Here is a 288,358-nt window from a genome sequence, read left to right on the forward strand (position 1 = left end):
GAGTACAATATCTTTATTAGGTAGCTTTCTTCTTGTATCTGGAAAACTGAAATGGATGAATCAGTGTGGAATATAAATAAATATCCTGATTATCCCACTGCCAACTCACATGTTCCCACTAATTTACAATCCCATACCTGTAAAACATCTGGATGATGATGATGGACATGGATATGTGTGGGGGCTTTCAACCAAAACCCCAGGATTACCCCTGCATCGTGAGCTTGCTGGCACGTCACATCACTCTCAACCTCTAAAATGAAGTGACACTTGGATCAAACACAATCTCATGTCTCCTTGTCGGCTCTCAGAGTTAACAGGAAAATGACTGGATGACTTACTGAATCTACCGGCCAGAAGTGTTGAGTTACGCAGAGAGTTGAAGTCTGTTTGAAGCAGAACGTCACCCCACATTTGTCCATAACATTAATGGTTTACAGTAAAAGGTTGATGGGTATATCTAATCTTGATGGGGTTTCCGGTTTCTTTCCACCCTTCTTGTGTTTTACGAGACCTTCCCGAGTGAAATTAGCCACGTCTCTTGGTTGTAGACCCTGTCTGTGTCCCAAATGGTACCCTATTCCCTGTTATAGTGCACTACTTTTATCCAGAGCCCAATGGGCTATGTAGGGAATAGGGAGCCATTTGGAAGGCAGACCCTGTTAACCTGCCAACACTTCATCATTAGGTCTAACAGCCCTCTGATATGCTCAGAACTCCATCATTACCCCTGACTAGACATGTTACTACTGAGAGGACTGCCATTAAACTGATCAGACACATCACATCTGGGTCCTAAATGGCACCCTATTCCCTAATAGTGCACTACCATAAGGCACTGGTTAAAAGTAGATCACTATGTAGGGAATAGTGTGCCATTTAGGATATAGCCCACACCACATCACAGGCAGGCAGCCTGCCAGTCATCTAGAAATGCTGACAGGAGACTAACTAAACGGGATGGCTATGAGACAAAAGCCATTACTATCAAAGTCAAATACGTGTTTTTTCTTGCTAAATCTGCAGTGTGGTCGATTTTTTTCTGGTTAGATAATGATAATTACAGAAGAAGCAGCACATTGTGAAAGTAGACACTGAGAATGACAGTGCCATCTCATCAGGAGGAAGAACCAGCTGGCGTAGGGCCGATATAAAACACATAAACATTATACTATATTAAGACATGATATTAACTTCCTTGTCGGTTTGAGAGCCTCTGATGCTATTCATAGATAACTATTAAATGTCCCTCTGCCCTGCGAACACAATATATTCATATAAATACCCACTCATCACTGCTCATAAATAACCAGAATACTCATCCCTGCCTGGTGGTTGAGAATGGTCCTCCACAGGCCTCTGTCAGTGGATTCCCATGAAAAACATTTGAGGTAGGCCCCTCTGTAACCCAACAGCCAGATACTGCCTGCTAGTGGCGGCAAGAGAGAGATGAAATGAAATCACAACAAGGTGATGACAATGATGGCACTTGTTTCTGAATCTGAGACTTAAGGACCACCTTTCCCCACCATCCCTTCAATGCTTTGGCCACCCTTTACTTGACACGCATCCCAGCCTAACCATGTCCACTCTCAGCCTTTCAACTGCCAGTTGCCCCTCTGTCTCCCAGTCCAGTTGTTGCATTTTCTGCATCTCCCTGTAAAAAAAGTTTGCTAAATCAGAAAAAATGTAATTGGCAGTGTAAGTGCTGGCTGACCCTGTCTCCAGTTCCACACATGAAAGGAAGGGGGTTGGAGGGTGGTTGTGGGAGTCGATGGAGGGGTACGGAGTAACAGGCAGCATGGACTGGCAACCGGGCCCCTAATCAGTCCATACGACAGGCCAAGAGGCTGTCATCTCTGGGGGTCTCAGCCATCCCCTAACGCCTGGATCTGCCACACACCTGCCCCTGTCTTTTAGAGGCTCTACAAAGCAGGCCTGGGTTCAAATATCAGTCGAAATCCTACCAAATACATGATATGTGCTTAGTTGAGCTTGCCTGCCTTTAATGAACCAATAGAAAATTCCCAGCAGTGCAAACCCCGCCCACCTGGCACTCCAGGAAGACGAGATCAAACGTATTTGAAATATGTTGAGTAGTGTTGGAACCCAGGGCTGCCACAGAGACAGTAGTAGTAGTGTTGGAACCCAGGGCTGCCACAGAGACAGTAGTAGTAGTAGTAGTGTTGGAACCCAGGGCTGCCACAGAGACAGTAGTAGTGTTGGAACCCAGGGCTGCCACAGAGCCAGTAGTAGTAGTGTTTGAACCCAGGGCTGCCACAGCCACAGAGCAGTAGTAGTGTTTGAACCAAGGGCTGTCACAGAGCCAGTAGTACCCAGGATGCTAAAGAGCCACAGAGACAGTAGTAGTGTTTGAACCAAGGGCTGTCACAGAGCCAGAGACTGTAGTAGTGTTTGAAACCAGGGCTGCCACAGAGACAGTAGTAGTGTTTGAACCCAGGGCTGTCACAGAGCCACAGAGATAGTAGTGTTTGAACCCAGGGATGCCAAAGAGCCACAGAGGCAGTAGTAGTGTTTGAACCAAGGGCTGTCACAGAGCCACAGAGGCAGTAGTAGTGTTTGAACCAAGGGCTGTCACAGAGCCAAAGAGACAGTAGTAGTGTTTGAACCCAAGGTTGCCACAGAGACAGTAGTAGTACTTGAACCCAGGGCTGCCACAGAGACAGTAGTGTTTGAACCCAGGGCTGCCACAGAGACAGTAGTAGTAGTGTTGGAACCCAGGGCTGCCACAGAGACAGCAGTAGTAGTGTTGGAACCCAGGGCTGCCACAGAGACAGTAGTAGTAGTGTTGGAACCCAGGGCTGCCACAGAGACAGTAGTGTTGGAACCCAGGGCTGCCACAGAGACAGTAGTGTTTGAACCCAGGGCTGCCACAGAGACAGTAGTTTTGGAACCCAGGGCTGCCACAGAGACAGTAGTAGTAGTGTTGGAACCCAGTAGCAGTAGTGTTGGAACCCAGGGCTGCCACAGACACAGCAGCAGTAGTGTTGGAACCCAGGGCTGCCACAGACACAGCAGCAGTAGTGTTGGAACCCAGGGCTGCCACAGACACAGCAGTAGTAGTAGTAGTAGTGTTGGAACCCAGGGCTGCCACAGACACAGCAGTAGTAGTGTTGGAACCCAGGGCTGCCACAGAGCCAGTAGTAGTGTTGGAACCCAGGGCTGCCACAGAGCCAGTAGTAGTGTTGGAACCCAGGGCTGCCACAGAGCCAGTAGTAGTAGTGTTGGAACCCAGGGCTGCCACAGAGCCAGTAGTAGTAGTGTTGGAACCCAGGGCTGCCACAGAGCCAGTAGTAGTAGTGTTGGAACCCAGGGCTGCCACAGAGCCAGTAGTAGTAGTGTTGGAACCCAGGGCTGCCACAGAGCCAGTAGTAGTGTTTGTACCCAGGGATGCTAAAGAGCCACAGAGACAGTAGTGTTTGAACCAAGGGCTGTCACAGAGCCACAGAGATAGTAGCCAAGGGCTGTCACAGAGCCACAGAGACAGTAGTGTTTGAACCCAGGGCTGTCACAGAGCCACAGAGACAGTAGTAGTGTTTGTACCCAGGGATGCTAAAGAGCCACAGAGACAGTAGTGTTTGAACCAAGGGCTGTCACAGAGCCACAGAGATAGTAGCCAAGGGCTGTCACAGAGCCACAGAGACAGTAGTGTTTGAACCCAGGGCTGTCACAGAGCCACAGAGACAGTAGTGTTTGAACCCAGGGCTGTCACAGAGCCACAGAGACAGTAGTGTTTGAACCCAGGGCTGTCACAGAGCCACAGAGACAGTAGTGTTTGAACCCAGGGCTGTCACAGAGCCACAGAGACAGTAGTAGTGTTTGTACCCAGGGATGCTAAAGAGCCACAGAGACAGTAGTGTTTGAACCAAGGGCTGTCACAGAGCCACAGAGATAGTAGCCAAGGGCTGTCACAGAGCCACAGAGACAGTAGTGTTTGAACCCAGGGCTGTCACAGAGCCACAGAGACAGTAGTAGTGTTTGTACCCAGGGATGCTAAAGAGCCACAGAGACAGTAGTGTTTGAACCAAGGGCTGTCACAGAGCCACAGAGATAGTAGCCAAGGGCTGTCACAGAGCCACAGAGACAGTAGTGTTTGAACCCAGGGCTGTCACAGAGCCACAGAGACAGTAGTAGTGTTTGAACCCAGGGCTGCCACAGAGACAGTAGTAGTACTTGAACCCAGGGCTGTCACAGAGCCACAGAGACAGTAGTAGTGTTTGAAACAAGGGCTGTCACAGAGCCACAGAGACCGTAGTAGTGTTTGAACCCAAGGCTGTCACAGAGCCACAGAGACAGTAGTAGTGTTTGAACCCAAGGCTGCCACAGAGACAGTAGTAGTACTTGAACCCAGGGCTGCCACAGAGCCACAGACAGTAGTAGTGTTTGTTTGAACCCAGGGCTGCCAAAGAGCCAGTAGTAGTGTTGGAAGTATTGTTGGAGGCCAGGGCTGCCACAGAGCCAAAGAGCCAGAGAGACAGTAGTAGTAGTGTTTGAACCCAGGGCTGTCACAGAGCCACAGAGCCACTAGTAGTGTTTGAACCAAGGGCTGTCACAGAGCAACAGAGACAGTAGTAGTGTTTGAACCCAGGGCTGCCACAGAGACAGTAGTAGTACTTGAACCCAGGGCTGCCACAGAGACAGTAGTAGTACTTGAACCCAGGGCTGCCACAGAGACAGTAGTAGTACTTGAACCCAGGGCTGCCACAGAGACAGTAGTAGTACTTGAACCCAGGGCTGCCACAGAGACAGTAGTAGTGTTTGAACCCAGGGCTGCCACAGAGACAGTAGTAGTGTTTGAACCCAGGGCTGCCACAGAGCCACAGAGACAGTAGTAGTGTTTGAACCCAGGGCTGCCACAGAGCCACAGAGACAGTAGTAGTGTTTGAACCCAGGGCTGCCACAGAGACAGTAGTAGTACTTGAACCCAGGGCTGTCACAGAGGCAGACCAGTTACACTTGATCCCAGCCAATGAGATGAGCTATCAGCCCCTGCTACATCACTCCAATAATAACGCCAGGGTCAGGTTCCAACTCAACAGCACCCTACACACTGAAGGACGTACAGAAACACTACACGGGCAGCCGCCCACGGCGGCATGGGGCGCCCGTACCAAAAGAATTGGAATGGTGACATTTGCGCGATCAGTTTTCTATCGCTCATTTGCACGTCACGTCGATGATATAATGTCACCGTGTGGGACTGTGGGTCCATTAACCTTGTCGGAGTGGGCACCCTGATTCTAGTTTGTGAGTGTTACGAATCCCTTTTGGCCTGACAGTCTAGGGGGGGATGGTAATGAGACCCGTAACATAACTCATGCAAATTATAATAGTGACAAAGTGAGAACAAAATAACTACGACAACTGAAATCTACCATCAAACTGAAGGCTTATTTGTAAACACACAGTAATGGGGGGGGGGCAGGAAAAGGGGCTGAGCAGGACCCAAGAAAAGAAACATTAAGTATTCGAAACACCCCTAAGCTAGACTAGCCTACGCCCAGTTCTAACTAGTGTATTTAACAAAGTCTACCTACGGGTAGTGTGTGCCCATGGGCGACTTGTCTTGGTTCCCCCTTTTCCCACCAGCAATCAAACAAACACCATAACCAAAAACAATACTCACAGGTGATGGCAAAGTGCTATGGAGGTGCTCAAACAAAAGAGAGGTTAATACACAACGAGAGAGTGAAACACAGAGAGCTACAGACATGGCATTTACAGAGAGATTGAGCTCTAGAGCAAACAACTGACAGGGTTTTTTAAACCAGGGGAAAGGAAATGTGATAGGGTAGGAAACAGGAGGAGGTGTGTCTTCTGATTCATGATTGGATTGGTGACTGATTGTGGAGTGATGATTTTCACCTGTGAGGGGAGAAGGAGAGAAAAGAACACAGGATACACACACACACACACACACACACACACACACACACACACACACACACACACACACACACACACACACACACACACACACACACACACACACACACACACACACACACACACAGAGGATACACACACAGGATACTGGTATCCGTAACCGTGAGCTAGGCAGGCTACTGAGATGGGGAGGCGGGCGGGGGTAGGTTGACCTCAGGTCTCCCAACTGGGAACCCGAGGTAGGGGAGTGGGGGAATCTATCAAATAGCGCACCTCTAACTTTGTACAGTACTAATGTAATTAGTATAATCAGTCACACTACAAAATGCTACCAAATAAACCACAATTCATTCATATTACTGTGAATATATAGTTTCACAGACATATTGTTGCCTTTTTTTCTGGTTTGTTGGACATCGTTAAGAATAATATAAAAGCAGTCTGCACACCATCAAGGTGAATTGGTTTAGTCTTGACTCTTGGTTGACAGTGTTGGGGGATGGGTAATGTAGTCCTGACTCTTATTTGACAGTGGTGGGGGATGGGTAATGTAGTCCTGACTCTTATTTGACAGTGTTGGGGGATGGGTAATGTAGTCCTGACTCTTATTTGACAGTGTTGGGGGATGGGTAGTCCTGACTGTAGTCCTGACTCTTATTTGACAGTGTTGGGGGATGGGTAATGTAGTCCTGACTCTTATTTGACAGTGTTGGGATGGATGGGTAATGTAGTCCTGACTCTTATTTGACAGTGTTGGGGGATGGGTAATGTAGTCCTGACTCTTATTTGACAGTGTTGGGGGATGGCTAATGTAGTCCTGACTCTTATTTGACAGTGTTGGGGGATGGGTAATGTAGTCCTGCTCTTATTTGACAGTGGTGGGGGATGGCTAATGTAGTCCTGACTCTTATTTGACAGTGGTGGGGGATGGCTAATGTAGTCCTGACTCTTATTTGACAGTGTTGGGGGATGGCTAATGTAGTCCTGACTCTTATTTGACAGTGTTGGGGGATGGGTAATGTAGTCCTGACTCTTATTTGACAGTGGTGGGGGATGGCTAATGTAGTCCTGACTCTTATTTGACAGTGGTGGGGGATGGCTAATGTAGTCCTGACTCTTATTTGACAGTGTTGGGGGATGGCTAATGTAGTCCTGACTCTTATTTGACAGTGTTGGGGGATGGGTAATGTAGTCCTGACTCTTATTTGACAGTGTTGGGGGATGGGTAATGTATAATGCTCTAGTGCCAAATCAACACAAATGGATAAGACAAAGTCTAAGCCATCAGGTGCCCAGTTTAGGAAAAAGAGGAAAGAAGAAGAGAAGAAAAGTGTCAAATATTATGCATGTAATGAAATAGACTAGATTACACTTATGTTTGTTAGTCCACATTTCTATGTTGCTTGCTATGCTATTAAACATAGGAAGACAATATTCCGTTTTCTATCCAACTAGCTGGCATAACACTGGATATAGTTTCATCAAGATAATGTGTGTAGCCTGCAGAAAAACAATCACAACCTAACTAGCACATTATTGATTTGGTTGACTTTCATTAAGGTGACATTAAAGGTTTTCTGTGATTATATTGACTAGGTCCTGAGCTTAGTAAGAGGAATTTCCAATGCTGTAGGTTAACTTAAAAGACTTCTATATTCTTCCATATTTGTCTGTGCGCATGTGTACGTATGTGATGTGTGTGTGTGTGTGTGTGTGTGTGTGTGTGTGTGTGTGTGTGTGTGTGTGTGTGTGTGTGTGTGTGTGTGTGTGTGTGTGTGTGTGTGTGTGTGTGTGTGTGTGTGTGTGTGTGTGTGTGTGTGTGTGTGTGTGTGTGTAGCTACATATGTTTATAAACAAAATACATAATTTCTCTTTTGCAAAGTTTTAAGTTTCCATATTGTAGGTAACAATGATGATATTATTATTACTGGCTATGTATGTAGGATGTTCCACCACTATAAACAATGTGAATAACTTGTGTAAACTAATGCCCATGTGGTCTCCATTAGAAACACCTGTAGCAGCATCCCACCATATCCTGCTTCTGAGGATGAACCACTGTCTACAGACCCTGCTGCTGAGGATGAACCACTGTCTACAGACCCTGCTGCTGAGGATGAACCACTGTCTACAGACCCTGCTGTTGAGGATGAACCACTGTCTACAGACCCTGCTGCTGAGGATGCACCACTGTCTACAGACCCTGCTGTTGAGGATGCACCACTGTCTACAGACCCTGCTGCTGAGGATGAACCACTGTCTACAGACCCTGCTGCTGAGGATGAACCACTGTCTACAGACCCTGCTGTTGAGGATGAACCACTGTCTACAGACCCTGCTGCTGAGGATGACCCTGCTGCTGAGGAACCACTGTCTACAGACCCTGCTGACCCTGAGGATGAACCACTGTCTACAGACCCTGCTGCTGAGGATGAACCACTGTCTACAGACCCTGCTGTTGAGGATGAACCACTGTCTACAGACCCTGCTGCTGAGGATGAACCACTGTCTACAGACCCTGCTGCTGAGGATGAACCACTGTCTACAGACCCTGCTGCTGAGGATGAACCACTGTCTACAGACCCTGCTGCTGAGGATGAACCACTGTCTACAGACCCTGCTGCTGAGGATGAACCACTGTCTACAGACCCTGCTGCTGAGGATGAACCACTGTCTACAGACCCTGCTGCTGAGGATGAACCACTGTCTACAGACCCTGCTGCTGAGGATGCACCACTGTCTACAGACCCTGCTGCTGAGGATGAACCACTGTCTACAGACCCTGCTGCTGAGGATGAACCACTGTCTACAGACCCTGCTGCTGAGGATGCACCACTGTCTACAGACCCTGCTGTTGAGGATGCACCACTGTCTACAGACCCTGCTGTTGAGGATGAACCACTGTCTACAACCCTGCTGCTGAGGATGAACCACTGTCTACAGACCCTGCTGTTGAGGATGCACCACTGTCTACAGACCCTGCTGTTGAGGATGAACCACTGTCTACAGACCCTGCTGTTGAGGATGAACCACTGTCTACAGACCCTGCTGCTGAGGATGAACCACTGTCTACAGACCCTGCTGCTGAGGATGAACCACTGTCTACAGACCCTGCTGTTGAGGATGAACCACTGTCTACAGACCCTGCTGCTGAGGATGAACCACTGTCTACAGACCCTGCTGTTGAGGATGAACCACTGTCTACAGACCCTGCTGTTGAGGATGAACCACTGTCTACAGACCATGCTGCTGAGGATGAACCACTGTCTACATACCCTGCTACTGAGGATGAACCACTGTCTACAGACCCTGCTGTTGAGGATGAACCCTGTCTACAGACTGAGGATGAACCACTGTCTACAGACTGAGGATGAACCCTGCTGCTGCTGAGGATGAACCACTGTCTACATACCCTGCTACTGAGGATGAACCACTGTCTACAGACCCTGCTGTTGAGGATGAACCACTGTCTACAGACCCTGCTGTTGAGGATGAACCACTGTCTACATACCCTGCTACTGAGGATGAACCACTGTCTACAGACCCTGCTGCTGAGGATGAACCACTGTCTACAGACCCTGCTGCCGAGGAAGAACCACTGTCTACAGACCCTGCTGCTGAGGATGAACCACTGTCTACAGACCCTGCTGCTGAGGATGAACCACTGTCTACAGACACTGCTGCTGAGGATGAACCACTGTCTACAGACACTGCTGCTGAGGATGAACCACTGTCTACAGACCCTGCTGCTGAGGATGAACCACTGTCTACAGACCCTGCTGTTGAGGATGAACCACTGTCTACAGACCCTGCTGCTGAGGATGAACCACTGTCTACAGATCTACAGTCCCTGCTGCTGAGGAAGAACCACTGTCTACAGACCCTGCTGCTGAGGATGAACCACTGTCTACAGATCTACAGTCCCTGCTGCTGAGGATGAACCACTGTCTACAGACCCTGCTGCTGAGGATGAACCACTGTCTACAAACCCTGCTGCTGAGGATGAATCACTGTCTACAGACCCTGCTGCTGAGGATGAACCACTGTCTACAGACCCTGCTGCTGAGGATGAATCACTGTCTACAGACCCTGCTGCCTGAGAATGAACCACTGTCTACAGACCCTGCTGCTGAGGATGAATCACTGTCTACAGACCCTGCTGCTGAGGTTGAACCACAGTCTACAGACCCTGCTGCTGAGGATGAATCACTGTCTACAGACCCTGCTGCCTGAGAATGAACCACTGTCTACAGACCCTGCTGCTGAGGATGAATCACTTTCTACAGACCCTGCTGCTGAGGATGAATCACTGTCTACAGACCCTGCTGCTGAGGATGAACCACTGTCTATAGACCCTGCTGCTGAGGATGAACCACTGTCTATAGACCCTGCTGCTGAGGATGAACCACTGTCTACAGACCCTGCTGCTGAGGATGAACCACTGTCTATGAGGACCCTGCTGCTGAGGATGAACCACTGTCTACAGACCCTGCTGCTGAGGATGAACCACTGTCTACAGACCCTGCTGCTGAGGATGAACCACTGTCTACAGACCCTGCTGCTGAGGATGAACCACTGTCTACAGACCATGCTGCTGAGGATGAACCACTGTCTACAGACCATGCTGCTGAGGATGAACCACTGTCTACAGACCCTGCTGCTGAGGATGAACCACTGTCTATAGACCCTGCTGCTGAGGATGAACCACTGTCTATAGACCCTGCTGCTGAGGATGAACCACTGTCTACAGACCCTGCTGCTGAGGATGAATCACTGTCTACAGACCCTGCTGCTGAGGATGAACCACTGTCTACAGACCCTGCTGCCGAGGAAGAACCACTGTCTACAGACCCTGCTGCTGAGGATGAACCACTGTCTACAGACCCTGCTGCTGAGGATGAACCACTGTCTACAGACACTGCTGCTGAGGATGAACCACTGTCTACAGACCCTGCTGCTGAGGATGAACCACTGTCTACAGACCCTGCTGTTGAGGATGAACCACTGTCTACAGACCCTGCTGCTGAGGATGAACCACTGTCTACAGATCTACAGTCCCTGCTGCTGAGGAAGAACCACTGTCTACAGACCCTGCTGCTGAGGATGAACCACTGTCTACAGATCTACAGTCCCTGCTGCTGAGGATGAACCACTGTCTACAGACCCTGCTGCTGAGGATGAACCACTGTCTACAAACCCTGCTGCTGAGGATGAATCACTGTCTACAGACCCTGCTGCTGAGGATGAACCACTGTCTACAGACCCTGCTGCTGAGGATGAATCACTGTCTACAGACCCTGCTGCCTGAGAATGAACCACTGTCTACAGACCCTGCTGCTGAGGATGAATCACTGTCTACAGACCCTGCTGCTGAGGTTGAACCACAGTCTACAGACCCTGCTGCTGAGGATGAATCACTGTCTACAGACCCTGCTGCCTGAGAATGAACCACTGTCTACAGACCCTGCTGCTGAGGATGAATCACTTTCTACAGACCCTGCTGCTGAGGATGAATCACTGTCTACAGACCCTGCTGCTGAGGATGAACCACTGTCTATAGACCCTGCTGCTGAGGATGAACCACTGTCTATAGACCCTGCTGCTGAGGATGAACCACTGTCTACAGACCCTGCTGCTGAGGATGAACCACTGTCTACAGACCCTGCTGCTGAGGATGAACCACTGTCTACAGACCCTGCTGCTGAGGATGAACCACTGTCTACAGACCCTGCTGCTGAGGATGAACCACTGTCTACAGACCCTGCTGCTGAGGATGAACCACTGTCTACAGACCCTGCTGCTGAGGATGAACCACTGTCTACAGACCCTGCTGCTGAGGATGAACCACTGTCTACAGACCCTGCTGCTGAGGATGAACCACTGTCTACAGACCCTGCTGCTGAGGATGAACCACTGTCTACAGACCCTGCTGCTGAGGATGAACCACTGTCTACAGACCCTGCTGCTGAGGATGAACCACTGTCTACAGACCCTGCTGCTGAGGATGAACCACTGTCTACAGACCCTGCTGCTGAGGAAGAACCACTGTCTACAGACCCTGCTGCTGAGGATGAACCACTGTCTACAGACCCTGCTGCTGAGGATGAATCACGGTCTATAGACCCTGCTGCTGAGGATGAACCACTGTCTACAACCCTGCTGCTGAGGATGAATCACTGTCTACAGACCCTGCTGCTGAGGATGAACCACTGTCTACAGACCCTGCTGCTGAGGATGAACCACTGTCTACAGACCCTGCTGCTGAGGATGAACCACTGTCTACAGATCTTCAGTCCCTGCTGCTGAGGATGAACCACTGTCTACAGACCCTGCTGCTGAAGATGAATCACTGTCTACAGACCCTGCTGCTGAGGATGAACCACTGTCTACAGACCCTGCTGCTGAGGATGAACCACTGTCTACAGACCCTGCTGCTGAGGATGAACAACTGTCTACAGACCCTGCTGCTGAGGATGAACCACTGTCTACAGATCTACAGTCCCTGCTGCTGAGGATGAACCACTGTCTACAGACCCTGCTGCTGAGGATGAACCACTGTCTACAGATCTACAGTCCCTGCTGCTGAGGATGAACCACTGTCTACAGACCCTGCTGCTGAGGATGAACCACTGTCTACAGACCCTGCTGCTGAGGATGAACCACTGTCTACAGACCCTGCTGCTGAGGATGAACCACTGTCTACAGACCCTGCTGCTGAGGATGAACCACTGTCTACAGACCCTGCTGCTGAGGATGAACCACTGTCTACAGATCTACAGTCCCTGCTGCTGAGGATGAACCACTGTCTACAGACCCTGCTGCTGAGGATGAACCACTGTCTACAGACCCTGCTGCTGAGGATGAACCACTGTCTACAGACCCTGCTGCTGAGGATGAACCACTGTCTACAACCCTGCTGCTGAGGATGAACCACTGTCTACAGATCTACAGTCCCTGCTGTTGAGGATGCACCACTGTCTACAGACTCTGCTGCTGAGGATGAACCACTGTCTACAGACCCTGCTGCTGAGGATGAACCACTGTCTACAGACCCTGCTGCTGAGGATGAACCACTGTCTACAGACAGTCCCTGCTGCTGAGGATGAACCACTGTCTACAGACCATGCTGCTGAGGATGAACCACTGTCTACAGACCCTGCTGCTGAGGATGAACCACTGTCTACAGACCCTGCTGCTGAGGATGAACCACTGTCTACAGACCCTGCTGCTGAGGATGAACCACTGTCTACAGACCCTGCTGCTGAGGATGAACCACTGTCTACAGACCCTGCTGCTGAGGATGAATCACTGTCTACAGACCCTGCTGCTGAGGATGAACCACTGTCTACAGACCCTGCTGCTGAGGATGAACCACTGTCTACAGACCCTGCTGCTGAGGATGAACCACTGTCTACAGACCCTGCTGTGACTGAGGATGAACCACTGTCTACAGACCCTGCTGCTGAGGATGAACCACTGTCTACAGACCCTGCTGCTGAGGATGAACCACTGTCTACAGACCCTGCTGCTGAGGATGAACCACTGTCTACAGACCCTGCTGCTGAGGATGAACCACTGTCTACAGACCCTGCTGCTGAGGATGAACCACTGTCTACAGACCCTGCTGCTGAGGTGGAACCACTGTCTACAGACCCTGCTGCTGAGGATGAACGACTGTCTACAGACCATGCTGCTGAGGATGAACCACTGTCTACAGACCCTGCTGCTGAGGATGAACCACTGTCTATAGACCCTGCTGCTGAGGATGAACCACTGTCTACAGATCCTGCTGCTGAGGATGAATCACTGTCTATAGACCCTGCTGCTGAGGATGAACCACTGTCTACAGACCCTGCTGCTGAGGATGAACCACTGTCTACAGACCCTGCTGCTGAGGATGAACCACTGTCTACAGACCATGCTGCTGAGGATGAATCACTGTCTACAGACCCTGCTGCTGAGGATGAACCACTGTCTACAGACCCTGCTGCTGAGGATGAATCACTGTCTACAGACCCTGCTGCCTGAGAATGAACCACTGTCTACAGACCCTGCTGCTGAGGATGAATCACTGTCTACAGACCCTGCTGCTGAGGTTGAACCACAGTCTACAGACCCTGCTGCTGAGGATGAATCACTGTCTACAGACCCTGCTGCCTGAGAATGAACCACTGTCTACAGACCCTGCTGCTGAGGATGAATCACTTTCTACAGACCCTGCTGCTGAGGATGAATCACTGTCTACAGACCCTGCTGCTGAGGATGAACCACTGTCTATAGACCCTGCTGCTGAGGATGAACCACTGTCTATAGACCCTGCTGCTGAGGATGAACCACTGTCTACAGACCCTGCTGCTGAGGATGAACCACTGTCTATAGACCCTGCTGCTGAGGATGAACCACTGTCTACAGACCCTGCTGCTGAGGATGAACCACTGTCTACAGACCCTGCTGCTGAGGATGAACCACTGTCTACAGACCCTGCTGCTGAGGATGAACCACTGTCTACAGACCATGCTGCTGAGGATGAACCACTGTCTACAGACCATGCTGCTGAGGATGAACCACTGTCTACAGACCCTGCTGCTGAGGATGAACCACTGTCTATAGACCCTGCTGCTGAGGATGAACCACTGTCTATAGACCCTGCTGCTGAGGATGAACCACTGTCTACAGACCCTGCTGCTGAGGATGAACCACTGTCTACAGACCCTGCTGCTGAGGATGAATCACTGTCTATAGACCCTGCTGCTGAGGATGAACCACTGTCTACAACCCTGCTGCTGAGGATGAACCACTGTCTACAACCCTGCTGCTGAGGATGAACCACTGTCTACAGACCCTGCTGCTGAGGATGAACCACTGTCTACAGACCCTGCTGCTGAGGATGAATCACGGTCTATAGACCCTGCTGCTGAGGATGAACCACTGTCTACAACCCTGCTGCTGAGGATGAATCACTGTCTACAGACCCTGCTGCTGAGGATGAACCACTGTCTACAGACCCTGCTGCTGAGGATGAACCACTGTCTACAGACCCTGCTGCTGAGGATGAACCACTGTCTACAGATCTTCAGTCCCTGCTGCTGAGGATGAACCACTGTCTACAGACCCTGCTGCTGAAGATGAATCACTGTCTACAGACCCTGCTGCTGAGGATGAACCACTGTCTACAGACCCTGCTGCTGAGGATGAACCACTGTCTACAGACCCTGCTGCTGAGGATGAACAACTGTCTACAGACCCTGCTGCTGAGGATGAACCACTGTCTACAGATCTACAGTCCCTGCTGCTGAGGATGAACCACTGTCTACAGACCCTGCTGCTGAGGATGAACCACTGTCTACAGATCTACAGTCCCTGCTGCTGAGGATGAACCACTGTCTACAGACCCTGCTGCTGAGGATGAACCACTGTCTACAGACCCTGCTGCTGAGGATGAACCACTGTCTACAGACCCTGCTGCTGAGGATGAACCACTGTCTACAGACCCTGCTGCTGAGGATGAACCACTGTCTACAGACCCTGCTGCTGAGGATGAACCACTGTCTACAGATCTACAGTCCCTGCTGCTGAGGATGAACCACTGTCTACAGACCCTGCTGCTGAGGATGAACCACTGTCTACAGATCTACAGTCCCTGCTGCTGAGGAAGAACCACTGTCTACAGACCCTGCTGCTGAGGATGAACCACTGTCTACAGATCTACAGTCCCTGCTGCTGAGGATGAACCACTGTCTACAGACCATGCTGCTGAGGATGAACCACTGTCTACAGACCCTGCTGCTGAGGATGAACCACTGTCTACAGACCCTGCTGCTGAGGATGAACCACTGTCTACAGACTCTGCTGCTGAGGATGAACCACTGTCTACAGACCATGCTGCTGAGGATGAACCACTGTCTACAGACCCTGCTGCTGAGGATGAACCACTGTCTACAGACCCTGCTGCTGAGGATGAATCACTGTCTACAGACCCTGCTGCTGAGGTGGAACCACTGTCTACAGACCCTGCTGCTGAGGATGAACCACTGTCTACATACCCTGCTGCTGAGGATGAACCACTGTCTACAGACCCTGCTGCCAAGGAAGAACCACTGTCTACAGACCATGCTGCTGAGGATGAACCACTGTCTACAGACCCTGGTGACTGAGGATGAACCACTGTCTACAGACCCTGCTGCTGAGGATGAACCACTGTCTACAGACCCTGCTGCCGAGGATGAAGCACTGTCTACAGACCCTGCTGCTGAGGTGGAACCACTGTCTACAGACCCTGCTGCTGAGGATGAACCACTGTCTACAGACCCTGCTGCTGAGGATGAACCACTGTCTATAGACCCTGCTGCTGAGGTGGAACCACTGTCTACAGACCCTGCTGCTGAGGATGAACCACTGTCTACAGACCCTGCTGCTGAGGATGAACGACTGTCTACAGACCATGCTGCTGAGGATGAACCACTGTCTACAGACCCTGCTGCTGAGGATGAACCACTGTCTATAGACCCTGCTGCTGAGGATGAACCACTGTCTACAGATCCTGCTGCTGAGGATGAATCACTGTCTATAGACCCTGCTGCTGAGGATGAACCACTGTCTACAGACCCTGCTGCTGAGGATGAACCACTGTCTACAGACCCTGCTGCTGAGGATGAACCACTGTCTACAGACCATGCTGCTGAGGATGAACCACTGTCTACAGACCCTGCTGCTGAGGATGAACCACTGTCTACAGACCATGCTGCTGAGGATGAACCACTGTCTACAGACCATGCTGCTGAGGATGAACCACTGTCTACAGACCATGCTGCTGAGGATGAACCACTGTCTACAGACCCTGCTGCTGATGATGAACCACTGTCTACAGACCCTGCTGCTGAGGATGAACCACTGTCTACAGACCCTGCTGCTGAGGATGAACCACTGTCTACAGACCCTGCTGCTGAGGATGAAACACTGTCTACAGACCCTGCTGCTGAGGATGAACCACTGTCTACAGACCCTGCTGCTGAGGATGAAACACTGTCTATAGACCCTGCTGCTGAGGATGAACCACTGTCTACAGACCCTGCTGCCGAGGAAGAACCACTGTCTACAGACCCTGCTGCTGAGGATGAACCACTGTCTACAGATCTACAGTCCCTGCTGCTGAGGATGAACCACTGTCTACAGACCCTGCTGCTGAGGATGAACCACTGTCTACAGACCCTGCTGCTGAGGTTGAACCACAGTCTAATGACCCTGCTGACGGGCCTTCAGTTCTGACTGACAGAATTCAGACACAACTAGTTTGCAGAGGACCAAGTGAGGTACCACGTAACTTTGTTTTCCCAAGGAATGAGAGTGATGGAAGAAGTTGCCACCACCAGTATTTCAGGAAGACCTTGGTGAGTCATGAAAAAATCCCTAGTTCTACAACAACAAAAAGTCTGAGATCCACAAAGTGTCACTTTTCATATGATTCATTTGATGAGCCTTTGAGTGATGGCCTGAAGAAGCTGGAAGTGACATTTTTCAATGTCGTTGTTGATGCTGCAACCTCAGCCCTTCATGAAAGATTTTACACATTGGAAAATGTGGGAGAGAAGTTTGGAGTGCTGTCAACCTTCCTTCTGTAGCTCAGTTGGTAGAGCATGGCGCTTGTAACGCCAGGGTAGTGGGTTCGATCCCCGGGACCACCCATACGTAGAATGTATGCACACATGACTGTAAGTCGCTTTGGATAAAAGCGTCTGCTAAATGGCATATATATATATATATATATTCCTCAGTCTCTCAAACGAGGAGCTGACAGAACAATGAGAGGCCCTTAGTATGACTGCACTATAAAGAACACTCAGACATGGAAGACAGAGAGCTTGCACAGGAACTGAAGAACTTGCCTGACTTACCATCAAAGACCATGAGCCTGCTTGAGGTGCTGAAATGTATATACGAAAGGGAGCTCTCAGAAATGTACCCAAATTTGTGGACTGCTCTCAGAACTTGTCTTACACTTCCAGTGACCGTAGCTGAAGCAGAGGAGCTTTTCAGAGCTGAAGCTCATCAAATCCTCCCGGAGGTCCACCATGTCACAGGAACGCCTTAGTAGCCTTGCTGTTATCAGTATTAACCATGCAATTGCTGGGCATATTTTCTCATGAAGATGTAATTAATGACTTTGCATCAAGGAAGGCAAGAAAGGTCCGGGTTTAGATGGCAGATGTGCAATTTAGTTTGTGTGTTTCTTGTTTGAAGTGCAATAGTGTAATAATCAGATTCTCTTCATTATAAGTGTGTTATTCTAGTTGTGTGAAATAGGATTTGTGTGTGTTTTTGTTAACAATAGGTTAATAGTGTAATATTTGGATTCTCTTTTTTATTTGTATTTATATACTACAATTGGTTTCTATTTGACTTTGTTACTTCTTTTTGATCTTTATTAAGAGCCTTATTTTTGCGTGTATTTTTGTAATTATATAGTTCTAAATGTTGTGATTATTTATTTGTGTTGTTCCAAATGTCTGAATAAAAATGACATGGGAGGGAAGGGGGGGTCTGCCACATGTCTTTCTGATGAGGGCAAATCATTTTACCACGCAGAATGGAACCTGTGGTGCTGTAGATTTTATTTTACAATCTGAGTTGTTTTGCTCAACGTTATTTGGTTCTCCTGTGATGCAGACAGTGCAATTTGTAGTTTGCACAATTCAGAAGAAGTCTTTGGTGTTGGTAAGAGACTGTCTGTCTGTGGAGATTAAGTGGAATTATTTTGAATGGACAATTTGATGGAGGGAGAACGTTAAGTCGATCATTAACAACACTTCTCGGCCAGAGCACAGCACCGTGGTCAATCATCAGCTCTATCAGCTCTGTTTTCTTCCAAAACCTCAAGTGTATAGTCCATTCAAGTGCCTCAAGAGCAACATTCTACCTCCATCTCAGCTAGGACAACAACTCCAACATAGTTTGGTATTACATACAGTATGCAGCTCCATTTCTCGGTGAAAAACATTCCTTTCTGAATTAATATAATTTGTCATGTATTGTCATATATTGTCATGTCTTGTCCCTGTGCTTTCTCTTCTATTCGTTTCCCCCTGCTGGTCTTATTAGGTTTCTTTCCCTCTCTCTATCCCTCTCTCTCTCTATCGTTCCGTTCCTGCTCCCAGCTGTTCCTCATTCTCCTAACGACCTCGTTTACTCTCTCACACCTGTCCCCTATTTTGCCCTCTGATTAGGTCTCTATTTCTCTCTCGGTTTCTGCCTCTGTTCTTGTCGGATTCTTGTTTGCTGTTTGCTGTGTCCTTGTTCCGTCCTGTCGTGTTTTGCCTTATCATCAGATGCTGCGTGTGAGCAGGTGTCTCTGTCCGCTATGGCCCGCGCCTACCCGAAGGGACCTGCAGTCTGTTGCCGCTTATCCTGCAATTCCCCTCAACAACTAGAGGATTTATGTTTTCCCCGTTTGGACATTTCCTGTAAAGGATTGAGGATTATGTTATCTCTGTTTGGACTTTAATAAACTCAGTTTCTGTTAAGTCGCTTTTGGGTCCTCACTCACCTGCATAACATAATTAATATACCTTGTTTCTCTTTCTGAAGAACAGGAGATGAATGGAGGAATCACCACCTTCCGGAGACACCTGAAACCCCACCTCTTTAAGGAATACCTAGGATAGGATAAGTATCCCCCCCCCCTTTAAGATTTAGATGCACTATTGTAAAGTGACTGTTCCACTGGATGTCATAAGGTGAATGCACCAATTTGTAAGTCGCTCTGGATAAGAGCGTCTGCTAAATGACTTAAATGTAAATGTAAATGTAAGATGTCAAGTGGAAGAACATGACGAGTGGCGGAATTAAAGAGGAATTATTTGGGGATGTCTGTCTGTATATTGTCATTTTCCTCCTCTAAGATATTTATACCCCATCACCTCATACCCAACCCCAAGAATCATAGTGTGACTGACAGACATGTTTAATGAGGCCAACCCATACTGGTTATTGTGCTTGGACTGTCCTGTCCTCTAAGTTCATTTAAGTCCCATCCCTGGTTGACCACAGATGGTCTGGTCTCCCATCTAGACATGTAGACAGTGGTCTTAAATATCCCATGCAGGCACAACGTTAGGGATTCTGAGGCCTCAGTGATGGCCAACACAAATGCTGTCCCCACCACCTCTGGTACAGTAGCCTATCATCAGTCATCCATTGTTTGGGCAACTGAACATGGGATAACCTACAATATAGTCTGCTGGCATTTGGCATAACTCAGAAGATCATCTCATGACTAGAGAAAAAATAGCTGTCTCATAAGAAAACACTTTTGCTGTTTGCATAATTCTAGTCTCATATGCCATATACCTGTTGAATGAGACTAGCATAAGATCAGAAAGATAACCATGACATTGCTACCTACTACAGATCTTCATGGGTCCAAAAATTGGACACATTCCAAAATGGACCTGGAACTTTCCCACCCGGACCGAATATGCATATATATATTTTTTAAATATAGACACCTGTTCCTGAAAGGGCCCAAGGACAACGAGACCCGTTCCTTATTGACCTGGCCGGATCCAATCCGAGTGAGGGAAACAGCAGAAAAGTCTCTTTTTTTTAAAGATACATTATTAACCAGAGCTGATAAAGCGCGAGGTGAGGGAGAGAGGCAGCGGAGGTGCCTTACAGTGAGGGAGTGACAGAGGGAGCAGGGAGGAGGAAGGGAGAGAGGAGAGACCGCAAATAACTAAGCTTCGCTCTATAGTAGACTAATAGCTGCCATAGCTAGGTTATTTATCATCCAATATGATTACGTAGTGCCTGTCTTGACCTCATCAAACCAGGAAAAGCTAGTTGAGCTAGCTAATGTTGGATACCTAGGCTCAGTTGGTAGAGCATGGCGCTTGTAACGCCAGGGTAGTGGGTTCGATCCCCGGGACCACCCATACGTAGAATGTATGCACACATGACTGTAAGTCGCTTTGGATAAAAGCGTCTGCTAAATGGCATATATTATTATTATATTATTATATTAATTGAGGCTGCAGTGTAGCATGCTCTTTCTCATCCTACATTTACAAATAACAACAACTCCTTTCAGAATATTAAATTGACGTTTTAACATAAACATAAAAATTATCCAAACCACAAGCTATAATCAAGGTATTTTCATATCACTGGTAAAATCGGGAAGTCGGGAAGTTCCTGTGTATTCATCTGCTCATAGTGAACCACAAACTCCGGCATTCATAGCAAATGCAGATACATCCCGCTATGTAGATGGGGTGTGCCCACAATCTTGGATGATGGCGTTGTTGACTTCAACGTCCAACTCACAGTAATCTCAGTACTTCTCTAGGCAAGATTTTTTGGGGAACATTTTGTTTTTTCACTAATGTTTGTCATCGTGCCTGTGTTATGTCGGGTCTTGGTAGTTGTAGCCGATCCTTCTTTACTATTAAGGATCGTACCCTTTTTCATCATGCCTGTGTTATGTCGGGTCTTGGTCGTTGTAGCCGATCCTTCTTTACTATTAAGGATCGTACCCTTTTTCATCATGCCTGTGTTATGTCGGGTCTTGGTCGTTGTAGCCGATCCTTCTTTACTATTAAGGATCGTACCCTTTTTCATCATGCCTGTGTTATGTCGGGTCTTGGTCGTTGTAGCCGATCCTTCTTTACTATTAAGGATCGTACCCTTTTTTCCATTTTTGCCTAAAATGACATACCCAAATCTTAATGCCTGTAGCTCAGGACCTGAAGCAAGGATATGCATATGCTTGATACCATTTGAAAGGAAACACTTTGACATTTGTGGAAATGTGTAATCAATGTAGGAGAATATAACACATTAGATCTGGTTAAAGAAAATACAAAGAAAAAAACATGCATTTTCAAAAAAGAAATCCATCATCTTTGAAATGCAAAAGAAAGGTCATCTAATCAGATAGGAGATCAGGCGCAATTTAGAGACAGCAGGGGTTCGAACTGTGAACCCAGTTCCAACATTTGAATATAAAAATACATTTTATCAAACTAAACAATGCTACCTTCTGTCTCTGGGACCCTCAGGATGACAAATCAGAGCAAGATTATTGAATGCAAGTACATTATTTTCCTTCAGAGGTGAATGTATCAAACCAGTTGCAGTGATAAAAGCGTTGTTGTTGTGCACTCTCCTCAAACAACAGCATGGTATTGTTGTTGTTGTGCACTCTCCTCAAACAACAGCATGGTATTGTTGTTGTTGTTGTGCACTCTCCCCAAACAACAGCATGGTATTGTTGTTGTTGTGCACTCTCCTCAAACAACAGCATGGTATTGTTGTTGTTGTGCACTCTCCTCAAACAACAGCATGGTATTGTTGTTGTTGTGCACTCTCCTCAAACAACAGCATGGTATTGTTGTTGTTGTTGTGCACTCTCCTCAAACAACAGCATGGTATTGTTGTTGTTGTGCACTCTCCTCAAACAAGAGCATGGTATTGTTGTTGTTGTTGTGCACTCTCCTCAAACAACAGCATGGTATTGTTGTTGTTGTTGTGCACTCTCCTCAAACAACAGCATGGTATTGTTGTTGTTATGCACTCTCCTCAAACAAGAGCATGGTATTGTTGTTGTTGTGCACTCTCCTCAAACAACAGCATGGTATTGTTGTTGTTGTGCACTCTCCTCAAACAAGAGCATGGTATGGTATGGTAGAGCATGGTAGTGTAGTGTTAGCTAGCTACATAGCTACATAGCTGTCTTTGCTGTCTTCGTATCTTCGTATCCAAGATAATTGTGTTGTTTAGGTTTAGAGTGTGTAGTCTTAGAGTGATTATCTTAATTTACCGAGGTTAGCTAGCCAGCTATTTGTCGTCCTTAACGTAGGAGACTCTGCTAGCTAGCCAACAGCTAGCCAACGCTAGCCAACGTCTTCTGAATAGAACTCAACAACCCGGTCGCATTCACAGGTAGTATCACATTTTCATTTCATTACAGTACAACGGTTTGATTTGTTTGATCGTAGCTAGCTACATAGCTAGCTACATAGCCATCTTTGTATCAAAGATAATTGTGTAGTCTAGAGCGATTTTCTAGGTCAGCTAGCCAGCTATTGTCGTTCTTTTAACGCAACGTAACGTAAACAACACTACTAGCTAGCCAGCTAGCCCCCGAATAGCAGCACTGCAGAAACTATTACACTCAACGGAACGACTTGATTAGTGTAGTGTCAACAACGCACCCACTGCCAGCTAGCCTACTTCAGCAGTATTGTATCATTTTTAATCATTTTAGTCAATAAGATTCTTGCTACGTAGCTTAACTTTCTGAACATTCGAGACGTGTAGTCCACTTGTCATTCCAATCTCCTTTGCATTAGCGAAGCCTCTTCTGTAGCCTGTCAACTATGTGTCTGTTTATCCCTGTTCTCTCCTCTCTGCACAGACCATACAAACGCTCCACACCGCGTGGCCGCGGCCACCCTAATCTGGTGGTCCCAGCGCGCACGACCCACGTGGAGTTCCAGGTCTCCGGTAGCCTCTGGAACTGCCGATCTGCGGTCAACAAGGCAGAGTTCATCTCAGCCTATCCCTCCCTCCAGTCCCTCGACTTCTTGGCACTAACGGAAACATGGATCACCACAGACAACACTGCTACTCCTACTGCTCTCTCTTCGTCCGCCCACGTGTTCTCGCACACCCCGAGAGCTTCTGGTCAGCGGGGTGGTGGCACCGGGATCCTCATCTCTCCCAAGTGGTCATTCTCTCTTTCTCCCCTTACCCATCTGTCTATCGCCTCCTTTGAATTCCATGCTGTCACAGTTACCAGCCCTTTCAAGCTTAACATCCTTATCATTTATCGCCCTCCAGGTTCCCTCGGAGAGTTCATCAATGAGCTTGATGCCTTGATAAGCTCCTTTCCTGAGGACGACTCACCTCTCACAGTTCTGGGCGACTTTAACCTCCCCACGTCTACCTTTGACTCATTCCTCTCTGCCTCCTTCTTTCCACTCCTCTCCTCTTTTGACCTCACCCTCTCACCTTCCCCCCCTACTCACAAGTCAGGCAATACGCTCGACCTCATCTTTACTAGATGCTGTTCTTCCACTAACCTCATTGCAACTCCCCTCCAAGTCTCCGACCACTACCTTGTATCCTTTTCCCTCTCGCTCTCATCCAACACCTCCCACACTGCCCCTACTCGGATGGTATCGCGCCGTCCCAACCTTCGCTCTCTCTCCCCCGCTACTCTCTCCTCTTCCATCCTATCATCTCTTCCCTCCGCTCAAACCTTCTCCAACCTATCTCCTGATTCTGCCTCCTCAACCCTCCTCTCCACCCTCTCTGCATCCTTTGACTCTCTATGTCCCCTATCCTCCAGGCCGGCTCGGTCCTCCCCTCCCGCTCCGTGGCTCGATGACTCATTGCGAGCTCACAGAACAGGGCTCCGGGCAGCCGAGCGGAAATGGAGGAAAACTCGCCTCCCTGCGGACCTGGCATCCTTTCACTCCCTCCTCTCTACATTTTTCTCCTCTGTCTCTGCTGCTAAAGCCACTTTCTACCACGCTAAATTCCAAGCATCTGCCTCTAACCCTAGGAAGCTCTTTTCCACCTTCTCCTCCCTCCTGAATCCTCCTCCCCCCTCCTCCCTCTCTGCAGACGACTTCGTCAACCATTTTGAAAAGAAGGTCGACGACATCCGATCCTCGTTTGCTAAGTCAAACGACACCGCTGGTTCTGCTCACACTGCCCTACCCTGTGCTCTGACCTCTTTCTCCCCTCTCTCTCCAGATGAAATCTCACGTCTTGTGACGGCCGGCCGCCCAACAACCTGCCCGCTTGACCCTATCCCCTCCCCTCTTCTCCAGACCATTTCCGGAGACCTTCTCCCTTACCTCACCTCGCTCATCAACTCATCCCTGACTGCTGGCTACGTCCCTTCCGTCTTCAAGAGAGCGAGAGTTGCACCCCTTCTGAAAAAACCTACACTCGATCCCTCCGATGTCAACAATTACAGACCAGTATCCCTTCTTTCTTTTCTCTCCAAAACTCTTGAACGTGCCGTCCTTGGCCAGCTCTCCCGCTATCTCTCTCTGACTGACCTTCTTGATCCAAATCAGTCAGGTTTCAAGACTAGTCATTCAACTGAGACTGCTCTCCTCTGTATCACGGAGGCGCTCCGCACTGCTAAAGCTAACTCTCTCTCCTCTGCTCTCATCCTTCTAGGTCTATCGGCTGCCTTCGATACTGTGAACCATCAGATCCTCCTCTCCACCCTCTCCGAGTTGGGCATCTCCGGCGCGGCCCACGCTTGGATTGCGTCCTACCTGACAGGTCGCTCCTACCAGGTGGCGTGGCGAGAATCTGTCTCCTCACCACGGGCTCTCACCACTGGTGTCCCCCAGGGCTCTGTTCTAGGCCCTCTCCTATTCTCGCTATACACCAAGTCACTTGGCTCTGTCATAACCTCACATGGTCTCTCCTATCATTGCTATGCAGACGACACACAACTAATCTTCTCCTTTCCCCCTTCTGATGAACAGGTGGCGAATCGCATCTCTGCATGTCTGGCAGACATATCAGTGTGGATGACGGATCACTACCTCAAGCTGAACCTCGGCAAGACGGAGCTGCTCTTCCTCCCGGGGAAGCACTGCCCATTCCATGATCTCGCCATCACGGTTGACAACTCCATTGTGTCCTCCTCCCAGAGCGCTAAGAACCTTGGTGTGATCCTGGACAACACCCTGTCGTTCTCAACCAACATCAAGGCGGTGGCCCGCTCCTGTAGGTTCATGCTCTACAACATCCGCAGAGTACGACCCTGCCTCACACAGGAAGCGGCGCAGGTCCTAATCCAGGCACTTGTCATCTCCCGTCTGGATTACTGCAACTCGCTGTTGGCTGGGCTCCCTGCCTGTGCCATTAAACCCCTTCAACTCATCCAGAACGCCGCAGCCCGTCTGGTGTTCAACCTTCCCAAGTTCTCTCACGTCACCCCGCTCCTCCGTTCTCTCCACTGGCTTCCAGTTGAAGCTCGCATCCGCTACAAGACCATGGTGCTTGCCTACGGAGCTGTGAGGGGAACGGCACCTCAGTACCTCCAGGCTCTGATCAGGCCCTACACCCAAACAAGGGCACTGCGTTCATCCACCTCTGGCCTGCTCGCCTCCCTACCACTGAGGAAGTACAGCTCCCGCTCAGCCCAGTCAAAACTGTTCGCTGCTCTGGCCCCCCAATGGTGGAACAAACTCCCTCACGACGCCAGGACAGCGGCGTCAATCACCACCTTCCGGAGACACCTGAAACCCCACCTCTTTAAGGAATACCTAGGATAGGATAAGTATTCCCTCTCACCCCCCCCCTTTAAGATTTAGATGCACTATTGTAAAGTGACTGTTCCACTGGATGTCATAAGGTGAATGCACCAATTTGTAAGTCGCTCTGGATAAGAGCGCCTGCTAAATGGCTTAAATGTAATGTAATGTATTGTTGTTGTTGTGCACTCTCCTCATACAACAGCATGGTATTGTTGTTGTTGTGCACTCTCCTCAAACAAGAGCATGGTATTGTTGTTGTTGTGCACTCTCCTCAAACAAGAGCATGGTATTGTTGTTGTTGTGCACTCTCCTCAAACAACAGCATGGTATTGTTGTTGTTGTTGTGCACTCTCCTCAAACAACAGCATGGTATTGTTGTTGTTGTTGTGCACTCTCCTCAAACAACAGCATGGTATTATTGTTATTGTTGTGCACTCTCCTCAAACAACAGCATGGTATTATTGTTGTTGTTGTGCACTCTCCTCAAACAACAGCATGGTATTGTTGTTGTTGTTGTGCACTCTCCTCAAACAACAGCATGGTATTGTTGTTGTTGTTGTGCACTCTCCTCAAACAAGAGCATGGTATTGTTGTTGTTGTGCACTCTCCTCAAACAACAGCATGGTATTGTTGTTGTTGTTGTGCACTCTCCTCAAACAACAGAATGGTATTGTTGTTGTTGTCCACTCTCCTCAAACAACAGCATGGTATTGTTGTTGTTATGCACTCTCCTCAAACAACAGCATGGTATTGTTGTTGTTGTTGTGCACTCTCCTCAAACAACAGCATGGTATTGTTGTTGTTGTTGTGCACTCTCCTCAAACAACAGCATGGTATTGTTGTTGTTGTTGTGCACTCTCCTCAAACAACAGCATGGTATTGTTGTTGTTGTTGTGCACTCTCCTCAAACAACAGCATGGTATTGTTGTTGTTGTTGTGCACTCTCCTCAAACAACAGCATGGTATTGTTGTTGTTGTGCACTCTCCTCAAACAAGAGCATGGTATTGTTGTTGTTGTGCACTCTCCTCAAACAAGAGCATGGTATTGTTGTTGTTGTGCACTCTCCTCAAACAACAGCATGGTATTGTTGTTGTTGTGCACTCTCCTCAAACAACAGCATGGTATTGTTGTTGTTATGCACTCTCCTCAAACAACAGCATGGTATTGTTGTTGTGCACTCTCCTCAAACAACAGAATGGTATTGTTGTTGTTGTGCACTCTCCTCAAACAACAGCATGGTATTGTTGTTGTTGTTGTGCACTCTCCTCAAACAACAGCATGGTATTGTTGTTGTTGTGCACTCTCCTCAAACAACAGCATGGTATTATTGTTGTTGTTGTGCACTCTCCTCAAACAACAGCATGGTATTGTTGTTGTTGTTGTGCACTCTCCTCAAACAACAGCATGGTATTGTTGTTGTTGTTGTGCACTCTCCTCAAACAAGAGCATGGTATTGTTGTTGTTGTGCACTCTCCTCAAACAACAGCATGGTATTGTTGTTGTTGTTGTGCACTCTCCTCAAACAACAGAATGGTATTGTTGTTGTTGTCCACTCTCCTCAAACAACAGCATGGTATTGTTGTTGTTATGCACTCTCCTCAAACAACAGCATGGCATTGTTGTTGTTGTTGTGCACTCTCCTCAAACAACAGCATGGTATTGTTGTTGTTGTTGTGCACTCTCCTCAAACAACAGCATGGTATTGTTGTTGTTGTTGTGCACTCTCCTCAAACAACAGCATGGTATTGTTGTTGTTGTTGTGCACTCTCCTCAAACAACAGCATGGTATTGTTGTTGTTGTTGTGCACTCTCCTCAAACAACAGCATGGTATTGTTGTTGTTGTGCACTCTCCTCAAACAACAGCATGGTATTGTTGTTGTTGTGCACTCTCCTCAAACAAGAGCATGGTATTGTTGTTGTTGTGCACTCTCCTCAAACAAGAGCATGGTATTGTTGTTGTTGTGCACTCTCCTCAAACAACAGCATGGTATTGTTGTTGTTGTGCACTCTCCTCAAACAACAGCATGGTATTGTTGTTGTTGTGCACTCTCCTCAAACAACAGCATGGTATTGTTGTTGTGCACTCTCCTCAAACAACAGAATGGTATTGTTGTTGTTGTGCACTCTCCTCAAACAACAGCATGGTATTGTTGTTGTTGTTGTGCACTCTCCTCAAACAACAGCATGGTATTGTTGTTGTTGTTGTGCACTCTCCTCAAACAACAGCATGGTATTGTTGTTGTTGTTGTGCACTCTCCTCAAACAACAGCATGGTATTGTTGTTGTTGTGCACTCTCCTCAAACAAGAGCATGGTATTGTTGTTGTTGTGCACTCTCCTCAAACAACAGCATGGTATTGTTGTTGTTGTGCACTCTCCTCAAACAACAGCATGGTATTGTTGTTGTTGTGCACTCTCCTCAAACAACAGCATGGTATTGTTGTTGTGCACTCTCCTCAAACAACAGAATGGTATTGTTGTTGTTGTGCACTCTCCTCAAACAACAGCATGGTATTGTTGTTGTTGTTGTGCACTCTCCTCAAACAACAGCATGGTATTGTTGTTGTTGTTGTGCACTCTCCTCAAACAACAGCATGGTATTGTTGTTGTTGTTGTGCACTCTCCTCAAACAACAGCATGGTATTGTTGTTGTTGTGCACTCTCCTCAAACAAGAGCATGGTATTGTTGTTGTTGTGCACTCTCCTCAAACAAGAGCATGGTATTGTTGTTGTTGTGCACTCTCCTCAAACAACAGCATGGTATTGTTGTTGTTGTGCACTCTCCTCAAACAACAGCATGGTATTGTTGTTGTTGTGCACTCTCCTCAAACAACAGCATGGTATTGTTGTTGTGCACTCTCCTCAAACAACAGAATGGTATTGTTGTTGTTGTGCACTCTCCTCAAACAACAGCATGGTATTGTTGTTGTTGTGCACTCTCCTCAAACAACAGCATGGTATTGTTGTTGTTGTTGTGCACTCTCCTCAAACAACAGCATGGTATTGTTGTTGTTGTTGTGCACTCTCCTCAAACAAGAGCATGGTATTGTTGTTGTTGTGCACTCTCCTCAAACAAGAGCATGGTATTGTTGTTGTTGTGCACTCTCCTCAAACAACAGCATGGTATTGTTGTTGTTGTGCACTCTCCTCAAACAACAGCATGGTATTGTTGTTGTTATGCACTCTCCTCAAACAACAGCATGGTATTGTTGTTGTGCACTCTCCTCAAACAACAGAATGGTATTGTTGTTGTTGTGCACTCTCCTCAAACAACAGCATGGTATTTTTCACTGTAATAGCTACAGTAAATTGGACAGTACGTTTAGAATTCAAGAATTTAAGCTTTCTGCCCGTATGTCTCTGTCCTGGAAAGTTGGCTGTTACAATGTCATTCTAGTCACATTGGCGCGCAGGTTAGCAACAACCGTCCAGTTTAGTGTCACCAATACCGTAGAAATTCACTGTTCATTCTGTCATTATGATTCCATCTTCCATTGATTAGATACCTACTAACTTTTACCACACAAAGGCTCTATGACTGTAGCCTATTGCCTCGTTGATGTCTTCTGATTGGCCAACAACAAGCTACACGCGCCATGTTCCACTCAAAGCAAGAGTAGCAGGATCAATTTTAACATCTCTCTCTCTCTACTGCAGTAGTCTGTTAAGATCTGTATGGACATTCTGGACGAAGTTCAAATTACACATACCCGAGACCTGTGACAATCAGATCCGACCCAGACCTGTGACATTTCTTAGAATTCTGGATCCGGAACCCCTCGGGTCCCAGATCGGGTCTCGGGTTTTCGGGTACAGGTGGATCAATGAAAACATCTACTATCTACTCTCTTTTACATGCCTCCAATGGAAGCAGTGTGATTAAAATACATGTATGCTCTCCCTGTGCAGTCACCAGTTATTCAGTACAATTAGATTATGAATCTCTCTGTTTTCTCAGTCCCTAATCCTGTTGTCTTTGGGTGGACCAAGCCAATGATATGCAATTCATGTTATTCTACTATTTCCTCCTTGCTGAAAGGGGAACTCGTTCACAAATTATGAAAATATTGATAATCTCAGATTCCTCCTTTTGGCCATAGTGTGTGTGTGTGTGTGTGTGTGTGTGTGTGTGTGTGTGTGTGTGTGTGTGTGTGTGTGTGTGTGTGTGTGTGTGTGTGTGTGTGTGTGTGTGTGTGTGTGTGTGTGTGTGTGTGTGTGTGTGTGTGTGTGTGTGTGTGTGTGTGTGTGTGTGTGTGTGTGTGTGGCATGCATTATTAACCTCTGATTACTTTTTAGAAATTAAAACTAGTACTAAGAAACTTAGTGGAGTTTGTTCAAGGCTTCATTACAAAACGTTTCCTCTCAGGGAGGCTGTGGTTGTCTGGCCAACAGAGTGCCACGGGATAAACGCAGTGGACATAATTCATAACAAATTTACAGCCTGTCTCGTGAAATCAGTGAGGCTCTAGATTTATGCATTATTCTTACCAGACCTACCTCCCGTCATGCATTCATAATCGGATAATAAAAATCACTTCAATTAAAAAGGGGTATGCAGCTACGGAGAGATGTGGTGTGGAAAAATGGATGAATGTAACTTCTGGTTTTGGGGTCCAGTCAATCTCAGGGCGTGTTGGGGTGGTTGTGAAGTAAGGCAAATTTAGACGGCAAAACATTTCAGAGAGGTGAGCGGACCCCAGACCTCACAACCATAAAGGGCAGTGGGTTCTATAACTGATTCCAGTATTTTTAGCCAGACCCTAATTGGTATGTTGAATGTTATGTTCCTTTTGATGGCATAGAAGGCCCTTCTGGTCTTGTCTCCCAGATCGTTCACAGCTTTGTGGTAGTTACATGTGGCGCTGATGTTTAGGCCGAGGTATGTATCGTTGTTTGTGTTCTCAAGGGCATCGTGTCTAGATGGAATTTGTTTTCGTGGTCCTGGCAACTGGTCGGCTATGAAAAGCCAATTGACATTTACTGGTGCTGACCTTTTGCACCCTCTACAACCACTGGTATTATTATTATTATTATTATTATTATTATTATTATTATTATTATTATTTGACCCTGCTGGTCATCTATGAATCTATGAATGTTTGAACATCTTGGCCATGTTCTGTTATAATCTCTAACCGGCACAGCCAGAAGAGGACTGCCTACCCCTCAAACTGGTTCCTCTCTAGGTTTCTCCCGAGGTTCTGGCCTTTCTACAGAGTTTTTCCTAGCCACCGTGCTTCTACATCTGCATTACTTGCTCTTTGGAGTTTTAGGCTGGGTTTCTGTATAGCACTTTGTGACATCGGCTGATGTATTAAGGGATTTATAAATACATTTGATTTTGATTTGGTTTTGACCATTTTTGGAATACCATTATTTTTCTCATACTGAGATTTACTGTTAGTGCCCAGGTATGACAGAATCTGTGCAAAATATCTCTGTGCTGCTTTAGGCACTCCTTGGCTGGGGACAGACACAGCAAATCATGAGCAAACAGTAGACATTTTAATTTAGATTCTAGTTTGCTGAGGCTAGGGGCTGCAGACTGTGCTAGTGCCCTCGCCAGTTCGTTGATATATACAGTGGGGCAAAAAAGTATTTAGTCAGCCACCAATTGTGCAAGTTCTCCCACTTAAAAAGATGAGAGAGGCCTGTAATTTTCATCATGGGTACACTTCAACTATGACAGACGAAATGAGGGGAAAAAAATCCAGAAAATCACATTGTAGGATTTTTTATGAATTTAATTGAAAATTACTTATTTTCCATAAGTATTTGGTCACCTACAAACAAGCAAGATTTCTGGCTCTCACAGACCTGTAACTTCTTCTTTAAGAGGCTCCTCTGTCCTCCACTCGTTACCTGTATTAATGGCACCTGTTTGAACTTGTTATCAGTATAAAAGACACCTGTCCACAACCAGTCACACTCCAAACTCCACTATGGCCAAGACCAAAGAGCTGTCAAAGGACACCAGAAACAAAATTGTAGACCAAGACAACACGCACTTCCACAATCGACAGTGTGAGCATTTCCACAACTGACCGTGTCCTCCATCGTAACAGGATGCAAATGAAACAAGTATACAGACTACCTTTTGAGCGCAACTCACCAAGGGTGAAAGAACTGTGAGCTCAGTATGTGCAAGTAAGTGTACATTCAGAAACATTTACTGTAATCCAGATTGTCTACAGTACAAACACATACTATGTGAATGACATTACTCTTCAGTACATACATGTGAATCAGTGTATGTGAATCAGAAGCCTAAATGTACTCTACAGTATAGCAGTGTCTCTGTACGACTTACAAAATCCTACATACAGTATATTGTATTTCTACACAGACAATATTTGACTTGGAATCCTTGGACAGACCCCATGAGTTCATCTTTGTCCATGAAGCAGGCTTCAATCTAACAAAGAGGAGAAGGAGAGGCCGAAACATGATTGGACAGCAGGCCATTGTTGAAGTCCCTGGTCAACGAGGTGGCAACGTCACAATCTGTGCTGCTATCAGCAACCATGGTGTTCTACATCACCATGTTACACTCGGGCCATATAACACCCAGCACCTTCTAAGATGTATTGCCAATCTAAGAGATATTTTATTTGAGCAGCAGGTTCAAGAACAGCAGGGTCAAGAGCTAAATGAGAATCCCATTCCCACCTATGTGATAGTGTGGGACAATGTCAGTTTCCACTGAGCTGCTCAGGTAAAGGAATGGTTTAACATCAATGGGCAGTATATGAACTTGTACCTCGCTCCATACTCGCCTTTCCTGAATCCGATTGAGGAGTTTTTCTCCTCTTGGAGATGGAAAGTGTATGATAGACAACCCTACACCAGAGTAAATCTGCTGCAAGCCATGGATTTAGCCTGTGGTGATATAGGTGAGGAATCATGTCAGGGCTGGATACGGCACACAAGAGGCTTCTTCCCCCGTTGCCTCAGGAGGGACAATATTTATTGTGATGTCGACGAAGTGCTCTGGCCTGACCCACCCCAAAGACAAGAAGAAGCACATTGATCACATGTTTACTCCTTTGATTTTTGTCCCTTTTAGTATTGTATACTGTATTACAGTGCATTGTAGGCTGTATACCGTACAATGGACAAATAGTATGGCCCTGAACATTGTGCTTTCCATGTATTAACAGTACTGACTGCTCAACAGATTTTGACTGGTTGCAGGTTCATATCAACAAAGAACAAGATTTACAGTATCGCAGAGACAAGTTTGTGAGATGCAGGGTACAGTACTGTAAAAATAGGGGTACAAGGAGAAGGAAGAACAAAAAACAAAATTGCAAAGAGCAAAGCAGAGTAGTAATTTCTGATCAATTTTGAGTTACTATGATAGAACATGTTTTTGTTCATCAAAAGACAATGACGGAAAAATATGAATATTTTTTTAGATTAACAATTTACTTCTCCCTGAGAATTGTATGTTTTTAACAATGTGTTTTCTATTTTTCGGGGGGATTGTTTACTGACTGCTTGAGAGTGTATATGATTTTGATCACTTTGTTTATGATTTGAGAGCAGTGTTTGATTTTGAACACAGGTAAAACTGTTTTGAGGCAAATGTTTCATTTTGCGAGAGGAGTCAGAGGTTATGTAAATAGTGCCTGAAGATGAGGTTTTGTGTTTAATGTTTTCAGGAAATGGAATACATTTTCAGAAATTGCGTTTTAGTAATTGAGAAAAACTGTAATGAAAGAGACAAACTGATTAAAATAATCAAACTCCCATTAAAATCAACAACACTCAATTATCATATTGACTATTCAGTTAGCTCAAAGGGCATTCGGGGTAACAGAAACCCACGAACATGCAATCCCTGTAGAGTATTTCGAGATGGCAAAATAGTTATAATAAATGGAAAACAGTAACAAGTCTGTTCTTTATGAGAAGTCAATGGCTATTCTTTAAGGTAAACCGCAGAACAGCAGAGAGGAGAGAGTGTTCCAGCCTCTCTCTTTCTCCATCTCGGACGGACTTCCGTCTGTCCCTGTGCTTTTTAATTACAACATACTTCCTACTCTTGTTTAACAAAAGGAGATGTGACTCCTTCTGTGGATAACAATCATCCAATCATCCTCTTCCAATCAGTCAGAGCTGGTTGGAGGTCACTGCTCTGGCAAACCTGTGGGCACCAAATGACACCCCATTCTCTAGTGCACTACCTTTGACCATAGCGCTCTGGTCAAAAGTAGTGCACTATATAGGGAATAGCAAGACATTTTGGGATGCACTCTGTGTGTCTGAGCCAGTCACTGTCAAAGTGCCCATCAGGTATCAGTGGCTTGTAGAGGTCAGGGGTCAACTCAGGTCATGACCCAGGGGTAAATACCCTCATTATTCCACTGAAGTTCTGCTAAAGCCCAAATACTTCCCAGCTGTGTGGAGGTGCATGCTGGTGTGTGTGTGTGTGTGTGTGTGTGTGTGTGTGTGTGTGTGTGTGTGTGTGTGTGTGTGTGTGTGTGTGTGTGTGTGTGTGTGTGTGTGTGTGTGTGTGTGTGTGTGTGTGTCCAGAGTAGGGCCTAATATCTAACACCTAATATTAAACCCTGAATATTAAACATCTAATATTAAACTAATATTAAACCTAATATTAAACCCCTAACCTTAAACCCTTAATATAAAACGCCTGATATTAAACCCTTAATATTAAACACCTAATATTAAACACCCAATATTAAACCCCTAATATTAACCCCCTAATATTAAACCCTTAATATAAAACACCTAATATTAAACACCTAATATTAATACCTTAATATTAAATCCTTAATATAAAACACCTAATATTAAACACCTAATATTAAACCCCTAATATTAAACCCCTAATATTAAACCCCTAATACTAAACACCTAATATTAAACACCCAATATTAAACCCCTAATATTAAACCCCTAATATTAAACCCCTAATACTAAACACCTAATATTAAACACCCAATATTAAACCCCTAATATTAAACCCCTAATATTAAACCCCTAAAAATAAACCCCTAATATTAAACACCTAATATTAAACACCCAATATTAAACCCTTAATATTAAACCCTTAATATAAAACACCTAATATTAAACACCTAATATTAAACACCCAATATTAACCCCCTAATATTAAACCCTTAATATTAACCCCCTAATATTAAACCCCTAATATTAAACCCCTAATATTAAACCCTTAATATAAAACACCTAATATTAAACCCCTAATATTAAACCCTTAATATTAAACCCCTAATATTAAACCCTTAATATTAAACCCCTAATATTAAACCCCTAATATTAAACCCCTAATATTAAACCCTTAATATAAAACACCTAATATTAAACCCCTGATATTAGACCCCTAATATTAACCCCCTAATATTAAACCCCTAATATTAAACCCCTAATATTAAACACCCAATATTAAACCCTTAATATTAAACCCTTAATATAAAACACCTAATATTAAACCCCTAATATTAACCCCCTAATATTAAATCCTTAATATAAAACACCTAATATTAAACACCCAATATTAAACCCTTAATATTAAACCCTTAATATAAAACACCTAATATTAAACCCCTAATATTAAACCCCTAATATTAACTCCCTAATATTAAACCCTTAATATTAAACCCCTAATATTAAACCCCTAATATTGTGTCCATCCAGCACCCTAGGCAGCCTAAAGCAAACCCTGAAAGCATCTGAAACTATTTCAAATAGTCTTGAACCTAGGTGTGGTCCACAGTCACTAAATATACCCCTGGAGCATTCAGTCTATCCCCCTTCAACCCTTCACTCTCTCAATCTTCTTTCTCTCAAATGGAAATCTGATTGGATACTTTTTTTACCCTATTTGTCAAAAGGTCCGTGGAATATTGGGGGGGAAGGGGGAAAGAGTTGAGACAGAAGAAAGATGAGGTGTCATCAAAACACATTTGTGCCAGTGCAGTGTCCGAAGTGTTGCAGTAATCTATGGGAGCACTTACATCTGAACTGTAGGCCAGACATTCATCACATGCCTGCTACGGTCTGTGGCATCAGAAGACTAGGCAGAAGAATTTCAATGTGACAGTCTTGGGCCATACATCATAATGGACATTCCATCATGGCGTTCCGGCGTGGCCAGAGATGTTGAACAGGAACAGATTCTCCATTCCTTCGGAGAATCTTCAGGGTAGAAGACATCCAAGCGGATCAACACTGCCCTCTCCAGACTTAAACATTGTGGATGTCTACAAGTTTAAGAAAATACAAGGGGGAATGAAGGCTAAGTTCTCCAAATCGGTGGTCCCCATTAGAGACTGACCCCATATCTCAAATCAAATCAAAAATCGAATCAAATGTTATTAGTCATATGCGCCGAATACAATGGGAAATGCTTACTTACGAGCCCCTAACCAACCATGCAGTTTTAAAAATACGGATAAGAGTAAGAAATAAAAGTTACAAGTAATTAAAGAGCAACAGTAAAATAACAATAGCGAGACTATTTACAGGAGGGTACCGGTACAGAGTCAATGTGCAGGGGCACCAGTTAGTTGAAGTAATATGTACAATACATGTAGAGAGAGTCAAGTGTGACAGAGGTGATGACACCTTGAGTTCTACAGATAGACAAAGAGCATTGTTCTATTTTATCATCTATGTCCTCCAATGTTTTAGTGACAATACATTAGATTAAACAAACAAACAGCCAATGTTTGTGAGTCTCTTTCAGCCATCTAGGAACAGTAATGCAAATCGTTACAGGCTTTATTATATCAGAAAGGGGTTTGAAATTGACCCTCTCTCTCTGAAGTCATGAAACTGAATGCTCAGAGGTGGTCATAATACTGTGTCCCTCTTTCCTCCATCAATATATCCACAGACTTATCGTTCCTGTTCCACATGAAACAATGTCCAGGTGTACTGATTGTGGAGCGAGAGTAAGAAAGACCTTTAGGCTGGACAAAGTTGAACAGATGCCCCGCCTCACTTTTCTCCACACCCCACAAATAAAATGCAGGTGTTATTTTCTTTATAATGCACTGTCCGCTCTCCCTTGATGCTTTCCCAAGTTGATACTCTCAGATCATGTTCAAGCTCCGGATTGGACAGTGAAACACACACGCTCACACCTGCAGGCGACGTGCAGATGTTTCATTTCTCTCTCATGCAGGCGTGGCTGAAGCCAGCGCAATCTCCAACTCCAACTTTATGTGTCCAGGTTAAACGTGGGACGCCCCTCATTATAAGCAAACAGTCGGTTAAATGCATGGTTAATTCATCATTTTCAGATCTATTACAAGACTAAATAGAATAATAAATCAAGTAGACTAAACAACAATGTAATTTAAGCAATTGACTGGCCGGAGATCAGGGCATTCATCAGCATAGACACAGTGAAAGCTGATAGTCAAAATGATTGATGAAATCGAAGTGTGTCAGTTGTATCAAAAAGAAAGGAGGACCAAGGCACTCATCATATAATTCATTAAAATGCCTTTATTTGTATGGCATGTTCAATAGAAACAAGGTTTTAAAATTCCGACACGTTTCGGCTGCGTGGCCTTCGTCAGGGAGTACAAAGAAATAATACAATGTCCTCTTTTGAACAGCTTTTTCCAATCAGCCCTGATTTGAAGAGGGAGTGGTTACAGAATTCATTGGACATCCCTAGTAAACAATACTATACACATTAAAAAGTGAAATACTGTAGCTATGTTATCAACAAAAAAATACAACTCCAAGCTAGAAGTATCAGAACACTTAGAAAGGTAGTTTGAACTTTAAATATGACTGAGACAAGTGTTAAGAATAAGAAAGCAATATATTCCATAGTACACTAGAACACAGCAAACATGAACAACAACAGTCTAACCATAGCTGAGGGCAATAGAGCAAAATGTCCACTAGATGACAGCAAATGGACCCATCACGACCCTACAGGAAGGGGGAGAAATCCATATCTTCATTTAAACCAGGGTATTTAGTGGCCTGTAGTTTGTAAATCCATATCTTCATTTAAACCAGGGTATTTAGTGGCCTGTAGTTTGTAAATCCATATCTTCATTTAAACCAGGGTATTTAGTGGCCTGTAGTTTGTAAATCCAAAAACATTCCCTTTTGTTTAACTGTTTAAGACGGCCCCCTTTTCTAATAGAGGCCGGAACATGATCGATACCCATAGCTTGTAGGGAGGCAGGGTTGCCATGGTGTAAGGACACTGCCATGGGGTAGTCTTCATTGCCTACCCGTATAGCGTACTTGTGTTCCGCTAAGCGTTCTTGAAGGCGTCTCTTTGTCCGTCCAATGTAGAACACCTTGCACTGTGGACATTACAATCTATAGATGACATGGTTTTGCAGTTAATGAAATGCTTGATGTAATATTTCATTTCGGAAGCTGTATCAACAAAATACTTTTTCTGTGCAATGTTTCTGCAATGGTTGCAATGGTTACATTTAAAAGAGCTCTTGGGTTTGTGGTCAAGCCAAGTTTTTTTTTTGAGAGTCACCCGGAAAATAACTGTGGACTAATTTGTCATTTAGGGTAGGACATCTCTTAAAGCTTATGACTGGTGGCTCAAAAAAGACTTGGCGTATCACTTTGGATGATTCCCCAATTATGATTTAATGATTATTTTAATGTTCTCTGCTTCAGTGCTGTATTTTTGTAACAAAATACACTCTCTCCGATGTATCACGAGGCACTCCCCGTCGCCACAAATTCTCTCTGTCAAGTAATCCAGCCCTTATACAGGCATCTTTCAGGACCTGAACGCTGTAGCCCCGATTCAAGAAGCAATTCTCCAATTCAGCAGATTTGACACTAGTCTGTTTCCTGATCGCAAATTCTGCAGACTCTTTGGAATTGGCCATATGGAATATTCTCTTTTATCCTTCTGGGGTGAAAGCTGTTTGCCCTCAGATTGGTATTCCGGACCAAAACAGGCAAACATCATCAATATAGCGTCCCCATCATATAATCCAGTCAAAGAAATGGATATTAGAAGGATTCAAAATGAAGTCATTTTCCCATTCACCCAAGTACAAACCAGCATAGGAAGGGCTGTAGCTCCCATGGCACACCCTTTGACCTGTTTAAAAATACGGTCCTGAAAGATAAAGATGTTATGATTAAGAGTCCATTCAGTCAGTGAGACAATGAATTCTGTAGGAGGCATCTCAGTTTCAGGTCTGGTACTCGAGAAATGGTGCATAGCTGCCAAACCTTGTTCATGTTCAATGGTGGTGTATAGAGACTCCACATCAATGGTGGTGTATAGAGACTCCACATCAATGGTGGTGTATAGAGACTCCACATCAATGGTGGTGTATAGAGACTCCACATCAATGGTGGTGTATAGAGACTCCACATCAATGGTGGTGTATAGAGACTCCACATCAATGGTGGTGTATAGAGACTCCACATCAATGGTGGTGTATAGAGACTCCACATCAATGGTGGTGTATAGAGACTCCACATCAATGGTGGTGTATAGAGACTCCACATCAATGGTGGTGTATAGAGACTCCACATCAATGGAAGCTGTACCTGTAATATTTGTGTTGTGGAGAAATGACCAGGCAGGAGACGGGAATACAGTTAGTTGTCCTTTAGTCCAAAAACCCCTCGTGCTCTACAGTTCGCGTCATTCCAGTGCGCATGTGCATTTCCTATTAGGTGTACTAACGTAACACTGCCGTAATGCATTACTGCTTAGTAACAGCACAGTAACTAATATAAACAGATGTAGATCCCAGATACTACAGTACCTATATTGTTCAATTCCTTCATTTTGTTCAACACATCTGTGGTACCTTGAAGATAGGCTGGGAGTGACGTCAGAAAAGACTTCATTTAAACCATCTTGAAAACCCCCCAGGCAGACCAGTCATTAGTGTTAATGAAAGCCTGACAGAACCCATCTCTAACGTAGTGACTGGTCTGCCTGGGGGATTTTCGAGATGTTTGTGGATTTTTGGAAGAAGGTAAAAAGAAGCCAGGCTGCCATTGAAAAGACATTTGAACTCATTGTCTGAAATGTAACCATTCTCCTAAGCTTCTGTGAGGATCCCTTTCAATGCAGTTTTTAGGTCCTCAGTAGTGTTGAAGGTAAGAGATTGGTAGAATTCATCATTGTCTAATTGACGATAGGCTTCTGTCACATATTTGTCTGTTTGGTTGGAGTCAATTTTACCCTTAAACAGATACTCCACATCAAAATGACCATTTAGTGTGGTATTCTGGACGATGGGACAAACGGTGGACTTGGGCTTAAAATAGTTTTTAAGTTTAAGTTTTTGAGGGAACAGAAACTGCCTGACCTGAGACACTGGTGTCTGTAGTTCGAGAGATGTTGTTGTAAGGTGATTTGCGATCCATAGCTTTTTCCGGAAACACCAAGACGGAATTTGTTGATGATTCGCCGCCGAGAACAGCGAGCATGTTCAGCGAAATACATCGCCAGTGGGACGCACACACTAAGAGGAGATCAGCAGCTCAGCAATGATGTGATCGACTGTCTCCAAGGTGCAGGCTTTTCGTGGCAGCCAGATGAGACAATCGAAGGAGTATCCGGTGAGATTCTGGGCTCGAATTTAGTCAAGCTTACTCTGTATAGATTGATGCTTCAAATTTTTTATGATTAAAGGTTATACTCTATGGCTGGATTCATGTATTTTATCCAATGCTACGTTCATTTTGCAGACCTAACTTGATTGACCCTCTTTCTACAAGGCCTACTGGTCTATGAGAGGTCTAATCATATTTGTATGGATATTTTATTAACGCCTAGGCTATAGAGACGCATTCAGGTAATGAACTCGTTATTGTGCATCAACATTTTAATTTGATTACAGTCATTTATTGTCATTCATTCGTGAATTAGAAAAAACTGTTACTTAGTATTCTCTATTACCCTATACATCACATTAAATTACGAGATTGGATTGCACTTTTTTTTAAATCAGGAATAAAGAAACTGTCACAAGGTATACTTCCCATTGTGTTTCATTTCTCATGGTTATAACAACATTGTAACATTGGCATTCATTTAAATGAAAAATAGTGTAGGTTTCTGCATGGATTAATATAACTTTTGAAGCTCACATTAGACCTTTAGCCTGCACAAGAGCCTAGGACAAAGTGGTACAGTACTGTAATGTCACGCTCGTCGAAATGATTGGACCAAGGCGCAGCGTGCGTAGAGTTCCACATACTTGAATTAATAGAAACTCACCAAACAAAAAAAAACAAGCACAAATGAAACATGAAGCTACTGGTGTGCACACAGGCAACTATCTGTAGACAAGATCGCACAAAGCACAATGAGGAAATGGCTGGCTAAATATGATCCCCAATCAGAGACAACGATAAACAGCTGTCTCTGATTGGGAACCATACCAGGCCAACATAAACCATTAATCACCTAGATGACCCACCCTAGTCACTATCACGCCCCAACCAACAGAGAATAAACAGCTCTCTATGGTCAGGGTGTGATATGTTATTCCTTATCCACTTAGTGTTTTGTATTTTTATTTTTTTAGCTCGCCCGTCTCACTTTTCTGGGGGAAAAATCCGTTAAACAGTGAATCAATTTTACCTTGCTTTATTTTGTCTTGCCTTACATGAACAATGTCCAGGTGTACTGTATGTGGTGCGAGAGTAAGAGAGACAAAGCATGCTGCTGTAGATGTTGGCATCTCAGAAGGGATCGAGGAATGTAACAGACATCCAGCCGATCATATGAACATCAGTGAGGAGATTCAATGTTTTCTGTTTGTTTTATACACATTTTATATGTAAAGCAGAGCATCAGTTGTTCGGGATGTCATGTCACCAGGCAGCATATTATAATCAGATGCAGATGGAGCTTACGTTTGCAATTTTTACAATTTACTCATGTTGCAAACAATCTTATCCAGAGTGCATACATTATTATTATTTTTGTACTGATGCTTATGATGAAGCTTCGTAGGGCACCGGGTCATGCACTCTGTTAGTGTGTGTGTGTGTGTGTGTGTGTGTGTGTGTGTGTGTGTGTGTGTGTGTGTGTGTGTGTGTGTGTGTGTGTGTGTGTGTGTGTGTGTGTGTGTGTGTGTGTGTGTGTGTGTGTGTGTGTGTGTGTGTGTGTGTGTGTGTGTGTGTGTGTGTGCTCTTCTTGGATGATGCTTCATCAGAAAGTGGGGGGTTGGCGGGTGAAGACCCTACTCTACACACAATATTGGCAGAGCAGAGAGAGCAGCACAGTTAGACTGACTGAATGATCAAGTCTGGAACAGATGACATGCTGAGGTTTCTCTTTAGTATTTTCTCTTTTTTCTTTCTCAAAAGGTCATCATTAAAAAAACATTTTTCATTATGAAAACTTAATGAGCTCCAGAGGAGTCGCTTGGCAGCCCACAGGTTTCTCTCTCTCCTCTCTCTATATCTCTCTTTCTCTCTCTCCCTCTTATATAAAAAGATCTCATGCAAACTATCACTCTTTGTCAGATGTTTGTTTGGCCTGTTTGAATTACTTACAATGATAAAGGCTTAGGGGAGTCAGTGTTGGGTTCAATAGAGAACAGGTGGGTTACGGGTCCTTCTTGGGTGACTGGTTCACAATAGGAATGGTCAGCATGACCAATCATTGGAAATGTCACCACTCAATGGAGATGGACAGCCACCATTCACTAGTTTAGCTAACTCCATAGTTACACAATAAGCGCCTGTATGACTGGTCAGCCTAACACATTACCTCAGATGTTATAGGCCCATCCATGACAAGTCAAGACTAACGCATTACCACATAAATTAAAGGCCCCTCCATGACCAGTCAAGGTTAACACATAACCCCATACAATGTAGGCCCCTCCATGACTATTCAAGCCTAACACATTACCACAGACAGTATAGGCCCATACATGACCTATGACTAGTCAAGCCAAACACATTACCACAGTATACAGTAGGACCATATTGTATTACTTATGACAAGTACAGTGATGCCAGTTGTGCAGGGAGTAGAGGCCTCCTTAAAGCTGATGCACACTCTCCTCTCAGTGTGCGAGTCCCTGATCGCCCCCCTTACACCAACTGGGCTTAGTAGAGAACCACACTGGAGATGGACACTAGAGACCTCCCCCCTAAAACTAGACTGGAGATAGACAGTAGAGACCTCCCCCCTAAAAATACACTGGAGATAGACAGTAGAGACCTCCCCCCTAAAACTACACTGGAGATAGAAAGCAGAGAGCACCCAACCCCATAAAACTACACTGGAGATAGAAAGCAGAGAGCACCCAACCCCATCAAACTACACTGGAGATAGAAAGCAGAGAGCACCCAACCCCATAAAACTACACTGGAGATAGAAAGCAGAGAGCACCCAACCCCATAAAACTACACTGGAGATGAACAGTAGAAACTCCCCTACCTAAATATACACTGGATATGGACTGCAGAGACTCACCCCCTAAAACTGCAGTAGAGATGGACAGTAGAGACCCCCATAAAACTACAGTAGAGATGGACAGTAGAGACCCCCCTAAAACTACAGTAGAGATGGACAGTAGAGACTCCCCTAAAACTACAGTAGAGATGGACAGTAGAGACCCCCCTAAAACTACAGTAGAGATGGACAGTAGAGACCCCCCTAAAACTACAGTAGAGATGGACAGTAGAGACCCCTAAAACTACAGTAGAGATGGACAGTAGAGACCCCCTAAAACTACAGTAGAGATGGACAGTAGAGACCCCCTAAAACTACAGTAGAGATGGACAGTAGAGACCCCCTAAAACTACTGTAGAGATTAACAGTAGAGACCCCCTAAAACTACAGTAGAGATGGACAGTAGAGACCCCCTAAAACTACAGTAGAGATGGACAGTAGAGACCCCCTAAAACTACTGTAGAGGTGGACAGTAGAGACCCCCTAAAACTACAGTAGAGATGGACAGTAGAGACCCCCTAAAACTACAGTAGAGATGGACAGTAGAGACACCCCTAAAACTACAGTAGAGATGGAGAGTAGAGACCCCCTAAAACTACAGTAGAGATGGACAGTAGAGACCCCTAAAACTACAGTAGAGATGGACAGTAGAGACCCCCTAAAACTACAGTAGAGGTGGACAGTAGAGACCCCCTAAAACTACAGTAGAGATGGACAGTAGAGACCCTCCTAAAACTACAGTAGAGATGGACAGTAGAGACCCCCCTAAAACTACAGTAGAGATGGACAGTAGAGACCTCCCTAAAACTTCAGTAGAGATGGACAGTAGAGACCCCCCTAAAACTACAGTAGAGATGGACAGTAGAGACCCCCTTAAAACTACAGTAGAGATGGACAGTAGAGACCCCCTAAAACTACAGTAGAGATGGACAGTAGCGACCCCCCTAAAACTTCAGTAGAGATGGACAGTAGAGACCCCCTAAAACTACAGTAGAGATGGACAGTAGAGACCCCCTAAAACTACAGTAGAGATGGACAGTAGAGACCCCCCTAAAACTACAGTAGAGATGGACAGTAGAGACCCCCTAAAACTACAGTAGAGATGGACAGTAGAGACTCCCCTAAAACTACAGTAGAGATGGACAGTAGAGACCCCACTAAAACTACAGTAGAGATGGACAGTAGAGACCCCCCTAAAACTACAGTAGAGATGGACAGTAGAGACCCCCCTAAAACTGCAATGGATATGGACGGTAAAGAACACCCTTAAAACTATATAGACAGTAGATATAGACAGTAGAGACACTCATTAAAACTACACTGGAAATGGATAGTAGAGAGCACTATTAAAACGTAACTATAGATGGACAGTAGAGACCTCCTATAAAACTAAACTGGAGAGGAACAGTAGAGACACCCCCTAAAACTACACTGGAGATGGCCAATAGAGAAGCTCCCTTAAAACTACAGAGACAGACAGTAGCCCCCACCAAAAGAAACTACAATGAAGATGGATATGAGAGACTCCCCCTCCTAAAACTACAGAGATGGACAGTAGTCCCCCCCCAAAAAAAAATACTACAATGGAGATGGATAGTAGAGACCCTCCCTCCTAAAACTACAGAGACAGACAGTAGCCCCCCAAAAAAAAAAAAAACTACAATGGAGATGGATAGTAGAGACTCCCCCTCCTAAAACTACAGAGATGGACAGTAGCCACACCAAAAAAAACTACAATGAAGATGGATAGTAGAGACTCCCCCTCCTTAAACTACAGAGATGGACAGTAGCCCCCCAAAAAAAACTACAATGGAGATGGATAGTGGCGACCCCCCATCACTAAAACTACAAAGATAGACAGTAGAGACCTCCCCTAAAACTACACTGGAGATGGACATTAGAGAACCCCCACCCAAAAAAACAACAGTACAAATGGACAGTAGAGACCACCCTAAAACTACACTGAAGGTGGACTCTAGAGACCCCACCCAAACGACACTGGAGATGGATAGTAGAGATACACCTTAAAACTACACTGGAAATGGACAGTAGAGAACCCCCATCAAACTACAGAGGGGACAGCAGAGACCTAACCTAAAACTACATAGGAAGTGGAAAGCAGAACCTCCCCTAAAACTATACTGGAGATGGACAGTAGAGACACCCCTTAAAACTACAATAGAGATGGATAGTAGAGAACCCCCTTCACCATATAAACACAGAGACGGACAGTAGACACCCCTAAAATTACACTGGAGATGGACAGATGAGACACCCCAATAAAACTACAGAGACGGACAGTAGTGACCTCCCCTTAAAACTACAATAGAGATGGATAGTAGAGAACCCCCTTCACCATATAAACACAGAGACGGACAGTAGACACCCCTAAAATTACACTGGAGATGGACAGATGAGACACCCCAATAAAACTACAGAGACGGACAGTAGTGACCTCCCTTAAAACTACAATAGAGATGGATAGTAGAGAACCCCTTCACCATATAAACACAGAGACGGACAGTAGACACCCCTAAAATTACACTGGAGATGGACAGATGAGACACCCCAATAAAACTACAGAGACGGACAGTAGTGACCCCCCCTTAAAACTACAATAGAGATGGATAGTAGAGAACCCCCTTCACCATATAAACACAGAGACGGACAGTAGACACCCCTAAAATTACACTGGAGATGGACAGATGAGACACCCCAATAAAACTACAGAGACGGACAGTAGACACCCCTAAAATTACACTGGAGATGGACAGATGAGACACCCCAATAAAACTACAGAGACGGACAGTAGACACCCCTAAAATTACACTGGAGATGGACAGATGAGACACCCTCCAAAACTACATGAGATTGACAGTAGTGACCAACCTAAAACCAAATAGATGGACAGTACACCCCCCCCCACACACACACACACAAAAAAACTGCACTAGAGATGTACAGTAGAGACCCCAACTACACAACAGAGATGGACAGTAGAGACCCCCCATATAATTACATTGGAAAGGGACAGTAGAGGCCTCCCCAAAAAAACTACACTGGAAATAGACAGTAAAGAACCACCATAAAACTGCAGAGTGGACAGCAGAGACCTCCCCTAAAACTACACTGGGGATCGATAGTAGAGACCACCCCTAAAAATAGACTGGAGATGGATAGTAGAGACCCCCCATGAAACTAAACTGCACATGTACAGTCGAGACACCCCCTAAAATGACACTGGAGATGGCCTGTAGAGACGCCCTCCTGAAACTACAGAGATGGACAATAGCGACCCCCCTAGAACTACAATGGAGATGGATAGTAGGGAACCCCTAAAATGACACTGGAGATGGACAGAAGAGACCCCCAATCCCTAAAACTACAGAGATGAACAGTGGAGACCACCCCCTAAAACTACACTTGAGATGGATAGTAGAGACCCCCAATCCCTAAAACTACAGAGATGGACAGTAGACACCCCCACAACTACACTGGAGATGGACAGAAGAGACACCCACAATAATTAAACTGGAGATGGACAGTAGAGACACCCCATAAAACTACACTGGAGATGTCCAGAAGAGACTCCCCCCTGAAACTACAGAGATGGACAGTAGCGAACCCCCCTTAAAACTACATTGGAGCTGGATAGTAGAGACACCCTTTACCATAAATACAGAGACGGATAGTAGACACCCCTAAAATTACACTGGAGATGGACAGAAGAGACACCCCCACAACTACACTAGAGATGGACAGTAGAGACCCCCCAAAAAAAAAAAAAAAAAAAAAGAAGACCCCCCCACTAAAGTACTGAGGTGTACGGCAGAGACACCCCTTAAAACAACACTGGAAATAGACAGTAGAGACACCCCATAAAACTACAGAGTGGACAGCAGAGACCTCCCCAAAAAAACTACGCTGGATATAGACAGTAGAGATCCCCCTTAAACTACAGAGTAGACAACAGAGACCCCCCTAAACTACACTTGACATGGATAGCAGAGACCACACCCTAAAAATAGATTGGAGATGGATAGTAGAGACCCCAACTAAAACTACACTGGAGATGGATAGTAGAGACTCTCCTCCCTAAAACTGCAGAGGTAGACAGTAGCGACCCCCCGTAAAACTACAGTGGAGATGTACAGTAGAGACCCCACCTAAAAATACACTGGAGATGTACAGTAGAGACCCCACCTAAAAATACACTGGAGATGGCCAGTAGAGAAGTCCCCCTAAAACTATAGAAACGGACAGTAGCCCCCCATCCCTAAAACTACAGAGATGGACAGTCAAGACCCCCTACAACTACACTGGAGATGGACATTAGAGAACCCCCAACATAAATGACAACAGTGGAAATGGACAGTAGAGACCACCCTAAAACTACACTGGAGGTGGACTCTCGAGACCCCACCCCCTCTACAGTAGAGATGGACAGTAAGAGACTCCCCTTAAAACTACATTGGAAATGGACAGTAGAGACCTCCACCAAAATCCTACACTGGAAATGGACAGTAGAGAACCCCCATAAAACTACAGAGCGGACCGCATAAAACTACAATGGAGGTGGACTCTCAAGACCCCACCCCCTCTACAGTAGAGATGGACAGTAAGAGACTCCCCTTAAAACTACATTGGAAATGGACAGTAGAGACCTCCACCAAAATACTACACTGGAAATGGACAGTAGAGAACCCCCATAAAACTACAGAGTGGACCGCATAAAACTACAATGGAGGTGGACTCTCAAGACCCCACCCCCTCTACAGTAGAGATGGACAGTAAGAGACTCCCCTTAAAACTACATTGGAAATGGACAGTAGAGACCTCCACCAAAATACTACACTGGAAATGGACAGTAGAGAACCCACATAAAACTACAGAGTGGACCGCATAAAACTACAATGGAGACGGATAGTAGAGACCCCCCCCCCCCCCTCGCTAAAAAGAATAGGACTAAATCAAACTTTATTTAAAGTGCATTTAACATTTGATATAGTCCTAGTCCTAAACAAACATGTTTTAAAGCCAAACTAAGTCAGTGGTTCAGATTAAACAAATTCAAACACTAATAACATATCATTCAAATGCTGATATTTGGTTGTGTTGTCAACAAAACACAATTCAATATGAATTGTGTTTTTATTTAACCAGGTAGGCTAGTTGAGAACAGGTTCTCATTTGCAACTGCGACCTGGAAATCGCCTAAAGTCCCCTTGTTATGCAGGTGAATGAGGACCCAAAAGCGACTTTACAGAAACAGAGTTTATTCCAAGTCAAAACAGGAATACTGAAACCCTCTAGACAGTAGAGGGGAACAACTGAAGATGCGACCACAGACTGCAGGTCGCTTCGGGAAGGAGCAGGCCGTAGCTGATCTAGACACCTGCTCACACGCAGCATCTGAAGAAGGCAAAAAACATGACAGGACGGAACGAGGACAAGAACAGCGAACATCAAACAATGATCCGACAAGGACAGAAGCGGAAAACAGAGGGAGAAATAGGGACTCTAATCAGAGGTCAAAATAGGGGACAGGTGTGAAAGAGTAAATGAGGTAGTTAGGAGAATGAGGAACAGCTGGGAGCAGGAACGGAACGATAGAGAGAGAGAGAGAGAGGAGAGAGGGAGGGGGAGAGAGAGGGATAGAAAGAGGGAAAGAACCTAATAAGACCAGCAGGGGGAAACGAACAGAAGGGGAAGCACAAGGACAAGACATGACAATATATGACAAAACATGACAGTACCCCCCCACTCACCGAGCGCCTCCTGGCGCACTCGAGGAGGAACCCTGGCGGCAACGGAGGAAATCATAGATCAACAAACGGTCCAGCACGTCCCGAGAAAGAACCCAACTCCTCTCCTCAGGACCGTAACGGGAGACGATGAAGAGGGAATCTAGGGCTATTACTCTTATAAAAATGAGACACGGGTAGAGAACTGTAAGCGTTAGAGCAATCAGGACCAAACAGGCCAGGAGAGTAACAACTAGGGACAGACTGAGACACAGCAAGGCTAAGACCAGGAACAGGAGAGAGGCGGTGGCTGTGGACAGACTGAGACACAGCAAGTGCAGGAGCAGAACCAGGAGAGATGCGGTGGCAGGGGACAGACTGAGACACAGCAAGGGCAGGAGAGATGCGGTGGCTGGGGACAGACTGAGACCCAGCAAGACCAGGAGCAGAAGCAGAAAAAAAATTACCGGACTTATTCTGCGCGCAGTCCGAACAAGCAGCCACGAAACGGCGCGTGTCACGCTCCTGAGTAGGCCACCAAAATCGCTGGCGAATAGAAGCAAGCGTACCCCGAACGCCGGGGTGGCCAGCTAACTTGGCAGAGTGAGCCCACTGAAGAACAGCCAGACGAGTAGAGACAGGAACGAAAAGAAGGTTACTAGGACAGCGCGCGCGACGGAGTGTGAGTGAGTGCTTGCTTGACCTGTCTCTCAATTCCCCAGACATTCAACCCGACAACACGCCCCTCAGGGAGAATCCCCTCGGGATCGGTAGACGCTACAGAAGAACTGAAGAGACGGGATAAAGCATGAGGCTTGGTGTTCTTAGTACCCGGGCGATAAGAAATCACGAACTCGAAACGAGCGGAAAACAACGCCCAACGAGCTTGTCGCGCATTGAGTCGTTTGGCAGAACGGATGTACTCAAGGTTCTTTTGGTCAGTCCAAACGACAAAAGGGACGGTCGCCCCCTCCAACCACTGTCGCCATTCGCCTAAGGCTAAACGGATGGCGAGCAGTTCGCGGTTAGCCACATCATAGTTACGTTCCGACGGCGACAGGCGATGAGAAAAATACGCGCAAGGGTGGACCCCATCGTCAGTATGGGAGCGCTGGGACAGAATGGCTCCCACGCCCACCCCCGACGCGTCTACCTCGACAATGAACTGTTTAGTGACGTCAGGTGCAACAAGGACAGGAGCGGATGCAAAACGCTTCTTGAGGAGATCAGTACAACAATCATACGACCGGTGAGGAGGAAGGGAGTTGGCTCTGGACCGACTGAAGACCGTGCGCAGAGCATGATATTCCTCCGGCACTCCTGTCAAATCACGAGGTTCCTCCTGTGAAGAGGGAGCAGAAGAAACAGGAGGAATAGCAGACATTAAACATTTCACATGACAAGAAACGTTCCAGGAAAGGATAGAATTACTAGACCAATCAAAAGAAGGATTATGACACACTAGCCAGGGATGACCCAAAACAACAGGTGTAAAAGGTGAACAAAAAATCAAAAAAGAAATGGTCTCACTATGGTTACCAGATACTGTGAGGGTTAAAGGTAGTGTTTCACATAATATACTGGGGAGAGGACTACCATCCAAGGTGAACATGACCGTGGCCTCCCCTAACTGTCTGAGAGGAATGTCATGTTCCCGAGCCCAGGCTTCGTCCATAAAACAGCCCTCCGCCCCAGAGTCTATTAATGCACTGCAGGAACCTGCCGATCCGGTCCAGCGTAGATGGACCGGCAAGGTAGTACAGGTACTTGACGGAGAGGACAGTGTAGTAGCGCTTATCAGTCGCCCTCCGCTTACTGATGAGCTCTGGCCTTTAACTGGACATGAAATGACAAAATGACCAGCGGAACCGCAATAGAGACAGAGGCGGTTGGTGATTCTCCGTTCCCTCTCCTTAGTCGAGATGCGAATACCCCCCAGCTGCATGGGCTCAACACCTGAGTCAGTGGGGAAAGATGGTAGTGTCGGGGAGAGGGGGGACACAGTTAACGCGAGCTCTCTTCTATGAGCTCGGTGACGAAGATCTACCCGTCGGTCAATGCGAATAGCGAGTTCAATCAAAGAATCCACGCTGGATGGAACCTCCCGGGAGAGAATCTCATCCTTAACCTTAGCGTGGAGTCCCTGCTCGTTCCAGTTACTGGAGGCAGCAAGAGTGCGAAACTCTATAGAGTAATCCGTTATGGATCGATTACCTTGACATAGGGAAGACAGGGACCAGGAAGCTTCTTTCCCAAAAACAGAACGATCAAAAACCCGTATCATCTCCTCTTTAAAGTTCAGATAATCGTTAATACACTCAGCCCTTGCCTCCCAGATAGCTGTGCCCCACTCCCGAGCCCGACCAGTAAGGAGTGATATGACGTAGGCGATCCGAGCTCTCTCTCTTGAGTATGTGTTGGGCTGGAGAGAGAACACAATATCACACTGGGTGAGAAAGGAGCGGCACTCAGTGGGCTGCCCAGAGTAACATGGTGGGTTATTAACCCTAGGTTCCGGAGACTCGGAAGACCAGGAAGTAGCTGGTGGCACGAGACGAAGACTCTGAAACTGTCCTGAGAGGTCGGAGACCTGAGCGGCCAGGGTCTCAACGGCATGACGAGCAGCAGACAATTCCTGCTCGTGTCTGCCGAGCATCGCTCCCTGGAACTCGACAGTAGAGTAGAGAGAATCCGTAGTCGCTGGGTCCATTCTTGGTCGGATCATTCTGTTATGCTGGTGAATGAGGACCCAAAAGCGACTTTACAGAAACAGAGTTTATTCCAAGTCAAAACAGGAATACTGAAACCCTCTAGACAGTAGAGGGGAACAACTGAAGATGCGACCACAGACTGCAGGTCGCTTCAGGAAGGGGCAGGCCGTAGCTGATCTAGACACCTGCTCACACGCAGCATCTGAAGAAGGCAAAAAACATGACAGGACGGAACGAGGACAAGAACAGAGAACATCAAACAATGATCCGACAAGGACAGAAGCGGAAAACAGAGGGAGAAATAGGGACTCTAATCAGAGGGCAAAATAGGGGACAGGTGTGAAAGAGTAAATTAGATAGTTAGGAGAATGAGGAACAGCTGGGAGCAGGAACGGAACGATAGAGAGAGAGAGAGAGAGAGAGGGAGAGAGGGAGGGGGAGAGAGAGGGATAGAAAGAGGGAAAGAACCTAATAAGACCAGCAGGGGGAAACGAACAGAAGGGGAAGCACAAGGACAAGACATGACAATATATGACAAAACATGACACCCCTTTTCAGGACCAAGTCATTCAAAGATAATTCGGAGAAAGGAAACTTCACAGATCTTTGTAAAGGGTTTTAACACTGTTTCTCACTCTTGTTCAATGAACCATGAACAATGAATAAACATGCACCTGTGAAAACTTAGCACACTAATCAGGTTTTTCTATTGATTCAGAAAAACACAAAAAGAAAGATGCCCAGGGTCCCTGCTCATCTGCTCGAACGTGCCTTAGGCATGCAACAAGGAGGCATGAGGACTGCAGATATGGCCAGGGCAATAAATTGCAATGTTCGTACTGTGAGACGCCTAAGACAGCACTACAGGGAGATAGGACGGACAGCTGATCGTCCTCGCAGTGGCAGACCACATGTAACAACACCTGCACAGGATCGGTACATCCGAACATCACACCTGCAGGACAGGTACAGGAAGGCAAAAACAACTTCCCGAGTTACACCAGGAACGCACAATCCCTCCATCAGTGCTCAGACTGTCTGCAATAGGCTGAGAGAGGCTGGACTGAGGTCTTGTAGGTCTGTTGTAAGAAAGGTCCTCACCAGAAATCACTGGCAACAACGTGCCTATGGGCACAAACCCACCAAAAAGTGCTCTTCACTGGCGAGTCGCGGTTTTGTCTCACCCATGATGATGGTCTGGTTTCGCGTTTATCATAGAAGGAATGAGCGTTACACCGAGGCCTGTACTCTGTAGCGGGATCGATTTGGAGGTGGAGGGTCCGTCATGGTCTGGGGCGGTGTGTTACAGCATCATCGGACTGACTTGTTGTCATTGCAGGCAATCTCAACGCTGTGTGCAACAGGGAAGACAACCTCCTCTCTCATGTGGTACCCTTCCTGCAGGCTCATCCTGACATGACCCTCCAGCATGACAATGCCACCAGCCATACTGCTCATTCTGTGTGTGATTTCCTGCAAAACAGGAATGTCAGTGTTCTGCCATGGCCTGCGAATAGCCCGGATCTCAATCAAATTGAGCATGTCTGGGACCTGTTGGATCGGAGGGTGAGGGCTAGTGCCATTCAACCCAGAAATGTCCGAGAAATTGCAGAAACCTTGTTGGATGAGTGGAGTAACATCTCACAGCAAGAGCTGGCAAATCTGGTGCAGTCCATGAGGAGGAGATGCACTGCAGTACTTAATACAGCTGGTGGCCACACCAGATACCGACTGTCACTTTGATTTTTACCACCCCCCCTTTGTTCAGGGACACATTATTACATTTCTGTTAGTCACATGTCTGTGGAACTTGTTCAGTTTATGTCTCAATTGTTGAATCTTGTTATGTTCACACAAATATTTAAACATGTTAGTTTGCTGAAAATAGAGTTTATATAGAGTTGGGAAGTTTACATACACTTAGGTTGGAGTCATTAAAACTTGTTTTTTCAACCACTCTAAAAATGTCTTGCTAACAAACTATAGTTTTGGCAAGTCGGTTAGGACATCTACTTTGTGCTTGACACAAATAATTTTTTCAACCATTTTTTACAGACAGATTATTTCACTTACAATTCACTGTATCACAATTCCACAATTCCATAATGACCGTTCATATGTTTGGAGGAAAAAGGGGGAGACTTGCAATCCGAGGAACACCATCCCAACTGTGAAGCACGGGTGTGGCAGCAACATGTTGTGGGGTGCTTTGCTACAGGAGGGCCTGGTGCACTTTACAAAATAGATGGCATCATGAGGGAAGAAAGTTATGTGGATATATTGAAGCAAAATCTCGAGACATCAGTCAGGAAGTTAAACTTGGTCGCAAATGGGTCTTCCAAATGGACAATGACCACAAGCATACTTACAAAGTTGTGGCAAAATGGCTTAAGGACAAACAAGTCAAGGTATTGGAGTGGCCATCACAAAGCCCTCACCTCAAGCATATAGAAAATGTGTGGGCAGAACTGAAAAAGTGTGTGAAAGCAAGTAGACCTACAAACCTAACTCAGTTACACCAGCTCTGTCTGGAGGAATAGGCCAAAATTCCCCAAACTTATTGTGGGAAGCATGTGGAAGGCTACCCGAAACGTTTGACCCAAGTTAAACAATTTAAACTCAATGTTACCAAATACTAATTGAGTGTATGTAAACTTCTTGACCCACTGGGAATGTGATGAAAGAAATAAAAGCTGAAATAAATCGTTCTCGCTACTATTATTCTGACATTTCACATTCTTAAAATAAAGTGGTGATCCTAACTGACTTAAGACAGGATTAATTGTATTTGGCTAAGGTGCATGTAAACTTCCGACTTCAACTGTATGTGTATATATATATATATATATATATATATATATATATATATATATATATATATATATATATATATATTGTATATATGAAGATAATTACAATTATGTTTTGTCAGGCTCACAGAGAGTAAAATGCTGGCTCTCTGCGCAGGGTGATATTTCTCATTCAAGTGTGTGTATATCCTTGTGTGTGTGTGTGCCCCTGTGAGTGTGTGTAACAAAATGTGAGAAATGGGGGTTCATGAGTATTTCCTCTTCCCTCTGGCGTAACTAGCACAAGATGAATCTCCTCCTCCTCCTCCTCTTCATTTCACATTCAGCATCTCTTGGACAGCTAATTAGATAGACCCCTTGGACCTCGGTCTCAGTCTGCTGTAAATATATTGAGTACTGTGCTGATGTGGAGTGCTCCATAACTCCACAATGTATTTGGAATAGTACATGTATATTATATAGTGTTACTATGATGTTCTTGGCACTAGAACAGTGTAATGATGTTAAATGAGGAATTTAGATTTTAGATATAAAGTGCATTCGGAAAGTTTTCAGGCCCATTTCCTTTTTCCACATTTTGTTAAGTTACAGCCTTATTCTAAGATGGTTGAAATATGTTTTTTCATCATCAATCTACACACAATACCCCATCATGACAGAGAAAAAACACTTTTTTTAAAAATGTTTGCAAATTTATTACAAATAAAAACAGAAATACTATATTTACATAATTATTCAGACCCTTTGCTCTGAGACTCAAAATTGAGCTCAGGTCCATTTTGTTTCCATTGATCATCCCTGAGATGTTGCTACAACCCAAGAACCCAATGGTCACTCTGACAGAGCTCCAGAGCTTCCTCTATAGAGATGGGAGAACCTTCCAGAAGGACAACCATCTCTGCAGCACTCCACCAATCAGACCTTTATGGTAGTGTCCTGGTGGAAGCCACACCTCTGTAAAAGGCACATGACAGCCCGCTTGGAGTTTGCTAAAAGGCACCTAATGGACTCTCAGACCATGAGAAACAAGATTCTCTGGTGTGACAAAAAAAAAAAACACTGTTCGGCTTGAATGCCAAGCCTCACATTTGGGGGAAACTTGGCACCATTCCTATGTTGAAGAAGAGTGGTGGCAGCATCATGCTGTGGGGATGATTTCCAGAGGCAGGCACTGGGAGACTAGACATGATTAAGGGAAAGATGAACGGAGTAAAGTACAGAAAAATCCATGATGAAAACCTGCTCCAGAGTGCCCAGGACCTCAGACTGGGGCGAATGTTCACCTTCCAACATGACAACAATATTAAGCACACAGCTAAGACAATAGGTGATATCCTGAGAGAAGAGAGAGAAGAGACACTGGTGATATCCTGAGATAAAAGAGACACTGGTGATCAAGACCCAGGATGTCTTCATTGGGGCGGCAGGGTAGCCTAGTGTTTAGAGCGTTGGACTAGTAACCGGAAGGTTGCAAGTTCAAACACCCGAGCTGACGGACGGTACAAAAAATATGTCGTTCTGCCCCTGAACAGGAAGTTAACCCACTGTTCCTAGGCCGTCATTGAAAATAAGAATTTGTTCTTAACTGACTTTCCTAGTTAATTAAAGGTCAAATAAAAATGGTCAGTTTTGCTTTTTGTGGACAGCATATTTACTATAAAATGGTGGTAGACAGGGATTTTCGGTTCAGTCGTTGACCAGTCCTTCTCTCAATTCAATTCAAAAGGTTTTATTGGCATGGGAAAGATATGTATAAATTGTCAAATCAAGTGAAATAGATAATAAACAAAAGTGAAATAAACAAAAAAGTAACAGTAATCATTACACTCACAAAAGTTCCAAAGGAAAATAGACATTTCAAATGTCATTTTATGTCTATATACAGTGTTATGACGATGTGCAAATAGTGAAAGTACAAAATAGAAAATAAATAAACATAAATATAGGTTGTATTTTCAATGGTGTTTGTTCTTCACTGGTTGCCCTTTTATTGTGGCAACAGATCACAAATCTTGCTGCTGTGATGCCCACTGGTATTTCATCAAATAGATACGGGGGTTTATCAAAACTGGATTTGTTTTCACATTCTTTGTGGATCTGTGTAATCTGAGGGAAATATGTGTCTGTAATATTATTATACATTGGGCAGGGGGTTAAGAAGTGCAGCTCAGTTTCCACCTCATTTTGTAAGCAGTGAGCACATAGCCTGTCTTCGCTTGAGAGCCAGGTCTGCCTACGGCGGCCTCTCTCAATAGCAAGGCTATGCTCACTGTCTGTACATAGTCAAAGCGTTCCTCAATTTTGAGTCAGTCACAGTGGTCAGGTATTCTGCCACTGTGTACTCTTTTAAGGGCCAAATAGAATTCTAGTTTGCTATGTTTTTTTTATTCTTTCAATGTGTCAAGTAATTATCTTTTTGTTTTCTCTGGATTTAGTTGGGTCTAATTGTGTTGCTGTCCTGAGGCTATGTGGGGTCTGTTTGTGTTTGTGAACAGAGCCCCAGAACCAGCTTGCTTAGGGGACTCTTCTCTAGGTTAATCTCTCTGTAGGTGATGGCTTTGTTATGGAAGGTTTGGGAATCACTTCCTTTTAGGTGGTTGTAGAATTTAGAACTCAGGGGATGTTTTTTGGTGTTTGTCCCATTTCGTGAATTCTTCATTGGTGATTGGACCCCAGACCTCACAACGGTGGCAGAGTAGCCTAGTGGTTAGAGTGTTGGACTAGTAACCGGAAGGTTGCAAGTTCAGAACCCCCAAGCTGACAAGGTACAAATCTGTCATTCTGCCCCTGAACAGGTAGTTAGCCCACTGTTCCTAAGCAGTCATTGAAAATAAGAATTTGTTCTTAAACTGACTTGCCTGGTTAAATAAAGGTTTTAAAAAAACATAAAGGGCAATACTCTCTTTCTCTCTCACTCTGCATGCTGGGAGTGTTTGGTACATGCTGGGAATTGTATGAGCAAGTGTTGTCTGCGGTTAGATCGCTTGTGTTTTCTTCTTTTTTTCCTTTTCTTGGTGGTTTTCCCTTTTCTATTATTATTTTTACATTTGTTAGAATTAAGTATATTGTATTTCTTGTCGGAATTGCCCTGGTTGTGGCTGGGATGGCCGTCCCTGTCACTTCGGCAAGGCTTTAGGTGTGTTACTGAAGCTACTGTCACTGTGGAGGAGTTTCTCGTCGCCGTAGGAGAGAACGTAGGCTATGAGAATGTTGCGTATGCATCAAATCAAATCAAATCAAATGTATTTATATAGCCCTTCGTACATCAGCTGGTATCTCAAAGTGCTGTACAGAAACCCAGCCTAAAACCCCAAACAGCAAGCAATGCAGGTGTAGAAGCACGGTGGCTAGGAAAAACTCCCTAGAAAGGCCAAAACCTAGGAAGAAACCTAGAGAGGAACCAGGCTATGTGGGGTGGCCAGTCCTCTTCTGGCTGTGCCGGGTGGAGATTTTAACAGAACATGGCCAAGATGTTCAAATGTTCATAAATGACCAGCATGGTCAAATAATAATAAGGCAGAACAGTTGAAACTGGAGCAGCAGCACAGTCAGGTGGACTGGGGACAGCAAGGAGCCATCATGTCAGGTAGTCCTGGGGCACGGTCCTAGGGCTCAGGTCCTCTGAGAGAGAGAAAGAAAGAGAGAATTAGAGAGAGCATATGTGGGGTGGCCAGTCCTCTTCTGGCTGTGCCGGGTGGAGATTATAACAGAACGTGGCCAAGATGTTCAAATGTTCATAAATGACCAGCATGGTTGAATAATAGTAAGGCAGAACAGTTGAAACTGGAGCAGGAGCATGGCCAGGTGGACTGGGGACAGCAAGGAGTCCTCATGTCAGGTAGTCCTGGGACATGGTCCTAGGGCCCAGGCCAGTTGAAACTGGAGCAGCAGCATGGCCAGGTGGACTGGGGACAGCAAGGAGTCATCATGTCAGGTAGTCCTGGGGCATGGTCCTAGGGCTCAGGTCCTCCGAGAGAGAGAAAGAAAGAGAGAAGGAGAGAATTAGAGAACGCACACTTAGATTCACACAGGACACCTGAATAGGACAGGAGAAGTACTCCAGATAAACAAACTGACCCTAGCCCCCGACACAAACTACTGCAGCATAAATACTGGAGGCTGAGACAGGAGGGGTCAGGAGACACTGTGGCCCCATCCGAGGACACCCCCGGACAGGGCCAAACAGGAAGGATATAACCCCACCCACTTTGCCAAAGCACAGCCCCCACACCACTAGAGGGAAATCTTCAACCACCAACTTACCATCCTGAGACAAGGCCGAGTATAGCCCACAAAGATCTCCGACACGGTACAACCCAAGGGGGGACCCAGACAGGCCGACCACAACAGTGAATCAACCCACCCAGGTGACGCACCCCCCCAGGGACGGCACGAGAGAGCCCCAGCAAGCCAGTGACTCAGCCCCCGTAACAGGGTTAGAGGCAGAGAATCCCAGTGGAAAGAGGGGAACCGGCCAGGCAGAGACAGCAAGGGCGGTTCGTTGCTCCAGAGCCTTTCCGTTCACCTTCCCACTCCTGGGCCAGACTACACTCAATCATATGACCCACTGAAGAGATGAGTCTTCAGTAAAGACTTAAAGGTTGAGACCGAGTTTGCGTCTCTGACATGGGTAGGCAGACCGTTCCATAAAAATGGAGCTCTATAGGAGAAAGCCCTGCCTCCAGCTGTTTGCTTAGAAATTCTAGGGACAATTAGGAGGCCTGCCCGGTAAGAGTGACGGGGTACAGGAGGGGGTTCCGGTGGAGCTAGTCTCCCAGGTAGTGGAGAAGATGCCCGGTAAGAGTGACGGGGTACAGGAGGGGATTCCGGTGGAGCTAGTCTCCCAGGTAGTGGAGAAGATGCCCGGTAAGAGTGACGGGGTACAGGAGGGGGTTCCGGTGGAGCTAGTCTCCCAGGTAGTGGAGAAGATGCCCGGTAAGAGTGACGGGGTACAGGAGGGGGTTCCGGTGGAGCTAGTCTCCCAGGTAGTAGAGAAGATGCCCGGTAAGAGTGACGGGGTACAGGAGGGGGTTCCGGTGGAGCTAGTCTCCCAGGTAGTGGAGAAGATGCCCGGTAAGAGTGACGGGGTACAGGAGGGGATTCCGGTGGAGCTAGTCTCCCAGGTAGTAGAGAAGATGCCCGGTAAGAGTGACGGGGTACAGGAGGGGGTTCCGGTGGAGCTAGTCTCCCAGGTAGTGAAGATGCCCAGTAAGAGTGATGGGGTACAAGTGGGGAGTGTTGAGAGGGATGTGGCAGAGGGGAGTCAGGGGTCTGTGGCCTCAGTTGAGGAGGATCAGGAGAAGGATATCGACATCTATTTTCATATGGTAGCAGCTGGTGACGACTCAATTTACAATTTAGAGGAGGTAAAAAGTTTCCTGGATCAGATTTTTGGGAAAAGTCAGATTTTTTTATGTTGATAAGTTTGTGAGGTCAGCTGTGGTGTTACAGAAGACAGTGGGGTTAGACCAGTTGATTATGAAGAAGTGTTTCTGCTTGATGAAATGTGTTGCTGCTGTCCCGGCAGCAAAAGGTAGTGGGAAACGTGGTAAGGTTTAGAGAAAATTAAAACAGTGATGATGATCATGCCTCATAGTGTCACGCCCTGACCTTAGTATTCTTTGTTTTCTTTATTATTTTGGTTAGGTCATGGTGTGACATGGGTGATGTATGTGTTTTTCACCTGTCTAGGGGTTTTGTATGTCTATGGGTGTTCACTAGCCTAGGTGTTATGTATGTCTATGGTTGCCTAGATTGGTTCACAATTAGAGGCAGCTGTTTATCGTTGTCTCTGATTGGGAATCATGTTTAGGCAGCCATATTCCTTGGGTATTTCGTGGGTTGTCTATCGTTAGTTGCCTGTGTCTGCAATAAATATAAATATATATGTATATAATATATTTTGTTTGTTTAGTGTACTTTGTGTTCATTCGTCTTATATTAAAAGTATGTATTCACATCACGCTGCGTTTGGTCTCCTCACTACGACGATCAGGGTGTTTTTTAACCCTTGTCTGGTTTCTATGTAGTTTCTTCTGCTTTTCCTTTCTCTTTTCTATATGGAGGGACTAAGTGTAGGTTCTCTCAATATTAATGGGGGAAGGGAGAGGAATAAGAGGGCTTGGGTATTAGAAGTAACAAAACAGAAAGGGCTAAATGTAGTTTTTCTACAGGAGATACGTGATGAGGCTAACGGGGTTGACTAGGGTATGTGCTGGGAGGGGCAGCATATACTCAGTCATGGCACTAATTTAAATGCTGGGGTAGCAATTTTGTTTTCCTCATACTTAGGGGTGATTGTGTTATTTACAACAGAGATTGTCAAGGGTCGGTTTTTATTGGTCAATGTGGATGTTATATTTTTATTTTCTTTGTATTTTTTATGTTTATGCAACCAATGAGGGTACCGAGCGTATTGCTGTGACCAAGACAGTGTGACCAAGAGGGGTGTATGGTTTTAGGGAGGGACTGGAACTGTACAGTGGATTTTACTGTTGACCGCACTGCTGAAGAACCTCACCTGCGGTCAGCTACTTGCCTGTCTGGTCTATAACATGGGTTTGAGCTTTCTGATGTGTGGAGAGTAAGGAATGCAAAAGTTAGGCAGTACACATGGTTACAAGTTAATGAAGGTGGAGTCAGTGCAGCAAGTTTAGACAGGTTGTATGTATCTGAGCACTACTGTAGTAGGGTTGGAAGGTTAGACAGGTTGTATGTATCTGAGCACTACTGTAGTAGGGTTGGAAGTTTAGACAGGTTGTATGTATCTGAGCACTACTGTAGTAGGGTTGGAAGGTTAGACAGGTTGTATGTATCTGAGCACTACTGTAGTAGGGTTGGAAGGTTAGACAGGTTGTATGTATCTGAGCACTACTGTAGTAGGGTTGGAAGGTTAGACAGGTTGTATGTATCTGAGCACTACTGTAGTAGGGTTGGAAGGTTAGACAGGTTGTATGTATCTGAGCACTACTGTAGTAGGGTTGTAAGGTTAGACAGGTTGTATGTATCTGAGCACTACTGTAGTAGGGTTGGAAGGTTAGACAGGTTGTATGTATCTGAGCACTACTGTAGTAGGGTTGGAAGGTTAGACAGGTTGTATGTATCTGAGCACTACTGTAGTAGGGTTGGAAGGTTAGACAGGTTGTATGTATCTGAGCACTACTGTAGTAGGGTTGGAAGGTTAGACAGGTTGTATGTATCTGAGCACTACTGTAGTAGGGTTGGAAGGTGTGACATTACCCCTGTGGGGTTTTCTGATCATCATAATGTGACTGTTGATATTCAATTGTCCTGTCCACAAAGCTCATCACCTTACGGGTATTTTAATGATAAGTTGTTACATGATGTCATGTTTTGTGAATTTTTTGTTGTTGTTTTTGGAAAAATGGAGGGTTATTAAATGGAATTTTGAGTCCTTGAGGCAATGGTGGGATGGCCCAGGATACGAGTGTTTTGTCAACAGTATACTGCGCTGTCTCCTATTGAAGTTAAAGAGACTATCAGGGCCCTTGAACAGGACATCAAATATATTGAGTTGAAGTTGTTCAGTCAGAATGACCCTGGACTAGTCATGAACTTACAGGACAAGAGACAAGAACTGAGGTTGTTTTTACATGAAAGAGTGAACGGGGGGGGGGGTGATTAGTTCTTGCTTTGCTACACTCAAGGATTAGGAAGCTCCTAGCGCCTTTTTAAAAAACCTAGCGCAGTCGACATTGCAACGCAGACAGATGGTCTGATTTAGTCTCACTGATGGGAAGGTGACCACGGATGACAGTGAAATGAGCCATCATGCTGTGGATTTCTACTCTGCCCTCTATAAGGTTGAAGGATTGTAATTCTCTGTGTGCTGAACAGTTGTTACATGGACTTCCTCAATTAGGCCCTGAGCAGAAATCTGCTTTGGACTCTAACATTACTCTGCAGGAGCTGTCCACTCCAGTTATGCAGCTTTCATCAGGCCGAGCCCCTGGCATCGATGGTGTACCATCTGAATTCTATTAGCACTTTTGAGGGTCTATTGGGGGGTATTTTATGAAGTGGTGTGTGATTCTCTTCCTAAAGCCTGTCAATGTGTTCTGCTTTCATTGGATATGGCTCTTTAAAAAAAACTGGTGACCGGTTGCATTGCTGTGTACAGAATATTACATTATATCTAAGTGTCTCTAAAACAGGTTGCACCAGTACTTTTTCAAAATAATGCAAGCCTTTGGGTTTGGGGTTGTTTTTTTGTCTTGGAAGAGTTTACTGTATGCTGGGGCCTCATGTATGGTGATTGTGGGGGGTGGTTTGAGTTGCCCCATCCCCTTCCAAAGGGGTATCAGGGAGGGATGCCCAATTTCAGGACAGTTATATTGTCTTGCAATTGAACCAATACTTTGTTTTCTAAGAGGCTTACTGCTTTCACTGTGCCAGGGGTAATGAAGGGTCCCACAATAGCACTGTCTGCGTACGCAGATGACCCAAAAGGTTTTATTACAGGGGTGGGGATGTAAAGGTTCTCTCAAACGCTTAGAAGATGTATGAGGCCTCCTCAGCTACAGTCAATTGGGAAAAGCGTGAATCGCTATGTGCAGGTCAGCTTCAGATGGTGTCCGCTCCACGTTTACCACGGGGGGATTCAGTGGGGCAGAGATGGGATGAAGACTTTGGGGGATCTTCTAGGCTCTGATAGCTTTCAAAAACAGAACTGTGAGGTTGTAGTAGAGAAAGTGTGTGCCAGATTATCTAGATGGAAATGGGTGCTACCCCAGCAGTCTTATAGGGGAAGGGTGCTGGTAGCCAATAATCTATCCACCTCTACCCCGTGGCACAGAATAATGATTTTACAGCTACCGGGGGGGGGGGGGGGTCTGATACAAGAGCTTCAGAGGACCCTTGTCAATTTCATCTGGTCTGGACAACACTGGATTAAAGCTGCAGCCCTGTACTTGCCAGTGCACGAGTGTGGGCAAGGCCTGGTGGACATTTCTTTTAGGCTTTCCGGCTTCAAGCAGCCCAGAGACTGTTGTACAGTGACGGTTCTAGCTGGGTTGGCACAGCCTACACATTGATGAGGAGAGTGGACTGTTTGGGCATAAACAATCATCTTTTTCTCTTAAAGCTAGAGGGGGGGTGATTTGTCTGGTCTGACTCCATTTTATGAGTCTGTTATGCAGGCTTGGAGAGTTTTCATCATGTCCTGTAAGGACGACACACCACTGGGGATATGGGTTTTTGAAGAGACTATTTTTTATAACACTGCCTTCCAGTCCCATGCTATGGGTTCAGCCAGCCTACATTCTTGCCTGTTAGGTGTGGCGTGTACCAAGCTGGGTCATCTGATGCGGAGCAGGAGCAGATCGTTGGAGGAGCGGGGAGAAAGAGTGGGGATCCGATCATCTCGCCTACTCAGGAAGGTCGTAGCTGAGGTCTGCAATTCCTTGCCAGTACCGCATCGACTGACACTTCCAAATCTGATCTGTGGACGGAGGGTCTGGATGATGTGTTCCCTGTGCTGAATGTTAGTGTTGCATTAGGGGCATTCGAGGAGGACGTGGGGATGCTGCTTTCCTTCCATACACCGGATCTGGGGGATTTCAAGGTGGTGGGAAAGAAGGCGATGTACAAAATCGACGTCAAAATGTCCCATGCTACTTCCCGGGAAGGGGAATTATTGTCGAGGTGGACAAGTGTGTTTGGTCCAGGTGCCTCCCCAAAAGGCTGTTGGCGGTCTTTATACAAACTGCCTATTGAAAAGAGTCCTCCAATGGAGGATAATACATGGAGCCATAGCCACCAATATGCATCTGGTACACCTGGATCCTACTGTTGGGGAGGGGTGTTCATTCTGTGCTTAGTCTGAAACTTTGTCATATCTGTTCTTACAGTGGTTGGTCGGGATGATTGACCTGATCAACTTAAATCTAATCAAAATGTATTTGTCACATGCGCCGAATACAACAGGTTTAGTAGACCTTACAGTGAAATGCTTACTTACAAGTACATCACTAGTTGGTTCTCAGCTCTTCCCAACAGTTTATATTTGGGCTAAAGTACAGGTTTAGTCGAAGGTGTGTAGTTCCCTTGCTTAACTTTGTGTCAGGGGCAGCTAAATTAGCAGTTTGGAAGACACAAATAACAGTATTCGGGATAGGGTCTGTGGATGTGATGGGAATGCTGGAGGGCATGTTGGCATCGAGACTGAGAGTTGAGTTTGTCTATTACAAAATGGGTAACAACATTGGGCTGTTTATGAAAATATGGGGTATTCAGAGGCTGTTGTGCTTAGTTACTGTGGAGGAACATTTGGTGTTGTGTTTTTAGTTGATGTGTAACCATGGTTTTGATCGTTTGAGTGTTTATTGTGTTGTGGGTTCCCAGACCAAAAAAAGGTTATTTAAAACTCAAACTCTCTCTCGCTCTCTCTTGCAGCTGTGATTGCACACTGTGGTATTTCACCCAATAGATATGGGAGTTTATCAAAATTTAATTTGTTTTCGAATTCTTTGTGGGTCTGTGTAATCTGAGGGAAATATGTGTCTCTAATACAGTGATAGTTTTGGCAGGAGGTTAGGAATTACAGCTCAGTTTCCACCTCATTTTGTGGGCAGTGTGCACATAGCTTGTCTTCTCTTGAGAGCCAGGTCTGCCTACGGCGGCCTTTCTCAATAGCAATGCTCACTGAGTCTGTACATAGTCAAATATTTCCTTAATTCTGGGTCTGTTTAGGGCCAAATAGCATTCTAGTTTGCTATGTTTTTTTTGTAAATTCTTTCCAATTCTGATTTTTGGGTGTTTTACATTATGCAGGGAGGATATTTTTGCAGAATTCTGCATGCAGAGTCTCAATTTGGTGTTTGTCCCATTTAGTGAATTATTGTTTAGTGAGCGGATCCCAGACCTCACATCCATAAAGGGAAATGTGTTCTATAACTGATCCTAATTTATATGTCAAATTGTATGTTCCTTTTGATGGCATAGAAGGACCTTCTTGCCTTGTCTCTCAGATCTTTCACAGCTTAATGGAAGTTACCTGTGGCTCTGATGTATGTATAGTTTTTTTGTGCTCTAGGACAGTGGTTCCCAAACTTTATATAGTCCCGTACCCATTCAAACATTTAACCTCCAGCTGCGTACCCCCTCTAGCATCAGAGTCAGCGCACTCTCAAATGTTGTTTTTTGCCATCATTGTAAGCCTGCCACACACACACACTATATGATACATTTACTAAACATAAGAATGAGTGTGAGTTTTGGTCACAACCCGGCTCGTGGGAAGTGACAAAGAGCTCTTATAGGACCAGGGCACAAATAATAATATCATAATAATCAATCATTTTGCTCTTTATTTACATATAAAACTTTATTTGTTCATAGAAAATTGTGAATAACTCACCACAGGTTAACGAGAAGGATGTGCTTGAAAGGATGCACATAACTCGGAAATATTTGGTTGTGTTGGAGAGAGTCTCAGTCGTAAATCATTTTCCACACACCTGTATTTAGTTTGAATGCTAGCGAGGGCCGAGAATCCACTCTCACATTGGTACGTGGTTCCAAAGTGCATCAGTATCTTAACAGAGCATTTTGCCAAGGCAGGATACTCTGAGCGCAGCCCAATCCAGAAATCTGGCAGTGGCTTCTGATTCAATTTAATTTTCACAGAACCAAAATTTCGATGAGGCTCTCTTGTTCAGATATTGGTAAGTGGACTGGAGGCGGGCATGAAAGGGATAATGAATACAGTTGTTTGTGTCGTCCATTTCGGGAAAGTACCTGCGTAATTACATTTACATTTACATTTAAGTCATTTAGCAGACGCTCTTATCCAATTACACACCCAACTCACTCAGGTGCTTCGCTATATCACATTTGACATTGTTGATAAGCTTGAGTTAATTTGCACACAAAACATCATGCAATGTTGGAAAGACCTGTGTGTTGTCCTTGTTAATGCAGACAGAGAAGAGCTCCAACTTCTTAATCATAGGCTCAATTTTGTCCCCCACATTGAATATAGTTGCAGAGAGTCCCTGTAATCCTAGATTCAGATTATTCAGGCGAGAGAAAAATCACCCAGATAGGCCAGTCGTGTGAGAAACTCGTCATCATGCAAGGGGTCAGACAAGTGAAAATTATGGTCAGTAAAGAAAACTTTAAGCTCGTCTCTCAATTTAAAAAAAGGTGTCAATACTTGGAGCCATGATAACCAGCGCACTTCTTTCTGTATGTTGTAAAAGTGTTACATGGTCGCTGCCCATATCATTGCATAGTGCAGCAAATACAAGAGAGTTCAGGCGCCTTGCTTTAACAAAGTTAACAATTTTCACTATGTCCAAAACGTATTTCAAGCTGTCAGGCATTCCTCTGGCAGCAAGAGCCTATCAGTGGATGCTGCAGTGTACCCAAATGGTGTTGGGAGCAATTACTTGCATGCCCGTTACCACTCCACTGTGTCTCTCTGTCATGGATTTTGCGCCATCAGTACAGATATCACCACATATTGACCAACAAAGTCCATTTGATGTCACAAAGCTGTACAGTGCTTTAATAATATCCTCTCCTGTTGTCCTGGTTTCCAGTGGTTTCCAGAAGAGGATGTCTTCCTTAAACATTTTTTACCCATTTATCCATTCTGGAGCAAACAGAATGAGCAGTAGATACGTTTGGCTACATACAGACCATTAGTGGAATTTCCGCAAGAGAGTAACGGTGAATGTGATTGGATGTGAATTATTTGACTAGGCTACCTGTATTTGACATTGCGTTTTTATTTCGATGAACACTAGATCTTTTAATTGTATTTTTCCGGCGGTGAAATGAGGCTACTCAAGCAAGAAATAAAAGTATTCCAAATGTATAGCCCCATTGGAAAATATAAATGGACTGTTTGAAAATGTAAAGTAAAATATATATATATATACAGTCATATGAAAAAGTTTGGGCACACCTCTGAGGCTGCATAATAATTTACTCTGTCGTCACAGAAAATGATCACAGTGGCATGCCATTCCTTTTCTAATGAAAACTGAGTACTGGGGTATTGACCAGACAAAGATTCTTAGTGTAGAAATATTAAGTTGTATGAAATTAAATCAGATGTGAAAAATAGGCTATGTAAAAATGTGGGCACCCTTGTCATTCTGTTGACTTGAATACCTGCAACTACTTAGCACTGATTAATTGGAACACACAATTGGTTTGGTGAGCTCATTAAGCCTTGAACTTCCAATCATGGGAAAAGGTATTTAAGGTGGCCAGTTGCAAGTTGTTGTTCTCTTTGACTTTCTGAACAGTGGCAACATGGGTGCCTCAAAACAACTCGCAAATGACCTGAAAACAAAGATTGTTCAACATTCAACATGGTTTAGAGGAAGGCTACAAAAAGCTATCGCAGAGATTTAAGCTGTCAGTGTCCACTGTGAGGAACATAGTGATGAAATGGAAGACCACAGGCACAGTTCTTGTTAAGGCCAGAATGCGAAGGATGGTGAGAACGGTCAAAAACAGTCCAAAGACCACCTCGAAAGAATTACAACATCATCTTGCTGCAGATGGTGTCACTGTGCATCATTCAACAATTCAGCGCACTTTGCACAGTGAGAAGCTGTATGGGAGAGTGAATAAGCATTTTCTGCACACAAGCCACAAACAGAGTAGCTTGAGGTATGCAAACGCACATTTGGACAAACAAACTTCATTCTGGAATAAGGTGCTGTGGACTGATGAAACAAAAATCGAGTTATTTGGTCGTAACAAGGGACGTTGTGCGGCAAAAGAACACAGCGTTCCAAGAAAAACACTTGCTACCCACAGTCAAATTTGGTGGGGGTTCCATCATGCTGTGGGGCTGTGGGGCTGTGTGGCCAGTGCCGGGAATCTTGTTAAAGTTTAAGGTCACATGGATTCCATTCAATATCAGCAGATTCTTGGGAATCACTGGACTGGAGATGTTTTGTAAGGAGGAATGTTCAAAAATACCTTCATCCACAATCCAGACACTCATTAGAGACTATGGGAAGCGTATAGAGGCTGTTATTTTAGCAAAAGAAGGCTCTACTAAATATTGATGTGATTTTTCTATTGGGGTGCACAAATTTATGCACCTGTCTAATTTTGTTTTGATGCATATTGCACATTTTCTGTTAATCCAATAAACCTCATTTCACTACTGCAATATTACTGTGTCCATCAGTTATTTGATAGATCAAAATGAAATTGCTGATCCAAACACACAATTATTTATAAATGGAAATCATGGAAATTGTCAGGGGTGCCCAAACTTTTTCATACGACTGTCTATACAGTGGCGTATTCACCCCCCCTTGGCATTTTTCCTGTTTTGTTGCCTTACAACCTGGAATTAACATGGATATTTGGGGACTTTGTATCACTTGATTTACACAACATGCCTACCGCTTTGAAGATACAACATTTATTTTATTGTGAAACAAACAAGAAAAAAGACACAAAAAAAAACAGAAAACTTGAGCATAACTATTCACCCCAAAGTCAATACTTTGTAGAGCCGCATTTTGCGCCAAATACAGCTGCAAGTCTCTTGGGGTATGTTTCTATAAGCTTAGGATTTTTACCCATTCTTCAAATCAAAACTGCTCCAGCTCCTTCAAGTTGGATGTGTTCCGCTGGTGTACAGTGATCTTTAAGTCATAACACAGATTCTCAATTGGATTGAGGTCTGGGCTTTGACTAGGCCATTACAAGACATTTAAATGTTTCACCTTATACCATTTGAGTGTTGCTTTAGCAGTATGCTTAGGGTTGTCCTGAAGGAACACATCTCTGGAAGACAAACAGAATTTCCCTGTATTGAGCGCATTCCATCGTTCCTTAAATTCTGACCAGTATCCCAGTCCTTGCCAATGAAAAACATCCCCACAGCATGATGCTGCCACCACCATGATTCACTGTGGGGATTGTATTCTCGGGGTGATGAGAGGTGTTGGGTTTGTGCCAGACATAGTGTTTTCCTTGATGGCCAATAAACTACATTTTAGTGTCATCTGACCAGAGTACCTTCTTCCATATGTTTGGGGAGTCTCCCACATGCCTTTTGACAAAAAAACAAACGCAATTGCTCATTTATTATTTTAAGCAATGTTTTCTTCTGGCCACTCTTCCGTAAATTCCAGCTCAGTGGAGTGTACGGCTTAAAGTGGTCCTATGGACAAATACTCAGATCTCCGCTGGGGAGCTTTGCAGCTCCTTTAGGGTTATCTTTGGTCTCTTTGTTGCCTCTCTGATTATTAATGCCCTCCTTGCCTAGTCTGTGAGTTCTCTTGGCAGGTTTGTTGTGGTGCCATATTCTTTCCATTTTTTTAATAATGGATTTAATGGTGCTCCGTGGGATGTTGATAGTTTCAGATATATTTTTTAAACCCAACCCTGATCTGTACTTCTACACAACTTTGTCCCTGACCTGTTTGGAGAGCTCCTTGGTCTTCATGGTGTCGCTTGCTTGGTGCTGTCCCTTGCTTAGTGGTGTTGCAGACTCTGGAGCCTTTCAGAACAGGTGTATATACAGTGCCTTGCGAAAGTATTCAGCCCCCTTGAACTTTGCGACCTTTTGCCACATTTCAGGCTTCAAACATAAATATATAAAACTTTATTTTTTTGTGAAGAATCAACAACCAAGTGGGACACAATCATGAAGTGGAACGACATTTATTGGATATTTCAAACTTTTTTAACAAATCAAAATCTGAAAAATTGGGCGTGCAAAATTATTCAGCCCCTTTACTTTCAGTGCAGCAAACTCTCTCCAGAAGTTCAGTGAGGATCTCTGAATGATCCAATGTTGACCTAAATGACGAATGATGATAAATACAATCCACCTGTGTGTAATCAGGGCTCCGGGCAGCCGAGCGGAAATGGAGGAAAACTCGCCTCCCTGCGGACCTGGCATCCTTTCACTCCCTCCTCTCTACATTTTCCTCCTCTGTCTCTGCTGCTAAAGCCACTTTCTACCACTCTAAATTCCAAGCATCTGCCTCTAACCCTAGGAAGCTCTTTGCCACCTTCTCCTCCCTCCTGAATCCTCCTCCCCCTCCCCCCCCTCCTCCATCTCTGCAGATGACTTCGTCAACCATTTTGAAAAGAAGGTGGACGACATCCGATCCTCGTTTGCTAAGTCAAACGACACCGCTGGTTCTGCTCACACTGCCCTACCCTGTGCTCTGACCTCTTTCTCCCCTCTCTCTCCAGATGAAATCTCGCGTCTTGTGACGGCCGGCCGCCCAACAACCTGCCCGCTTGACCCTATCCCCTCCTCTCTTCTCCAGACCATTTCCGGAGACCTTCTCCCTTACCTCACCTTGCTCATCAACTCATCCCTGACCGCTGGCTACGTCCCTTCCATCTTCAAGAGAGCGAGAGTTGCACCCCTTCTGAAAAAACCTACACTCGATCCCTCCGATGTCAACAACTACAGACCAGTATCCCTTCTTTCTTTTCTCTCCAAAATTCTTGAACGTGCCGTCCTTGGCCAGCTCTCCCGCTATCTCTCTCTGAATGACCTTCTTGATCCAAATCAGTCAGGTTTCAAGACTAGTCATTCAACTGAGACTGCTCTTCTCTGTATCACGGAGGCGCTCCGCACTGCTAAAGCTAACTCTCTCTCCTCTGCTCTCATCCTTCTAGACCTATCGGCTGCCTTCGATACTGTGAACCATCAGATCCTCCTCTCCACCCTCTCCGAGTTGGGCATCTCCGGCGCGGCCCACGCTTGGATTGCGTCCTACCTGACACGTCGCTCCTACCAGGTGGCGTGGCGAGAATCTGTCTCCTCACCACGCGCTCTCACCACTGGTGTCCCCCAGGGCTTTGTTCTAGGCCCTCTCCTATTCTCGCTATACACCAAGTCACTTGGCTCTGTCATAACCTCACATGGTCTCTCCTATCATTGCTATGCAGACGACACACAATTAATCTTCTCCTTTCCCCCTTCTGATGACCAGGCGGCGAATCGCATCTCTGCATGTCTGGCAGACATATCAGTGTGGATGATGGATCACCACCTCAAGCTGAACCTCGGCAAGACGGAGCTGCTCTTCCTCCCGGGGAAGGACTGCCCGTTCCATGATCTCGCCATCACGGTTGACAACTCCATTGTGTCCTCCTCCCAGAGCGCTAAGAACCTTGGTGTGATCCTGGACAACACCCTGTCGTTCTCAACTAACATCAGGCGGTGGCCCGTTCCTGTAGGTTCATGCTCTACAACATCCGCAGAGTACGACCTTGCCTCACACAGGAAGCGGCGCAGGTCCTAATCCAGGCACTTGTCATCTCCCGTCTGGATTACTGCAACTCGCTGTTGGCTGGGCTCCCTGCCTGTGCCATTAAACCCCTACAACTCATCCAGAACGCCGCAGCCCGTCTGGTGTTCAACCTTCCCAAGTTCTCTCACGTCACCCCGCTCCTCCGCTCTCTCCACTGGCTTCCAGTTGAAGCTCGCATCCGCTACAAGACCATGGTGCTTGCCTACGGAGCTGTGAGGGGAACGGCACCTCAGTACCTCCAGGCTCTGATCAGGCCCTACACCCAAACAAGGGCACTGCGTTCATCCACCTCTGGCCTGCTCGTCTCCCTACCACTGAGGAAGTACAGTTCCCGCTCAGCCCAGTCAAAACTGTTCGCTGCTCTGGCCCCCCAATGGTGGAACAAACTCCCTCACGACGCCAGGACAGCGGAGTCAATCACCACCTTCCGGAGACACCTGAAACCCCACCTCTTTAAGGAATACCTAGGATAGGATAAGTAATCCTTCTCACCCCCCCCCTTAAGATTTAGATGCACTATTGTAAAGTGACTGTTCCACTGGATGTCATAAGGTGAATGCACCAATTTGTAAGTCGCTCTGGATAAGAGCGTCTGCTAAATGACTTAAATGTAATGTAAATGTAATCAAGTCTCCGTATAAATGCACCTGCACTGTCTCAGAGGTCCGTTAAAAGCGCAGAGAGCATTATGAAGAACAAGGAACACACCAGGCAGGTCTGAGATACTGTTGTGAAGAAGTTTAAAGCCGGATTTGGATACAAAAAGATATCTCAAGCTTTAAACATCCCAAGGAGCACTGTGCAAACGATAATAATGAAATGGGAAGAGTATCAGACCACTGCAAATCTACCAAGAACTGGCCGTCCCTCTAAACGTTCAGCTCATACAAGGAGAAGACTGATCAGAGATGCAGCCAAGAGGCCCATGATCACTCTGGATGAACTGCAGATATCTACAGCTGAGGTGGGAGACTCTGTCCATAGGACAACAATCAGTCATATATTGCACAAATCTGGCCTTTATGGAAGAGTGGCAAGAAGAAAGCAATTTCTTAAAGATATCCATAAAAAGTGTTGTTTACAGTTTGCCTCAAGCCACCTGGGAGAAGCTGAGAATCTCCCAGAAATGTAGACTACAAATGTATAATCATGTCATATTTTCTTGGATACTGACTCGTGTCTTTTACAACATTTACACCATCTCTAGCCCATTCTATTATACATCCACTGCCTAAATATTCTCCTTGTTCACACCATGTTTTGCAACCTTTAATTGGACAGCAACTGTGACATTAACCTTCAACAAGATCAGAAACTGTGATATTAACTTTCAGTTTCAAGACCAGAAACTGGGAGATTAAACTTCAGCTTCAAGACCAGAATCTGGGAGATTAACCTTCAGCTTCATGACCAGAACCTGGGAGATTAACCTTCAGCTTCATGACCAGAAACTGAGGGATTAACCTTCAGCTTCAAGACCAGAACCTGGGAGATTAACCTTCAGCTTCAAGACCAGAACCTGGGAGATCAACCTCCAAGATCTGTGCACATATACCTTTTACTTCAATTAGACTTTATCAGTCAAGATCTTCTCTTGGAACAATAAATGATGGGATGGTAAAGAGGATTTGAAAAATGCAGAATAGCTGTCATGAATTGGCAGTAGATCAGGTCCACAACCCTTCCCTGTCAGCTGCCTCTTCCACATTAGTACCACCTTGATGTTAAAGTAGGCATTTGTTTAGATTTTTCTGTTCCATCAGAAGACTGAGGAGAAAGAGTGACGAGTCTGAGAGGCACTAAAAACTAGCATGGCTGACTTTCAATGTTTCACTGTCTCTTAATATACTAACGGTTTCACTGTCTCTTCATGAACCTACTGATTCACTGTCTCTTTATGAACTGACTGTTTCACTGTCTCTTCATATACTGACTGTTTCACTGTCTCTTCATATACTGACTGTTTCACTGTCTCTTCATATACTGACTGTTTCACTGTCTCTTCATATACTGACTGTTTCACTGTCTCTTTATGAACTGACTGTTTCACTGTCTCTTTATGAACTGACTGTTTCACTGTCTCTTCATATACTGACTGTTTCACTGTCTCTTCATATACTGACTGTTTCACTGTCTCTTCATATACTGACTGTTTCACTGTCTCTGTTTCACTGTCTCTTCATATACTGACTGTTTCACTGTCTCTTCATATACTGACTGTTTCACTGTCTCTTCATATACTGACTGTTTCACTGTCTTCTTCACTGTCTCTTATACTGACTGTTTCACTGTCTCTTCATGAACTGACTGTTTCACTGTCTCTTCATATATGACTGTTTCACTGTCTCTTCATATACTGACTGTTTCACTGTCTCTTCATATACTGACTGTTTCACTGTCTCTTCATACTGACTGTTTCACTGTCTCTTTATGATACTGACTGTTTCACTGTCTCTTCATATACTGACTGTTTCACTGTCTCTTCATATACTGACTGTTTCACTGTCTCTTCATATACTGACTGTTTCACTGTCTCTTCATGTACTGACTGTTTCACTGTCTCTTCATATATGACTGTTTCACTGTCTCTTCATATACTGACTGTTTCACTGTCTCTTCATATACTGACTGTTTCACTGTCTCTTCATATACTGACTGTTTCACTGTCTCTTCATATACTGACTGTTTCACTGTCTCTTCATGTTTCACTACTGACTGTTTCACTGTCTCTTCATATGACTGACTGTTTCACTGTCTCTTCATATACTGACTGTTTCACTGTCTCTTCATATACTGACTGTTTCACTGTCTCTTCATATACTGACTGTTTCACTGTCTCTTCATATACTGACTGTTTCACTGTCTCTTCATATACTGACTGTTTCACTGTCTCTTCATGATACTGACTGTTTCACTGTCTCTTCATATACTGACTGTTTCACTGTCTCTTCATATACTGACTGTTTCACTGTCTTCTTCATGTTTCACTGACTGACTGTTTCACTGTCTCTTCATATACTGACTGTTTCACTGTCTCTTCATGTTTACTGACTGTTTCACTGTCTCTTCATATACTGACTGTTTCACTGTCTCTTCATATACTGACTGTTTCACTGTCTCTTCATATACTGACTGTTTCACTGTCTCTTCATCTTCATACTGACTGTTTCACTGTCTCTTCATATACTGACTGTTTCACTGTCTCTTCATATACTGACTGTTTCACTGTCTCTTCATATACTGACTGTTTCACTGTCTCTTCATATACTGACTGTTTCACTGTCTCTTCATGTTTACTGACTGTTTCACTGTCTCTTCACTGTCTCTTATACTGACTGTTTCACTGTCTCTTCATGTACTGACTGTTTCACTGTCTCTTCATATACTGACTGTTTCACTGTCTCTTCATATACTGACTGTTTCACTGTCTCTTCATGTACTGACTCTTTCACTGTCTCTTCATATACTGACTGTTTCACTGTCTCTTCATATACTGACTGTTTCACTGTCTCTTCATGTACTGACTGTTTCACTGTCTCTTTATGAACTGACTGTTTCACTGTCTCTTTATGAACTGACTGTTTCACTGTCTCTTCATATACTGACTGTTTCACTGTCTCTTCATATACTGACTGTTTCACTGTCTCTTCATATACTGACTGTTTCACTGTCTCTTTATGAACTGACTGTTTCACTGTCTCTTCATATACTGACTGTTTCACTGTCTCTTCATATACTGACTGTTTCACTGTCTCTTCATATACTGACTCTTTCACTGTCTCTTCATATACTGACTGTTTCACTGTCTCTTCATATACTGACTCTTTCACTGTCTCTTCATATACTGACTGTTTCACTGTCTCTTCATATACTGACTGTTTCACTGTCTCTTCATGTACTGACTGTTTCACTGTCTCTTCATATACTGACTGTTTCACTGTCTCTTCATATACTGACTGTTTCACTGTCTCTTCATATACTGACTGTTTGACTGTTTCACTGTCTCTTCATATACTGACTGTTTCACTGTCTCTTCATGTACTGACTGTTTCACTGTCTCTTCATATACTGACTGTTTCACTGTCTCTTCATGTACTGACTGTTTCACTGTCTCTTCATATACTGACTGTTTCACTGTCTCTTCATATACTGACTGTTTCACTGTCTCTTCATGTACTGACTCTTTCACTGTCTCTTCATATACTGACTGTTTCACTGTCTCTTCATGTACTGACTGTTTCACTGTCTCTTCATATACTGACTGTTTCACTGTCTCTTCATGTACTGACTGTTTCACTGTCTCTTCATGTACTGACTCTTTCACTGTCTCTTCATGTACTGACTGTTTCACTGTCTCTTCATATACTGACTGTTTCACTGTCTCTTCATATACTGACTGTTTCACTGTCTCTTCATATACTGACTGTTTCACTGTCTCTTCATATACTGACTGTTTCACTGTCTCTTCATGTACTGACTGTTTCACTGTCTCTTCATGTACTGACTGTTTCACTGTCTCTTCATGTACTGACTCTTTCACTGTCTCTTCATGTACTGACTGTTTCACTGTCTCTTCATGTACTGACTCTTTCACTGTCTATTCATAATGTCTGAAGAACAATCCAAGAGCCTCATCTTTCTAGAGCCAGCGCTATCTCCATCCCAAATGACCCTTCTCCTTGGTTGTGTCCCAAATGGTACTCTATTCCCTTTGTACTGCGCCATAGGGCTCTGGTCAATTGTAGTGCACTGAATAGGGAATAGGGTGCCATTTTTCAATTTAATTCTCCCCTCTGTCTCCATCCATCAATGAATCATTCCTTTGTAGTCCGCCATTTCCCAAACCAACCCCGACCATCCTCGTCCACCCTTCCTTGTTCAATATTTAATATGTGCCTAGTGACAAGTCTCTCTTGTTATTGGCACTACAGAACTAATATACGTGTCAGTAGCTCCGCTACTTTTCCAGCGTCTGAACGAATACTAGGCTGGAGTAATCTTACGTGTATTACAACAAAATCATTTGAAGAATGTCATTGTGTATTTTACTGGACTGTATTAGAAAGTGCAGGTCCAGGGAACCGTCCCAAGAGGGCCATGTTTGGCTTATTAATAGTGCCCCATCACTAAGTCAGAGTAAAATCTGCCGACTGGTTCACTAATAGACTATGAAAATCTATGTAGCATGTCACACATCATGGCCACAATTTATATAGAGCTCTATGGGTTAGCGCTAGTAGAAGAACTCTGCCATCTATCACATCTGGTTCAGACCATTGTTGTGTCCCAGATGGCCCCTTATTCCCTATGTAGTGCACTATTTTTGACCAGGGCCCAATGGGATCTGGTCAGATGTAGTGCTCTATGTAGGGATTAGGGAATAAGGTGCCATTTGGGACACAGATCATCAACCACAGGCCAGTAACTCTACAGTTCCCAAAGAAAGTAAAGCGGGGGCTGATAACTTTGTTGCAACGCTCGCTCTGAGGAGGTCAAATACGCTAGCTGACTTCTTGTTCATCCACCCATTGACACAAGTAATGAGACACTGTAGACAACTGCATCAAACATTGACAGAGAGTAAGTGAGAGAGACACAGAGACATATAGAGCTGCCAATGACTGGAACGAATTGCAAAAATTGCTGAAGCTGGATTCTTATATTTCCCTCACTAACTGGAAACATCAGCTATCTGAGCAGCTAACCGATCGCTGCAGCTGTACCTAGCCCATCTGTAAATAGCCCACCCAATCTACCTACCTCATCCCCATATTGTTTTTATTTACTTTTCTGCTATTTTGCACACCAGTATTTCTACTTGCATATCATCATCTGCTCATCTATCACTCCAGTGTTAATTTGATAAAGTGTAATTACTTTGCTACTATGGCCTATTTATTGCCTTACCACCTCATGCGATTTGCACACACTGTATATAAACTTGTGTTCTTGACTGTACTCTTGTTTACTCCATGTGTAACTGTGTTGTTTGTTTGTGTCGCACTGCTTTGCTTTACCTTGGCCAGTTCGCAGTTGTAAATTAGAACTTGTTCTCAACTAGCTTACCTGGTTAAGTAAAGGTGAAATAAGGTGAAATAAAAATATATTATTCTGTTAGAAGGAGGATACTGAAAAGAGAGTGATGAAGATGTCTGGGGTTTTATTCATGCAGCACATCCCTGTCTCTCTGTCTCTCTCTGCATGGCTCTCACTATACCCACAGGGCACAACGAAACTCTTCCTCTCCTGTGAGGGTGTTTTCATTGACTCTTTCTCTCCTGGGAGGGTGTTTTCATTGACTCTTCCTCTCCTGGGAGGGTGTTTTCATCGACTCTTCCTCTCCTGTGAGGGTGTTTTCATTGACTCTTTCTCTCCTGGGAGGGTGTTTTTCATTGACTCTTTCTCTCCTGGGAGGGTGTTTTTCATTGACTCTTTCTCTCCTGGGAGAGTGTGTTCATTGACTCTTTCTCTCCTGGGAGGGTGTGTTCATTGACTCTTTCTCTCCTGGGAGGGTGTTTTCATTGACTCTTTCTCTCCTGGGAGGGTGTTTTCATTGACTCTTTCTCTCCTGGGAGGGTGTTTTTCATTGACTCTTTCTCTCCTGGGAGGGTGTTTTTCATTGACTCTTTCTCTCCTGGGAGGGTGTTTTCATTGACTCTTTCTCTCCTGGGAGGGTGTTTTTCATTGACTCTTTCTCTCCTGGGAGGGTGTTTTTCATTGACTCTTTCTCTCCTGGGAGGGTGTTTTCATTGACTCTTTCTCTCCTGGGAGGGTGTTTTTCATTGATTCTTTCTCTCCTGGGAGGGTGTTTTCATTGACTCTTTCTCTCCTGGGAGGGTGTTTTTCATTGACTCTTTCTCTCCTGGGAGGGTGTTTTTCATTGACTCTTTCTCTCCTGGGAGGGTGTGTTCATTGACTCTTTCTCTCCTGGGAGGGTGTTTTTCATTGACTCTTTCTCTCCTGGGAGGGTGTGTTCATTGACTCTTTCTCTCCTGGGAGGGTGTTTTCATTGACTCGTCCTCTCCTGGGAGGGTGTTTTCATTGACTCTTCCTCTCCTGTGAGGGTGTTTCCACTGACTCTACCTCTCCTGTGAGGGTGTTTCCACTGACTCTTCCTCTCCTGGGAGGGTGTGTTCATTGACTCTTTCTCTCCTGGGAGGGTGGTGTTCATTGACTCTTTCTCTCCTGGGAGGGTGTTTTTCATTGACTCTTTCTTTCCTGGGAGTGTGTTTTCATTGACTCTTTCTCTCCTGGGAGGGTGTTTTCATTGACTCTTTCTCTCCTGGGAGTGTGTTTTCATTGACTCTTTCTCTCCTGGGAGGGTGTTTTCATTGACTCTTTCTCTCCTGGGAGGGTGTTTTTCATTGACTCTTTCTCTCCTGGAAGGGTGTTTTTCATTGACTCTTTCTCTCCTGGGAGGGTGTTTTCATTGACTCTTTCTCTCCTGGGAGGGTGTTTTCATTGACTCTTTCTCTCCTGGGAGGGTGTTTTCATTGACTCTTTCTCTCCTGGGAGTGTGTTTTCATTGACTCTTTCTCTCCTGGGAGGGTGTTTTCATTGACTCTTTCTCTCCTGGGAGGGTGTTTTTCATTGACTCTTTCTCTCCTGGGAGGGTGTTTTTCATTGACTCTTTCTCTCCTGGGAGGGTGTTTTTCATTGATTCTTTCTCTCCTGGGAGGGTGTTTTCATTGACTCTTTCTCTCCTGGGAGGGTGTTTTTCATTGACTCTTTCTCTCCTGGGAGGGTGTGTTCATTGACTCTTTCTCTCCTGGGAGGGTGGTGTTCATTGACTCTTTCTCTCCTGGGAGGGTGTTTTTCATTGACTCTTTTTCTCCTGGAAGGGTGTTTTTCATTGACTCTTTCTCTCCTGGGAGGGTGTTTTCATTGACTCTTTCTCTCCTGGGAGGGTGTTTTTCATTGACTCTTTCTCTCCTGGGAGGGTGTTTTTCATTGACTCTTTCTCTCCTGGGAGGGTGTTTTTCATTGATTCTTTCTCTCCTGGGAGGGTGTTTTCATTGACTCTTTCTCTCCTGGGAGGGTGTTTTTAATTGACTCTTTCTCTCCTGGGAGGGTGTGTTCATTGACTCTTTCTCTCCTGGGAGGGTGGTGTTCATTGACTCTTTCTCTCCTGGGAGGGTGTTTTTCATTGACTCTTTCTCTCCTGGGAGTGTGTTTTCATTGACTCTTTCTCTCCTGGGAGGGTGTTTTCATTGACTCTTTCTCTCCTGTGAGGGTGTTTTCATTGACTCTTTCTCTCCTGGGAGGGTGTTTTCATTGACTCTTTCTCTCCTGGGAGGGTGTTTTTCATTGACTCTTTCTCTCCTGGAAGGGTGTTTTTCATTGACTCTTTCTCTCCTGGGAGGGTGTTTCTATTGACTCCATCACAACTGTTGTGTTGTACCTAGAAAGTTATCATCTGTATTTTTCGTAGCTGTCTACATACCACCACAGACTGACACTTGCACTGAAACTGCGCTCAATAAGCTGTATACCGTCGTAAGAAAACAGGAAAACACTCATCTAGAGGTGGTGTTCCTAGTAGCCGGGGACTTTAATGCAGGGAAACTTAAATCAGTTTTACCTCATTTCTATCAGCATGTTAAATGTGCAACCAGAGGGGGAAAAAATCTAGACCACCTTTACTCCGGTAAAGGAGCACCAAGTCCAGGTCCAAGAGGCTCCTATATAGTTTCTAGTCCCCAGACATAAGACCCCTGAACAGATAATCAAATGGCTACCCATTTTTATTTTTATGACAATTTGCATTACGCCCCCCTTTTACACTGCTGCTACTCTCTGCATAGTCACTTTAAATAACTCTAACCAAAATGTACATATTACCTCGAGTACATTGACAGCGGTGCCCCTGCACATTGACATTGACTCTGTACAAGTACCTCCTGTGTATGTCCCCACTATTGTTATTTACTGCTGCTGTTTAATTATTTGTTATTCTTATCTCTTACTGTTTTTTCCTTTGTGTAGGTAACAATTTCACTGTAAGATCTAGAAACCGATTGTATTCAGCGCATGTGACAAATACAATTTGATTTGATTTGATTTGCCAGTGTATTATTGCAGCTTAGGTGCGATTTAGATTTTGGCCACTAGATGGCAGCAGCGTATGTGCAAAGTGTTTGACTGATCCAATGAACCATTGCATTGCTGTTCAAAATGTCTACCCAAATGTGCCTAATTGGTTTGTTGACAGATTTTCAAGTACATAACTGTGCACTCTCTTCAAACAATAGCATGGTATTATTTCACTGTAATGACTACTGTAAATTGAACAGTGCAGTTAGATTAACAAGAATGCAAGATTTCTGCCCATATAAGACATGTCTATGTCCTGAGACATGTTCTTGTTACTTAAAATGTCATGCTAATCACATTAGCGCACGTTAGCTAAACCATCCCGTCGGGGGGTCACCAATCCCGTAGGGGTTGAGTTAATTTTACAAATAATCTATTGAATAGACAGACACAATCACTTATTGTGCTGTTTATATATACAAGCATGGTTTCGGTATATAGGTTGGAGGTAATATAATACTCCATAAAGGCCTGGTTTTTAATAGACACACATTCCAGGTTTAAAATATATTTCTTGGGTTGCTCCTTAAATGCTAACCTATTCCCTATACAGTGCACATCTTATGACCAGGGCTGTACACTATAAAGGGAATAGGGTGCCATTTGCAACACATATGGTTCATATCCCTTGAGGATTTCCAGACCAATTACAGACCTGCTATTAGTCATTTCCTCCATTCAAACATAAAACTCACAGACTCTAGAACGTTGGTGCCTGTCGTCATTCATTCAAGAATGAATACTTCCATTATTGGAACCCAGTGGTTTTCAGTCAACAATCCATCCTCAACACCTTTCTACTTCGTCTCACCTCTCAGTACGGCTAAACAAACATTACCCCACCGTGCCTGCTATTGTAACACAGAGAAACCAGCAAGGAACCCAGCCACCCAGCCACCATTGATGCAGTCTGGTTTGCGTCTCAAATGACACCCTATTGCCTACATAGGGCGCTACTTTTGACTAGGGCCCTTTTGACTAGGGGTCTGGTCAAAATTAGTGCACTTTGTAAGTACTAGGGTGCCATTTTGGATGCAGTAGCTCATTCAGTCAGCGAGAAGATATTGACAGCTTTATGTTGACTAATGGAGAAAAACATTCACCACCAGAAAGACAGAAACAGCAGAGACCCAGGTATCACACAGCGTGATTTGAATTAGCACCACTGAGTCCCTGCGCAGCAGTAAACAGCTCCCGGTGGAAAACTATACTGTACCTTTTACAGAGATAAGAGCTTCTCCAACTAGGTTGTGTAGTTCTGTTGGGGTTCTCTAACTCTAATGACTATCTGGCCCACATCCTCTGCCTTAATTTTCTGTGTTGTGAACTTGTCTAGACAGTTGGGCATTGGAACATAGCTATCTATTGTACATATAGTAATTAACTCCAACAATGGCTCCGGAGAAGAAGGCTGACATAGTACTTGTCCCCAAACAATTTTTAAAAAAGTTTTAGTATTTGCGTTGTTTGTAACTTCTTTTTTTACTTAATTTTTACATAATATTGCCGCTACCGTATCCTATGACCGAAAGTAACTTGTGGACATCAGGACTGTGATTAGTCACCACGGACTGGCAGAATCCTGTTTCCCTTTCAGACTGTTTTGTTGGGGTCTTTACAAGCTACAATATGAATACGTAGACCGAGCACGAAAGGGCATCCTTGTAGCTGTCTAGGCTACTATAGTCCAAATAATTGCCTCAGGATAAGTTGAGCCAATGGCCATTGGGGCAAATTTGAGCTAATGGTCACCATACACAATACACATTGACTACATTTTGTCAGCTTTATTCATAATATGCATAGTATTTGTGCAACGTGTCATGCATTTTGAATTCAAGAAAGTGCATTTGTATTGTTACAGAGCAGAGAGCATCATGCCCCGTGTATGTTAACGTAAAGCAAGCATGGGTCTAGCCCTCCTTGAGGTTCTTGAGAGAGCAGCCAAGTAAGTGAGAGAAGGGAAGAAGTCAATTTGAGCAGCAGCAAATAAAAATAGAATAAAAAACATAGACCGAATGACAATGAAGATTGTACATTGACAATATGAATACCAACATGTACCTGTGTGAAAGAGAAGCCATGATAGAGTAGCAGAGGAACACAAGGTCTTATCTGAATGCATTGAGTCTGAGCTTGTTAAACCAGTTTCATAGGCTTAGTAGGCTCATATGCAGAGAACTTGTCTATGACTTAGCACATCGAAACAATGACCCTATCCCAGACAACTGGTCAGGTAATGGAACAGCATCCCTGTCCCAGACAACTGGTCAGGTAATGGAACAGCATCCCTGTCCCAGACAACTTGTCAGGTAATGGAACAACACCCCTGTCCCAGACAACTGGTCAGGTAATGGAACAGCACCCCTGTCCCAGACAACTGGTCAGGTAATGGAACAACACCCCTGTCCCAGACAACTGGTCAGGTAATGGAACAGCATCCCTGTCCCAGACAACTGGTCAGGTAATGGAACAGCATCCCTGTCCCAGACAACTGGTCAGGTAATGGAACAGCATCCCTGTCCCAGACAACTGGTCAGGTAATGGAACAACATTCCTGTCCAAGACAATTGGTCAGGTAATGGACCAGCACCCCTGTCCCAGACAACTGGTCAGGTAATGGAATAACACCCCTGTCCCAGACAACTGGTCAGGTAATGGAACAGCACCCCTGTCCCAGACAACTGGTCAGGTAATGGAACAGCATTCCTGTCCCAGACAACTGGTCAGGTAATGGAACAGCATCCCTGTCCCAGACAACTGGTCAGGTAATGGAACAGCATCCCTGTCCCAGACAACTGGTCAGGTAATGGAACAGTATCCCTGTCCCAGACAACTGGTCAGGTAATGGAACAGCATCCCTGTCCCAGACAACTGGTCAGGTAATGGAACAGCACCCCTGTCCCAGACAACTGGTCAGGTAATGGAACAGCATCCCTGTCCCAGACAACTGGTCAGGTAATGGAACAGCATCCCTGTCCCAGACAACTGGTCAGGTAATGGAACAGCATCCCTGTCCCAGACAACTGGTCAGGTAATGGAACAGCATCACTGTCCCAGACAACTGGTCCTGTAATGGAATAACATCCCCACTTTCTTCGGGCTAGCTATGTCTTCAAAACTGTAATGTTTACATGAACTCTTATTTTTTCCAGGGATAGACAACATCCTGAAATATATGTACAAATATATTTGTTAGAAATAATACTATATTTCCCTTGATGGTGTGATGCTGAATGTAACAAATGGCTCAACATACCCCACTCTTCCCTATGTGCAGACAGTTAAAAACCACAACTTCATACTTGAGGCATTATTCTGACTTCCCACCCTCAACCTCTTTCTCTTTTGTGGCTGATACTCTTCCTCATCCCTCCACATCCCTCGCTTTGTTTTAAAGTGGTGTGAAAAAGTCTAATGTAATCTCCTCTCCTCCCCTCTTCTCTCATCTCCTCTCCCCTCTTCTCCTCTCCTCTCCTCCCCTCTTCTCCCCTCTCCTCATATCTCCTCTTCTCTATTCTTCTCACCCCAAAGAGAGGGAGTCATTATAAAAACAAGCATGAGAGAAGTACTTCATTAGAATTTTCTTTCATGCCACCATCCTCATCCCTTTCTGTTTGTTTCTGTGGCTTTAAGGGCCACGTTGCCATGGCACCTATCTGCATTTTTCAATTGGGGCCCAAATATTTAGTAACCGTTTCCCTATCTGTGGGTCTGGAGAAATAATTATTTTTTTTCCACTCTGAATGTGCTGCTTCGTTCATTATATCACCCTCAGGGATTGTACTCTTCCAAAGTGACGGTTGACGTTCAGATAGTTGCCAGCAAGCCATCACTAAAACAATAGAACAGACAGTAGAAGCACTTGGAGAGGACCAGCTAGCCAACACTAAAACAATAGAACAGACAGTAGAAGCACTTGGAGAGGACCAACTAGCCATCACTAAAACAATAGAACAGACAGTAGAAGCACTTGGAGAGGACCAACTAGCCATCACTAAAACAATAGAACAGACAGTAGAAGCACTTGGAGAGGACCAACTAGCCATCACTAAAACAATAGAACAGACAGTAGAAGCACTTGGAGAGGACCAGCTAGCCAACACTAAAACAATAGAACAGACAGTAGAAGCACTTGGAGAGGACCAGCTAGCCAACACTAAAACAATAGAACAGACAGTAGAAGCACTTGGAGAGGACCAACTAGCCATCACTAAAACAATAGAACAGACAGTAGAAGCACTTGGAGAGGACCAACTAGCCATCACTAAAACAATAGAACAGACAGTAGAAGCACTTGGAGAGGACCAACTAGCCATCACTAAAACAATAGAACAGACAGTAGAAGCACTTGGAGAGGACCAACTAGCCATCACTAAAACAATAGAACAGACAGTAGAAGCACTTGGAGAGGACCAACTAGCCATCACTAAAACAATAGAACAGACAGTAGAAGCACTTGGAGAGGACCAACTAGCCATCACTAAAACAATAGAACAGACAGTAGAAGCACTTGGAGAGGACCATTTGTGCATTCCCACATTATACTAGGAGTCTGTAATATTGTGTCTACTGGCCTGTTATATTGTGTCTACAGGCCTGTTATATTGTGTCTACTGGCCTGTTATATTGTGTCTTCTGGCATGTTATATTGTGTCTTCTGGCATGTTATATTGTGTCTTCTGGCATGTTATATTTTGTCTTCTGGCCTGTTATATTGTGTCTACAGTCCTGTTATATTGTGTCTTCTGGCCTGTTATATTGTGTCTTCTGGCCTGTTATATTGTGTCTACAGTCCTGTTATATTGTGTCTTCTGGCCTGTTATATTGTGTCTTCTGGCCTGTTATATTGTGTCTTCTGGCATGTTATATTGTGTCTTCTGGCATGTTATATTATGTCTACTGGCCTGTTATATTGTGTCTACTGGCCTGTTATATTGTGTCTTCTGGCCTGTTATATTGTGTCTACTGGCCTGTTATAGTGTGTCTTCTGGCATGTTATATTGTGTCTACTGGCCTGTTATATTGTGTCTACAGTCCTGTTATATTGTGTCTACAGTCCTGTTATATTGTGTCTACTGGCCTGTTATATTGTGTCTACAGTCCTGTTATATTGTGTCTTCTGGCCTGTTATATTGTGTCTTCTGGCATGTTATATTGTGTCTACTGGCCTGTTATATTGTGTCTACTGGCCTGTTATATTGTGTCTACTGGCCTGTTATATTGTGTCTACTGGCCTGTTATATTGTGTCTTCTGGCCTGTTATATTGTGTCTTCTGGCATGTTATATTGTGTCTTCTGGCATGTTATATTATGTCTACTGGCCTGTTATATTGTGTCTACTGGCCTGTTATATTGTGTCTTCTGGCCTGTTATATTGTGTCTACTGGCCTGTTATAGTGTGTCTTCTGGCATGTTATATTGTGTCTACTGGCCTGTTATATTGTGTCTACAGTCCTGTTATATTGTGTCTACAGTCCTGTTATATTGTGTCTACTGGCCTGTTATATTGTGTCTACAGTCCTGTTATATTGTGTCTACTGGCCTGTTATATTGTGTCTTCTGGCCTGTTATATTGTGTCTTCTGGCATGTTATATTGTGTCTACTGGCCTGTTATATTGTGTCTACTGGCCTGTTATATTGTGTCTACTGGCCTGTTATATTGTGTCTTCTGGCATGTTATATTGTGTCTACTGGCCTGTTATATTGTGTCTTCTGGCATGTTATATTGTGTCTTCTGGCATGTTATATTGTGTCTACTGGCCTGTTATATTGTGTCTACTGGCCTGTTATATTGTGTCTACTGGCCTGTTATATTGTGTCTACAGTCCTGTTATATTGTGTCTACTGGCCTGTTATATTGTGTCTTCTGGCATGTTATATTGTGTCTACTGGCCTGTCCTGTAATATTGTGTCTCCTGGCCTGTTATATTGTGTCTACTGGCCTGTTGTACAGTGTCTACTGGCCTGTTATATTGTGTCTACTGGCCTGTCCTGTAATATAGTGTATATTGGCCTGTCCTGTAATATAGTGTCTACTGACCTGTCCTGTAATATAGTGTCTACTGGCCTGTCCTGTAATATTGTGTCTATTGGCCTGTTATATTGTGTCTACTGGCCTGTTATATAGTATCTACTGGCATGTCCTGTAATATTGTGTGTACTGGCCTGTCATATAGCATATACTGGCCTGTCCTGTACTACTGTGTTTACTGGCCTCTTATTTTATATCTACTGTCCTGTAATATTGTGTCTACTGGCCTGTTGTATTCTGTCTACTGGCCTGTTATATTGTCATGCCCTGACCGTAGAGATCATTTTATTCTCTATGTTTGTTTGGTCAGGGTGTGACTCTGGTGGGAAAGTCTATGCTTTCTGGTTCTTTGTTTTTGGTCAGGTACGATTCTCAATCAGGGACAGCTGTCTATCGTTGTCTCTGATTGGGAATCATACTTAGACAGCCTTTTTTCATTTTCTCATTTGTTTTCTTTGTTTAATGCATGTATAGCCTTACGGAGCTTTACGTTCGTTTTTTGTTGTTTATTGTTTTGTTGGCGACATTTAAAAAATAAAGAAAAATGTACGCTCACCACGCTGCACCTTGGTCCGGTCATTTTCAAGACGACGCTCGTGACATATATTGTGTCTACTGGCCTGTTATATTGTGTCTACTGGCCTATTATATTGTGTCTACTGGCCTGTTATATTGTGTCTACTGGCCTATTATATTGTGTCTACTGGCCTGTTATATTGTGTCTACTGGCCTATTATATTGTGTCTACTGGCCTGTTATATTGTGTCTACTGGCCTGTTATATTGTGTCTACTGGCCTATTATATTGTGTCTACTGGCCTGTTATATTGTGTCTACTGGCCTGTTATATTGTGTCTACTGGCCTGTTATATTGTGTCTACTGGCCTATTATATTGTGTCTACTGGCCTGTTATATTGTGTCTACTGGCATGTTATATTGTGTCTACTGGCCTGTTATATTGTGTCTACTGGCCTGTTATATTGTGTCTACTGGCCTGTTATATTGTGTATTCTGGCCTGTTATATTGTCTGCTGGCTTGCCTAGGCATTCTGTTGTCACACAATAGCAGATTTAATGTTGCCAACAGACATTTCTGGATTGAAGGGGTATCATTAAAATCAAGCCTCTACTCTACTGGTGTCAGCCAAGATGTCACAAATGTAATTGTGTATGTTATGCAACTCTGAGCTGAGAGTAGCTACAGGAGCGAGTCAAGGTTTAAAGAGGCATCATCTTTCTTCATATCACCCACCACAACCCGGATGTGCCAACACCGGCGCCTTAGTAAACATCGCATTCAACTTATGAAAAGCTCCGTTCTCCTCTGCTGACCACTGTAAACGCACCGGCCCCCCCTTCAGCAGTGAGGTAATAGGGGCAGCTACCTGACCAAAACCCTGGATAAACCTCCGGTAGTAATTGGCAAATCCCAAGAACCGCTGCACCTCCTTTACCGTGGTCGGAGTCGGCCAATTACGCACGGCCTTAACGCGGTCACCCTCCATTACCAAACCAGAGCTGGAAATGTGATAACCCAGGAAGGAAACTGATTGTTTGGAAAACTCACATTTCTCCGCCTTCACATACAGGTCATGCTCCAGCAGTCGTCTAAGAACCTTGCGCACAAGAGATACATGCGCAGTGCGTGTAGCGGAGTAGATCAAAATATCATCAATATACACCACTACACCCTGTCCGTGCAGGTCTCTGAGTATTTCATCCACGAAGGATTGAAATATAGCTGGAGCATTCTTTAAACCGTATGGCATGACGAGGTACTCATAATGGCCCGACGTAGTGCTAAATACAGTTTTCCACTCATCTCACTCCCGAATACGCACCAAATTATAAGCACTCCTGAGATCCAGTTTAGTGAAGAACTGCGCTCCGTGAAATGATTCCACTGCCGTAGCAATGAGAGGTAGTGGGTAACTAAAACCCACTGTGATGGAATTTAGACCTCTATAATCAATACACGGACGCAAACCACCATCTTTTTTCTTCACAAAAAGAAACTCGAAGAGACAGGTGACATGGAGGGCTGAATGTACCCCTGTCCCAGAGCCTCGGTGATATAAGTTTCCATAGCCACCTTCTCCTCCTGGGACAAAGGATACACATGACTCCTGGGGAGTGCAGCGTTAACCTGGAGATTTATCACGCAATCCCCCTGCCTATGGGGTGGTAATTGGGTCGCTTTCTTTTCACTGAAAACGATAGCCAAATCGTCATACTCAGCTGGAATGCGCACGGTGGAAACCTGGTCTGGACTCTCCACCGTTGTAGCACCGATGGAAACCCCTACACACCTGCCTGAACACTCATCAGACCACCCCTGTAGAGTTCCCTGTTTCCACGAAATTGTAGGATTATGAATAGCTAGCCAGGGAATCCCCAGAACAACTGAAAACGCAGGTGAATCGATAAGGAACAAACTAATTCGCTCCTTGTGATTCCCCTGTGTAATCATCTCCAACGAAATTGTGGCTCTCTTCACCAGCCCTGACCCTAATGGTCGACTATCTAAAGAGTGCACAGGAAAAGGGGGGTCTACTTTTACTAACGGAATCCTCAACCGCGATCTATAAAGTTTCCAGCTGCGCCTGAATCTACCAGTGCCTTATGCTGGAGAGAAGGAGAATAATTAAGGAAACAAATTAATAGAAACATGTGACCAACAGGAAACTCTGGGAGAGTGTGGTGCTTACTCACCTGGGGTGACCGATGAGTGTTCTGCCTGCCCTCATGATTCCCAGATGAATTCCTCCAGCACCGACCAGACGTGTGCCCTCTCCGGCCACAACTGGTACAGGAGGATCTTCCTCCTCCGATCTCCCTTGACGCGGTCCCTCCTAGCTCCATCGGGATAGGGGCAGGAGGATCAGGAGGTAGAACTGACAGGACTCTTTCAGAACGTCCACGAACAGCTAGCAGATGGTCCAACCGGATCGACAGGTCTATCAGTCCATCCAGGCCAAGTGTAGTATCCCGACAGGCCAGCTCCCTACGGACGTCCTCTCTCAGGCTACACCTGTAATGGTCTATCACGGCCCTGTCGTTCCACCCTGCTCCCGCAGCCAAGGTCCGGAACTCCAGCGCGAAGTCCTGCGCGCTCCTCGTCCCCTGTCTAAGATGGAACAATCTCTCACCTGCCGCTCGACCCTCTGGAGGGTGATCGAACACGGCCCTGAAATGGCGGATGAACTCCGGGTAGTTGTCCTTCGCCGAGTCGGGCCCGTTCCAGACCGCATTAGCCCACTCCAGGGCTCTACCGGTCAGGCAGGTGATGAGGACCCCTACTCTCTCCTCCTCCGAGGGGGCCGGCCGAACGATGGCCAGGTAGAGGTCTGATTGCAGCAGGAACCCCTGGCACCCCGTCGCTGCTCCATCGTAATTCCTCGGAGGCGTCATGTGCAGAGCGCTGGAACCGGATCCAGATGGGGGAGATAGTAGAGTTGCTGGTAGGAGGGTCGGTGGGGTAGTCGTAGGGAAACCATTCCTCTCCCAACGATCCATCCTCTCCATCATCTGTTCTATTGCTGATCCTAGGCGATGGAGGATGGACGTGTGATGTTGAACTCGCTCCTCCATAGTGGGAAGAGGAGTGGCTCCTGCTGACTCCATAGTGAGGTGCGGGCTTCTGTTAAGAGTAAATGAGTGAAGAGGTGTGGAGTCAGGCGCAGAGAGCAAAGGATGTGGGAAAAACAACACGCTTTAATGTCCTGGAAACATAACATGTACAAAAGTGGAAACACAAATGAACAGAAATATAAACGGACAGCGTGAAACCCAAAATGCCAACAAAAATACACTCAAACAAGGAAACAGGAGAACAAGCCCGCACGAAACAGAAGCGGGCTGAACAGACTATATTTAACCCTATCCTAACAACCAAACTAGAAACAGGTGCTACCAATTAGACAAAACTAAACGAACACAGAACAATGGATTGGCGACAGCTAGTAGACCGGCGACGACGACCGCCGAGCGCCACCCGAACAAGAAGTGGAGTCACCTTCTGTAATATTCGTGACCTTATCTTGGCAGTTGTAAATGAGAACTTGTTCTCAACTGGCCTACCTGGTTAAATAAAGTTGAAATAAAAATATTAAAAAATTAAAAAATACAATTTCTGAGATACTGGATCCGGTGCACCTGGCACCAACGATCATACCATGCTCAAAGTTGCTTAGGTTAGTTATTTCACCCATTCTAACGTTCAATTGAGAAGTAACTGAATGCCTCAATGCCTGTCTGCCTCCTTTATATAGCAAGCCATGGCCGCGTGACTCACTGTCTGTAGAAGCGATCCATTTTCTTGAACGGGGTTATGTACATAATAAACTGGCCGGTAAGTGTATATTTATACTGAGAATGTTAAAAGACCATGGAGCCTTTTCAGTAGTGTTACTTTGTGGGCGATTTTTTTTCCCCCACATATTTTTTACATTCTTTCAGAAAGAGCCGATGTTCAATTTAATAAAAAACATGTTTTAAAACAATTACTGGAGTAAGTGTCTTTTAAGTGACAAATACAGTAACAGGGTTGACCCTTAAAGGGTTGACCACATTCCCCTTGTGACAGTCTTGTTGTGTGCAATAAGGAGCAAGTTTCAATGTATAGCCTGTCTATGTAGGGTTGATGTGTTTTGCTCTACTCACTCTGTTTTCCACCACAAAACACCAGAAAATGGCCAAAAAGAGTAGAACCAGCTCACCTGCTTTTACACTATGATTTGACTATTAGATGTTCAATGTTTCACCATATTAAAACGAGAGATCAGTTAACAAAACATATTTTTTAAACCTTAAAATGAATCAATAATAACATTAAATAAATCATAATCTTCAGAAATGACTATGTCAAAGCAATAAAATAACTAGGGCTTTTCAATGATGGTGAAAACATGGAGAAATGTTGGGGTCTGTTGCTGTGACCTGGAGTGGTCTGCTGTGGCCCCTGTCTCTCAAACACGTGGGTTGAATATGACCTACTGCTCTAGAAATGCATGCGATATTGACAGTGGAACCGATTGAGGACGTGGCACCTATCTCCCATGAAGAAAAACTTTTCAAATGAATGTAGAGCTCAGCTTTGTGTCAACATACATAAAAGGATGTGAGGCTGGCCAGAGAGAGAGAGAGAGAGAGAGAGAGAGAGAGAGAGAGAGAGAGAGAGAGAGAGAGAGAGAGAGAGAGAGGAGGTTGTGAAAGCCAGGTATGAAGCAGAGTTGTTGCTGCGTTTGACAAAAGATAACAAACCACACAGGGAGGAGGTTAATACAACAGTGTATCTGTTCAACAGAAAACCTGTTGTTGTAGTGTGTGTGTGTGTGTGTGTGTGTGTGTGTGTGTGTGTGTGTGTGTGTGTGTGTGTGTGTGTGTGTGTGTGTGTGTGTGTGTGTGTGTGTGTGTGTGTGTGTGTGTGTGTGTGTGTGTGTGTGTGTGTGTGTGTGTGTGTGTGTGTGTGTGTGTGTGTGTGTGTGTGTGTGTGTGTGTGTGTGTGTGTGTGTGTGTGTGTGTGTGTGTGCGTGCTGTGTTGTGTTGTGTGTTCGCATCTGATTAGCCTGACTGTGAACAGGCCAAGTAAGAGCAAAGTATATTTAGCAATTTCACTTATACATTTCCATAAAAGACAGACTATGGAATATGAATATGGCACATTGAAAAGACACATAAGTTCAACTGATATTGGGACCAATATATCTAAGCCTGGAATCTCAGGTTCAATTGTTTAATGCACCCCAGGAGTTCCAGGAATGTGCCTGCTCTCACATGTGGGAAAGCTTAGCCTCATCTGGTGATTGGGGGATCATTTTCACCCAGCAGAGAACAGAATAATTTTGCACGCCCAATTTTTCAGTTTTTGATTTGTTAAAAAAGTTTGAAATATCCAATAAATGATTCTTCACAAAAAAATACAGTTTTATATCTTTATGTTTGAAGCCTGAAATGTGGCAAAAGGTCGCAAAGTTCAAGGGGGCCGAATACTTTCGCAAGGCACTGTATATCTCTGCATCTCTTAAGTGTTTCTCGTGACACAGATCCCATTTGGCCCTTGTGTACTTTTTACATGTTTTATTTCACCTTTATTTAACCAGATAGACTAGATGAGAACACCTTTATTTAACCAGGTAGGCTAGTTGAGAACACCTTTATTTAACCAGGTAGGCTAGATGAGAACACCTTTATTTAAACCAGGTAGGCTAGTTGAGAACACCTTTATTTAAACTAGGTAGGCTAGATGAGAACACCTTTATTTAACCAGGTAGGCTAGATGAGAACACCTTTATTTAAACCAGGTAGGCTAGATGAGAACACCTTTATTTAAACCAGGTAGGCTAGATGAGAAGACCTTTATTTAAACCAGGTAGGCTAGTTGAGAACACCTGTATTTAAACCAGGTAGGCTAGTTGAGAACACCTTTATTTAACCAGATAGACTAGATGAGAACACCTTTATTTAACCAGGTAGGCTAGATGAGAACACCTTTATTTAAACCAGGTAGGCTAGTTAAGAACACCTTTATTTAAACCAGGTAGGCTAGTTGAGAACACCTTTATTTAACCAGGTAGGCTAGTTGAGAACACCTTTATTTAAACCAGGTAGGCTAGTTGAGAACACCTTTATTTAACCAGGTAGGCTAGTTGAGAACACCTTTATTTAAACCAGGTAGGCTAGTTGAGAACACCTTTATTTAACCAGGTAGGCTAGTTGAGAACACCTTTATTTAAACCAGGTAGGCTAGTTGAGAACAAGTTCTCATTTCTCATTGTCATTAGATAAATCAAAGCAGTGCGACACGCACAACAACACAGAGTTACACATGGAATAAACAAGCGTACAGCCAATAACACAATAGAAAAAAAGAAAGTCTATATACAGTGTGTGCAAATGGCGTGAGGAGGTAAGACGATAAATAGGCCATAGTGGCAAAGTAATTACACTTTAGCAGATTAACACTGGAGTGATAGATGAGCAGATGATGATGAGCAGATGATGATGTGTAAGTAGTCCAGTAGTCTCTCCAAGCCCATTGCACTGGAGTATGGGTTTGCATCCCAAATGGCACCATATTCTATATAGTGTACTACTTTTGACCAGGGTGCACTATATAGGGAATGGGGTGCCATTTAGGATACAGACTGTGACACAACCCACTGTCTTGGTTACAGGAACCAAGGGTTGCCCGGCATTCAATTTTAAGGCAGCATACTGTTTATATGGGCAATGCCAACAGGATCCTGATTGCAAGCCACTCGTTTATGTTGATTAGCCATGGAGACTATTCCCAAATAGATTGGATTTGAATCACCCCTTTTTTAACATTAGGCTCCACCATGCAGTCCCACTCTAAATCTAAGGTTTGGTTTCACCTAGATTAGAGAAAGTTTGTGTGTGTGTGTGTGTGTGTGTGTGTGTGTGTGTGTGTGTGTGTGTGTGTGTGTGTGTGTGTGTGTGTGTGTGTGTGTGTGTGTGTGTGTGTGTGTGTGTGTGTGTGTGTGTGTGTGTGTGTGTGTGTGTGTGTGTGTGTGTGTGTGTGTGTGTGTGTGTGTGTGTGTGTGTGAGCATGTGTGAGTGTATGCGTGCATGAGTGTGTGTGTGTGTGTGTATAGCACTGTGTAATGATGTAGAAAACCCAATTAGTATCTTTGGACTGGTTGAGAGATTTGAAGGTGTTAATCACACAGAACATTGGCGTTTCTCTGAGCTGGTATGGAGAGTAGTGGGCCCTGTCTGTTTTTATTGGATGACCACAGGCTTGCATTTTTATCCAAACACTTCCTTTTTTCCCAGAATGAAATGATTCACCAGGTATTCCCTGCCTTCCCTGTGTTGAAATATTTTCCATTTGGAACAATGATCTTTGTTTCATTAGGAGATAAAGAGACAGAATGGTTGATTTGGATAGCGCGTTACTTCCTTCTGTTTTAGATGGCGTGGTACATTCTACTCACTAATCAATCAGAGAAAGTCTTCATAAGAAGTGCCACATTTCAGTGACAGTACACTAGTTGGACAGAATCTAGTGTCACAACAAGAAGAGGACAGCAGTCACCACCACTATGTTTCCTGTCTATGCCAATGTTATGGTGACAAGGTCATGGGAGGGTTTGTCATCGAACAGTACGTCTGTATGATTATTTTCTTAAGCTTAACTTTATCTCCATATGAAACAACTTTTGGATAGTTTAAAGTTATCATCAAGTGTTGCCACAGCTGTGATTGTGGATATCCAATACAACATGACTCCAACAGAAAGGCTTTCAGCAGATTATCCTCAGATAAAAACACCTAATATAGTCCCAACCCTTTATGCTCCAGTTTCCCATTATTAAATTATTGTAGGATTAATCAGCCAATAACCATTACGGAATAAATCTCTCAAAATGTTTCTCCATTTGTGATGTTCTGTGGTGCCTTCAAGCGTTTTTACAGCAATGAGTAACACTATGACAATATCACTGTGGGGGAGAAGTTTTGATTTAGCCCACTACTTTTGACCAGGTCCATTCCCTATATACAGTAGTCCACTAATTTGGACCAGAGACCTATGGGTCCTGGTCAAAAATAGTGGACTAAATAGGGAATAGGCTGCCAATTGGGATGCAGACTTTAGCCTTTAGAGCATGGAATTTATTCCCTGGGCCTAACTGACTCTTTTACAATCCTTATACTGAATTATGCAAAACACATGAGCTGCCTCAAAGTGGCAAAGCCACTGCTTCAACCTCGCTAAGAAGATCACCTCTGATGTGTCCACATCAAAAACAGTGTTCTAACCGAGACACTGGCGGAACGAAAAGTGGAGGACTGATGTTTCCAACTTATCAAATCATATTGGGTTACACAGTGGCTGACCGTTAGGAAAGCTCTTAGTGGAATTGTCATGGATTCAGTGCTCAAGCTTTCCTCTCTCCATCTACCTTTTCAGCCTGCAACTGATATCTTGGTAGCACTTTAGTTGACACCTAGCGTCATAACATGTTACGACACAGTCATAGCCATGTCCTAATATATCATACCAGCTGACATAAATTGTCATAACCTGTCACAATATGTTCATAACACTGTCATGACCCATATTTTTACACCTGTTGTGACACAAATTGAGTCATTTTGTGTCTGGTTATAACACCAACATAAGAGTTTCAAAACCCATATTTATTCAAATGTGTTTTTCTCTGCCAAGAAGTTTCCTTTCGTTTGAAAGTTTGTTTCTTAAATAATTTGCTGTTGTAATGAATTTTTCACAGTCATTTTTTTTCCATCGTATTTTAAATAACATGTTGAAATGCACTTTATGACACTGTCATGAAGCATTATGACCATCCTGTGTCACTTCACTTGGACTAAGAAAATACACTTTATGACACTGTCATGAAGCATTATGACCATCCTGTGTCACTTCACTTGGACTAAGAAAATACACTTTATGACACTGTCATGAAGCATTATGACCATCCTGTGTCACTTTACTTGGACTAAGAAAATACACTTTATTGCACTGTCAAGAAGCATTATGACCAACCTGTGTCACTTCACTTGGACTAAGAAAATACACTTTATTGCACTGTCATGAAGCATTATGACCATCCCGTGTCACTTCACTTGGACTAAGAAAATACACTTTATGACACTGTCATGAAGCATTATGACCATCCCGTGTCACTTCACTTGGACTAAGAAAATACACTTTATGACACTGTCATGAAGCATTATGACCGTCCTGTGTCACTTCACTTGGACTAAGAAAATACACTTTATTGCACTGTCAAGAAGCATTATGACCATCCTGTGTCACTTTACTTGGACTAAGAAAATACACTTTACGACACTGTCATGAAGCATTATGACCATCCTGTGTCACTTTACTTGGACTAAGAAAATACACTTTATGACACTGCCATGAAGCATTATGACCATCCTGTGTCACTTTACTTGGACTAAGAAAATACACTTTATGACACTGGCATGAAGCATTATGACCATCCTGTGTCACTTCACTTGGAGTAAGAAAATACACTTTATGACACTGTCATGAAGCATTATGACCATCCTGTGTCACTTTACTTGGACTAAGAAAATAAACGTTATTGCACTGTCAAGAAGCATTATGACCATCCTGTGTCACTTCACTTGGACTAAGAAAATACACTTTATGACACTGTCATGAAGCATTATGACCATCCTGTGTCGCTTTACTTGGACTAAGAAAATACACTTTATGACACTGTCAAGAAGCATTATGACCATCCTGTGTCACTTCACTTGGACTAAGAAAATACACGTTATGACACTGTCATGAAGCATTATGACCATCCTGTGTCACTTTACTTGGACTAAGAAAATACACTTTATGACACTGTCATGAAGCATTATGACCATCCTGTGTCACTTTACTTGGACTGAGAAAATACATTTTATGACAATGTCATGAAGCATTATGACCATCCTGTGTCACTTTACTTGGACTAAGAAAATAAACTCTATTGCACTGTCAAGAAGCATTATGACCAATCTCTGTCACTTCACTTGGACTAAGAAAATACACTTTATGACACTGTCATGAAGCATTATGTCCATCCTGTGTCACTTTACTTGGACTAAGAAAATACACTTTATGACACTGTCATGAAGCATTATGACCATCCTGTGTCACTTTACTTGGACTAAGAAAATACACTTTATTGCACTGTCAAGAAGCAGTATGACCATCATAATCATATAAAACATATAGGCCTACCACGTACATGCTCTTACGTCAGTCAAAAAGATTATTCAGTCCCTTTTCAACCCTGAGAGGCCTAAAAAACAGTACAGGACTTAGGTGATAGAACTCTTCATACAGTTTTTTTCTGACCAAAAAGGTGCACATTTTCATCGGGAAGTTGGGTTGGTTATTTTACCAAATATTTAAAAAGGGTGGGGGGAAAAACTCAAACCTTGGCTTAAAGTGTCGTGTTTATTTTGTTATTGAATACAGGGCACTGACTCAGAGCCGGAGAGTTTTCAACATTCACAGGGACTGTAGCTGCATAGGGATCAATTCATGGTTAATCTCACCCAATAGCTTCAGACTCAGTGACCACTATCATGGTGATTGTTCACATATTTTTTTCTTCAACCTCACCTTGTTTTTTCTTCTTCTCTCTCGATCTCTTCTTCTTTAATATGTTTCTGTGCAGCTGTTAACAGATGTTCGGAAAAGAAGAAAGAGAATGTGATTGTTTTCATTAAAAGTCTAACGAGCAGCAAGGGAAGAACCAATAAAACAGAGACTCAAAGTGACAAAACAGCCAAGACAACAGAGTGTTGGAAACATTAACATAGAGAGAGAGAGAAACTCCTGAACGATTTGTGAAGTCATTCCACCAAGATAAATAACAATAAAAAATATCGGATTTTGTGAACAAGCCTTTAAAATCATCAAGAAGAGAAATGTTGTGTTCATATATTTGGCGGGGGTTTCATCATCATGAGATCGCTTTGTTATTGTTTTAATAAAATGTCAAATATATGTCAACAATCCTTCCTCTAAAGGACCTTTCTATGGTCTTGTTTGGCTCTAATTTGGTGAGGAATCACCCTACTGTAGTAATGATGAAACACCCACCACCGCCAAATTACAGTAGGGTGATTCCTCACCAAACTAGAGCCAGACAAGAACGGTCCTTTAGAGGAAGGATTGTTGACATATATTTTACATTTTATTAAAACAATAACAAAGCGATTTCCTTGCCTCTGTTTTGGTAAAAAAGCTTAGGGAAGGACCTGGAGAAATTGAACGACTCTCAAATTCATAGACAGCTATGGATTCAAGGACGAACCATTCATGATATCAAATGTATAGTTTTAACTGTGTTTTGAGGCTATACAGTGATTGTTTACTTTTAAATTGTTTACAAGCATTGGAGTAAACAAGCTTGTGTATTGGGTTCTGATGGTGTACGACAGTTGAACTAAGCTCATGAAGCATTTCAAAATTATATTCTTCAAGAATCAATGTGTATAGTTAATTCATTTATAAGCTTAACTGGATTGTAGGAACTAATGATTCTAGCTTTAACACAATTGAGAAATTATTTATTGTTAGTTTGACAATTTGTGACATTTTGGCCTTAACATCTTGACTCCATAATGTTTCATCTGTAGGTAATACAAAGCAAAAGTTGGGGTCATATGAAGCTTTACCTCTTGCTCTGTAATATGAGTAGTATTTTGATTTCAATAACACATTCCCTACATAAATATTGAAAAACATAAACATGAGTGTTGTCACGGCCGGAAGAAGACCAAGGTGCAGCGTGGTGAGCGTACATTACTTTTTATTTCGGAATGACGCCAACAAAACAAGAAACAAACTGAACAACAGTGAAGGTTACAGGGCTAAGTGCCACAAACAAAGTTAACGAGGGAAGGAGGGAAAAGGGCTATCTAAGTATGGTTCCCAATCAGAGACAACCATAGAAAGCTGTCCCTTGAGAACCATACCCGGCCAAAACATAGAAACACAAAATCATAGAAAACAAAACATAGAATGCCCACCTCAAATCTCACCCTGACCAAACCAAATAGAGACATAAAAAGGCTCTCTAAGGTCAGGGCGTGACAAGTGTTGAATATATACGTATATAAAAGGCTAATATTTCAATATATTGTTGAACATAATATACTCTACGGCTATATCAAAGATCCAGAGTGGGATCTCTGCTACTTTTAGAGTTATGATCCAATATATATACATTACTAACAGAGTGAATGTGAAAATGGATTCAAAATGGTCGCCCTGGTGATTTTCAGGATGTGCAATGCTAGAACTACATTTACATTTAAGTCATTTAGCAGACGCTCTTATCCAGAGCAACTTACAAATTGGTGCGTTCACCTTATGACATCCAGTGGAGCAGCCACTTTACAATAGTGCATCTAAATCTTTTAAGGGGGGGGATAAGGATTACTTTATCCTATCCTAGGTATTCCTTAAAGAGGTGGGGTTTCAGGTGTCTCCGGAAGGTGGTGATTGACTCCGCTGTCCTGGCGTCGTGAGGGAGTTTGTTCCACCATTGGGGGGCCAGAGCAGCGAACAGTTTTGACTGGGCTGAGCGGGAACTGTACTTCCTCAGTGGTAGGGAGGCGAGCAGGCCAGAGGTGGATGAACGCAGTGCCCTTGTTTGGGTGTAGGGCCTGATCAGAGCCGGGAGGTACTGAGGTGCCGTTCCCCTCACAGCTCCGTAGGCAAGCACCATGGTCTTGTAGCGGATGCGAGCTTCAACTGGAAGCCAGTGGAGAGAGCGGAGGAGCGGGGTGACGTGAGAGAACTTGGGAAGGTTGAACACCAGACGGGCTGCGGCGTTCTGGATGAGTTGTAGGGGTTTAATGGCACAGGCAGGGAGCCCAGCCAACAGCGAGTTGCAGTAATCCAGACGGGAGATGACAAGTGCCTGGATTAGGACCTGCGCCGCTTCCTGTGTGAGGCAGGGTCGTACTCTGCGGATGTTGTAGAGCATGAACCTACAGGAACGGGCCACCGCCTTGATGTTAGTTGAGAACGACAGGGTGTTGTCCAGGATCACGCCAAGGTTTTTAGCGCTCTGGGAGGAGGACACAATGGAGTTGTCAACCGTGATGGCGAGATCATGGAACGGGCAGTCCTTCCCCGGGAGGAAGAGCAGCTCCGTCTTGCCGAGGTTCAGCTTGAGGTGGTGATCCGTCATCCACACTGATATGTCTGCCAGACATGCAGAGATGCGATTCGCCACCTGGTCATCAGAAGGGGGAAAGGAGAAGATTAATTGTGTGTCGTCTGCATAGCAATGATAGGAGAGACCATGTGAGGTTATGTCAGAGCCAAGTGACTTGGTGTATAGCGAGAATAGGAGAGGGCCTAGAACAGAGCCCTGGGGGACACCAGTGGTGAGAGCGCGTGGTGAGGAGACAGATTCTCGCCACGCCACCTGGTAGGAGCGACCTGTCAGGTAGGACGCAATCCAAGCGTGGGCCGCGCCGGACATGCCCAACTCGGAGAGGGTGGAGAGGAGGATCTGATGGTTCACAGTATCGAAGGCAGCCGATAGGTCTAGAAGGATGAGAGCAGAGGAGAGAGTGTTAGCTTTAGCAGTGCGGAGCGCCTCCGTGATACAGAGAAGAGCAGTCTCAGTTGAATGACTAGTCTTGAAACCTGACTGATTTGGATCAAGAAGGTCATTCAGAGAGAGATAGCGGGAGAGCTGGCCAAGGACGGCACGTTCAAGAGTTTTGGAGAGAAAAGAAAGAAGGGATACTGGTCTGTAGTTGTTGACATCGGAGGGATCGAGTGTAGGTTTTTTCAGAAGGGGTGCAACTCTCGCTCTCTTGAAGACGGAAGGGACGTAGCCAGCGGTCAGGGATGAGTTGATGAGCGAGGTGAGGTAAGGGAGAAGGTCTCCGGAAATGGTCTGGAGAAGAGAGGAGGGGATAGGGTCAAGCGGGCAGGTTGTTGGGCGGCCGGCCGTCACAAGACGCGAGATTTCATCTGGAGAGAGAGGGGAGAAAGAGGTCAGAGCACAGGGTAGGGCAGTGTGAGCAGAACCAGCGGTGTCGTTTGACTTAGCAAACGAGGATCGGATGTTGTCGACCTTCTTTTCAAAATGGTTGACGAAGTCATCTGCAGAGAGGGAGGAGGGGGGGGAGGAGGATTCAGGAGGGAGGAGAAGGTGGCAAAGAGCTTCCTAGGGTTAGAGGCAGATGCTTGGAATTTAGAGTGGTAGAAAGTGGCTTTAGCAGCAGAGACAGAGGAGGAAAATGTAGAGAGGAGGGAGTGAAAGGATGCCAGGTCCGCAGGGAGGCGAGTTTTCCTCCATTTCCGCTCGGCTGCCCGGAGCCCTGTTCTGTGAGCTCGCAATGAGTCATTGAGCCACGGAGTGGGAGGGGAGGACCGAGCCGGCCTGGAGGATAGGGGACATAGAGAGTCAAAGGATGCAGAAAGGGAGGAGAGGAGGGTTGAGGAGGCAGAATCAGGAGATAGGTTGGAGAAGGTTTGAGCAGAGGGAAGAGATGATAGGATGGAAGAGGAGAGAGTAGCGGGGGAGAGAGAGCGAAGGTTGGGACGGCGTGATACCATCCGAGTAGGGGCAGTGTGGGAAGTGTTGGAGGAGAGCGAGAGGGAAAAGGATACAAGGTGGTGGTCGGATACTTGGAGGGGAGTTGCAATGAGGTTAGTGGAAGAACAGCATCTAGTAAAGATGAGGTCGAGCGTATTGCCTGCCTTGTGAGTAGGGGGGGAAGGTGAGAGGGTGAGGTCAAAAGAGGAGAGGAGTGGAAAGAAGGAGGCAGAGAGGAATGAGTCAAAGGTAGACGTGGGGAGGTTAAAGTCGCCCAGAACTGTGAGAGGTGAGCCGTCCTCAGGAAAGGAGCTTATCAAGGCATCAAGCTCATTGATGAACTCTCCGAGGGAACCTGGAGGGCGATAAATGATAAGGATGTTAAGCTTGAAAGGGCTGGTAACTGTGACAGCATGGAATTCAAAGGAGGCGATAGACAGATGGGTAAGGGGAGAAAGAGAGAATGACCACTTGGGAGAGATGAGGATCCCGGTGCCACCGCCCCACTGACCAGAAGCTCTCGGGGTGTGCGAGAACATGTGGGCGGACGAAGAGAGAGCAGTAGGAGTAGCAGTGTTGTCTGTGGTGATCCATGTTTCCGTTAGTGCCAAGAAGTCGAGGGACTGGAGGGAGGCATAGGCTGAGATGAACTCTGCCTTGTTGACCGCAGATCGGCAGTTCCAGAGGCTACCGGAGACCTGGAACTCCACGTGGGTCGTGCGTGCTGGGACCACCAGATTAGGGTGGCCGCGGCCACGCGGTGTGGAGCGTTTGTATGGTCTGTGCAGAGAGGAGAGAACAGGGATAAACAGACACATAGTTGACAGGCTACAGAAGAGGCTACGCTAATGCAAAGGAGATTGGAATGACAAGTGGACTACACGTCTCGAATGTTCAGAAAGTTAAGCTACGTAGCAAGAATCTTATTGACTAAAATGATTAAAATGATACAGTACTGCTGAAGTAGGCTAGCTGGCAGTGGGTGCGTTGTTGACACTACACTAATCAAGTCGTTCCGTTGAGTGTAATAGTTTCTGCAGTGCTGCTATTCGGGGGCTAGCTGGCTAGCTAACCTAGAAAATCGCTCTAGACTACACCATTATCTTTGATACAAAGACGGCTATGTAGCTAGCTATGTAGCCAGCTACGATCAAACAAATCAAACCGTTGTACTGTAATGAAATGAAATGAAAATGTGATACTACCTGTGAATGCGACCGGGTTGTGAGTCTATTCGGTAGATGTTGGCTAGCTGTCGGCTAGCTGTTGGCTAGCTGTTGGCTAGCTAGCAGAGTCTCCTACGCTAAGGACGACAAATAGCTGGCTAGCTAACCTCGGTAAATTAAGATAATCACTCTAAGACTACACACTCTAAACCTAAACAACACAATTATCTTGGAACGAAGATACGAAGACAGCAAAGACAGCTATGTAGCTAGCTAACACTACACTAATCAAGTCGTTCAGTTGAGTGTAATAGTTTCTCCAGTGCAGCTAATCAGTGGACGTTAGCTAGCTGGCTAGTGAAGACTCTCTCTCCAGATGAAATCTCGCGTCTTGTGACGGCCGGCCGCCCAACAACCTGCCCGCTTGACCCTATCCCCTCCTCTCTTCTCCAGACCATTTCCGGAGACCTTCTCCCTTACCTCACCTCGCTCATCAACTCATCCCTGACCGCTGGCTACGTCCCTTCCATCTTCAAGAGAGCGAGAGTTGCACCCCTTCTGAAAAAACCTACACTCGATCCCTCCGATGTCAACAATTACAGACCAGTATCCCTTCTTTCTTTTCTCTCCAAAACTCTTGAACGTGCCGTCCTTGGCCAGCTCTCCCGCTATCTCTCTCTGAATGACCTTCTTGATCCAAATCAGTCAGGTTTCAAGACTAGTCATTCAACTGAGACTGCTCTCCTCTGTATCACGGAGGCGCTGCTAAAGCTAACTCTCTCTCCTCTGCTCTCATCCTTCTAGATCTATCGGCTGCCTTCGATACTGTGAACCATCAGATCCTCCTCTCCACCCTCTCCGAGTTGGGCATCTCCGGCGCGGCCCACGCTTGGATTGCGTCCTACCTGACAGGTCGCTCCTACCAGGTGGCGTGGCGAGAATCTGTCTCCTCACCACACGCTCTCACCACTGGTGTCCCCCAGGGCTCTGTTCTAGGCCCTCTCTTATTCTCGCTATACACCAAGTCACTTGGCTCTGTCATAACCTCACATGGTCTCTCCTATCATTGCTATGCAGACGACACACAATTAATCTTCTCCTTTCCCCCTTCTGATGACCAGGTGGCGAATCGCATCTCTGCATGTCTGGCAGACATATCAGTGTGGATGACGGATCACCACCTCAAGCTGAACCTCGGCAAGACGGAGCTGCTCTTCCTTCCGGGGAAGGACTGCCCGTTCCATGATCTCGCCATCACGGTTGACAACTCCATTGTGTCCTCCTCCCAGAGCGCTAAGAACCTTGGCGTGATCCTGGACAACACCCTATCGTTCTCAACCAACATCAAGGTGGTGGCCCGTTCCTGTAGGTTCATGCTCTACAACATCCGCAGAGTACGACCCTGCCTCACACAGGAAGCGGCGCAGGTCCTAATACAGGCACTTGTCATCTCCCGTCTGGATTACTGCAACTCGCTGTTGGCTGGGCTCCCTGCCTGTGCCATTAAACCCCTTCAACTCATCCAGAACGCCGCAGCCCGTCTGGTGTTCAACCTTCCCAAGTTCTCTCACGTCACCCCGCTCCTCCGTTCTCTCCACTGGCTTCCAGTTGAAGCTCGCATCCGCTACAAGACCATGGTGCTTGCCTACGGAGCTGTGAGGGGAACGGCACCTCAGTACCTCCAGGCTCTGATCAGGCCCTACACCCAAACAAGGGCACTGCGTTCATCCACCTCTGGCCTGCTCGCCTCCCTACCACTGAGGAAGTACAGCTCCCGCTCAGCCCAGTCAAAACTGTTCGCTGCTCTGGCCCCCCTGATACCACCAGGATCTCAGCCCTGATACCACCAGGATCTCAGCCCTGATACCACCAGGATCTCAGTCCCTGATACCACCAGGATCTCAGCCCTGATACCACCAGGATCTCAGCCCTGATACCACCAGGATCTCAGCCCTGATACCACCAGGATCTCAGCCCCTGATACCACCAGGATCTCAGCCCTGATACCACCAGGATCTCAGCCCCTGATACCACCAGGATCTCAGCCCCTGATACCACCAGGATCTCAGCCCTGATACCACCAGGATCTCAGCCCCTGATACCACCAGGATCTCAGCCCTGATACCACCAGGATCTCAGCCCTGATACCACCAGGATCTCAGCCCTGATACCACCAGGATCTCAGCCCTGATACCACCAGGATCTCAGCCCTGATACCACCAGGATCTCAGCCCTGATACCACCAGGATCTCAGCCCTAATACCACCAGGATCTCAGCCCCTGATACCACCAGGATCTCAGCCCTGATACCACCAGGATCTCAGCCCTGATACCACCAGGATCTCAGCCCCTGATACCACCAGGATCTCAGCCCCTGATACCACCAGGATCTCAGCCCTGATACCACCAGGATCTCAGCCCCTGATACCACCAGGATCTCAGCCCTGATACCACCAGGATCTCAGCCCTGATACCACCAGGATCTCAGCCCTGATACCACCAGGATCTCAGCCCTGATACCACCAGGATCTCAGCCCCTGATACCACCAGGATCTCTGCCCCTGATACCACCAGGATCTCAGCCCCTGATACCACCAGGATCTCAGCCCTGATACCACCAGGATCTCAGCCCCTGATACCACCAGGATCTCAGCCCTGATACCACCAGGATCTCAGCCCTGATACCACCAGGATCTCAGCCCCTGATACCACCAGGATCTCAGCCCCTGATACCACCAGGATCTCAGCCCCTGATACCACCAGGATCTCAGCCCCTGATACCACCAGGATCTCAGCCCTGATACCACCAGGATCTCAGCCCCTGATACCACCAGGATCTCAGCCCCTGATACCACCAGGATCTCAGCCCTGATACCACCAGGATCTCAGCCCCTGATACCACCAGGATCTCAGCCCTGATACCACCAGGATCTCAGCCCCTGATACCACCAGGATCTCAGCCCTGATACCACCAGGATCTCAGCCCTGATACCACCAGGATCTCAGCCCTGATACCACCAGGATCTCAGCCCTGATACCACCAGGATCTCAGCCCTGATACCACCAGGATCTCAGCCCTGATACCACCAGGATCTCAGCCCATGATACCACCAGGATCTCAGCCCTGATACCACCAGGATCTCAGCCCCTGATACCACCAGGATCTCAGCCCCTGATACCACCAGGATCTCAGCCCTGATACCACCAGGATCTCAGCCCCTGATACCACCAGGATCTCAGCCCTGATACCACCAGGATCTCAGCCCTGATACCACCAGGATCTCAGCCCTGATACCACCAGGATCTCAGCCCTGATACCACCAGGATCTCAGCCCTGATACCACCAGGATCTCAGCCCCTGATACCACCAGGATCTCTGCCCCTGATACCACCAGGATCTCAGCCCCTGATACCACCAGGATCTCAGCCCTGATACCACCAGGATCTCAGCCCCTGATACCACCAGGATCTCAGCCCTGATACCACCAGGATCTCAGCCCTGATACCACCAGGATCTCAGCCCCTGATACCACCAGGATCTCAGCCCCTGATACCACCAGGATCTCAGCCCCTGATACCACCAGGATCTCCGCCCCTGATACCACCAGGATCTCAGCCCTGATACCACCAGGATCTCAGCCCCTGATACCACCAGGATCTCAGCCCCTGATACCACCAGGATCTCAGCCCTGATACCACCAGGATCTCAGCCCCTGATACCACCAGGATCTCAGCCCCTGATACAACCAGGATCTCAGCCCATCATACCACCAGGATCTCAGCCCTGATACCACCAGGATCTCAGCCCCTGATACCACCAGGATCTCAGCCCCTGATACCACCAGGATCTCAGCCCTGATACCACCAGGATCTCTGTCTGCAGCCCCTGATACAACCAGGATCTCAGCCCATCATACCACCAGGATCTCTGTCTGTGGGTACTAGGGTCTCTGTCTGTGACAGGCCAGGTTATCTGTCTGTGGGGGGCTGGGGTCTCTGTCTGTGGAGGGCTGATACCACCAGGATCTCTGGCTGTGCCGGGCTGGGGTCTCTGTCTGTGGTGGGCCTTACATATTACACACATATTTCTAAAGTTGCTCCCTAAATGGCACCCTATCCCTATATAGTTTACTAATTTTAAGGGGATCATTAAAAAACATACACTATTTAGGGAATAGAGTATGCACCATTTCTGCATTCCTTGGCTAAACATATGGAGTGAACAGTATTGCTTCACTCTTGTCTTTAGGGTAAGTGGATGAATCCTTGAGCTTGGGTTGGGCAGGGCAGCAGATAGCCTAACGATGGGAACCTAGTGAGTGTTCCATCGACCTGAAGTAGGAGCGTAGTAGTAACTGATTGTAGAAGAGTTGGCAAAGACTCAACAGAGATCCAACCCCTAACTTTAAACTGAATGATGATATGTGTGATTGATGTGGCCCCTCCACTTGGCCCCCAAGAGGTCATCTGCTTCCCATGTGAAGGAGTTTTACATCAATTGTCTCTAAACAAAGCATCTAGCCTTGTTTTGTTAATCTGACAAAAGCTGCTTGACTTGTCATGTTTGTCATTTATTATCATGTCTTGTCCCTGTGCTCCCCATTCTATTCGTTTCCCTCTGCTGGTCTTATTTGGTTCTTTCCCTCTTTCTATCCCTCTCTCTCCCCCTCCCTCTCTCACTCTCTCGCTCTCTCTTCTCTCTATCGTTCCGTTCCTGCTCCCAGCTGTTCCTATTCCCCTAATCATCATTTAGTCTTCCCACACCTGTTCCCGATCCTTTCCCCTGATTAGAGTCCCTATTTATTCCTTTGTGTTCCGTTCCTGTCCCGTCGGTTCCTTGTTTAGTATTCACCGTGCTGTGATTGTGTTTCGCCCTGTCCTGTCGTGTTTTTTGCCTTCATCAGATGCTGCGTGTGAGCAGGTGTCTCTGTCAACTACGGCCTGCGCCTACCCGAAGCGACCTGCAGTCTGTGGCCGCTTCTCCTGTTATTCCCCTCTACAGACTAGAGGATGTCTGTTATTCCCTGTTTGGACTTGAATAAACTCTGTTTCTGTTAAGTCGCTTTTGGGTCCTCTTTCACCTGCATGACATGACTTCCAGCAGCATTTTAAAATGTGAAAAGGTGTATTGCATTTGTTGCTTAATGTATAACAGGGCCTTTGAATATCTTGACACACCAGTACACAGAATATACAGTGCTAAGTAAGTCGATTCATTCAGTTAATGCTGCTTTCTCCTCCATAAAGTTTCTATTTTTTTCTGGCAATTACTCACCTTCTCTGATTCCTATTCAGAGTTAGCTACCATCATATAATCTTGTTCAACATTGAAAACATCAAACCTCTAATCCTTTGTCAGTTCCCCAGGCTGCAGCTCTGGGCCACTTGGTTAGTTTTGTTCTGCTCCGGTGCTTGAAGAGCCTCTGTAGTGTTGTGTTACAATACATGTCTTGTTTCTGTTAGGGGCCAGGAAACCGAGTCAGAGGCTGCTTTCCCAAAACCTTTCCTGTGTGAATTGGCCACTTGTTTCAGGTTTCTGGTTGCATCCCCCCAGCCGCCAAACCAACCGGTCCCAAATAGTGACATTTTATGCAGGTGACCTTTAACCTTCACCACCGTGTCCAAAATGGTACTCCTGCTGTCTCTGTTTCAATACAAAACTCAAAGATGGACAGCAAACTCTGCTGAGTGGAGGTACTGTGTTTAGACTAGACAGTAAGTTGACAGTGAAAACACATGAAACTAATGACATGGTGCAGTGTTGTTCTGCTCCTGGTAAATCATTTATATCTGGTATGTACATTAAAGCTGCTTTGATATCAATTCTCCACACAGCAGTGAGGGCCATATGTGAAGCAAGGGCGCCATCTAGAGGTAAAACAGATGTGGTCTTGGAAAAGTAGAAATATGCCAGAGAGAGAGAGAGAGAGAGAGAGAGAGAGAGAGAGAGAGAGAGAGAGAGAGAGAGAGAGAGAGAGAGAGAGAGAGAGAGAGAGAGAGAGAGAGAGAGAGAGAGAATATCAACAATTAAAGACTACCAAAACACATTGGATTCTCCAATTACATTGAATGAACTACAGGACAAAATACAAACCCTCCAACCCAAAAATTCCAATTGGGTATACTTAAACTCTTTAACATCATCCTCAGCTCTGGTATCTTCTCCAATATTTGGAACCAAGGACTGATCACCCCAATTTGGGGACGAATTTGACCCCAATAACTATTGCGTCAACAGCAACTTTGGGAAAATCTTCTGCATTATCATTAACAGCAGACTCATACATTTACTCAGCGAAAACAATGTATTGAGCATATGTCAAATTGGCTTTTTACCAAATTACCGTACGACAGACAACGTATTCACCCTGCAGACCCTAAATGACAAACAAACAAAACAAAGGCAGTCTTCTCATGCTTTGTTGATTTCAAAAAATATTTTAAATCAATTTGGCATGAGGGTCTGCTATACAAATGAATGGAAAGTGGTGTTGGGGGAAAAACATAAAACGTAATCAAATTCATGTACACAAACAATAAGCGTGTGGTTAAAATTGGCAAAGAAAAGACACATTTCCTTCCACAGGGCCAGAAGGTGAGAAAGGGATGCAACTTAAACCCCATCCTCTTCAACACATATATCAACCAATGGGCGAGGGCATTAGAACAGGCAACCAGCCTCACCCTACAAGAATCTTAAGTCAATTGTCTACTATTTGCTGATGATCTGGTGCTTCTGTCCACCCCAGTCATAGACTGTTCTCTCTACTGCCGCATGGCAAGCTGTACCAGAGTGCCAAGTCTAGGAAAAAAAGGCTTCTCAAAAGTTTACCCCGAAGCCATAAGACTCCTGAACAGGTAACCAAATGGTTACCCGGACTAATTGCATTGTGTGCCACCCCAATCCCTCTTTTACGCTGCTGCTACTCTCTGTTTATCTTATATGCATAGTCACTTTAAAGATACCTACATGTACATACTACCTCAATCAGCCTGACTAACCGGTGTCTGTATATAGCCATGCTACTCTTTATTCAAATGTCTTAACTGTTGTTTTATTTCTTTACTTACCTACACACACACATACACATACCTTTTTTTCACAACATTGGTTAGAGCCTGTAAGTAAGCATTTCACTGTAAGGTCTACATCTTTTGTATTCAGCGCAAGTGACAAATACACTTTGATTTGATTTGATGTGATTTGAAAGGAGGCCCTACAGCAGCACCTATATCTTCTACACAGATTATGTTAGACCTGGACCCTAACATTAAATCTCAGTAAGACAAAAATAATGGTGATCCAAAAAAGGCCCAGTTGCCAGGACCACGAATACAAATTCCATCTAGACACCATTGTACTAGAGCACAAAAAAAAAGATACAGTCGGGAGAACAAGTATTTGATACACTGCCGATTTTGCAGGTTTTCCTACTTACAAAGCATGTAGAGGTCTGTAATTTTTATCATAGGTACACTTCAACTGTGAGAGACGAATCTAAAACAAAATCCAGAAAATCACATTGTATGATTTTTAAGTAATTCACTTGCATTTTATTGCATGACATAAGTATTTGATCACCCACCAACCAGTAAGAATTCCAGCTCTCACAGACCTGTTAGTTTTTCTTTAAGAAGCCCTCCTGTTCTCCACTCATTACCTGTATTAACTGCACCTGTTTGAACTCGTTACCTGTATAAAAGACACCTATCCACACACTCAATCAAACAGACTCCAACCTCTCTACAATGGCCAAGACCAGAGAGCTGTAAGGACATCAGGGATAAAATTGTAGACCTGCACAAGGCTGGGATGGGCTACAGGACAATATGCAAGCAGCTTGGTGAGAAGGCAACAACTGTTGGCGCAATTATTAGAAAATGTGAAGAAGTTCAAGATGACGGTCAATCACCCTCGGTCTGGGGCTCCATGCAAGATCTCACCTCGTGGGGCATCAATGATCATGAGGAAGGTGAGGGATCAGCACAGAACTTCACGGCAAGACCTGGTCAATGCGCTCCAGCAGGTGTATCTCATTGATCATCCCTAAAGCCAACACCTCATTCGGCCGCCTTTCGTTCCAGTACTCTGCTGCCTGTGACTGGAACGAATTGCAAAAATCGCTGAAGTTGGAGACTTTTATCTCCCTCACCAACTTCAAACATCAGCTAGCTGAGCAGCTAACCGATCGCTGCAGCTGTACATAATCTATTGGTAAATAGCACACCCATTTTCACCTACCTCATCCCCACAGTTTTTATTTATTTACTTTTCTGCTCTTTTGCACACCAATATCTCTACCTGTACATGATCATCTGATCATTTATCACTCCAGTGTTAATCTGCAATATTGTAATTATTCGCCTACCTCCTCATGCCTTTTGCACACATTGTATATAGACTCCCCTTTTTTTCTCTGTGTTATTGACTTGTTAATTGTTTACTCCATGTGTAAGTATGTGTTGTCTGATCACACTGCTATGCTTTATCTTGGCCAGGTCGCAGTTGCAAATGAGAACCTGTTCTCAACTAGCCTACCTGGTTAAATAAAGGTGAAATAAATAAAAAATTAAAAAATGACCTGAAGATAGCTGGGACCACAGTCTCAAAGAAAACCATTAGTAACACACTACGCCATCATGGATTAAAATCCTGCAGCGCACGCAAGGTCCCCCTGCTCAAGCCAGCACATGTCCAGGCCCGTCTGAAGTTTGCCAATGACCATCTGGATGATCCAGAGGAGGAATGGGAGAAGGTCATGTGGTCTGATGACACAAAAATAGAGCTTTTTGGTCTAAACTCCACTCGCCGTGTTTGGAGGAAGAAGAAGGGTGAGTACAACCTCAAGAACACCATCTCAACTGTGAAGCATGGAGGTGGAAACATCATTCTTTGGGGATGCTTTTCTGCAAAGGGGACAGGACGACTGCACCGTATTGAAGGGAGGATGGGCGGGCCATGTATCGCAAGATCTTGGCCAACAACCTCCTTCCCTCAGTAAGAGCATTGAAGATGGGTCGTGGCTGGGTCTTCCAGCATGACAACGACCCGAAACACACAGCCAGGGCAACTAAGGAGTGGCTCTGTAAGAAGCATCTCAAGGTCCTGGAGTGGCCTAGCCAGTCTCCAGACCTGAACCCAATAGAACATCTTTGGAGGGAGCTTAAAGTCTGTATTGCCCAGCTACAGCCCCGAAACCTGAAGGATCTGGAGAAGGTCTGTATGGAGGAGTGGGCCAGAATCCCTGCTGCAGTGTGTGCAAACCTGGTCAAGAACTACAGGAAACATATGATCTCTGTAATTGCAAACAAAGGTTTCTGTACCAAATATTAAGTTCTGCTTTTCTGATTTATCAAATACTTATGTCATGCAATAAAATGCAAATTAATTACTTAAAAATCATACAATGTGATTTTCTGGATTTTTGTTTTAGATTCCGTCTCTCAACAGTTGAATTGTACCTATGATAAAAATTACAGACCTCTACATGCTTTGCAAATAGGAAAACCTGCAAAATAGGCAGTGTATCAAATACTTGTTCTCCCCACTGTACATACCTCGGGATTAACATCAAAGCCACAGGTAACTTCCACAAAGCTGTGAAGTATCTGTGAGAAAAAGCAAAGGCCTTCTATGCCATCAACAGGAACATCAAATTTGACATACTAATTAGGATCTGGCAAGTAATATTTGAATCAGTTAAAGAAACCATTGCACTTTATGGTTGTGAGCTCTGGGGTCCGTTAACCAACCAAGAATTCACAAAATGGGACAAACAACCAAAACTATCTTCCGTTTATAAAGTAAAACATCAAATAAGGCATGCTGGACAGAATTAGGATGATAAATTCTACAACCACCTAAAAGGAAGCGATTCCCAAACATTCCATAACAAAGCCTTCGCCTACAGAGAAATGAACATGAAGAGCCACCTAAGCAAGCTGGTCCTGGTGCTCTGTTCACAAACACCAACAGACCCCAAAGAGCGCCAGGAGAGCAACACAATTGAACCCAACCAATTCATGAGGAAACAATAACTTAATTACTTGACACATTGGAAAGAATTTATAAAAGAAGAGAGCAAACTAGATGCTACAGTTGAAGTCGGAAGTTTACATACACTCAGGTTGGAGACAACTTGTTTTTCAACCACTCCACAAATGTTTCGTTAACTATAGTTTTGGCAAGTTCGTTAGGACATCTACTTTCTGCATGACACAAGTAATTTGTCCAACAATTGTTTACAGGCAAATTATTTCACTTATTTGATCATAATTCCAGTGGGTCAGAAGTTTACATACATTAAGTTGACTGTGCATTCAAACAGCTTGGAAAATTCCAGAAAATTATGGCATGGCTTTAGAAGCTTCTGATAGGCTAATTGACATAATTGAGTCAATTGGAGGTGTACCTGTGGATGAATTTCAAGACCAACTTCAAACTCAGTGCCTTTTTGCTTGACATCATGGGAAAAGCAAAAGAAATCAGCCAAGACCTAAAAAAGACACATTCTGTCTCCTAGAGATTAACGTGCTTTGGTGCAAAAAGTGCAAATCAATCCCATAACAACAGCAAAGGACCTTGTGAATATGCTGGAGGAAACTGTTACGAAAGTATCTATATCTGTAGCGCGGTGCGTAATTGGTGGCAGAGAAGTCAGGCGCAGGTAAGCAGAACTGGGTAATAACCGGAGATTTATTAAGCAAAACCAACTGCATCCAGAACAACAAGATAAATAGGCACAAAAATAACCCATCGCGTGCTCACGGGGAACGTGCACAAGCACTACAACAAACAATCCCACACAAAGACATGGGGGGAAGAGAGGGTTAAATACAAAACAAGTAAATGAGGGAATGGAAACCAGGTGTGTAGAAAACAGGACAAAACAAATGGAAAATTAAAGTGGATCAACGGATGGCTGTGTCACATCCTGACCATAGAGAGTCCTTATTTTCTATGGTGGAGTAGGTCAGGGCGTGACTGAGGGGTTAGTCTAGTTTATTATTTCTATGTGGGTGTTCTAGTTTTCATGTTTCTATGTTAGTGATTTGTATGATTCCCAATTAGAGGGAGCTGGTAGTCGTTGTCTCTAATTGGGGATCATATTTAAGTAGTGTTTGTTCCCACCTGTGTTTGTGGGATATTGTATTTTTTGAGTAGTTGTATGTCAGCACTCAATTGTCGTTTCGTTATTAGTTTATTGTTTTTGCTAAGTTTCACTAATAATTATGTGGAACTCAACATTCGCTGCACCTTGGTCTGTTTCTACAAACGATCTTGACAGCTAGAAGATCGGCGACGCCAACCACCGAGTGCCGCCCGGACAAGGAGAGGACTTCGTGGAAGTCGTGACAAATTCCAAAGTAAAACGAGTCCTATATTGACATAAGCTGAAAGGCCACTCAGCAAGGAAGAAGTCATTGCTCCAAAACCGCCATAAAATACAGACTACGGTTTGCAACTGCACATGGGGACAATAGATCTTACTTTTCGGAGAAATGCCCTCTGGTCTGATGAGACAAAAATAGAACTGTTTGGCCATAATGACCATCGTTATGTTTGGAGGAAAAGGGGGAAGCTTGCAAGCCGAAAAACACCATTCCAACCGTGATGCACGGGGGTGACACCCTGCTTTTCAGAATGGGAGAGAGTTTAGACACCTACCAATGTGCTGCAAATCATTCTAGATAAGAGTGTCTGCTAAATGATTCAAATGTAAAAGTTATGTAAATGATGATCACTGCAGACTGCTGCATGAATGTCAGTTGTGACACACCTGTACATGTAATTAAGCTTTAAATTAAATAATGTGAAGAAAATAAAATCAACATTTGTCTGTTCATTTGGAATGCATTACACTGTTGCTATTGGTCAATCATTAAAGGTATAATCACAAACTTCAGGTTCTGCTGTTTTTAAAGAGGTGACTGTTTCAGGAAGGGTTGAAATTCATTCTGGACTGTCTTTCTCTGCAACTGGAACACAGACCGCTGCCACATGGGCATAATACTGTGTACAAGTAGATAGGAACACAAGCACCAAAGGACATCACTATTTGATAGGTTACATTTACATGAGGTTACAAATAACATGGAACTTGGGCAGTGAACTGATTTGCACTTGAACACCGTGTCCACGCCACTACTCAGCCGCATGGCATACAACAATACACTTGACATAGCTGCTGAAATTATATTTACAGTCATTTCACATACTGTTATCAGACATGAACATAGCATATATATACTGGCAGCACAATATTCCTCCTCTTACTATAAAACTATTTAATCACTGGCAAGTTCTCTAAATAATTTATTGTAAAACTAAAATTACAATTTTCTATAAGATAAGTGATCAATGTAAATAAAAAACAGCTTGCTGTCAAATTGACAGGAAGCATTGCGAGCGATCAAGATGATTGGGACTCAGTGTGAGAGAGATGGCAGGAAGCCGCTCAGCTTGTCTTTGTTTGCTTTGGATTACCTTTAGTTGGGCCTTTTCTCGTGTGGTTTATGTACATATTTATTTAGTCACCATGAACATATGAACAACCTGCTTGGACTGGCTCACCATGGGAGTCACAACTGAGCTGGCCCTGGACCTAAGGTAAGGTGTCTCCTGGGTACATGCTCATTCAACACCTGGTCACATACGCATCCTTCTCACATTAATGCACACATTAAACCAGGTGGTCAAGAAAATATGTAGGGAATAGGGTGCATTTGGGATGCACACCCAGACTTTACACTATAGGCCTTGTTACTGTATTAATTGCTAGCAGCGGGTGCTCCAACGTTACAAAAACACCGTGGTTACTGTTACTGACCTATCCAGCAGCAGCAAACATTTTACATTCCACAGTAGACATTCCGCTCTTCCATCTGCATGGCTGCAAACCTAGGGCTGGGATCCACCGCTACCGATGGAGCTGCATGGAGTTGGCAGCTATTGGCTGAGAAAAGGGAAAAAAGGAGCGGACTGGAAATAGTGAACTTTGAAAAGTGCACAAAGCTGAGACCAACCAAAATGTCAATGATCATTGTAGTCTACTTTCATTAGATTTGGGTATGTCATTTTAGGCGAACATTGAAAAAAAAATAGATCCTTAATCAAACGTGACATTCTTATCTTAACCATTCATTAACACAGGTAACCACTGACCACTGCCTTTACATGTTGACCTATGCCTATACCGATATTAATTCCTGATGGCAAGAAAAATACACAAAAACATTTCCAACAGCAACACTCACAGAGCTTTGGATCATGGCATGTCTCCTGGCCTCCATCTATGGAGTCGGTGTCAGCAGGCGTGTAAAGTACTGGGGTATCTGTACTTTACTATTTATATTTTTGACCATTTTTAGTTCACTACATTCCTAAAGAAAATAATGTACTTTTTACTCCATGCATTTTCCCTGACACCCAAATGTACTCGTTACGTTTTGAAAGCTTAGAAGGACAGGAAAATGGTCTAATTCACACACTTGTCAAGAGAACATCCCTGGTCATCTCTACTGCCTCTGATCTGGTGGACTCACTAAACACAAACGCTTCATTTGTAAATGATGTGCCTTGGCTATTAATAGATTAAAATATATATATATATATATATATATATATATATATATATATATATATATATATATATATATATATATATATATATATATATATATTGTGTCATTTGGTTTGCTTAACATAAGCAATTTGAAATTATTTATACTTTTACTTTTTATACTTAAATATATTTTTGCAGTTACATTTACATTTATGTCTATTTAAAACCAAATACTTCAAGACTTTTACTCAAGTATGACGTTTAGGTACTTTTTTCACCACTAGATGTCAGTCTCATTGTGCATGTTGACAGCCTCAAAGAAGCAGCTGGCCTGGATGAGAAGGTCCAGGTCCGGATGATCCTCCTGAGAGTTGAAAGAGTTGGTTGATTCTGGAATAGAGGTGTCAACCTCAGGATCATCATTCTCCAGCACTGAAGATAAACTATAATAAACTCTAAAACAAAATCAGTTTTTAAAATAACAATTTCATAACCTTTTATAGTTTTGCATGGAATATTGTACGGTGTGTGTGTGGGGGGGGGGTGCTCTAGATGGCACGGTAAAATTAACTTGAAAATGGAGACTGAAGTACTATTACTATTAGCATGGTAAAATCTAACACAGTGGATGCATGCACACATCAAACTGCAAAACTGCTCATTTACATTTCCCTTTGACCTTCAAGCTCTATATATTACGGGGAACATCTGTCTTTTCAAGTTACCAAGGATGTGAAGAGGCTCTGCATTGCAATAGACAAAGAATTCCTAAAAGATAGTTGTATTTGTGGCCAGTGGTGGCTGCGACTGAACAGTCCCAAGTGTCAACCATCTCCATCGCAAGTTTGGTGTCAAGTGGTCATATCTTATGGAACACTTGGCTTCTGTCATGACTTGGTATAGGTGACATCTTTCCAAATGTCTCTTGCAGTACTTTTTGAATAGTTTTGAGAATCTCGACAGTATGGAACCAGAATGCCAGTGAGGATAAAGTTGTTTCCGACTGGCTCCACTGCAACCTGTCTGGAACTTCAGTGTGTCTCTTTATTTTTTTATTTGATTTATTTCACCTTTATTTAACCAGGTAGGCTAGTTGAGAACAAGTTCTCATTTGCAACTGCGACCTGGCCACGATAAAGCATAGCAGTGTGAGCAGACAACACAGAGTTACACATGGAGTAAACAATTAACAAGTCAATAACACAGTAGGGGAAAAAAAGGGGAGTCTATATACATTGTGTGCAAAAAGGCATGAGGTAGGCGAATAATTACAATTTTGCAGATTAACACTGGAGTGTTGCTTGGTTGTTTCCATGAGACACAAGCGACAGCTTCAGAGGTAAAATGTTGCCTACTTGGATGCTGAAAAGGAAACGCGAAAACAGAGATTATTAATTTGTTAAATCATGCTAGAGCAGTTTTGTTTCAAGATAGCAAAAACTGTGCGCCGCCCGGGAATCGAACCCGGGTCGAAAGAATGGGAATCTTCCATGATACCATTACACCAGCGGCGCAGTTAAGTATGAGGTATTTTTTAACTCATATAAAGAAAGTATAAATCAGTTTAGATATTGTATGCATATTTTAGAACGTATGAATAATACTCTAGTCATTAAAGCATCATCGATAATTTAAAAAATGTATAATAATTGTAAAAAGCCACATTTAGAATCAATCGTTTGCAAGGTTTTCACTTCCGGTTCATGAAAAGGGCAACAACCATAATCCGAACATTGTTACAAGCTACCCAAGAACTTTTACCACAAAAGTCAAACCAGTTTTCCAAAAGTAACAAACACACTAGTACCTTAACGATAACTAAGATTATTACCAAGTAATTAGATACAGGTTTCAGGTGGATTCATTTGTACAGGTTTGTCCTAACATCATTGTAAACACAATATTATGATAAAAATGCTAGCTAGCAATGTGGAATTAGCATTAACTGGCTAGCTAGAAAATGCTAATTACACATTTCTAGCTAGCATGTTTTTCTGTAGCTAGCTAGCTAACAACATTGTGTATTATGACCTTCAGATATGTTTTGTTTTCGTTTGTAGCTAATGTTCATTGCGCAGTTAAATTAATTCGTCAAATTGGTATAGAATCAGGACAAAATGGCTGTTGCCATAGTTAACACACAGGGTGACGGTTTTATCCGAATACATGGCTGTTGTGTTGTGCTTGCTGACACTGTCATTTTGCTACCCTACCAACCGACTACAGATCCTGCAGTCATGTCTGAAGAAGTGATCATCGTGGAGTGGGCAGAGACTGGTGCATCAGAAGAGGGATGTCAAGCCCAACTCATTACAGACGACGCCTCTGCAGGTGCTGTACTCTGGCTACAGTAGCCTAATTCAATCAGAGTTTCATATTCTGTTTGACATGTACTCCTATGTCAGGAATGTTTGTCATGTACTCCTGTTTCTCACTGGATCTGTGTTGTCACAGTGTTGCCCGACAGCCTGGTCCAGAATATATTGGTGAACACTGTGGTACAAGGCCAAGAGGAGGATCATGAACTACTAGATGACAACAGGAATGACCTCTGTGAGTGACAACAGATTCTGTGTACTCTGACTATCTTGAATTCAGAGGCTGTCAATGGTTTTTCCATGCATCTTTCAAATCATAGGTGCTTAGATCTACGGTTAGTAAGTGTAAGGCCTTGTTATGTCCAGTTTAGTTTACCACATGATTGTGTCATCTTACTGGAGTGGGAGAGTCCAGCATGACGGACAGACTTCCTTGGATATCACACTGGTCTATCACTTTGTATTTTTATTTTTTACAGATTGTGAGGAGTGTCATTCCTCCTACAAAGACCAGTGTGATATCCAAGGTAGTCTGTCCTTCATGCTGGACTCTCCCACTCCAGTGGGCTTACCCCAGAGGGCCCTCCTCACCCTACCCCACGGGCTGGTGGTGGGCAGGTCCAGTATCCCTGGGGCAGGCCTGGGGGTTCTAAACCAAGGAGCAATTGTGGCCCCAGGAATGCACTTTGGCCCCTGTGAGGGGGATGTGACTACCAGGGACAGAGCAGTAACAAGTGACTACTCCTGGGAGGTGAGTACTGATGGATGCTTTTTTCAAATTGTATTTATTTAACCTTTATTTAACCAGGCAAGTCAGTTAAGAACAAATTCTTATTTACAATGGCGGCCCACCAAAAGGCAAAAGGCCTCCTGTGGGGACAAGGGCTGGAATTAAAAATAAAATACAAATATAGGACAAAACACACATCCAGGACAAGAGAGACACCATAACACTACATGAATGGTTGAGTCGTGCTTAAGAACAACCCTTAGCTGTGTATATAGGCCAAATACCACACCCCCTCTGGCCTTATTGCTTAAGTATATTGAGTGAGTTAACTTCAACTGTGCCTCCAAATCTTTTTGAAAATCGGAGCATATGTGCCTGCAATTCTACCTCACAAACATTGTAATTGCGGCAGCTTCACCCGGGACATCCATCATCTCTCTAGCACAGCACTGTGAACCACAGCAGATTGAAGCTTGTGATTGGTTTAGTAAGGGACCAGAACCAAGGCGATTGGATGCGTTTGTAAAGAAACGCCCCTTATGATTAGAGTGGACTGCAGACTGGACAGCCACGTTTATTCTACTCGCTGAGTCTATAAAAAGTCTATAAACTCAATTGTCAAATAAGCATTACGGCAACTTTAGTGCTGTTTTGTAAACATAAATGTCAAGAAATACATTTGGTTCACACCTGTCCCAGAATGCTCCCTTATGACAGCATGTGATAATAGGCTGTAGCATACTAGTACTGATTTTAATATAGGGTTGGGTGGTATCCAAGGGATCCCGAGTGGCGCAGCAGTCTAAAGCACTGCAACGCAGTGCTAGAGGCGTCACTACAGACCCGGGTTCAATATTTGTTCTTAACTGACTTGCCTAGTTAAATAAAGGTTAAAAAAAAATAAAAAAAATCCAGATTTTCATATCGTCATACCGTCCTTGTCTCATGCAGGGATTTATGGTATGAGGCCAAAAAAAGGGATATTGGGCATCTATTACCAGAATGCTACAAAATGTATCACAAGTAACAGCACATTTCCATGGAGGCTGCTAGCTAAATATGCTAAAGAATGAAAATGAAAATAAAATAATTGCAAAGACAGGCAATCCAGCTACTGAATGTCATTTTTGGTGAGTCTGGACATTTTGCAAGCAAAATGTGAACAAGAGACACTGTGCAAATGAACAAAGTTTTGATGCATGCTGGTCTGAAGGAAGAACAGTACTGGCTCTGGAGCAGCATATGTACAAGCTGTGTCTGTATGTAGTCTAGAGTTGCTAAGGCAACTGGCCTGCCTGCTCTGCTCGGAGAAGATGGGGGAGGAGCAGACCAGCCAAGAACTGAGAGGAGAAGATGGGGGAGGAGCAAACAGGGCGAGAACTTAAGAGGAGAAAAGAAATGCTAGAAAATCAAAGATAACTCTTCCAAAGGGCTTTGACTTCTCAAACATGGCAGATAGATAACACAATATGATGCCCCATCACATTATTAATTCAGCCACTTACTTAGATAACTAGCCAGTTAAACTTAGGGGTTGCGTTGATGCACAATTACAGTGCCTTGCAAAAGTATTCGGCCCCCTTGAACTTTGCGACCTTTTGCCACATTTCAGGCTTCAAACATAAAGATATAAAACTGTATTTTTTTGTGAAGAATCAACAACAAGTGGGACACAATCATGAAGTGGAACGACATTTATTGGATATTTCAAACTTTTTTAACAAATCAAAAACTTAAATTGGTCGTGCAAAATTATTCAGCCCCCTTAAGTTAATACTTTGTAGCGCCACCTTTTGCTGCGCTTACAGCTGTAAGTCGCTTGGGGTATGTCTCTATCAGTTTTGCACATCGAGACACTGAATTCTTTTCCCATTCCTCCTTGCAAAACAGCTCGAGCTCAGTGAGGTTGGATGGAGAGCATTTGTGAACAGCAGTTTTCAGTTCTTTCCACAGATTCTCGATTGGATTCAGGTCTGGACTTTAGACTTGGCCATTCTAACACCTGGATATGTTTATTTTTGAACCATTCCATTGTAGATTTTGCTTTATGTTTTGGATCATTGTCTTGTTGGAAGACAAATCTCCGTCCCAGTCTCAGGTCTTTTGCAGACTCCATCAGGTTTTCTTCCAGAATGGTCCTGTATTTGGCTCCATCCATCTTCCCATCAATTTTAACCATCTTCCCTGTCCCTGCTGAAGAAAAGCAGGCCCAAACCATGATGCTGCCACCACCATGTTTGACAGTGGGGATGGTGTGTTCAGGGTGATGAGCAGTGTTGCTTTTACACCAAACATAATGTTTTGCATTGTTACCAAAAAGTTCAATTTTGGTTTCATCTGACCAGAGCACCTTCTTCCACATGTTTGGTGTGTCTCCCAGGTGGCTTGTGGCCAACTTTAAACGACACTTTTTGTGGATATTTTTAAGAAATGGCTTTCTTCTTGCCACTCTTCCATAAAGGCCAGATTTGTGCAATATACGACTGATTGTTGTCCTATGGAAAGAGTCTCCCACCTCAGCTGTAGATCTCTGCAGTTCATCCAGAGTGATCATGGGGCTCTTGGCTGCATCACTGATCAGTCTTCTCCTTGTATGAGCTGAAAGTTTAGAGGGACGGCCAGGTCTTGGTCGATTTGCAGTGGTCCGATACTCCTTCCATTTCAATATTATCACTTGCACAGTGCTCCTTGGGATGTTTAAAGCTTGGGAAATCTTTTTGTATCCAAATCCGGCTTTAAACTTCTTCACAACAGTATCTCGGACCTGCCTGGTGTGTTCCTTGTTCTTCATGATGCTCTCTGCGCTTTTACTGGACCTCTGAGACTATCACAGTGCAGGTGTATTTATACGGAGACTTGATTACACACAGGTGGATTGTATTTATCATCATTGGTCATTTAGGTCAACATTGGATCATTCAGAGATCCTCACTGAACTTCTGGAGAGAGTTTGCTGCACTGAAAGTAAAGGGGCTGAATAATTTTTGCACGCCCAATTTTTCAGTTTTTGATTTGTTAAAAAAGTTTGAAATATCCAATAAATGTCGTTCCACTTCAGTTTTATATCTTTATGTTTGAAGCCTGAAATGTGGCAAAAGGTTGCAAAGTTCAAGGGGGCCGAATACTTTCTCAAGGCACTGTATACATTTTTTACGGAGGACAAAGATTCAATGCATAACAAATATCTTGCTGTGTTTTGTAAACGCAGATGCAATATACTTCTATTGTAATTTCTCCTCAGCATCAGATTAATTTTGTGCTTAAGTTGCACCTCTCCACTCAGATGTGAGTTCATGACCATGCTCTGACTGATGTATATCTACTTTTCTCCCGTGCTTTTCTCAGTCTAGCCAGCTTACATTTCTCTGATAAAATGCAAGATGAACTTTTAAGAAAAACATTAGAAAATGTAGCTTACATTTTTTTTTTCTATGATAAACATTAGAAATATAATGGCCATGCATCGTTTTTGTCCCAAAAAAGACCTTGCTTTTTAATTGTATGCTCACTTAGTGTGTATGTAGGGAATGCGGTGCCATTTGGGACACAACACTGTACTGTAGTTTGTGTAAAACCTAACCCATGTCATTCTGGAGCATTGTCTCTATGCTCTGTCTATCTGAGCATGGTCAGCTGAAATTATGAGAGGCAGGGTAGCCTAGTGGTTAGAGCGTTGGACAAGGAACTGAAAGGTTCCAAGTTCAAATCCCTGAGCAGATAAGGTGCAAATTTGTCATTCTGCCCCTGAACAGGCAGTTAACCCACTCTTCCTAGGCTGTCATTGAAAATAAAAATTTGTTCTTAACTGACTTGCCTAGTAAAATAAAAAAATGTGTCCATATTCTTTACAAAGCGCTTGTCTATTTTCAGGTTTGGAACAGTAAGGGTGAATCTGAGTACATTGATTCTGCAAGAGACACTCATTCCAACTGGATGAGGTAACTTGTGTTGTAGAACGTACCTTATTTTACACTGCATCTGTCTGTCTGTTCTGGAGTGCTTAGTCCCAGTGCACTCTCTCTCTTTTAGGTATGTTAACTGTGCTCGTAATGTAGAGGAGGGTAATCTCATAGCACTCCAGTACAGGGGGATTGTTTTCTTCCACTGCTGCCACTCCATCCTCCCAGGAGATGAGCTCCTGTTTTGGCCTGGGGGGCGATTCATCGACAGGTTTAGGGACCCCTCTGACCAAATCTGGCTGCGAAAGATCACCCCTTCAGGTACTTCTCATCCCGTCTCTTTTCACAACCTTGCTCTGGCATTAGGCATCTAGAAGGTTCTGTGAGGGTGTATAAGAGATAACAATAATAATACATTTCTCCAAACAGTTGAAAGAACGTCACTAGTTTAATAAGACCTAACCTTTTCTTCTTCTTTCTCTCCGTTTTAGAGGTTAATACAGATTTATCGTCTCAGGTTTTCCCCTGCTGTCAGTGCCAGCTTTCTTTCACCACTGAGACCTACATCCAAAGACATAAAGAGCAATTACACCCTCTGGACCTATCACCTGCATCTGCACTGAGTGAGCTTGAAAATCACCTTTCTAAAAGTAACATGAACCCAGACCCTATGTCGTCCTCTGTCCGTAAGTTGAGCTACCGGTGCCCTCAGCGTCCTAAGAGCTTTAAGAAGAAGGGCCACGTCCAGAGAACCATGCGAGCTGTCCACTCCAACGTCAGACCCTACTGCTGCCCCCTGTGCAGGAAGTGTTTCGCTCAGGGGTACGACCTGGCAAGTCACCAGCTACGAGTTCACGGAATGAAGAAAAGGACTGGAGTGGTAGAGGTCAGAGGTAAGGAGGTCAGTTGTGAGAGTTCGCTCCCGCCTCCTGACAGCGCCTGGGAACCCGAGCCTCCGTCCAATGATCAACCTACAGAGACCCAGACAGGGAGAGCTTCCTCACAGAGACTGAGGAACCTCAGGGTAAAGTCCACCAGGAACTCTAAAGCCAAAACTAAGGCAAACACACCAAAACAAGGAGAAACCAGTACCAAGAAGAGGAGCCATTCAGATCCCAATCCAGATGCTCTGGACATGGAGGAGGAGAGGATAGAGGCTGTAGGAGAGGCACAGTACAGCTGCAGTGATTGTCAGAGAACCTTCGGCAACCCAGAGTCCCTTAAAGCCCATCAGTGCATCCGGGTCGTGGTGGGGCCCCCGCTGTACTCTTGTTCTACATGCAGGGTTACCTTCAAACGGTACACCACCCTGAAGAAGCACAAGGTCAACAAGCACCCGAAGGAAAATATGCTTTATTGCTGCACCCACTGTGGGAGGTTCTTCAGTCAGGCTGCCAGTCTACAGCACCACCTGGATGCAGAAGTATGTAAGGACATACAGCTGAGCTCTAAAGCTGTTCCTTGCTCCTACTGCCAGTTCTCCTTCACCGAGGAGAGGTACCTCCGGAAGCACGTTAAGAGACACCACCCTGATGAGCATGTCTCTCAGGTCACAGGCCTGGGCTCAGAGCTAATTCAGTCGGAGCAGAAGGCAGGAGAAGTCCACCTGTGCTTGCAGTGTGGACAGAGCTACGAGCACGTTCAAAGCTTCAAAGCTCACCGGTGTTTCCAGTCAGACGCAGCCAAACTGCACTTGTGCAATGACTGTGGGAAAAGTTTCTCTTGTTTCTACAGCCTTAAGCAGCATCAGCGGATTCACACGGGAGAGAAGCCATACCGCTGCTCTTACTGTGAGAAGTGTTTTAGCCACTCTGGACATCTGAATGTGCACGTGAGGATACACACAGGGGAGAAATCTTTCCTGTGTACTGAGTGTGGAGAGAGTTTCCGTCAGTCTGGGGATCTGAAGCGCCATGAGAGAAAACACACTGGGGTGAAACCATGTACCTGCCCTGAATGTGGGAAAAGCTTCAGTCGACCTCAGAGTCTGAAAGCTCACCTGATGCTGCACAACGGAGAGAGACAGTACAAGTGTGATCAGTGTGGGAAAAGCTTTTCACGAAATTATCACCTGACGAGACACCATGAAAAGACACACTCATAATTTGGTTGTATCACACATACACTATTGACTATTGTTTCTTTGAAAGCACTTGGTTAAGTTGATACATACCCATTGCAGCATTCACGGCTGAGAATACCAGTACATTCGACAAGAATTCATGTAAAATAATGTGATTTTTGTTCATACTTTGGTTTTCTAAGAAAATAATGGGTTAAAGGCACTACAAGTCCTTACACAATGGCAACCCAAGTTATGGGTATTGATCATGTGCCGGCCTTAATAAGCTATGTTTAGACTGTTCTGGTCCATTTTTGATGTGTTCTAGTGTACTATAAAATAGATGGCTCTCCTATTCTTAATACCTAGCCCAGTCATATTCAAGGTTAGAACTACCTTTCTAGGGGTTCTGATAATTCTAGCCTTGGGATGCATTTTTGATAGCATATCTACAGTATTTCACTTTTTAATGTGTATAGTATTGTTTACTAGGGATGTCCAATGAATTCTGTAACCACTCCCTCTTCAAATCAGGGTTGATTGGGAAAAGCTGTTCAAAAGAGGACATTGTATTGTCATATCTTTGTACTCCTTGACGAAGGCCACGCAGCCAAAAGGCGTCAGTTTTGAAACTGTTTCCATTGAACATGTCATACAAAAAGGCTTTTTAATGAATTATATGAGGAGTGCCTTGGTCTTCCTTTCTTTTTGATGACCAATGTGTTTATTATTCATAGTATGCCATTTCCAATTTAGAGTAGAATATATCTCAATTTGTAAGTCGCTCTGGATAAGAGCGTCTGCTAAATGACTTAAATGTAAATGTCTATTGTCCCTGGAGTATAATTCAGCTTGTGATCTGAAGATGAGGGAAATGTCAAATGGAAGAAGTTATTAAAAAATAACTGACTTCAGTATCACAGTTCACCATTTATTGCACAAAACAATGCAAAGCATGTGCCCTGTCCAAGCCTAAAATCTGATGAAAACACTCATGAGATACAGTATGTGTTCATTTGATAACATTATCTAACACTGTCTTCATAAAACCCCCCAGGTCTAGCCTCTCTGAAATTCATTCCTCCTTTCCATTCCTCCTTTAAATAAATAAAGGTAAAATTAAAAAATAATCAACACTTGTTTCTTTGCATTGCTTTTTTCCAATACCTCACATATGTTTACGGGGAGGAATGTTTCATCACCTTCAAAGTCCATGGTTGTGTTCACGATGGACAAGTTCGGTTATGCCTAGTCCCTCTGTTTCAGTCCATCAGTCACCAATTCTTGTGTCTGCCATTCAGTCGGTGTTGATCACATCTTTGATAACATTCACAATAAAATTTTAAAAACGCCAAGATTCCAATCATGTCACGTCCCTTTGTGGTACAGCACATATGGAAGATTCTCTCCTTTTTATAAGGAGTTATGGAAGTTGAGTTAGTTAAATAAGGTGTTATTACTGAAGGTTTAGTATACTCTTACTGAATCCCATCAGTAGCCATTACTGGGTAGCGGAGATGACTAACAATACACATACTGTATGGCTGTGGCAGCAGTTGACTGCTTGAAGTGTCAAACTCCTGCAAAAGTTGGATTCCTGATGTAATTGTAGAAGATGGCCCACCTCTTGCCCCTTTCACTCCAGTGAAGCACCAAACGTTCAATCAAGCTACACTACCGTTCAAAACATTTGGGGTCACTTAGAAATGTCCTTGTTTTTGAAAGAAAAGCTAAATGTTTTGACCATTAAAATAACATCAAATTGATCAGAAATACAGTGTAGACATTGTTAATGTTGTAGCTGGAAACGGCAGATGTTTTTATGGAATATTTACATCGGCGTACAGAGGCCCATTATCAGCAACCATCACTCCTGTGTTCCAATGGCACGTTGTGTTTGCTAGGCAGAGTTGCAAAGAAAAAGCCATATCTCAGACTGGCCAATAAAAATACAAGATTAAGATGGGCAAAAGAACACAGACACTGGACAGAGGAACTCTGCCTAGGCCAGCATCCCGGAGTCGCCTCTTCACTGTTGACGTTGAGACTGGTGTTTTGTGGGTACTATTTAATGAAGCTGCCAGTTGAGGACTTGTGAGGCGTCTGTTTCTCAAACTTGACACTAATGTACTTGTCCTCTTGCTCAGTTGTGCACCGGGGCCTCCCACTCCTCTTTCTATTCTGGTTAGAGACCGTTAGTGCTGTTCTGTGAAGGGAGTAGTAATCAGTGTTGTACGAGATATTCCGTTTCTTGGCAATTTCTCGCATTAATAGCCTTCATTTCTCAGAACAAGAATACACTGACGAGTTTCAAAAGAAAGTTCTTTGTTTCTGGCCATTTTGAGCCTCTAATCGAACCCACAAATGCTGATGCTCCAGATACTCAACTAGTCTAAAGAAGGCAAGTTGTATTGCTTCTTTAATCAGAACAACCGTTTTCAGCTGTGCTAACATAATTGCAAAAGTGTTTTAGCCTTTTAAAATGATAAACCTGTATTAGCGAACACATTGTGCCATTGGAACACAGGAGTGATGGTTGCTGATAATGGGCCTCTGTACCCATATGCAGATATTCCATTAAAAAATCTGCCATTTCCAGCTACAATAGTAATTTACAGCATTAACAATCTCGACACTGTATTTCTGATCAATTTTATGTTATTTTAATGGACATAAAATGTGCTTTTCATTCAAAAACAAGGTCATTTTTAAGTGACCCCAAACTTTTGAACGGTAGTGTATATCTTCTCCAGTGTGGACATTTGACTAGTTACACATCTTCCTCAGTCACAGAAGCACAAACGGTTGACTCCATTATGTCGTACTGTATATGTTAAATGTTATACATATATTAATAAAAATACAACGCAAACTTTTGTTTTATAAAACATACAGTATTACAGCTGTACAATGACAACCCAGAAAATGAAACTGCACTTACAAAATAGGCAAATAAAATAAAATACATTTGATTTGTTTGTTTTGGCAATTGAAATCAAAAGCCCGGTCTTCTAATTCACCCAAAAACACAATTTGTGATCAAATTATAAAATACTGAACATTAGGAATGAAAAATTAGGAACAGCAACAATTAGAGCTCCGTGGACGTTCTTGTCAGTATTTTGGAATATTAAGAAAATGGTTGATTAAACTGTTTGTCAAACCAGTAGTTATTGGCAATATTACCAGCTGGGAAATCTAAAAACAAAACAGGATTGAAAGAGTTGTTACATAAAGAGACTACATAAAGAAATACAAGGCCTGAGGGTACCTGTATTCCACCGCAAACCAGGCTAAAGTTTGAGACAAGAAATACCCTGGGTCCACTGCAAGTACAATAACACTGTCCTCTATTCACTTCTGCCAATCCTTGAAGAGACTCTCTTAGAAAACAAGGCTTTTATAAAGGTTCAGATTTCAGTTCCTCAACCCTGCATTCCAGATCTGCTACCTGCAAACAAACACAGAAAGTTATGGTTACGTTTGTGTATTATAGATGATGTACTACTAGAAACTTTCAATTGTTACCATAATACATTCAATCAAGTTTCTCAATCACAAAGTTGTCTGCAACTGCCAACGTTCTGTGTAATCATCTTCCTGATGGCTGCACACGATGACATTTATAATATGATAATATATGCCATTTAACAAACAGTTTTGTCCAAACTGACTTACAGTCATGCGTGCATTTATTTATCATATTGGTGACCGCAGTGGGAATCGAACCCAGGAACCACACATCCAACCATCAGTCTCCACTATTACCTGTTCATGGAGCTGTCCTGACTCCTCGCTCAGTGATGCCTCGGCCCCGTCCTGAAGACAGCGCTGAGTCTCCTTCTTCAGGTACTCAATCTCCCTGGAGAAGAGCCATCACAGACACCAATCTAAAACCACTTGTATTTCCACTGTAATGAATGAGCTCTGAGAAAAGCCTTGGGGCTGAAACATTGGAAACATTGCCGCAGACTGAACAAGTTTTCTTTTCTATGAATCACTGTAATTAACATAATTGTATATTGACCTGTTATGTACATCCTTACTACACTCTCAATGCTTTGTGTGTGTGTGTCCCGGCCTTACTTCTGCTGGTACTCCTTGATGAGGCGCTTGGCCTTGCTGTACTTGCGCTCCAGAGCCTGGTACTGGGCCTGGGTCTCCTTCAGGTGCTCGTCCACAGCCTGACACAGACTCTGGGCCTCCATCCAGTAACCCTCCAGCTTCTCCATGCGCTCCTTGTTCTCCTGCAGGGTCTGCTCCAGCTGGGTCTTGTCCACGCGCCAGCGCTGCTTGTCCTGCTTTGCATGGTTCAGCTGGGAGTGTGGAGAAGCACACACATGCACATGTACACAGACAGGCAGGGGATGAAAACTGTTAAGTCCACTGTATATCAACTTGCCATATTTACAATGAAACATAAGGACATAATAAGAATGACATAATATAACAACCTTTCTTTTCAGCTGTTGGATCTCTGCCTGTGTTACAGCATGCTTTATGTGAAGCTGAGGAGAGAGAGAGAGAGAGAGAGAGAGAGAGAGAGAGAGAGAGAGACAGAGAGAGACAGAGAGAGAGACAGAGAGAGGTGGAGAGAGAGAAAGGGAGAGAAAGGGAGAGAGAGAGAGACCGGGAGAGAGAGAGAGACCGGGAGAGAGAGGTGGAGCGAGAGTGAGTGAGTGAGTAAGTAGTGCGCTACATAAGGAATAGAGTGATGCAGGCCTTTGTCTTTAACTTTGTCTTCTCTCACTTCCTGGTACTTATGGGCCAGCTTCTCAGGGTCGGTCTCCAGTGGAGAGATGTCCTCGTTCTCAGCCAGGTCAAACACCTCGATGGCAGAGGGATGTGTGGGGCTGACCTCCTCCTCATCATCCTCCTCCTCGTCACTACCATATTCACCACCCTGGGGGAAGAACGGACAGGTGAGCCTGAAGTCTCGATTGGGTCTGGGGTTTTCCACAATGCCTCCAGGTCTTAACTGAGACGGCCAAAGTGTCTGCATATTTGAACAGGTTCAATATAGTTCCATCTGTCCATCCATCCCACAGCATTTTTATAATTGCCTGTGACTGCTGCCTCTACATGAGCTTCATGGTTGTTTCTCTATTGGTACGGAGACTGGCCACTAGATGGCATATAACACCAGTGAAGCAGGTCCCTAGATAGGGGGTGAGAACACACCAGAACTAAACCTCAGCCATTATGCTATCATTCTGCATGTCATTGTAATAAGATGGAGAATATAAGAATGTCCTGCATCCTCATAGGATTTTGATTGCATAGAGGTCATCCTCGTTGTGGTAGGTGATGACATTTACATTTGAGTCATTTAGCAGACACTCTTATCCAGAGAAACTTACAGTTAGTGATTCACCTTAAGATAGCTAGGTGAGACATCAACACATCCCAAGCATATCAAGTACATTTTCCCTCAACAAAGTATTCATCAGCAAAGTCAGAGTTAGTAGGAGAAGACAACTTCCTTTTTGAAGGGGAAGTGGGCATCTGGGGAGTTGTGAAAGTTATTTAAGATACTCTTCAATAAGGTAAGGTGCCAGGACAGAGAACAGCTTGACTTTAGGGGGAACCTGGTTCCACCATTGGGGTACCAGGACAGAGAACAGCTCGACTTTAGGGGGAAGCTGGTTCCACAATTGGGGTACCAGGACAGAGAACAGCTTGACTTTAGGGGAACCTGGTTCCACCATTGTGGTACCAGGACAGAGAACAGCTTGACTTTAGGGGGAACTTGGTTCCACCATTGTGGTACCAGGACAGAGAACAGCTTGACTTTAGGGGGAACCTGGTTCCACCATTGGGGTACCAGGACAGAGAACAGCTTGACTTTAGGGGGAACTTGGTTCCACAATTGGGGTACCAGGACAGAGAACAGCTTGACTTTAGGGAGAAGCTGGTTCCACAATTGGGGTACCAGGACAGAGAACAGCTTGACTTTAGGGGGAACCTGGTTCCACCATTGTGGTACCAGGACAGAGAACAGCTTGACTTTAGGGGGAACCTGGTTCCACCATTAGGGTACCAGGACAGAGAACAGCTTGACTTTAGGGGGAACCTGGTTCCACCATTGTGGTACCAGGACAGAGAACAGCTTGACTTTAGGGGGAACCTGGTTCCACCATTGTCGTACCAGGTCAGAGAACAGCTTGACTTTGGGGGGAACCTGGTTCCACCATTGTGGTACCAGGACAGAGAACAGCTTGACTTTAGGGGGAACCTGGTTCCACCATTGGGGTACCAGGACAGAGAACAGCTTGACTTTAGGGGGAACCTGGTTCCACCATTGTGGTACCAGGACAGAGAACAGCTTGACTTTAGGGGGAACCTGTTTCCACCATTGGATACCAGGACAGAGAAGAGGTTGACTTTAGGGGGAACCTGGTTCCACCATTGGGGTACCAGGACAGAGAACAGCTTGACTTTAGGGGGAACCTGGTTCCACCATTGGGGTACCAGGACAGAGAACAGCTTGACTTTAGGGGGAACCTGTTTCCACCATTGGATACCAGGACAGAGAAGAGGTTGACTTTAGGGGGAACCTGGTTCCACCATTGGGGTACCAGGACAGAGAACAGCTTGACTTTAGGGGGAACCTGGTTCCACCATTGGGGTACCAGGACAGAGAAGAGCTTAACTTTAGGGGGAACCTGGTTCCACCATTGGGGTACCAGGACAGAGAAGAGCTTGGACTGTGCTGATGACCTGAATCAATTGTGGGTTGGAAGTCCTATAAAATGTCTACCCCAACAACCCAGAGAGGAAGTGGCCAGAACATCATAAACAGATTAAAAAAGGAGTCCTAGGGGGACATCTTTTAATTGATTTTATTTGGCCTAGGCTCTCTGAACTGACCTGTTGACCTGCATCACAAAGGGCACCCTATTGTCTATATAGTGTACTACTTTTGACTAGTCCATAGGAAGAATAGTATATTTCTGGAAGCAGACTTGTGTTTGCAGGCTACACTGAACAGTAACAGCGTACCTATGGACACACTCCCATTCATTTCACTCAATACAGGCACCGGCTTTGGGTCCATTCTGACAAAGATGCGATTGGCACACATATCTTAATCCTAAAGCTGAGGGGAAAAGAGAACACACAAAGGCAACGATTGACCTAAAAAGCTTCATAGTCATTTGAAAAATTCAAATAGTGATCAGGCTTCTATTTCTGTCTCTAAACTGGCTGTGTTCAGGCTCATGTTATTTTGGGCACACAGTAGCAAAACCTTTTTTCAACATAAAGAAAACATCGGTTTTCTTATTGGACTAGTCTTTCTGTCCATCTGTACTGTACCTCTCGGTTGCCCGTTCACTGGCTAATTTGGTTGTAAACCTACCTATGCTGGATGTAGACTGATTGTAGACTGGTTGGAGACTTACCTCTTGGTCCTCCATGTACTGGCTGTAGCGTTGTTCCATCACCTCTCTCTGCCAGCGCTCCTGTTCCAGGGTCTGTTGGATCAGCTGGGCCACCTCACTCTGTTCGCCCGGCTTCTCTCGACCAATCAGAAACCTGCATAACATTACACAGCTTTTGAAAATGTCTTCCTATGTGGACTGCAATAAGAGGAACCTCTATGATATGGTTGAAATAATTATAAATAATTATATAGCCTGTTTCAACATTTAGATGATTTTGACTCAACATATGTTCTGTTTATCAGTGTAATACCCTCCTCGGCTATGTAAAAAGAATCTGAGCAGTGCAGTTCAGAATGAGTACCCATAGTACCCATAGTCAGTCAGTTATCAAGACCACCATAACAGACTTACAATTCCCTCTGCTAACTATCATGTAATTAAATGCTAAACACAGTTCCCATCCTCAGCCATCCATCCATTCCTCTGGCTGACATTTTTATGAATAGGACTGACCGCCTGACCGTCTGCCTCAGCCCTTCCTTCCACGTCTACCCTGTTCTATAATTCATGAGCAATCTCTGAAGAGGACTCTGACTTTCGACAAGTCACACAACAAACAATTACACACGCACACAGGAACACACACACGCACACAGGAACACACATACGCACACAGGAACACACACACGCACACAGGAACACACACACCAACAATTACCCCCATAGCTCCACTGACTACTAGTTCCTGAATAATGAATGAATGAGCCTATAGGACGACAAAGGATTGTTGGGGATTGGGGAACTCTGGTGCCCCATTCAGTCAGCCACAATTAGACCCCTCTGGCATTTCGGAATGATAATTGTGTTGTTGCCTGCTGTGAGGTTGATGGTGATGTTTTTATGCTCTACTATGGTCCAAATGTAGAGTTTCAGCTTTGTCTGTGGTTCTGTTGCTATATCTATGAAGGGAAGTGTTGGCTCTTCATCATACTATCATCATGGCCCTATTTGGCTAATGATGAACACTCTGCGCAACCTGATCTATGCAGTATGTATGTGGGAGAATGTGATAACTGACTGACTATGGGTACTAGACTATGGGTACTAGATCGGTTGCTAGATCGAATGCCCGAGCTGACAAGGTATAAATATGTTGTTCTGTCCCTGAACAAGGCAGTTAACCCACTGTTAACCAACTGTTAACCAACTGTTAACCAACTGTTAACTGCCGTCATTGTAAATAAAAATGTGTTCTTAACTGACTTGCCTAGTTAAATAAAGGTTAAAAAAAATGTTATTCTGAACTGCAGATTCTTACATAGCTGAAAAACATCTCTCTCAGAGCATATAATGAGTCATTTTGACAGTCTCTCTAGAGTCTAAAGCTGCTGCAAACTAGGAAGAACATGTCTCCAGAAAACCTTACTGGTGTCTGACATCACGTTGCACAACACAAAGAAGAGATCAGACTTGATGGGCCCAACTTCATACAGATCCAAGCAATTTAACCTGCCTGTCTGTATTCAAGTGTTTGGGAGTGACGTCCATCAAAGCAACTCTATTCTTTCTCAGTAGCTCCTTGTTTTAAAATGGCTTTAAAAAGGTGCAGTAGTTGGGCCCTGGTCAAAAGTAGTGCACTATAAAGGGAATAGGGTCATTTGGGACGAATCCCCCAAACCGTATCCTCACTTGACGGTGCCTGTGGTGTTCCTGAGGACGGAGGCAGCGAAGGTCTGTGTAACCCCCACCAGACTGGTCCCATCCACCTCCACGATCAGGTCATTCACCTGGATCCTGGGTGGAGAAACACAAAGCAGCACAACAGCCTCAGTCAGGACTTGTATCACATGCTTACTTTTTCAGCCATCTTTCATTCAACTTTTATTATATACAGGTTTGTCTCATTGAGATAGATTTCTGTCTTGCAAGCGAGACATGCTCACGCAAGGAACCATATCAAATCAGCTAGCTAGACCAAGATGTGAATACTACTACTAGATACACTAGTATGGCTCATCTCACATGCTCGATTGCTTCTTACAATATTAAATCATCATACCTCCCACCCTTTCTTCGGGTCAGGGAGGTGGGGTAGGGTAGATGAAGATGCGGGAGGAGGGGGGCTTGGCGGTGTGGGAAGGGCTGGGAAACATGGTTTCCAGTGGGTAGGGAGGATGCAGGCGTGTGGATGGGGACTGAGGGGGTTGAGGGAATGGGTTGGGGAGGGGGACTGAGGGTGTTCAGGGAATGGGTTGGGGAGGGGGACTGAGGGTGTTCAGGGAATGGGTTGGGGAGGGGGATTGAGGGGGTTGAAGAAATGGGTTGGGGAGGGGGATTGAGGGGGTTGAAGAAATGGGTTGGGGAGGGGGATTGAGGGGGTTGAAGAAATGGGTTGGGGAGGGGGATTGAGGGGGTTGAAGAAATGGGTTGGGGAGGGGGATTGAGGGGTTGAGGCAATGGGTTGGGGAGGGGGACTGAGGGTGTTGAAGAAATGGGTTGGGGAGGGGGACTGAGGGGGTTGAGGGAATGGGTTGGGGAGGGGGACTGAGGGGGTTGAAGAAATGGGTTGGGGAGGGGGACTGAGGGTGTTGAAGAAATGTGTTGGGGAGGGGGACTGAGAGTTTTGAAGAAATGGGTTGGGGAGGGGGACTGAGGGGGTTGAGGGAATGGGTTGGGGAGGGGGACTGAGGGGGTTGAGGGAATGGGTTGGGGAGGGGGACTGAAGGGGTTGAGGGAATGGGTTGGGGAGGGGGACTGAGGGGGTTGAGGGAATGGGTTGGGGAGGGGGACTGAAGGGGTTGAGGGAATGGGTTGGGGAGGGGGACTGAGTGGGTTGAGGGAATGGGTTGGGGAGGGGGACTGAGTGGGTTGAGGGAATGGGTTGGGGAGGGGGACTGAGGGGGTTGAGGGAATGGGTTGGGGAGGGGGACTGAGTGGGTTGAGGGAATGGGTTGGGGAGGGGAAGACATTATTTTCTTTATATGTGTATGCATTATTTTTGTGTGTTTTTTGTTTTTGTGGCAGCCCACAGGTACAAGAAATACAGTTTGTGAATATATGAAATGCAAATATGATAATTGAATATATGAATATCACTGAATTAAAATGACTTTGAATGTTAAACATGTACCTGTAACCCCCTTCTGAATAAATGACTTTGAATGTTAAACATGTACCTGTAACCCCCTTCTGAATAAATGACTTTGAATGTTAAACATGTACCTGTAACCCCCTTCTGAATAAATGACTTTGAATGTTAAACATGTACCTGTAACCCCCTTCTGAATAAATGACTTTGAATGTTAAACATGTACCTGTAACCCCCTTCTGAATAAATGACGAACGAAATTAAAAGTTGGTCACAAAAAAAGATGATTAAATCATGCAGAACTTGTTCAGGTAAATCTGCCAGGAGTATAGAAGAACAAACCGTAGATGGAGGCCACCATTTTGTGACATACCTGCCGTCCCTGTGCGCTGCTCCTTTATCGGTGACCGTCTTGACAAAGATGCCCAGTTTCTCCAGACCCATGTCTGCCCCCGCCCCCATCCCAATGATACTGATACCAAGCCCATCACCATCTGAAGACACAGTGGATATAGGAGAAATACTGTGAGAAGAAAATACAATCATAGTTATCTCAATCCATGATGAAAATGAAATGCTGTTTTGTTTCATAATAGCTTTTCAAATCAATGTTTTCCTGTTACAGTCATTTTACCCTATGTTAACATCCTGTCAATGAGAAGATGGAGTGATTGAGAATTCCCATTTAGGAGGAGTGATTACTGGAGGGAAGATGGAGTGATTGAGAATTCCCCACTTGGAAGGAGGGATAACTGGAGGGAAGATGGAGTGATTGAGAATTCCCCACTTGGAAGGAGGGCAAATGGAGGGATGATGGAGAAATGATGGATGCGTGCTAATGGGGAATGATTGTATGATTTGTATCTCCATTCTAATGAGACACTCTTCTTTAGAGTACTGTGAAATATAAGTATGGTGAAGAGGAGTTTTCTTAAATGGGCAATTGCCACATTAAAGTTATGGGGATTACTGAATCCCAGATTGCCACATTAAGGTTATGGTGATTACTGAATCCCAGATTGCCACATTAAGGTTATGGGGATTACTGAATCCCTGATTGCCACATTAAGGTTATGGGGATAACTGAATCCCAGATTGCCACATTAAGGTTATGGGGATTACTGAATCCCAGATTGCCACATTAAGGTTATGGGGATTACTGAATCCCAGATTGCCACATTAAGGTTATGGGGATAACTGAATCCCAGATTGCCACATTAAGGTTATGGGGATAACTGAATCCCAGATTGCCACATTAAGGTTATGGGGATAACTGAATCCCAGATTGCCACATTAAGGTTATGGGGATAACTGAATCCCAGATTGCCACATTAAGGTTATGGGGATAACTGAATCCCAGATTGCCACATTAAGGTTATGGGGATTACTTTAATCCCAGATTGCCACATTAAGGTTATGGTGATTACTGAATCCCAGATTGCCACATTAAGGTTATGGGGATTACTGAATCCCTGATTGCCACATTAAGGTTATGGGGATAACTGAATCCCAGATTGCCACATTAAGGTTATGGGGATTACTGAATCCCAGATTGCCACATTAAGGTTATGGGGATAACTGAATCCCAGATTGCCACATTAAGGTTATGGGGATAACTGAATCCCAGATTGCCACATTAAGGTTATGGGGATAACTGAATCCCAGATTGCCACATTAAGGTTATGGGGATAACTGAATCCCAGATTGCCACATTAAGGTTATGGGGATAACTGAATCCCAGATTGCCACATTAAGGTTAAGGGGATTACTGAATCCCAGATGTCACATTAAGGTTATGGGGGTCATTTGTTTTAGGTGTACCTTTCTCCAGCGCAACGGGGAACAGATCGAGCCTCTCCACCCTCTTCTCCAGCTCGTACTCGGCAGACGCAGCCATGGGGTCCACGTCCTCGTTCCGACGGTCATAGTCCTCGTTGGGGTAGGTGGCAAACACCTGAGAGATGGACCGGTCACAATGAAGTTTATTACAAAACTGTTTATTCAGACTGATTTTACTTAGGCTAGGTGTCTGATTGATTGACAAGTAGTTGCATGTTTATAATTCAGGATGTTTCTGTCCATGTGGGAAGGCCTTAGATCCAATATGTTCAGATGGGTAGGTGGAGTTGGGACAGAGTTGACAACATAGTGTTGTCTTTAGTGCATTACAGTGACACGTCATTCACCTCTAATAATGAATACAAACCATTTCCATCACCAAATTTGCCTCAGTCAGAGCCTGCTTTAACTACCAAAGTGCTACTATATTTCAGTAACAGGCCTCAAATCAACCCCCGCATAAAACAAAGCACCTCTCATAGAATAGATAGTGGCCCATTTCAGAGCAGAGATTCCCACATTGGCCCAGCTCCAACAACACACGTCCATCCCAAATGACACACTATTCCCTACATAGTACACTGCTTTTGACCAGAGCCCTATGGGTGGTACACTTTATAGGGAATGCGGTGCTATTTGGGACGTGGACCATGACAGTTTACATAAGCACCTTCAGCATGCTAATGCAGGCCTGGCCACTGCAGCTGCTACACACACACAAGGAGAGATGGAGCTGCCAACATGGCTTAACTGTCTTTACGTTAATATCCCTCTTCCTCCATGTTAAACAGTCTTTACGTTAATATCCCTCTTCCTCCATGTTAAACTGTCTTTATGTTAATATCCCTCTTCCTCCATATTAAACTGTCTTTATGTTAATATCCCTCTTCCTCCATATTAAACTGTCTTTACGTTAGTATCCCTCTTCCTCCATATTAAACTGTCTTTACGTTAATATCCCTCTTCCTCCATGTTAAACTGCCTTTACGTTAATATCCCTCTTCCTCCATATTAAACTGTCTTTACGTTTATATCCCTCTTCCTCCATGTTAAACTGTCTTTACGTTAATATCCCTCTTCCTCCATATTAAACTGTCTTTACGTTTATATCCCTCTTCCTCCATGTTAAACTGTCTTTACGTTAGTATCCCTCTTCCTCCATGTTAAACTGTCTTTATGTTAATATCCCTCTTCCTCCATGTTAAACTGTCTTTACATTAATATCCCTCTATGTTAAACTGTCTTTACGTTAATATCCCTCTTCCTCCATGTTAAACTGTCTTTTTGTTAATATCCCTCTTCCTCCATGTTAAACTGTCTTTATGTTAATATCCCTCTTCCTCCATAATAAACTGTCTTTACGTTAATATCCCTCTTCCTCCATGTTAAACTGTCTTTACGTTAATATCCCTCTTCCTCCATAATAAACTGTCTTTACGTTAATGTCCCTCTTCCTCCATATTAAACTGTCTTTACGTTAATATCCCTCTTCCTCCATATTAAACTGTCTTTACGTTTATATCCCTCTTCCTCCATGTTAAACTGTCTTTACGTTAGTATCCCTCTTCCTCCATGTTAAACTGTCTTTATGTTAATATCCCTCTTCCTCCATGTTAAACTGTCTTTACATTAATATCCCTCTATGTTAAACTGTCTTTACGTTAATATCCCTCTTCCTCCATGTTAAACTGTCTTTATGTTAATATCCCTCTTCCTCCATAATAAACTGTCTTTTTGTTAATATCCCTCTTCCTCCATAATAAACTGTCTTTACGTTAATATCCCTCTTCCTCCATGTTAAACTGTCTTTATGTTAATATCCCTCTTCCTCCATAATAAACTGTCTTTACGTTAATATCCCTCTTCCTCCATGTTAAACTGTCTTTACGTTAGTATCCCTCTTCCTCCATAATAAACTGTCTTTACGTTAATGTCCCTCTTCCTCCATATTAAACTGTCTTTACGTTAATATCCCTCTTCCTCCATATTAAACTGTCTTTACGTTTATATCCCTCTTCCTCCATGTTAAACTGTCTTTACGTTAGTATCCCTCTTCCTCCATGTTAAACTGTCTTTATGTTAATATCCCTCTTCCTCCATGTTAAACTGTCTTTACATTAATATCCCTCTATGTTAAACTGTCTTTACGTTAATATCCCTCTTCCTCCATGTTAAACTGTCTTTATGTTAATATCCCTCTTCCTCCATGTTAAACTGTCTTTACATTAATATCCCTCTATGTTAAACTGTCTTTACGTTAATATCCCTCTTCCTCCATGTTAAACTGTCTTTATGTTAATATCCCTCTTCCTCCATAATAAACTGTCTTTACGTTAATATCCCTCTTCCTCCATGTTAAACTGTCTTTATGTTAATATCCCTCTTCCTCCATGTTAAACTGTCTTTATGTTAATATCCCTCTTCCTCCATGTTAAACTGTCTTTATGTTAATATCCCTCTTCCTCCATAATAAACTGTCTTTACGTTAATATCCGTCTTCCTCCATATTAAACTGTATTTACGTTAATGTCCCTCTTCCTCCATATTAAACTGTCTTTACGTTAATATCCCTCTTCCTCCATATTAAATTGTCTTTACGTTTATATCCCTCTTCCTCCATGTTAAACTGTCTTTACGTTAGTATCCCTCTTCCTCCATGTTAAACTGTCTTTATGTTAATATCCCTCTTCCTCCATGTTAAACTGTCTTTACATTAATATCCCTCTATGTTAAACTGTCTTTACGTTAATATCCCTCTTCCTCCATGTTAAACTGTCTTTTTGTTAATATCCCTCTTCCTCCATGTTAAACTGTCTTTATGTTAATATCCCTCTTCCTCCATAATAAACTGTCTTTACGTTAATATCCCTCTTCCTCCATGTTAAACTGTCTTTATGTTAATATCCCTCTTCCTCCATGTTAAACTGTCTTTATGTTAATATCCCTCTTCCTCCATGTTAAACTGTCTTTATGTTAATATCCCTCTTCCTCCATAATAAACTGTCTTTACGTTAATATCCGTCTTCCTCCATATTAAACTGTATTTACGTTAATGTCCCTCTTCCTCCATATTAAACTGTCTTTACGTTAATATCCCTCTTCCTCCATGTTAAACTGTCTTTACGTTAATATCCCTCTTCCTCCATGTTAAACTGTCTTTATGTTTGCGAACTTTTCTCATTGTCTTACTCTAGATCTGTTTATGCCTCAGAGTAGTCACTATGGACATACACAATAGCATCTCTTTGGTTGATCAGTGCTCTTTAAATCACATGGTCTCTGTCTCCGTAGCAACCGCACAGTGAAGTGCTTGTTAAATTTGACATTGCCCCTATGATTCAATCAACCTCCCCCCGAGAGAAGTACATAAGAGTATTATCTGGGTTTTCATACAGCATTGAATACTAGGAAGTTTGAGGTGAGGCACATTTCTTTGACTGGGTCAAACTGTACCTAGGTCTGTGCAGTTGGATCAAACATTGTCCAATAGAACACTAGGAAGAGAAGGCCTTGCATCAAAGCAGCCATCGTCCAGTACATACACTGTTGGTGACACTTCCCATGGCCATATAAATGCCAGCTCAGAACTATACAGTCATGCGCGCGCGCGCACGCACGCACGCACGCACGCACGCACGCACGCACACACACACACACACACACACACACACACACACACACACACACACACACACACACACACACACACACACACACACACACACACACACACACGGCCTAAACCGGTAAACCTCTGACTGGTGTAGACCAATGGCGTGGGTTTGGCATATGGTCTTAATGGGTTGTGTGATTTATGTTGCCTTTGTATTTAGGCGGATTAGGATAATATGGATTATAGGCAGACAAAAAAATATGTTTTGCCTTCGTATGAATGGATGTAGCCTGGCTTTAACACATGGGTATTCAAATCTTACCCTACGAGGTACGGACTGGTATTCTGTTTTACCTAATAATTAATTGCACCCAGCTGGTTTCCCAGGTCTAAATCCCTGATTAGAGGGGGGAAATAAAATAAACTAGTGGAACTGGCTTCGAGGTCCAGAGCTGAGTTTGAGGGCATTAGCACATCAACACTTAAAACAACTGAAAGTGGTCATACAAATCTGTCTTACTCTCTGTTACTGTGTGTGTCCAAAATAGCACCCTATTCCCTATATAGTGCACAACCTTTAACCAGAGCCCTGTCTGTTTGTGTCTGAAGCACCACCATAGCACTAGTAGACTTGGCCTAAGGGCACAAATAGAGTTCTCAATTGCTTTTCAAAAGTAGTGCACTACATAAATAGGTTGTAATTTGGGACTGTCTCACACGGAAGTTTGCTCCTTAAGTTTAATGATCAATTGGCCACAGCTGGTGGGCCTTCCTACCCCCATTTCATGGTCTTGTGAACAGAGACCAGTGTATTAAAACCCTACATCCAGATGTGTCTGTACTACCTGTCTGTGTTGGGCTTCAACTCTGCACATTGACTGACAAGGCAAACACACACAAACACACTGACTGACAAGGCAAACACACACACTGACTGACAAGGCAAACACACACACTGACTGACAAGGCAAACACACACACTGACTGACAAGGCAAACACACATACTGACAAGGCAAACACACATACTGACAAGGCAAACACACACTGACTGACAAGGCAAACACACACACTGACTGACAAGGCAAACACACACACTGACTGACAAGGCAAACACACACACACACACACAAACTGACAAGGCAAGCACACACAAACACACCGACTGACAAAGCAAACACACGGACGGACAAGGCAAACACACACAAACACACGGACTGACAAGGCAAACACACACACGCATACACACACTGACTGACAAGGCAAACACACAAACACACCGACTGACAAAGCAAACACACAGAAACACACCGACTGACAAAGCAAACACACAGACTGACAAGGCAAACACACACAAACACACTGACTCACAAGGCAAACACACACACACTGACTGACAAGGCAAACACACAAACACACCGACTGACAAAGCAAACACACAGAAACACACCGACTGACAAAGCAAACACACAGAAACACAACGACTGACAAAGCAAACACACAGACTGACAAGGCAAACACACACAAACACACTGACTCACAAGGCAAACACACACACACTAACTGACAAGGCAAACACACACACTGACTGACAAGGCAAAAACACACAAACACACTGACTGACAAGGCAAACACACACAAACACACTGACTGACAAGGCAAACACACACAAACACACACTGACTGACAAGGCAAACACACACAAACACACGGAATTACGAGGCAAACGCACACAAACACACGGACTGACAAGGCAAACACACTGACTGACAAGGCAAACACACACAAACACACGGAATTACGAGGCAAGCACACACAAACACACTGACTGACAAGGCAAACACACACGCATACACACACACACACTGACTGACAAGGCAAACGCACACAAACACACAGCCTGACAAGGCAAACACACACACATATACATACACAGCCTGACAAGGCAAACACACACAAACACACTGACTGACAAGGCAAACACACACAAACACACTGACAAGGCAAACACACACAAACACACAGACTAACAAGGCAAACACACACAAACACACAGACTGACATGGCAAACACACACAAACACACTGACTGACATGGCAAACACACGCAAACACACAGACTGACATGGCAAACACACGCAAACACACAGACTGACAAGGCAAACACACACAAACACACAGACTGACAAGGCAAACACACACAAACACACAGACTGACATGGCAAACACACACAAACACACAGACTGACAAGGCAAACACACACAAACACACTGACCGACAAGGCAAACACACAGACCGACAAGACAAACACACACAAACACACAGACCGACAAGGCAAACACACAAACCGACAAGGCGAAAACACACACACTAACTGACCGACAAGGCGAAAACACACAAACACACTGACCGACAAGGCGAAAACACACAAACACACTGACCGACAAGGCAAAAAAACACACAAACACACTGACTGACGAGGAAAACACACAAACACACTGACTGACATGGCAAACACACACAAACTGACATGGCAAACACACACAAACACACTGACTGACAAGGCAAACACACACAAACACACAGACTGACATGGCAAACACACACAAACACACAGACTGACATGGCAAACACACACAAACACACAGACTGACAAGGCAAACACACACACTAACTGACCGACAAGGCGAAAACACACACACTAACTGACCGACAAGGCGAAAACACACAAACACACTGACCGACAAGGCGAAAACACACAAACACACTGACCGACAAGGCAAAAAAACACACAAACACACTGACCGACAAGGCAAAAAAACACACAAACACACTGACCGACAAGGCAAAAAAACACACAAACACACTGACCGACAAGGCAAAAAAACACACAAACACACTGACCGACAAGGCAAAAAAACACACAAACACACTGACCGACAAGGCAAAAAAACACACAAACACACTGACCGACAAGGCAAAAACACACACAAACACACTGACCGACAAGGCAAAACACACAAACACACTGACCGACAAGGCAAAACACACACACACACTGACTGACAAGGCAAAACACACACACACACACACTGACAAGGCAAAACACACACACACACTGACTGACAAGGCAAAACACACACACACACACACTGACTGACTGACAAGGCAAACACACACACACTGACTGACAAGGCAAACACACACACACACACACGGCCAATACTTTCTCCTCCAAAATCAAGAGATTTACTTCTTCCTGGGACTGGGGAGGCTGGGTAGGCTGTGGCAGGGCTGGGACAGTGCTGAGGGAGGCTGGGGCAGGGCTGGGGGAGGCTGGCGCTTGGGATGCTGGGAAGTCTGGGTCTGGGCTGGGGGAGGATACATGCAGCACTGCACTCTCCTGCTGCTCCAGGTGTGACAGATAGTAGGTCACAGTGGCTAACAGATGGCCAGGAACACCCATCCCTCTATCCCTGCCTCCCTCTCTGCCACCAGCTGACTGACTGGGATGCCCTACAAAAGCTCTGTATAGCTAGTAGCTAAACGGGAAACCACGTATTCAAATTCCCCAGCAAGTGACAACCACTTTTTTTTCTACAATGTAGTTTGCCTATCGTGAGTTACTGACAAAAACACACTAATGACTAGGTTGGCACTAGAGGTATATAGAGGCATGCCTTCTGCTATTTTTCCCCAACAATTACCACAATGGCTCCTTGGCAGCGCCCCAAATGGCACCCTATTCCCTATGGGCCCTGGTCAAACATAGAGAACCATCTAAGGGATAGGGTGGCATTTGGGACACAGCCCTTGGCTGGGAGGGATGTGGTTGGATAACAGTGTGGTCAAGTGGTTACATCCTCCCAGTAGAAAGCTGTTTGCCCTGTTCCTCCTCTTCTTGCTTTCCCAAAAAAAACAAATCTAAATTTGGCTAAAGTCAGAGTTAGGCTGTGTGGAGGTGGTGGTGACGAGTTCTACGGTTTCACACAACAGGAGGTGTAGAGGTGGTGGTGATGGGTTCTATGGTTTCAAACAACAGGAGGTGTAGAGGTGGTGGTGAAGGGTTTTATGGTTTCAAACAACAGGAGGTGTAGAGGTGGTGGTGAAGGGTTATATGGTTTCAAACAACAGGAGGTGTAGAGGTGGTGGTGATGGGTTCTATTGTTACACACAATAGGAGGTGTGGAGGTGGTGGTGACGGGTTCTATGGTTTCACACAACAGGAGGTGTGGAGGTGGTGGTGACAGGTTCTATGGTTACACACAACAGGAGAGGTGGTGGTGATGGGTTCTATTGTTACACACAACAGGAGGTGTGGAGGTGGTGGTGACGGGTTCTATGGTTACACACAACAGGAGAGGTGGTGGTGATGGTGATGGGTTCTATGGTTTCACACAACAGGAGGTGTGGAGGTGGTGGTGATGGGTTCTATGGTTTCACACAACAGGAGGTGTGGAGGTGGTGGTGATGGGTTCTATGGTTTCACACAACAGGAGGTGTGGAGGTGGTGGTGATGGGTTCTATGGTTTCACACAACAGGAGGTGTGGAGGTGGTGGTGACGGGTTCTATGGTTTCACACAACAGGAGGTGTGGAGGTGGTGGTGATGGGTTCTATGGTTTCACACAACAGGAGGTGTGGAGGTGGTGGTGACGGGTTCTATGGTTTCACACAACAGGAGGTGTAGAGGTGGTGGTGATGGGTTCTATGGTTTCACACAACAGGAGTTGTGGAGGTGGTGGTGACGGGTTCTATGGTTTCACACAACAGGAGGTGTGGAGATGGTGGTGATGTGTGAGGTTCTATGGTTTCACACCACAGAAATAGCATGCTCCTCTCCACACGGTCTCTCCACAAGCTCTGCTGCTAACCTGTCAACATAACCACAGTGGCGTTTCACACACTTTTATAACACTCTCACTCTCTTCCTATTATATTGATTTTGTTCCATTTTTAAAAGTCTTCACTCTCTATACTATTTGCTCTCCCGCATGGGAGAATCAACGGTCCTGACTTCCTGCTCCAGAGGTTCCTCCCCTTTGACCTTCTCCTCCAATGGGTTTTGTAAAGGAGGCGAGAGGTCACAAGGAATCAATGCAATGCAACAGAGATTCTCCCCATGTCAAATTGAAATGGCACTTTGATCGTTGAAGAAAGCTCTGACTGAACTAGAATTATGGGGTGGAAAGTGGTACCCCACTAGTGAGATGGGGTCAAAAGTGGTACCCCATTGGTGAGATGGTGTAGAAAGTGGTACCCCATTGGTGAGATGGGGTGGAAAGTGGTACCCCATTGGTGAGATGGGGTGGAAAGTGGTACCCCATTGGTGAGATGGGGTGGAAAGTGGTACCCCATTGGTGAGATGGGGTGGAAAGTGGTACCCCATTGGTGAGATGGTGTAGAAAGTGGTACCCCATTGGTGAGATGGGGTGGAAAGTGGTACCCCATTGGTGAGATGGGGTGGAAAGTGAATCCCCATTGGTGAGGTGGTTGTCCCATTGCCATCTTCGCTCTAGACTGCCTGTTCTGAACAATCTGCTACTCTCAGTCTCAGAGTGTTTCATGTCATACGTTGCAATTAACCCACTCTATGTGGGCTAAATTGGTTTTAGAGAGCTGGCGTGTGGCATAATGAAACTGCAGCAGCAACAAGCTTACCACAAAAACAGAGACTTAACGTCCCTCCGAAAATTACTCAGGCTGGCCTACCACCAACAAATAATCTCCCACTAACTGTCTTGACTACAATTAAACCATAATCAAACTTCAACAACAAGCTACGAATGTATAACAGAGACTTAATGTCCCTCCAGGAATTATGTAAACGGTCCCTCTGAGGATATAGATGTACCTACAACAAACCCTCAATGCCACTAAGTCTCCTGATGACAATTCAACCTTAATCAAGCCGCAGCAACAATGTAAAGAAGGGATACCTCCAACACTCACAATCGGTAAGTATTTGCTCGCCACCCCTTCTCCTTCCCCATAACACGTTGGTGAGTGCACATCTGAATAGTCTGGAAGGTATAAGCAGTGTGGTGGTGGAAGTTGCACCATATACAGTTGAAGTCGGAAGTTTACATACACTTTGGTTGGAGTCATTAAAACTTCTTGTTCAACATCTCCACAAATTTCTTGTTAACAAACTATAGCTTTGGCAAGTCGGTTAGGACATCTACTTTGTGCTTGACACAAGTCATTTTTCCAACAATTGTTTACAGACAGATTATTTCACTGTATCACAATTCCAGTGGGTCAGATGTTTAAATACACTAAGGTGACTGTGCCTTTAAACAACTTGGAAAACTCCGGAAAATTATGTCATGGCTTTAGAAGCTTCTGATAGGTTAATTTACATCATTTGAGTCAAATGGAGGTGTACCTGTGGATGTATTTCAAGGCCTACCTTCAAACTCAGTGCCTCTTTGCTTGACATCATGGGAAAATCAAAAGCAATTTCCAAATGCCTGAAGGTACCACGTTCATCTGTACAAACAATAGTATGCAAGTATAAACACCATGGGAACACGCAGCCGTCATACCGCTCAGGAAGGAGACATTCTGGCACCTAGAGATGAACATACTTTGGTGTGAAAAGTGCTAAATCAATCCCAGAAGAGCAGCAAAGGACCTTGTGAAGATGCTGGAGGAAACAGATACAAAATATCTATATACACAGTAAAACGAGTCCTATATCAACATAACCTGAAAGGTGCTCAGCAAGGAAGAAGCCACTGCTCAAAAACCGCCATAAAAAAGCCAGACTACAGTTTGCAACTGCACATGTGGACAAAGATCATACTTTTTGGAGAAATGTCCTCTGGTCTGATGAAACAAAAATAGAAGTGTTTGACCATAATGGCCATTGTTATGTTTGGAGGAAAACGGGGGAGACTTGCAAGCCGAAGAACAGTCATATGTAACACATTGCATCCAGTGAATATATTGGCCAGTCATATCTAACACACTGTATCCAGTGAATATATTGGCCAGTCATATCTAACACACTGTATCCAGTGAATATATTGGCCAGTCATATCTAACACACTGTATCCAGTGAATATATTGGCCAGTCATATCTAACACACTGTATCCAGGGGGTGGTTGGGGGGGTCCAGGCAGATAATCAACATGGTCTGTTCCTCTTTTCTGGCTGGGCTGCACCGTGTTATACAGTCTATGGGCTGCACCGTGGTATACAGTCTATGGGCTGCACCGTGGTATACAGTCTATGGGCTGCACCGTGTAATACAGTCTATGGGCTGCACCGTGGTATACAGTCTATGGGCTGCACCGTGTTATACAGTCTATGGGCTGCACCGTGGTATACAGTCTATGGGCTGCACCGTGGTATACAGTCTATGGGCTGCACCGTGTAATACAGTCTATGGGCTGCACCGTGTAATACAGTCTATGGGCTGCACCGTGTAATACAGTCTATGGGCTGCACCGTGTAATACAGTCTAATGGGCTGCACCGTGTAATACAGTCTATGGGCTGCACCGTGTAATACAGTCTATGGGCTGCACCGTGTAATACAGTCTATGGGCTGCACCGTGTAATACAGTCTATGGGCTGCACCGTGTAATACAGTCTATGGGCTGCACCGTGTAATACAGTCTATGGGCTGCACCGTGTAATACAGTCTATGGGCTGCACCGTGTAATACAGTCTATGGGCTGCACCGTGTAATACAGTCTATGGGCTGCACCGTGTAATACAGTCTATGGGCTGCACCGTGTAATACAGTCTATGGGCTGCACCGTGTTATACAGTCTATGGGCTGCACCGTGTTATACAGTCTATGGGCTGCACCGTGTTATACAGTCTATGGGCTGCACCGTGTTACACAGTCCCAACCGTGAAGCACGGGGGTGGCAGCATCATGTTGTGGGGGTGCTTTACTGCAGGAGGGACTGGTGCACTTCACAAAATAGATGGCATCATGAGGGAGGAAAATTACGTGGCTATATTGAAGCAGCACGTCAGTCAGGAAGTTAAAGCTTGGTTGCAAATGGGTCTTCCAAATGGACAATAACCCCATGCATACTTCCGAAGGTCTGGCAAATAGTCTTAAGGACAACAAAGTCGAGGTATTGGAGTGGCCATAACAAAGCCCTGACCTCAATCCTATAGAAAATTTGTGGGCAGAACTGAAAAAGTGTGGGCGAGCAAGGAGGCCTACAAACCTGACTCAGTTACACCAGCTCTGTCAGGAGGAATGGGCCAAAATTCACCCAAATTATTGTGGGATGCTTGTGGAAGGCAACTCGAAACATTTCACCGAAGATAAACAATTTAAATACTAATTGAGTGTATGTTAACTTCTGACCCACTGGGAAATCACTCTCTACAATTATTCTGACATTTCAAATTCTTAAAATAAAGTGATGGTCCTAACTGACCTAAGACAGGAAATCTTTACTACGATTAAAAGTCAGGAATTGCTACATTTATTTTTTAAATATATTTGGCTAAGGTGCATGTAAACTTCCGACTTTAGAACTGTAGATCTGCTCACATTGAAAGCCCAAAAGTAATGGGTAGGAGTGAATTGGGACTGGACAACCACAAGGCTCCAGACTACAGTGTAATCAGGTTAGATTGACTGGTCTCAGGCCAAAGGGGGAGGTGGATAATTATTCCAAATCCTCTAAATGAAAATGAATCCCAGTTCCAGAAGAGAGTCCTGTCTGGTCATGCAGCCATGATGGATGGAGACAGAACCCTGGGATGCATGTAGCCCTACCAGTGGCGACCCGTCAATGAGCCCCACCTGTTTTGAGCCACACCTTCATAACAAAACGAAACAAATTTGGAATGTTATTCCGGCTTTAATACATGTCACATATCAGTTTGCAAACAATGTAAAAAAAAGTGAGTCAATAAAGCTGCATACAAACATGGTCTCTTTTTTTGCTTTCTTAAGTAAGGCAGCTCCAAAATGCACGTGCTTCAGCCGAGCTCAGTACTTTTTGTGGTGGTGGGGCAGCCAGCAGGAAATACAGACTATAGTGGTTGATAATGTTCTCTAGCTGCACTGTGATTGGCTCAGTGTTCTGTCACTCATGTGGACACTACGTCAATGCAAAATCTACAGGGAGAGCTCAAAAATTGGCACCTTGGGAGCTGCAATAGCTTTACATTAGACGTGCATATCCAAAAATCCTCTAGGTCATTGGCCACAGATACAATTATAATGGACTGATCATGTCAACATCAAACTTTCAAAGTCTTAGCTAGCAAGCTAGACAAGCAGTCATCATCATGAATCAAGTCGACAATCTACTGGCAAATCCTTTTCAATTCTTGTCAGATGAAAATGAATTAGATATAAAACGTACCGGGGCTCCTCGACCATTGGATATAGACAACAAGTTGGAAATCGCAAATTCAACTAGGAGTGGTTTGGAAGGAATCGGTGGCTAACTGCAAGCGTTGCAAAGCCATCACTAGCCTGCTATTCAGTAGAGAGAGTGTGTGATCTATGTCTGGGTTTAAGGGTCTCTTTTCCAAGTTTAAAAGGATAAACATTCACATGCAACACCATGGGCCAGAAATGGTTGGCATGCTGTCAATCCAGCATGACTTCTGCTGCATTCACAACAACTGGAAACTCGGAATTGGGAAATCTCAGACTTCAGTGAGTTCAAGTCAACTGGGAACTCGGAGAAAAAAACTCTCCGAATGGGGAAAATACATTTTGAATGGTCATCCAAATTGGAATTCCAAGTCGGGAACTCGGGACTCTTTTTATAGCCTCAACCTGAAGATCACTGACATCATAATTCAGCCTTGTTTTTTTTCAGAGTACCCAGTTGTCTTGAAAGCACCATAAATCCAGAGGATGCTGGACTTTGATGACAGAGTTTCATGACAAAATTCCTGTTCAAGCAAGCACAGCATAACAAGGTGAGTCAAAAAAACGTATTGTATGCCTCTGCATACATGATGTAATATGCCAGGGAGATACATTTGAAGTCAGAAGTTTACATACACCTTAGCCAAAAACATTTAAACTCAGTTTTTCACAATTCCTGACATTTAATCAGAGTAAATATTCCCTGTTTTAGGTCAGATAGGATCACCACCTTATTTTAAGAATGTGAAAGGTCAGAATAATAGTAGAGAGAATGATTTATTTCAGCTTTTATTTCTTTCATTATATTCCCAGTGGGTCAGAAGTTAGCATGCACTCAAATAGTATTTGGTAGCATAGCCTTTAAATTGTTTAACTTGGGTCGAACTTTTTGGGCAGACTTCCATAAGCTTCCCACAATAAGTTGGTTGAATTTTGGCCCATTCCTCCTGACAGAGCTGGTGTAACTGATTCAGGTTTGTAGGCCTCCTTGATCGCACACGCTTTTTCAGTTCTGCCCACAAATGTTCGATAGGATTCAGGTCAGGGCTTTGTGATGGTCACTCCAATACCATAACTTTGTTGTCCTTAAGCCATTTCACCACAACTTTGGAAGTATCCCTGTGGTCTGTTTGAAGGTAGGCCTTGAAATAGATCCACATGTACACCTCCAATTGACTCAAATTATGTCAATTAACCTATCAGAAGCTTTTAAAGCCATGACATAATTTTCTGGAATTTTCAAAGCTGTTTAAAGGCAGAGTCAACTTAGTGTATGTAGACTTCTGGCCCACTGGAACAGTGAATTAGAAGTGAAATAATCTGTCTGTAAACAATTGTTGGAAAAATGGCTTGTGTCATGCACAAAGTAGTTGTCTTAACAGACTTGCCAAATCTATAGTTTGTTAACAAGAAATTTGTGGAGTGGTTGAAAAACAATTTTTAATGACTCCAACCTAAGTGTATGTAAACTTCCGACTTCATCTGTATGTACAGCATACTTTAGCTCAGAAAGTAATACTGGGTGTATGTTGTGAAATAAGCTGTTATTAGCCCATGTGCCTCACCCTAATAATTTGTTCCCTTTCCCCTACATACCATAGCCTACTGTTCTGACTTGGTGGTGCACATGTCATCAGAAATGTCATCATCAAATATTGTAAGAGCTTTCATTGTCTGCTTATCTTCATTCAAAGACTCAATCGAGGACACTCTTACTGTGTCCTCGATTGACAGTTGTATTGTTGTCTCTACCTGTTTGCCCTTCGTGCTGTCGTCTTTGCCCAATAATGTTTGTACCATGTTGTGTTGCTACCATGCTGTCTTGAGCACCGACCATCAAACCAACCATCTCTCCACCCTTACCATCGCTCCACTATCCATCCCTCCCTCTGTCCTACCACCCTTCCATCCTACCACCTTTCCATCCTACTAACCCTCCATCCATTTATTTGACCTTTATTTAACTAGGCAAGTCAGTTAAGAACTATGTTTTAATTACACTGATGGCCTAGGAACAGTGGGTTAACTGCCTTGTTCAGGGACAGGACAACAGATTCTTACCTTGTCAGCTCGGGATTTGATCTAGCAACCTTTCGGCTACTGGCCCAACGCTCTGACCACTATGCTCCCCTACTATCCATCCATTCTACCATGCCTCCCTCCATCTGTCCATCCAGCCATCCTGCCACCCCTTCATTATGCCACCCCTCCATTATGCCACCCCTCCATTATGCCACCCCTCCCTTATGCCACCCCTCCCTTATGCCACCCCTCCATTATGCCACCCCTCCATTATTACACCTCCCATTATGCCACCCCTCCATTATGCCACCCCTCCATTATGCCACCCCTCCATTATGCCACCCCTCCATTATGCCACCCCTCCATTATGCCACCCGCTCCATTCTGCCACACCTCCATTATTCTACCCCTCCCATTATTCCACCCCTCCATCCTGTCATCCCTCCATTATGCCACCCCTCCATTCTGCCACCCCTCCATTCTGCCACCCCTCCATTCTGCCACCCCTCCATTATTCCACCCCTCCATTATTCCACCCGTCCATTATTCTACCCGTCCATTATTCTACCCGTCCATTATTCTACCCGTCCATCCTGTCATCCCTCCATTATTCCACCCCTCCATTATTCCACCCCTCTATCCTGTCACCTCTCCATCCAGCCATCCCTCTTCCAGCCAAGAAAGTGGATTCCTTTGTCATGGTAACGGTGAGGAGCAGAGCGTGTGTTTTTGCTGGCAGGGCAGGCTTGGTCAGCACTGTGTCACATTGAGCTTAGTCAAGCCGAGGTGACCCTGGGTGGGCATTAACACAGCACGAGAACAAGGTCAGCCACAGAGCTGAATGACACTACGTGTGAGTCTGAAATGGCATAGGGAATAGGGTGCCATTTGAGACTCAACTCCATATGGGTAAGGAATGACAACACAGGCATTGGAGAACTGTATGAAGAAGACCAAATGAGGATGTAGCCTACCTGTTGTGCTTACATAAACTATTCCTGCTGTACTATATTGGTATTGCACTTTGTCATGGGCTAAAAAGTTGTCAGAAAAGAGAAGTAATCTATTAGTGCATCTACTCATCCCCAGAAACCACCAGAAAGCACTAGTGTGCAGCGTTACGTAACAAGGTATGTAGATGCACTAATCTGAGGTGGTGCTCTTCACATACAGAAACCACACAGAGGCTGCATGCAGCAGGACTGTACTGTAGTGTGCATTGAGCTGTGTGACGCAGCCCATAGAGGAATAGACAGTCTAGTATGGTGCAGCCCATAGAGTGTATACCACGGTGCAGCCCATAGAGTGTATACCACGGTGCAGCCTAGACTGTATACCACGGTGCAGCCCACAGACTGTATACCACGGTGCAGCCCACAGACTGTATACCACGGTGCAGCCCACAGACTGTATACCACGGTGCAGCCCACAGACTGTATACCACGGTGCAGCCCACAGACTGTATACCACGGTGCAGCCCACAGACTGTATACCACGGTGCAGCCCACAGACTGTATACCACGGTGCAGCCCACAGACTGTATACCACGGTGCAGCCCACAGACTGTATACCACGGTGCAGCCCACAGACTGTATACCACGGTGCAGCCCATAGACTGTATACCACGGTGCAGCCCATAGACTGTATACCACGGTGCAGCCCATAGACTGTATACCACGGTGCAGCCCATAGACTGTATACCACGGTGCAGCCCATAGACTGTATAACACGGTGCAGCCCAGCCAGAAAAGAGGAACAGACCATGTTGATTATCTGCCTGGACCCCCCCAACCACCCCCTGGATACAGTGTGTTAGATATGACTGGCCAATATATTCACTGGATGCAATGTGTTACATATGACTGGCCAATATATTCACTGGATGCAATGTGTTACATATGACTGGCCAATATATTCACTGGATACAGTGTGTTAGATATGACTGGCCAATATATTCACTGGATGCAATGTGTTAGATATGACTGGCCAATATATTCACTGGATGCAATGTGTTACATATGACTGGCCAATATATTCACTGGATGCAATGTGTTACATATGACTGGCCAATATATTCACTGGATGCAATGTGTTACATATGACTGGCCAATATATTCACTGGATGCAATGTGTTACATATGACTGGCCAATATATTCACTGGATACAGTGTGTTAGATATGACTGGCCAATATATTCACTGGATGCAATGTGTTAGATATGACTGGCCAATATATTCACTGGATACAGTGTGTTAGATATGACTGGCCAATATATTCACTGGATACAGTGTGTTAGATATGACTGGCCAATATATTCACTGGATGCAATGTGTTACATATGACTGGCCAATATATTCACTGGATGCAATGTGTTACATATGACTGGCCAATATATTCACTGGATGCAATGTGTTACATATGACTGGCCAATATATTCACTGGATGCAATATGTTAGATATGACTGGCCAATATATTCACTGGATACAGTGTGTTAGATATGACTGGCCAATATATTCACTGGATGCAATGTGTTAGATATGACTGGCCAATATATTCACTGGATGCAATGTGTTAGATATGACTGGCCAATATATTCACTGGATACAGTGTGTTAGATATGACTGGCCAATATATTCACTGGATACAGTGTGTTAGATATGACTGGCCAATATATTCACTGGATGCAATGTGTTACATATGACTGGCCAATATATTCACTGAATGCAATGTGTTACATATGACTGGCCAATATATTCACTGGATGCAATGTGTTACATATGACTGGCCAATATATTCACTGGATGCAATATGTTAGATATGACTGGCCAATATATTCACTGGATACAGTGTGTTAGATATGACTGGCCAATATATTCACTGGATACAGTGTGTTAGATATGACTGGCCAATATATTCACTGGATGCAATGTGTTACATATGACTGGCCAATATATTCACTGGATGCAATGTGTTACATATGACTGGCCAATATATTCACTGGATGCAATGTGTTACATATGACTGGCCAATATATTCACTGGATGCAATGTGTTACATATGACTGGCCAATATATTCACTGGATACAGTGTGTTAGATATGACTGGCCAATATATTCACTGGATACAGTGTGTTAGATATGACTGGCCAATATATTCACTGGATACAGTGTGTTAGATATGACTGGCCAATATATTCACTGGATACAGTGTGTTAGATATGACTGACCAATATATTCACTGGATACAGTGTGTTAGATATGACTGGCCAATATATTCACTGGATGCAATGTGTTACATATGACTGGCCAATATATTCACTGGATGCAATGTGTTACATATGACTGGCCAATATATTCATGGTATGGACAGTTTTAGGATAGCTGGCCACATTGTGCTGCATTACATCATCCTGGCTTCCTTGGTGATCCAACTAAAGACCCTCCATTTTACTAATGCTGCAAATATACTACAATTTCTGCCTGCTAAATGGGTTTAACACATTTCAACATCTAGTCAACAAAGTCTACTGGGCTGTAATTGCATCAAATACCATTTTTGTATTCGTTATTTACTTGAATTGCAGAGAGCGTAAAAAAGGGATGCGTGTTTGTGACTGAAGCAGCACTGACTGATTATTATGTGCTGTCACTGTGTAGGCTGCAGATATACATCAGAGAGAGAGGACTGGGGAAGGATGGTCGAGGTGGGACGATAGTTGGAGAGGGAGCAAGCCAGGTGAATTCTGACACTGGTTGACATTAGTGGTACAAATTCAAATGAGGTTCTCTCAACAACAACAACAAATCTCCCAATCAATATCAGGCTCAATAATTCAAAAGCATATTGTACCGGGAGAACAGGAGAGAACAGTTCATAAATGCAGCTATGTATGAACAGGAAATATAGAGTATGTACAACCAAATAAACCAATCAATAAGAAATGAGGAGCTGAAGAGCAGCTTCCTGTGTTTAAAACAAGCAGACAGCCCAAAGGAGATGCCTGTCTGGGGTGATCACAGTGCTGCTATTTTTATCCACTTGTAAAAAACAAACAGGAGAATGGTGGCAGATAGAGAGAGGGAGTGAGAGAAAGAAAGCAGGGTGTTAGAAAGAGTGAACAAAGCAGGTAGTGTGAACTGAACTCTAGCAGTGATGCTGTTTGTGCCAGTTTTAGAAGAGAAAAAATATATACATTTAACACAGACCCCAACGGTTGTCACCACAACAACCCCTGTGCGTGGACGTCTGGGTGAGTGGGAGAGCATGGTTACAATGAGGGGGATATATTCACAAAAATGGCCAAGCATGAGCACTTCCTTTACCACAGAGAGACAGAAAGAGAGAGAATGGTACACAGAGATAGAGATTCACTGGAATCAACACAATTAGACCCAACCAAATCATGAGAAAAACAAAAAGATAACTGCTGGAATGTTATTCGGCCTCAAACAGAGAGTACAGGAACGCTTTGACTATATAGCATTGCTATTGAGAGAGGCCGCTGTAGGCAGACCTGGCTCTTAAGAGAAGACAGGTTATGTGCACACTGCCCATGAAATGAGGTGGAATCTGAGCATCACTTCCTTACCTCCAGCCAAATGTATGACCATATCAGAGACACATACAGTATTTCCCTCAGATTGCACAAATCCATTTTTGATAAACTCACATCTATTGAGTGAAATAACAGTGTTCCATCACAGCAGCAAGATGTGTGACCTGTTGCCACAAGAAAACGGCAACAAGTGAAGAACAAACACCATTGTAAATACAACCTATATTTATTTTCTGTTTTGTACTTCAATTATTTGCACATTGTTACAATACTGTGTAATGTTTACTCTTTAGTTCAGTGAGTGAGTGAGTGAGTGAGTGAGTGAGTGAGTGAGTGAGTGAGTGAGTGAGTGGTGGTGAGTGAGTGAGTGAGTGAGTGAGTGAGTGAGTGAGTGAGTGAGTGAGTGAGTGAGTGAGTGAGTGAGCGAGCGGAGAGACATGTGACCTAATAGTATCAAGGCAGGGCTTCTCTCTCTCCTTGTGAATTCTGGAGACCTCAGGGCAATGCAGTGAGACTGAGCTGGGATTGCAAAGAACATGGCTAAATCCCAAATGGCACCCTATTCCCTACATAGTGCACTACTTTTGACCAGAGCCCATTCCCTACACAGTGCGCTACTTTTGGACTATGGGCCCTGGTCAAAAGTAGTGCTCCCTATAGGGAATAGGTTAACATTTGGGACGCATGCCATGACAGAGCAGGGAGACTGAGATGGGGTAGCAGAGAATCGTGCACTGCTTTTCAGATCCTTACACTTCCCAGTCAGTAGAGACTCTCTGAATCAACTTCTCTCGTCCTTGCCTGGTTACGGCTTGGCTGTAACCTCCGTCTTATTATGCTGTCTCCAATAGCGTATGGTGTATGTCTATAATATATACAGATCTTTTTTTACTTGTATTTATTCGGAACCCAATTAAGACCAGGGTCTCATTCACAATGGTGCCCTGAGTACAAATATTTTCACAATCAATAAAACGAACATTCCAAATAAAACAATAACAATAAAAAGAAAATACTACAATTTCAACAAATAAACCACTATGATAAATTGAAACAACTGCAATCCTCAATGAATTAATTTAACACCAAAGTCCTAAACTGCCCTAGCGGCACCAGGGAATCAAGTTGCAAGAAATTTTGCAGGTTACTCCAACAATGGGGTGCACTAACACTAAAAGAGAATTTACCTAAATTGGTGGAGACCAGAGGGACCTGAAGAGTTAACCAATCGTGAGAGCTCATTCTTTTTTACACTTTAACAACACAGTTAGGGAAGTTGGGAGTTTGTGTAGTAAAGCTTTGAAAAACAAAAAGGGAGTAACGACATGATTTTAATGAGGACCAGCCAACATTTTGATACAGGATTTTTTTGTTTATTAAATTTTTGTTATTTATTTTGTTTACCTTTATTTAACTAGGCAAGTCAGTTAAGAGCAAATTCTTATTTTACAATGACTGCCTACCCTGGCCAAACCCGGACGACGCTGGGCCAATTGTACCCCACCCTATGGAACTCCTGATCACGGCTGGTTGTGATACAGCCCGGGATCGAACCAGGGTCTGTAGTGACAACTCTAGCACTGAGATGCAGTGCCTTAGACCGCTGCACCACTTGGGACCCCCAAGGACGCAGTGTTGAGTATTAAAACGGTCATCTGTGATAAAGCAAAGGGCACTATGGTAGACAGCATCCAATGGTTTAAGAGCAGTGGCTTCTGCAATCTGGTAAACGGTGTCATCAGTCAAGAACTGTCTGGAAAGTTGACTGTACAATCTGCTTCCTGCTATTTAGGGAGAGGCAAGATCTATCTAAAAATAATAATAATCCCACTTCAGATTTCTATATATTATTAATAAGTTTAGTGTGGATTCTGCTTACTGTGGATTCTGCTTACTGTGGATTCTGCTTACTGTGGATTCTGCTTACTGTGGATTCTGCTTACTGTGGATTCTGCTTACTGTGGATTCTGTTGACTGTGTATTCTGTTTATTTTGGCAGCACCATTTCACCTAATCAAATTATGGGTAAATGCATTATCCCTTTCATACACATACCAAAATCCCACTAAATGATCATGCCTGCATTTGTATACCAAGGTTTTGGTATATCTGAAAGCGGTTGGAGGTAAAAAAGAAAAAAAGAAAAACATGGAAAAATAAAAGCCACCTAAAGACTGTCTTGATTCCTGCATTTTCACAGACCTTGTAACCAAAATACAGGTATCAGGTATGTGTGAATGGTCATCTTGTCTATAGGTATCATGTCTGTGGGAATGGTCATCTTATTCTCTATAGGTATCAGGTCTGTGTGAATGGTCATCTTCTCTATAGGTATCAGGTCTGTGGGAATGGTCATCTTGTCTATAGGTATCATGTCTGTGGGAATGGTCATCTTATTCTCTATAGGTATCAGGTCTGTGTGAATGGTCATCTTCTCTATAGGTATCAGGTCTGTGGGAATGGTCATCTTATTCTCTATAGGTATCAGGTCTGTGTGAATGGTCATCTTCTCTATAGGTATCAGGTCTTTGGGAATGGTCACCTTATCATCTATAGGTATCAGGTCTGTGTGAATGGTCTTCTTCTTCTCTATTGGTCATCTTATTCTCTATAGGTATCAGGTCTGTGTGAATGGTCATCTTCTTCTCTATAGGTATCAGGTCTGTGTGAATGGTCATCTTCTCTATAGGTATCAGGTCTTTGGGAATGGTCATCTTATTATCTATAGGTATCAGGTCTGTGTGAATGGTCTTCTTCTTCTCTATTGGTCATCTTATTCTCTATAGGTATCAGGTCTGTGTGAATGGTCATCTTCTTCTCTATTGGTCATCTTATTCTCTATAGGTATCAAGTCTGTGTGAATGGTCATCTTCTTCTATATAGGTGTCAGGTCTGTGTGAATGGTCATCTTCTTCTCTATAAGTATCAGGTCTGTGTGAATGTTCATCTTCTCTATTGGTCATCTTATTCTCTATATATATCAGGTCTGTGTGAATGGTCATCTTCCTCTATAGGTATCAGGTCTGTGTGAATGGTCATCTTCTCTATAGGTATCAGGTCTGTGTGAATGGTCAACTTCTCTATAGATGTCAGGTCTGTGTGAATGGTCATCTTTTTCTCTATAAGTATCAGGTCTGTGGGAATGGTCTTCTCTATAAGTATCAGGTCTGTGGGAATGGTCATCTTCTTTTCTATAAGTAGCAGGTCTGTGGGAATGGTCATCTTCTTCTCTATAAGTATCAGGTCTGTGTGAATGGTCATCTTCTCTATAAGTATCAGGTCTGTGGGAATGGTCATCTTCTCTATATATATCAGGTCTGTGTGAATGGTCATCTTCTTCTCTATAAGTATCAGGTCTGTGGGAATGGTCATCTTCTCTATATATATCACGCCGTTACAGAAACACCCACCACTCACGGACCGAGCGGTGTGTAAACTGGCTACGACAGCGACAGTTTCAGGAGCTAAAGGAGGACGTTATGGACGGTAGAGGCATGGATTATACGACGTGGGAAGAAATCGACAGGTGGGCGGCCGACCCAGAGAGAGTGCAGGCGACCGCCTGGGATTCGCTTCAGCAGTGCGAAGAGGGCTACAGGCGAATGGAGTCAAAAAGGAAAACAACGCGACGCAGAGCGAAAACCAAAAGTAACCCCCAAATATTTATTGGGGGAGAGCGCAGAGAGAGAGTGGCTGAGTCAGGAGTCAGACCTGAGCCTACTCTCCCTGTTAATTGTGAGGAGCAGCAATATAAGGACTTCTGGTCTTGGGAGATGATATTAGACGGAAAAGGACCCTGGGCGCAGCCGGGAGAATATCACTGTCCCAAGGAAGAAATAGAAGCAGATAAAGCGGAGAGGCGCTGGTATGAGGAGGCAGCACGGCGACGCGGTTGGAAGCCGGAAAAGCAGCCCCAAAAAATTATTGGGGTGGGGGCTAGAAGGGAGAATGTTTATGCCAGGTAGGAGACCTGCGCAAACTCCCTGTGCTCACCGTTGGGCTAGAGAGACCGGGCAGGCACCGTGTTATGCTATGGAGCGCACAGTGTTTCCAGTGCGGGTGCAGAGCCAGGTGCGGCACATACCAGCTCTTCCTATTGGCCGGGCTAGAGTGGGCATCGAGCCAGGTAAGCTTGGGCAGGCTCGGTGCTCAAGAGCTCCAGTGCGCCTGCACGGTCCGGTCTATCCAGAGCCACCTCCACACACCAGTCCTCCGGTAGCAGCTCCCCGCACCAGGCTTCCTGTGCGTGTCCTCGATCCAGTACCACCAGTTCCAGCACCACGCACCAGGCCTCCAGTACGCCTCGCCTGTTCAGCGCAGCCAGCGCTTTTCTCCTCTCCTGCGCTGTCGGAGTCTCCCGCCTGTTTAGCGCAGCCAGAGCTTTTCTCCTCTCCTGCGCTGCCGGAGTCTCCCGTCTGCCCAGCGCCGCCAGCGCCGCCAGCCTCTTCCAGATCTGCCAGACAACCAGCCTCTTCCAGATCTGCCAGACAACCAGCCTCTTCCAGATCTGCCAGACAACCAGCCTCTTCCAGATCTGCCAGACAACCTGAATCTTCCAGTTCCGCCAGCCAGCCAGGATTTACCGGAGCTGCCCCTCTGTCCCGAGCTGCCCCTCTGTCCCGAGCTGCCCCTCTGTCCCGAGCTGCCCCTCTGTCCCGAGCTGCCCCTCTGTCCCGAGCTGCCCCTCTGTCCCGAGCTGCCCCTCAGTTATGTGGGGATCTGGGTGAGGACTATTAGGCCATGGTCGGCGGAGAGAGTGGATTATCACAGGACGCGAAGGGGAGGAACTAGGACATTAATGGAGTGGGGTCCACGTCCCGAGCCAGAACCGCCACCATGGACAGACGCCCACCCGGACCCTCCCTATGCTCTTGAGGTGTGTCCGGGAGTCTGCACCTTAGGAGGGGGGGGGGGTCTGTCACGTCTTGGTCATTGTATTTTGTGTTTTTGTTATATGTTTGGGTAGGCCAGGGTGTGACATGGGTTTATATGTTGTTTTCGTATTGGGGTTTGTAGTATTTGGGATCGTGGCTATTAGGGGTGTTGTATAGGCTTGGCTGCCTGAGGCGATTCTCAATCAGAGTCAGGTGATCCTCGTTGTCTCTGATTGGGAACCGTATTTAGGGAGCCATAGTTTCGCTTTGTATTTCGTGGGTGTTTGTTCCTGTCTTTGTGTAGTATTCACCAGATAGGCTGTAATTAGTTTCACGTTCCGTTTGTTGTTTTCGTCTTTCAGTTATTTCATGTACCGTCATTTCTTTCATTAAAGTCATGAGTAACCTACACGCTGCATTTCGGTCCGACTCTCTTTCTTCAACAGACGAACGCCGTTACAATCAGGTCAGTGTGAATCATTCTGTTTTTTTTGCAGGTAAATCATCAACACTTCCATTGTTTAACACCTCCCTATGTTGAACTGTAAACAGCCCCCATGGTTTAACAACACCCACCACTCCTCCAAATGTTCAAGTTACCCACTGATATGTAGAAACGGGTCTACCTGCACATAAGTGGTAACTAAAATTTTTTTTTTTAAAGTTGGTCATGTAAAGATTTCCTTAGATTTTTTACAGGTAACATACCACACCTTCTGTCTGACATGAGTATAAATGCCATTGGTAAATACAGGTAATTATGCCAGGTGTGAATGTTCTAGCATATGCCTAGCTAACCAGATTGTATTCAATGGGAACCCCATCCACAGTTGATAGCCCATCAGCAGGAAATTAAGCATGCTAATTCTGGATAATGGAGGCTACAGCCATATCAGGGCTACTTCTCTACCATGCTGAGAGAGAAATCCTTAATATGACTTTTCCTCATCTAGTGATGTACCGTGACTTACTAAAAGCACATGAGCATGAACCAACCACCAACCAGCCCATATAAACCAACCACCAACCAGCCCATATAAACCAACCACCAACCAGCCCATATAAACCAACCACCAACCAGCCTATATAAACCAACCACCAACCAGCCCATATAAACCAACCACCAACCAGCCCATATAAACCAACCACCAACCAGCCCATATAAACCAACCACTTATTCTTCTTTGGAGTTTAATGGCAGTTTGCAAAACATGTTTGTAGGTACATTACTGCCACCCATATAAAACCAACCACTGCATTATTGTTGACCTTTTATAAACCCAGCCAGTCAGAATATCCCGACACACAATGAGAGAAGCTACGCTAATTATTCTGCCTCTTTGTTCCTCCCTAACAATTATTTACAGAGTAGAGAGAGTGTAAATAGAGAGAGTAGAGAGAGAGAAATTAGTAGAGAGGGAGAATGAGAGAGTAGATAGCAAGGGAGAGAGGTAGAGAGAGTAAATAGAGATTAGATAGAGTAGAGAGAGTAAATAGAGATTAGATAGAGAGAGTAGAGAGAGTAAATAGAGATTAGATAGAGAGAGTAGAGAGAGTAAATAGAGATTAGATAGAGAGAGTAGAGAGAGTAAATAGAGATTAGATAGAGAGAGTAGAGAGAGTAAATAGAGATTAGATAGAGAGAGTAGAGAGAGTAAATAGAGATTAGATAGAGAGAGTAGAGAGATTAGATAGAGAGAGTAGAGAGAGTAAATAGAGATTAGAAAGAGAGAGTAAATAGAGATTAGATAGAGAGAGTAAATAGAGATTAGATAGAGAGAGTAGAGAGAGTAAATAGAGATTAGATAGAGAGAGTAGAGAGAGTAAATAGAGATTAGATAGAGAGAGTAGAGAGAGTAAATAGAGATTAGATAGAGAGAGTAGAGAGAGTAAATAGAGATTAGATAGAGAGAGTAGAGAGAGTAAATAGAGATTAGATAGAGAGAGTAGAGAGAGTAAATAGAGATTAGATAGAGAGAGTAGAGAGAGTAAATAGAGATTAGATAGAGAGAGTAGAGAGAGTAAATAGAGATTAGATAGAGAGAGTAAATAGAGATTAGATAGAGAGAGTAGAGAGAGTAAATAGAGATTAGATAGAGAGAGTAAATAGAGATTAGATAGAGAGAGTAGAGAGAGTAAATAGAGAGAGTAGAGAGAGTAAATAGAGAGAGTAGAGAGAGTAAATAGAGAGTAAATAGAGAGAGTAGAGAGAGTAAATAGAGAGTAAATAGAGAGAGTAGAGAGAGTAAATAGAGAGTAAATAGAGAGAGTAGAGAGAGTAAATAGAGATTAGATAGAGAGAGTAGAGAGAATAAATAGAGATTAGATAGAGAGAGTAGAGAGAGTAAATAGAGATTAGATAGAGAGAGTAGAGAGAGTAAATAGAGATTAGATAGAGAGAGTAGAGAGAGTAAATAGAGATTAGATAGAGAGAGTAGAGAGAGTAAATAGAGATTAGATAGAGAGAGTAGAGAGAGTAAATAGAGATTAGATAGAGAGAGTAGAGAGAGTAAATAGAGATTAGATAGAGAGAGTAGAGAGAGTAAATAGAGATTAGATAGAGAGGGAGAGAGAGTAGAGAGAGTAAATAGGGTAAATAGAGATTAGATAGAGAGGGGGAGAGAGTAAATAGAGTAAATAGAGATTAGATAGAGAGGGAGAGAGAGTAGAGAGAGTAAATAGAGATTAGATAGAGAGGGAGAGAGTAAATAGAGATTAGATAGAGAGGGAGAGAGAGTAAATAGAGATTAGATAGAGAGGGAGAGAGAGTAAATAGAGATTAGATAGAGAGAGTAAATAGAGTAAATAGAGATTAGATAGAGAGAGTAAATAGAGATTAGATAGAGAGGGAGCGAGAGTAGAGAGAGTAAATCGAGATAGAAAGGGGGAGAGAGAGAGTGAGAGAGAGTAAATAGAGATTAGATAGAGAGGGAGTAGAGATAGTAGAGAGAGTAAGAGAGAGAGAGAGAGAGTAGAGATTAGATAGAGAGGGAGGGAGAGTAGAGAGAGTAAATAGAGATTAGATATAGTAGAGAGAGAGAGAGAGAGAGAGAGTAAATAGAGATTAGATAGAGAGGGAGAGAGAGTAAATAGAGATTAGATAGAGAGTAGAGAGAGTAAATAGAGTAAATAGAGATTAGATAGAGAGGGAGCGAGAGTAGAGAGAGTAAATAGCGATTAGATAGAGAGGGAGGGTAAATAGAGATTAGATAGAAAGGGAGAGAGAGTAGAGAGAGTAAATAGAGATAGAGAGGGAGAGAGCGTAGAGAGAGTAAATAGAGATTAGATAGAGAGAGTAGAGACAGTAAGAGAGAGTAGAGACAGTAAGAGAGAGTAAGATAGAGTAGAGAGTGAGAGAGAGAGTGAGAGAGAGTAAATAGAGATTAGATAGAGAGGGAGAGAGAGTAGAGAGAGTAAATAGAGATAGAGAGGGAGAGAGCATAGAGAGAGTAAATAGAGATTAGATAGAGAGGTAGAGAGAGTAAATAGAGATTAGATAGAGAGGGAGTAGAGATAGTAGAGAGAGTAAGAGAGAGAGAGAGAGTAGAGTTTAGATATAGTAGAGAGAGAGAGAGTGAGAGAGAGTAAATTGAGATTAGAGAGAGAGAGAGAGTAGAGAGAGTAAATAGAGATTAGATAGAGAGAGTAGAGAGAGTAAATAGAGATTAGATAGAGAGGTAGAGAGAGTAAATAGAGATTAGATAGAGAGGGAGTAGAGATAGTAGAGAGTGTGAGAGAGTAGAGATTAGATAGAGGGAGGGAGAGTAGAGAGTAGAGAGAGTAAGAGAGAGTAGAGAGAGTGAGAGAGAGTAGAGAGAGTGAGAGAGAGTAGATAGAGTAAATAGAGATTAGATAGAGAGGTAGAGAGAGTAAATAGAGATTAGATAGTGGGAGAGAGAGTAGAGACAGTAAGAGAGAGTAAGAGTAAGAGAGTAAGAGAGAGAGAGAGAGTAAATAGAGATTAGATGTAGAGATAGTAGAGAGAGAGAGAGAGAGAGGGAGAGTAGAGAGAGTAAATAGAGATTAGATAGAGAGAGAGTAGAGATAGAGAGTAAATAGAGATTAGATAGAGAGGGAGGGAGGGAGAGTAGAGAGAGTAAATAGAGATTAGATATAGTAGAGAGAGAGAGAGTGAGAGAGAGTAAATATAGACTAGATAGAGAGAGAGTAGAGAGAGTAAATAGAGATTAGATGGAGAGTAGAGAGAGTAAATAGAGATTAGATAGAGAGGGAGGGAGAGTAGAGAGAGTAAATAGAGATTAGATAGAGAGGGAGAGAGAGTAGAGAGAGTAAATAGAGATTATATAGAGAGTAGAGAGAGTAAATAGAGATTAGATAGAGAGGGAGGGAGAGTAGAGAGAGTAAAGAGATTAGATAGAGTAGAGATAGTAGAGAGAGTAAGAGAGAGAGAGAGAATAAATATAAATATAAATTCAAATATAAATTCCATCTAGTCACCTTTACCCTAGAGCACACAAAAATCGATACATACCTCTGCCTAAACATCAGTGCCACAGGTAGCTTCCACAAAGCAGTGAATGATCTGAGAGACAAGGCAAGAAGGGCCTTCTATGCCATCAAAAGGAACATAAAATTTGACATACCGATTAGGATCTGGCTAAAAATACTTGAATGATTTATATAATCCCTTTCTGGTTGTGAGGTCTGGGGTCCGCTCACCAACCAAGAATTCACTAAATGGGAAAAACATTAAAATGAAACTCTGCATGAACAATTCTTCAAAAATATCCTCTGTGTACAACATAAAACACTAAATAATGCATGCAGAGTAGAATTAGGATGATACCCGCTAATTATCAAAATCCAGAAGAGCCGTTCAATTCTACAACCACCTAAAAAAACAGCTTCTATCTCAAGGCCATCAGACTGTTAAACAGCCACCACTAACACTGAGTGGCTGCTGCCAACACACTGTCATTGACACTGACCCAACTCCAGCCATTTTAATAATGGGAATTGATGGGAAATGATGTAAATATATCACTAGCCACTTTAAACAATGCTACCTTATATAATGTTACTTACCCTACATTATTCATCTCATATGCATATGTATATACTGTACTCTACATCATCGACTGCATCCTTATGTAACACATGTATCACTAGCCACTTTAACTATGCCACTTTGTTTACTTTGTCTACACACTCATCTCATATGTATATACTGTACTCGATACCATCTACTGTATGCTGCTCTGTACCATCACTCATTCATATATCCTTATGTACATGTTCCTTATCCCCTTACACTGTGTATAAGACAGTAGTTTTGGAATTGTTAGTTAGATTACTTGTTGGTTATCACTGCATTGTCGGAACTAGAAGCACAAGCATTTCGCTACACTCGCATTAACATCTGCTAACCATGTGTATGTGACAAATAAAATTTGATTTGATTTGATTTAAAAGGAAGCCAATCAAACCATCCATATCAAAGCCTCACTTCCAGAGAGATGAACTTGGAGAAGAGCCCCCTAAGCAAGCTGGTCCTGGGGTTCTGTTCACAAAAACAAACAGACCCCACAGAGCCCCAGAACAGCAACACAATTAGACCCAACTAAATTATGAGAAAACAAAAATAATTATTTGACACTTTGGAAAGAATTAACAAAAAAACTAGAATGATATTTGGCCCTTAACAGAGAGAACACAGTGGCAGAATACCTGACCACTGTGACTGACCCAAACTTAAGGAAAGCTTTGACTATGTACAGACTCACGTGAGAATTTCTATTAAGAGAGGCTGCCGTAGGCAGACCTGGCTCTCAAGAGAAGACAGGCTATGTGCACACTGCTCACAAAATGAGGTGGAAACTGAGCTGCACTTCCTAACCGCCTGCCCAATAGGGAAATAGGGGATAACTAGTCAGTTGTACAACTGAATGACTTCAACTGAAATGTGTCTTCTGCATTTAACCCTGAATCAGAGGTGTGGGGGGCTGCCTTAATCGACATCCACGTCTTCGGCGCCCGGGGAGCAGTGGGTTAACTACTTTGATCAGGCAGAACGACAGATTTTTACCTTGTTAACTCGGGGATTCGATCCAGCAACCTTTCGGTTACTGGCCCAACGTTCTAACCACTAAATGTATGACCATATTAGAGACACATTTTTCCCTCAGATTACTTGGAACCACAAAGATTTCAAAATCAAATCCAATAATGATAAACTCTCATATCTACTGGATGAAATACCACAGTGTGCCATCACAGCAGCAAGTTGTGTGACCTGTTGCCATGAGAAAAGGGCAACCAGTAAATAACAAACACCATTGTAAAAACAACCCATATTTATGTTTATTTATTTTGCCTTTTGTACTTGAACTACTTGCACATCGTTACAACACTGTATATAGACATAATTATTGTATTATTATTATTATTATTTTGGAAATGTTGAGTGTAATGTTTACTGGCAGAGGGAGGGGAGTGGGGAAATGACCAGGCATATAATAATCTATGGCTTGAAGGAAATCTGTGGTTGGGCCACACTACATAAGGACTGGTTGTAAAGATGGAGACATGAAATCTGTGGTTGGGCCACACTACATAAGGACTGGTTGTAAAGATGGAGACATGAAATCTGTGGTAGGGCCACACTACATAAGGGCTGGTTGTAAAGATGGAGACATGAAATCTGTGGTTGGGCCACACTACATAAGGACTGGTTGTAAAGATGGAGACATGAAATCTGTGGTTGGGCCACACTACATAAGGACTGGTTGTAAAGATGGAGACATGAAATCTGTGGTAGGGCCACACTACATAAGGACTGGTTGTAAAGATGGAGACATGAAATCTGTGGTAGGGCCACACTACATAAGGGCTGGTTGTAAAGATGGAGACATGAAATCTGTGGTTGGGCCACACTACATAAGGACTGGTTGTAAAGATGGAGACATGAAATCTGTGGTAGGGCCACACTACATAAGGACTGGTTGTAAAGATGGAGACATGAAATCTGTGGTAGGGCCACACTACATAAGGACTGGTTGTAAAGATGGAGACATGAAATCTGTGGTAGGGCCACACTACATAAGGGCTGGTTGTAAAGATGGAGACATGAAATCTGTGGTAGGGCCACACTACATAAGGACTGGTTGTAAAGATGGAGACATGAAATCTGTGGTAGGGCCACACTACATAAGGGCTGGTTGTAAAGATGGAGACATGAAATCTGTGGTAGGGCCACACTACATAAGGACTGGTTGTAAAGATGGAGACATGAAATCTGTGGTAGGGCCACACTACATAAGGACTGGTTGTAAAGATGGAGACATGAAATCTGTGGTTGGGCCACACTACATAAGGGCTGGTTGTAAAGATGGAGACATATGAAATCTGTGGTAGGGCCACACTACATAAGGACTGGTTGTAAAGATGGAGACATATGAAATCTGTGGTAGGGCCACACTACATAAGGACTGGTTGTAAAGATGGAGACATGAAATCTGTGGTAGGGCCACACTACATAAGGACTGGTTGTAAAGATGGAGACATGTGAAATCTGTGGTAGGGCCACACTACATAAGGACTGGTTGTAAAGATGGAGACATGAAATCTGTGGTAGGGCCACACTACATAAGGACTGGTTGTAAAGATGGAGACATGTGAAATCCGTGGTAGGACCACACTACATAAGGACTGGTTGTAAAGATGGAGACATGTGAAATCTGTGGTAGGGCCACACTACATAAGGACTGGTTGTAAAGATGGAGACATGTGAAATCTGTGGTAGGGCCACACTACATAAGGACTGGTTGTAAAGATGGAGACATATGAAATCTGTGGTAGGGCCACACTACATAAGGACTTGTTGTAAAGATGGAGACATGAAATCTGTGGTTGGGCCACACTACATAAGGGCTGGTTGTAAAGATGGAGACATATGAAATCTGTGGTAGGGCCACACTACATAAGGACTGGTTGTAAAGATGGAGACATATGAAATCTGTGGTAGGGCCACACTACATAAGGACTGGTTGTAAAGATGGAGACATATGAAATCTGTGGTAGGGCCACACTACATAAGGACTGGTTGTAAAGATGGAGACATGTGAAATCTGTGGTAGGGCCACACTACATAAGGACTGGTTGTAAAGATGGAGACATGAAATCTGTGGTAGGGCCACACTACATAAGGACTGGTTGTAAAGATGGAGACATGTGAAATCCGTGGTAGGGCCACACTACATAAGGACTGGTTGTAAAGATGGAGACATATGAAATCTGTGGTAGGGCCACACTACATAAGGACTGGTTGTAAAGATGGAGACATATGAAATCTGTGGTAGGGCCACACTACATAAGGACTGGTTGTAAAGATGGAGACATGAAATCTGTGGTAGGGCCACACTACATAAGGACTGGTTGTAAAGATGGAGACATGAAATCTGTGGTAGGGCCACACTACATAAGGACTGGTTGTAAAGATGGAGACATATGAAATCTGTGGTTGGGCCACACTACATAAGGACTGGTTGTAAAGATGGAGACATATGAAATCTGTGGTTGGGCCACACTACATAAGGACTGGTTGTAAAGATGGAGACATATGAAATCTGTGGTTGGGCCACACTACATAAGGACTGGTTGTAAAGATGGAGACATGGAATCTGTGGTTGGGCCACACTACATAAGGACTGGTTGTAAAGATGGAGACATGGAATCTGTGGTTGGGCCACACTACATAAGGACTGGTTTTAAAGATGGAGACATATGAAGTACTAAATATAATTGAATACAGCGCAAAGCTGCGTACTGTGTGTTTGTGTGTGTAAATGCATAGGTGTGTGGGTGTGTGTGTATGTGTGTATGTGTGTATGTGTGTATGTGTGTATGTGTGTATGTGTGTATGTGTGTATGTGTGTATGTGTGTATGTATGTATGTATGTATGTATGTATGTATGTATGTATGTATGTATGTATGTATGTATGTATGTATGTATGTATGTATGTATGTATGTATGTATGTATGTATGTATGTATGCATGTATGTATGTATGTGTGTATGTGTATTCTACAATAAGGTGAGTGTGAACTCACCTTGATAGGCCCCGTGCTGAAGCAGATCTTCCGGCTGGGAGGAGGGTCCTCCTCTTCAGGCAGCCCAGGTTTCTCATGACAGCTGGATTCGGGCTCGTATGGCTCATCTTCATCATCCTCCTCTTCCTGCTGGCTCCCTCCAGAGTCCTCCCCCACTGCGCTGTACATTCTGGTAGCCACCTGTTCACCCCCTGACTGATCCTCCTTTACAGTCCTCTCTTCCCCCTCCTCTGCTGTAACCCCTTGGGTTACTCCATCTTCACCCTGCCTCCCCCTCTCACTGCTAGTGCCCTTGGGAGAGGTCTCCCTTACCTGGGCCTCTCTCTGTGTACTGTTCTCGCCATTCTCCAGAGAGGAGTGGTGGATGTCAGATTTAACTATGGTGCTGCTGGGCTCCAGGTCTCCAGAACGATCCTCAGACTGGCCCTCAATTTTAGCCTGCGACCCAGAGTCTGGCCCAGTCTTATCCCGGCCTTCTCTGGGCTCAGGGAGTGTGGGGCCACTGTGGCCTCCAGTCTGCCCTCTGCTTTGGCCATCGGAGGTGGAGGAGGATGAGGCCCTGAGGCTTCTGGGAGGTCCATCCTGGCTGCGGCCCCAACCCCCTTCCTCCTCCTGGCTGGTTGGTGGGAGGGCAGAAGCCCGGTTCGCCCTCTTAGAGATGATTTTAGAGCTGAGCTGCACCCCCACCTTGGTGCTGACCCCCCGGGAGGGCAGCGGAGGTGTGGAGGAGAGGCGATGCAGGTTGTTGCGGAGCTCTGAGGCCCGTTCGAAGACAGCGCTGAGCTGGGAGACGGTGGGGGACACGGCCTCGATAGTGTCCAGGCTGTCCAGGGACTCTGTGCTGCCATTGAACCGCACCACCATGTCCAGCCTGCCATCCTGGATGCCCAGGCCCGAGCTCTGCTCTGTCTTCAGCAGGACCCGGTTGGTGGCAGCCGCCTGCTTCTCCCGCTCCAGCTGCTGGGCCGCCTTCTGTTGTTCCAAAATCTTCCGTGTCCCCTGCAACTTGGAGTAGCTAGGTGAAGAAGCTTGGAGAGCCTGCCCATTCTCCACTTTGGCATTAGGGTCGAACCGGTTAACCCGCTCTGAAACAGTGGATCCCAGCTTCAGCAAGGCGCTGTGGTCCACATTCTCATTCAGGCTACCGGCTCTGGGGAGGGAGAGACGCACTCTCTCAGTAGTCTTCTCTGGGTCCTCCCCTCCCTCCAGGCAGGGAGATGTGCTCCCTGGGCCTTGCATCTGCTGAAACATGTTCTTGATACGGTGCACATTGGAGCCATAACTCCTGCGGCCGCGGGGGCCTTCCTGCATATGATCACCTTTTGCAGCATTGTCCTTGGCAGGCCTCAGCGCCTGCATCCCCGCCTCGTATGCGTTCCGGTGCGGAGATGGGCTCCTCAACGTCGAACCGGAGCCGGTGCTTTTGGAAGATGAGGAATCGGTCTTCATCATGATCAGTCAAGCATCACAACCGCTGCTCAGCAACGACATATTTGCCTTTCCTTTCCTCGGTTGTCAGCACAAATTGGTTCGTTCTCACTGGCAGTCAATTATGTTGGGGAGACGATGAGCCTATGTCCCAATCGACTAGAATTGAATAGCAGAAGATAATTTAAAAAACGACGGTATTGTTTTAGGCTGCGTGCATCCAGTGTTTTCCTATGGAAATTGAACACGATACATTCGTCATTAAAACGCCAACCTGACCAAAAACCCGGATAAAATGCACTGGTTACAAAAACATCACTGCAGAAAACTGGAACAGTAACCTCATGAACGCTGGATATTCCACTGACGAAAGATTTATTCCGTTTAATCCCTTTTCACCAGCAGCAGCATCATTTTGATCTCTTGATTTTCTGAACTGCTGATTTATGCCACTGTGTCCTTTCCGCTCGCGTAAAACGGTCCGTGCTATCCGGGTTCCTTGGGACGTCCCACCTCTGGAATTACCTCGTTGACATTTTAAATGGTTAGGTAAGGGTTATGCTTAAATTATGGTTTAGGGTATGGACGTCTCAAGGATCCCGTATATCACTTACCCACGTTAACGCTGCTGGGGATCGGGCGCAACGGGGTCATAGCGCCGGTCGTTTTCGCAGGTCCTCTACGTTTTCATTCCTACACCTGGAATATAAACCTAGTGATAATCAACATATTTGTGAGGCCTACTTCATACACACGTTTTATATCATTACAATTGTGATATCAAGTAGACGAGCCAAATAAACAAATCTACTTTATTCTAAAAAGTAGGGCACTTTAGGACTCTGAAGAAATCAAAACCCGAGTGCGTCAGATTACGGTGTCCGTTTAATATCGTCGCATCCTGCACCCACTACCTGTCTGGCCTACAAGTTTGATAATACAATGTTATACAATGTGTTAGCAGTGAGAGATATTGTGACATTCTTGAGGGCGTAGGGTAGAATATTTCCTTAGCTTCACTATAAAAACCTACCATGTTGGTTTGTAGGCTCCTCAATTGTAGGCTGTCGCCTAGTCTGGTTCTGCATTTCATGCGCTCCATACAGTGTCCGTCCAATTCGTTCTCTAGCTACGAATAAAGACTAAATTAGCTATATCTCAGAATATGTAGGCAGATAAGGTTTAACATAACGATCGGAAAAAATATATAACAATAAAATCAGTGATGGGGTGATTTTGATCAAGAGAAACCTTTAGAAAATATGCACTTTTTCTAACACTAAACATACAAATGTATTTTACAGTTATAAAGGAAGGTTAAATCTTAGTTAGTCGTTTTATAAATTGATTATAATATATTTACAAAAATTAGAAGTCATTTCAAGCCTTATTCATGCCGTTTAGTTGAATAGGAAAGACATGAGTACCTGAGTTTGGGTCCTAAAATATGACCACACCTTCGCTTGTTTAAAACAGTTTTTTACAAGGTGAGATTTGAACCTTTCTTGGGAGTATGCTTTGCTTGTGTTTCAGATTATTTTGTTCCCATTAGATGATGACATGGTAAATAATTTGAGACATTTTGAAGTGATTTTTATTGTAAATAAGAATATATGTTTCTAAACACTAATACATTCATGTGGATGCTACCATGATTAGGGATAGTCCTGAATGAATCGTGAATAATGATGAGTGAGAAGGTTAGATGCACAAATGTCATACCCCTGCAAAAATGCTAATATATATGCTGATGTCGGATGACAGCAGTTTGTGAATTGACTTTAAGTATAATTTCAGCAGCTATGTCAAGTGTATTGTTGTATGCCATGAGGCTGAGTAGTGGCGTGGACACGGTGTTCAAGTGCAAATCAGTTCACTGCCCAAGTTCCATGTTATTTGTAACCTCATGTAAATGTAACCTATCAAATAGTGATGTCCTTTGGTGCTAGTGTTCCTATCTACTTGTACACAGTATTATGCCCATGTGGCAGCGGTCTGTGTTCCAGTTGCAGAGAAAGACAGTCCAGAATGAATTTCAACCCTTCCTGAAACACTATAGTAAGGCGAAGATTAAGTCACCTCTTTAAAAAACAGCAGAACCTGAAGTTTGTGATTATACCTTTAATGATTGACCAGTAGCAACAACGTAATGCATTCCAAACGAACAGATAAATGTTCATTGTAATTTCTTCACATTTTTTCATTTAAAGCATCATTACATGCATAGGTGTGTCACAAACGACATTCATGCAGCAGTCTGCAGTGATCATCATTTACATAACATTTGAAACATTTGAATCATTTAGCAGACACTTGCATCGAGAACAACGTACAGCACATTGGTAGGTGTCTAAACTCTCCCATTCTGAAAAGCAGGGTGGGTCTACAATGATCCCATGCTGTTTATGTGCAACATGCAGTCCTTCCCAGCTGGCTTCGCTTTACCCTGACGCACTCCATGATAACGGCTTCCTCTACTGGCCCAGGGAGAGAGTATGATAGCAGTACACAGTACCGACTCATCAACTAGGGGCCCCATTTAGCACCTTATTCCCTACATAGTGCACTACTTTTGACCGTAGCCAAGCTGAGGAATAGGGTGCCATTTGGGACACAGTAACTGTCATGAGGATTTAGTTTAAAACTTAACTCAGTTGAAATATGATTCTGCACTGAAACATATTTGAAGCATGCATTGCATAAAGGATATTTCTGGGCGCAGTTTGGAGCCTGTAACGGTGTAAGGTTAAGGGTAAAACATCTCTCCATTTCAGATCACAGTGACTAACAAACAGAGCTATTCATTCAGAGGCAGACGGTTCTTAATGATTGACCTTCCAGGTATTTTTATTTTTATGGATCCCCATTAGTTCCTGCCAGGGCAGCAGCTCCTCTTCCTGCAGCTACTCTTCCTGGGATCCAGCAAAATGAAGGCAGTTATACAATTTAAAACATTACAATATATTCATAACAGATTTCACAATACAATACATGTGTGCCCCCAGACCCCTACAGCAGTACCACATAGCTACATCACAAAATCCATGTTATTGTGTGTGTATAGTGCGTATGTTATCGTGTGTGTATAGTGCGTATGTTATCGTGTGTGTGTATAGTGCGTATGTTATCGTGTGTGTATAGTGCGTATGTTATCGTGTGTGTATAGTGCGTATGTTATCGTGTGTGTATAGTGCGTATGTTATCGTGTGTGTATAGTGCGTATGTTATCGTGTGTGTATAGTGCGTATGTTATCGTGTGTGTATGGTGCGTATGTTATAGTGTGTGTATGGTGCGTATGTTATCGTGTGTGTATAGTGCGTATGTTATCGTGTGTGTATAGTGCGTATGTTATCGTGTGTGTATGGTGCGTATGTTATCGTGTGTGTATAGTGCGTATGTTATCGTGTGTGTATAGTGCATATGTTATCGTGTGTGTATGCGCCTGTGTTTGTGTTGCTTCACAGTTTCCGCTGTTCCATAAGGTGTAGTTTTATGTTTAAAAAATATATATCTGATTCTACTGCTTGCATTAGTTTTCTTGATGTGGAATAGAGTTCCATGTAGTCATGGCTCTATGCAGTACTGTGCACCTCCCGTAGTCTGTTCTAGACTTTGGGACTGTGAAGACACCTCTGGTGGTATGTCTTGTGGGGTATGCATGGGTGTCTGAGCTGTGTGCTAGTTGTTTAAACAGACAGCTTGGTGTTTTCAACATGTCAATACCTCTCACAAATACAAGTAGTGATGAAGTCACTCTCCTCCACTTTGAGCCAGGAGAGATTGACATGCATATTGTTAATGGTTGCTGTGTACATCCAAGGGCCAACCGTGCTGCCCTGTTCTGAGCCAGTTGCAATTTTCCTAAGTCACTTTGTGGCACCTGACCACACGACTGAACAGTAGTCCAGGTGCGACTAAACTAGGGCCTGTAGGACCTGCCTTGTTGATAGTGCTGTTAAGGTAGAGCAGTGCTTTTTGGACAGACTTCTCCCCTTCTTAGCTACTACTGCATCAATATGTTTTCACCATGACAGTTTACAAGCCAGGGTTACTCCAAGCAGTTTAGTCACCTCGACTTGCACAGTATTTATTACAATATTTAGTTGAGGTTTAGGGTTTTGTGAATGATTTCTCCCAAATACAATGCTTTTAGTTTGTAAAATTTAGGACCAACTTATTCCTTGCCACCCATTCTGAAACTGCAGCTCTTTGAGTGTTGCCACCATTTCAATCACTGTAGTTGCTGATGTGTATAGTGGAGTCATCCGCATACAGACACATTGGCTTTACTCAAAGCTAGTGGCATGTTGTTAGTAAAGATTGAAAGAGGCCTACACAGTTGGCTAGGGGAAATCCTGATTCTACCTGGATTATGTTGGAGAGGATTCCATTAAATAACCTCTGTTTTGATAGACAGGTAACTCCTTATCCACAACATAGCAGCCATAACACAATTTTCCAGCAGCAGACTATGACCGATAATGTCAAAAGCCGCACTGAAGTCTAACAAAACAGACCAACATCTTTATCAATTTCGCTTAGCCAATCAATCATTTGTGTAAGTGTTGTGCTTCCCTGGAAGCGTGCTGAAAGTCAGTTGTCAATTTGTTTACTGTAAAATAGCATTGTAACTGGTCAAACCATTTTTTCTAAAACTACTAAGGGTTGGTAACAGGCTGACTTGTCGGCTATGAGCCAATAAAGGGGTCTTTACTATTTAGGTAGCGGTATGAATTCGGTAATGGGAGAGTATTGCATCGAAACCATGTAAATAGTGGCTGCATCGAAATTGGCACTACCTTTGACCAAGGTGCCAAATGGCACCCTATTCCCTTTATAGTGCACTGCTTTTGATCAGAGCCCTATGGGCTCGAGTCAAAAGTAAGACATTATAGTAGTGACATTTCAGACTCACTCAGTGACAGTAGTGAATATTTGTTTATTTATTCCTCCCACTGGCCTTGATTTCAGAAAAAAGAAAGCCCTACCAGGCTGAGACTCAATACAGTAGCTCAACCTGGTGGCCCAGCAGGGAGTAGTGTACTGTTACTACTAGTAGAGACTCACTACAGTAGATCAACCTGGTGGCCCAGCAGGGAGTAGTGTACTGTTACTACTAGTAGAGACTCACTACAGTAGATCAACCTGGTGGCCCAGCAGGGAGTAGTCTACTGTTACTACTAGTAGAGATTCACTACAGTAGATCAACCTGGTGACCCAGCAGGGAGTAGTCTACCGTTACTACTAGTAGAGACTCACTACAGTAGATCAACCTGGTGGCCCAGCAGGGAGTAGTCTACTGTTACTACTAGTAGAGACTCACTACAGTAGATCAACCTGGTGACCCAGCAGGGAGTAGTCTACTGTTACTACTAGTAGAGACTCAATATAGTAGCTCAACCTGGTGACCCAGCAGGGAGTAGTCGACTGTTACTACTGGTAGAGACTCAATACAATAGCTCAACCTGGCCCTAAACTGGTGGTCTGGTTTGTTTGAGCTTTAGTCAACTCGTTTGTCAATTTTTTTTGCTACAGCACATATGGGACCCGGCTAGCGCAACTCCACATAGAACACATACTGCTTATGAGAGCGAGGGAGAGATCTGGCAAAGAAACATTCTGGCTAAAAATTATTGAATCAGATATAGAACCCATTGCCCTTCATGTTTGTGAGGTCTGGGGTCCACTCACCAACCAAGAATTTATCAAATAGGACAAACACCAAATTGAGACTCTGTACAACGTAAAACACCAAATAATGCGTGCAGAGCAGACTTAGGCCAATACCCACTAACTAGCAAAATCCAGAAAAGAGTCGTTAAGTTCTACAACCAAATTTTAAAAAAGTGATTCCCAAACCTTCCATAACAAACCATCACTTACAGAGCTGAACTTGGAGAAGAGTCCCCTAAGCAAGCTGGTCCTGGGGGTCTTCAGTTCACAAACACAAACAGACCCTACAGAGTCCCAGGGCAGCAACACAATTAGACCCAACCAAATCATGAGAAAACAAAAAGATAATTATTTGGAAAGAACAAAAAAAACAGAGCAAACTAGAATGCTATTCGGCCCTAAATAATGAGTATACAGTGGCAGAATACCGGACCACTGTGACTGACCCAAACTTAAGAAAAGCTTTGACTATGTACAGACTCAGGTGAGCATAGCCTTGCTCTTGAGAGAGGCCGCCGTAGGCGGACCTGGCTCTCAAGAGAAGATTGGCGGCAGTGTGCACATAGCCTGAGGTGGAAACTAAACTCCTAACCTTTTGCCCAATGTATGACCAGAGACACGTTTCCCTCAGATTACACAGATCCACAAAGAATTAGAAAACAAACCCAATTTTGAAAAACTCCCAGATCTACTGGGTGAAATACCAGTGCCATCACAGCAGCATGTGACCTGTTGCCACAAGAAAAAGAGCAAACAGTGAAGAACTACATTTTAAATACAACCCGTGTTTATTTATTTTCCGTTTTTGCTCATCGTTACAACACTATATAGACATATGACATGTTAACATGTGTTTCCCATGCCAATAAAGCCATTGAGAGAAGTAGATAATAATATGCAACTTGGATTATGATATTTGGTCTATACCACCACCTAGTGGATCAACTTCAAAGTGTCCCAGTAAATTCCAAGTCAGGTATACAGTGCATTCAGACCCCCGGACTTTCACATTTTGCTACGTTACATCCGTATTCTAAAATAGATTAAATATATTTTCCCTCATCTATACACAATAACCCATCATAACAAAGCAAAAACTTACACATTTATTTAAAATAAATACAACTGAAAATCATATTTACATAATTATTCAGACCCTTTACTCAGTACTTTGTTGAAACACCTTTGGCAGTGATTACAGGCTCGAGTCTTGTTGGGTATGATACTACAAGCTTGGCTCACCTGTATTTCAGGAGTTTCTCCCATTTCTCCCATTCTCTGCAGATCCTCTCAAGCTCTGTCATTTTGGATGGGGAGGGTCGCGACTTGCAGGTCTCTCCAGAGATGTTTGATTGGGTTCATCAAGTCCAGACTCTGGCTGGGCCACTCAAGGACATTCAGACTTGTCCTGAAGCAACTCCTGCGTTGTCTTGGCAGTGTGCTTAGGGTTGTTGTCCTGTTGGAAGGTGAACCGTCGCCCCAGTCTGAGGTCCTGAGCGCTCTTGAGCAGGTTTTCATCAAGGATCTCTGTACTTTGCACCATTCTTCCATTTAAGAATAATGTGGGCCACTGTGTTCTTGGGGACCTTCAATGCTGCATAAATATATTGGTACCCTTCCCCAACTCTGTGCCATGCCACAATCCTGTCTCGGCGCCGTCGGACAATTCCTTCAATCTCATGGCTTGGTTTTTGTTCTGACATGCATGGTCAACTGTGGGACCTTATATAGACAGGTGTGTGCCTTTCCAAATAATTTCAAATCAATTGAAATTACCACAGGTGGACTGCAATCAAGTTGTAGATACATCTCAAGAATGATCAATGGAAACAGTATGCACCTGAGCTCAATTTCGAGTCTCAAATAGTTTGAATATTTATGTAAATAAGGTGTTTCTGTTTTTCATTTTATTATACATTGCAGCCATTTAAAAAAAACTGTTTTCGCTTTGCAATTATAGGGTTTTGTGTGTAGATTGATGAGGAAAATATTTAATTGAATCAATATTAGAATAAGGCTGTTATGCTTCACTATTCTCTCTCACATGGTCACAAACCGTGTCTGCGCATGTGAATGCGTTCGCTTCAGCGTGGTAGTCAGGGTACCAAACAGCTGAGAGGTTGATCCTTGACCTCAACATTCTTATGAGGGAATTAATCCCCATTTTATGCACTTTTCTCTCTATGCGTATTCTGACGCAAGGAAACGATGAATAAGGTCATGCGAACCTGCCGGTTCCAAGAGGGAAAATCATTTACTTTACTTTTTCCTATAGTAATAACACAATTCTCCATGCACTGTAATTTACAACTTGTTTAGAGCTATTGATAAGAGCTAGATAAATGACTAGGGAATTGTAAATATAAATGACAATTATTTTTTAAATCTATTTTACTTTATAATCGCTGGAGACAAATGTGAAACCAGTCATATGGCAACAAAACTGAAGCATATCAACATATCAACTTTCCCATCGTAAAGTTGATGAAATGCTGTGCCATTGTGTATGATTTCAATTGTACAGCCCTTTAACTTGCAGTGTTGGGCACTCTCGAGCGTCTTAATTATAAGCTACCCCCACTTTCTCCGTTTCCTGTTTCTATCAAGTTAAATATTAGCCACTATCATTATCGACTGTCAGTAGACCACACATACTCAACTACCAATTCACTGTTCATTCCCGTCAGATGGTGTAGCCTACATTAATCAACATTATCTTTCCATTTCATTACATTGTGTTATTTACCTTCATTTGCATCCTCTGTAAACACCGTCACGGCCATGTGGTTGTTGCTGAGGATCATTAGTAACACATGATAATTTAAATAATGGCGTTTTTTTCTTTTGGAAAAATGTATTGGCACATTTCCTTTAAAAACAGCTCATACATTTTTTTACATAATTTATACACATAAAAACGGCAACAAAGCATAAAACACAGTATTTGAACGTTAAATAATGACATGTTTTTTTTTTTTTTTTTTTTTTTTTTTTTGGAAAAGTTTTATTAACACAATTCCTTTAAAAAACAGCTCATACATTTTTTACATCATTTACACACATAAAAACGGCAACAAAGCATAAAACACAGCATTTGACAGTTACATTTAAATTTGTTAAAGTACATGTTGTTAAAATCAATGAAAACAACCATGAATAAAAGTACTTTCTTTGTAAAAACATCAAATCTGTAAAAGCCATTTAAAATGTGTGCTGATGATCTAACAAAGGTAAAACATTTTTAAGACGTTAGAAACATGTTAAAAAGTCACTTTGTTAAAAGGCTGTCTTCAATCGCTTGTACAGGAGCGGGGTGAGTCCTTATCAAACTCGCCTCATCCTGCTCTCCCGAATAGACCATCGTCCCGTCCTTCGGGGCCCAGAGGAGGTCCCTCCCCTAGGCGCATCGCCCTAGGCGCCGCAGCGCTGTCAGGCCGTGGCCGCCGGGACCTAGGGTGTTGTGGGGGACCCTTCGCCTGGGGTCGAGGCCCCCTTCCGTTCGTACCACCCCAGGGCTTCCGACATGTAGTCTAACTGAATGGTATAAAGCAGAGTGGAGACCAAGCCTTAACCGACCGAAGAATGGCGTACTACTTGGCTGTGTCATCACACAGTCCCATGGATAGTGCAGGCAATAGACCAAGGTATAGCCTACTATTGTACACTATTCTCCCACAATTCTTATTTTACACTTATCTTCCAACATTAACATGGGTTAAAGAACTGAATGTGGCAATTTTCAGAATTAACCAAACCACCGTTTTTTTCCTTTGGTTGTAAAGGTTCTCCAGACCTGTTTTTAATCTGATTCATAAATACTTTCCTAAACCTAATCATTGGTAGGCAAATAGCCTACACGTAGTGGTAGAATATTTCTTATTTTGAATATATATATATATTCCATGTTTTTTCTAAATAAAACCCCTAACTGACTCCATTGTTGTTTTAATGGTAATCTCGATCCCCAAATAGCCTGTGTAATAATTCTGTAATTACCAGGCAATAACATTTGTCCAGAGATGTCTTATTAATCAGAGGAGCGCTGCCAATGACGTGCCTAGTAGTACTACATACTACTATCAAATAGAAGCAATTTAGGAACACAATAAAAAAAAGCACAACAAATAAACTACTAATTACAGGGTAACCACACAGAGGCATCATTTACTTTTATCCACTTCATCCACGTCGTCTTTAGGAAGACAAATCCTCTTTAAAAAAAAGTAAAATAACAGGATAAAAACTCCGCGTGTCATCTGCGCTTCATTTTCAAAACTGAAAAATACGGAAGATCTATAAAAGGACATTGCAAATTTAGTAGAATCGCATCCACATAATCCACACGTTTCAGCATGTCTTCTTTTTGTGACTGCATTTGTCGATGTGTAGCGCCAAGCCTGGTTTGGAGGATATCCTTCTGGAATGGAACTGGCCGGAAACAAAAACACGGAGACCTGCAGTGGGTAGACCACAGACCCGTGGGAGGTAGATAGACTGTAGCCCTCACTTTAGCCTAGTCTAATTCAGAACTGTTCCACCGAAAACCTCCAGAGTTCAGTACAAGGCTACATTACTAATTCTAGGATCCTAACAAAATGGTGACAAGGCTCAGAAGTCAACTCATATTTATTATTGCGTAATTACTGTGTCATTGGAAATTAGGAGCACTGGACGTTTAGAAAATATGTTTTTTTTTCAACCAAACCAACTGGAAAGTTTTTACTATGTTTTGAGCTGCTACAATGTTGTGTTGCTGCCATGTTGTGTTGCTACCATGTTGTGTTGCTGCCATATTGTGTTGCTATCATGCTCTGTTTTTATGTGTTGCTGCCATGTTGTGTTGCTGCCATATTGTGTTGCTATCATGCTCTGTTTTTATGTGTTGCCATGCTGTGTTGTTGTCTTATAGGTCTCTCTTTGTGTAGTGTTGTGGTGTCTCTCTTGTCACGATGTGTGTTTTGTCCTATATTTAATTTTTAATCCCAGCCCCGGTCCTCGCAGGAGGCCTATTGCCTTTTGGTAGGCCATCATTGTAAATAAGAATGTGTTCTTTAACTGACTTGCCTAGTTAAATAAAGGTTAAATAAACATCACTTGTTATCCCAAATGCTCCTTACCAATGTGTTCTATGTCCTACAAGTCCCACTCACCAGGGTTCGAGTCAGTTGTAATAACTAGGGCTATGTTGGTTAATGCCTCAACATTATGTTTCCAAGGAACAAGACCAACATGGGCTGAAGTTATGTGTTTGACTATAAACCTACAACAAGATTAGATTTTAATGAAAGTTCAACTTTTACGTTATTTGGGAGATTATTTTATCAGTTGCCCAAAATAAACTATAAAATATAAAAAATGTATAATCAGCCACGGTCGCTGAATTGTCTGTCGGTTTGATGTGAGCCGAATGGAGAAAACCAAGGGGACATGTCAAACATTGTGTAGACCACATCACATGCTTTATTCAGCATCCAAATAATTAAAAACATCTTGATTTATTATACATGTACAACATCAGTACAGATTCTCTTTTTTCAAAACCATGAAGGTGTGTCTGCTTCTCAGATTTTGTCAAACTCTTTTCCTTTTTTAGAAACCTAAAACGTTTTTCTTCAACAAACAAAACACAAACATCAGGAGGGTTTGAGTGGTGCTTTAGTGATGCAGTGATCTGGACAATCACAAGGGTAGCATAGAGGGTGGACACAAACATCAGCTGGGGAAATGAAATACAACTGAAAACAAAACCACTTCCCTAAATCCACACCAGACACCATCGGCATGCATTATATCCACAGTAAAACATATTTCAGAACTGTTAATTAACCAACACTTGACAAAGAAAACAATTGTACTAGACTGACAACAAGGAAGACAGCGTGTTGATTTGTTAGCACCAAAGATCCAATGGTTGTTAGCTAATTATGACAGGAAAAGATTGTTCTAACAAAGACCAATAACTGGACCTCATGAGTTGATATTATAGCACCTAATATTCCTGTAGTGTAAAATCGGCCCTAGGGTTTGTGAAACATTTTGGGTAACATGGAGTTCTTCTCTGAGGTAGCCATTAATGTATTCAAAATTAATGTGAATGTTCAGGTGTTTTTCTGTCATAAATTTAGAACAAGAAGACACTTCACTGTCGTTTTTAAGATTTATTTAATACCAGAAAATGGTACATAGCATTTGTTGCTTTCATTGTCCTTCCGCAGTGGTAAAAAACGACAAAAAAGTCAGCTGTATCTCATTGTGTTTCTCCATGGGGATTTTACACTTCATATTACACTTGTTTTCTTGTTGCCAGTGGAAACAAAATATTATTTTTTAAGTGTCCTTGATCGTTGTAAGTTTCGGTTGAAGTAGCAGTCCCCAAATGTATTTTCTTCAGAATCAAAAACATGCAAACGACGTCTTCAGCAGAGTAGTTTTAAGCTCGTAGACCAGTGGCAGCCGAATGAGTTTGTAGGTAATGCATAGAAAATAGAATTAGAGATGACTGCAAACAATTTCATGTCCATATTTCTTTTTGATTTTATACGAAGCAGACAGGGCCAACTTCGACGCCAAACTCCTGATCAGGTGCACCAACGTCCATAGGAGCGATGTCAATGATGGGCAGGCGAGATGTTTTTGATGTCTTGTAGTCGATGACTGTCTTGCCCCATGTGCCAGTATGTGACTGTGGAGAGAGAGTGAGAGCGAGAGAGAGTGAGAGTGAGAGTGAGAGTGAGAGTGAGAGAGAGAGAGAGAGAGAGAGAGAGAGAGAGAGAGAGAGAGAGAGAGAGAGAGACCATAGGTCAGAATCAGAAACCAGTCCTAGTAAAGATGAATGATGACACACTAACCTCTATATAACCTCTGTTTTATTTAGTTACTTCCTTCATCTTTAGTTTCATAATATGGATATCTCACAATTTTAAATTCAAAATGAGGACAGTAGAAGAAGAGAATAGAGGAGAGTAGAAGAAGATAATAGAGGAGAGTAGAAGAAGAGAATAGAGGATAGTAGATGAAGAGAATAAGGGAGAGTAGAAGAAGAGAATAGAGGAGAGTAGAAGAAGAGAATAGAGGAGAGTAGAAGAAGAGAATAGAGGACAGTAGAAGAAGAGAATAGAGGAGAGTAGAAGAAGAGAATAGAGACTAGATGAAGAGAATAGAGGAGAGTATAAGAGAATGGAGGAGAGTAGAAGAGAATAGAGGAGATTAAACGAAGAGAATAGAGGAGATTAAAAGAAGAGAATAGAGGAGAGTAGAAGAAGAGAATAGAGGGGAGTAGAAGAAGAGAATAGATGATAGTAGATGAAGAGACTAGAGGAGAGTAGAAGAAGAGAATAGAGGAGAGTAGAAGAAGAGAATAGAGGAGAGTATAAGAGAGGTAGAAGACAGAAAACAGTGAAAGACGAGGGTAGAAGAGAGAATAGAATAACAGACAGCAGAAGGGAGTTGAAAGATAAGAGAAAAGAGTAGAGGACAGTACAAGTGGACAATAGTAGTAGGTGTCTCACCGTGCAGCCGTCCTCGCTGACAGTGTATGTGAAGCGGCTGTTGCCCTCAGCTCTGATCTCGATCTCGTTAGATCCCTGGAGCAGCAGGGCCTTCTTCAGGTTGCCCGTGCCCTTGTCCATGTAGGCCACGCTGTTCTTGCAGTGGTACGTGACATTCTGGGATGCCTCGTTGGACATCAGGCGCATGAAGGTCAGCTGGATGTTGACGTCCTCTGGGTTGGAGCCCTCGCTACCGTACTGGAACTGGAGAGGAGAGGAGGGGGGTTATTATCATGAAGGCAGATTTGTAGTGAAGGCAGGTCACTAAAACTTGAGTCCAAGTCAAGACCCATGTCCCCAGTAATCCAAGTTTGAGTGTACGTCTGAGTCGTTTCTACCCAAGCTCTGATTGTAGTCCTTGTCACATGGTTACGCTGAATGGTCCTTACCTGGAAGCCGTTGTCCATAGACTCTGAGAACCAGATGTGCTTCTTCTCCCTGATGTTCTTGCTGGTATACCAGTTCTTCATGGGGACAGTGTCCTGGGATGGGTAGATGCAGGTCTCTCCAGTCTCCATGTTGCAGAAGACCTGGACAGCATCCAGAGGAGAGCCCTGGTTGGGGTCCACCCAGTACTGGCCTGTGGGTTTAAGAGAGAACAGAATATAAGCCATCAAGGTGCTTCAGGTGACCATAGAGGTCCAATAAAGTAGAAGTTATTATATTGATAGTTATTAATGGAGGTTGCTAGCTCTTTGATGTTTCATTTTGAAATATTGAATAAATTAAATCATTCAATCATTCATTAATTCAACCAACCAATCAACCAACCAACCAACCAACCAACCAACCAACCAACCAGCCAACCAACCAATCACTGATCACAGCATGCCTATATATATAACCAGTGTTTGTCTGCGGCGTGCGCTGGACTGAGCCTGGAACTTACCGCTCTTCCATTCAGGGTGGCACATCCTGATGTCACGGCACATGCGGGCGGGGTTCTTCTGGGTTCCCTCAGGGCTGCGGATGTTCTCCACCTTCTGGCTGAGGCTCTTCAGGGTGGTGTCCACCTCCATGTCACGGTCGTTCATCATGTCAGGCTCGTCAGCACGGTAGTGGTATCCTCCTCCTCGCATGGGGTCAGGTCCCTTCTCCTGGTTGTAGATCGGTGCGACATGGAAGCCGCCGCCAGCGGGACCTGGAGGTCCGGGCAGACCAGGAGAACCAGGAGCACCCTGGGTAGGGAAGAAGAAGACAGAAAGGGGTCAAATCTGGCATCGAAGGCTTGTGCTATGTGTGTGAGGATCTGTGTGTGTGCTTGTGCGTATGCACGGTACATGTGGAGGTCAGTGTGAGACTTACAGCAGGTCCCATCTCTCCGTTGCGACCACGGGGTCCGGGGGGTCCGATGGGGCCAGGCAGACCGTTCATGCCATCTTTACCAGTGGAGCCAGAAGAACCATGGGGTCCCTGTAGGACACACAACAACAACTCCATTAGAAGTCATATACCTTGATCAGGGAAGTCACAGCGCTCACTCACCATTATTTAACTATTAACAACTTGACCTCTCAGCCTTCATTAATGGCCTTCATCAGAGGTCCTATTCCTTCCATTCCAGCGACAACATCACTAATAAATGACTAGATAGGATAACCCTGCATAATCTGATGTGTGGAATCTTCTTGTTAAGGTTAAGAACACAACGTCACATACAGGATCATTCTATGAACAATGTTATCCAACTGAAAACTGTTGTGGAGGGCAGGGCCAATGTTATCCAACTGAAGACTGTTGTGGAGGGCAGGGCCAATGTGTAACTTATATTACATTATTAACCATGTTCTATTGATGAACTGGGAGTCAGAGCCATACTCACTCGGGGTCCAGAAGGTCCGTTAAGTCCAGCAGGCCCAGACTCTCCAGGGGATCCCTGGAACCAGATACATCACATTAATCACACATTATATCACATTAATCACACATTATATATGTTAAAGCAAAGAGAACAACAGATCTTCAACCCAGACACAATGTGCATGCTTCCTTAATGCCACAAATCACTAAAAACACGTTTTAAAGGGCAGTAAATTATCGTAAAGAGAAGAAGCTACATGTAACAGCATGAGTTGTATGATATTGGAAGGCTAGTATACTCACAGCGGGTCCAGGAAGTCCGGGCATGCCGCTCAAACCTCTGTGTCCCTTGTGGCCTCTCTCTCCACCCTCTCCAGCCTCTCCCTTGTCTCCACGAGCACCAGCAGGGCCCTACAGACACAGGTCAAAGGTCAAACATGTACTCAGCAAAGACAGTGGACATCCTTACAATACATTAGGTTGAGGAGTATGGATGACAAATGCTGACAGAAAACTTACAAGACCCCCACGACCACCAGCAGGACCGTTAGGGCCAGCAGGACCAGCAGGACCCTGAGAGAGAGAGAGAGAGAGAGAGAGAGAGAGAGAGAGAGAGAGAGAGAGAGAGAGAGAGAATCAAGGATAATTATGTGTGTACATTGATGGAACTCAGGGTAACGTTGTGTCAGGGTAATGTTGATATATCTCAGGGTATGTCAGGGTAACGTTGATATCTCTCAGGGTATGTCAGGGTAACGTTAATATATCTCAGGGTATGTCAGGGTAACATTGATGAAACTCAGGGTATGTCAGGGTAACATTGATGAATCTCAGGGTATATCAAGGTAACATTGATGAATCTCAGGGTATGTCAGGGTAACATTGATGGATCTCAGGGTATGTCAGGGTAACATTGATGAATCTCAGGGTATATCAAGGTAACATTGATGAAACTCAGGGTATGTCAGGGTAACATTGATGAATCTCAGGGTATATCAAGGTAACATTGATGAATCTCAGGGTATGTCAGGGTAACATTGATGGATCTCAGGGTATGTCAGGGTAACATTGATGAATCTCAGGGTATATCAAGGTAACATTGATGAATCTCAGGGTATGTCAGGGTAACATTGATTAATCTCAGGGTATATCAAGGTAACATTGATGAATCTCAGGGTATGTCAGGGTAACATTGATGAATCTCAGGGTATATCAAGGTAACATTGATGAATCTCAGGGTATGTCAAGGTAACATTGATGAATCTCAGGGTATATTTCAAGGTGACATTGATTAATTCAGGGTAACATTGTAAGCTAGTCCAACAAATGTCCAAAACGTTTTTTTAAAATTTTTTATATTGTAAGGCCTTCGGCCTGAAAGTGACAGAGATACTATCGTCAACCCCTAAATTGATGAGAAGAGGTACTTACAGACTCTCCACGGCTACCAGTCTTGCCAGAAGCACCAGATGGACCGGGGGCACCGGGAGGTCCAGGAGCACCAGGGGAACCAGCATTACCATTCTCACCACGGTCACCCTGCAATGAACACACACACAGGAACAAAGAGCCATGAGGGTAACAGCACCAGTAATGGGGACAAGTGTTGGAGTTTCCTTCCTTACATTGTAAAGTTCTGGAAAAGAGCTCTACATAAACCAACAGTAAGGGTTCTATTCAATAAGTCAAGCTGAAGTGTTACAGAATGCGCAATAGAAATATCTAGTAATTCCCATTTGAGCTGATATGTGCAGCGTTTACCGTGAATGCTAAAGCGGGAACATTGCCTTTAAATTTCCGTTGAACATCATCGATGCGGAATGAATAGAGCCCTGAGTGTGTAATTTCAAGACAAGTAGGCTGTTTATATTATCCAGCAGCAATGTTGTTTATAACAACAGTGTCATGGAAGAGTAAGACGTGGTTGATAGTAGAGGCTTACCTTGGGACCGGGGGGTCCATCGCGACCGGCAACACCATCGTGACCAGTGGAACCCTCACGACCAGCCTCACCGGGTGCACCAGACAGGCCAGGGGGTCCCATGGGGCCAGGGGATCCACGCTCACCGACGGGGCCGCCAGGTCCCTGCTTACCAGGCTCCCCCTGAGAGAGGACAATGGACAGCTCAAGGGTTAAGACTCTTAAGATGTGGAAGTAGAGACAAAGAAATCCATGAGAAAACTTAAGAATGAAGGATCTTATGGGCTTTTTGTGTGAAAAATAATGAAGCGGATTTGAGTTGTGAGGTAACACTTTTCATAGAAGTTAAAAGTAAAATCCATTTTTAGTCATTTGGCGACTTATCCAGAGCGTCTTCCAGGAGCAATTAGCTTGAAGTGCCTTGCTTTTGGTCCCCTGAGTGGCGCAGTGGTCTAAGGCACTGTATTAGAGTGCGAGAGGTGTCACTACAGACCCTGGTTCATTCCCAGGCTGTGCCACAACTGGCCGTGATCGGGAGTCCCAATGGGAGGTGCACAATTGGCCCAGCATTGTCCGGGTTAGGGAAGGGTTTGGCCGGGGGGGTAGGCCGTCATTGTAAATAAGAATTTGTTCTTAACTGACTTGCCTAGTTAAATAAAAATTACATTTAACAGATTATTTAACAGATTTTTCACCAAGTCAGCTCAGGGATTCAAACAAGCGACCTTTCGGTTACTGGCCCAACATTCTTAACCGCTAGACTACCTGCCACTCTTATGTAGCTACTTGATGCCTTTAAATAGTAATATGTGGAGTAGGGTGGGGGTGCTGTTGATGGGAACACTCACAGCTTGTCCTGGAACTCCTGGGCTACCACTGGCTCCCCTTCCTCCTGGGCCCCCCACAATACCACGCTGGCCAGCAATACCTCCGGGTCCGGGGGTTCCTGGGGCTCCCTGGAGAAAGAGAACAGATCGAGGCAAAGATGACATATTCTTCAATGCAGCACGGAGAACCAGAACAAGCCTATATAAAGGGATTCATCACCATGGTTTAAACTTTACTACATGCATAACGTTTATGTAGCATGTAGGATGTATTATTTTATATATTTGTATAATTTCATTTTTATTATTTTGTTAAACATTCCATCTAGTTATTTAAATTATTTGTCTTTTTTCGTATTGTTATTTTGTTTCGTAATGCTGAGAAACATATAAACATATAATAATATAATTATAATATAACAGCCCTTCATCCCTTCAACTTCAGCACTTCATCCTTCAGCACTTCATCTCTTCATCCCTTCATCCTTGATGTGTTGCTCTGTTTACTACTTTGTTTATTGCTGTTGTTTATATGTGTATTGTTGTTGTTTATTTGTTTATTGCTGTTTTTGCTTCTATGTTTATATGTTTATTGCTCTGTACTTACCATTGGGCCATCATTACCCTTGGCTCCAGATTGTCCTGAGGGTCCTGGGGGTCCGGCGGCTCCAGCCTCACCGGGGCGACCAGCGTGACCAGTTTCACCACGTCCACCCCTCTGTCCCTCTTTACCAGAGGGGCCGGGGGGGCCTGGGGGTCCGGGGGCTCCCTGAAAACATTTAGGAGATGAGGGTAGTTTGTTTAGAGCAAATCTTTTAAGTATTACAGTATGTGTTTCTAACTTGAAAAGCCAAACTTGATATGTTTCATTGTGGATGAATGATAGATTGGTGATAGATGAAGTGCTACAAAGGTGACCTTACACTTCCACCAGGAGGGCCAACTCTTCCACCAGGACCAGGCATACCAGAAGCACCCTAAACACACACACACACACACACACACACACACACACACACACACACACACACACACACACACACACACACACACACACACACACACACACACACACACACACACACACACACACACACACACACACAGAGGAATACAGAACAGCTTTCTTAAAAAAACATACTTTACATTTTTATTCAGTTAAAATAAATGAAAACTAGTGTTGTTATGAATGATTTGAGTTCTTACAGGGGGCCCAGCAGCACCACGAGTTCCTTTAGTACCAGCATTACCAGCAGGACCCTGAGGACACAAACAGCAGTTAGGCCATAAAACATCTATAAAGGACACATGACAATATATACATGTCCTGAACACTGATGGTCACATCACCGAGTCAGTCCTCAACACCTTCTAATGGTGAGAGACAATTTCAACCGGTCACTGGATTACAGTACAATAAGGATATACAAGGGTGGCCTGTTAGCCAAAAGTAACTTGTGCTATATATCTGCAAACTATTCCTGAATTGGTTGATTCAGGATCAAACAGCAAAAAGCAAACTGTATATTTCTTTCTTTCTTGGAGATTTGAGATTAGAGCTTGTAGTTCTAACAAATCTTTCGGTTCAGGAGTTAAAGCTGATAGGACAGCCTCAGACATCCATACCTGAGGTCCAGGAGCACCAACCGGTCCACCGGGCCCAGGAGCACCAGCATCACCTTTGGGGCCGTTGTTACCATTCTCTCCCTTGTTGCCAGGCTGACCATCAGCACCCTGAAGCAAGGAGGGAGAAGAAGAGAGGATGGGTCAGGGCTGGGTTATAGGATTCCACCTGGAAACAGAACTGTGACCAGCTTTAGAGTGGTCTGGACTGGACTGCACCAGGCTGGGTGATGATGTTACTCACAGGGGGTCCAGCGAATCCAGCAGGTCCAGGGGCACCATGCTCACCGCGCTCACCCTGGAGGATTATGGGTAGAAAACACATAGGGTCAGAGGTTGGGAATGAAAAACTGATACATAAGCAAGCAGAATGTGCTTTGTTCAGTGTGATGAAGAGAAATGGCGGGCCATCAATGTGCTTTGTTCAGTGTGATGAAGAGAAATGGCAGGCCATCAATGTGCTTTGTTCAGTGTGATGAAGAGAAATGGCGGGCCATCAATGTGCTTTGTTCAGTGTGATGAAGAGAAATGGCGGGCCATCAATGTGCTTTGTTCAGTGTGATGAAGAGAAATGGCGGGCCATCAATGTGTGCATTACACCGCTGTCATAAGCAGATGAACATGTAGTATGTCATTGGATGTTACTCACAGGGGAACCGCGACCTCCAGCGGGACCAGGGGGGCCGCCAAGACCACCCTCACCCTAACACAGAGAGAAAAAGAGGAGGGAGAGGAGGGGAGAAGAGAGAGAGGAGGGGAAGGAGAGAGAGGAGGGAAAGGAGAGGAGAGGAGGGAGAGGAGGGGAGAGGAGGAAGAACAGGGAGAGGAGAAAGAGGAGGGGAGAACTATCTCATATTTGAATGAAGATTTACCTAAACAATCCTATACATCAAGGTTGTAGCTACACAGTAGTTGTTTCAACACATCAAGGTTGTAGCTACACAGTAGTTGTTTCAACACATCAAGGCTGTAGCTACACAGTAGTTGTTTCAACACATCAAGGCTGTAGCTACACAGTAGTTGTTTCAACACATCAAGGCTGTAGCTACACAGTAGTTGTTTCAACACATGATATTTTACCGTTTACTGTGTAATCAAATTGTTTCAATCCAAACATCTTTTTGCTCTTACCTTCTCTCCATGAGCACCAGTGGGTCCAGGGGGTCCGATGGGTCCAGTCATACCACGCATGCCGTCTTTTCCAGGGCCACCGTCGGCTCCCTTGGGGCCACCATCACCTCGTTCTCCCTTGGCACCGGAGTTGCCACCTGAGCCACGCTCTCCGGGCATTCCTTGCAGACCTGGGGCTCCCATACCGCCAGGGGCACCAGCAACTCCAGTCTCACCCTGGACAGAGATGGTAGACAGAGAAACATTAAACTAATAGAGATGGTAGACAGACACACATTAAACCTCCTATCGCATTGTACCAAAATAATATATTTACAAAAAGGAACAGAGATGGTAGACAGAGAGACACACACATTAAACCTCCTTTGCTCTTTGCCAAAATAATATATATACATAAATATTTGTTGCGGTGCAAAAATAAATAAGAAAAGGACAAATTATATGGTTGTATAGGGCCTAATGTAATTCTCAGTCCTAGGATCAACATAAGGACCAACTTAATTATTTAATCAATGATGTAATCTGTATCTGTGTTCTCCAGTGTTCTCTTACCCTAGCACCATCGTTACCAGGAGAACCATTAGGTCCACGGGGTCCAGAGGGGCCGACAGAGCCGATGCCACCACGCTCACCTGGGAAACCTCTGTCACCCTTAGGACATAGAAAAAAAGGGGAGGAGAGGAGTAGGAGAAGGAGAAGGAGAAGATGGGGGAGAGGAGGAGAAGAGGGGAGGAGACGAGGAGGAGAAGAGGGGAGGAGAGGAGGAGGAGAAGATGGGGGAGAGGAGGAGAAGAGGGGAGGAGACGAGGAGGAGAAGAGGGGAGGAGACGAGGAGGAGAAGAGGGGAGGAGAGGAGGAGGAGAAGAGGAAAAGATCTGTGAACATCATGTCTACTGAAGCAGGCAGCTTAGAGACAGATCCGGGGGTTCAGATCCATCTGCTGTGATGCTGTACTTACTCTGGATCCACTGGGGCCGGGACCTCCAACCTCACCCGGCACACCCTGTGGAGCAACAGAGGAGAGGGGAGCAATCAACCAACCAACCAACCAACCAACCAACCACTCAATCAATCAATCAAATATATTTATAGCCCTTTTTACAGCAACATTTGCCACATAATTAAATGTATTGCTAGATAATGTCTGATTACACTTCAACAACTGCATTTGGGTAAAAATGTGCTTTCCGGCAACTTACAGGTTTCTAATTGTTCATCAATTCAATTCAACATGTCATGGAGGGCATAGCATTACATCTAGAACCTATCTAGAACCTATACCTAATCTCTGTGATGGGAGGGCACCACTTACCTGATCACCAGCCTTGCCAGGCTCACCAGTAGCTCCCTGAGTTCCAGGCAGACCCTATAGGGATGATGGGAGAGGTGTGGTTGAGATTTCAGGTCAACATGTAACATTATTGGTTACAATGTGAATATCTAGACAAGTAATGATAGCAGAGGTAAGAATTGTGGCTGGTAATCTACCTGGAATCCGTTAGGACCAGCGGGGCCGCCCTCTCCTTTCTCTCCTTGACCTCCCTGAAACACAACGGCGTTTGGGTGGCTCATGAATGAAATCATACAGTATGTGTCTCAATGTTTCATTAAATGGGACTGTACATGAAGATGTATGTGGCTAAATGTGCCATTCATTCTAAGAAGGAGATGTGTCAAAACTTACAGCAGGGCCTTGTGGTCCGGGAGCACCAGAGTCACCATCTTTGCCAGGGGCACCCTAGAAACAAGGAGATGCCATCTATTACAAATCCAAGAACGCACATAATGATCTATTGACACAGACTTGAGATAAGTTGATTTAACATGGACAATGATCTATTGACACAGACTAGAGATAAGTTGATTTAACATGGACAATGATCTATTGACACAGACTTGAGATAAGTTGATTTAACATGGACAATGATCTATTGACACAGACTTGAGATAAGTTGATTTAACATGGACAATGATCTAGTGACACAGACTTGAGATACGTTGATTTAACGTGGACGAGTCAACCAATGTTGATACAGCATACAGTATGTTACAGTTTGAATGATTGATCCTATCTGCTTCAGGTTTTAGTATAGCTTCACTTACAACACCCCCAACAGCTCCGGCTTCTCCTCTCTCACCAGGCTTGCCGCTGTCACCCTGTAGGGAAGAGACAGACGATGATTACTCTTACTGTACATTCATATTCTACTCAGTAAGAAACACACTGAATACACCACCCCTACATTTACATGTGTTCAGTATATGAACTAGACCGATTTGTTATAGTGGTGAAAATAATACATTTGTAGCCACCATTTAGGAATGAAATTAATGCTTTTGTTTCTTTTTTTGTATGTTTGTTTGTTTACTCACAGCAGGTCCTTTGGGCCCAGGGAATCCCATAACTCCAGGCTGACCTCTGGATCCAGAGGAGCCTGGGGGTCCGGAACGACCATCGTTTCCAGTGATACCCTACATGAGAGGAGGATCACACAGGCTATCAAAGGGTATGGTGCTCTCCTGACTGAACCAACACAATTATTGTTCTACTTTCTACTTTAGACCAAGGAACATGAAGGTCAAAACATGTTAAATCCTCTCGATAATGTCCTCTTGCCAATATAGTTCATTATATACATAGTAATAATATAGTAATTCGGTATGCATTGAGTTTGTGGTGAATAGATCAGTAGTACTTACAGCAGGGCCAACTTTCCCATCGGGGCCAGGGCTGCCAGGGCTACCAGTCATACCCTACAGCAAGCAGGGAGAGAAGAGCACACATTAGATCAAACCAAACCATAGTTTATTGGTCACGTACACATTTTAGAAAATGTTATAGCGGGTGTTGTAGCAGATGTTATAGCGGGTGTTATAGTGGGTGTTATAGCGGGTGTTATAGTGGGTGTTATAGCGGGTGTTATAGTGGGTGTTATAGCGGGTGTTATAGTGGGTGTTATAGCGGGTGTTATAGCGGGTGCAGCTAAATGATAATGAACACAAATAATAATCAAAAACTAGAAACAGCAAGAGAGTAAGAAAGAGATAGTGAAAGAAAGAGAGAGTGAAAGAAAGAGAGAGAGAGTGAGCGAGAGAAAGAGAGAGAGAGCGAGAGAAAGACAGAGAGAGAGAGCGAGAGAAAGAGAGAGAGACAGAGAGAGAAAGAGACAGAGAGAGACAGAGAGAGAGAGAAAAAGAGAGAGAGAGATGTGAACAGGTGACACTCACCTTGGATCCAGGCATGCCAGGCTCCCCGGGGCGACCAGCCTCACCAGTGGCACCTTGGGCTCCCATTGGTCCATTGGCTCCACGCTCACCAGGGCCACCCTATCACATGGGAAGGTTAATTGGTGATGTCTGTGTCAAGTTTTGATAGGCAAGCATTATGGTCAGCTTCAGGGCTTAGAGATTAAATAGTGCTCTGTGAGGGTAACCAAGCCACCAAGACACATTCAGTGAGCATATTTAAAGCTACAATCTGCAGCTGTTACATCAATTTTTGGATTTAGAAATGAATGATATATACCCATTGATTTGTGTAGAATATAACTTGAATATAACTTGCCTCATGCGCTTAGTTCAACAGAACGCAAAATACTCCAATGTTTGTAAACAATGTAAATGTAAACAAACACTGTATAGCCTCAAAACATTGTTAAAACTATGATTTAATATCATGGATAGTCAGCCCATGCATCCATGTCTATGAATGTGAAAGTGGTTCTATTCCTCCAGGCCCACATCCCTCAGCGTTTTACCAAAACAAAGGCTGTCGGCTTTGTTGTTGTTTCAATTAAGGATCCTAGCTTCAAGGATAAGGATGTTTTTGCTTATTGGCTGAATTTAACACCAGACGTCATGTTTCTTCACATGGACTTTATAGTTTACTGTTCAACTATTACTATTACTGTCATTATTATTATTATTACTACTATTATTATATTTTGACAATTGACTCACCTTGCCACCGGCAGCTCCATCAGAGCCGGGGAAACCACGCATACCAGGCATACCCTGTTGGAAGAAACAGGACCGACACACTGTGTTACACAGTGGACCATGGCACAGGCACACCATATCACAAAGTCAAGGCTTGACTGACAATCAGTGTCCCCTGGGAATGGAAGGTATAAGATGCACATGGTCTAGTATAGACTAGTGACTGAGGCTCTGATGGTTGGTTGTTGCTTTTTCTGATTCCAAAATCTATATGGTCATTTACTGGAATCATATGGAGATAACAAAACACAACTTCAAAACAAATCTGTCTGTGTAGGGACATAGTTCTTATGAGTAGGGGCACATCAGAGAAGGGGTATCTGACATGGAAGAAGTGGGCTAAGGGGTCGCGGGAGAGGGGGGGGGGTAACGTACACGCTCCCCAGGGGGTCCAGCACCACCAGCTCCACCAGGCTCACCACGGGCACCTCTCTTTCCCTCCTCCCCAGATGGACCGGGGGGGCCGCCAGGACCAGAGGAACCCTGGTTTGATAAAGAGGAGGAAAGGATGGCGGGGTCAGACATCAGACCTGTAGTAAAGACAACCCTCTAACAATACCTTCAGAAGAAACAGGTGTCTATCCCTGGGTTAGAGACCTGTAGTAAACTCACCTGTCTAACAATAACTTCAGAAGAAACAGGTGTCTATACCTGGGTTAGAGACCTGTGGTCCGGTTTCCCAGACACAGATTAAGCATAATCCTGGACAAAAAACCTATGTCATTGGAGATTCTCCAGTGAACATGCTTTTTGGTCCTCAACTGGGCTTCTTGCTTAATCTGTGTCCCGGAAATCAGCAATAAATGTTTTCAGACATGGTCAGCTGCTTGTTAAATAAATATTTCCATAGGTTATTTATAAGGGCGGTCCAACTTACAGGCTCTCCCTTTACACCGGGCTCTCCCTTGGAGCCTTGGGCTCCTTGCTCACCCTGTGGGGAAAACAAACAAATCACATCAGCACTGGAGGTTGGTGGCACCTTAATTGGGGAGGAAGGGCTCATGGTAATGGCTGGAGAGGAATAGGTGGAATGCTATTAAATACATCAAACATGGTTTCCATGTGTTTGATACCATTCCATTCGCTCCATTCCAGCCATTATTATGAGCTGTCCTCCCCTCAGCAGCCTCCACTGCACATCAGGTAACACTCACCACTAATTCCTGGTCCATATTACACATCACAAACTAGAGTGTAGTGCTACAAACTTTTAATTGTTTTTATTCATCCATAGATATGCATTAAATGACTGTGTTCTATTGATTTCTGTGTAGTATCAATTTACAAAGCAATGCTCACCACCACTGCTTGATCAAAACAGCCAAAGCACATCACAAAATGGACGAGTGCTGCAAACTTATTCAAGAAATGCTATTTGATCAATTGACTAAATAGTGACGTTACAGTGGTACTCACATGGTTACCCTTGGGGCCGGGGCCACCACCAGCTCCGGGAGGTCCAGCAGGGCCACGGGATCCTGGGAAACCAGGAGCACCAGAGATACCAACAGCACCCTATGGGATGGACAAGAGAACACACATGTTAACTCACCAACACCCGTATGTATGCATTCACATTCTACAGTCTTAATGGCTTTCCACATTCTACAGTCTTAATGGCTTTCCACATTCTACAGTCTTAATGGCTTTCCACATTCTACAGTCTTAATGGCTTTCCACATTCTACAGTCTTAATGGCTTTCCACATTCTACAGTCTTAATGGCTTTCCACATTCTACAGTCTTAGTGGCTGTCCACATACTACAGTCTTAATGGCTTTCCACATTCTACAGTCTTAATGGCTTTCCACATTCTACAGTCTTAATGGCTTTCCACATTCTACAGTCTTAATGGCTTTCCACATTCTACAGTCTTAATGGCTTTCCACATTCTACAGTCTTAATGGCTTTCCACATTCTACAGTCTTAGTGGCTGTCCACATACTACAGTCTTAGTGGCTTTCCACATTCTACAGTCTTAAAACCTCTTTGGGATAGGGGGCAGCATTGGGAAGTTTGGATGAAAAGCATGCCCAGAGTAAACTGCCTGTTACTCAGGCCCAGAAGCTAGAATATGCATATAATTAGTAGATATGGATAGAAACACTCCAAAGTTTCCAAAACTGTAAAAATAGTGTCTGTGAGTATAACAGGACTCATATGGCAGGTGAAAACCTGAGAAAAATCCTATAAGGATGTGGGAATTCTGAGGTTTGTAGTTTTTAAGTGAATGCCTATCGAATATCCAGTGTCCGTGGGGTCAGATTGCACTTCCTAAGGCTTCCAGTAGATGTCAACAGTCTTTAGAAGTAGTTTCAGGCTTCTATTGTGAAAGGGGAGAGAATAAGATCACTCAGAGTATGTGGCTCAGCTGAAAGCCATGAGTTGTTTATGGCGCGTGGCTGTGAGCGCGACGTTCGTTCCCTTTCCCGTTTTCTAATGAAAACAGTATTGTCCGGTTGAAACATTATTGAATATTTATGATAAAAACACCCTAAGGATTGATTAGAAACATTGTTTGACATGTTTCTACAAACTTTAATGGAACTTTTTTAACTTTTCGTCTGGATGTTGTGCCCGTGCTGTGTGCATAATGATTACTGAACTAAACGCACAAACAAAAAGGAGGTTTTTGGACATAAAGATGAACTTTATCGAACAAAAAAATCATTTATCGTGTAACATGGAGTCCTGGGAGTGCCACCAGAAGAAAGATCAAAGGTAAGTGATTAATTTTAACGCTATTTCTGACTTTTGTGGTACCTCTCCTTGGCTGGAAAATGTCTATTTGGTTTTTGTGGCTAGGCGCTGTCCTAACATAGTCGCATGGTGTGCTTTTGCCGTAAAGCCTTTTTCAAATCGGACACTGTGGCTGGATTAACAATAAGTGTATCTTTAAAATGGTGTACAATACTTGTATGTTTGAAGAATTTTAATTATGAGATTTCTTTTGTTCGAATTTGGCGCCCTGCAATTTCACTGGCTGTAGGCCAGGTGTTCTGCTAGCGGAACCCCCTTCCCAGAAAGGTTAATGACTTTACATAGAAGCATCTAATAAATGGAATTTATTATCATTAGTATATTACGTGTAGTATTACCAGTGTTCATTTGAACATAATCAATCATAGATCTTCAGATAGATGTATCCACAAGGCTCATACTTACAGTGGCACCCTTGCCTCCTGACTGGCCATCACTTCCGGGGGCACCCTGTTTGGTTACAGAAAAAGAGCGGGAAAGAGAGGCGGGGACATTATATTACAGTAAACTTCAGGGGTCAGAGGTTAAACGGTGCACTATGAGGGTAAACATAAGAATATACACATATATAAGGATAATGACCTATATAAGGATAATGACCTATAAGGATAATGACCTATATAAAGATAATGACCTACATAAAGACAATGACCTATATAAAGATGAGGACCTATATAAAGATAATGATCTATATCAAGATAAGGACCTATATAAAGATAATGATCTATAAGCATATATAAGATTAGGACTTACAAGCAAAAGCAACCAGGACAAATAATAATATAAGCATTTAAGGGCAACCAAGCACAACAGTACTCACAGAGGGTCCAGCAGCACCAGCGGGTCCAGGGTTACCGGGCTCTCCACGAGATCCTTGGGGTCCGTCTGAGCCACGGCCTCCCTGAGGACCGGTCTCACCCTAAAGGGGGCAGCAGAGAGGACATTAGGAGGGTGCTGGATGATCACATTCTTTGAAACTGATGTTATCATCTCTGTGTGTGTGTGTGAGGGGGAGGTTTTGTGTGTGTGTGTGTGTGTGTGTGTGTGTGAGGGGGAGGTTTTTTGTGTGTGTGTGTGTGTGTGTGTGTGTGTGTGGGTGTGTGTGTGTGTGTGTATGTGTGTGTGTAGGAATATAATTAATCATTGTTCATTTTTATGTGTTATGTTTATATTATTTCTATTGAGAACAATTTCAGTTTTTCACTCTCATTGTTTCCTCTCTAATAGAGGTCTGTATATTACAGTAGTCTCTCACTGTTTCCTCTCTAATAGAGGTCTGTACATTACAGTAGTCTCTCACTGTTTCCTCTCTAATAGAGGTCTGTACATTACAGTAGTCTCTCACTGTTTCCTCTCTAATAGAGGTCTGTACATTACAGTAGTCTACAGTAAAGGGACAGGACGGAGATGTTCCACGAGGTCATCATATGCCATCTGCTGGCCACTACCTGTATCAGATCAGGATCTCAATCTGTGTCCCAATTCTCTACCCTTCTGCCCTAAATCTGTACTTGTTCACTTCCCTTCATGGATTTGAGTGGAAAGGACTGGAGTAAGAAATCTGGGTGAAACTGGCTCTATCCAATGCTATCCAATTGAGAGAACATTTGGAAGCAACATGTGGATTAGGTTTAGGGGTAGGGTTTGGGTGGGGGGCTATGACATACCTTAGCTCCAGCGCCTCCGGGGAATCCAGGGGAACCAGATGGGCCAGTGGGTCCCTGAAGAGATCAAATAAACATTATTTAGCTAACATAGTCAGGACTAACACATGGCACTGAGTGGTGTACTCTGACTTTCTACGACAGGTAGGATTAGTCACAAGTAATAAAGATACTTACAGGGGATCCAGCAGGACCAGAGTTACCATCATTACCACGGCCACCCTAGAGGAAGAGGGTATTACACTGTTATGACAATTCTTTAACAAGTATTCCTAAAGCCAGAAATGGGCATGAACATCTGTAGGGGTACTGCAGCAATACTTTATACTATATGACAACAAGTCACTGACTTTTCTGTGTCATTCTAGATAATGTTTGCGGTATTGCTGCTATTTAGTAAAAATGCATGTTTTGTCATACCCGTGGTATATGGTCTGATATACCACAGCTGTCAGCCAAACAGCATTCAGGGCTCAAACCACCCAGTTTATAATTACAATCAATGAATAAATTAAATCAACCAACCAATCAACCAATCAATCAATCAATCTCTCAAACAAACAGTGAAGGTTGTGCTGTGCAGTACTTACAGAAGGGCCAGCGGGTCCGGGGCGGCCTCTCTCACCAGGAAGACCACGAGCACCCTAGGAAAAGGAAGAGTGGAGGGGAGCAGAGGGAGGAAGAGAGGGAGGAAGCAAAGGGAGGAAGCAGAGGGACAAAGAGAGGGATGAAGAGAGGAAGGAAGCAGAGGGAGGAAGGGAGGGAGGAAGAGAGGGAGGAAATAGAGGGAGGAAACAGAGGGAGGAAGAGAGGGAGGAAACAGGGAGGAAGAGAGGGATGAAGCAGAGAGAGGAAGAGAGGAAGAGAAGGAGGAAGAGAAGGAGGAAGAGAGGGAGGAAGCAGAAGGAGAGAGGGAAAGAGATATGTTTATTGAGACGAGAGCATTACTCAAATCAAAGTGTATTTGTCATATGCACAGGATACTCACCATAGCACCGGGGTTACCGCTGGATCCAGGGGAACCACCCTCTCCCTGTGGTCAGGGGGAACAGATGAGTTCTCCAGAACAGACAACGATAGACGTACATTATGATATATATCATTAGATTGACCTCTAACCTTAGGGCCGGCTGGGCCACCGTCTCCCTTGGCACCATCCATTCCATTGAAACCCTGAGAAGGAAATCAAAGAGCATGTTTTAGGTTAGGTAACATTCTGTATGATTAGGAGTTTAATGTAGGAATGTAGTAGTGTCATGGCTGTCATATAATCGTGGGAGTAGGGTGAAGTTGCCCCTAGTCGCTGTTCTTGGATCAGTTATACATTTCCACTACCAATGGTTAGGGATAGGATTTCGGGAGCCAGCTGATCCGTACCTAGGGGAAACTTCACAGCATCCTAATGTCACTCCTCCTATTACTCACTCTGTGTCCCTTAATGCCGGGGAGGCCAGGAGTTCCAGGGGTTCCACGAGCTCCCTGTAGGGCAGAAGAAGGAATGTTGTGAACTGGTCTTCATAACAGACATGAACAATACCGTTTTCATTCTTCATGTAATGTATGTCTTTCAGTGCTGAAACTAACTTGATTTGGATTAGTGGTTATTTACTTTAATGTACTTATACTAGAATGGTTCTAATTCAACTTTAAATCCCACCCTGTAGATATTCTGCTTTAAATCCCACCCTGTAGATACTCTGCTTTAAATCCCACCCTGTAGATACTCTACTTTAAATCCCACCCTGTAGATACTCTGCTTTAAATCCCACCCTGTAGATACTCTACTGTAAATCCCACCCTGTAGATACTCTGCTTTAAATCCCACCCTGTAGATACTCTACTTTAAATCCCACCCTGTAGATACTCTACTTTAAATCCCACCCTGTAGATACTCTACTTTAAATCCCACCCTGTAGATATTCTGCTTTAAATCCCACCCTGTAGATACTCTGCTTTAAATCCCACCCTGTAGATATTCTGCTTTAAATCCCACCCTGTAGATACTCTACATTAAATCCCACCCTGTAGATACTCTACTTTAAATCCCACCCTGTAGATATTCTGCTTTAAATCCCACCCTGTAGATACTCTGCTTTAAATCCCACCCTGTAGATACTCTGCTTTAAAACCCACCCTGTAGATATTCTGCTTTAAATCCCACCCTGTAGATACTCTGCTTTAAATCCCACCCTGTAGATACTCTACTTTAAATCGCACCCTGTAGATACTCTACATTAAATCCCACCCTGTAGATACTCTGCTTTAAATCCCACCCTGTAGATACTCTGCTTTAAAACCCACCCTGTAGATACTCTGCTTTAAATCCCACCCTGTAGATATTCTGCTTTAAATCCCACCCTGTAGATACTCTGCTTTAAATCCCACCCTGTAGATACTCTACTTTAAATCCCACCCTGTAGATACTCTACTTTAAATCCCACCCTGTAGATACTCTACTTTAAATCCCACCATGTAGATACTCTGCTTTAAATCCCACCCTGTAGATACTCTACTTTAAATCCCACCCTGTAGATACTCTACTTTAAATCCCACCCTGTAGATACTCTACTTTAAATCCCACCCTGTAGATACTCTGCTTTAAATCCCACCCTGTAGATACTCTACTTTAAATCCCACCCTGTAGATACTCTACTTTAAATCCCACCCTGTAGATATTCTGCTTTAAATCCCACCCTGTAGATACTCTGCTTTAAATCCCACCCTGTAGATACTCTACTTTAAATCCCACCCTGTAGATACTCTACTTTAAATCCGACCCTGTAGATACTCTGATTTAAATCCCACCCTGTAGATACTCTACTTTAAATCCCACCCTGTAGATACTCTACTTTAAATCCCACCCTGTAGATACTCTACTTTATTAAATCCCACCCTGTAGATACTCTACTTTAAATCCCACCCTGTAGATACTCTGCTTTAAATCCCACCCTGTAGATACTCTACTTTAAATCCCACCCTGTAGATACTCTACTTTAAATCCCACCCTGTAGATACTCTACTTTAAATCCCACCCTGTAGATACTCTACATTAAATCCCACCCTGTAGATACTCTGCTTTACATCCCACCCTGTAGATATTCTGCTTTAAATCCCACCCTGTAGATACTCTACTTTAAATCCCACCCTGTAGATACTCTACTTTAAATCCCACCCTGTAGATACTCTACTTTAAATCCCACCCTGTAGATATTCTGCTTTAAATCCCACCCTGTAGATACTCTGCTTTAAATCCCACCCTGTAGATACTCTACTTTAAATCCCACCCTGTAGATACTCTACTTTAAATCCCACCCTGTAGATACTCTACTTTAAATCCCACCCTGTAGATACTCTACTTTAAATCCCACCCTGTAAATACTCTACTTTAAATCCCACCCTGTAGATACTCTACTTTAAATCCCACCCTGTAGATACTCTACATTAAATCCCACCCTGTAGATACTCTGCTTTAAATCCCACCCTGTAGATATTCTGCTTTAAATCCCACCCTGTAGATACTCTACTTTAAATCCCACCCTGTAGATACTCTACTTTAAATCCCACCCTGTAGATACTCTACATTAAATCTCACTCTGTAGATACTCTACTGATATTTGGCCTGCATCCCAAATAGCACCCTATTTACTATATAGTGCACTACTTTTGACCAGAGCCCTGTGGGCACTACATAGGGAAAAGGGAGCCATTTGGAATGCATGCTTGGTATCAGAGCCAGGTCTGTTTGGATAGGAGCATCTGACCCTTGATCTATGGGGTTAGAGGGCCACTCACCTGAGGGCCGGCGGAACCACGCTCACCGGGACGACCAGACCTGCCAGGCTCACCCTGCAGAGGAAAGAGGAGAGCGAGGTTGATGGAGAGACAGAGAGGTCCTCTCACTGTGAACAATGCTGTGGCAAACAGTGACAATAACGTGGCATACAAAAATGCATAAAAACGTGATGAAAAAATTGCAAATATCATAATTAAATTACATAGTACCAGTCAAAAGTTTGGACACAACTACTCATTCAGAGATTTTCTTATTTTTTAAATATTTTCTAGATTGTTGAACAATAGTGAATATATCACAACTATGAAATAACATATATGGAATCATGTAGTAACCAAAAAGTGTTAAACAAATCAAAATATATTTAATATTTTAGATTCTTCAAAAATATGATGACAGCTTTTCACACTTTTGGCAATCTCTCAACCAGCTTCATGAGGTAGTCACCTGGAATGGATTTCAATTAACAGGTGTGCCTTGTTAAAAGTGAGTTTGTGGAATTTCTTTCCTTCTTAAATGCGTTTGAGCCAATCAGTTATGTTGTGACAAGGTAGGGGTGGTATACAGAAGACAGCCCTATTTGGTAAAAGACCAAGTGCATATTATGGCAAGAACAGCTCAAATAAGCAAATAGAAATGACAGTCCATCATTACTTTAAGACATGAAGGTCTGTCAATGCAGAACATTTCAGGAACTTTGAATGTTTCTTCAAGTGCAATCGCAAAAACCATCAAGCTCTGTGATGAAACTGGCTCTCATGAGGACAGTCACAGGAAAGGAAGACCCAGAGTCACCTCTGCTGCAGAGGATAAGTTCATTAGAGTTACCAGCCTCAGAAATTGCAGCACAAATAAATGCTTCACAGAGTTCAAGAAACAGACACATCTCAACATCAACTGTTCAAAGAAGACTGCATGAATCAGGCCTTCATGGCCGAATTGCTGCAAAGAAACCACTACTAAAGGACACCAATAAGAAGAAGAGACTTGCTTAGTCCACGAAACTTGAGCAATGGACATTAGACCGGTGGAAATCTGTAAATTCTGCAGCTATACGCCATCCCATCTGGTTTGCGCGTAGTGAGATTATCATTTGTTTTTCAACAGGACAATGACCCAACACACCTCTAGACTGTGTAAGGGCTATTTGACCAAGAAGGAGAGTGATGGAGTGCTGCATAAGATGACCTGGCCTCCACATTCACCCGACTTCAACCCAAGTTGATTTGTTTAATACTTTTTTGCTTACTACATGATTCCATACGTGTTATTTCATAGTTTTGATGTCTTCACTATCATTCCTACAATGTAGAAAATAGTAAAAAAATTAAGAAAAACCATTGAATGAGTAGGTTTGTCCAAACTTTTGACTGGTTCTGTATATATTATGAATACAGTATGTATGTAATTATGTAATCATACATGTCAATATGCAGTGGGGGGAAATATTATGGTGTAAGTTGCAAAGGAGGAAAACTAGAGGAAGTCTACGTTAAATTCAGTTTACTGTCTTTACTAATGATCATTGTTTCTGAGCTACAGATCTGACAAATGGAATGAGATAGAAGGAAAGTAGAGATCAGATCTGACTAATGGAATGAATGGAATGAGATAGAAGGAAAGTAGAGATCAGATCTGACAAATGGAATGAGATAGAAGGAAAGTAGAGATCAGATCTGACTAATGGAATGAGATAGAAGGAAAGTGGAGATCAGATCTGACAAATGGAATGAGATAGAAGGAAAGTAGAGATCAGATCTGACTAATGGAATGAGATAGAAGGAAAGTGGAGATCAGATCTGACAAATTGAATGAGATAGAAGGAAAGTGGAGATCAGATCTGACTAATGGAATGAGATAGAAGGAAAGTGGATATCATATCTGACAAATTGAATGAGATAGAAGGAAAGTTGAGATCATGAAAACACAACTTACATTATCTCCGTTCTTGCCTGGGGGGCCCATTGTACCACGTTGACCCATGGGACCCTACAGGGGGGGAAAAAAAGCATGAAGGGAGGTGTGTGTGTGTGTTGCTCTGTGTCAAAGGTTACTGGGGTATAGTATACATTCATTATGACTGTTATAGATCTCAAATGACAGGGCTCACTGAAATATAATATACACACACGTGTGAATAGTCAGTGTGTGTGTGTGTGTGTGTGTGTGTGTGTGTGTGTGTGTGTGTGTGTGTGTGTGTGTGTGTGTGTGTGTGTGTGTGTGTGTGTGTGTGTGTGTGTGTGTGTGTGTGTGTGTGTGTGTGTGTGTGTGGGGGGGGCGTGGGCATGGGAGGTGGCTACTACAACATGGTCATAGACAGGAAGTGATGCGTTCAGAATGTGTGTCAATTGATATTGATGGGCACAGGAAGTTGCAATGTTTGTATACTCACAGCACCACCAGGCTCACCGGGCTCGCCAGGGGGACCATGATGACCGGGGGGACCCTGGACATGAACACAGATCAGACCATATGACACAGGGTATATAAGCTATAAGACTTATTATTATAACAAATTATGGGACATTTTCCGGAAAGAAAGGAATCCTAATCCTGTATGTACTAAAAGGCTTTTTCAAAGGAGATTCTCCATTGAGCATGCTTTTAGTCCCACACTAGACTTAATCTCCGTCCGGGAAACCGGCCCTATACGACATACTCTTTTAAGACATAAATATACTACATTGTATACTGTAGAAATGTATGCAGAGTCTCTAAAACAAACTATAGACATGTTATGGTCAGAGGGAACATGAGAATGTAGCTGCTATAATAAACACAGTTGCAACTAAATGTTTATTTGTTAAAAAAAAAAAAATTAGATGAGTGAGGTTGGTGTTGTTGACAACACATCAAATGACAAATGAGAGGATACTTACAGTGTTTCCTGGTGGGCCAGCGAGACCACGGGGACCCATTGGCCCCTGTTGGAAACACAACAACCAATGAATCAATGAATCCATTTGCAGCAGTACTTTACCTCCTTTGATTGAGATAAAGTGATTCTGTGAGATATTGTTATCTAAAGGATAAAATAGCTGATGATTATGAGCGATCACTACCAGAGGACTACTGCAAACCTGAAAGCATCGTACTGTTTAAGCACTAGCTTAGTATAAACTCTACTGGGTCGACAGGATCCATGACCTTCTTCAGAAACACCAATACTAATCTGGTCTGCCTGGGTTCTGGCTATGTGATTGCGTAACTCTGACTAATAATTTTGTAGATGTTTGGTAATAGACAATGGTTGGCCATTTGTGAAGACAGTTTTGCATTGCAGCAGTCCACAATATCTGTGTTTCATATAGTTAACATCACTGTTTTGATACTGTCTCTTATCAGGGTTCCTGAAGGGGTTTGTCTCAGCGAGGACCATTTTGGAAAAAAGTGTTTTAATTACTCCTTGTATGTGCTATCCTCTGGGAATACAATGTCCATGTATATATTGCTGTATATGTTTTTATGCAAATAAATTAAATTCCATTTATCCTGGAAATGTGGCTTCACTCTCCACACTAAACAGCACAGAGGAAGACAAAAAGCAGTTTGTACCATTGGTCCCTGTTGGGCCTGGCCGCCACTGGATTTCTCCTCATAACCGTGGTGCATCTGAGGAGAGAAGTTCTGGAGGAAAGGAAAGAAATGATCCATTTGTTTCTAAAAATAGTTCGCTTTGGATGTTTCTAAGTACATACAACATAGAGATAACAAAACAACAAAATATGTTTATAACTAGTTACAACTGTTAATAACACTGTCTGTAACCCGTGTTAATAGCTGGCTACAATTGTTAATAACACTGTCCGTAAGTCACATTTATAATTGGTTATAATTGTTAATAACACTGTCTGTAAGTCACATTGATAATTGGTTATAATTGTTAATAACACTGTCTGTAAGTCACATTTATAATTGGTTATAATTGTTAATAACACTGTCTGTAAGTCACATTGATAATTGGTTATAATTGTTAATAACACTGTCTGTAAGTCACATTGATAATTGGTTATAATTGTTAATAACACTGTCCGTAAGTCACATTTATAATTGGTTATAATTGTTAATAACACTGTCTGTAAGTCGTGTTTATAACTGCTATAACTGTTAATAACACTATCTGTACTGTAAGTCATGTTTATAATAGATTAGAACTGTTAATAACACTGTCCGTAAGCCACCTTTATAATTGGTTATAATTGTTAATAACACTGTTTGTAAGTCATGTTTCTAATTGGTTATAATTGTTAATAACACTATCTGTAAGTCACGTTTATAATTGGTTATAATTGTTATTAACACTGTCTGTAAGTTGTGTTTATAACTGCTATAACTGTTAATAACACTTTCTGTACTGTAAGTCATGTTTATAATAGATTAGAACTGTTAATAACACTGTCTGTAATTCAAACTCCAAAATGGTACCCAATTCCCTACAAATTACACTACATTTGACCAGGGTTCTGGTCAAAAGTAGTGCACTATATAGGGAACAGGGTGCCATTTGGGACGTAGTTTTAGTCATATAGGGTGAAATAACAGCTTGCTACATCAAACAATTCATTAGGAAATGGGGCAAGTATCTACTAGTATCACTATTAACGAAGAGGAACCTTTTCTATCTACTATCATTACAGATTTGTGTGCCTCTCTGTTTTCTCTTTCTAGTCCAGGACTCTCCAACCCTGTTCATGGAGAGCTACCATACAGTAGGTTCTCACTCTAACCCTGTTCGTGGAGAGCGACCGTTCTGTAGGGTTTCACTACAACCCTGTTCTTGGAGAGCTACCGTCCTGTAGGGTTTCACTACAACCCTGTTCTTGGAGAGCTACCGTCCTGTAGGGTTTCACTACAACCCTGTTCTTGGAGAGCTACCCTCCTGTAGGTTTTCACTCCAACCCTGTTCTTGGAGAGCTACCGTCCTGTAGGGTTTCACAACAACGCTGTCCATGGAGAGCTACCGTCCTGTAGGGTTTCACTACAACCCTGTTCTTGGAGAGCTACCCTCCTGTAGGTTTTCACTCCAACATAATAAAAATAATAAAAATCACTTCAGTTAGTCAGTGTGCAACAGATTAAAAATACATTCATGGGTAACAAAACATACCAGAATTCTCAGCAACACAAGTAAACTGTATTTGTGTCATACTTCCACTATGAAAGTACTCCTGAGCAAGACAAATAATTCTTATAGAAACTCTAGATAAGAAAACTGTAGGTTTTCACTCCAACCCTGTTCTTGGAGAACTACCCTCCTGTAGGTTTTCACTCCAACAGTGTTCTTGGAGAGCTACCCTCCTGTAGGTTTTCACTCCAACCCTGTTCTTGGAGAGCTACCCTCCTGTAGGTTTTCACTCCAACCCTGTTCTTGGAGAGCTACCCTCCTGTAGGTTTTCACTCCAACCCTGTTCATGGAGAGCTACCGTCCTGTAGGGTTTCACTACAACCCTGTTCTTGGAGAGCTACCCTCCTGTAGGTTTTCACTCCAACCCTGTTCATGGAGAGCTACCCTCCTGTAGGTTTTCACTCCAACTCTGTTCTTGGAGAGCTACCCTCCTGTAGGTTTTCACTCCAACCCTGTTCTTGGAGAGCTACCCTCCTGTAGGTTTTCACTCCAACCCTGTTCATGGAGAGCTACCGTCCTGTAGGGTTTCACTACAACCCTGTTCTTGGAGAGCTACCCTCCTGTAGGTTTTCACTCCAACCCTGTTCATGGAGAGCTACCGTCCTGTAGGGTTTCACTACAAACCTGTTCTTGGAGAGCTACCCTCCTGTAGGTTTTCACTACAACCCTGTTCTTGGAGAGCTACCCTCCTGTAGGTTTTCACTCCAACCCTGTTCTTGGAGAGCTATCCTCCTGTAGGTTTTCAATCCAACCCTGTTCATGGAGAGCTACCGTCCTGTAGGGTTTCACTCCAACTCTAATCTAGCAGACCTGATTCTAATAATTAGCTTGTTGATAAGATTAATCAGATTGGTTTCAACAGGGGTTGGAGCGAAAACCTACAGGAGGATAGCTCTCCAGGAACAGGGTTGAAGTGAAAACTTACAGGAGGGTAGCTCTCCAGGAACAGGGTTGGAGTAAAAACCTACAGGAGGGTAGCTCACCAAAAACAAGCTTGGAGAGCCCTCCTCTACTCTAACTCCTCTCCTCCATAACCCTGCCTTAGATCAGAGAACCAGGGAGCTGTCCACTCACCACTGGTGCTGAAGGGAGCAGGGAACTACTATAAACTCACCACTGGTGTTGAAGGGAGCAGAGAGCTACTGTAAACTCGCCACTGGTGCTGAAGGGAGCAGGGAGCTACTGTAAACTCACCACTGGCCCTGAAGGGAGCAGGGGGCTACTGTAAACTCACCACTGGCGCTAAAGGGAGCAGGGGGCTACTTTAAACTCACCACTGGCGCTGAAGGGAGCAGGGAACTACTGTAAACTTACCACTGGTGCTGATGGGAGCAGGGGGCTACTGTAAACTCACTGCTCTCTAACTCAGATATCGGTTGATATTTCCTCTCAGGTAAAAAGCATGGATGTAAATAACTCTGGTACAAGACAGGTAGTAACTGGACAATATCCACAGGAAATAGTCAGTGGATATTGTCTTGTCATGAGGTTACTTACTCCACCGCCAAGGCCAGGAGGTCCAGGGGGGCCCGGGGGGCCGGGAAGGCCAGGCTGGCCGTCCATGCCATCGTTACCGGGAACACCCTCAGGACCCTGAAGAAATGGACAGACAGATACACAGACAGCTAGTCAGTAACAGAGACAGATATATTGACAGACAGCTACTCAGTAACAGCTCAGCCTTCAACAACCCATGGCTGAGTTACTTAGATAAATACAGTTCTGTGACAAATTCAGGTCTATCTTCTAATGCACTTCATAAGATAAATTATATTATAATTGGTATAATTGGTATCGACCTAAAAGTGGTGGTTGAAGTGGTGAAGTAGTAAATGCTGTAAATAGAAATTCTGGAATTGTTGATTTTTTTCTTTAAAATGTTTAAAATCATTCACACCAGTTGGTTTGCAAGTGCTGATGGAGCCACTCAAAAAGTAGAGGCTGCAGTATGGGCTGCAAACCTACAATGAACAACGATCCATACATTTGACCTGTGATGCAAAGGTCAACGTTCAAACAAAGGTCATTATGTTTAATATTTGAAAAATCTATATCTGTCAATAGAAACTATTGTCAACCTTTACTTTTACAGACTAAGTTGTAAGTTAAACAGTTACAATAACATTGTACTGTAAAAACTCTACTGCAAATTAGCTTTGCTGTGTTTAATAGCTGTGTTCAATAGGTGTGTTCAATAGGTGTGTTCAATAGTTGTGTTCAATAGGTGTGTTCCATAGGTGTGTTCCATAGGTGTGTTCAATAGGTGTGTTCATTAGGTGTATTCAATAGGTGTGTAAACTCAGAACCTAATTTCATTGTCTAGTTACTCCATTTGATTCTGTACTGAACAGAAGCAGCAGATAAGCCAAAGACCGTCTCCTGCTCCTCCCCTTCCAAAATGTCCACCTGTGTTTACAATCCTTTACAGTTCAAATCCCAACCTCCACTTCAAGCACCACTTCTGCAAAGCCATGATTCGTCAGAAGAATCAATGACACAAATCCACCGTACCAGAATATGTTTTTCCTTAGGCCTCTCATGGAACATCTAAACCATGGGACATGTAGCAAGCTATACAATTTACTTACAGAAAATAAACAACTTCAAGTTGAACTTAAGTTAAACTTATGTCCTAAGTTGAACTTGAAACTTACATCATCACCCTTGGGGCCAACTCCTCCCTCTGGTCCCTATGGGAGAACAACAAGAGGAAGAGAATCAGTTGTGCTACAGTGCTCCTTTCACTGCACTCCAATGAGAGAGGTGTAGTCCTGCTGAGGCACCAATGAGAGAGGTGTAGTCCTGCTGAGGCACCAATGAGAGAGGTGTAGTCTTACTGAGGCACTAATGAGAGAGGTGTAGTCCTACTGAGGCACTAATGAGAGAGGTGTAGTCCTACTGAGGCACTAATGAGAGAGGTGTAGTCCTACTGAGGCACCAGTGCGAGAAGTGTAGTCCTACTGAGGCACCAATGAGAGAAGTGTAGTCCTACTGAGGCACCAATGAGAGAAGTGTAGTCCTACTGAGGCACCAATGAGAAAGGTATAGTCCTACTGAGGCACCAATGAGAGGTGAGGTCCTACTGAGGCACCAATGAGAGAGGTGCAGTCATACTGAAGCACCAACGAGAGGTGAGGTCCTACTGAGGCACCAATGAGAGAGGTGCAGTCATACTGAAGCACCAACGAGAGAGGTGTAGTCGATACTGAGGTAGCAGTATACTTAGCACAAATAAAGGCATTGAACGTTTGTTTGGTGGAGGGTCAAATGGTAAGCCCTGAGCACATTCGAAAGATATCACAGTTTGAACGAACTAAAATTAATAGCATACACCACATATTTCAACAAATATTACCCATAATGAACATAATGGGCTCATTTATGATGCCTGTAAGCAGGTCTAGATCTGTCATTATTTAATAATATGATAACAATCATGCACCAATGGAGGCTGCCGAGGGAAGGATGGCTCCTTTTAGCGGCTGGAACAGAGCTAATGGAATGGCATTAAACCATGTGTTTTATATATTTGATAGCATTCCACTGATTCCGCTCCAGCCATTACCACTAAGCCCGTCCTCCCCAATTAAGGTGCAACCAACCTCCCGTGTCATGCACTAATACATTTTCACCGACATAAATCAATCTTGGGAGTAAAATGTGCATAAATACCTCTGTCTCAGACACTACTGGCCCCTGGGGACCTATGAAATCAATTGAGAGGAAAATATAATATTATTATTACCCCTTATAAACTCATATCAAACATGAACTGTGTCATAGTACTATCCTGTAAAACAATGTTTCTCAATGTACAATAATACTGTGTTGATAATGAATGCATGATGGCTGGATCCCATACAGGAATGTGAAGGCATCACAGGCTTAATCCTGATTAGGCCTATACATGAGGAGATGTGAGTGTAAAATGCACATCCACATCTCCAACATTTAACAGGGTTAATCCATTGGAGGGAAAAGAAAAGCAATAGTAATATCCAACTGGATGATTTGCTTCTCATCAATAAGGTATCCACAGTCCATTCTAAGTAATGGCCAGCCCAGTCTGGGCAGTGTAGCCTAAGGGCTGCTCAGTTCCTTTTCGGGTTTGTCCCCCTCTGTCTATAACTGGAAACATTGCAGCCAACTGGTGCCACTAGGCGGCGCCAGAAAACTACCACAAAGCACAGGTGGGCGGCAGGTAGCCTAGTGGTTAGAGCGTTGGGTCAGTAACCGAAAGGTTGCTAGATCGAATCCCTTAGCTGACAAGGTCAAAATCTGTCATTCTGCCCCTGAACAAGGCAGTTAACCCACTGTACTTAGGCTGTCATTGTAAATAAAAATGGGTTCTTAACTGACTTGACTAGTTAAAAAAAAGGTTCAAAAACAAATATAAGGCCATCAAAGGTAGGCTACCCTCTGTCTCGGAGTCATCGGGGCAGATAGGACAGCATTCGCCGTCGGGGATGATAGGGTCGGCGCAGTCGGTTGTGTCCTCGCAAATCACTTCGTCGCACATAACGGTTCCGCTGTCGCAGACGCAGATCTGGCAGGGCTCTGGTTTCCACACATCCTTATCGTTGTATTGTTGGCCGTCCAACGAGCAGCTGCCGAATCCACCTGGGAAGATGGAGGTTTGGAGACGCCAGGTAAGTCACATGGCAAATAAATAAACCAGAAGTGACATTGTTTAAAAAGAAGGCCTCCTACTTCTAACGTGTAGGCATAACCCAAACCTCTGAATAAAAATGTGGCAATGCAGGAAAAACTAGAAAAGAGCAAACCAGTCATGACTGTGAAACTGAAGTCCTGCCGCAGGTACTGTAGACCTAATGTAGGATCCTAGGAGGCCACTCTCAATGAATCGACATAGGCCTAATATTGGCAAGGTCTAGACCTACCAAGATCCCAAAGGCTCAAGGCCCAACTTGAGAATCCTTTAGATATGCATTAGATGCAGGCCTATATAGAGAATTTTAAAGAAAAAGTAGCCTACTACCCTACTACTCCCTACTATAGGCATAAATTAACTGAATGTCTTATTGTGTTGCACTGGTTGTTGCCTTTGCAGTAGACCAGCATTGGCCAAAGGCCATGGGGGTGTCTAATATGGGAGTTGTAACGTGGTTGGTGAAAATGGGGGAGCCGCCCCCTCGAAACATAAAATGTTTCCAAATGCAATGAAATGCTTTGTGAAATGCATAATTACCAAGGCCTATGTTTGAACTTTGAACTACAAGCGATGCTATAGCCAACATCAGACAGACCTGTAGGCTCTCTGATTGGGGTTCCGGTGGGTCCCTATACTTGTAATTGTTAATATATACCACATAGTGGCGCTCCCAGCCTGTACAATGACAATATCTACAGAGCCACATGCCCCTCCCTATATCCAATCTGATCAATTGATGTCTAGACAATTCCATTGAAGACATCATAGTTAAACTATTTTCACTTAATTTGACTCCCTGGTTTAAAGTTATTCTAAAACAAGCAATGGAAACTTCTTATTGCAAATTCCATTTGTGTTTGTTAAATAGGTTATAAACTTTCATTTATACTAGTAGGCCAATGGGGAATAAGGCGTGGCTTTCCTATTGTCTAATCTTTCAGGAGCTTTTTCCAATCCAGGCATAATTCGTTGTTGCGTTGTTCATAATATAATTCCTAGATTTTGGTGATAGGCCTCAGATGCAAATCAACTTTTGTTCTGAGCTTTTTTTTCAGAAAAATATTTCCTCATCGCTTATTTGTATTTAATTTACATCAGCAATATATATTTTTTCAAGTGGTTTGTAAATGTTTAGTTAATTCCAAATCCATCTGAACATCATGTCATCATTGCGCATCCAAGCTTTAGCAGCAGCTAGAATTTCCCTTCCCCGAGGACATGGAATAGCGCGTGAACAGCGATGGCAGGGGCGCGCTAAACATGTGTCTGCACGCCAGAGAAACGCTCAGCCATGGAAGCAGAACCATATAAAATCATTGTTCAATGCATCGAGCTTCGGAGCTCCAAAAGCAATGGTATAAGCTTTTGCTGACAATTTAACCCCATGTTTCCCACAGGGTAGCATTTGTAACATTCCAAACACAAAAGAAAGGTGCGCAGCATCCTTTTACGCGCTATCCAATTCTTCATGCGAGCGTCCCTGTCCCATAATCTCATATAAAGTGATACTTACTATCGTCCTCTCCTTGACCTCTCGCCAATAGTACTGTTGCGCTCAGCAACAGCGCTAACCGAATATCCACAAAGCTGAACATGTCTAAATATTAGACATGTAGACTCTTTGCGGCAAGGGGAATCCTGGTTTTACTCCTCAGACTCCAACCATAAAACGTAGAGTCCGGTTCTTTGTTACTCCAATCCAGACCCTGACAGAACCACCCTACTGCCCAAACAAATGAGTAAACTGGGCTTTTATATGCCACACTTTTGGGGAGGTCCTGGGAGCAGAAGATAACTTGTACATGTTCAAGTGAAATGAGTCCCTCCTTCACAGTTCAGGGGGGAAGGGCGGCATTTAAAACATGTCAAACAAGTTCACATTTCGGTTAAAACGTGGACATTCAAACACCGGGGCTGTCATCTTCCGACTCTATGGATATTTTTGGCGTATTCAAACGAACTATTTTCAATCCTACTTAAATCTTGATAGTAGCCTATTCAACTTGAGGCAACTTGTCACGAACGTTTTTAAATCAACATTTTGGAACATGCAATCAAGTGTTTCATTATTTCAATTACGTTGTAAGCTAAGTATTTTATTTTACGTGGAATAGTAACAGCTGGGTTTAGGTTGTGCAATTTCAGATGATGCTGTTGCATGTGGATGTTTTCCAGCAGACACCTTCGTGTCATGGAATATCAGAATGCAAGGATCTGAATAATTATCTCATCCTGACAGATCATGAAAATAGCTTCAGAAATTAAGCTTTGATTGACGTTTACGCACAATTTTACACACATATGTTAACTGTTTACACATAGAGATGCAACTTAAGGCTGGCCAAGGGAGCCTACAGTTGATACATTTCTTACGGGGTCTCGTGTCGTTTTATTGATTGATAGCAATGATAGCCATAATGGTTTCATTATTGGGTCCTACAGATGGATTCTCTCACAATAGTTTGGAAATGAATCACCCTTGACAATAATTGGAAACGTGGCATGAAGTGGCCCACTTATGAATGAAGACGACATAACATTGTGCTAAAATAGTCTTGATGTAATGAGCTCTGAACAGATATGTGCCATGAGTTTATAGTTGTTGAGATGATTTTGAAATTAATGTATTACTTGTATAGGCTACACTCCCATTCACGTTTTTACTTGACACCAACATCCAAACAAAACTTCAATTAAAATGATATACCTACAATGTGCATCCAACATTCTGTTTTTATTGATTTTGTTCATTGTGATTTTGTTTCAGTCATCACAGTGTTTGGTTGACCCACCTTTCATAAAGACAATTGATTTTGTTCATTGTGATTTTGTTTCAGTCATCACAGTGTTTGGTTGACCCACCTTTCATAAAGACAATTGATTTTATTCATTGTGCTTTTGTTTCAGTCATCACAGTGTTTGGTTGACCCACCTTTCATAAAGACAATTGATTTTATTCATTGTGCTTTTGTTTCAGTCATCACAGTGTTTGGTTGACCCACCTTTCATAAAGACAATTGAATGGTGCATACAATCCTGCACAATAATCACTTCTGGCATTAAATGCATTGTAATTACATGACATGGATAATGCAGCTTCTCCAAGTCTGTGTTGCCCCTCCCATGTGTAGATGATGCTGGAGAGGAAAATGTGGCAGTATTACAAAACACTCTCATTGCACTCAGTGAGAGGACACGTTGCAGCTTCTATTAACGTAGCCATATCTGACATCCTTCCTTATCCAATGAGGTTTTTTTCTCTACTGTATGCCACTGAGGCAATCAACCTAGAAACATGTATTTGACTTTCTAATTACAATGAGTGAAAATAATCAGAGGCAACAATTACACGTTTTGCAGCATTATTATTTCAACTTTTAAAATGTTAATTACAGTATCTCCAGCATCACTACGAGAGGAAGTCACATTTATATTTTTAAATGACCTACTGTTTAAAAACGAAAGAGGACTCAATGACTTAGGACACTGCAATATTTCTCCTTGAGAATTCATGTACACACTCTCATACTGGACATCACAAATAACAATCAACACTTCTAAACATTGTCTGAAATGTGTTGAGCTGTGCTATTACCTAACTTTTAAAAAAACAACATTTTCTACATTGTAGAATAATAGGGAAGTATCAACACTATGAAATTACACATATGGAATCATGTAGTAACCAAAAGAAGTGTTAATAAACAAATCAAAATATATTTTATATTTGAGATTCTTCAAAGTAGCCACCCTTTGCCTCGATGACAGCTTTGCACACTCTGGGAATTCCCTCAACCAGCTTCATGAGGTAGTCACCTGGAATGCATTTCAATTAACAGGTGTTCCTTGTTAAAAGTTAATTTGTGGATTTTCTTTCCTTCTTAATGCATTTGAGCAAATCAATTGTGTTGTGACAAGATAGAGGTGATATACAGAAGATAGCACTATTTGGTAAAATAGCAAGTCCATATTATGGCAAGAACAGCTCAAATAAGCAAAGACAAATGACAGTCCATCATTACTTTAAGACATGGAGGTCAGTCAATTTGAAAAATGTCAAGAACTTTTAAAGTTTCTTCAAGTGCAGTCGCAAAAATCATCAAGCGAAATGATGAAAATGGCTCTCAAGAGGACGGCCACAAAAAAGGAAGACCCAGAGTTACCTCTTCTGCAGAGGATCAGTTCATGGATCCAACCGTAGTGTCTTTGTGAGATGCAGAGTAGATGAAAGGATGATCAACGCATGTGTGGTTCCCACCATGAAGCATGGAGGAGGAGGTGTGATGGTGTGGGGGTGCTTTGCTGGTGACAATGTTGATGATTTACTTTGAATTCAAGGCACACTTAACCAGCATGGCTACCACAGCATTCTGCAGTGATACGTAATCCCACCTGGTTTGCAATTAATGGACCAATCATTTGTTTTTAAACAGGAAAATTACCCAAAACACACCTCCAGGCTGTGTAAGGGCTATTTGATCGAGAAGAAAAGTGATGGTGCTGCATCAGATGACCTGGCCTCCACAATCACTTGACCACCTGACCGAATTGAGAAGGTGTGGGATGAGTTAGACTGCAGAGTGAAGGAAAAGCATCCAACAAGTGCTCAGCATATGTGGGAACTCCTTCAAGACTGTTGGAAAAGCATTCCTCATGAAGCTGGTTGAGAGAATGCCAAGAGTTTGCAGAGCTGGTGTAACTGAGTCAGGTTTGTAGGCCTCCTTGATCGCACACGCTTTTTCAGTTCTGCCCACAAATGTTCTTTTGGATTGAGGTCAGGGCTTTGTGATGGCCACTCCAATACCTTGACTTTGTTGTCCTTAAGCCATTTTGCCACAACTTTGGAAGTATGCTTGGGGTCATTGTCCATTTGGAAGACCCATTTGCAACCAGGCTTTAACTTAACTGACTGATGTATTGAGATGTTGCTTAAATATATCCACATAATTTTCCTACCTCATGATGCCATCTATTTTGTGAAGTGTATCAGTCCCTCCTGCAGCACCCCACAACATGATGTTTCCACATCTGTGCTTCATGGTTAGGATGATGTTCTTCGGCTTGCAAGCCTCACCCTTTTTCCTCCAAAACATAACAATGGTCATTATGGCCAAAAAAGTACAATCTTGGTCCCCATGTCTAGTTGAAACCCTAGTCTGGCTTTTTTGGGCAGATTTGGAGCAGTGGCTTCTTCCTTGCTGAGCGACCGTTCAGGTTATGTCGATATAGGACTTGTTTTACTGTGGATATAGATACTTTTGTACCTGTTTCCTCCAGCATCTTCACAAGGTCCTTTGCTGTTGTTCTGCAATTGATTTGCACTTTTTGCACCAAAGTACATTCATCACTAGGAGACAGAACTAGTCTCCTACCTGAGCAGTATGACGGCTGCATGGTCCCATGGTGTTTATAGTTATGTACTATTGTTTTTATAGATGAAGATGGTACCTTCGGGCATATGGAAATTGCTCCCAAGGATGAACCAGACTCGTGGAGGTCTTGGCTGATTTCTTTTGATTTTCCAATTATGTCAAGCAAAGGCACTGAGGTAGGCCTTGAAATACATCCACAGGTACACCTCCAATTGACTCAAATGATGTCAATTAGCCTTACAGAAGCTTCTAAAGCCATGACATCATATTCTGGAATTTTCTATGTGGCCTAAAGGCACAGTCAATTTAGTGTATGTAAACTTCTGACCCACTGGACTTGTGATACAGTGAATTATAAGTTAAATAATATTTCTGTAAACAATTGTTGGAAATATTACTTGTGTCATGCACAAAGTAGATGTCCTAACGGACTTGCCAAAACTATAGTTTGTTAACAAGAAATTTGTGGAGTGTTTGAAAACTAGTTTTAATGACAGTGGCCTCATCATTCTTAAATGGAAGAAGTTTGGAACCACCAAGACTCCTCCTGGAGCTGGCCGCCCAGCCAAACTGAGCAATCGGGGGAGAAGTGCCTTGGTCAACGAGGTGACCAAGAACCAGATGGTCACTCTGACAGAGCTCTAGAGTTCCTCTGTGGAGATGGGAGAACCTTCCAGAAGGACAACCATCTCTGCAGCACTCCACCAATCAGGCCTTTGTGGTAGAGTGGCCAGACGGAAGCTACTCCTCAGTAAAAGGCACATGACAGCCCGCTTGGAGTTTTCCAAAAGGCACCTAATGGACTCTCAGACCACGAGGAACAAGATTTTCTGGAGAAACTACACAAATACAGGTGAGCCAAGCTTGTAGCGTCATACCCAAGAAGACTCGAGGCTGTAAACGCTTCCAAATATGCTTCAACAAAGTACTAAGTAAAGGGTCTGAATACTTACATAAATGTGATATTTCAGTTTTTTATAAAATCCTGTTTTTGCTTTGTTATTATGGGGTATTGTATGTAGATTGATGAGGGGGAAAAAAATTGAATCGATTTTATAATTAATCTGTAACCTAACAAAATGTGGAAAAAGTCAAGGCATCTGAATACTTTCGGAAGGCACTGTATATATACTTCTGTGTGTTAAATATACCTATATGCTAAGTGGTATATATATATCTATCTATATAATGCTTGTTATAAATACTTGAAATAAATAATGAAATACTTGTTTTATGTTATGTTTACAACAGCCCTTTTGCAGTTGACCCACACTAGAAAACGACTCAGTAAAATGTCTGATATCAACATTTGCCCCCCCCCCAATTTTTTTTTTATATATATATATAACACTCAGCATCTATATATATATTGTTATTGTATATATATATATATATATATATATATATATATATATATATATATATATATATATATATGGTGGGTGTTATATACAGCACCAGTCAAAAGTTTGGACAGACTTACTCGTTGAAGGGTTTTCCATTATTTGTACTATTTTCATGTTGTAGAATAATAGTGAAGACATCAACACTATAAATTAACACATATGGAATCATGTAGTAACCAAAAAAGTGTTATTATATTAAAATATATTTTACATTTAATATTTTTCAAAGCAGCCACCCTTTGCCTTGATGACCGCTTTCCAACCTCTTGGCATTCTCTCAACCAGCTTCGCCTGGAATGCTTTTCAAACAGTCTTCAATGAGTTCCCACATATGCTAAGCACTTGTTCGCGCTGCTTTTCCTTCACTCTGCGGTCCAAATGATCCCAAAACATCTCAATTGGGTTGATGTCAGGTGATTGTGGAGGCCAGGTCATTTGATGAAGCACTCCATCACTCTCCTTCTTGGTCAAATAGCCCTTACACAGCCTGGAGATGCGTTGGGTCATTGTCCTGCTGAAAAACAAATGATAGTCCCACTAAGTGCAAACCAGATGGGATGGCGTATCACTGCAGAATGCTGTTGTAGCCATGCTGGTTAAGTGTGCCTTGAATTCTAAATAAATCACAGACAGTGTCACCAGCAAAGCACCCCCACACCATCACAGCTCTTCTGTCATGTTTTGTCTTATATTGTCTTGTCATTTTGCTTTTCCTTCTGTTCGTTTTCCCCCTGCTGGTCTTTTTAGGTTCGTTCCCCTTTTTCTCTCTCCCTCTCTCTCTCTCTTCTCTCTATCGTTCCGTTCCTGCTCCCAGCTGTTCCTATTCCCCTAATCAATCATTTAGTCTTCCCACACCTGTTCCCTATCTTTTCCCCTGATTAGAGTCCCTATTTCTCCCCTTGTTTTCCGTTTCTGCCCTGTCGGATCCTTGTATATTGTTCACCGTGCTGTGTCTTTGTATCGCCCTGTCGTGTCGTGTTTCCCTCAGATGCTGCGTGGTGAGCAGGTGTCTGAGTCTGCTACGGTCAAGTGCCTTCCCGAGGCAACCTGCAGTTTATTATCGAGTCTCCAGTCAGTTCTCGTGATTACGAGTGAAATTGTTTTTATGCTTTATTTACCGCTCCGATTTGTCTAGGAGTATTGCTATTTCCTTAAACTGGATTAAAGACTCTGTTTTCGCCAAGTCGCTTTTGGGTCCTCATTCACCTGCATAACATCTTCCTTCATTCTTCATGGTGGGAACCACACATGTGGAGATCATCCGTTCACCAAATAGGGCTATCTTCTGTATACCACCCCTAACTTGTCACAACACAACTGATTGACTCAAACGCATTAAGGAGGAAACAAATTCCACAAATGTACCTTTAAAAAGGCACACCTGTTAATTGAAATCCATTCCAGGTGACTACCTCATGAAGCTGATTGAGAGAATGCCAAGAGTGTGCAAAGCTGTCATCAAGGCGGCTACTTTGAATAATTGTTTAACACCTTTTTGGTTACTACATGATTCCATATGTGTTATTTCATAGTTTTGATGTCTTCACTATTATTCTACAATGTAGAAAATAGTTTTTTTTTTTTAAACCTTTAATGAGTAGGTGTGTCCAAACTTTTTATTGGTACTGTATATGTTGGGTGTTACATATATCTCTATGCTTATATATATATATATATATATATATATATATATATATATATATATATATATATATATATATATATATATATATATATATATATATATATATATATATATATATATATATATATTATTTACTGGGTGTTATATATATATATATCTATATGCTGCTAGGTGTTATATATATATATATAAATTCTGGGTATTATATATATTTATATGCTACTTGGTGTCATATTATTTACATGTGTGCTGGGTATTAGTGAGGCTTGTTGGTGAAGAAAGTAATATTTTTGCAGTGTCCTTATATTATTTTGAATAATCTTTATACGCGGTGCATGACACATAACTTAACTTCAATCCATAACTAACTGTAAGCCGCTCTGGATACAAGCATCTGCTGAATGACTCAAATGTAAATAACTAAAGTAAATCTACATGACAATTCACTCCGCCAGGCCTACTGTAGAAAACCGTTGTTTACGTTGAACACATAATAACCCATGAAGATGGTTCATGGTGCCCTAAGGCAGGGGCTTCAAGCCACAACACAAGAACACTCACTTCCCGAATATCCTTTGATAAGAGAGAAGGGGTTAGGGATAATGTGTGTGTGTGTGTGTCCATTCAGAACATAGTATTCCATGTAAAATAAACATAACGACATTTAAAAATGCAGGCACACGTTTGCCCTCTTTCTTTCCAGTCGTTTGTGTCTGCCCTGTAATCATGTGTGTCAAGTGAAAATAGGGATATGCAGTTACTGCAGTGCTACGGTCAATATCTTTCAGTAGAAATCAGGCTTGTTCAAACTGCCCAATGTCTGCCTCAACTACCAAATTACATTTGAAGAGAAATGTTTATTACTTGGACAGTGATATCAAGCAGCTGTTGTTAGTTTAAATCACTTACTAAGTTTATCATTTTAAGACCAGAGGAATAGGCGAGGTCTTGCTTTCAGTTGGAACATAAGTTAATGGAATGAGAACACTGAGTTGAAAACACTTAGTCAATGTTTTATCAGAAGCTAGATAAAGGAATCTGTCATTCAAATGAATAAGGGACATTTTTTGGAGTGACAGTGGAATCAACCAATAACATTTTCACTTAATGGGTGGGACTGTTCTTACAAAAATGTATGGAATCTTCTGCCTTTTTGAAGGCCAACAGGTCACTGTGCAATAGCGAGCTGTAGTTTTTCCGACGGTCTAGCTAGCTAGCTTTTGTTGTTGGCTAGTTTGCAGCGGCTGCAGCAGGTGTTATCAAAGAGGATGTTGTTGCTAATTTGTTAGCTTCTCCCTTTTCAAGAATAACTTTCAACAAAAAGTTGTTTCAAATGATCATCATCTGATGAGTGGAACTGTGTTTTTTATTGCAGCGCGCTTGCTGTTGTTAGCCATCTCTTTGAAAATAACTTGTGTGTGAAACATTGTTGCATTTAAAGTAGAACTGACAGCATTTTAGCAACATTAAATATTATTGAAATCCGTTCATATACACCCCCAGGAGGCGACCACTTAGATATGGTCATTTTCATGTTTTCATAAGTTCTTAGAATGTTTGGGAATTACGTATACTAAGGCATTTGTCGACATTCTATTGCAATATAGAGTGGGAAAGCGTCCGTGAGTTTGGACAATTAATAGATAAAACCGAATAAAAATATCTGGGACAAGAGTCTACACAGACCGGTGCGCTAGAGCCAATCAGAGCTACAGTAGGACTTTATACAAACAAGCCATTTGCCACATGGGCCTGCCATCATTCACTTTGAACTTTGGATGACTTTAGATCATTAGAACGCATTCACCAAAAGCCACAAAATACACCTGAATGGATTTCTGCAAATATGTAAACACCACGGGAGTCCTCTTACATTTGGGTACTTTACAGTCTTATTGATCAGAACCATGAAAAGGTAGACTCTCTCTCCCTCAGTTATGCACATGAACAACAACAAGATCAACAACTAATGCTAGCCAGATCAAGGTGAGCTAATATCTAATGAAGGACGTTAGATAAACCATCTCAAAATGTTTCAGCTAGTTGGCCATCAAAATTGCACTGATAAACTATGGGGAATTGTAGCCTCCACATCCTTCTGAAGCTTGCCTGCCAATACATGCTTGTCCCAACCAAGCTAACTGGCTAAAGTTGGCTAGCTTGCTAGCTAGCTCCTTCCAGACATAAATGAGAGAACACCTCACTCTGACCATTGTACTCACCGTAGCAGAGCTGGTTAGGCTGTTTACATGTTATCTAGAGCGTTCTTGACTAACTATTAGTTGTCCTTCTGTAGCTCAGTTGGTAGAGCATGGCGCTTGTAATGCCAGGGTAGTGGGTTCGATCCCCGGGACCACCCATACGTAGAATGTATGCACACATGACTGTAAGTCGCTTTGGATAAAAGCGTCTGCTAAATGGCATATATTATTATATATTATTACTTTTTTTGTCTACGTTTACTGACACCGGTCATATTCAGCGGGTGTTACACATTCGGAAATTCATCAGTTGATCTGAATTTGCAAATGCAAGAGATATGCTAACTGAATAACAGTCGTTCAAGTTCATGCTAGCTAACCGAATGACACCTGCATCTCTATCTGTGTATAGCCACTGAAAAACGATATGAGGGGAAAAAGTCAGTCACTCACTCACCCACTCCTCCAATGGCATGACATCCTCCTAGCATCTATCTATCTATCTATCTATCTATCTATCTATCTATCTATCTATCTATCTATCTATCTATCTAACTTTAGGCTCCATATTTTTAGCTTGCTACATTAGATAAGCTAGCCTATTAGCCACATTATGACTGACTTGTGATCATTGCCTTGCTAGTTTGATTGTACTGACATTCCCAGCCATAGTTACATTCATGAATTTTTGTCCAGAATATTGAGTGATTGAAACTGAAACAGTGCGTAAAGAATGGAGGCAGCAAACAATGTAGCAGGCCAGCTGTGATTTACAACCTGACAGCAATATGTTTGGGACTACCAAGAAATGTGTTGGTGAATTACAGTATATTAATCATGCATTGAACTGCATCCCACTATTCTGCCAACAATGCCTTAGTGTACATCATGGAATGTTGAGTCAAATTGAACCTATTTTTAAAACCTCTTATAAAGTTGTTTTTTTATTATAAACTGGGAATTTGATATTTTTGACTGATGTTATGATTGTCTGTTTGTTTCATATCTGCAACGTAGTTAAAATGCTATCAGTTACACATGATTTATTTTTTAAATAAAATGTAAAAAATAATTTCACCTTTATTTAATTTAATCAGGTAGGCCAGTTGAGAACAAGTTCTCATTTACAACTGCGACCTGGCCAGGATAAAGCAAAGCAGTGCGACACAAACAACAACACAGAGTTACACATGAAATAAACAAGCGTACAGTCAATAACACTAGAAAAAAATATATTTAAGTCTGTATCCAGTGTTTGCAAATGGAGTGAGGAGGTAAGGCAATAAATAGTCCATAGTAGCGAAGTATTTACAATTTGTCAAATGAACATAGGAGTGAAAGATGTGCAGATGATGATGTGCAAGTAGAAATACTGGTGTGCAAAAGAGAATAAAAGTAAATAAAAAACAATATGGGGATGAGGTAGGTAGATTGGATGGGCTATTTACAGATGGGCTATGTACAGCTGCAGCGATGGTTTAGCTGCTCAGATAGCTGATGTTTAAAGTTAGTGAGGGAAATATAAGTCTCCAACTTCAGCAATTTTTGCAATTCGTTCCAGTCATTGGCAGGAGATAACTGGAAGGAAAGGCGGCCAAAAGAGGTGTTTGCTTTGGGGATGACCAGTGAGATATACCTGCTGGAGCGTGTGCTATGGGTGGGTGTTGTTATCGTGACCAGTGAGCTGAGATAAGGCGGAGCTTTACCTAGCAAAGACATATAGATGACCTGGTGCCAGTGGGTCTGGCGACAAATATGTAGTGAGGGCCAGCCAACGAGAGCATACAGGTCGCAGTGGTGGGTAGTCAGTTTTATGAAAGTATGTTTGGCAGCGTGAGTGAAGGAGGCTTTGTTTTGCGAAATAGGAAGCCGATTGTAGATTTAATTTTGGATTGAAGATGTTTAATATGAGTCTGGAAGGAGAGTTTACAGTCTAGCCAGACACCTAGGTATTTGTAGTTGTCCATATATTCTAAGTCATAACCGTCCAGATTAGTGATGCTAGTCGGGCGGGCGGGTGCTGGCAGCAAACGGTTGAAAAGCATGCATTTAGTTTTACTAGCGTTTAAGAGCAGTTCATGTGTTCATTGCTCACATTGAGGGAGAGGTTGTTGTCCTGGCACTACACTGCCAGGTCTCTGACCTCATCCCTATAGGCTGTCTCATCGTTGTCGGTGATCAGACCAACCACTGTTGTGTTGTCAGCAAACTTAATGATCATGTTGGAGTCGTGCTTGGGTACAGGGAGTACAGGAGGGGACTAAGCACGCACCCCTAAGGGTCCTGAGTGTTGAGGATCAGCGTGGCAGATGTGTTGCTACCTACCCTTACCACCTGGGGGCGGCCCATCAGGAAGTCTAGGATCCAGTTGCAGAGGGAGGTGTTTAGTCCCAGGATCTGTAGCTTAGTGATGAGCTTTGTAGGCCATTATGGTGTTGTACGCTGAGCTGTAGTCATTGAACAGCATTCTCACATAGGTGTTCCTTTTCTCCAGGTGGGAAAGGGCAGTGTGAAATGCGATTGAGATTGCGTCACCTGTGGATCTGTAGGGGCGGTATGCGCGTTGGAGCTGGAATAGGTTTTCCGGGATGATGGTGTTGATGTGAGCCATGACCAGCCTTTCAAAGCACTTCATGGTTACCGACGTGAGTGCTATGGGGTGGTAATAATTTAGGAAGGTTACCTTTGCTTTTTTGGGCACAGGGACTATAGTGGTCTGCTTGAAAGATGTAGGTATTACAGACTCAGTCAGGGAGAGGTTGAAAATGTCAGTGAAGACACTTGCCAGTTGGTCCGCGGATGCTATAAGTACACGTCCTGGTAATCCGTCTGGCCCGAGGCATTGTGAATGTTGACCTGTCTAAAGGTCTTGTTCACATCGGCTACGTAGAGCGCGATCACATAGTCGTGTGGAGCAGCAGGTGCTCTCATGCATGCTTCAATGTTGCTTGTCTCGAAGCGAACATTAAAGGCATTTTTTGCTCGTCTGGTAGGCTCGCATCACTGGGCAGCTCGCGGCTAGGTTTCCATTTGTAGTTAGTAATAGTTTGCAATCCCTGTCAGGATTTGGCCAGGGTTGTTCCGGTTTTTGGTCACTAGATGCCCCCATTGTGCCTTTTGACCTTTTGTTTTCCCTTGATCCCCATTATTATTTGCACCTGTGCCTCGTTTCCCCTGATTGTATTTAAACCCTTTGTTTTCCTCAGTCCTTTGCTCTGTGTTTGTATGTTAGCACCCAGCCCTAGTACTCTGTGAAACTCTTGTTTATCCCGGTGGACTCTCTTGTGGAATTCTGTTTTTTTGTTCTTGTTTGTTCGTTTTTGAGTATTTTTTGAGGCTTTTTGTGCTATACCTTCCACTCTGTGGATTTACCTTTTTGTCTTGGAGGATTACCTTTGTTCTTGTGGAATTCCTTTTGAGGGTTGTGGAGTTACATGTTTTCCTGAAGAACTTCACTTTTTACTTCATTAAATACACCGTCTCAAGTGCTGCTGTGTCTGCCTCATCTTCTGGGTTCTGCCGACTATTCGTGGCTCAGTTGGTTAAGTAACTGTTTCTCACTCCGGAGACCCGGGTTCGTAACCGGGTCCTGACAATCCCTGCCACATCTGACGAGCGTCAGAGCCGGTGTAGTAGGATTCAATCCCAGTCCTATGTTGACATTTTGCATGTTTGATGGTTCGTCTGAGGGCATAGCCAGATTTTTTATAAGCATCTGGATTGGTGTCCCGCTCATTGAAAGCGGCAGCTCTCGCTTATAGCTCGACGAGGGAGAGCTTTGTATGCGTCTCTGCGTTTGAAGTAAAGGTGGTCTAGAGTTTTCTTTCCTCTGGGAGCACATGTGACATGTTGGTCGAAATGATGTAAAAGTAACATAGGTTTTCCTGCAAGTAAGTCCCCAGCCACTAGGAGCCATAAGTCCCCAGCCACTAGGAGTGCCCTTCTTGATGAGCATTTTCTTGTTTGCTTATGGCCTTATACAGCTTGTTGAGTGCAGTCTTAGTGCCAGCATTGGTTTGTGGTGGTCAATAGACGGCTACGAATAATATAGATGAGAACTCTCTTGTTGGATAGCGTGGTCTGCAGCATATCATAGGGTACTCTACCTCAGGCAAGCAATACCACAATACCGCAATACCTACTGTCACATGCACTCTTTAAATAGCTCAGTGTCTGGGAAGGGCTAGGTGTGTTTGGGTTTTTGGGCTCAAATTGAGTGATCTATATATCCCATGCCCTTTGTTAAAGAAAAGGGAAAAGGGATACCTGTTGTCAGCTTTATATTGATATTTGAAAATAAATGCATAAAAAGTATCCAGATCATATAAAGCGTTCTATAACAATGCTTAACTCTGTGATGCTTTATGGTAGAAACAAGCTTAAAAATGCCAGCAAAAGACGTGATGCATTTGGAGATATATTGATTCCTCTCTATCACATTCTGAAGTTGAACTGCAGCCTATAATATTCAAAGAGACAAACATATTGACTTTGCTATTTTGTCCCTATTAATTGGGCTTTTACTTTCTGAAAATATAAGATATTTGTTTAAACCCAGGCAGCTTTTAGGGAAGCACTTCTGTTTTAGGGTTATGCAATAGACGAGTAACCAGCGGTTGAAGTTTACATTTTTCTTCTCCAGTAGAGCATCTGTCTGGGTGGAAAGGTAACTTTTGAAAGTACATGCTTAGAATTACAAGGATGCCTAAGATGGAATTATTTGCAAACAAGACACTCTGGTTGGATGTTGGAGAAATATGGTACGAATGCCTATTTCCACCTTCCGGAGACACCTGAAACCCCACCTCTTTAAGGAATACCTAGGATAGGTTAAGTAATCCCTCTCACCCCCCCCCCCCCTAAGTTTTAGATGCACTATTGTTAAGTGACTGTCCCACTGGATGTCATAAGGTGAATGCACCAATTTGTAAGTCGCTCTGGATAAGAGCGTCTGCTAAATGACTTAAATGTAAATGTAAATGTTCTCTGTCCATTCTTCGCTGAATCTTCTATTTTCATCATCCTCCTTTCTTTGGAGACTTTTTCAGCCCAACATTTTCTTTTGATTACAAGATGTTTTTCCCGAATCAACGCACACAAGAAAAACAAAAATAACCAATATAATAGAGACATTGGTGATTTTATCAATGTACACATACTGACATTGAACTGATTATATAGCCTACTAACGAGATGTGTTAAAAATTGTGTTTAATTTGCAGTGTAGGCCTAAGAATTGGGCTGCAATTATGTTCTGTTCCTTCAACTTTCAGGCGAGAAAAAAATTGGCCTATGGCCAAACCTATTGCTGACCCCTGCTATACATAGTTTAGCAGGGATAGGAGGGGGGGGTGGGAGATATTTGTCTCGCCTAGGGCGACAGAACGTCCAGGGCCGGCCATGACTGGCCCATTGGGTTGTACAAAAAGTGAACTCTCCTACATGAGTGTGCTGGTATTACCATTGTTGTCTTTTCAAAATCACCAACCTTTCACACAGTGACAACTTAAAGGTTTACCACTGTACTAACCTGTCACTCACTGAAGACCTATAGGTTCACCACTGTACTAACCTGTCACACACTGAAGACCTATAGGTTCACCACTGTACTAACCTGTCACACACTGAAGGCCTATAGGTTTAACACTGTACTAACCTGTCACACTGAAGGCCTATAGGTTCACCACTGTACTAACCTGTCACACTGAAGGCCTATAGGTTCACCACTGTACTAACCTGTCACACACTGAAGGCCTGTAGGTTCACCACTGTACTTACCTGTCACACACTGAAGGCCTATAGGTTCACCACTGTCACACACTGAAGGCCTATAGGTTCACCACTGTCACACACTGAAGGCCTATAGGTTCACCACTGTCACACACTGAAGACCTATAGGTTCACCACTGTCACACACTGAAGGCCTATAGGTTCACCACTGTCACATACTGAATGCCTATAGGTTCACCACTGTCACACACTGAAGACCTATAGGTTCACCACTGTCCTAACCTGTCACACACTTAAGGCCTATAGGTTCACCACTGTCACACACTGAATGCCTATAGGTTCACCACTGTCACACACTGAAGGCCTATAGGTTCACCACTGTCCTAACCTGTCACACAGTGAAGACCTATAGGTTCACCACTGTACTAACCTGTCACACAGTGAAGACCTATAGGTTCACCACTGCGCAAACATGGCTTTAATATATGTTAAGGCTGTTAATATAATAATTATGAGTTTTTTACTCAGCTCGTCTTGGATGGTCTCAGGAAGATATTACGAGTCCTCACTGTCTGAGACCGAGTCAAGACCAAGTACAAATATATCCGAGACAAGACCGAGACACTCAAGAACACTGAAAAACGCAAAAACAAAGCCATTATATCGGAAAGAGGAGGAAGTGCGACAGGACTGAGTTTTAAGCAGAGCTTGTGATTGTTGGTGTTTTGGTTGGACTGAAAATACCGTAATCTATATTTTTGTGGGCTGAGTGTCAGAGTTCAGACTGGTGCCTAGTGTGGAAACAGACTGGGCGAGAGTGTGGAGTTTCAGCAGTCTTTATGGTCTGCCGGGAAAACCTTTTTCTCAATGTTAAAATAACTGCCACACAAACTACTAGGATTTAAAATAAAAGTCTATATTAGGAAGACATCTTTATGACTGTTTTATGGTAATGTTGTAATTCAAATATGAAGACAGCCTTCACATCTTCAAGAAGGTGGAACTTTTGAATTAGATTACAATAAAAGCCTGACAATAGGATTTGGGAGGACATCTTTATGACTGTCTTCTGATAATGTGGTCAACAATAGAGAATTATAGCCTCCACATCCTAGGGAGGCAGGTAACCTAGTGGTTAGAGCGTTGGGCCACTAACTGTAAGGTTGCTCGATTGAATCCCCGAGCTGACAATGGAAAAATCTGTTGTTCTGCCCCTGACTAAGGCAGTTAACCCACTGTTCCTAGGCTGTCATTCTCAATAAGAATTTGTTCTAAACTGACTTGCCTAGTTAAACATCAAATCTTTAAGAACGAAAGAGCAGGAACACCCTTCTTCTGAATTAGATGCCCCAGAATCATCTGGGAAGAAAGAAGAAATCCCATCATTGCCCCACGACAGTCATAACTGAAGTGTAACAATGAGTGAGAAGGCATTATGCCACAGCTGCTACAGTGAGTGAGAAGGCATTATGCCACAGCTGCTACAGTGAGTGAGAAGGCATTATGCCACAGCTGCTACAGTGAGTGAGAAGGCATTATGCTACAGCTGCTACAGTGAGTGAGAAGGCATTATGCCACAGCTGCTACAGTGAGTGAGAAGACATTATGCCACAGCTGCTACAGTGAGTGAGAAGGCATTATGCCACAGCTGCTACAGTGAGTGAGAAGGCGTTATGCCACAGCTGCTACAATGAGTGAGAAGGTGTTATGCCACAGCTGCTACAGTGAGTGAGAAGGCATTATGCTACAGCTGCTACAGTGAGAGAGGCGTTGTGCCACAGCTGCTACAGTGAGAGAGGTGTTATGCCACAGCTGCTACATTGAGAGAGAAGATGTTATGCCACAGCTGCTACAGTTAGAGAGAAAATGTTATGCCACAGCTGCTACAGTGAGAGAGAAGGTGTTTTGCCACAGCTGCTACAGTGAGAGAGAGGGTGTTTTGCCACAGCTGCTACATTGAGAGAGAAGATGTTATGCCACAGCTGCTACAGTTAGAGAGAAGATGTTATGCCACAGCTACTACAGTGAGAGAGAAGGTGTTATGCCACAGCTGCTACAGTGAGAGAGAAAGTGTTATGCCACAGCTGCTACAGTTAGAGAGATAATGTTATGCCACAGCTGCTACAGTTAGAGAGAAGGTGTTATGCCACAGTTGCTACAGTTAGAGAGAAGGTGTTATGCCACAGCTGCTACAGTGAGAGAGAAGGTGTTATGCCACAGCTGCTACAGTGAGACAGGAGGTGTTATGCCACAGCTGCTACAGTTAGAGAGAAGGTGTTATGCCACAGCTGCTACAGTGAGAGAGAAAGTGTTATGCCACAGCTGCTACAGTTAGAGAGAAGGTGTTATGCCACAGCTGCTACAGATAGAGAGAAGGTGTTAAGCCACAGCTGCTACAGTTAGAGAGAAGGTGTTATGCCACAGCTGCTACAGTTAGAGAGAAGGTGTTATGCCACAGCTGCTACAGTTAGAAAGAAGGTTTTATGCCACAGCTGCTACAGTGAGAGAGAAGGTGTTATGCCACAGCTGCTACAGTTAGAGAGAAAGTGTTATGCCACAGCTGCTACAGTGAGAGAGAAGGTGTTATGCCACAGCTGCTACAGTGAGAGAGAAGGTGTTATGCCACAGCTGCTACAGTGAGAGAGAAGGTATTATGCCACAGCTGCTACAGTGAGAGAGAAGGTGTTATGCCACAGCTGCTACAGTGAGAGAGAAGATGTTATGCCACAGCTGCTACAGTAAGAGAGGTGTTATGCCACAGCTGCTACATTTAGAGAGAAGGTGTTTTGCCACAGCTGCTACAGTGAGAGAGAAGGTGTTATGCCACAGCTGCTACAGTGAGAGAGAAGGTGTTATGCCACAGCTGCTTTTGTGAGAGAGAAGGTGTTATGCCACAGCTGCTACAGTGAGAGAGAAGGTGTTATGCCACAGCTGCTACAGTGAAAGAGAAGGTGTTATGCCACAGCTGCTACAGTGAGAGAGAATGCATTATGTTACAGCTGCTACAGTGACAGAGGTGTTGTGCCACAGCTGCTACAGTGAGAGAGGTGTTATGCCACAGCTGCTACAGTTAGAGAGGTGTTATGCCACAGCTGCTACAGTTAGGGAGAAGGTGTTATGCCACAGCTACTACAGTGAGTGAGAAGACATTATGCCACAGCTGCTACAGTGAGTGAGAAGGCATTATGCCACAGCTGCTACAGTGAGTGAGAAGGCATTATGCCACAGCTGCTACAATGAGTGAGAAGGTGTTATGCCACAGCTGCTACAGTTAGAGAGAAGGTGTTATGCCACAGCTGCTACAGTTAGAGAGAAGGTGTTATGCCACAGCTGCTACAGTGAGAGAGAAAGTGTTATGCCACAGCTGCTACAGTTAGAGAGAAGGTGTTATGCCACAGCTGCTACAGTTAGAGAGAAGGTGTTAAGCCACAGTTGCTACAGTTAGAGAGAAGGTGTTATGCCACAGCTGCTACAGTTAGAGAGAAGGTGTTATGCCACAGCTGCTACAGTTAGAAAGAAGGTTTTATGCCACAGCTGCTACAGTGAGAGAGAAGGTGTTATGCCACAGCTGCTACAGTTAGAGAGAAAGTGTTATGCCACAGCTGCTACAGTGAGAGAGAAGGTGTTATGCCACAGCTGCTACAGTGAGAGAGAAGGTGTTATGCCACAGCTGCTACAGTGAGAGAGAAGGTATTATGCCACAGCTGCTACAGTGAGAGAGAAGATGTTATGCCACAGCTGCTACAGTAAGAGAGGTGTTATGCCACAGCTGCTACATTTAGAGAGAAGGTGTTTTGCCACAGCTGCTACAGTGAGAGAGAAGGTGTTATGCCACAGCTGCTACAGTGAGAGAGAAGGTGTTATGCCACAGCTGCTTTTGTGAGAGAGAAGGTGTTATGCCACAGCTGCTACAGTGAGAGAGAAGGTGTTATGCCACAGCTGCTACAGTGAAAGAGAAGGTGTTATGCCACAGCTGCTACAGTGAGAGAGAATGCATTATGTTACAGCTGCTACAGTGACAGAGGTGTTGTGCCACAGCTGCTACAGTGAGAGAGAAGGTGTTATGCCACAGCTGCTACAGTGAGAGAGAAAGTGTTATGCCACAGCTGCTGCAGTGAGAGAGAAGGTGTTATGCCACAGCTGCTACAGTGAGCGAGAAGATGTTATGCCACAGCTGCTACAGTGAGACAGGAGGTGTTATGCCACAGCTGCTACAGTTAGAGAGAAGGTGTTATGCCACAGCTGCTACAGTTAGAGAGAAGGTGTTATGCCACAGCTGCTACAGTTAGAGAGAAGGTGTTATGCCACAGCTGCTACAGTTAGAGAGAAGGTGTTAATCCACAGCTGCTACAGTTAGAGAGAAGGTGTTATGCCACAGCTGCTACAGTTAGAGAGAAGGTGTTATGCCACAGCTGCTACAGTTAGAAAGAAGGTTTTATGCCACAGCTGCTACAGTGAGAGAGAAGGTGTTATGCCACAGCTGCTACAGTTAGAGAGAAAGTGTTATGCCACAGCTGCTACAGTGAGAGAGCTGTTATGCCACAGCTGCTACAGTTAGAGAGAAGGTGTTTTGCCACAGCTGCTACAGTGAGAGAGAAGGTGTTATGCCACAGCTGCTACAGTGAGAGAGAAGGTGTTATGCCACCGCTGCTACAGTGAGAGAGAAGGCATTATGCTACAGCTGCTACAATGAGAGAGCTGTGGTGCCACAGCTGCTACAGTGAGAGAGAAGGTGTTATGCCACAGTTGCTACAGTGAGAAAGAGGGTGTTTTGCCACAGCTGCTACAGCGAGAGAGAGGGTGTTTTTCCACAGCTGCTACAGCAAGAGAGAGGGTGTTTTGCCACAGCTGCTACAGTGAGAGAGAATATGTTATGCCACAGCTGCTACAGTTAGAGAGAAGATGTTATGCCACAGCTGCTACAGTGAGAGAAGGTGTTATGCCACAACTGCTACAGTTAGAGAGAATGTGTTATGCCACAGCTGCTACAGTGAGACAGAAGGTGTTATGCCACAGCTGCTGCAGTGAGAGAGAAAGTGTTATGCCACAGCTGCTGCAGTGAGAGAGGTGTTATGCCACAGCTGCTACAGTGAGACAGAAGATGTTATGCCACATCTGCTGCAGTGAGAGAGAAGGTGGTATGCCACAACTGCTACAGTGAGAGAGGTGTTATGCCACAGCTACTACAGTGAGAGAGAAGGTGTTATGCCACAGCTACTACAGTGAGAGAGAAGGTGTTATGCCACAGCTACTACAGTGAGAGAGAAGGTGTTATGCCACAGCTACTACAGTGAGACAGAAGGTGTTATGCCACAGCTGCTAGAGTTAGAGAGAAAGTGTTATGCCACTGCTGCTACAGTGAGAGAGAAGGTGTTATGCCACAGCTGCTACAGTGAGACAGAAGATGTTATGCCACAGCTGCTACAGTGAGAGAAGGTGTTATGCCACAGCTGCTACAGTGAGAGAGAATGCATTATGTTACAGCTGCTACAGTGACAGAGGTGTTGTGCCACAGCTGCTACAGTGAGAGAGGTGTTATGCCACAGCTGCTACAGTTAGAGAGGTGTTATGCCACAGCTGCTACAGTTAGGGAGAAGGTGTTATGCCACAGCTACTACAGTGAGTGAGAAGACATTATGCCACAACTGCTACAGTGAGTGAGAAGGCATTATGCCACAGCTGCTACAGTGAGTGAGAAGGCATTATGCCACAGCTGCTACAATGAGTGAGAAGGTGTTATGCCACAGCTGCTACAGTTAGAGAGAAGGTGTTATGCCACAGCTGCTACAGTTAGAGAGAAGGTGTTATGCCACAGCTGCTACAGTGAGAGAGAAAGTGTTATGCCACAGCTGCTACAGTTAGAGAGAAGGTGTTATGCCACAGCTGCTACAGTTAGAGAGAAGGTGTTAAGCCACAGTTGCTACAGTTAGAGAGAAGGTGTTATGCCACAGCTGCTACAGTTAGAGAGAAGGTGTTATGCCACAGCTGCTACAGTTAGAAAGAAGGTTTTATGCCACAGCTGCTACAGTGAGAGAGAAGGTGTTATGCCACAGCTGCTACAGTTAGAGAGAAAGTGTTATGCCACAGCTGCTACAGTGAGAGAGAAGGTGTTATGCCACAGCTGCTACAGTGAGAGAGAAGGTGTTATGCCACAGCTGCTACAGTGAGAGAGAAGGTATTATGCCACAGCTGCTACAGTGATAGAGAAGGTGTTATGCCACAGCTGCTACAGTGAGAGAGAAGATGTTATGCCACAGCTGCTACAGTAAGAGAGGTGTTATGCCACAGCTGCTACATTTAGAGAGAAGGTGTTTTGCCACAGCTGCTACAGTGAGAGAGAAGGTGTTATGCCACAGCTGCTACAGTGAGAGAGAAGGTGTTATGCCACAGCTGCTTTTGTGAGAGAGAAGGTGTTATGCCACAGCTGCTACAGTGAGAGAGAAGGTGTTATGCCACAGCTGCTACAGTGAAAGAGAAGGTGTTATGCCACAGCTGCTACAGTGAGAGAGAATGCATTATGTTACAGCTGCTACAGTGACAGAGGTGTTGTGCCACAGCTGCTACAGTGAGAGAGAAGGTGTTATGCCACAGCTGCTACAGTGAGAGAGAAAGTGTTATGCCACAGCTGCTGCAGTGAGAGAGAAGGTGTTATGCCACAGCTGCTACAGTGAGACAGAAGATGTTATGCCACAGCTGCTACAGTGAGACAGAAGATGTTATGCCACATCTGCTGCAGTGAGAGAGAAGGTGTTATGCCACAACTGCTACAGTGAGAGAGGTGTTATGCCACAGCTACTACAGTGAGAGAGAAGGTGTTATGCCACAGCTGCTACAGTGAGAGAGAAAGTGTTATGCCACAGCTGCTACAGTTAGAGAGATAATGTTATGCCACAGCTGCTACAGTGAGAGAGAAGGTGTTATGCCACAGCTGCTACAGTGAGAGAGAAGGTGTTATGCCACAGCTGCTACAGTGAGCGAGAAGATGTTATGCCACAGCTGCTACAGTGAGACAGGAGGTGTTATGCCACAGCTGCTACAGTTAGAGAGAAGGTGTTATGCCACAGCTGCTACAGTTAGAGAGAAGGTGTTATGCCACAGCTGCTACAGTTAGAGAGAAGGTGTTATGCCACAGCTGCTACAGTTAGAGAGAAGGTGTTAAGCCACAGCTGCTACAGTTAGAGAGAAGGTGTTATGCCACAGCTGCAGTTAGAGAGAAGGTGTTATACAGTTACAGTTAGAAAGAAGGTTTTATGCCACAGCTGCTACAGTGAGAGAGAAGGTGTTATGCCACAGCTGCTACATCCCTCTCACCCCACCCCCCCTAAGTTTTAGATGCACTATTGTTAAGTGACTGTCCCACTGGATGTCATAAGGTGAATGCACCAATTTGTAAGTCGCTCTGGATAAGAGCGTCTGCTAAATGACTTAAATGTAAATGTAATGTAATGCTACAGTTAGAGAGAAAGTGTTATGCCACAGCTGCTACAGTGAGAGAGCTGTTATGCCACAGCTGCTACAGTTAGAGAGAAGGTGTTTTGCCACAGCTGCTACAGTGAGAGAGAAGGTGTTATGCCACAGCTGCTACAGTGAGAGAGAAGGTGTTATGCCACCGCTGCTACAGTGAGAGAGAAGGCATTATGCTACAGCTGCTACAATGAGAGAGCTGTGGTGCCACAGCTGCTACAGTGAGAGAGAAGGTGTTATGCCACAGTTGCTACAGTGAGAAAGAGGGTGTTTTGCCACAGCTGCTACAGCGAGAGAGAGGGTGTTTTTCCACAGCTGCTACAGCAAGAGAGAGGGTGTTTTGCCACAGCTGCTACAGTGAGAGAGAATATGTTATGCCACAGCTGCTACAGTTAGAGAGAAGATGTTATGCCACAGCTGCTACAGTGAGAGAAGGTGTTATGCCACAACTGCTACAGTTAGAGAGAATGTGTTATGCCACAGCTGCTACAGTGAGACAGAAGGTGTTATGCCACAGCTGCTGCAGTGAGAGAGAAAGTGTTATGCCACAGCTGCTGCAGTGAGAGAGGTGTTATGCCACAGCTGCTACAGTGAGACAGAAGATGTTATGCCACATCTGCTGCAGTGAGAGAGAAGGTGGTATGCCACAACTGCTACAGTGAGAGAGGTGTTATGCCACAGCTACTACAGTGAGAGAGAAGGTGTTATGCCACAGCTACTACAGTGAGAGAGAAGGTGTTATGCCACAGCTACTACAGTGAGAGAGAAGGTGTTATGCCACAGCTACTACAGTGAGACAGAAGGTGTTATGCCACAGCTGCTAGAGTTAGAGAGAAAGTGTTATGCCACTGCTGCTACAGTGAGAGAGAAGGTGTTATGCCACAGCTGCTACAGTGAGACAGAAGATGTTATGCCACAGCTGCTACAGTGTGAGAAGGTGTTATGCCACAGCTGCTGCAGTGAGAGAGAAGGTGTTATGCCACAGCTACTACAGTGAGACAGAAGGTGTTATGCCACAGCTGCTAGAGTTAGAGAGAAAGTGTTATGCCACAGCTGCTGCAGTGAGAGAGAAGGTGTTATGCCACAGCTGCTACAGTGAGAGAGAAGGTGTTATGCCACAGCTGCTACAGTGAGACAGAAGATGTTATGCCACAGCTGCTACAGTGAGAGAAGGTGTTATGCCACAGCTGCTACAGTGAGACAGAAGATGTTATGCCACAGCTGCTACAGTGAGAGAAGGTGTTATGCCACAGCTGCTGCAGTGAGAGAGAAGGTGTTATGCCACAGCTGCTACAGTGAGAGAGAAGGTGTTATGCCACAGCTGCTACAGTGAGACAGAAGATGTTATGCCACAGCTGCTGCAGTGAGAGAGAAGGTGTTATGCCACAACTGCTACAGTTAGAGAGGTGTTATGCCACAACTGCTACAGTTAGAGAGTAGATGTTATGCCACAGCTGCTACAGTGAGAGAGGTGTTATGCCACAGCTACTACAGTGAGACAGAAGGTGTTATGCCACAGCTGCTACAGTGAGAGAGAAGGTGTTATGCCACTGCTGCTACAGTGAGAGAGAAGGTGTTATGCCACAGTTGCTACAGTGAGAGAAGGTGTTATGACACAGCTGCTACAGTGAGAAAGGTGTTATGCCACAGCTGCTACAGTCTGATCTGACATGACTTATAGTTTCCACATGAAATCCAAACCCATCCCCCAGTGAATACAGTAGGTTGAGAATGGTGGCCTAAACACTATTGGCAAAACACTTCTCCCTTTTGATATAAGGCAATAGAAAAGAAGCCAGAACTACATTGTAGTAAAATTATGTTTTCAAAGAAGCACCTGTTTTAGTAACATGAAGCTAATATTGAATTAAAGCCCAAAGCCTATTAAGAATTGTAGCATTGTAGCAGGTAGAGTTTTAAAGGTAATATATTTATTTTTAATGAGCATTCCTTTCCAATGTTTCTGAGCTATACACTTGCAGAAAGCAGCGTCTGGCTCCGTCCACGTGTTCCTACTTGTAAGGGTTGGAGCTTATAGTAGATTTACTACAAATGTTTTTTAATTTTTTATATAACACTTATTTTACCAGGTAAGTTGACTGAGAACACCTTCTCATTTGTGCTGCTACCATGCTGTGTTGCTACCATGTTGTTGTCATGTTGTGTGCGTACCATGCTGTGTTGTCATATTTTGCTGCCTTTCTATGTTGTTGTCTTAGGTCTCTCTTTATGTAGTGTTGTGTTGTCTCTCTTGTTGTGATGTGTTTTGTCCTATATTTATGTTGTATTTATTTTACATTTTTAATCCCAGCCCCCGTCACCACAGGAGGCCTTTGCCTTTTGGTAGGCCGTCCTTGTAAATAAGAATTTGTTCTTTAGGACTTGCCTAGTTAAATAAAGGTTAAATAAAATAAATACATGTTAGAATCACCTTTGGCAGTGATTGCAGTCTAAGTGTTTTCCACACCTGGATTGTACAATACTTGCCCTTTTATTGTTTTCAAAATTCTTCAAGTTCTGTCAGTATGTTGGGGATCATGGCTAGACAGCCATTTTCAAGTCTTGCCATATATTTTCAAGCAGAGTTAAGTCAAAACTGTAACTTGGCCACTCAGGAACATTCACGGTCTTCTCGGTAAGCAACTCCAATGTAGATTTGGCCTTGTGTTGTAGGTTATTGTCCTGCTGAAAGGTGAATTCATCTCCCAGTGTCTGTTGTAAAGCAGACTGAAGCAATTTTTTCTCTAGGATTTTGCCTGTGCATAGCTCCATCCCGTTTCTTTTTATCGTGAAAAACTCCCCAGTATTTGCCTATATCAAGCATACCGATAACATGATGCAGCTGCCACCGGTTACTCTGATGTTTTGTGCCCCTAACATAAGGCCCTGCATTTAGGCCAAAAAGTCCATTCTTTGCTGTGTTTAATTTTTTAAAACTTTAACTGAGCTGCAGGACAGGAAAGGAACGACTCAGGGATGTTACCATGAGGCCATTGGTGATTTTAAAACAGCTTGTCACGCCCTGGTCTTAGTATTTTGTGTTTTCTCTATTAATTTGGTCAGGCCAGGGTGTGACATGGGTTTTTTATGTGGTGTGTTTTGTCTTGGGGTTTTTCGTAGGTATTGGGATTGTGGCTTAGTGGGGTTTTCTAGCATAGTCTATGGCTGTCTGGAGTGGTTCTCAATCAGAGGCAGGTGTTTATCATTGTCTCTGATTGGGAACCTTATTTAGGCAGCCATATTCTTTGAGTGTTTCATGGGTGATTGTTCCTGTCTTTGTGTTTGTTGTCACCAGATAGGCTGTTAAGTTTTCTCACTTTTGTTAGTTTGTTCATGTGTAGTTTCTTCATTAAAGAACCATGAATAACAACCACGCTGCGTTTTGGTCCGCCTCTCCTTCACCTCAAGAAAACCGTAACACAGCTTCAGAGTTCAATGGCTATGATGGGATAAAACTGAGGACGGATCAACAACATGCTGTGTATTTGCGTCCTCACTTTTTTTTCCATCACAGCCATTGAACTCTGTAACTGTTTTAAAATCACCAATGGCCTCATGGTAACATCCCTGATCCGTTTCATTCCTGTCCTGCAGCTCAGTTCAGAATGATCTTTTGAGGTGTCTGGGTGGTTTAATACATCATCCAAAGCATCATTATTAATTTGACCATGCTTAAAGAGATATTCAATGTCTGCTTAGTTATTGTTACCCATCTACCAATCACTGCCCTTCATTATGAGGCTTTCTAAAAGCTCCCTTGTCTTTGTAGTTCAATCCATGCTTGAAATTCAATACTTGACTGATGGACCTTACAGATGTTGTACGTATTTATTTTCTAAATTTCACCTTTATTTAACCAGGTAGGCTAGTTTGAGAACAAGTTCTCATTTACAACTGCGACCTGGCAAAAAGCAAAACATTATGACACAAACAACAACACAGAGTTACACATGGAATAAACAAACATACAATCAATAACACAATAGAGAAGTCTATATATAGTGTGTGCAAATGAGGTAAGATAAGGGAGGTAAAGGCAATAATTAGACCATAGTGGCAAAAAAATTACAATTTAGCAATTAAACAATTGAGTGATGGATGTGCAGAAGATGAATGTGCAAGTAGAGATACTGGGGTGCAAAGGAGCAAAAAAAATGAATAACAGTATGGGGATGGGGTAGTTGGATGGGCTATTAACAGATGGGCTATGCACAGGTGCAGTGATCTGTGAGCCGCTCTAACAGCTGGTGCTTGAAGTTTGTGAGGGAGATATGAGTCTCTAGCTTCAGTGATTTTTTTTGCAATTTGTGTCAGTCATTGGCAGCAGAGACCTGGAAGGAAAGGCGGCCAAATGAGGAATTGGCTTTGGGGGTGAAATATAACTGCTGGAGCGCATGCCAGGAGTGGGTGCTGCTATGGTGACAAGTGAGCTGAGATAACGTGGGACTTTACATAGCAAATACTTATAGATGACCTGGAGCCAGTGGGTTTGGCGACAAATATAAAGCAAGTGCCATCCAATGAGACCATACAGGTCGCAGTGGTGGGTAATATATGGGGTTTTGGTGACAAAACCGATGGCAGTGTGATAGATTGCATCGAATTTGTTGAGTAGAGTGTTTGGAGGCTATTTTGTAAATGACATTGCCAAAGTCAAGGATCGGCAGGATAGTCAGTTTTACGAGGGTATGTTTGGCAGCATGAGTGAAGGATGCTTTGTTGCAAAATTCTAGATTTTAATTTTGGATTGGAGTTGCTTAATGTGAGTCTGGAAGGAGAGTTTATAGTCTAACCTGACACCTCGGTATTTGTAGTTGTCCACATATTCTAAGTCAGAACCGCCCAGAGTAGTGATGCTGGACGGGCGGGTAGGTGTGGGCAGCGATCGGTTGAAGAGCATGCATTTAGTTTGACTTGCATTTAAGAGCAGTTGGACGCCACGGAAGGAGAGTTGTAATTGCATTGAAGCTCGTCTGGAGTTTAGTTAACACAGTGTCCAAAGAGGGGCCAGACGTATACAGAATGGTGTCGTCTGTGTAGAGGATTATCAGAGAATCACCAGCAGCAAGAGCGACATCCAGTATGTATACAGACAAGAGAGTCGGTCCGAGAATTGAACCCTGTGGCACCCCCAAAGAGGCTGCCAGAGGTCTGGACAACAGGCCCTCCGATTTGACACATTGAACTCTGTCTGAGAAGTAGTTGGTGAACCAGGCGAGGCAGTCATTTGAGAAACCAAGGCTGTTGAGTCTGCCGATAAGAATGTGGTGATTGACACAGTCGAAAGCCTTGGCCAGGTCGATGAATACAGCTCCACAGTATTGTCCCTTATCGATGGCGGTTATGATATCGTTTAGGACCTTGAGCGTGGCTGAGGTGCACCCGTGATCAGTGTCGTAGCAGAATCAGAATTAGTTAGGTAACATTGATAAATAACCTGTTTTATCTACTTTCATAAATATGCTTATGTGGGAAAAGTCACTTGGGGCCCAGAGAGGGGAGAGGTCAGGCTTGTCTTTTATCTGTCTGGTAATATGCAGAATATCAGAAAGGGAGAAGTCAGAATTGAACAGTCTTATCTGTTAACGTATCTGTTAAACCATGTGAAGGGCTCCTCAATGCCTGTCACTCCCCTCTGTGAGTTTATCCAGGAGGGAGTGTATTTGAGATGGGACTATCTAGAATTGACAATTGATATATACCATTGGATGAGGTAATGTTTTGGTACTAAGAAGTACCAGGAACGAGATTACAATCTCGGTTTAGGAGACCAAACTGAACAATAATTTATAGCTAATGTTATCTGGCTATGGGATACTCCTCTTTCAAGTAAAAGTCACTTTGTGAAGTTCCTAAGATCTGTGGTTTGTCGTTGGTAGTTGAGAGGGGTGGATCTTTGCTATAAAATATCTGTTGCCATTTTGTAAGCACTCTCAGAGAATTCATTTATAGACACTGAATTGATCTGAGAGTCACAGGGCTATGGTGAAGCTCCTTTAATTAAAATATGAAGTTTATGTATAACTCTGACTGGTGTGTGGTTTGTAACTCTCCTTATTTAGTAATAAAGGACATTTCCACGACACCAGCTCGGAAACCAGATTGCATAGCGGAGAAGTTATGGTGGGATTCGAAATGGTCGGTGATCTGTTTGTTAACTTGGCTTTGAATGGGGAACAGAGGAAGGCTTAGTCATTCAAAAATCATGTCGACCCTTATTATTTCACACAGAGTAAGTCCATGTAAGTTATTACATGATTTGTTAAGCCAAATTTGACTCCTGAACAAATGGGTTGAATACTTATACAACAACTATATTTATCAAAAAATATATAATTTGTCTTCCACATTGACATTAATAGTATTTTGTGTAGAAACCCTGACAATTAAATTAGTTTTAATCCTTCTTTGAAGCTGTAACGATGTGCGCTGAGATTCGGGAAGCAAGTTCAGGGAGTGAGTGTTTTAATAAATAAACGCAACATAAAACAAAACAATAAACACGAACAATGCACAGACAAGACACTGGAACAGAAACAATAACGCCTGGGGAAGGAACCAAGGGGAGTGACATCGCTCATAGCCATTGCTCATTCATATATTTATATGTGCATATTCTTATTCTATCCCTTTACATTTGTGTGTATACGGTAGTTGTTTTGGAATTGTTTGATTACTTGTTAGATATTACTGCACTGTCGAAACTAGCAGCACAAGCATTTCGCTACACTCGCATTAACATCTGCTAACCATGTGTATGTGACCAATAACATTTGATTTGATTTGACTATACTGTACCTGTGGACAGATTAGCTGTGGTGGGTCTTCTATTGAATTTTGGGATTACAGTATTCCAATGACTGCCACCTCATTCAACAGGTTGTGGTGGATCCATGTAATTAGTGGGTGTTGGAATGACTTATACACACTTTATTTAATGAAAGCTTTCTCCATTGAGGTACAGTATGATTGAATCACTGAGATTTAGCCACCAATGAATCACTGAGATTTAGCCACCAATGAATGTGTAAGAAAGTGAAAGGAATGAAAAAACTAAAACACTTTATCTTGAAGACTTCCTGCTGCTGTCGAAAAATAAGAGCCTATAAAAACATGTCTCCTGTTTTCACAAAGATCCTCTCCTTATGGTGCTACCTCCTCAGCAGGCCATGAGAAAAGAACTGAAAAATCCTAACCATTCTGCTTCTCATCCTTCACAAGGGAACAGTTCAACACGAACCCCCTAATGTTTATTCGAATATTAGGTTGAGTTGCATTTCAACAAAGCAGTGTGTAGGAAGACATTAGACATGCTGGTAAAACCTCTACCACTGGAGAGCATTGTGTTTTCTGTCTTCAACTCAGCCTGAACATTCATTGTAGCAACGGTCTTTTTCCAGTTTTTTTTCTCCTTCTCTGGAACTTGCCGTCTCTGGAGAGCTCCCTCCCTCTTCTATCCCTCCATCCCTCTCTCCCTCCATCCCTCTCTCCCTCCCTCCGTGTTCTCCAGTCCACCCACACTCCCCTCCACCACTCAGACATACAGAGCCAGACACACGGGGTAGATGGAAAATATGACTGGATTCTTCCCTGACATCAGATAATGTGCTGCTGCTGCTCTGCTGGCAGGCATGACACAACTAAACACAGGGGGAGAGAAAGCATACCAGACAGTGAGCAGTTTCTCTGGGAGTGTTCTGCAGTGTGACACGTTCATCAATTGAAATCTTCTTCAAAGCTGGGCAAAGGTGGAACTTGTTCTTACTTTATATCTATGGCAGAGCTAAGAGGTTTTCCAACTTGTTACTATTTTTATGGCTGTACATGCAGCTGGTTTTTCTTTCTCTTAACAAAGGTTGTGGGCGAGTTAAATATTGTTTGTATAAAGATACTGTACACAGTTCCTCTAATGCTATAAGGGAACTGACAGATCAACTAGTTCATTCATGACAGAGAGAAGTGAGAGCAAAAAGAATGAAGACAGCTGGTGTGGATAAAACTCCATTTTGAAACACGTCACCAGATATGAGTCATGACCAATCTATGAACCTCCAGTCAGACAGGAGGGAATAAAACTGTTCACAGATCAGATTTTTCTGAGCAGAAATTCAGAATGGTATTTCACAGAACCTCATTTATGTTCAATGAGTTGCATGTTAGAAGAAGCCACAAGACACAACCCAAGGTCCTGACAGACTCACCCGGGAACCATAGTTCCCACTCACAAAACCTCAACAGAGGAGAGGGGAAGAGAAAGAGATTTTGTTTAACAAATAATACATTACAAAATATCTTTCTCTGAGCAATTTCATGACTAGAAAAGAATTGAATGTTACATGTGATAAAATGGATTACACCAGAACAGATGATGTTCTACATGGCAGAGGGTTTCAAAGTTTGAGAAATATGCAGAGGAACTCAGAAACTCTCAGGCTGTTTAACATAAGCCATATTTCCTGTCGCCCTTGCAGGCTGTCCATCTCCATCTTGGTTCCAGGCCAGAAAAACATCTGGCGTAAAAGAGTCTTCATGGCTTATATTCACAGTTTATTTCTAACTCCTTTTATCTTGTGTTGTTCCCTTCTATTCCCCTCAAATTATCTTTATTGAAGCTGTCTTGCTGTTTATATATCCAGCTAGCTTTAATAAACAAAGTATGAGTCCTGCATGAGGTCAGCAGTTTGAATAGTTCTATAAAAACTATAAAGATCTAGCCTTGAAATACAGACTGAATCACACCACATTCCTCTATTGTTTCAACAAATGTGAAATGGAGCTCAATTCAGTCTGCATTATAAAACTGTATTCAGATTGCCCTCAACTGCAAACCCTAACTTATAGTATGTTGCACAGACTGGGGGGATACATTCTCAGGCAATGTGCATTACATCTTGGCCACACTTTACACCGAGGCCCATGTCAACCGGTGAGTATTTGAAAATGATTGGGGGAAATGAACTCATAGAGAAACTGGTCTGGAAATGTCTTCAGTTACCTGACGCCTCAGTGCAAGTCAAGCACTCGTAAATACTGAGGCGGCTCTGGAGAGACGTTCAAATCAAGTCAAACTTTATTTGCCAAATGCGCCAAAGTAAACAACTGTAGACTTTACCATGAAATGCTTACTTACAAGCCCTTATTTGCCAAGTAGGGTTAGATAAAAAGTAATATTAAAAAGTAACACAATAAGAATAACAATAACGAGGCTATATACAGAGGCACCGAGTCAGTACAGAGTCAGTGTGGAGGGGTACAGGCTAGTTGAGGTAATCTGTACATGTAGGTGGGGGCGAAGTGACAATGCATAGGTAACAAACAAACAGTGAGTAACAGCAGTGAACAAGAGGGGGGGTGGGGTGTCAATGTAAATTGTCCTGTGGCGATTTGTATGAATTGTTCAGCAGTCTAATGGCTTTGGGGTAGAAGCTGTTGGGGTGCCTTTTGGTCCTAGACATGGCGCTCTGGCACCACTTGCAGTGCGGTATCAGAGAAAACAGTCTATCACTTGGGTGACTAGAGTCTCTGACAATTTTATGGGCTTTCCTCTGACACTCTCTATTATATATATGTCCTGAATGGCAGGAAGCGTGGCCCCAGTGATGTACTGGGCCGTTCCCACTACCCGCTGAAGCGCCTTACGGTCAGATGCTGAGCAGTTGCCATACCAGGCGGTGATGCAACCGGTCAGGATGTTCTCGATGGTGCAGCTGTAGAAGTTTTTGAGGATCTGCGGACCCATGCCAAATCTTTTCAGTTTCCTGAGGGGGAAAAGGTTTTGACGTGCCCTCTTCACGACTGTCTTGGTATGTTTGGACCATGGATAGTTCGTTGGTGATTTGGACACCAAGGAACTTGAAACTCGCAGCCCTGTCAATTTTAATGGCCTGTTCGGCCCACCTTTTTCTGTAGTCCACGATCAGATCCTTTGTCTTGCTCACATTGAGGGAGAGGTTGTTGTCCTGGCACCACACTGCTAGTTCCCTGACCTCATCCCTATAGGCCGTCTCATCTTTGACGGTAATCAGTCCTACCACTGTTGTGTCATCAGCAAACTTAATGATGGTGTTGGAGTCGTGTTTGGCCATGCAGTCGTGGGTGAACAGTGAGTACAGGAGGGGACTACATACACACCCCTGAGTGGCCCCAGTGTTAAGGATCAGCATGGCAGACATATTTTTGTCTATTCTTACCACCTCTGGGCGTTCCGTCAGGAAGTCCAGGATCCAGTTGCAGAGGGAGGTGTTTAGTCCCAGAGTCCTTAGCTTAGTGATGAGCTTCATGGGCACTATGGTGTTGAACACTGAGCTGTAGTCGATGAACAGCATTCTCACATAGGTGTTCGTTTTGTCCCGGTGAGAAAGGAAGGTGTGGAGTGCGATTGAGATTGCGTCATCTGTGGATCTGTTGGGGTTGTATGTGAATTGGAGTGGGTCTAGGGTGTCCGGGAGGATGCAATTGATGTGAGCCATGACCAGCCTTTCAAAGCACTTCATGGCTAGCGATGTGAGTGCCATGGGGCGGTAATCATTTAGGCAGGTTACCTTCGCTTCCTTTGGCACAGGGACTATGGTGTTCTGCTTGAAACATGTAGATATTACAGACTCGGTCAGGGAGAGGTTGAAAATGTCAGTGAAGACACTTGACAGCTGGTCCGCGCATGCTTTGAGTACACGGCCTTATAATCCGTCTGGCTCGGCGGCTTTGTGAATGTTGACCTGTTTAAAGGGGTGGCAGGTAGCCTAGTGGTTAGAGCGTTGGACTTGTAACCGAAAGGTTGCAAGATTGAATCCCTGAGCTGACAAGGTAAAACATCTGTTGTTCTGCCCCTGAACAAAGCAGTTAACCCACTGTTCCTAGGCTGTCATTGTAAAGAATCATTTGTTCTTAACTGACTTGCCTCGTGAAAGAAAGTGTTTGTTTACATTGGCTACTGAGAGAGTTATCACACAGTCATCCAGAACAACTGGTGCTCTCGTGCATGCTTCAGTGTTGGTTGCCTCAAAGTGAGCATCAAAGGCATTTAGCTCATCTGGTAGGCTCGCGTCACTGGGCAGCTCACTTCTGGGTTTCCCTTTGTTGTCCATAATTGTTTTCAAGCCCTGCCACATCCGACGAGCGTCAGAGCCAGTGTAGTAGGATTCAATCTTAATCCTGTTTTGACACTTTGCTTGTTCGATGGTTCGTATCCTCCACTTTTCCCATATTTCTCCTCACTACCAAATAGAAACAGCATGTTATCTCAGCACATGGCGGTCATACAGACGTATGATCTTAATTTAAGCCAGTTTGCTACAGCAGGAAAATCTTCCTGCATCAGCAGGATTTGGAAATTATTATGTGGATTATAATTAACAGACAATTCTAATAAGGAAAAATCAAGTCTAAAATTTCAAAGTAGAAATTACACATTTCAGAAGCCTTTTAAAACCTAAAATACATTACAAGTTTTATTGTAGTTCTCATGCATCTGGGTGATCAAATTAAGATCCTACATCTGTAGTTAACATACTTTTCTCTCACTTCCCTCTCTGCTTTCCCATATTCCCTCTCCATATTCTACCCAATATTTTCTTCTTCTCTAGAGAACAGCAGGTAAATCCATCGGTCCACCTGGCGGTTCCTCAGACACATCTGTCTCAGTATTCTAGGTTAGTATTACATCCCAGAGATAAGGGAAAGTTTCCCATTGGGATTGGCTGAACGAAACAGTGATCCTTGTAATCACATACAGTTCACATGCAGTTGAAGTCAGAAGTTTACATACACCTTAGCCAAATACATTTAAACTCAGTTTTCTACAATTCCTGACATTTAATCCTAGTACAAATTCCTTGTTTTAGGTCACTTAAGATCTCCACTTTATTTTAAGAATGTGAAATGTCAGAATAATAAAGGTCCAATGCAGCCATTTTTTTCTGGGTAACAATGAAGTATCTTACTGTGAATATTTCATTCAAATTGTCAAAAATGTCTCAAGCAAAAAATTGTTAGACGTTTCTGGGGGTGGTCTGAGTGGGGAGGGGAAAACAGAAAATTAGCTGTTCAAACAACATTGTTGCGCCGTGGAGCAGCTCCCATTGAGGATGAAAAATAATTGCATTAATAAGAAACATAAACTACCAATGATCAAGTAAATTAGTTAATGAATCAAATCATTTTTGGCTTTTGTTAAAGCAATGTTAGTTTAACAGGCCTATTGTCCTGTTGGTTTGTATTTACTTTGGTCTGTCTTGTAAACCTTAGATGACTTTCAACATCAATCCAAAGTCAACATGTCTACGAATTTCAAACAAGTATTGAAAGAACTTGGGCGCTTTTTGCAATTACATAGCATACATTACAATTCCTTGGTGGAATTGATGAAAATGAGCATGAACAATGACAATCAATGTGAAATGTTAACCGGTATAATAATACTGTTACTACTGGTATGTACGGTATAAAATGGAATATCAGCCATCTAAATCGTGTTGTGCATCACCAGTTCTGGAGTGTGGTGGTAGCCTACATTATACCTCCCTGCACTAATGTCTAAAGTCCCAAAGTCCAAAGGTTAAAGTCTCTGGTCACTTCCGATATTGTTTACCAGAGACCATAACCCCCCCCCCATGACATCAACGAGAGGTCATTGACGCTGATGGATGATTGGAGAAGGCCTGTGTGTTGTGTTGGTGGTATTCCCTCATGGCCTCAGCAGGAAGAGGGGGAATGAAACACTTACCATTCTGAGGTAACTGAGAAAGTGTCAGTTTGTGTGTCTGCTTGTATGCACCACACGCTCACACATGTGCGAAGCTTGTGCTTCTGAGTACACATTGGGATGAAATATGGACTGCCACTTTGTATCACTATGACTCACTATAATGCAAAATGTGAATGAGATGCTGCCAGCTGGTGCTGACCTGGAATATGGAACTGTAAGGGACTCATAGCAGCATTTGACATATGAATACTGATTGAGTTGCTGATTCAACCAGTGAGAACATTTTGACATAGTACCTTTTGGAGTTCGCATGTACATTAGAGGCATGTACTGTAAATCAATGAGACCTATATAGAGGGTATACTGTAAAAAGACCTACAGTAGATTTGATGCAGTCTATCACAGTGCCATCAGTTTTGTCACCAAAGCCCCGTATACTACCCACCACGACCTGTATGCTCTCGTTGGCTGGCCAACGACTGATGTTCCAGGATTCATCCAATGGCATTGAGGAGTATACCATCTCAGTCACCGGCTTCATTAATAAAAGCATCGATGACGTTGTCCCCACAGTGACCGTTCGTACATGTACATATTCCAACCATAAGCCATGGATTACAGGCAACATGTGCACCGAGCTAACGGATAGAGCTGCCACTTTCAAGGAATGGGACACTAATTCGGATGCTTATAAGAAATCCCACTATGCCCTCAGACAAACCATCAAACAGGCAAAGAGTCAATAAAGGACTAAGATTCAACCCTACTACACTGGCTCTGGCGCTCGTCGGATGTGGCAGGGCTTGAAAACTATTACAGACTACAATAGGACCCAGCCACAAGCTGCCCAGGGATGCAAGCGTACCAGACAGGCTAAATGCCTTCCATGCTCGCTTTGAGGCAACCAACATTGAAGCATGCTTGAGAGCACGAGCTGTTCCAGACGACTGTGTGATAACGCTCTCCATAGCCGATGTGAGTAAGACATTTAAACAGGTCAAAATTCACAAGGCCGTGGGGCCAGACGGATTACCAGGATGTGTACTCGGAGCATGCGCGGACCAACTGGCAAGTGTCTTCATTCATATTTTCAACCTCTACCTGAATTAGTCTGTAATATCTATATGCTTCAAGTAGACCACCATAGTTTCTGTGCCCAAGAAAGCAAAGGTAACCTGCCTAAATGACTACCGTTTCAAGATCCTTGGTGTCCATATCACCAACAAACTATCATGGTCCAAACAGACCAAGAAAGTTGTGAAGAGGGCACGATAATGCCTTTTCCCCCTCAGGAGACTGAAAAGAATAGCCATGGGTCCCCAGATTGTCAAAAAGTTCTACAGCTGCACCACCGAGAGCATCCTGACCGGTTGCATCCCCGCCTGGTATGGTAACTGCTCGGCATTCAACCAGGCACTGCAGAGGGTCAATTTAGTTTAAGGGGATATACTGTATGTGATGTCACGGTAAAATGTGTTAAAGTGTTAATATTGGAAAACAGTTCGCCATCTTGATGCTAAACACATTTAGCTTGACTAAGCATTAGGTAGCTCTAGTTGGTTTCTAGGCTAGTTGGTTTCAGTCAATGGTTAATAATGTAATGGTTGTAAAATTGTTTAGCACAGGCCTCCAGTAACATATAGCTTTTTCTAAATTGACACTGATAGTAAGGTGAGTTATATAGAACATGAGGATGTATGGTGATAGTTTTTTAACCTGGGGCCTCTTATTTTTTGATACTGGAATATGAAATGTGAAGATGTAATACTACAATAGAGTTGTAAGGGATAGTTGATTTTGACATTTTAAAAAAATTAACAAAAGAGAACAATATTATAATAAATCTTGAATGCCTAGTACTGAACACTACTAACGTTTCTCTGTCATCATTTTACCCTGTTAATTCAGGTTTGTAACATATACTGTAAAAGTACCTATATAGAGTGTATATTGTAAAAATACCTATATAGAGTGTACACTGTAAAAAATACATATAGAGGGATACCGTAAAATGACCTATATAGAGGGTATACTGTAAAAATAACTATATAGAGGGCATACTGTAAAAATACCTATATAGAGGGATACTGTAAAATAACTACAGTATATAGAGGGAATACTGTAAAAATACCTATAGAGAGGGTATATTGTAAAATGGTCAATATAGAGGGTATATTGTAAAAGTCAGATTCTCTGGGTGGGCGGAGGCTGTGGTGGGTCATAGGGAGAGCGCCATCAGACAGATGCTCTTCTGCACATGTGCAGACAGAACCCCAGCACACCAGCTTTGTGCTAAAACAGCTTGCAGAGGGACCAGACGAGGCTAGCAGCTCTCTCCTCTCTCTGGGTAGATCAGACTGGTAGAGAGAGAAGCAGCAGCAGTGACCTCAGTGGAAAAGAATTCAGCGGTTGATTCTCCCTCCCCTAACATTCAACTCAATACTTTTACTTCCCTGAACCCACTGTTTAGTGGAGGGAGAAAATAAGCCTTTTCCCATTTTAAAATGGCCACAACCATTATTTTTCTCCTTTCCTTCCCCTTCCTCCCACATTGCCTTCCCACCACATCCATTGGGTCAGTGTAACATTGGTTGCCACGTTTACGGCTGTCCTCCCTGCTGCTGTCATTCTGCTGTTCTGATGTTGTTTTCACTGGTAATAGAGATCAGAAGTTGTTGCTGGCACACGTTTGCCTTGGTTGTATGTGTCAAGATTAACTTGGGCTCTGTCCCAAATGGCAGCCTATTCCCTATGTGCACTAAATGGGGAATAGAGTACCATTTGAGATGTAGACTTATACCTTTCTTGGCCTGTGATTCCATGTCCTATTTATTAGTCTATTCTCCATGTTTTGGAGATAATTCTGTCATGGAGACCTGTGAGGGGGGATATTTCATGTGCTGTGTTTTGAGGCTCTCCTGGTACCAGCCACATGTTCTGACGCAGAGAAGGAGGACCAAGATTTATGATGGCCTCCTGTGTCACCCTGGAAACATGGTGCTAATAGCTTTCAGATGTTGCTTGGGGGATGGGGACTGGAGATGGGTCATGGGTAGGCAGAACTACAGTAGGAGGCCAAGACTGGAGGCAGCAGACCCACTTTACTTACTGTCATTTTTTTATTGGGTAACTAGCTTTGAGTTAGTTGGATGGTGGGCACAGAAGAGGCCCACTGACTCAGTTAGTATGGCTGGAACCTTCTTTTTCTGTATTTCTTATTGTTTATCTAGAGTTTACATTTACATTTAAGTCATTTAGCAGACGCTCTTATCCAGAGCGACTTACAAATTGGTGCATTTACCTTATGACATCCAGTGGAACAGTCACTTTACAATAGTGCATCTAAATCTTAAAGGGGGGGGGTGAGAGGGATTACTTATCCTATCCTAGGTATTCCTTAAAGAGGTGGGGTTTCAGGTGTCTCCGGAAGGTGGTGATTGACTCCGCTGTCCTGGCGTCGTGAGGGAGTTTGTTCCACCATTGGGGGGCCAGAGCAGCGAACAGTTTTGACTGGGCTGAGCGGGAATTGTACTTCCTTTGACTTGTACTGCATTATTGGGAGCTAGTAACATCAGCATTTATCTGCATATTCCCTCTGGGGCTCCCGAGTGGTGCATTGGTCTAAGGCACTGCATCTCAGTGCTAGCAGCGTCACTACAGACCCTGGTTTGATTCCAGGCTGTATCGTCCGGTTTGGGGTTTGGCCGGGGTGGGCTGTCTTTGTAAATAAGAATTTGTTCTTAACTGTTCATCGACATCACATAGCATGTTAATATGTACATTCATAATAACTGTCAGCAGTGCCAGCTCCAGGCATAAGTGGAATAGGAGCTCAGTTTAAATGTAGTATTGAGAGTAAGAATAGTCAAAGACACCAGCTGCAATTTTCAAAATGTGACCAACTAGATTCGGTCACATGTAACAAAATTTGAAGTTTTTTTATTTTTACATTGGATAAAAGTAGAGACTCAGAGCTACATATTGTATATTATACACTGCAGTTGAGGAACAATGGGAAATGAATTCTGTTTTGAAAATTGGCTGTTTTGGTAAATGTACTGGAGAGCTCTTAGTCTACACCCATTCAGTATCGGAACCCAAACCCATGCGCCATCGTGCATAAATGTATTTTGTTCCCCCACACCAAACGCGATCACGACATGCAGGTTAAAATATCAAAACAAACTGAACCAATTATATTAATTTGGGGACCGGTCGAAAAACATTAAAGGCAATATAGTTAGCTAGCTGCTGTTGCTAGCTAATTTGTCCTGGGATATAAACATTGAGTTGTTACTTTACCTGAAATGCACAAGGTCCTCTACACCGCCAATTAATCCACAAATAAAATGGTAAACCAAATAATTTCTAGCCATCTCTCCTCCTTCCAGGCTTTTTCTTCTCTTGACTTTATATTGCGATTGGCAACTTTCATTAATTAGGTGCATTACCAGCACTGACATTGTTCGTCTTTCAGTCACCCACGTGGGTATAACCAATAAGGAGATGGCACGTGGGTAGCTGCATCTATAAACAAATGAGGAGATGGGAGAGGCAGGACTTGCAGCGCGATCTGCATCAGAAATAGAACTGACTTCTATTTTAGCCCTTGGCAACGCAGATGCTCGTTGGCGCGCGCGTAATAATTGAACATTTATGTATACATTTATTTTGGTGTAGTTAGCCCAACCCATATCTTTAAGGAGTCACATGTAAGGTTAGGTGCTAAACAGAGTAAATAAGGTAGGGTGGTAAAACAACCAAATATTTCAAGACTAAATGTGGTGAAAGTAGTAGCATACCGTAAGTAGAAGTAAAAGTACACTGTACCTAGTCCTTGGCCTAGATCCTAATCTGACTTTGATGCAGGTCATGTTGTTCTTCACATCGTCTCTGGTAAACACACACTATAGCAAATATTATTTGTCACATGCACAGGATAGAGGTGTGAACAGTACAATGAAATGTTTCCTTACATATTTGCATAGTAGAAATATCAAAAATAGAAAGTGTCCAGATAAATAGTGTGCAAATATTTGATCATTTGTAGATGATTCTTACCCAGACACACTTGTCTAAATTGATGTGTCATCTGAAATAAATGCTATAAGCACCCTCTAGTCACATCTAGCTACTGTAAGTGGCTGGGTCACTATTGTCTCGACATGTACACATGTTCATGAAAAACAATAGATGACCGTATTCACCCCAGACACACCTGGCTAACTTGATTGGTCATGTAGTCATCTGGCGAAAAAAATATGACGTCAGTGATGTTCAGGTCTGAAATTCTGGGCTTTAGAAAGAGGCCCGAGTTCCCGAATTGGAAGTCTAAGTTTGGTAGACCATTCAAAACTATTTTTCCCAGTCTGAGATTATTTTTTTCAGAGTTCCCAGTTGTTTTGAACGTGGTAATAATCCCAACCCATACTACTAGCAATACAAACTGATTGTCATAGCTAGCCACCATGTATGAATCTGCAGATAACTAAAGCTAACCAACTAGGTTCAAAGTAAGCTAGCTAGCTAACATTGGGTTATAATAATATTACTGCACAGATCATACATGTAACGTTAGCTAGCGAACCAGCCAGCTAGTTTTAGCTAGCTAGTTGCTTTAACTTGCAATGAAAATGACTTTCTGACCAAATTTGAAAAGTACAATATCTGAAAATGTAGCTTGCTAGACTTGTACCTGTATACATGGATGAATACTCCTTCTGTGTTCTCTTTTTGACTCCCTTCGCATATTTGCAATCAAATGTGAGATTTTTCTCCATCTCCTTAGCTATCATACTCTGCTTACACCTGGCATTCCACTAATTTCATAACCCCCATCCAGGTGTCGCCCATCTTCCCCATTATTCCCTGTGTATTTATACCTGTGTTTTCTGTCTGTTGCCAGTTCATCTCGTTTGTTCAAGCCTACCAGCATTTTGTCACAGCTCCTGTTTTTCCCTAGTCTCTCTTTTTCTCGTCCTCCTGGTTTTTGACCTTTGCCTGTCCTGTCCCTGTACCCACCCACCCACCCACCTGACCACTGCTTGTCTCTGACCCTGAGCTTGCCTAACGTTGTCATGTTTTGTCTTATATTGTCTTGTCATTTTGCTTTTCCTTCTGTTCGTTTTCCCCCTGCTGGTCTTTTTAGGTTCGTTCCCCTTTTTCTCTCTCCCTTCCTCTCTCTCTTCTCTCTATCGTTCCGTTCCTGCTCCCAGCTGTTCCTATTCCCCTAATCAATCATTTAGTCTTCCCACACCTGTTCCCTATCTTTTCCCCTGATTAGAGTCCCTATTTCTCCCCTTGTTTTCCGTTTCTGCCCTGTCGGATCCTTGTATATTGTTCACCGTGCTGTGTCTTTGTATCGCCCTGTCGTGTCGTGTTTCCCTCAGATGCTGTGTGGTGAGCAGGTGTCTGAGTCTGCTACGGTCAAGTGCCTTCCCGAGGCAACCTGCAGTTCATGATCGAGTCTCCAGTCTGTTCTCGTCATTACGAGTGGAATTGTGCTTTATGATTGATTAATTACTTTACTGGATTAAAGACTCTGTTTTCGCCAAGTCGCTTTTGGGTCCTCATTCACCTGCATAACAACCGTCCTGTACCTTTGCTCCACCTCTGGATTACCAACCTCTGCCTGACCCTGAGCCTGCCTGCCGTCCTGTACCTTGGCCTCTGCTCTGGATTATCGACCCCTGCCTGCCTGAACTTGTCATTTGCCTGCCCCTCTGGTTACAATAAACATTGTTACTTCACACAGTCTGCACTTGGATCCTACCTTGATTCCTGATAGTACGAACTGGACATGTCTGACACAGCAGACTTGGACCAGCTCCGCAACGCCATCTCCTCTCAAGGAGCCCTCATTGGTAGATACAAGAAGATGCTTCGTGGTGTGAGAATGGTTCCAGGATGTGGCCGAACGTCACAACCTAGCATTGGACGCTTTGTGGGAGCAATTCCATGGGTTACCTACCACGACGGTACCCTCCCAGTGCCTCAGTAACCCGGCTGGTAGCAGCGCTGTCTCCCAGGTTTCCCGGGAACCCCACTTACCTCCCCTGATGTGCTACAATGGAGATTCCAGAACCTGCCGGGCCTTTCTCTCCCAGTGCTCCCTCGTTTTCGAGCTACAGCCTTCTTCGTTCACCCGTGGATAGCGTACATTATTACGCTGATGTCCGGGAGGGCACTCACCTGGGCCACAGTGGAGGCCACTGCTCGGAGGTCACTCCAGCTTCTGCAGGGCTCCCTCAGTGTGGCAGACTATGCGGTGGACTTCCGCATGCTGGCAGTGAAGGGTACCTCTAACCCGAAACCGCTGCCGCTGTTCGACACGTTCCTGCATGGATTATCGGCGGATGCAAAGGACGTGCTTGCACCCCGGGATCTACTAACGGATCTCGACTCACTCATCGCCTTAATCAGGGAGAAGACGTATGAATGTGGTCCCAATCGCTCATTCAAGGATCCCAACTTGCATCTTATGAACTTTGGAAGTCCCCGAGAGGATCCGAGCTTACCCGGGGTCCTCCAAGAGCTTCCGAAGACTGCTGAGTTGCCTCTTCCCGATCATATGCCGCTCAGCAGAGCTAGGCTGCCTCCAGCCGAACGAGTACGCAAACTTATCACCCAGAGTTGTCTGTATTGCGGTACTGTCGGTCATTATGTGTCTACCTGTCCCTTCAAGAGACCCAGCTTATTCGTTGGAGTGAGTACTCCGATGTGGCTTAAAGATAATTATTTTTCTCCCCTTACTCGCCCCCCTCTCCATGCCACCCTGCTATGGGGCGACCAGTCCAAGTCTCTCCAGGTACTCATCGACTCGGGGGCCGATGTGAGTCTCATGGACGTTACCCTGGCGTCCGAGCTGGGCATCTCCAATCAACCCCTCTCCATTCCCATGGGTGTTAGAGCGCTGGACAGGCACTCTATAGGCCGGGTCCCTCACCAGACCACCCCCGTCAACCTACAAATGTTGGGGAACCACAGTGAGATGATCCAATTCCTGCTGGTTGAGTCTCCGCAGTTACCCGTGGTATTGGGATTTTCTTGGCTCCAGTGATACAATCCCTACATTGACTGGGCTACTGGTGCCATCGTGGGCTGGAGCCCGTCCTGCCACACTCATTGCCTGAAGTCAGCTCTGCCTGCTCCAGGACGTCTTCCTGGGGGCTTGAGAATTGGGCTTGGGAATTGCCCCGGACATCTCCGCCTGCTCTGCATAGTACCAGGACCTCCGGGAGGAGTTCAGTAAGTCCCGGGCCACTTCGCTTCCACAGCACCGACCGGTATCCAAGAAGGTCAAGCCTGAGGCCCTGGCACGCCACTATAGTGCCGCGGCTACACCCCTGGAAGCCGAGACCTTTCCCCTCTGCTCCAAGATCATTAGCCTCTCTGCTATTCGTCCTCTGTTGCCCCGTACCCTCCATATGTTTTCTTCCTTTTCTGTGTCTAGAGTTAAAACCATGTCTAACTGCCCCTTGTCTCCTGTTTCCAGGCCCACCCCTCTCCCTCATCTCATCGACGGCCGGCGTACATGGTGAGATGTCTCCTGAAGGTTCGACCTCGGGGCAGGGGATTCCAGTACCTGGTTGACTGGAAGGGTTATGGCCCGTAGGAGAGATGCTGAGTCTCTGCAAGGGACATCCTGGACCCAGGAGTCATCTTTGAGTTCCAGTGCCGGGATTCCGCTCAACCAGGTATGCACCCAGGTAGGAGGGCAGGTGGCATCCATTGGGGGGGGCTACTGTCACGACCTGATGTGTTTCACCTGTCCTTGTGCTTGTCTCCACACGCCTCCAGGTGTCGCTCATCTTCTCCATTATCCACTGTGTATTTATACTGGTGTATTTATACCTGTGTTTTCTGTCTGTTGCCAGTTCGTCTTGTTTGTTCAAGCCCACCATAGTTTTGTCTCAGCTCTTGTTTTTCCCTGGTCTCTCTTTTTCTCATCCTCCTGGTTTTTGACGTAAACCACCCACCTGTCCACTGCCTGTCTCTATCCATGAGCGCCTACCGTCCTGTATCTTTGCTCCACTTCTGGATTACCAACCTCTGCCTGACCTGACCCTGAGCCTGCCTGCCATCCTGTACTTTGGCCTCTGTTCTGGATTATCAAACCCTGCCTGCCTTCCTAGACCTCACGTTTGTCTGCCCCTGTGGTTACAATAAGCATTGTTATTTCAAACAGTTTGCAATTGGGTCTTACCTTGATAACTGATACTATCTTTGACTTTGCCATCTATTGTTATCTATAATGTTTTGGGATGTTCCAAAAATTTGAGATGTGAATCTGCCATAGAAATAGAAAGAAGAATAAGGTATTTGTCCTATTTCAGACATGTAGAAGTCCATGTGTGACTTGGAAATCAATTCTTGCATATCCAACACCCTCTGAGAGTGGGGTCAGAGCCAGGGATTTTTATTTATTTTCATTTCGCCTTTATTTAACCAGGTAGGCTAGTTGAGAACAAGTTCTAATTTACAACTGCGACCTGGCCAAGATAAAGCAAAGCAGTGCGACACAAACAACAACACAGAGTTACACATGGAATCAACAAACATACACTCAATAATACAGTAGAAAAAAGTCTGTATACAGTGTGTGCAAATGAGGTAAGATAAGGGAGGTTATTATTATTATTATTATTATTATTATTACAGTATGGCAAATTAAACACTAGGTCGATAGATGTGCAGAAGATGAGTGTGCAAGTAACGGTACTGGGGTGGAAAGGAGCAAAATAAATAACAGCTGTCAGAGCACCAGCTAGTGAGGGAGATGTGTCTCCAGCTTCAGTGATTTTTGCAGTTCGTTTCAATCATTGGCAGCAGAGAACTGGAACGAAAGGCGGCCAAAGGAGGAATTGGTTTTGGGGGTGACCAGTGAAATATAGGAGTATGAAGCAAGGGCCAGCCAACGAGAGCATAGAGGTCGCAGTGGTGGGTAGTATATGGGACTTTGGTGACAAAATGGATTGCACTGTGATAGACTACATCCAATTTGCTGAGTAGAGTGTCGGGAGGCTATTGTGTAAATGACATCGCCAAAGTCAATGATCGGTAGGATAGTCAGTTTTACAAAGGTATGTTTAGCAGCATGAGTGAAGGATGCTTTGTTGCGAAATAGGAAGCTGATTCTAGATGTCATTTTGGAATAGAGATGCTTAATGTGAGTCTGGAAGGAGAGTTTACAGTCTAAACAGACACCTCGGTATTTGTAGTTGTCCACATATTCTAAGTCAGAACCGTCCAGTGTAGTGATGCGGGACGGGTGGGCAGGTGTGGGCATCGATCAGATGAAGAGCATGCATTTAGTTTTGCTTGCATTTAAGAGTAGTTGGAGGCCACGGTAGAAGAGTTGCATGTCATTGAAGCTCGCCTGGAGGTTAGTTGACAGTGTCCAAAGAAGGGCCAGAAGTATACAGAATGGTGTCTTCTGCGTAGAGGTGGATCAGAGAATCACCAATCATATAGAGAAAAGAGTCAGCCCGAGGATTGAACCCTGTGGCACCCCATCGAGACTGCCAGAGGGCCAGACAACAGGCCCTCCGATTTGATGCTGTCACGAATCTCACCGAAGATGGTGCCTCTTCCTGTTCGGGCGGTGCTCGGCGGTCGTCGTTGCCGGACTATTAGCTGCCATCGGTTCCCTTTCCATTTGTTTCTGTTTATTGGGTAATTGGGTACACCTGTTTTGAGTTAGTGTTTGTTTGTAGGCTATTTAAGGGCACTAGGCCCGCTGGGTATTTGTGCGGGCTTGTTTTCTGTTATCTGGTGTATGAGTGTAATCAGTATTTTTTCCGGACAGTTTAGTCCGTTGTATTTTGGGACTGGTTGTTTCATGCGTCCTGGTGTTTTGCATGTCGTGGCTCCACAGTCTATGGAATAAAATATCCACGAACTGAATTACCTGCTCTCTGCGCTTGACTCCTCCACTCACCATTGTTAGAAGTTGTAACAGAAGCCCGCACCACCTAAATGGAGTCAGCAGGAGCAGCGACCACCCCTCTCCCAACTACGGAGGAGCGCGATCATCACCATACAGCTGTCCTCCATCGGATCAGTACAGCGATGGACCAGATGATGGAGAGGATGGAACGATGGGAGAGGAGTGGTCTACCGACGTCTACCCCAGCTCCCCCCCAGACGACGCCACCTACTCCACCTACGTCGTCCTCTGGGTCCAGCACATTGCGTCTCTCCCCCCCGAGGGAGTACGATGGAGCGGTGGCTGGGTGCCATTTTTGCTCCAGCTCAAGCTCTACCTGGCTACCGTGCGTCCGGCTCCTTTGGGTGAGGAGAGGGTGAGCCTCCTCGTCTCCTATTTAACGGGTAGGTCCCTGGACTGGGCCAACGCTGTCTGGAACCACCCAGACTCGGCTCGGGACAACTACTTGGAGTTCACCCGCCGTTTTCGAGCTGTGTTCGACCACCCACCAGAGGGCAAAGCGGCGGGTGAGCGACTGTTCCACCTCAGACAGGAGACGAGGAGTGCGCAGGACTTCGCGTTGGAGTTCAGGACCGTAGCTGCTGGTGCTGGGTGGAATGACAGGGCCCTGATGGACCATTACCGTTGCAGTCTCCGGGAGGACATCCGCCGGGAGCTAGCTTGTCGGGACACAACTCTCTCCCTGGATGAACTAAAGACATGTCGATTCGATTGGGCAACCTGCCAGCTGCCCGCGGGCGTTCAGAAGGGGTCCTGTCAATTCCACCTTCCAGCCCTCCTGCTCTGACTCCGATGGAGTTGGGAGGAGCTGCATCTAGGGAGACCAGAGGAGGAGGCTCCTCCTGCGCCTATTGTGGACGGAGAGGACACACTTCGGACCGGTGCAGGAGGAGTTCCTCTGGGAGTCGAGTTGGCCGGCGGAACACTTCTCGGCCACCCCAGGTGAGCAAGCACCAAACTCACCCAGAGCTCCCTGTTGGTCACATGTGTTTGTTTATTTTTTTCCCTGTGTTTTTTCCACTCTCTTCAGCATAAGGCGCTAGTCGATTCAGGCGCAGCTGGGAGTTTTATGGATCGCGGACTCGCCCGTAAATTGGGTATTCCGTTAGTGCAGATAGACCCACCTGTCCCCGTGCACTCCCTAGATAGCCGACCGTTAGGGTCAGGGCTGGTCAGGGAGGCCACGATTCCGCTGGACATGGTAACGCAGGGGGATCATAGGGAGAAGATCACTTTCTACCTTATTGATTCACCTGGGTTTCCAGTGTTGTTGGGGGTTCCCTGGCTGGCTATTCACAATCCCCTCATTTCTTGGAAACAGGGGGCTCTTCAGGGGTGGTCAGACAAGTGTTCGGGTAGGTGTATAGGAGTTTCCATCGGTGCCACGACGGTGGAGAGTCCAGACCAGGTTTCCACCGTGCGCATTCCCCCAGAATATGCCGATTTAGCTATCGCTTAAAAATAATTTAAAAAGCGACCAAATTACCACCCCATCGACGGTGGGATTGCGTGATAAACCTCCAGGAGAACGCTGCACTTCCCCGGAGTCACGTGTACCCACTGTCACAGGAGGAGACGTTGGCTATGGAGACATATGTCACGGAAGCTCTGAGACAGGGGTACATTCGGCCCTCCATGTTACCCGTCTCCTCAAGTTTCTTTTTTGTGAGGAAAAAGGAGGGAGGTCTGCGTCCGTGCATTGATTATCGAGGTCTCAATTAGATCACAGTGGGTTTTAGTTATCCGCTACCTCTCATCGCTAAGGCGGTGGAATCATTCCACGGAGCGCGTTTCTTCACAAAACTGGACCTCAGGTGTGCGTAGAATCTGGTGCGTATTCGGGGAGGAGACGAGTGGAAAACAGCGTTTACTACCACATCAGGCCACTATGAGTACCTCGTCATGCCGTATGGGTTGAAAAATGCTCCAGCCATCTTCCAATCCTTTGTAGATGAGATTCTCAGGGACTTGCACGGGCAGGGTGTGGTAGTCTATATTGATGGTATCTTGATTTATTCTGCCACACGCGCCGCGCATGTCTCCATGGTGCGCAAGGTTCTTGGGCGACTGCTGGAGCATGACCTATACGTCAAGGCTGAGAAATGTGTGTTCTCCAAACCTGCCGTTTCCTTCCTGGGTTATCGCATTTCCAGCTCGGGGGTAGTGATGGAGTGTGACCGCGTTAACGCTGTGCGTAATTGGCCGACTCCGACCACGGTAAAAGAGGTGCAGCAGTTTTTAGGGTTTGCCAATTACTACCGGAGGTTTATCCGGGGTTTTGGCCAAGTAGCGGCGCCCATTACCTCACTGCTGAAGGGGGGGCCGGTGCGTCTGCGGTGGTCGGCAGAGGCTGATGGTCAACCAGTTGAAGGCGCTGTTCACTGAGGTTCCCGTGTTGGCACATCTGGACCCTTCATTAGCATTCATAGTGGAGGTGGATGCGTCCGAGGCTGGGGTTGGAGAAGTGCTGTCTCAGCGCTCGGGCACGCCACCGAAGCTCCGTCCCTGCGCTTTCTTTTCTAAGAAGCTGGGTCCGGCCAAGCGGAACTATGATGTGGGGGAGTTACTAGCTATGGTAAAGGCCCTGAAGGTGTGGAGACACTGGCTAGAGGGGGCTAAACACCCTTTCCTCATCTGGACTGACCACCTCAATCTGGAGTATATTCGAGCAGCGAGGAGACTGAATCCGCGTCAGGCTAGGTGGGCCATGTTCTTTACATGCTTTAGATTTACGATCTCTTATAGACCAGGTTCTCTTAACACTGAGACCGACGTGCTGTCCCATCTCTATGGCACAGAGGACCGGTCCATCGAACCCACTCCCATCCTTCCAGCCTCTCGTCTGGTGGCCCCGGTGGTATGGGAGGTGGACGCGGACATCGAGCGGGCGTTGAGGGTTGAACCTGCGCCTACACAGTGTCCGACCGGTTGTAGGTACGTTCCGCTTGGTGTCCGTGATAAATTGATTCGGTGGGCTGACACACTACCATCTTCGGGTCATCCGGGGATTGATAGGACAGTGCGGGGTCTTAGGGGGAAACACTGGTGGCCCACCTTAGCTAAGGATGTGAAGCTCTATGTCTCTTCCTGTTTGGTATGCGCCCAGAGTAAGGCTCCTAGGCATCTTCCTAAAGGGAAGTTACAACCCCTCCCGGTTCCACAATGGCCATGGTCCCATCTCTCGGTAGATTTCCTTACTGATCTTCCCCCATCTCAGGGGAACACTACCGTTCTGGTCGTTGTGGATCGGTTCTCAAAGTCCTGCCGTCTCCTCCCATTGCCTGGTCTCCCTACGGCCCTACAGACTGCAGAGGCTCTATTTACCCACGTCTTCAGGCACTATGGGGTTCCAGAGGATATCGTATCTGATCGGGGTCCACAGTTCACGTCCTAGGTTTGGAAGGCGTTTATGGAGCGTCTGGGGATCTCGGTCAGCCTTACCTCTGGTTATCACCACGAAAGTAATGGGCAGGTGGAGAGAGTAAACCAGGAAGTGGGTAGGTTTCTGAGGTCGTATTGCCAGGACCGACCAGGAGATGGGCGAGGTACGTCCCGTGGGCAGAGTTGGCCCAGAACTCACTTCGGCATTCATCCACGAATATGTTGCCATTCAAATGCGTACTGCACTACCAGCCGGTCATGGCTCCGTGGCATCAGAGTCAGACCGATGCTCCTGCGGTGGAGGAGTGGGTACAGTGCTCTAGAGAGACCTGGCGGGCAGTCCAGGATTCTCTCAGGCAGGCCAGTGAACGGCAGGAGACGCTGACCGCCACCGCAGTGAGGCCCCGGTGTTCGCCCCAGGGGACAGGGCTTGTTTTCTGTTATCTGGTGTATGAGTGTAATCAGTAGTTTAGTCCGTTGTATTTTGGGACGGGTTGTTTCATGCGCACTGGTGTTTTGCATGTCGTGGCTCCACAGTCTATGGAATAAAATATCCACGAACTGAATTACCTGCTCTCTGCGCTTGACTCCTCCACTCACCATTGTTAGAAGTTGTAACAGATGCACTAAACTCTGTCAGAGAAGTAGTTGGTGAACCAGGCAAGGCAGTCATTTGAGAAACCAAGGCTGTTGAGTCTGCCAATAAAAATGTGGTGATTGACAGAGTCGAAAGCCTTGGCCAGGTCGTTGAATACAGCTGCACAGTATTGTCTTTTATCGATGTCGGTTATGATGCCGTTTTGGAGCTTGAGCGTGGCTGAGGTGCACCTATGACCCGCTCGGAAACCAGATTGCATAGTGGAGAAGGTATGGTGGGATTTGAAATGGTCTGTGATCTGTTTGTTAACTTGGCATTCGAAGACCTTAGAAAGGCAGGGTAAGAGCTGTGTGGGTCTAGAGTGTCTCCCCCTTTGAAAAGGGGGATGACAGCGGCAGCTTTCCAATTTTTGGGGATCTCAGATGGTATGAAAGTGGTTGAGGTTGAACAAGCTAGTAATAGGGGTAGCAACAATTTCGGCGGATAATTTTTGGAATCGAGGGTCCAGATTGTCTAGCCCTGCTGATTTGTACGTGTTCTGAAAGAGCTGCAAAATCTGAACATCAGCTATCTGGATTTGGGTGAAGGAGAAATGGGGGAGGCTTGTGCAAGTTGCAGTGAGGGGTGCAGGGCTGTTGACCGGGGTAATGGTAGCCAGGTGGAAAGCATGGCCAGCAGTAGAAAAATGCTTCTTGAAATTCTCGATTATCCCGGATTGTTCGGGGGTGACAATGTTTCCTAGCCTCAGTTTCGTGGGCAGCTGGGAGGAGGTGCTCTTGTTCTCCATGGACTTCACAGTGTTCCAGAACCTTTTGGAGTTAGTGCTACAGGATGCAAATTTCTGTTTGAAAAAGCTAGCCTTTGCTTTCCTAACATCCCTGAAAAGTTGCATATTGCGGGGGCTATCCGATGCTAATGCAGTACGCCACAGGATGCTTTTGTGTTGGTCAAGGGCAGTCAGGTCTGGAGTGAACCAAGGGCTATATCTGTTCCTGGTTATACATTTTTGGAACGGGGCTCACTTATTTAAGATGGTGAGGAAAGCACTTTCAAAGAATAACCAGGCATCCTCTACTGATGGCATGAGGTCAATATCATTCCAGGATACCCAGGCCAGGCCGATTTAGAAAGGTCTGCTCGCTGAAGTGTTTCAGGGAGCGTTTGACAGTGATGAGGGGTGGTCCCATTATGGGTGCAGGCAATGAGGAATTGATCGCTGAGATCCTGGTTGAAGACAGCAGAGGTGTATTTGGAGGGCAGGTTTGTTAGGTTATCTATGAGGGTGCCCGTGTTTATGGATTTGGGGTTGTACCTGGTGGGTTCATTGATAATTTGTGTCAGATTGAGAGCATGTCCCAGTCTAGGTCACCTAACAACAAGAGCTCTGAAGATAGATAGATGGGGGGCAGGCCTTTTTGAAGGCAACTCTGGAGAAATTAGAGTTCAGTTCCTTGCTCAGATTTTTCAACGAGTCAGCTCAGGGATTTTAGCCAGCAACCTTCTGGTAATTGGCCCAACGCTCCTAACTGCTTGGCTACCTAGCTGCAGCAATATAGCTAGCCTAACTAGTGAATGTTTTGGACTACAGCTTAATTTTTCTACCTTGTAATGGACACGGTGCAACCTTTGGTAAGCTGCTGGCAGGCTATTTGGCTGCACTTCAGCAATGCTAAGTCAGCCTGTGCTCATGCCATGGTTCTCACAGCTAGGGGAAATGATAGGCTACAATGACTTTGCTCATGATGCGCGTCACAAATTATGTGTAACACCCTGAGAGCATCGGACACGAAATAGATAAACAAGTTTGTGGCATTTTCTTTTGCTGGTGCATTTTCATTATAGCTGCACCAATCAAAGCATTGGAGTGTGGTCAAAACCATTAATCTTGGGCTACAGGGGAGCACAATTTTACCATTTTTATAATGGTCATATGTATATTTTTGAATTTATTTATTTAACCTTTGTTTAACTAGACAAGACAGTTAAGAACAAATTCTTATTTACAATGACGGCCTACACCGGCCAAACCGGACGACGCTGGGCCAATTGTGCGCTGCCCTATGGACTCCCAATCACGTCTGGTTGTGATACGGATTCATAGAAAATCAATTTTATTTCGGTAAACGTGTAAGTGGTCAACGCCAACACAACAGGCGAACAAATATGACCGACCCAAAACAGGACACCAAAAAGGTCCCGAGAACATACTACATGCAACCATCCACAGACAAACAGAAAACAAGCCCGCACAAAAGCAGGCGGGCCTAACCGGCTTAAATGGCCCTAAAACAAATCTCTAACAAGGAACAGGTGAAATCAGTACAGACATAACAAACAGAAAATTAAAAAGGGGTCGGTGGCAGCTAGTAGACCAGTGACGACGACCGCCGAGCGCCGCCCATACAGGCAGGGGAGCCACCTTCGGTGGAAGTCGTGACATACGGCCTGGAATCAACCAGGGTGTCTATAGTGACGCTTCAAGCACTGAGATGCAGTGCCTTAGACCGCGTAGACCTTAGATCGCCACCCGGGATACAGACTCACCCAAAAATAAGTGAAACTTTACAAATTATCCAATGGATCATTTACTGTTAGAAAAGTGGAGGTGACAAAAACATACGCTTGTACACTCTACTTTAATTTGCTCCATAACTCAGGCTGCCAAGTAAAGGCTAGCCAAAGGTGTTTGGCTTAGCCAAAGATTATATATTATATCGTACAGTAGCAACTCACGAAGAGGAACAACTTTGCAGGTGTTTCTGATGAATATACAATGCCTTGCTGGTGGGTGGTAACATTCAAATAAAACCCAGCCCTGAAAAGAAACGTAGACTGCACAGTGTTAGCACGTCATCTCATAGGGGAAACACAGGATTGACACAAAATATCTGAAGTTACTTCGGATTTCCCACTTCAACTTCAACTATATTATACTCTGACTATAACTATGAATTATTAACTTAAAGTGTAACATCATGGGTAAGCTATGGGCATCGTCTTTCAGTTGAAAAAAAAGAGAACATTACTTGTGGGAGTTTAAAACGACAAATGTTTTTCTCTCTGCCCCATGGCAAAATGTGTAGAATTGCATTTTTTTATTTATAGAATTACAACATTTTCTCTCAGCCCCTTGGCAAAATGAGTAGAATTGCATGTTTTTATTCATACAATTGCAACATTTTCTCTCAGCCCCTTGGCAAAATGAGTAGAATTGCATGTTTTTATTCATACAATTGCAACATTTTCTCTCAGCCCCATGGCAAAATGAGTAGAATTGCAAGAAATTAACTTTAAAGCTTATATGTTTCTCTCGCCATCAAGAGAGGGACCACTAAAATGTTTTTCCGCGAGGTGGGAGGATCTCCAACCAAATCTCGCTTAGTGGCACCAAAAGGCTAGAGCCGACCTTGATCATTAGTAAAGAAAATATAGTCAATATGAGTTCAACAAATCAGTTGGTTATTGAATTATTGGCTCATGACCTCAATTCAGGGTGCATCCCTATATAGTGCACGATTACCAGAGGCCCTGGTCAAACGAAGTGCAACACATAGGGAATAAGGTGCCATTTGGGATGCGGTCTCATTCTTTATGAGGCCATTCCTTCTTAGCTATGTATGATATTAAACAAGGGAAACTCCATTTTTATGCAACTGTAAATCCCTGCTCTCAGACACCTGGTCTGAACCTTACCCGGTCCTCTAATTCAACCTCCTTTTCTTACCATTCAATGTGGACTGCCATTTTAAAGGGGAAATCTGCCATTCCGAAATCCATTTGCAAACTTTTAAAATAATGACATATGCCGATTTGATTCTTGAAGAATATAACTTAGAAATGCCTCATGCGCTTAGTTCAACCAAAATATATGCATGTTTTACTCCATTGTTTATAATTGTAAATAAACGCTGTCTATGGATTTGAGAATGGTTACGTTTCTCCAGCCCTGTCCATCAGTGGTGGGGTGTCCACTTTGTTGTTGTTTGTCCTGCAGATTGCCCCTTTAACCGGTGGCTGTTCCGGCCCAATTCCTCAATGAACCGTTGTCATTAAAGTGGCCCATGTAGACAGAATGTCTGCTTGTTTGACTTCTCACTTTCTTTACAAGATACCAATGGAGCGTTTTCTGTCTAGCTCTTCCTATTGCTAGGGTCAAAGGCCTTTGTGAAATAAGGTCAAAATTGCTAATGGTGTTCTAAATAGATAGGATTCTAATGTAAGTAGTAGTAGAGATGCTGTACTTTCCACCTCTCCAATTGAAGTATCTCCCCTGCACTAGAGGATAGGCATTGTCTTCTTCCATCTTAGTTCTCATAGCACAGACACTCATTTCCCATAGCCAGTGCTCAATCATCCAGAGGCCTGAAATAAAGAGCATATTTAACCATCCCATCAGTCTGACTACTCACAGGATGCATCACAAATGGCTCCTCATTTAATGTACTACTTTTGACCAAATCCTACGGAGAGAATAGGGTGTATCATTTATGACTACACAAAAAGAGTAGCATGTGGCAGAGAATATAGCAAGGTCATTGTTGCCTCAAGTGACGTTGACACGGCACAGAGAACACGCTCAACAAATGATGTACTAAAATAAGTCCCCAAATTAGAGGCTGGAGAGAGAGAAGGACTGACTGGTTTGGTTAACTTGGTTTATGACCTGGTACCACACAGATTGCAGCTTTGAATATCCTTTTCCCCTTTTGTATTATTGCTGGTGTCCTGCCAGGTAGAGCTGGGAGAGACTGGCTCTATCTTTCCTTCTCTACCTCCTTCCTTGTCTGATCTAGCTAGTGTTTGAACAGAAGGTTGGATGATACACTTGGATGATGTTTAAAGGGTAGACATTTTGTGAAGTTTCTGGTTTTAGAAATTTCGTTTACAGCACTCCCACTGTTTTTCTGTGAATACTGATTCCCTTTATTCTAATTTTGGTAGCCATCTAGGTGAGTTTTAGTTTCATAATTGCTCAAGTCTTGTATCCCAGTTCCCTGAAGAAGTTGAACAGCTTTATTATCACATTTGGCTGCTATCAACTTCCATGGTGTTGATTGGCCAATCAGAATAGCAGGATATTTCGATTAAAGGACCTCACACTTTTTATATGCATGCGAATGTCTGGAGTCCCACACAAAGGTTACATATTGGGCCGATATAATCTGCTTAGCAGCTGTTTTATAACAGTGTTTTCTACAATGCCAAGCGGCAGACATACACATTTTCCATTCCAGATTCAATAACAGGTAAGGATATCCGTTGTGGAAGACCCTTGAAAGCTTTCCAAACTCTAGAACTTCACAGGCTCTGTTCTCTCTGGGCCTAATGTCTTTCGCAGTCCCTCGATCTACAAATAGATAGAGGGACTGCAGAAGAGAGTTCTCTGACTTACTAACTCTCTGAAATGCTTGATGTGTTACAAAACCAGATGTTCATTGGACTGCAGTATTGAAACCAGATAGAACATCATCTGTGATTCTGCAGCCAAGTAGCTCAGGGCAAGTATTGTGAAGGCTGAAACATGTTCTCCTCAACTCAATGTATTCCTCACAATAACTTCTCACTGTCTCAGTCAAATAAGACATCTCTGGTCACCTTAAAAAATGTCCTTTAAAGTATACTACCTGACCATGACTTCACTAAAGAAGTCCATTGGAAAGGAAAAGTTATTTTTGAGGCGAGTTGAGCACTCCTGTGCGTTTCATGGAGATCCCCATTACACCTTGGGATCCTTGCAAAACGTAGGCCCTCAGTTCATACGTGGCTAGGGTGCTCATACGTGGCTAGGGTGCTCATACGTGGCTAGGGTGCTCATACGTGGCTAGGGTGCTCATACGTGGCTAGGGTGCTCATACGTGGCTAGGGTGCTCAACGGGCTTCATCTACAGTGGCATTTTACTGTAATCCTTTTGTGGTGGTGGAATAGTAAGCTATAAACAGTATGGGACCTGTCATTGCTGTCATAATTACAACCATGCTCTATGGAATTTAGGGCTGAAAATGTTTGGCTTATGTTGTCATTAAGACTGAAGACAGTCTACACTGTGAGATAGCCAGGAAGTGCATAAGATTCCACTTCTGTCTACCTGTTTAGCACGTGACATGCATGTAAACCATAAATATCTAAATGGACTATAGAGAAACAGGTATAAAATAGGCTATAAACAGGTATAACATGGGCTATTGATAAACAGGTATAAAATAGGCTATAAACAGGTATAACATGGGCTATTGATAAACAGGTATAAAATGGGCTATTGATAAACAGGTATAAAATGGTCTATTGATAAACAGGTATAAAATGGTCTATTGATAAACAGGTATAAAATGGTCTATTGATAAACAGGTATAAAATGGGCTATTGATAAACAGGTATAAAATGGACTATAGAGAAACAGGTATAAAATAGGCTATAAACAGGTATAAAATGGGCTATTGATAAAAAGGTATAAAATGGGCGTGTCAGATAAACAGCACTGGAACTGAAGAGGACCATCAGGGCTTTGGGCAGAGTGTGTAGTCATTATGAAGAGGCTAGATGGATAGGTCTCACCACCACAGCACCCCCACTCTCCTCTGCCTCCCCTCTGCTCTAAATTTACATTTGATTGGAGCATGTGGAAACGCCTTCTGTTGGTGAGCGAGAGAAGCAGAGTCCGTGACAGTGAGTCAAATTAGGGCCGGAGGAAGAGGAGGATGAAGGGAAGAGCTGAAAGTTCAAGATGGATGGATAGGTTTTATATGAAATGCTCACAGTTTAATATATCCCTACTTCTTTATTCAAGATTCTGTGTCTTATAGAAACAGTGTCTGATGTTCTAGGACTATTGTGAGTTTGTGTTCACCTAGCAGATACTACTTCACTGATGTATATGGGAATAAACTGATGCTTGTGTCTACTGACAACGATGAACAGAGCTACAGATGTGGGTTTCTTTATAGCATTGTATAGTTTATTAAGCAACACGGGACTGTCCTGTACTAAAAACAGAGTTTCAATGAACATTCTCCATAAAAAAATCTTTCTGCAGAAACTGGCAAGAACCAGCCCCAAATCTATGGCCACGCAGTTAAGAAGCAGAGTCCAACTGTGGCTCTCCATATACCCCTACCAGACAGAGAGAGCCACTGCAAACATTCCACATCTCTTTGCCCTGGCCCAGCCAAAAGCCCCTCTCTCTGTCAGCTGGGAACCAGAATTCTGTGACTAACTCTCAGAGGAAATACCAGGGAAGATACACTACCGGTCAAAAGTTTAAAGGGTTTTTATTTATTTTTACTAATTTCTACAATGTAAAAGAATAGTGAAGACATCAAAACTATGAAATAACAAACATGGAATAATGTAGTAACCAAAAAAGTGTTAAACAAATCAAAATATATTTTATATTATAGATTCTTGAAATAGACACGCTTTGCCTTGATGACAGCTTTGCACACGCTTGGCATTCTCTCAACCAGCTTCACCTAGAATGCTTTTCCAACTGTCTTAAAAGCATTCCAGGAATGCTTTTCCTTCACTCTGCGGTCCAACTCATCCCAAACCATCTCAATATGGTTGAGGTTGGGGTATTGTGGAGGCCAGGTCATCTGATGCAGCATTCCATTACTCTCCGTCTTGGTCAAATAGCCCTTACACCGCCTGGAGGTGCGTTGGATCATTGTCCTTTTGAAAAACAAATGATAGTCCCGCTAAGCTCAAACCAGATGGGATGGTGTATCGCTGCAGAATGCTGTGGTAACCATGCTGCTTAAGTGTGCCTTGAATTCTAAATAAATGACAGACAGCGTCAACGGCAAAGCACCACCACACCATCACACCTCTTCCTCCAAGCTTTACGGTGGAAAAATCACATGCAGAGATCATCCATTCACCCACACCGCATCTCACAAAGACACAGCAGTTGGAACCAAAAATCTCCAATTTGGACTCCAGACCAAAGAGGTAACTCTGGGTCTTCCATTCCTGTGGCGGTCCTCATGAGAGTCAGTTTCATCATAGTGCTTGATGGTTTTTACGACTGCACTTGAACAAACTTCCAAAGTTCTTGAAATGTTCCATATTGACTGACCTTCATGTCTTAAAGTAATGATGGACTGTAGTTTCTCTTTGCTTTTTTGAGCTGTTATTGATATAATATGAACTTTTACCAAATAGGGCTAACTTCTGTATACCACCCCTACCTTGTAGCGACAAAACTGATTGGCTCAAGCAGATTAAGAAGGAAAGAATTTCCACAAATTACATTTTAAGTATGCACACATGTTAATTGAAATGCATTCCAGGTGACTACCTTATGAAGCTGGTTGAGAGAATGCCAAGAGTGTGCAAGCTGTCATCTAGGCAAAGGGTGGTTATTTAATGAATGATGAGAGGAGGAGAGGAGAGTGGGTGATTGGAGAGGAGGAGGGGGGGATGGGAGGAGAGGGGGATGAGGAGAGGAGAGGGGGATGACAGGGGAGAGAGGAGAAAAGGACAGATAAATCAATGTTAGGATTTGAGGTTTCCACATCACATGTTTTAGTGAAAAAAATGATAATGTGAAAGCTAGTCATTGCAAGAGAGTGTGAATAAGGAATTATTAGAGGTGGGGCCATGGTGGATTATAGTCCTCTGATTGGCTTTTGAAAGATTGCTCGTTTTCTGATTGGCTGTGGACAGATGCCCATATTTAGATGAGCCGCTAATTTCTCCATGCTACTAGTTTCTCCATGCTTCGTGTTCAGCTGCACCTTTGAATGGGGTTGAGCTAGACGTCTGTTTCCTTTCTCCACATCACATCACTGACACACGCTAAGCATAGATCTGAATCCTAGATCCTGGCTAAAGTCACTGAATAAGTCTGGGGGGGAGGGATTGAAGATGTTGGTCCCTCAGGATTACTTTGATTCCTACCTAATTAGTGAGTTAATTGGCCACTTTGTAATTAGTATGTTCAATGAAGTAATTTGAGATGCAGGTCAGAGAGGTCCTCTTGCACCTTCACCTGTTTTAACCCACCTGTTTAGCCATGAAAATGAATGCCAGTGTAGGGAGAGGATACCTTTTCTCCCAGAGGCTTTGCTAACACAAAAGCGGAGCACCATTTCATTTCTCAGGCCTGCCTGCCACATCAACAGATGTGACAGAGGGAGTCCGCTTGGCTGAGGTGCAAGTAGAGAGAGAAAGAACACAACACTTAGAGTGTGTGTGTGGAGAGGCAGAAGAGAACACAAACAGCTGGAGTTTGTATGGATGTTGGATTAATCCACGGCCACACATGCACCCAGTCCTCCCTTACATCCCCAGCACATGCACTGTTACTGTAGAGTTAAAAACCTCAATGTTGTGTATGGAATTCAATATAGTATGTTTTATTTTGCCTTCTACAAAGAATTATCTAATGTTGATCATGTGTTCGGGTTTTAGGAGAATTTCTCCACTAATAATGACTCCGAATCTAAAAGTATTACTGTGTGACACTTAAACCTCCCTCATTCTCCCACTATATGTTGGCATCCCTATATGCTTATAGAAATGAATTAAACCTCATTCTCCCACTATATGTTGGCATCCCTATATGCTTATAGAAATGAATTAAGCCTCACTTCAACGGCTATCGAAACCAGACATGTTACTTTAAAACAAAGAAAAATAAACATTTGTTTCAAAGATAACAATCAAATGTAGCCGATGAGTATACTTTTGTTCTGCAGTCAAGTGTCTATTTGAAAACGGAAAACCGTTTTTTTGAGCAGACCACTTTAATCAGGGAATGAGTCACCACAGCAGAGCTCCTCTGCATGCTGGCTTGATTCAAGTCAGATGAGGTGGAGTTGAAGGAGGGAGGACTGGAACTCTGGAACGAAAATATAACATCTTCGTCATTTAGACAAACATTAACTGAGTCCCAAATTAAGTTTGTCAAAAGGGAATAGGGTGCCATTTGGGATACATATGTTAAGTCGAGAGAGACGTTTTGTGCCATTTAAGATGAAGGAGGACGATTCTTTTTTAATGAGCATGACCTTATTCCTATTACAGCATATTGGATGACTGTCATTCATATTCCATTCACCCAGTTCAATGTTACATTGATAGGTTTAGGCTACTATATGATACTCTAATTTTCCCTATACCCATTATGAGGTTGCTACAACCTAGCCAAAGAATGAAAGTTTACAATGTAGGTGCACATGTCAAGAGAGATTTGAGTAACTGTCACGGCTGGCTGAAGGACTGGATCAAGGTGCAGCATGGTAAGCATACATTTTCTTTATTTAAAAATGACGCAGACAAAACAAAGAACAAAACCGTGAAGCTTTGGGCTATGTGCCCTGAACAAAGTCAAAATTAACTTCACACAAAATTTGTGGGGGAAAAGGGTACCTAAGTATGGTTCTCAATCAGAGACAACGATAGACAGCTGTCCCTGACTGAGAACCATACCAGGCCAAGACATAGAAATACAAAACATAGAAAAAAGGACATAGAATGCCCACCCTAGTCACACCCTGGCCTAACCAAAATCGAGAATAAAACCCCTCTATGGCCAGGGCGTGACACACCCCAAAGGTGCGGACTCCGGCCGCAAAACCTGACTCTAAAGGGGAGGGACCGGGTGGGCCCTCTTACGGTGGCGCCTCTGGAGTGGGGAACCTCGTAGAGGGCGCCACTGGACTGAGGGGCTGTGCCTCTGGCAGCTCTGGACAGGAGGGAGCACCTGGTGGGAGGAGACGGAGAGACAGCCTGGTGCCTGGGGCTGCCACCGGGGGCCTGGTGCGTAGTGGAGGCACCAGATACACAGGGCCGTGGAGGCGCACTGATGGTCTCGAGCGCAGAGCTGGCCCCACCCATTCTGGCTGGATGCCAGCTTCCCCCCGTCAAATAATTCAGTGTAATTCATTAGCATGAATCCCTTTGATCATTGTGTTATTCATTCTCGTATCTTTGTGCTCTCCTATTCTCACCTTTCCATTTGTTTGTGTATTTCAATGCACAACACATCAGCTGGCTGTGACCAGTCGATAAAACCTTACCAAGCCAAATATTCATATCATGACCTCTAACCGCTACACACAGCCTACATCATTGTCACCATATTAACTAACATCTTAATCAACATAGCTACTAGAACTAACACATTAGTAACCCCTCTACAACCATGCAATACAGTCAGGAAGCAGTTTAGCAGTTACACCAGCGGACCCCGGTGGTAATAAATTAATAAAACCAAAAGCTTACCTTGACTTGGAAGAGTTCCAGTGTTGGATAACCATAGCCAGCTATGAGCCGGGTGTTTGAGTAGACTAAACTAGCTAGCTGCTTTCTCTAGTTAGGTAAGTGAAAATAAATACAACAAAATATATCTAGCACTCTCTATTGCTTCACTTTCATTTTTGAAGAAATCAATTTGTTCAAAACTGTTCAACTATTGTCTTTCTCTCTCTTTGAGTCAACTACGTACCACATTCTATGCACTGCAGTGCTAGCTAGCTGTAGCTTAAGCATTAAGTACTAGATTCATTCTCTGATACTTTTATTGGGTGGACAACATGTCAGTTCATGCTGCAAGAGCTCTGATAGGTTGGAGGACGTCCTCCGGAAGTTGGCATAATTACTGTGTAAGTCTATGGAAGGGGGTGAGAACCACGAGCATCTTAGGTTTTGTATTGAAGTCAATGTACCCAGAGGATGATGGAAACTAGCTGTGCTCCAGCTACACCCTGGTGCTACCCTACAGAGTGCTGCTGAGGCTACTGTTGACCTTCATGACAAAACAGTGTATTTGAATAAATTATTTGGTGGCGTGAATATATTTAGTGTAGTTTTATCAAAAAACATTTGACTATTTTTATTTTTTATTTAATTCACTGAGGAGGGTGGTCCTCCCATTGCTCTTGTGAGTAGCCTCCAATGGTTTTGGGACATGGATGTTTTTCCTCATTGCCTCTGATAGGTACAGTACAGTATATTTTACCTCAGAATGACAGTAACCCATCCAGATATTAATATTTAAAGATTCCTCTCCACTCCCTTTATCCCTGTACATTACACAAATGACTACTACTATCCTGCTTTCAAACACACCTACCACAGTGGAAGCCCCGCTAAACGACAATTTGGTTCAGAAACTCAAGAGACAACAGCTGTCTAGCGATAAGGTTGAATGGTAGTATATAGAATATGGGAGTGCACAGGTCCATAAATGTATCTTTGTGCATTTCTACAATAATGTATAAAGACGAGTACAGTATGCCTCTAATTGAATTCTATCCATATGATATGCAGACGTAGGATCTTAATTTGATCAAATATTCCTGCTCAGCAGGAAATGCAAACTTGTAGTGTATTTATGGTTTAAAAAGGCTTCTAAAGCTTGTAATTTCCACTTCAAAATGTCAGACTTGATTTCCCCTAACAAAACATGCATCAACCCCCTACAAACATTTCCAATTATAATCCACACAAGAATTCACAATTCCTGCCGCATAATTATTTTCCTGCAGTGCGAAAATGATTGAATTAAGATCCTACACCTGTAGGCAGTAGGGTGACACGTTGCAGAGTAATATAAATTCTAACTTACAGCTTATTATGTATGCAGTGCAGCGGAGGTATCTGATTTTAGCTGGAGAAAACTCTGCTGTTGACCCAGTAGGAATATTAACAGAGGACATTAAAGCATAAACACGTGCACACTCTAACCTTCAGCATGTTGAGACTAAGCAGACAGCATTCCTTCAAAAAACATCTTTCCCAGAGTAGGCCATCTTTAAAACAAGGAAGCCGGCCTTCGCCTGCATTAACTATCATCACCAAAACTCACAACTGACTGTTAGAAGGAAGCCATTCATGTTGCCTCGCCCATAACCTAGGACCCCGCATCGGGACTACTTGGCCAGATGACTCCTTGCTGTCCCCAGTCCACCTGGCCGTGCTGCTGCTCCAGTTTCAACTGTTCTGTCTGCGGCTATGAAATCCTGACCTGTTCACCGGACGTGCTACCTGTCCCAGACCTGCTGTTTTCAACTCTCTAGAGACAGCAGGAGCGGTAGAGGTACTCTGAATGATCGGCTATAAAAAGCCAAATGTCATTTACTCCTGAGGTGCTGACTTCCTGCACCCTCGACAACTACTGTGATTATTATTATTTGACCCTGCTGGTCATCTATAAACATTTGAACATCTTGGCCATGTTCTATTATAATCTCCACCCGGCACAGCCAGAAGAGGACTGGCCACCCCTCATAACCTGGTTCTAGGTTTCTTCCTAGGTTCTGGCCTTACTAGGGGGTTTTTCCTAGCCACAGTGCTTCTACTCCTGCATTGATTGCTGTTTGGGGTTTTAGGCTGGGTTTCTGTACAGCACTTTGTGACATCAGCTGATGTATAAATACTTTTGATTGATTGATTGATTGATTGATTAATAACAAAGGGTAACCAAGGAGAATGAGGATAGAAAACATCCAGTCACCACCACTAGTCAACCACCACCACCACAGACGTTGCCAAAGAGACAGATGTTGTATTTCCCTTTGTTTGTTGTTGCCTTGTTTATGCCTGAACAGAGAGAGCAGAGAGAGACGCACAGGCCAACTCCATTATCTCTGCACAACTCCAGTCCCCTCAGGAGGCTGAAAATATTTGCCCTGGACTCTCAGATCCTCAAAAAGTTATACGGCTGCACCATCAAGAGCATCTTGACTGGCTGCATCACCACTTGGTATGGCACCGCCCTCGACGACAAAGAAACAAACTGGGGCAGAGGAAAGGCCACCAAGCCATAGACTGTTCCCTGCACTATCATCAGCAAACAGTACGGGAGCATCAGCTCTCGGACCAACAGGCTCCGAGACAACTTCTACCCCAAGGCCATAAGACTGCTAAATAGTTAATTAAATGGTTACCTGGACAATCTGAACTGACTTTACGCGCACTCACAAGACTATATAAACACACTATATATACTCTACATTGATGCTGTCACACAAAACCGGCACACATTCACATACGCACACACACACGTAACACACACGCATACCAACACAACACAAACACACACACACATACACACACACTTTTACACTCATCATTTGCTACTGCTACTCTGTTCTTTATTTTACTCTTATTATTATCTATCCCGATGTCTAGTGATTTTACCCTGCCTTCATGTACATATCTACCTCAAATACCTTATTATTATCTATCCCGATGCCTAGTCACTTTACCCTGCCTTCATGTACATATCTACCTCAAATACCTTATTATTATCTATCCCGATGCCTAGTCACTTTACCCTGCCTTCATGTACATATCTACCTCAAATACCTTATTATTATCTATCCCGATGCCTAGTCACTTTACCCTGCCTTCATGTACATATCTACCTCAAATACCTTATTATTATCTATCCCGATGCCTAGTCACTTTACCCTGCCTTCATGTACATATCTACCTCAAATACCTTATTATTATTTATCCCAATGCCTAGTCACTTTACCCTGCCTTCATGTACATATCTACCTCAAATACCTTATTATTATCTATCCCAATGCCTAGTCACTTTACCCTGCCTTCATGTACATATCTACCTCAAATACCTTATTATTATCTATCCCAATGCCTAGTCACTTTACCCTGCCTTCATGTACATATCTACCTCAAATACCTTATTATTATTTATCCCAATGCCTAGTCACTTTACCCTGCCTTCATGTACATATCTACCTCAAATAACTTATTATTATCTATCCCAATGCCTAGTCACTTTACCCTGCCTTCATGTACATATCTACCTCAAATACCTTATTATTATCTATCCCAATGCCTAGTCACTTTACCCTGCCTTCATGTACATATCTACCTCAAATAACTTATTATTATCTATCCCAATGCCTAGTCACTTTACCCTGCCTTCATGTACATATCTACCTCAAATACCTTATTATTATTTATCCCAATGCCTAGTCACTTTACCCTGCCTTCATGTACATATCTACCTCAAATACCTTATTATTATCTATCCCAATGCCTAGTCACTTTACCCTGCCTTCATGTACATATCTACCTCAAATAACTTATTATTATCTATCCCAATGCCTAGTCACTTTACCCTGCCTTCATGTACATATCTATCTCAAATACCTTATTATTATCTATCCCAATGCCTAGTCACTTTACCCTGCCTTCATGTACATATCTATTTCAAATACCTTATTATTATCTATCCCAATGCCTAGTCACTTTACCCTGCCTTCATGTACATATCTATCTCAAATACCTTATTATTATTTATCCCAATGCCTAGTCACTTTACCCTGCCTTCATGTACATATCTATCTCAAATACCTTATTATTATCTATCCCAATGCCTAGTCACTTTACCCTGCCTTCATGTACATATCTATCTCAAATACCTTATTATTATCTATCCCAATGCCTAGTCACTTTACCCTGCCTTCATGTACATATCTATCTCAAATACCTTATTATTATCTATCCCAATGCCTAGTCACTTTACCCTGCCTTCATGTACATATCTACCTCAAATACCTTATTATTATCTATCCCAATGCCTAGTCACTTTACCCTGCCTTCATGTACATATCTATCTCAAATACCTTATTATTATCTATCCCAATGCCTAGTCACTTTACCCTGCCTTCATGTACATATCTATCTCAAATACCTTATTATTATCTATCCCAATGCCTAGTCACTTTACCCTGCCTTCATGTACATATCTACCTCAAATACCTTATTATTATCTATCCCAATGCCTAGTCACTTTACCCTGCCTTCATGTACATATCTACCTCAAATACCTTATTATTATCTATCCTGATGCCTAGTCACTTTACCCTGCCTTCATGTACATATCTATCTCAAATACCTTATTATTATCTATCCCAATGCCTAGTCACTTTACCCTGCCTTCATGTACATATCTACCTCAAATACCTTATTATTATCTATCCCAATGCCTAGTCACTTTACCCTGCCTTCATGTACATATCTATCTCAAATACCTTATTATTATCTATCCCAATGCCTAGTCACTTTACCCTGCCTTCATGTACATATCTATCTCAAATACCTTATTATTATCTATCCCAATGCCTAGTCACTTTACCCTGCCTTCATGTACATATCTACCTCAAATACCTTATTATTATCTATCCCAATGCCTAGTCACTTTACCCTGCCTTCATGTACATATCTACCTCAAATACCTTATTATTATCTATCCTGATGCCTAGTCACTTTACCCTGCCTTCATGTACATACAGTGCCTTCGGAAAGTATTCAGACACATTAACTTTTTCCACATTTTGTTACATTATCTACCTCAAATACCTAGTACCTCTGCACATTGATCTGGTACTGGCACTATATACAGTAGCTCCATTATTGTGGATTTTATTCCCTGTGTTTTACTATTTTTTTAACTGCATCGTTGTATTTTAACTGCATCGTTGTATTTGGCATATTACAAATAACATTTGATTTGATGATTTTGATTTGAATTTCTCTTTCCCCTTCTCTTTCTCTCTCTATTATTTTCTCTCTCTCTCTCTCTCTCTCTCTCTCTCTCTCTCTCTCTCTCTCTCTCTCTCTCTCTCTCTCTCTCTCTCTCTCTCTCTCTCGTCCTCTCTCTTTATTTCCCCTCCATTTCTTTTTCTCCCTCTCCTGTTTCTACCTGCCTTGTGCATTCCTAAAGTTCTACCTCATCCATCATCTCGCTATAGGGGAGAAACAACACACACCAAATAAGTCTCCAGCCTCTCCCTGCCCCCCCTTCCCTCTCCCTCCCTGCGAAAACAGATTTAGCAAATGTATAAAAAAATATAAAAAACATGAATACCTTATTTACATACAGTAAGTGTTCAGACCCTTTGCTATGAGACTTGAAATTGAGCTCAGCTGGATCCTGTTTCCATTGATCATCCTTGAGATGTTTCTACAACTGGATTGTAATCCACCAGTGGTATATTCAATTGATTGGACATGATTTAGAAAGGCACACGCCTGTCTATATAAGATCCCACAGTTGACAGTGCATGTCAGAGCAAAAACCAAGCCATGAGGTCGAAGGAATTGTCCGTAGAGTTCCGAGACAGGACTGTCAAAGCACAGATCTGGGGAAGGGTACCAAAAAATGTCTGCAGCATTGAAGGTCCCCAAGAACACAGTGGCCTCCATCATTCTTAAATGGAAGAAGTTTGGAACCACCAACACTTCCTAGAGCTGGCCGCCTGGCCAAACTGAGCAATCGTGGGAAAATGGCCTTTGTCAGGGAGGTGACCAAGAACCCAATGGTCACTCTGACAAAGCTCTCGACTTCCCCTGTGGAGATGGGAGAACCTTCCAGAAGGACAACATTCTTTACAGCACTACACCAATCAGGCCATTATGGTAGAGTGGCCAGACAGAAGCCACTCCTCAGTAAAATGCACATCTCAGCCCACTTGGAGTTTGCAAAAAGGCACATAAAGACACTGAGATGATGAGAAACCAGATTCTCTGGTCTGATGAAACCAAAATTAAACTCTTTGGCCTGAATGCCAAGTGTCACGAATGGAGAAAACCTAGCACCATCCCTACGGTGAAGCATGGTGGTGGCAGCATCATGCTGTGGGGATGTTTTTCAGCAACAGGGACTGGGAGACTAGTTAGGATCAAGGCAAAGATGAACCGAGGAAAGTACAGTGACATCCTTGATGACAAAACTTTCAGAGCGCTCACGACCTCAGACAGGGGGGCGAAGGTTCACCTTCCAACAGGACAACGACCCTAAGCACACAGCTAAGACAACGCAAGAGTGGCTTCGGGACAAGTCTCCAAATGTTCGAGTGGCCCAGCCAGAGTACAGCAGAGTACAGCAAAGTACAAAGTACAGTACAGCAGAGAACAGAGTACAGTAGAATACACAGTAGAGTACAGTAAGAGTACAGTAGAGTACAGCAGAGTGCAGAGCACAGTAGTGTACAGAGTACAGCCGAGTACAACAGGGTACAGTGGAGTACAGTGGAGCACAGCAGAGCACAGCAGAGCACAGCAGAGCACAGAGTACAGTAGAATACACAGTAGAGTACAGCAGAGTGCAGAGCACAGTAGTGTACAGAGTACAGCCGAGTACAACAGCGTACAGTGGAGTACAGTGGAGCACAGCAGAGCACAGAGTACAGTAGAATACACAGTAGAGTACAGTAAGAGTACAACAGGGTACAGTGGAGTACAGTGGAGCACAGCAGAGCACAGCAGAGCACAGAGTACAGTAGAATACACAGTAGAGTACAGTAAGACTACAACAGGGTACAGTGGAGTACAGTGGAGTACAATGGAGCACAGTAGAGCACAGCAGAGTACAGCAGAGCACAACAGAGTACAGAAGAGTACAATAAAGTACCACAGAGTACAGAGTATAGTAGAGTACAGTTGAGTAAAGACTACAGTAGAGTAGAGTACAGTAGAGTACAGAGTACAGTCGAGTTCATTAGATTACAGTCGAATACAGCAAAGTACAGAGTACAGCAGAGTACAGTAGGGTAAGTAGGGTACAGATTACAGCAGAGTACAGTAGGGTAAGTAGGGTACAGAGTACAGCAGAGTACAGTAGGGTAAGTAGGGTACAGAGTACAGCAGAGTACAGTAGGGTAAGTAGGGTACAGATTACAGCAGAGTACAGTAGGGTAAGTAGGGTACAGATTACAGCAGAGTACAGTAGGGTAAGTAGTGTACAGAGTACAGCAGAGTACAGTAGGGTAAGTAGGGTACAGAGTACAGCAGAGTACAGTAGGGTACAGATTACAGCAGAGTACAGTAGGGTAAGTAGGGTACAGATTACAGCAGAGTACAGTAGGGTAAATAGGGTACAGAGTACAGCAGACTACAGTAGGGTAAATAGGGTACAGATTACAGCAGAGTACAGTAGGGTAAGTAGGGTACAGAGTACAGCAGAGTACAGTAGGGTAAGTAGGGTACAGATTACAGCGGAGTACAGTAGGGTAAGTAGGGTACAGAGTACAGGAGAGTACAGTAGAGTAAGTAGGGTACAGATTACAGCAGGGTACAGTAGGGTAAGTAGGATACAAATGACAGCAGAGTACAGTAGGGTAAGTAGGGTACAGATTACAGCAGAGTACAGTAGGGTAAGTAGGGTACAGAGTACAGCAGAGTACAGTAGGGTAAGTAGGGTACAGATTACAGCAGAGTACAGCAGAGTATGGCAGAGTACAGTAGGGTAAGTAGGGTACAGATTACAGCAGAGTATGGCAGAGTACAGTACAGTACAGTAGAGTACAGAGTACAGTAGAGGTTGAAGGAAAAACAGCACCCAACTATTTTCTGGTCCTCTAAATGGCCCTCCCATTTCCATTCATTGGTTGGCTTTTGTTCCAGTGTTTCTCCATTCCAATGTGACTAACTTTTTCCATTCCGTAGTCATGAAACTTGATCTCTTCATGGTTTCAAACACAGCTTTACCATCCAAGTGTTTGACTGCATTTTCTTTATACCAAAGACCCCTAACAGTACCTCATGATGCCTACAGCTACAACAGGCAGTCAGACTTAGGTACTGTTGAGTTGAGTTCAGGCATGAGTAATCAACATTGAGTAATTGAGCATTGAGTAATCAACAGTGTTGATGAAAACAGATATAGGTGATGGCAGATTGAGGAACAAAAGGACAGCAGCATTCTGTTCTCACAGACACATGAGTTCAATTTCTCCTGCATCTGGAATCACTTAATTTCATACTGCTGGATTCGTCTGAGCAGAGGTCTGCTGTGTGACTGCAGCTCTGGTAACAAAACATTGGCAGAGAAAAATAATAACAGCAGTGAACCTGGTTAATGAGACAAAATTATTGTTTTGTTGTGTTCTCACAGGGAAAATTAAACAGTGCACTTCACTTCATTTGCGCTATTTACCCACATTGGAAAATACATGGAGATTTTTATATGAATATGAAATCCTAGCAAGACCCTGTAAGTGTAAAACTTGTGAAGAAAACAAAATGTGACACTACAGAGAAAGAGCAGATCCATCACTTAGAACATATTGACTCTATTAACTATACTCAACAAAAATATAAACACAACATGTAAAGTGTTGGCTGGCATGTTTCATGAGCTGAAATGAAAGATTCCAGAATTTTTCCATATGCACAAAAAGATTATTTCTCTCAAATGTTGTGCACAAATTAGTTTACATTCTTGTTAGTGAGCATTTCTCCTTTGCCAAGATATTCCATCAACCTGACAGTTTTGGTATATCAAGAAGCTGATTAAACACCATGATCATTACACAGGTGCACCTGGTGCTGGAGACAATAAAAGGCCACTCTAAAATGTGCAGTTTTGTTACATAACACAATGCCACAGATGTCTCAACTTTTGAGGAAGCGTGCAATTGGCATGCTGACTGCAGGAATGTCCACCAGAGCTGTTGTCAAATAATTGAATGTTAATTTCTCTACCAACATCATTTTAGAAAATTTGGCAGTACGTCCAACCGGCCTCAGAACAGCAGACCATGTGTAACCACGCCAGCTCAGGACCTTCACATCCAGCTTCTCCACCTGCGGGATCGTCTGAGACCATCCACCCGGACAGCTGATGAAACTGAGTAGTATTTCTATTTATAATAAAGCCCTTTTGTGGGGAAAAACTCATTCTGATTAGCTGGGTATGGCTCCACAGTGGTTGGGCCTGGCTCCAAATTGGGTGGGCCTATGCCTAAGGGTGGGCCCTTGATTAAAATCAAATTGTATTTGACACATGCAACAGGTAGACCTTACAGTGAAACGCTGAATACAACAGGTAGACCTTACAGTGAAATGCTGAATACAACAGGTAGACCTTACAGTGAAACGCTGAATACAACAGGTAGACCTTACAGTGAATGATGAATACAACAGGTAGACCTTACAGTGAAATGCTGAATACAACAGGTAGACCTTACAGTGAAATGCTTACTTACAAGGCCTTAACCAACAATGCAGTGTTAAGAAAATACAATAAAAAAGTA

At 43.8% G+C, this 288,358-nt stretch overlaps 3 protein-coding genes and 1 non-coding gene across 4 annotated transcripts; 1 reads left to right on the plus strand and 3 right to left on the minus strand.

The window, feature by feature from the left end:
* Nucleotides 1-118,556: 118,556 nt before the first annotated feature.
* On the minus strand, nt 118,557-118,627 carry trnag-ccc. The gene has a single exon. It is a non-coding gene; the product is annotated as a tRNA-Gly (tRNA).
* Nucleotides 118,628-118,799: 172 nt separating this feature from the next.
* prdm9 (PR domain containing 9) lies at nt 118,800-127,937 on the plus strand. The gene is made up of 7 exons (XM_046354652.1): nt 118,800-118,986; nt 119,340-119,444; nt 119,568-119,666; nt 119,911-120,182; nt 124,032-124,099; nt 124,191-124,381; nt 124,552-127,937. The coding sequence occupies exons 2-7, from the start codon at nt 119,351-119,353 to the stop codon at nt 126,162-126,164; spliced, it is 2,337 nt and encodes a 778-aa protein (XP_046210608.1). The 5' UTR covers nt 118,800-118,986; nt 119,340-119,350; the 3' UTR covers nt 126,165-127,937.
* A 1,046-nt stretch (nt 127,938-128,983) lies between these two features.
* On the minus strand, nt 128,984-173,956 carry LOC124037323 (neurabin-2-like). The gene is made up of 10 exons (XM_046352037.1): nt 171,933-173,956; nt 138,417-138,549; nt 136,969-137,089; nt 135,197-135,301; nt 133,526-133,658; nt 130,873-131,025; nt 130,577-130,630; nt 130,209-130,438; nt 129,891-129,984; nt 128,984-129,573 (listed from the first exon to the last, which is right to left on the minus strand). The coding sequence occupies exons 1-10, from the start codon at nt 173,382-173,384 to the stop codon at nt 129,523-129,525; spliced, it is 2,526 nt and encodes an 841-aa protein (XP_046207993.1). The 5' UTR covers nt 173,385-173,956; the 3' UTR covers nt 128,984-129,522.
* A 10,515-nt stretch (nt 173,957-184,471) lies between these two features.
* LOC124038600 (collagen alpha-1(I) chain-like) lies at nt 184,472-217,635 on the minus strand. Its single transcript, XM_046354653.1, has 49 exons — nt 217,409-217,635; nt 215,640-215,843; nt 214,896-214,927; nt 213,878-213,913; nt 212,721-212,816; nt 209,654-209,725; nt 208,978-209,022; nt 208,491-208,544; nt 208,034-208,087; nt 206,098-206,151; nt 203,731-203,784; nt 203,425-203,478; nt 203,294-203,338; nt 202,896-202,949; nt 202,483-202,527; nt 202,309-202,362; nt 201,462-201,560; nt 201,047-201,091; nt 199,299-199,397; nt 198,760-198,813; nt 198,258-198,365; nt 197,844-197,897; nt 197,112-197,210; nt 196,584-196,637; nt 196,257-196,355; nt 195,987-196,040; nt 195,568-195,621; nt 195,372-195,425; nt 195,196-195,249; nt 194,842-194,886; nt 194,436-194,534; nt 193,884-194,099; nt 193,402-193,455; nt 192,997-193,050; nt 192,756-192,863; nt 192,336-192,389; nt 192,053-192,106; nt 191,737-191,898; nt 191,151-191,258; nt 190,324-190,485; nt 189,813-189,920; nt 188,901-188,954; nt 188,685-188,792; nt 188,404-188,457; nt 187,887-187,994; nt 187,471-187,759; nt 186,971-187,161; nt 186,543-186,785; nt 184,472-185,716 (listed from the first exon to the last, which is right to left on the minus strand). Exons 1-49 carry the CDS (start codon nt 217,488-217,490, stop codon nt 185,570-185,572), a joined length of 4,380 nt encoding a protein of 1,459 aa, XP_046210609.1. The 5' UTR covers nt 217,491-217,635; the 3' UTR covers nt 184,472-185,569.
* Nucleotides 217,636-288,358: the final 70,723 nt, after the last annotated feature.

Source organism: Oncorhynchus gorbuscha, linkage group LG06, assembly GCF_021184085.1.
Source record: "Oncorhynchus gorbuscha isolate QuinsamMale2020 ecotype Even-year linkage group LG06, OgorEven_v1.0, whole genome shotgun sequence".
NCBI classification, from domain to species: Eukaryota; Metazoa; Chordata; class Actinopteri; order Salmoniformes; family Salmonidae; genus Oncorhynchus; species Oncorhynchus gorbuscha.

What these genes read in the sequence shown, in the direction of transcription:
- LOC124038600 (XM_046354653.1), bottom strand. Translation starts at nt 217,490, where the DNA reads ATGTTCAGCTTTGTGGATATTCGGTTAGCGCTGTTGCTGAGCGCAACA. An exon ending in GTGGCCCAGCCGGCCCTAAG is followed by an intron (nt 203,339 to 203,424) that starts GTTAGAGGTCAA and finishes CCCTGACCACAG; the next exon opens with GGAGAGGGTGGTTCCCCTGG. An exon ending in CTGGCATGCCTGGATCCAAG is followed by an intron (nt 196,638 to 197,111) that starts GTGAGTGTCACC and finishes TGCTTGCTGTAG; the next exon opens with GGTATGACTGGTAGCCCTGG.
- prdm9 (XM_046354652.1), top strand. Translation starts at nt 119,351, where the DNA reads ATGTCTGAAGAAGTGATCATCGTGGAGTGGGCAGAGACTGGTGCATCA. An exon ending in TACAGACGACGCCTCTGCAG is followed by an intron (nt 119,445 to 119,567) that starts GTGCTGTACTCT and finishes GTGTTGTCACAG; the next exon opens with TGTTGCCCGACAGCCTGGTC. An exon ending in CAAGTGACTACTCCTGGGAG is followed by an intron (nt 120,183 to 124,031) that starts GTGAGTACTGAT and finishes GTCTATTTTCAG; the next exon opens with GTTTGGAACAGTAAGGGTGA.
- LOC124037323 (XM_046352037.1), bottom strand. Translation starts at nt 173,384, where the DNA reads ATGATGAAGACCGATTCCTCATCTTCCAAAAGCACCGGCTCCGGTTCG. An exon ending in AACACCACAGGCACCGTCAA is followed by an intron (nt 133,659 to 135,196) that starts GTGAGGATACGG and finishes AATGTTATGCAG; the next exon opens with GTTTCTGATTGGTCGAGAGA. An exon ending in ATCAAGGAGTACCAGCAGAA is followed by an intron (nt 129,985 to 130,208) that starts GTAAGGCCGGGA and finishes GCTCTTCTCCAG; the next exon opens with GGAGATTGAGTACCTGAAGA.